At 41.3% G+C, this 208,764-nt stretch overlaps 1 protein-coding gene and 1 long non-coding RNA gene across 6 annotated transcripts; one reads left to right on the top strand and one right to left on the bottom strand.

The window, feature by feature from the left end:
- The first annotated feature begins 1,751 nt into the window (after positions 1-1,751).
- On the top strand, positions 1,752-22,181 carry LOC307213784. Of its 2 annotated transcripts, none has more exons than XR_013837679.1 (4): positions 1,752-2,040; positions 18,472-18,553; positions 20,500-20,653; positions 21,597-22,181. It is a non-coding gene; the product is annotated as an uncharacterized lncRNA (long non-coding RNA). The 2 variants fall into 2 exon arrangements; XR_013837680.1 differs by lacking the exon at positions 21,597-22,181 and adding an exon at positions 20,970-21,585.
- RPS6KA2 (ribosomal protein S6 kinase A2) lies at positions 5,522-191,013 on the bottom strand. 4 transcript variants are annotated; one of them, XM_079971864.1, is made up of 22 exons: positions 190,924-191,013; positions 185,249-185,302; positions 68,143-68,259; positions 66,354-66,435; positions 50,120-50,200; positions 47,898-47,977; positions 44,299-44,405; positions 39,375-39,412; positions 38,076-38,218; positions 34,296-34,366; positions 33,073-33,161; positions 29,306-29,370; positions 22,870-22,972; positions 20,512-20,642; positions 18,500-18,625; positions 15,510-15,599; positions 13,854-14,012; positions 13,057-13,218; positions 10,299-10,375; positions 9,074-9,191; positions 7,526-7,663; positions 5,522-6,804 (listed from the first exon to the last, which is right to left on the bottom strand). In XM_079971864.1, exons 1-22 carry the CDS (start codon positions 190,990-190,992, stop codon positions 6,679-6,681), a joined length of 2,226 nt encoding a protein of 741 aa, XP_079827990.1. In that variant the 5' UTR covers positions 190,993-191,013; the 3' UTR covers positions 5,522-6,678. The 4 variants fall into 4 exon arrangements, with proteins under 4 accessions (XP_079827990.1, XP_079827992.1, XP_079827993.1 ...); XM_079971866.1 differs by lacking the exons at positions 185,249-185,302; positions 190,924-191,013 and adding an exon at positions 170,533-170,678; XM_079971867.1 differs by lacking the exons at positions 185,249-185,302; positions 190,924-191,013 and adding an exon at positions 167,196-167,408.
- Between the last annotated feature and the right edge of the window lie 17,751 nt (positions 191,014-208,764).

Raw genomic sequence — 208,764 nt, 5'->3', positions numbered from 1 at the left:
TGATGGACTATTCGCCCACTCTCTACTCCCCCTATGCAGCCCCTAAATCTGTTTTGGGCATTCCCCCCAACCCTCTGGAGCAAATTTGGGGACGGTGTGGGGCACACACAGCAGGAAGAGAGGAAGGAAGTCCCATTGCACCAGTAATTTTTGCACTAGCACAATTATTCCATTGAATATTGCCCCATACATTTAAAGCACATTTATACTACTTGAGGGATGCGGGTGGTGCTGTGGGTTAAACCACAGAGCCTAGAACTTGCTGATCAGAAGGTTGGTGGTTCGAATCCCTGCGACGGGGTAAGCTCCTGTTGCTCGGTCCCTGCTCCTGCCAACCTAGCAGTTCGAAAGCACGTCAAAGTGCAAGTAGATAAATAGGTACTGCTCCGGTGGGAAGGTAAACGGCGTTTCCGTGCGCTGCTCTGGTTCGCCAGGAGCAGTACCTATGACCACATGACTCGGAAGCTGTACGCCGGCTCCCTCGGCCAATAAAGCAAGATGAGCACTGCAGCCCCAGAGTCAGTCACGACTGGACCTAATGGTCCAGGGTCCCTTTACCTTTACTACTTGAACATTCACAGTGTCCCCCAAAGAATCATGGGAACCGTAGTTTACCCTTAACAGAACTACAGTTTCCTGGATTCTTTGAGGGCAGTCGTGTGCTTTAAGTGCATGCTGTAGATATGACTGGTGGGCTAGGTGAATAGGGGCTCTTTTGTTTTAAATACCTATATCCAAATGTTGTACATTCTGTAACACAAAGATCATGAGATTAAAAAGTGTCAATATTTTACATTATGAGATGGTCTGATATTCTATCATCTACTGTCTGCCTTTCTGTAGTTGTGTGTTTTACATGTAACTTGTGGTCCCAGATGGAGATGTGCTTCTAGAGAGACATCCATCATGTTCACTGGTACCTGGTTATGCATCCGCATCAACATCAGATGTTTGCATGGAGATATTCACTATTGGCCTAGGGCTACTAAAGAGTGAATGACTGAAAGTGAAAGGAAATGTGACTGAATGTGAAAAAAATGAATGAGTATTCTTAGAATCATAGAATCATAGAATCATAGAGTTGGAAGAGACCACAAGGGCCATCGAGTCCAACCCCCTGCCAAGCAGGAAACACCATCAGAGCACTCCTGACATATGGTTGTCAAGCCTCTGCTTAAAGACCTCCAAAGAAGGAGACTCCACCACACTCCTTGGCAGCAAATTCCACTGTCGAAAAGCTCTTACTGTCAGGAAGTTCTTCCTAATGTTTAGGTGGAATCTTCTTTCTTGTAGTTTGGAGCCATTGCTCCGTGTCCGCTTCTCTGGAGCAGCAGAAAACAACCTTTCTCCCTCTATGTGACATCCTTTTATATATTTGAACATGGCTATCATATCACCCCTTAGCCTCCTCTTCTCCAGGCTAAACATGCCCAGCTCCCTTAGCCGTTCCTCATAAGGCATCGTTTCCAGGCCTTTGACCATTTTGGTTGCCCTCCTCTGGACACGTTCCAGTTTGTCAGTGTCCTTCTTGAACTGTGGTGCCCAGAACTGGACACAGTACTCCAGGTGAGGTCTGACCAGAGCAGAATACAGTGGCACTATTACTTCCCTTGATCTAGATGCTATACCCCTATTGATGCAGCCCAGAATTGCAAGACTGAAGTCTTGAAGGACAGGACTTCAGTACAAATCACTAAACATGACCAGTGCTTACATTTTAACAAAGAGTCAGATCAACAACTAAGGTACAATAGGTTTTATTTTTATTTCATTATAAATAGAGTTGTACAGATGAAGGCCAATACTGAGGTTCCTTCCCAGGAGCCTGTCACAGTAAACTCTTGCCTGTTTGAACCCACAGTTAACTTTTTCTGCCAGCATCCTTCAACATAGACATGTGGACTTCTGAAGACCAATTCAGACAACTTCACACCATTCACCCAGCAGCTGAAGCCAGCAGCTGTAGAAGCAGCAACAGTAGACACAGCACACAGAAAACAGGATTAAGAAGCGTCCCTAAATGCAATTGTGTCTAACAAGGTACAAAGTCCCAAATGATCATTGTGCTATAAAAAATATTACACTTCATAAAACCAAGTTTGTTTTTTAAAAAAGTTACTCTGGTACATATAATAAATGTCTGTACACTGCAGTCCCTTTCAAACATGAAACGTTGAAGCATGGACATTTCAAACCAAACAGTTCACAAACATGGAGGTGGAGTTGGTAAATAAAATACTGCACCGCTATCTAGAAAAATTATTCCATAACCACAAAACACAAAATGAACCATTTACAGCTCCATAACTTCATGTGTGGGGCAAGGAGGAAGAAAATGGAAAAGGTGGCGACAAAGATAGAAATGGGATGCCCTGCTCACTTTTGGTTCTGCCCCTTCCCACCCCTGGCACATTGTCTCCAACAGATTTCCCCTGAGGAAATGTGGCCTCTGAGAAAAAAAGTTCCTCACTTGGGTTCCTTAGACTCATAAAGTGTCCAGTCGTTTCCTGCAGATCAGGTTTTGCACCTGTTTGATGGGTTCAATCTTTAAGGCATTGCACAAGTCTATTTCACAGGAGAGTGCAAAGGTAATGTGCCTAACATGCAGAACCTCTGGATCACCTGCTACAACTATAGTGGCTTTAGTGATTTCAGCTTTTTAGTCTTCCTGGATAAAGTATTTCTCTGAATCATGACACACCCTTTCATCCCTGACCAGCTCTTCAAAACCTGAAAAATGTTCTGAAAGATGTTCTGAAAAACTGGATCTATGTTCCCACTGGTTTGTTTTCATGATTTCATGAACAGCATTAGAGAGCACGGGAGCAAACCAAACATTTGGCGTCAAACAGCCTTTTAGAGTGGGAACCAAAAAGGCAGCCTTCCTGATATGACAGTTCTTCTGTGTAGGGTTTTGTCAAAACAAGCCTCAACCATTCCTCTTAGTCTTACTTTCTTTGACACTGATCCCAGAGTGGTGTGTATGTTTGACCTCTCATGAGGTGCAGGCTGCGGATTCTGTGGTTATTTCAGTTGCACTATACAAGCAACTAGAAGGTGAATTAAACCAGGTGAATCATGGTCTTGGAAACCCTGTGGCACTAGGAGTACTGCTGAGAATTAATACACTGATGGTGTCTCTGCACAGGTTCCAGATGACTAGTACACCACTGTCTCTGGGTGTTTTGGACTGCATTAGCCCCAACCAGTGATCTTTTCAAAGCCAAGCAATTATTTGCACCTGAACAGCACATAGGCAAGACAAGTGAAAGCCACTGGTTGTTTCATTCTCATTAGGAAAAGGTCTGAATTTGCAGTGTGTCCATATTCTGAGGAAGAAGCAAACTGTATTAATCAAAGACAAAACCCACAGCTCCATATCTGTGCTTGAAACAATTGTAATGCTAGGAGATGTTTTAGTGTGTTTGAGCACCTGAGAACAGAGGGATTCAGTCACCCCAAATAGCAAGTGGCCTCATGGTGTTACGCAATGACGCAAGCAGTTCTATGCAACTCTCACTTCATACACACACACATGGGTTTACAAGGGCATTTTCCAAGGTGAAACATAGAATTGTATAGTTGGAAGAGACCATGAGGGCCATCTAGTCCAACCTCCTGAAATGCAGGAATCTTTTGCCCAACGTGGGGCTTAAACCCACAACCCTGAGATTAAGAATCTTATGCTTTACTGGCTGAGCTATCCTGCATGAGAAACTTAATTCAGATATATGGTAGCAATGGCAGTTGGAAAATAGGAAGCTGCCTTATACTGGATCAGCTCACTAACTGGGTCCATCTAAGTCAATATTGACTGGCAGTGGCTCTCCAGGGTTAAAGACAGGGGCCCTTTCCAGACCTACCTGGAAATGACAGGGAAGGAACCCGGCATCTTTTTGCATGCAAAGCATGTGCTCTTCCATTAAGCTATTGTCTTTTTCTGGCGACTGCAGTACCAGTGAAGTCCATTAGATGAAACACAGATTTGGAAATGACTGAAAAAGCACATCAGATGCAATGCTTCTCTAAATCCAGTGGGACGAGAGAGTACAAGGTATTACAAAATTAATCTGTGGCACATAATATATTCCACTGGGGAAAAGCACCCAAGCACCATGATTCTGTGAAGGAGCAACATGCAATTTCAGTTATTTCTAAATGTGTGCATTGCATATAATGCACATTACAGTTGTACCTTGGATCCCAAGGTACAATCAGAAGCTGTGCCTTGGTTTCCGAATGTTTTGGAAGTCGAATGGACTTCCGGAATGGATTCCATTCGACTTCCGAGGTATGACTGTACAGTACTTATACTCCTACTGCCATTATCACCATAGATGTGAATCATTACCATGCAGACTCTACAAGTGGGATGCAACATCTCCTGTGGTATCTATGGGTAGAAAGAGCAATATTTACACACAGTCAGCAGTCACTTATGGGCTGGACTAATATACCCTTGGTTGAGTAGGGTTATGATATCAGTAAGTCCAATAAGTAGTGGAATTGCACTCTGATTGTTAGGAAATAGCCAGGGCTCTTGTTGATTTTGGGTGCACTGGGCTCTTCTATTTAAAGGAGCAAGCAAGGGCAAAAGTGAACACAACAGAAAAACAGGTCCACATGTTCAAGATTTCAAAAATATATAATACACCTATCGCCTGTCAAGCCTGAGCCAAAACCTTCATTTTATGGAGTTTCACAGCATTGTTTTATTCTAAAAGTCACACTTCAAGAACAGCTTCTCTGCTGCCGTCCTGTGTGCGCAGCACATAGAAATGAAACATTAAATATAATTTAAAAATTAAGGACAAAATAGAATAAAATAAATTACATGACGTTTTGTCACACAGAAACAGACCCCAAGGAGCACATTACAGTAGCTAATGCAACAAATCTGTTCTCTTGCATCTGCAGGCACAATTGACACCAATCTCCCAAGCTGTGTTTAGTATTGGTATGGCTTCACCACTCAGCAAAATAAATGTAATCTATAGGACGGCGTTTCCGTGTGCTGCTCTGGTTCACCGGAAGCGGCTTAGTCATGCTGGCCACATGACCTGGAAGCTGTCTGCAGACAAACGGCAGCTCCCTCGGCCTATAGAGCAAGATGAGCACGCAACCCCAGAGTTGTCCACGACTGGACCTAACGGTCAGGGGTACCTTTACCTTTATAGGATACAATATTCTGTCTTCCCGTTCCTCCCCCCACCCCCAATAAGAGGAAACGAGAGACAATGTAGCATGCTGGCTTTTCCTGCAGAGTTTTGAAAGGTGGCGAAATCCATTATAAAAATGCAAGTCAAGTAAAGTGCTTAAAATAATGGCCGCAATACAACTCAGAATCATAAAGCTGCTAAACCCAATATTTCAAAGGGCTTAAACATGCTTAAGTCTGTTTTGGGTTGTGGCCAATGAGTGCAATCCAGAGTAATTGACCAACATAGCACTTGCCACTGATGTCAGTGGGAGGTGGAACGTGTCCATTCTTGTCAATCACTTTATGCACAACACAATCACAGTTACGCCTGTTTCCACTGATGTTAGAAAAATACTGTAGATTTTTTCTCACTGAAATTTCTCCACTGACAGTTTCTTTCGCTTCTGCTTGTAAGAGAGTAGGTTATTTTGTCATGTAGCTAATGTGGCATTATGAGCCATTATTTTAAATGGAACAGGCAAGCAAAAGATCACCATCTCCATAATAAAAGTAGGAGAGTTTGTAACACAGCATAGCATACTTAGAAAGCACTATTATTGCATTCATTCATCCATACAGAGGGAGACTAGGTCTTGCCTACTTCCCCACCAAAACCTCCACACACTCAAAGTTCTATTTGCACAGAGCCTCCACATATGGGCCTATGATGCCATAAGGTCCTGTATCCATGATCCATACCCTCAATTTATCCAAGCATAGATAGTTGATTAATTAATTAATATAAGAATGGATGTCCAGAGCAAATGAGGCCCTTGAATGTGTGGCTATCAGCATCAGTGGGTGCAACCACAATCTCTCCCCCCCCCCATGCATTATTTGCTGTACAGACCAAACACATGAAGGGTGCTTTTTGAAAAGTACAGCAAGCTCTACTCAGCCAGCTCTTCTTTCTTCATGTTAAATACTGTTCTTAGTAGGCCGTTGATTTCACAGCATCACATGCCTCTTCCTTTCACATTCAGCTCTTTGGAGATGAACTCTGATGCAGCTGATAATGGGTAGCAGTATCAATTGCTAGCTGCGACAATTCACCATGACACAAATGCTGGTAGAATTGACCCCTAAAACCAAAGCGACTTGTTTCTCTACTGAAAATTGCTTACAAAAAGTGGTCTTACATAGAATCTAAAAGATACCAAAAATAACATTTGGAGAAAATGAGAATAGGATCTTAGCAGTATACACTTAAATAAGAAGCAGTACAGCAGTTGAAAAATTGGCACATGACATCTTTGAGTACCTGCTAACTCAGGATCTTGGCATTAACTTAAAAAACAAAAGCAACAAAAGGAATCGGAAAGCAAAGGATATCTTTGCCTTATGCTGGAGTTCTGCTAATTTTAGCAATTTATGTGCCAATAGTCCAAAGTCCTGCAAAATTAGCAATACAGATCAGCCTCTCCGAGCAACATGTGACGCATGTTTTCCCTTTTTAAACCAGGCATTCTTTGGGACCACTACAACCTCGTTGAGGTCAGTCTTTTCATCCCCCTCCGCTGGGCCAGGTTGGAGGACAATACAGGTTCCAGCTTTGGTGCCTGAGGTGTTCGGTTTAAAGCAAAGTAGGTGGCTGCCATTGCTCCCTGCAAAATAAAAATTGAGACCACGCGGATTTAAGAACAATGCCTGCTTTCACTCTTCTGTCCCACTCCCCACCCCCAATTTAAAGAATATGGGGTATCTGCATCAAGACATTATAGCAAAGGGAGCTTCTCCCAATTACTACTTCCTTACTTTCTGAAGCAGGAGCCTATATTCTTCAACCACTAAGGCTAGTTTTGACTGTGGGACTCAGCTGAGTCATTAGTTATATATCACACTGTGGATTATCATGCACATGGTTGCTTATGTTCATGTGCAGCAAAAGTGCATATTGGAGAAGGAGTACATGTTTGTTGGTTCATGTGTGCGTGCCTACACATAGGTGAAGAATGAGGATTTCAAAAGGTTTCTCTTTCCACCAGATCTTTCCGATCCCCCCCCCCCAAAAAAAATGTAGCTATACATGTGTATGTACAACTCCTCTTCTACCAGTCCTTTATACTAATTGAAAGATGGGGACTAGGATTTGGGAAGGAGGCAGGAGGAATCTAGGGCCCTGTCAGAGCCTCATGCCTCCTTCCCAAAGCATAGTTCCTCGCTTACCCAGTTTTGGGAAGGCAGCCTAAAGGCTGGGAGGCGTCAAATGTTGCCAAGGGCCACCCCAAAAAAGTGTTGAGGGCCACATGTTGGACCACACTGCTCTAGGGCCATCAGTCTCCTTTTCTGTATGCAAGAATACAAAGCAGCTTCATTTGGACTTACCTTTACCAGGTGAACATCCTGTCGGCTGAGCTGATTCTGGGATAGATATTCCCCATTTACTATCCACGGGTGCCTTAGAACCAGGGCTGCTGTCAAGCGTTGATGGGGGTCCACGTGAAGCATCTTTGACACAATATCCTGTTAAAAAGAAATTAGAGAAGAAAACTTGTGATTTTGTTTTCTTTTCCCCATGAGGATTTCCATTTTAAAGCCTGGGTAATGGTGGTAGTTTCAAAATATGGAATACTGGAATGGAATATGCCACTAGGAACTCATCATCTGAGAACTGGTCCTGCGCCCCTTGAATGTAGCCACTGCAAATAAAATTCCATGGTAGGTTGCTGGAGTGGGGTACGAGGTGGGGCAGGGAAAGACATACTGCCACAACCCCACACACCAAAACTCTCTAGGATCTTGTCTTTGAAATGTGTATGTGAAACAGCAATCTCAGTGTTGACTTTTAGGCAGGTAGAACAGAGGATTAGTGAGCTTACTTGGGTTGCAACACAGAATGCAACATGCACAGAAGTGCTCCTAGCCAGTTAGTGCACTCACTCCCTGCAACTAAGGGTGCTTCTAGATCAGCTTATTGGGGATTCATCCTGATTTGTTTGTGGAGAGGTTAGATGACATTGTGTCAAGCAACTGTTACTCCACACTTTCCATTGCTTCCCTTTTTGCAAATAGTCCAATCTTTTGGGGAAGCAGGTTTTCACCATAAGACTTCCCAACCTACTGTAATTAGGCAACCTGAATTTGCCAGTATGTGACTGAATCCCATAGAAAAACAGCAACTGTATTGAAATGCCCCAAAACTCCAAATCACCATTTTCACAATGGATAGGATACTGTGCAAAAGAGGCTTTTAGCAACAGCTTCCCTGTGTTCAAGCACAGTTTCGAACTTATCCTTAGAAGGTATGTGAAGGCGCTGCAATGAACTCACAGCCCAATTCTGCATATTAGGTGATGAACATAGGAGTCAACTCCTGGGGGCTGAGGTGCCTTTGCCCCCCCTTAAAATATTTGAGGGAGCCAGGCCTCCCCAAAGTTGATGGGCATTGCCACTCAAATGTTGTGCATGTGCTACATCATGTGATCAATGATGCAGGGTGCAGCTTACCTGCCCCCCCCAATATTTTACTCAAGGTGGCACCCCTTGTGATCAAGTACTAGTTTTAGTCATTAAGGACAATATGTCGATCACTTGTCAAGGGGTCCATGTAATGTGCTACTGTATTAAAACAGCTAAATGTATTAAGACAGTTGAAACAGTCTCCTTTTCTCATGTACTAAGGATTGGGATGGGTGAATAAGTCTACTTCTGGTCCATGCTACCTTCACATTCATTCACCCATAAGTCCATTCTATCTGTTTCTGTTTTAATCTATTGTTTTAAAAACAAATACAAAAAATTGTATTGAAGTAGACATTTCTAAATAACTTTTCTTTCAAAATATGTGTCTGAAAGCAATTTTGATACGTTTTTGAGCCACAAACAGCCTTGGAGGTTCCGAAAGGCCAACCTAAAAATATGATATCTGCTTACCTTAGCAGCATCAGATATTGAATCCCAGTTTCCTCCTGTAAGTGCATACTTTCCACTGCCAATTCTGGCCAGAATCTCCTCGGGGGTATCATCTGGCCCATTTGCAAAAGGAGTGAATCTGTTGAGCCACAAGTGGGTATTTTAAAGAGGTGTTTGCATAATGGAGAGTTACCAGAGCATAATAATAGGTTCGGCTTGTATAAAACTTTTAATCAGGCCTCACCCACTGAAGAAATAACAGCATTACTGATGAAAATGATTAACATAATTAACTAAAGTAACAACACAAATTGTGAGATGAGGCCCTTCATTTTCATGGACACAACTGTACGATACCTCTTTTGAACTGTGTCAGTCATAACAAAACATCATCGGGGGGGGAGGGGAAGGGTGTTCCTCCCTCCAAAATGTCCCCCTTTATTTATCTTCCTTGCAAATAGAGAATGTTTTGGTTAATTTTTTATTGTATTTTTTTAAAAAAACTTAAGTAGTAAGGAGCTAACCCCTTAGCAGGACAAATAATTGAGATCTAGCACAATGGGGTGGGGTGGGGGTGAATCTGCATACACACTATACCTTAAAAGCATATTCAAAGCATATCCCCCCCACCTCAATAATGCTGGGATTGGTATACTCCTAACAGAGCTACAGTTCCCAGCACCTTAATAAGCTACAGTTCCCAGGCTTCTTTGAGGGGGAAATGTACTTTGAATGAATAGTTTAGCATGTGGCCTGAGACTTAGGAAAGTGTCAACTCTTATTTTTAAAGCATAAAAGAAAGCAGAACAAGACCTCATTTTAGGAGCTGAAATAGATGTGATGCTAGTCATGCAATTAGCAATTGTGTAAACTGCTTTTTACAAGTAAATGGCAGTGTGGGATCTCTGTTTCAGCATGGGACCCTGCTATTGGGGACAAGGTGCTTTAACCCTGCTCTGGATTGAGCTCCCAATTTGGATCGGGTCACCGTTGCTTGCAATTTACTTTTTAAAAGTCATTCATACAACTGCTGTTTACAAGGAAGGCATCTCATTTGTTCAGCAGACTTTGTGTAAAATCCCAATTTTTATTGTTCTTTGCAATAAATAACAGCAAAAAGGAGCTCCTTGGGTGATGCTTGGCATTGGTTACCTCCAGGGGGGAAACTTGGCTGCCAATGGAGCCATGGAGCCCATGGAGAAGACTTCCAACTTGTGCAAAGATACTAGGAAGGCCTTGCACCTACCCTGCTAACATGGTGTACAACAGAATCCCTAAGCTCCAGATATCACAGGCTGCATCATAGCCTTGCCGTTTCAGGACCTGTGGAAAGGAGAACAGAAGTAAAAGAACGAGGTTATAAAACTCTTTTTGGAACTGCCAAGAAATTTATGATAGTGGCTTGGTTCACATTTGCTTGAACTTGTTGGAAAGAGTGATCACCCTGGACAGGGAAATAATTGTACAAGGAGACCTAACAATGCAAGTTGAGGAAATGAAATACAGTCGTACCTTGGATCCTGAACGCCTTGTGAGATGAACGTTTTGGTTCCTGAACGCCGCAAACCCGGAAGTGAGTGTTCCGGTTTGCAAACGTTCTTTGGAACCCGAACATCTGATGCGGCTTCTGCGGCTTCCAATTGGCTGCAGGAGCCTCCTGCAGTGAACCAGAAGCCGCACTTTGGTTTCCGAACATTTTGGAAGTCAAACGGACTTCCAGAACAGAAAGAGGTATGACTGTATTTCATTACACAGTCTGGTTTTGTCACTATGTATTCTTGATTCCTGCATCCTCAAAAGGCAGAAAATATACCAAAGGAGGGAGAAAACTGATGCCAGTGCTGGCCAACTCATAGCAGAGAACTAGGGTCTCCACCTGAAGAATGCAGCCCTGAAGACTGCAGCAGTATATTCAATGAATGGTTGCTTTTGCCCATAGGAATAAGAATTAGGTTTTCAAAAGTGATAGAGCAATTGCACAATTTAAGGCTACATGCTTCTTTTTATTTCATCACTTGGGCCTTAGTGTTTGATGGTGCCGTTGGGTGGTTGATTTGTGCAAAACAAACAAACAAAACCTGCCCCACTTCCAGACCACTATCCAGAGAATAGATTTGTCCCTTACAACACCAAATTTTGATCAGTTGATCATAAACAAAGGATCCATAGCATTTAGAGCATGGCATCTTCCCAGAAGCTTATTTAAATCTGTTTCACACATGGCTTTATTCTTACAGAACTGTTATCGCTACCATACAAAATAAGCATATATGTTATGTATGTGTGCACTTGTCATGAGGCTTCATTGAGAAATTCAATTCAGTTCACATTTAAAGCTGAATTTATTAAATTCACACTTTCCAAAGCAACATGAGAACTGAAATACAGTCATCCTTCCAAATTCACACTTATTTGAATTTTGTGATGCAGTGATCCAACTGAGCGTTTACAAAATGCATATGTTAGGGAGAAGTGAGAATAAAAATGGATATACTAGGAAAAAATAGCATTCAAATAACATTAAAAATGCATTCTATTAGGAGAAATTGTTTGCAAAAATGTGTACATTAGTCAAAACTGCAAACAAGCATGGATTTATTAAGAGAAATTTGCTGAATAATTTTCATGAGGTTTGTTTTTAAAAGAATAAAAATAAATTGTAAGTTGCTGAAGTAATGTGGAAAATTGAATTTATTATTGGAAAAATGAGAAACTGAGAGAACGAAAACTGACAGCTCCTTCCATCCCTAACTGTTACATATAATGAATGTGTGTGTCTTGTTGTGCCACAGACGCAGTTGTTCATTCCCATATTTGTTCCAAACAAATCAAGTTTTCAACATGTAACCAACTATAACATTATGCGGACAATTATAATTGTTGATGATGAAATACTGTTTTTCAAGAATTAGTTTCATTGATCAGAAATGCGTTTAATGTTTCAGAAATAAACTGCTATGACTACATGTAAAGTCACTATGGATTTTGAAACAAAGCAATAGTATGGTTTTGGCTTTTATTATATACTGATAGCATGAAACTGCCTGTGGGAGTCTTAATCGTGTAAGCTAGAATGGTTATTATCAAATGAGACTTTGAGACTGGAAATACAGCACAGCATGTAGCTGCATGTTTGATGATTATACATAAAATTCTCCCTATGCTGGGCCAAAACCTAGAAAGTATGGTGAATGCTACCTGGCACTAGATCTGTAATGTCTTCCCCAGCAGTCTATAAGACCACAGATAAAGCCCACCTAGGCTTGGATGAAAATTGGAGAATAAAATAATTTACACACTGACATGAGATTAACAACCTTTGTGATTCATGGTTTGTTTTTCTGCATTTGTTCCCACTAGATGGCAGGCCAATTCCTCCTCTCAGACATCCTTAACAATCCACGATAGTTCATGTTGTAATTATTACATTGCCGTCTACTAAAAGAAAATCAATGGGTTCCAAGTAAAACAGAGAAGACTAATGTAAGCAGACATGTTATTTCGCCTTTGCCATTCCCTCTGGCTGCTTTCCTAACATTCAATTTAATTGGACAAATGTTTCAGTGGCAAGGGAGTCTGGGAACAGAGCGAAGTTGGAGGTGAACTTCAGGATATTAGAGAAGAAAATGTTTCAAAAGCTGCTTGCCAAAACTGCTGTGGCATTTCTTACAAAGAGCAAAAGGGGAAAAGAGGTCTAACTCTTCCTCTAACAGTTTTTTGCACCACTTCACACCACATCCTGGTTTGCATGTTTGAGTTCTGTGGAATGCCAAATGCAGATTCCCATGGGTTCGAGCTTGCCTTTTCACATGTCACCTTCTGAGACAAATCAGGCAAAAAGCAATAAAACCATCAGAAAATATGATGCTCAAGGAAAATGGCATGGACTATAGTATCAAAAGCAACTGAGAGGCCAATCTAAAGCTGTTTTGCCTCTCCAACCATGATGTAAATATGGGATATGATGTTACAGTTGCTGGAACAGGGATTGCTCTGCTATGTACCTCAGGTGCTACAAAATTGGCTGTATAACATGGTGTCATTAACAGGCCATTCTCAGCTCTCAGTTGTTTGGCAAATCCAAAATCACAGATCCTGATGGAGTCGGGGTTACCTGACTCATCCATGTAAAGAATATTACTAGGTTTCAGATCTCGGTGAACAACCTGCAAAGAAAGGAAAAACTTATATAAAGTGAAGTAGCTGTTGCAATGATAAATGTCAAATTTGGTTTGTGTTGGCAGCTGGAAATTCTCAAGATTTACTATTTGAAGTTTGTTTTGGCATTTGGTGTCATGCCTTGCTAATGCTGACATTTACCAAATGATAATGTACATAGAGTTGCATTTTAGTCGTAAACCAAAAAAAAATTTATAATTCTTTTCTATTTACCTTTGGTCTTCTGAAATGTTACAAATTTTCACTAAATAGTATTCACTAAATTAGTATTCACCCAGAACACGCACAGGGCCATTTGATTTCAGACTGGCTATGTTGTCTGCCTCCTCTTCCCATAGGGTTAAATATATGCCCCCCCCCCATATAAAATAGTGAGGCAAGCCCAGATATAAATGTTTATGATAAAGTCTATTATACCCTTTGGGTTTAAGGAAAGTAATAGCTCTTTGGTATGGAAGGTACTATCCAAGTGTGATATCTTTGATATGGCATTCCTTATTCTACAGGCGTGTTCTTCAATAGTAAATTAGTAACTTACAAGTTTATGCACATTTTGGGTAATGCCCAAATAAGAAATAAAATAAAGATAACATTTTTAGAAAGCAGAAGAAATTGTACTTACTCCCTGGGAATGCAAATAGTTGACTGTCTTGGTAATGGTACAAAGGACAGCACTGGCCTCTCGTTCTGAGAAGCACTTCTGCCGAAGTATTCGATCTAAGAGTTCCCCTCCTCGCATCAGCTCCATCACAAGGTATACATATTTCCCATCATCATAAACCTATACGTGCAGAGAAGCAATCAGGTGTGTGATTCAAAATTCTCCATCCATTTCTTTATTTCATTTATTGCCCTTCCTCCCTAAGGATGTAAATGTCATGTGGGCACTGTTCCAGCACAAGGTTTTACCAGAAGACAATGGAAGCTAAAGTAGCTGAATAGGAAACAGTAGATGGAGGAGATTCCTCTTTCACTTGATGCTTGGCGGTGGTGTTTAGAGAGGGTCCTCCTAAAACCCAACCTCCCAATGGCAGCATTTTTAAAAAATAATCACCATAACATGCATGAATCCATAGTGAAAAAATAGAATTAAAGTGCTGATTGTAACAGGAGAAAACAGCAACACTATAAAGCACATTAAAGGTAAAGGTAAAGGGACCCCTGACTATAAGGTCCAGTCGTGGATGACTCTGGGATTGCGACGCACATCTCGCTTTACTGGCCGAGGGAGCTGGCGTACAGCTTCCGAGTCATGTGGCCAGCATGACTAAGCCGCTTCTGGCGAACCAGAGCAGCGCACGGAAACGTTTACTTTTCCGTCAGAGCGGTACCTATTTATGCACTTGCACTGCATGCTTTCGAACTGCTAGGTTGGCAGGAGCAGGGACCAAGCAACGGGAGCCCACCCCATTGAGGGGATTCGAACCGCCAACCTTCTGATTGGCAAGCCCTAGGCTCTGGTTTAACCCACCGAGCCACCCGTGTCCCTTAAAGCATATTAGCCTCTTGGGGGGGGGGGGGGAAAGATGGGGGGAAACCTTTTTTTTACGAAAGGGAGTACATAAGCCAATCCCATCTATAATAATCACAATACATACTCCCAATGGCAATATGTTGGGTGGATAATTTAAAGAGAGAACTAGTTCTAGGCTCTACCTGACTGATGGTTGTATACTCATATAGAATGGTTGACCTGCCCCTTCCTGCTTGCTGGAAAGATGCTGCATATCCCCTCCATCATTTGGTGATATAAATATACGTGAATAACTTGGTGGGAAACAGTAGCAGAAGTAGCCTCCAAAGCACATAGCCCATTCTGTTTCTGCCTATTGCACAATGGTAAAGAAGCCACTTGTTTCTTCTTTAGACTCCTCAGGAACCCACCGCGCTGATGTTTGCAAGATAGTAGTAACTAAGTGCAGTCAGAAGTCTCGACAACACATTGCTGATTGTCTAGTTTGACCGTTGTGGTTTTGCTTATTTCCAAACCACCTAGAAGCTCCATGTAAACATCAAAGTCCTTGCATCCCAGAGTTCCTAATTTTATTTATTTAAACCTTTACTTTATGGCCTCTCCCCTGGAATCTAGTGTAACTGAGTCACCAGTAAAAAAAAAAGTTATTTTCCTACAAGTAACATGAATACATTTAACCAAACTCAAATCTCCACTGAGTCATATATGCACAAAATGTAGCTGGAATTGGCTTCACACCACTGTCTACAACCAGCTGTTCATCTTTTTCTGTTGATGAGTTTGGTGACTTGAGAGACCACTTACATCTTTAAGAGTGATGATGTTTGGGTGCTGTCCGTATCTCAGAAGAATCTCAATTTCTTCAGAGGGGTCCCTTTTGCTTTTATCAATGATCTAGAAGAAAAGGATTCAATGGTAATTAGGTGTTGTATTCAAGTGAAGGTGTAGCCAACACTCATAAGACTCCTTTGTGTGTTTACTCAAAAGAGCTTCAAAGAAATGGAGACATACAGTGCATCAGCACACTAAAATTTCAATTAGCAGTAACTGAGCCTCAGATTAACCTCATTGGTTACAATGCTGCCACAGACTCATTGAGATGCATCAACTCATTGGTTAAGCGGGATAACTAAAAACAGCAAATCGTAAAGCGGGAGGAAATCTTCGTAGCTACTAACAACAAATAGATGTCAATTGTACAGGTGAAACATAGAAAAAGAGGTGGCGGGTTTCGTTGCTTAAACTTTTCTATTTGGTACAACATGTGTTAGGATACACTCCTGAAGCAAGATTTCCCCACTATATACCCCACCCTCCACCCAATTGGTGTGGGATAGGGTACTGGGGCTGCAAATGGAGGGGAGAAATTATGGTGGAGTCTGTTGTAGGAGTAGAAGTCCCTAGATTGTGACAAGGTCCTTTTGGATCCAGCCCTGTATTTGTAGGGCATATGTGTGGGATGCAAGATACTATCCACAGTGAAATGCATTTTTTTTGGGGGGGGGTAGTATAAAGAATTCATTTGTAAATTTTGTGCATCATTTCATATTCAGGTCACTCTGTAAGAAAGAGCAGATCCACTATGTGTCATATAAATATAAAGTCCAAGGGTGGGAAGAGCATTAACAGCCATACAATGCAGGAATTTTAAAATGGCAGTTTTGTCTAAAATTAATTAACCTGTAATATTAATACTGAGTAAAAATACTGGAGGTCTTTACTGCTATGAAATACATGGGGTTCAACTTACCGTATTTTTCTGACCATAACACTCACTTTTTTCCTCCTAGAAAGTAAGGGGAAATGTCTGTGCGTGTTATGGAGCGAATGCCTACGGATGGCGGGGGGATCTGCTGCAGTCGTGAGCAGAGGATCCATGGTTCCACTTCCTTCCCTCCTCCGTGGCTCGCTTTGAAACAGCAAAGCGGGAGAAGAGCCACTGAGTGGGGAAGAGAGAGGGACAGAGAGCCTGCTTGCTTTAAAGGAGCAAAGCGGGAGAGGAGAGGAGCCACTTACACGAGTCCAGAGCTGTTTTTTTCAGCGAGCCGGGGAGGAGGGAGAGAACAGCTCGCTAAATAGCAGCAAAGTTTTTCGCAGGCAGGCTCTCTGTCCCTTCTCCTCCCCATTCAGCTGGCTAAATAGTAGCAAAGTTTTTCAGTGACAGGGAGGAGGGAGAGAAGCAGAGCCTTTAAAGGAGCAAAGCGGGAGAGGAGAGGAGCCTTCTCCTCTTATACCCCTCTTCTGCATTATTAACAGCATCCTTCTCCACCCACCCCATGCGTGTTCCTTGTCCCTTGAGTGCTTTTCCTTCCCTCCCCACTTAAAACGTGGTTACAAAGCACGGATCCACATGGATCCTCAGGATTTTTGCATTGGGCTACCCCAAACTCACTGTCAGATCACGTGTCTGTGGCCACAGCATGAACCACAAAAATCCACTGTTTCGTTTAGAATATTTTTTTTCTTGTTTTCCTCCTCTAAAAACTATGTGCGTGTTATGGTCAGGTGCGTGTTATGGTGCGAAAAATACGGTAAATACCTCTCCTAAAAATAAGTCTTTGTGTGGTTTTTAATCTGTTTTTGTTGTTTTTTCTGATGCCAAATTACCACTGTTGTAAGAAAATTACTACGGTATTGCTAGCATTATTTTAAAAGAACATGGCCTAATTCTATTTTCCCCCTCAGATGAGAGGTATTATGATTTTAACTGTTTCTAGGGGATCTTTTCTTTTTTTGCACAGTTAAGCTTGATTAGCTTCAGCAATTCATTCGTGCTATGATTAACTTTTCCATAACATTGGAATAATCACTATTTTGGAAAGAGATAAAGGAGAAACACACACACACACACACTTTGAGCAGCATGACCATTAGTACAGAATGTGCCATAATATCTGCAGGCACTATTGGTTCAGTCACTTCCACTATTCATTGACTCAGCATTCATAACACAAGCCTTCAATTGTACTGCTATTAGCACTCTGGGCATTTGAACATTAAGCCCTTTAATTAAGCAATTCACAAAGCATCTATCCGTTGGGCTAAATTAACTCTTATGATAAACTTGGATCCCAAATAGTGCAATATATCATAATGCCATTATACAAATCTATGGTGATACCACTTTTGGAATACTGTGTGCAGTTCTGGTCACCTCACCTCAAAAAGGATATTATAGAGTTGGAAAAGGTTCAGAATAGGGGGACCAAAATGAAAGGGATAGAGAGCAATTCCACTGCGAGGAAAACCCTGATAAGCAGCATCTCTGTGCTTAAAGTTAAAGACCTTGGCAGGTTTATACCACGGCAGGTGGTCCATTAAATACTACTGAATAATACCAAATAAAATATGTAGGGAAAACAATATGCAAACAGCCGTAGATGCATGCAAATGCAAATTAGTTGTGGCTTTCCATGATATATTTCAACTGAGGCTTTCAGTGCTAAGCAAGTTTCCCACCTCTGAATCAACAAAATATAGCAGTGGTAGAAGGAGAAGACTCAGCTACAAGAAAAGGAAAAAAAGATACAAATTCACGAGCACAAGAAATACAAAGACATACAGGAACTGAAAACCCAGTATTTACATGTTTGAAGATGTAATATTATTTGCTGGTTGTTACATCACTGCAGCTTTGCAAATGATTCTGCTAACAGTGAATGGATAAAGTTTCCCTGAGAATGAGTGTGCAAGCTCCAAATGTGTATATGATCAATTGTTTATAATAAATTTCTTCTTCTTGCCTCAAATCATTAAAATTCTGCAGATGACAGCATGACAAGGTGATGTCTTACCTTCACGGCAAACTCTGCTTCTGTGGATTTGTGTACACACCTCTTGCATACTGAGTAAGAGCCAACACCAATGTCCTCCTTGATTTCATAACCATCTGTAAAGTGAATATTGTTCCCATGTAACTGCTATAGAGGAAAACAAAACGATAGCATAAGAAGGCAGGTCTTATGGCAGTATCCAAAAGAAGACCAAACAGAGCTGAAAACTAAAAGACAATTGTTCCTCACATAGCCTCAGCAGAACTCAGGTCTTAATTTATGCCAGTCCAGTTAAAACTATAACCCTTTGTACACTCACTTGAAATTAATCCCACTGAGCTGAATTCTCAGTGTGACTTTCTTCTTCAAGTTAGGGATGAGGAACTCTGGATCCTCCCAATGTTGGATTTCAACTTCCATCATCCTTGACCATTGACCATGTCGGGCTGATGAGAGTTGGAGACCAACATTGGGAGAGCAATGAGTTTCCCCTCTCTGTTCTAAGCAAACATAAATAGGCTGTAAATGATGCTATAACATAAAAAAAAAGAATATATCAGTGTCATTTTAAAAAAATAATACATTGCTCTCTGGGTGTTTTAATACAAGCATCTCATTACCAGAGTAAGGAATTAAAACACGTGCATATAATAATGCATGCCTGGAAGAGTTCTAGTTTCCTATATTAGCCACCTGGAACTATAGCAGCTACTATTACCTAGAGAAATTACCTCACTTTCAATTACAGTGGTACCTCGAGTTACAGACGCTTCAGGTTACAGACACTTTGGGTTACAAACTCCACTAACCAGGAAGTGGTTGCTCCAGGTTAAGAACTTTGCCCCAGGATAAGAACGGAAATCGCGCGCCAGCAGGAGGCCCCATTAGCGAAAGCACGCCTCAGGTTAAGAACCATTTCAGGTTAAGAACGGACCTCTGGAACGAATTAAGTTCTTAACCCGAGGTACCACTGTACATCTAAGAAACAGAACCCAGGGCAGGGCTCTGAAGACATTCCTGCATGAATCTAACCATCAGCTGCAAACATTGTTGGTGGCTCTGCACTGTGATCCTCTCCCAAAGCAGGTGCAATTGGTTGGGACTTTTTGGTGGTAGTGCCTTAATTGTGGAACTCCCTCACAAGAGAGATTAGACTAGCCCCTTCCCTCTTGTCCTTTAGGGAAGCAATGAAGACATTTTTGTTCTGCCAGGTTTTCAATGCTTTTAAACTTTTTTCTAGTTATGGGTTTATCTGTTTATTGTGGTTTGAAGTATAATAGGGGGCTTTTTGAGAGCTGTATATAGTAGCATATAGGAGTGGGCTTAATTTTTAATGGCTGGAGGAAACCAGTTTGTTCTTTCCCCAAAGCACCCTTGAAATCTCTTTCTTTCTTTCTCTCATATAAGTGAATTGCTGCCCTTTAATCCTATGGCACAAAACATTTGAAGACACTGCTGCTCTGCCTACTTGTCATTCTTGATGCTGAGAGGCTTGCCTGCAGGGGCATCCAATAGGTCTCTGTGCAGAACATGAAAGAGAAGCACTGAGCTTCTCGGGGGTTCTTGCAATATACAAGTTCTCCTTCCATATAAACATTGCCTGCCGTTTTCCTGGTGTTTAATAATTCTACCAAATTTGGCTAATGAAAGTGGCATTATATATTGCATACATGCAAAAACATCACACTGAAGGCAGGCAAGCACCACAGCATTTCAGGTAGAAGTCTGGGTCCCAGTGACTAAAAAGAAAACCTAACAGAGTACTGCAAGCTTCTTGAGATTGCATTTAAGTGTCATGTTATGATTTCATCTTGCATCATGATTTCTGTCAATAGGACTATCACAATCAGGAAAATGTATACAATACTAAGGAATAGGCCTAACACTAATGTCCAGCCTGTGCAAAATATTGTGCTTTGGGCTTGTGTATAACATTTGTAAGGGGCAACTGTGTTCACCCTGGATATTTGCAAATATGGCAGATGCCATCAGCCTCCAGTGATCATACACACTTTCACCAGATGCATCCTTACCTGGACAATGGGGTGAACTGTGATTTTGTGGACTTCTTGCTGTGGAGGCTCCTGCACCAAGTTGGATGCAACGAAGCTGAATCCCCTGAAGAGATTATGAGCGTTGGCACTTGGAGGGACGCCTGGGGAATCTGCAGAGGAGGTGAGATATGATTCAAGGGACGACTGGGGATTCCAAAGCCAATACAAAGAGAGTACAATATCTCCTTTGGGAAATTAGAGTGCTACAATGCAGGTCCTACCAATGCTGTAAAGAAACAACTCCAGATTAAAAAGTTGACCCAGCTGACAGCAGGCTACCTTAGTGGGTGCAGGACTGAATGTGTGGCACACACAGCTCTGTCTGCTCCTCACTTGTGAGCATCTCCTACCTGGGGCAGCTGCCTCACTCTGCCTGTGCATGCAAACTCTTCCCAGTCCACCTTTACTTAAACATAAAGCTGTCTCTGTACTTTCAGGAGTGGCAGTGTGAACATAGTGGATGGTGGAACGAGGAGCTGAGGTACAAAATTACTTTTAGAATTGGGAGCAGCATATTGCAAGATGAGCCCATGCCAGTAACTCTCCTTTAAGCTTTAGATGCTAGAACATTGGTTATTGAACAATTTTCTTTGTTCTTCTTTCTGCTGTGCAGATTACAGAACTGGTTTGCACCACAACAGTACACAATTGATATCCAGCTAATCCAGGCTTCCTCAAACTTGGCCCTCCAGATGTTTTTGGCCTACAACTCCCATGATCACTAGCTAGCAGGACCAGTGGTCAGGGGTGATGGGAATTATAGTCTCAAAACATCTGGAGGACCGAGTTTGAGGAAGCCTGAGCTAATCTGTTGATTTGCACCAGTGTGGAAACAAACTAAAGGTGAAAAATTATGACCAAGCAGCCAGTTATTTAGGCAGTCAGTTAGCCGGGCTGGGAGATGGCAGTTTGTGGCTGTGTGTACACTCTTGTTTACTCTTCATCATGTGAGCTCCCACTGCTGGTTTGGGAAGCAGTGTACACATGGTGTTAACCAAAAGCTACACCTTTCTTGTCATTTTTAAATGAAATAGTACATTCTGATGTGTTTCTCTCTAAATCAGCTTCCGACTGAATTGGGGGGAAAAGAATGGAGCTGCATTTTAATCCGGTATGTGAACCTAGCCTATGTCATCCAATCACCTGAAGAATTTACCACTCTCCTGTTTCCCTGGATTTCTGAATAGATGAAGATGTGTTGGAAATTCTTGTCCACACTACAGTTTCTGTCCATGCTAGTATTACTCCAGATTTTATAGAGCCAAACTGGTGTGGGAAAATCTCACAGTATGGACTCCTTCCATGTAATCTGGTCATTTCACAAAATGCTGGGGGCATAGAAAGAAACATTGCTGCAGCAGCAACCACACTGCCAGAGAAATGCAAAAGCTCACACTAACTTGATCTCTGTAACTGAGAAATTGCCTCAGGTTATAAGAGCGATGACTGACTACAGCAATTTGAGAACTCTGCAGTGAATGAGCTAATTTGGTTTTAGCTTGGGACAGAAAGGAGCAATTTCTGAGGTGCTATTACTGTATGTCAGAATCTTATGCAGGGAGGAAACAGAAGATATGAATAGGGTGGGTCAAAGCATAACACTCTCTCACTCATCTGCACCCCTTGCTTTGCTGCAAATCTGGAAGAGGGGGGAAAGGCTGGTATTTTATTAGTTTTTGCTTAGAGCTCTAATATTTCCAGCGATGTGTAGTCTAGTTGCTATAGGAAGTTGTGTGTTATAGTACAGTATATATAATGTGGGAGACACCTGTGGAAGAACAATGTACCTGTATAACTGATTCTTGGGCTCTTGGAAAAGCCAGAAAATTTAAGTTACAGAGAACTAAGTAAAAACTGTATGAAAAACTATCTGGATTGGCATCCTTTCCCCCCAGGATCACCTGGTCATAATGTTCATAGAAAGTTATTTTTATTGTTTCAAAAGAGGGGTATCTAGCTGTGGATTAAGAAGGGGGAGGAAGGCTACTTTTAAAATATAGCTAGACATTCTGTGTCAGCATTAAATTTCATGGTTTGCATTAAGATCCTACAAGACTACTGGCCCTATCCCATGTTGTATATGTACTGGATTCGAAATTGATTTTTGCATATGAACTTGTTTTAAATTGTTTGTATATGGGATTCTTTTTACATTTGGAATTGTTTTTGTTTCGACATATGGAATAAAAAAATCCCTTTATTGCTGTTGTTTTTAATGTGACATCGCTTCAAGATACTTTACGGAAAGCGATTCATAGATGGAATAAAAAAACATTCATAATGATCTTTTCCATTGAATTTGTTTATTTTATTTCTCTTGCTGCTGTTCCTGATTACCTGTTGGTGTCCGTGAAGTAAATTCAGGGTCGAAATGAAAGGTGTCCTCTGGCCGTCCCACAGCAGGTTTAAAAGGCGGCATGATTTCTTTCCTGTACAACTTCTGCAAAACAACCACCACCACAAATGATGGATTAAAATAACTGCCAACAAGATACATAAAAGAACAAAAACACAGGAAAGATATTTTAGGTTACAGTCCCTGGGTGTAGCCAGGGAGGGCAGCTCCCCCCCACAAAAGCAAGTAAATAAATAAAAATACTTAACTGACCAATTGTATCACAGATAACTCGGTTCTGTCTCACCAACATAAAGCCTACCCCCCCAAAAATAAATCCTGGCTACGTTCATGCTACAGTCCTATACACACTTACCTGGGAATAAGCCCTATTGAACACAATGGGCCATACTTTCAAGTATACATGCATAGGGTGGTATTGTAATACACACATTGCATCTTGTTTTTAGGAAATTATGTTCAGTGCTAAGCCTAGGAAAAGGTGGGAAGATCACCCTTGAAATATTCTATTACCTAAACATCTATTTCCTCTATGCTTAGCAGTATCACACAAGTCAAATGAGGTATTAGTGTTGTAATGTGCCATGATGCAATGTATGAAAACAACCACTAAGGGGTTTCTGGGACTGTCAGCCCTGGGTGGAGTCTTGCTTTAAATGGGAGCGATAACTGATTTACCTTACACAAAATTGCTGTGAGGATAAATGAGGTAAGGGTTCAAAGTGCAGCTCCTTGCACACAGAGCTGACACGTGTTTGTCTCTTTGCACAGTGCCAGGCAGATGGCCAGCTTTAACACTGCAGACTATGTACTAGAGGAGGGAAAAGGCAACGTGGAGGTCTGCAGTAAGCCCTTTCACTCCTTAACAAGTGACTGGCACTGTGAAGACTGTGACAAGCAAGCAAGCAACCAACCAACCATCTGTTTGATGCCACATGTAATCCCACTCAATGTGAGTGGCTGTTTATTTATTTATTTATATTGTGCAAGAAAAAGACAGAGAGAGAGAGTCAATGGGTGATCCATGTGCAGGAAATAGATAGGCACTGCAAATCCTAATGTGGTGAATGAGGTAAGAGTTGTTTAAAAGTTGATTTTAAAAATGCTTCAAAGCAGACTTGTGAACACATATTTAAGATGGAAGAGGGGTGTGGGGTGTCTGTTTATTTCTCAGAAAGTTAATTTTTTATATTCATCTTTGATTCCAACTTCCTCCACTTGTTTGTTGTACTTATTGATATTGTTTCATATCAGGCCAATATTCCTGTCACAGTTTTCTTTGTTTTGACTAGATTCTGATGCCATTTGCAACGTTGCTTTCTCAAACTCTCTTTTACACATTTCATCGAGCAGAGCTTTGCTTCTTGCTGCTGCTGTGTGTTTCCAATAACTCTGCCCAGGACTTCAACGTAAACTTAACAGAGGACTTGTTCTCCTGGGATCCATATAACGTACCATGAAGAAGAATAAGGAAGCAACCATGAGTCACATGTTAAGCCTCATTGCCATTATTTGTGAAGATATGAATGCTTTGTGTAACAGAATTTCCTTTTTAAAAATAGGTAGAAAAAAGAGAGAGGCAGATGTAAACACACGTTCTATATGCATCTGGCAGTCATCATCTGGAAGGGCACTCATTTAATTGAATTAAGCATTATTTAGTCATTTCCTGCAATGAATAGCACTGTGCAGATGTTCACACAGTGTAGAAATGAATGCATGGGGATGATGGCAGAAGATTCCACCTGCTGACCGTGTTCCATTCGTTAATGGAAACCTGTTCACAGAGAGCTATGCATATGTACCTTTGTCCAAATAGTGCACTGAATGAGCCATTTGTATGTTCCATGTTTGTAAGGTATGGTCCATCAATCCAGAACAAATGCTTGTCCAAAGGGCTCAGGTGCACAAGTTCCAATGGGGGGCGGGGAGAGAGAACAGGCAGAGTCTTATGTTCCCTTCTCTAAGATTGTCCATTTCCAGACTATTTGAATGTATTCACAGAGCTAATGACTTTGATGAGAAACTGAGCTGATCTCCAGATACCTTCCAGAAATAGAAAGGCAGAACGAAAGCTAGTGACGCACAGCAACGCGAAAAAGCTGCTCCGCACAGGGATGAAGGAATGATTTCCCTGAACTATTATACACTTGCTACACAGGAACATGAACACACAATCCAGTAAGTAGACACAGGGATGAATTATCTTCTGGAACATTATCGAGTCTGAACCGTTGCACTGACAAAGCGATACTGTCAGGAGATGCCAAAAAAGGGCATCACTTTAGATCTATGAATCACTTTTCCATTTCTATGTTAATAGGCACACATAGCTCATTTCTATTTTTAACTTCAGTTGATGTTTTTGATGAATATATTTCTTAGGCAGAAGAACTGGATAAAAACAAAACCCTTCTCCTTTGAAGTCTTTGCACTTGGGAGCATGGTGGCCAACTGGCTTTGTTTAACGGTCAGATGAATTCATCAACGGCATCTTACCACTCTGTTTGTGAGTCTTCAGCCTCTGCTGGTCCATATACACAGAGGATGGATGACGACAAGTAATGAAGTTGTTGTAGGCAGGGTGACCTCACAATACAAGGGGCAGCATCAGCACATCTTAATTTTTTTAACTGGACATTTCCAAAACTGTTGCTTTATTACTGAAGAGGAGATGCCACAATGCAGACTCACCCTGGCTGGATGCAATTAAAGCAGAGTAATTAACAATCAGAGGTTTATTATTAGGCCAAGCTGGGGAGCATAAGGATTTGGAAGGTGGGAGAGAAACACTTGTAGCACTAGATTTTAATGGGATTTGAGCTGGTGAGTGCAATGTCCAGAGATAATGTTGTTTTTAAAATTGTTTTATTCATTACTGTATCTTTTATATGTTTTACCCTTTTGTATTTTATCTGTGCCTTGAGTCCAAGTCTGGAGAAAAGGTGGGATATAAATGTCTGTTGAGACATTCTCAAAATACAAGGTGTATATTTGTAATATTTAATAGCTATTTTTATTAAATGATTTGCTTTTTAAAATACAGAACATTTAATTAGTTGGCATCCTTAAATACCTACTTATAATTAGTAATGGGAACTGTGGTGTGGTGTTTTTATTCCGAAACAATGCTTCCATCAAATGTGAAGAGAAAATATTATAAGAATAATGTGGCATAGGTAATTAGACTGTCTTTACTTTTCTTATTAGTATTTAATTAAAAGCAGTCTGAATACTTTGGATCATATCCAGCAGCGAATGTAAGGAAGTTTTTCTTCTCCATAAATGAAATATATCAATATTCATACCATGTGTGCTGAATGGGGCAAGAGGTATAAGAAAGACTAAAAAGTGTGTGATCATGGAACAAAACTGAGCTCATTGCTGACCTTTCCCAGTAATAACAGCGATGAGAACAAAGCACCTGCATTAGCTCTATTCCTCTTCTCTAGCCACAAAGGCGTTTTCATCAGCTGGAAGCATCATTATAAGACATCAAGGACTAGCTTCCGTTCAGAACTCATGCTGGTTCATATTCAGAAAACCATCAAGTCAAACAGACCATCTGCTGCTACTGGGCTTTTAAAAGCTACACTCAACCCCCACCCGCTCCTGAAATGTCCCTTGCAAATAGTGGCGTTGCCAGTCTATGGCTAGGATCAACAGCCTTAGACAACCAGGCTGAAATAGTAACATTAAAATCCCATTCATAATTATGTTGGGTTGAATCCAGAAAAACTATATCTGAACTATATGCTCATTATGTGGAAATTAGTCTCTCACATTTCAATTACATTTATTCATTGGTGTCTGGGGGGGGGGGAGCAGTCCCCTTCCCAGATGATCCACAGCCCCCAGATGTGTAGCTTTTTTCATTAAAAAGTAGCTGTCTAGCAGTTGCATAACCTGAGATTAGAAATGTAATTTTTTTGGAAATTTTGAAACCAGGTTGGGAGAGGGTGTGGAATTGGTGTTTTCCCCCTGTTAGAGGTTTCAGAAAAGAACAGAATTAATTGGCAAAAATGCCATACTTTCTATTTTAAAAAAGTACTCTCTACATATTACAAGTCGCTTTGTTACTTTAGGAACATAAAATGCATTATGTATAACTTGGTTTACCACAGAATATATTTTTGGTATATTAAAAGTACAGTTTACACAAACAATAATTACAAATTGAATTATATTTTAGGCACCAGGAAAAAAACCATTCCTCTTCTCATAGGCCTTTGGCTAATTAAGTAATCTATGGCCTTTTAAACTGTGTGGGTGGGTTATTGTTTTGTTTGTTGTTATGTTGTGTGTTGTGTGTTTTTGTTTTGTAAACTGCCCTGTGATGCTCAGAAGAAGGGTGGTCTATAAATTTAATAAATAAATATTTTAAGTTTTCATTACAAGTGGCATTAGAAGCTGCTGAATTGTAAGGAACATAGCATATTTTTGGTTTTGCCAGTTTATGAGAAGCAGGCATAACTATCAGAAACTATCAATATTATAATAAAAAAGAATAGCAGAAATTGATAGCAGAAACTATCGATATTATAGTAAAACAAATCATTACTTATTCTAAAAATCACTGTCTTCTCCAGTCCTCCACAATGACAAGTTGACATAAAAAGAGTTGAGGAAAAGGGGAGGAGAGACAAGACTCAATGAATACTACAAGAAATTCAATTGGTCTCTTCCTCTGTTTTCGTGTGTGAGTGAGGTGGGTGGGTGTTTTGGATCAAGTTAGCCATATTGATTTGTATGCTGTTGGTGGATTATCGTCATTGTCCTGTTGGGCTGTGTATGTGATAAAGGGGAGCACAAACAATCACATCCTAGGCCAACCCCAACCTCTCTCACCACCAAAGGAACACAAGTGAACAACACAAGCACGCTGACACCAAACTACATACATTAAGCATAATAGAAACACCGCTACCCCACCCCACCCCCATCCATCTCCCCTCCTTCCACCCTCCTTTCTTCTTTTTTTTTTTTTCTTTTTTCTTCTCCCCCTAATGCCTCAACAAATGAAATGGATTTGTAAAAATGTTACACGGGGAAAAAAAAAAATACGAGGCATTACACTTACACTGTAAAACAAGAAAACCCTTAATAAAATATATATTTTTTTAAAAAAAATGGTCTCTTCCTCTAAGCTAACCATTCCTGTTTTTTTTAATATTTGCCATCACATTTATCATGGACCTTTAAAAACCAAAGGTTTGGCCTGACTGAAAATTCCACCCATCCACAAGTCAATTTATTGCTTGATTTGATGTGAGTATTTCCAAAAATAGACCAATTTCTTTCACATGCTGCAGAAGGTGGAGGAATCTGAAGTAGGAAAGAAGATGAGTCAGAGATTGTGCTGTGCGAGGGCCTTGCAATGGTGTTGCAGGAGGGTTATAATTGGCAGAATCCCAGACTGTGTTCCTTGGCCAAATACCTGAAGATGTTCTGTACTCTGCAACATTCTGTACTTTCCAACAACAAGCCCTAAGGGTGCTGCTTGTTTTGTAATCTAGTCAAATGCAGAAGCACTGCTATCATCACTTACATGTCTGCCTTTAAATCTTGGACCCAATGAATTTGCAGAAGCACAGATTGGATGGAAACAAAATTATGTAGTTCTACACTAGACAAGAGGACAGAAACAGATGCTCCAACCGTGCCAGCAAGAGGAAGGCCACAAGCCAAGAAGACACTGGATCCTTTTTTCTTCTCTTATGACAATGGCAATGCCCTCCAAGAGGCAGAAATATATACTGCTCTTGCTTGTCCTCAAGTGTTTTTTCCCACCTGAATTTTGCTGTGGTTTGCCCCCCCCCCCCCGCCCCGGCTCTTCAGATCCCTACCTGTGATATAAAGCAAAACATGCAGGTACTATTCTCATGTTTTATGAGAAAGAAGAGGACTTGAGCCTTTCTGTATTTTGAGGCAATGAATGAATTGTAGCAATGACTGACATCTACAAAAGCAGATCTAGCCTATTAGAGAAAGAGAAGGTTAGAGTGATATGTGTACTGTCTAGACAGTTTTGGCCTCTCTTAGTGGAGGAGTGATTATTGCCCCACAGAAAACAGTTCAGGTATCCAGAATTTTAGTGTAGCCAAAATTGGGCAGTAGACAGTAGTGGATGGTGTTGTGGGTCAGTGGCACTCACTTGATCTCCTGACAGCTGATTCACTGTGAAGTAGGAGAGGGGCGATGTGGTAGGGAGGTCTGTGTGGTGCAAATGCACAGGTAGGAGACAATCCAGCTGTTGAGGTGTTTTTTTAAAAGAGTTGCTCTATGCAGGATTGCATTCCTGCTTGCAAACACACTGGGGAAGCAGTGCTGGAGTCAGGTTGTTCTGAGCAAGGAAAAATTCTGGATTTGGGCTGCACATCTAACTAGTCAGACAAGACAATCATGTGAATTACTTACATTCCAGTCTATAGTAGCAAAAAAAGGATGCCGCTTAATTTCTTCAACTCCATCAAGGCCAGCACCTGCCAAAGCAATGAAAGAGAGATAATAAAGAGGATGTAAAATGAACATCATTTCTAATAAAGAGGACCTTCTCATTGTCTCCCCAACCCCAGCAAGAAATCTGTGGCTGGTATGGGCAAGAGAGGCTGCTTTCTGGTTGTGGTTCCAAAACTACAAAATAGGCTTTCGAGTAAGGTTTGTTTGGTCCCTTCTTTGCCTCCTTTTATGTGAGCACTTAAATTCCAGTGGGTTTCTTCTTCTTCTTCTTTAGTTGGGGCCGCCCAATGATGGATTTTATTGCTGCTGTTCCATGGTTGCTATTTGAGGCATCAATTGTGCTAAGCTGGACTCAGAGGAACTGTGAAACAATGCATGTCCCAAGGGGCTCTCACTAACACAAATAGTATACAGCATCTATTTTCAGCTTAGTACTGTACACCAGAGTTTAAAAATAACAATAATAGTAGTAGTAAGAGGAACAGAATCATTCTGCCCTCACCTTCTGTTTCCTGCTAATTGACCCCTTCACTGTCAATAACTTCTTATGCTTTAAGTTAGTGCTTTACCACTTATGTAGTGCTGAACAGCAACATCTAATCAAAGTAATTCCTGGAAAGACTACTAGTTAAAATTCTATAGGCAGACTTGAAAAGAACAAATGGTTTTCTGTAGAAGCTGTAGTTAAATAAGTGGGCAGAGAAAGAATCACACTGGCAGGCCAAAAACGCAAATACTTTTATGAAGCGTACGTCGCCTACGCACTCAAAGCAAGCATTTCAACCACATCATCAATCTTCCTTTATTTAACCATCTTCTGAATGTTCATTGTCAGAATCTGACCCCAGTGCTACCTGTAACAAGTGTGAATGATCATATGAAACATTTTCCAGTGCAATGGCTGAGGCAGAGACTTACAGGATCCAGCTCCAGAGACCAACTGCTGGTGCAAGGGACAACGTCCTCTCGCATCACTGATGGGACCCAAGTCCAGCCTCAGCCAGTTATGGAACACTCTGCACTGTATCTAAAGGACCCCTGGAAGGGAACTGAATCTACTATGTGGAAGCAATGCAGGACCTGAGAGGATACTTGGTGGCTTTGTATGTGGAAATACATGACAGATGCACAATGCCTTTTTTTTAGATCGATTGGCACTTTCAAGTATTGAAACCACTTCACATGCATTAGCTAGTTGTAAGTCTTGTAACACCCCTATAAGGTGAGTATTATTATCCTACATAGGAAAGGGGGAAGGATGAAGGGTAAGAGAGTTTGCCTTGCCTAAGGCCATCTAAATTCATGGTCAAGGCAAGGTTCAAACTGGGGCGTCTTACGATTGCACTATATTGCACTTTTGTAGTATATTTCTTTTGTAATATGTAATATGCTGTTTGGGGGCCTTTGGGTACAAAAAGGTATATAAATATACCTACCTATACAATACTTTTAGTATGGGGGGCAGGGAAGGAATCTACATGAGCCTGAAATTCCATTGGAATATTTTTCTACGTGTATCTCACTGTTTGATTAAGTTGGTAAACATTCCTAGGGGAAAACACTGGGTGAGTGCCTTTAAAAAGAATGAAGACATAGGCTAAGATTATGGACAGCATTAAGGATAGCTCCGTGGGACCAGTCCATCCAAGGCCAGCTTAACTGCAGAGGAATATCTTTTTATTTCAGTCTTCAGAGTGACATCCCAGAAACTTAAGCTTCTTTTCATGGCCTGTAGCGGCTGACATGCGTGCATTATGAAAAAAAACCTTTTACCTTAAAGATTATATTAGTATTTGTAGCACCTCCAGCAAAGAAAAACCAAATCTGAGAGTTTCCTTCCTCCTCAGCTACATATCAATAGAAATGCAAGACCTATAGCTCAGCCAGATGGCAATCACATCAGGCTGCCAAGAATCCTGTTAACAACTGCCTGTTAGAACTCTACTGGAGAGACTGGTGGGTGTGCGATCAAATGCTCTATATAGTCAGCCTTCGTCACGCCACCTCAAGCAGTTGAGCAGCTAAAGATGCAAGGCAGAGGAAAACCATCTTTCCTTTTCCTCTCCGATTTCATTTTCGGCTCTGATTGGATCAAATTATGTACTTAATTTAGCTTTACATGTTTATTTGGAATCCAAGTCAGAAAGCTGGTAATGTAGCTTAGACACGGTAGCAGGTTTTCACATCTATCTGCACTTGCTGTCCTATGTTGGGCTCTCTAAAAGAAATTTAATTAGATGCTATAATCCCCTGGGATGCTGCTGTCAGTGAACTCTTTAATCAACTGGGTAATTAGGTAATTAAAAAAAAAAATCCTGAGACCAATCTTACAAGAGACAAAGGATCACTTTTTCTTTTCCCTATAGTATTTCCCCCCTTTTTTTCTACTTAAGTTTCTTGCAAGCAGAGTGTGTGTGTGTCCGTGTGTGTTGTGGCCCCTTCAAGATTAACAAATTGATTATGGCATAAGCTTATGCCATAAAGAATTTGGTTAATCTTTAAAATGCCACAAGACTCTCTGGTGATTTTTACTGCAAGAGACTAGCACATAAAAAGGGGGCATTGGAAAATGGTGAGAGCTGGGTAAGGTAAAGGTAAAGGTAAAGGTAAAGGGATCCCTGACCATTAGGTCCAGTCATGACCAACTCTGGGGTTGCGGCACTCATCTCGCTTTATTGGCTGAGGGAGCCAGCGTACAGCTTCCGGGTGATGTGGCCAGCATGACTAAGCCGCTTCTGGCGAACCAGAGCAGCACACGGAAATGCCGCTTACCTTCCCGCCGCAGTGGTACCTATTTATCTATTTGCACTTTGACATGCTTTCAAACTGCTAGGTTGGCAGGAGCAGGGACCCAGTCGCTAGGATTAGAACCGCCAACCTTCTGATCGGCAAATGGTTTAACCCACAGTGCCACCCGCTTCCCTATGAGAGCTGGGTAGGGAACTTAATTGTTTCCATGCACCAGATTCTTATCAGAATCAGCCTGGCGGGCCAAATTTTAGATGTGGGTGGGGCCACTCACCTGTCAATCATGGAATGTCACAAAGGTTCGAGGTGCTTTGAAGTCCTGAAGTTGGGACCTTGCAAGGCACTGCTAAAACATTTTTTCCTAGGTTTTATCAGGGCTTTTGATGCAAACGTCTTGGAAAATCCTGCTGCTTTGACTACATGCTGCCCTTCTGGACTGGGAACAGGCATGCACAGCGAACTCAGGATTTACCTCTGCTCTGTGACTCATTAGATGGCATCACAAGTGACATCGGCTGAAGAGTGGGTGGGTGTGGAATTAATTTGATTCAGTATTGGTCATTTGTTCAGTATTTTATAATTTTATTATTCTTTGATGTTTTAATGCTTATATTGTACATCACTGTTGTATTGTCTCTGTATGAGCTGGCTGTTTAGAAATGCTCCTATAAGGAAATAAATAACTAGCATCTGTTTCGAAACTAGCATCTATTTCGGACAACATTTAACTATCATGACTAATTGCCATTATTAAACCAATTCTTCAACAATCTGTTCAATCCATATTAAAAGCCCAAAACACATATTTAATTAAAGCTCCATTACCTTGCATCTCTTCCCAGCACATTGTTCAACTATGCCATTTACATGAGAACAAATCAAAATTAAGTGACAAGGAAAACAAACTACAGATTAACATTTGATTGTAATCTATTGCTGAATTTATCACAGACCAGAAATGAAATGAATCCCCATACCCAATCTGTTGGATGGATTCCTCTTGAAAAGAGCTCGAAGCAAACTCTGAGCTTCTGTGCTCAAAAACTGTGGCATTCCTAGCTTGGCTCTGAAAGAACAGAAACATTTAAAATGTAGGAGGACTTTTCAGAAATGTCTAAAAAGATCACACGCATATTTAGCAGTGGAAATAAATACAGATGTGCAGAGGAAATATGTATGGAAAAATATATAGAGTTCCCAAAGTAATCTCGAGGCATATTGGATAAAGAATGTTCCATAATACTGACTCTATTAAACATTTCTTTAATTCTTTCCTCATAGTCTTTACCATGCTTATTCTTCTTCACAATGGCTATGGGAAGTGTGTACAGTGGTGCCCCGCAAGACGAATGCCTCGCAAGACGAAAAACCCGCTAGACGAAAGGGTTTTCCGTTTTTCGAGGCGCTTCGCAAGACAAATTTCCCTATGGGCTTGCTTCGCAAGACGAAAACGTCTTGCGAGTCTTGCGAGTTTTTTCGCTTTCCCCCTTTTTCTAAGCCACTAAGCTGCTAATAGCCGCTTAGCCGCTAAGCCGCTAATAGCCGCTAAGCCGCTAATAGCGCTAATCCGCTAAGCCGCTAATAGGGGTGCTTCGCAAGACGAAAAAACCGCAAGATGAAGAGACTCGCGGAACGAATTCTTTTCGTCTTGCGAGGCACCACTGTAATTCCCCCCTTTAAATATAAAATGGCAGGAACTCTGCCCTCCTTTGCATCTAGTCACCGTAGTGGGAATAGAAGAAAAATGGGCATACGCAATAAATAAATAATTTAATTTGGATGCCATGTTGCAGGTTGGGGGTCTGACATAGCTGCAGATTACTGATCTAGAGCTTCCAGCTATTTGTTTTATTTACCCTACTACTAGCTCACGTATAGGAAGGGCTGTACCATAGCACAGTGGTGGGACATCTGCTTTGCATGCAGAAGGTCCCAGGTTCAATCCCCAGCATCTCCAGATAGGGCTGGGAGGGACCGATCCGAAATCCTGGAGAACTGCTGCCATTCCATATAGGCAGTACTGAACCAGATGTGCCAATGGTCTGGCTGTTCACAGATTATTTCAGAATTGGGAGGTTTGCCTTTAAATGAAAGTTGAATCAAATTTCTCCCCCGCCTCTACAGCCAAGCAAACTTTGTCTATTCCAAGCACAAGGATATACATTTTACGTCAACAAACAAGTTGGAGCTTACTACTCACTTGAGAATGAGAGCCATTGTCTCCTTTCTGTCTTTCCCCTGGAATGGCAACGACCCTGTCAACATTTCAAACTGTAAAAGGAGGAGAGCAGAAAGCTAAATAAAGACCTAAGTGCATAAGCATTGCAATTAGTGGTGTAGTGTTCTCGGCAGAAGCGCTGGTGATCATTGCATAGACCCTACCTCAAAGAGCCCCCAAGGGAAGTCCAAAGGTCAGAGCCCTTAACCCCTAAATCATTTTGCCTCTTTTGTTTGCCTTCCTTCCACCCTCCCCCCAAATTCATTTAGTTCCCTAGTTTACGAGATGCCACTCCAAGCACGATCGGCATCATGCTAACATCTGTTCCACTTTGATTAAGACAAATTATAATTGGATACTAAATCTAGTTTAAATAGCTCAGAGTACATCTTTCACTTACATTTTGGTAACTGAAAGCAATACAAGTGGAATTATAAGCCCCAAAGAATAGTTGTTCTACATTTGCTTTGACAGATTAAATGGTTTTTTAAAAAGCCGTACCAAATTCAAAATTCAAGGAGCATCACACAAGTTCCACAGGAATTCTATTTTTTTCCCCTTATTGAAAATTAGCTCAAAATGTCACTTACTGAGTACAGCAAATAGCCTGAGTCCAATGTGGCATCTGGTGATACTAAAAGACAATGGCCCAGTTCAAACATAATGCTTCCCTGCTACAAAAATGAGTTTGAGGAGGCGACTGAAAGCTTCTGCAAGGATTGAGGAACCTCCAGATGTTGCTGGACGCCAATTTTCATCAACCCCAGCCAGCATGGTCAGTGGTCAGGAATAATAGGAGTTCAACAACATGTGGAGGCTCACAATTTTCACAGCCCTGATTTAAACTAACCAGTTTACCAGAGCTTGGATGTCACAAGGAAGAACAAGATATGGAACCTGCATTTAAAGAGATACAGGCTTTGAAGTTTTTCAAGCGAGCAACATCCATGTTTTGAAAAAAAAGTCCATGGATTACAGAAGAGGAAACAAAAGTGCTTAGTACTATTCTGAACAGATGAGAATCCAAAGAGAAGAAAGAAAGGTGACAAGCTGGTGTTTGACCTACACAATATTTAGCAAAAGCTATTCTAGGAAATGAAATATCCTTCTTAAAAAGAGGAGCAGCTCCATCTTTCACCACAATGTGGAAACTTTTACCAGCAAAGTGTGATAGTCACTTGACAGTGTAGGCTGATAGACAGAAAACCATCTTTTTAATGAATGTTTGAAAATTATAACCATTTTAAAATAAAATGTCAGGACATGTCTACACAATGCTGAAGCTGGAGTTTCCATCAAGCACACAAGATCCAACGGTCTATACTGTATAATAATTTGTTGCTGTTAGTGTAAAGAAAAACTGTTCTAGCTGTTCTAGCAAAAGCTACTGATGCAAATAAAACTAAAAGCTCCCCCTGCATCATATGCGCATAGAAGACATCTTGAAAGGAAAAAAATAGGACTATGACATCCATTTGAGCTTAATGCTGTGGATCACAAATATGCAGTGCACAAGAGGAAAGGTTTGCAGGAGTAGAAATATTCTTTCGGAAAAAAGAAAAAGGGAGATCCCCCTTCAAATGAACCCCCACTCCAATGAGAATTGAGAATGCCAACTGACCATAGAATGCTGACAGTTGCAGGGGAGGGATAGAAAACACAGCAGGCAAGTGGGTAAAGTAAGGAGAATGGAATGGAGTGTGCTGGAAAAGAGTATGGCTGGCTAGCTAGCTGCAACCCTGACCAGAAGAATTCTACACTGCAACATTTTGTTGCAGCACAAATTGTAACAGACTAGCCATTACAATTTTGAGAGGAGACTACAGGAGAAGAATCTGTACCTTAACTGTACCATATATGTATGAACATTAAGGAAAGTTAGATATTGAGGGTGGGGGCAGAGTTGGTATATACGTTATTTCTATTTAACATCACTAAAAAGTAGCAAATATTGCACACAATACCCTCTTTCAGTGGGGAGTACAGTCTATTAAAAAATAATCATATAACAAATTTTGTTTTCTTTTTAGTACTTTCCTCCTGTGTCCAGATAATTTAAAATTGATGGCTGTAGTTTACTCAGCTTGCTGCAAGGTACTGTCTGGCACTTTCAAAGGTCACTTTGGCACAAAAATATTGACTGATACTTTTTAAGGTCACTTTACTCTGTTCTTTGAGGCTGAGGGCGCAGGAATGATTAAAAGATCCACTGGGATTCACACAGAAGGAAGGAAGGTGAATGAAGTTCCTGCTAGGAAACAAAATACAATAGGAAGACCTGTGCACACAAGACACACAGCAGCAACCTGCAGGTGAGAGGTTAGTGCACACTGTCCTTTCAGAAAGTTATTTTGTGACTTACAGATAAGAGGGAAGAAACTTAAGGCTGTACAGAGAGCATCAGCTGGACTCTCATTGTCACAAAAACTTTGCTTTGTTGCCTCATTATGACACGTTTATCTTCTTGAGAAAAGGAAGCAGGGAAAAATAACTGTGTGAATTGGCCCTGTGACTGGTGTTTGATGGTGAATACTGGATTTGGGGAAATGTTGTTATTCTGGGTTAAATAAACCTGTGAAATGATATGTGTCCTAAAACAGACCTTCATTCTGCTGACCGCATATATAGAGGCTGTCTCCTGTAATCACCACAGACAGAACAGAATTCAAATATAGATGTGAGCATATTCTGGGGGTTTCAGCTGACACCAAATCGCTCTTCATCAGCTCTGACTCTTAACTTCTCCTTGGTGTCCAGGGCCAGCCCTACCATTAGGCAGAGTTAGGCAGCTGCCTCAAGCAGAAGATGGTAGAGTGTGAGTGCCTGTGGTTTGCTGCCACCATGCCCTGCCATTCTTTTTGGGCGTTCCCCTCTGTAAGAGGAGGACAAAGTTCTGTGTGGCACACAGCCAGCCCTGTGCCCTCCAAGCTAGCCTGCTTCCCATCAACATTGCCACTGCTGAAGTTCAGTTGCCAGTCTGGTTAGCTTCTTTTGTGGAATGGTGGTGGGAGACACCACCTTGTCCTTTTCCTCAGGTAACAAAATGCCTTGGGCAGACCCTGTTGGTGTCTATATATCTTGTAGGAGACTGAGAAGCCCCATTTTACTCCCCACACAGATAAAGAAGCATAGAATTGTACAGTTGGAGGGGAGCACAAGGGTCATCTGGTCCAACCCCCTGCAATGAGGAATCTTTTGCCTCCAGTTCCTTCAATATGAAGTTCTAATTTCAGAGTAAGTGAACAGCCACTTCATAATCCTGAGGAGACCAAGTAAGGGTTACTTAATTTCTCTCTTTCTTGACCTCTCTTTTTGCACTAATTCATCTGGCAGTATACTAAGGTTCTCCAGTTTCCTAGCAACAGCATGTTATGGATTATGAGGCTGTGCTTCTCTAATGAATAGAAGCTGCAGCAAAAACTCAACTACTTTCCTTCCCTTGGGATTGGATAATATATAAAGAAGTACAAAGAAGTGTGGACAGCCTCAGTTGAGGTGGATGCAATGGGGAAAACGGCAGACTCTCGGCAAAAGAAGCTAAAATACTAAACGCTCAGAATAAAACTGCTTCATAGCAATGATAAGTGCCAGAGATGATTTCGTTTCCCAGTGCTGATATCATGGGGATGGTGAAGAAACTCAAACTCATAAATGTGCTTCTTAGAAGTAGCTAATAATGGTTTGATAGGAAATAGCACAGCCACTGCCAAAGGGTCCACCAGGCTAAAGCAGTCAATCCCAAAATAAGGATTGTCTCATTACCATTAGGACACCGAAGGACCACCAGTCGGCGCTTTGAGTGTGGCCTCGCCGGTTGACCACCTCTGGGGCCATGTACTCTATTGTCCCACAGAATGAATATGCTCTCTTGTCATGATCGATGGCTTCCTTGCTCAGGCCAAAATCTAAATAAAGGTAGATTAAAAAAAGAAAGAAATTGAGTATGTGATATAAAGACACTTGCAGTCACTTTAAATACACCAGTCAAGACACAGAACCCGATCCAGCTCTAATTTTTTATAGTAAAAATTATTAGTCTCTTTTCTAGAAGAACCAAGCAATGGACAAAGGGAAGAGAATTTAAAACCAGGAGCCACATGTAAATCTTAGAAGCTGAAATATAAACTTTATACCCTTCTTCTAAGTTTTGAGTGTTGCGCTCAGTTGGTGGCCCTGGAGGTTCAGCATTAGCAGATGCTGCCATCAAGTTAAAGTGGGCTTGGAATAGCCTTGCAATGTAAGTGGTCTGCAGTGGGAAGGAGTGAATTTTAGTAAATCTGCAATGGGAAGGAGTTCCACAACTGAGAAGACCCCCCAAATACTATCTGTTTTCTGAACCTGATGTAAAATTGCTATTACCGTATTTTTCGCCCTATAGGACGCACTTTTCCCCCTCCAAAAATGAAGGGGAAATGTGTGTGCGTCCTATAGGGCGAATGCAGGCTTTCGCTGAAGCCTGGAGAGCGAGAGGGGTCGGTGCGCACCGACCCCTCTCGCTCTCCAGGCTTCAGGAAGCTATCCGCTAGCCTTGGGAGCCCGTGGGAGTTCCTGCCAGGCTCCCTAGGCTTGCGGATAGCAGCCTGTTCTGGGGGCTGGGGTCGGGGGAAGCTCGGGCTTCCCCCGCTCCAGCCTGAGGGGGGGGGAATAATTTTTTTTCTTTATTCCCCCCCAAAAAAAACTAGGTGCGCCCTATGAGGCGAAAAATACGGTATTTAGGGGGCAGCTTTGCTGCATCTGAGAGATTGTTTATTTAATTTCAGTTTCTCAAAGCAGCTTACCAAGAAGAAGTAAAACAACAACGGGCTAAACTTAAAACCTAGATTAAAACATCAGAAAACAAGGCCATTAGAGTGGCATCTATTAGTTTTCATTGCAATGGATTACAAAGGAGATGGGATCTAATTAGGCTTTAAAGCTAAACCTTAAATCGTGCCAAAAGAGATTAGGAAGCCAGTGAAAGTCCAAGCATGTATCTCAGTGTCTATTCATCACCAGGAGGAAATGACAGGTATAACGCAAAAAGATGGAGCTGCTACATGGGGTGTGGGGGATGCTACACACCTGTAATCTTGATGTGTCCTTCTTCATCTAGAAGTATGCTGGAAGATGATTCACAGAAAAGTTTAGGACAAATGGAAAACACATTAAATAAAGTCAGAAGATGCACAATTAGTGCATAGAACTTGAAGCAATTCAGTGTGAAGAAAACCGCAGGCATCCATTAAATCTCCCTTATATTTGTGTATTGTAAAGGTCTCCGCATGTACAAATGCAGAACAATGGAAGTGGACCAGGCTTGGATCCTGAACTAACCACCGTGTCTCAGCCTCAGGTCTGCATCTCTAAAGTGGAAATAACATTACACTATCTCATAGTTGTGCCTGTAAGACAGACAAAATATATAGTGTACCATCCCATTGTGTAATTTATTATATTGATAATTTTCCTTCAGTGATCCATAAACTTGCATCCTGCCCCATTATTATTATTATTATTATTATTATTATTATTAAATGGGTGTTTACCCATTTTTGTAAAATGTAAAAAAATATGTTAAGGTTCCAATCAAGTTGCTCAAACATTCTGTGATTTATGTGTTCACATAATATTCCGTAATAAATACAATAGAGAACCTTTGGAAACATCTCAATAAAACAATACCATTTTATTAAACTATCAGTTCAATTCAACATCAAAAATATGGATTAAGAAAATCATCAAGACCAGGCCAAACAATCAGAGCCACAACCACAATTACTTTCCTTTAAGGCAAGGTTTTAAAGGTCTGCTTGAAAATATCCAGGAATGGGGACTGCCTAATATCATATGGAATAATATCCCACACTTTTGGAGCCACCACTGAAAAATCCCTGGCTCAGAATGATGGGTCTGCACACATAGTCTGTGATTTCTGTGGGACACTGTAAATTTTTCTGCTATTTTCCATGCTAGCCAGGCAAAAGCAGACGATGAGGATGTGGAGAGGGCTGGTGAGAAGTGTGCCTGGAGAAGATTCCCAAGGGCCTGGAGGTTCCGCACTCCTGATCTAATGGATGGGCCCCTGGAGTATAAGGTAAAGGGAAAGTGTAACAAGTACTGGCAGCTTGCCATTGCTTCTTTCCCACCTTCACATTCCTGCCATTTGCTTCTTTCCCACCTTCACATTCCTTTCTATTCATCCATTTGGGCAAGGGTAAAAAAAGGACTGTGTGTGATTCCCCCTATCATTATTTTTTTTAAAATAAAAAATAAAATCTTCTGAAAACTGCAACAATAACTCTCACTCCCACATTGTTGTATTTTGCAGTGAAATGTAATTTGAAAGGAAGTGATACTCGGTAGAACATTTGTGGGCTGGGAACAGACTGTTGCGGAGAATAAATGAATAATGAATACTGACAGTTGTCACTACTATTATTCAACTACTATCTCTCTATTGCCTTTCTGACAAAGCTTGCTTCTTCTGACAAAGCAATGCGCATAAGAGTTGTACACCACAAAAAGAGTATACAATCCTTGCTGCTCAACAAATCTTCATTTAAGACAACAATGCTGTTCTAAAATCCCCTTATCTGTATCTAACACAGATGAGGAGAAGGGAGGGAGGGAGAGAGAGAGAGAGAGAGAGAGAGAGCATATCTTCCATAAGCAAGGGAGAAACTGAATCTGAATTGCTGTTTGTTTTTCTGCCTTGTATGCCCCCACTAAGTTTTCCTGGAAGGAGAGAGGAATGTAGTCCCTGGGGATGTTATTAACCCAATGGAAAATTGGCTGGTATGGCCCTGGCAAAAGCAAGGGGGTCAGCAACTGAGTTTGGGGTAAAGATTACAGAGTCTTTTGGTCAAAGATAGTTGTAAGGCGTGTGGGTTGCATCCAGTCCTTCAAGGTTCCCCACTTGGAAAATCTTCCCTTTCAAGGAAATGGCTGTAATGGTCAGCCAACCTAAATGCCTCCTGAGTAGCCTTGTTCCCCAGTTACAGATAGAGAGGCAAAGGTAGCTTCCACATAGGTAGTTTTTAATTTTGCTTTTGATTACATGCTTCAGCAACCCTTTTTAATTTGTCTCTCAGAGGTGCCCAGCCCCACTGTTCCTCTACGAGAATTGTGGTCAGGATGTCAAGCTGCCTTGTTGACTAGCAAGCTCCCTCCCCACCTGGTCCCTCACAGAAGCAAAAATGAGTACAAAAAATGAATGAAACAGGCTTCTGTTTCTGACCTCAAATGCCAGCCTTGATTCTCCTGGTTTCCTTCCTTCCTTTTATACCCTTGTTGCTACTGTCACTGCAGGACAATTTCCAGCCAGCTTTGGTGCTGGAGGGCTTCAGCTGGGGTATGGTGCCCAAACCCAGAATCTAGAGTGTGTCTCCAGTTGCCAGGAATCCATAGAGAAGGGCCATAAATCAGTGGCAGAGCATCAGCTTTGCATGCAGAAGGTCCTAGGTTCTATTCCTGACATCCTAAGGTAGGGTTGGGAGAGACTCCTTGTCTGAAACCCTGAAGAACTGTTGCCAATCAGTGTAGACAATACTGAGCTAGATGGACCATGGTCTAACTTGGTAGAAGGTAGCTTTCTATGTTCCCTTATCATACAGGTGAGTCATGAGGTACTCTCATTTAGAGCAATCTACAGCTCAGTTGCCACACATTGGAAGTTTGGTCAGATATAGACAGAGGGAAAGTGAGTTTCATGTCCATGGGCCAGTCAATGCCTCTCAGTCTAACCTAACTCTCATGGTTGTTGTGGCGATTAAATGAGGAGCAGAAGAACCATGTATTCCATCTTGAGCTCCCTGAAGGAAAAGGTAGGATTATAAATACAATAAATGAAGAGCCAATTAGAGCCTGAAACATTTGGTCAACCACATATGAATCTGAAATAATATTATTATTAATAATAATAAGTACAGTAGTTTGCATGCTGGGAGAAATTCCCCAATGACAGTAGCCAATCTTGAGGGAAGATGTGCAGATAGCGTCCAACAAATTAGAACTAGATGTACATTTAATGTATGACAAAGTGAGAAACTGATGATAAGAAAAGCCACTAAAGTCCCTCCATATATCCTTTTTATTGCTCATTCACAATTATTTGTAAACATGATGGTATCAGCAGTTATATGTAACCCTACTTTCCATGTTTGCTCTTGCAAACATTTTTGTATGGGCATATTGCTTCATTTCCAGTCAGTTCATGTCCTGTAGCTTCCAGATGAAATCCTGCAACATTTCATACCACAAATCTTCCAGGCTTGGTGAGTGTTGTCCTGCTTTTGTTGTGCTAGAGCTAGAACACAAGAGTGCCCCTCCAGATAGCAATAATGTGGTAACACTGGGGAAGTGTTGCAGAACAAGTAATAATGTGGAACGATGTATGAACAGTCCAGTATGGATTCACCACCAATGCACTATTATTGTGTTAATGAGATGTTACAGAATGCACATGCAAAAAAATCCCATCATGGTATGGAGGGGCCCTTGGTTTCTATTGTCCAGAGCTGATTTGAGTTTCTTCCTCAAACTGCTTAGATGGCTTCAAAAGAGATTTGGACAAATTCATGGAGGATAAGGCTATCAATGGCAACTAGTCTTGATGGCTCTGCCCTGCCTCCACAATTGGTAATGAGTAGCAGTTGCTAGTCCCATCACCTCCTGGCAAATAGAAGGGGGAGAAATGGAGGCAGTGAGAGATTTTACTTTCTTGGGCTCCATGATCACTGCAGATGGTGACAACAGCCATGAAATTAAAAGACCTCTGTTTCTTGGGAGAAAAGCAATGACAAACCTAGACAGTATCTTAAAAAGTAGAGACATCACCTTGCCAACAAAGGTCCATATAGTAAAAGCTATCGTTTTCCCAGTAGTGATGTATGGAAGTGAGAGCTGGATCATAAAGAAGGCTGATCACTGAAGAATTGATGCTTTTGAATTATGGTGCTGGAGGAGACTCTTGAGAGTCCCATGGACTGCAAGAAGATCAAACCTCTCCATTCTTACGGAAATCAGCCCTGAGTGCTCACTGGAAGGACAGATTGTGAAGCTGAGGCTCCAGTACTTTGGCCACCTCATGAGAAGAGAAGACTCCCTGGAAAAGACCCTGATACTGGGAAAGATGGAGGGCACAAGGAGAAGGGGACGACAGAGGACGAGATGGTTGGACAGTGTTCTCGAAGCTACCAGCATGAGTTTGACCAAACTGCGGGAGGCAGTGGAAAACAGGAGTGCCTGGCGTGCTCTGGTCCATGGGGTCACGAAGAGTCGGACATGACTAAATGACCAAACAACAACAACAAGCAGTTGCTGGAAACCACAGGGATGGGAGAGTGCATTTGTGCTCCCATCCTGCTTGTGGGTTTACCACAGGTATCTGGTTGGCCACTGTGAGAACAGGTTGCTGGACTAGATGGGCTATTGGCCTGATCCTGCAGAGCCATTCTTATGTTCTCAACAGGGATGTGAAATGCACAGGAGCAGCAGAAGAGACCATCATTACTTATCTTCTGTCTTGAGCCATTTGCCTTTCCATGGCTTTATAATTATTCAGTAGACTGGCTGGGTACGTTTTTTATCTAGCAGGCACCCTTGCCCACTAATGTCAAACTATTTGAATGTGTAATAATTTCCAGAGGAGCAACCACATTAGTCTACTGTTGCTGCAACAGCAGAGTTTTGAGGCACCTTAAATGCTAACTGATTTGCCATTTGAAGTTGGCTATTCAATACAGTTGTGTCCTGTTTTCACCCCAGTTGAGCAAGTTGGCTTTCTTACCTACCCACCCACCCCTATCCTCACTCCCCACTACATACACAGTTTCTTGTCCTCTGAACTTTCAGGGTTTTCTCTAAGCTATTCAGATAAATGAGAATATCACTCCAAGAGACATACATTTCATGAGGAAATTGAAGCAGGGTCTCACAGGCATTTTGTGATCCAAACAGAGTAACCCCATTTAAAAATCTTCCCACATGCATTTCTGCCCCAACTTACTTTTCTGGTTTCAAATCCCTGTAAATAATACCAAGACCATGGAGATGATCTAAAGCCAAGGCCAGCTCAGCTAAGTAGAACTTAACATCTTCTTCTGTAAACATAACCTAGAGAGAAACAGAAAAAGCAGAATTTTTTTAATGCACAAGTAGATTTAATTATATGGATACTTTTGCTAGGATACTATGACAATATATTGGTCCAACAAAATCAACTGATTATAAGCCAAATGGAAAACAGGCTAACAATTCAAAAGCCAAAACTGAATTCTGCTAAATCCATTTTGATTTACCGAAATCAATTCAAATATTGGATTTTGGACATTTATATTTATATTAAATTTGGGATACTGTCCTGTTCCTCACACCCAAAAGTTCCAGTCCATCATAAATCCATGTCTACCCAGAAATCATGAGTTCTCAGAAGTGTGGATATGATTGCAACCAAAATGTTACAAAATAAGTTTATCCCTAGCATGTGAGAGCTGAATAACCTTAGGAACAAAAGCAGAATAGGTGATGTTATTTCCCACTTACAGATGGTCATTTTGGGGTCTGTAGGTATCCTATTGGGGGACGCAGGTGGCGCTGTGGGTTAAAGCCTCAGCGCCTAGGACTTGCCGATCGAAAGGTCGGCGGTTCGAATCCCTGAGGCGGGGTGCGCTCCCGCTGCTCGGTCCCAGCGCCTGCCAACCTAGCAGTTCGAAAGCACCTCCGGGTGCAAGTAGATAAATAGGGACCGCTTACCAGTGGGAAGGTAAACGGCGTTTCCGTGTGTGGCTCTGGCTCACCAGAGCAGCGATGTCACGCTGGCCACGTGACCCGGAAGTGTCTCCGGACAGCGCTGGCCCCTGGCCTCTTAAGTGAGATGGGCGCACAACCCCAGAGTCTGTCAAGACTGGCCCGTACGGGCAGGGGTACCTTTACCTTTACCTTTAGGTATCCTATAAAATGAATCAAATTTTATGACCGCCCCCAAAACACTGATCTGGTTTGCAATTAGTACAAATATGTGGGTTCCTATAGAAGAGATGGTGACCACTTTGTTCTTCTTTCTGTTGCTGTGAGTAAAGTCATGGTTTAACTCAGCATGACATCCAAAACCAAGCTGATAGTTTGTCTTGCTCCAGGCAAGCCACAAACTATAACCATTGTCTAGTATTACATATGAACTGGGCTGATTATTTGCTAGTCTCTCTCAAGTTCTTTTTGGGTATTTTATATGACAAATCTATCAAATATGAATTAAATCAGTCTTCTTGAAATTGCTCTTTTGGCTAACCTAAAAGGAGCCATAGTGAAAAGGCCACATTTACATTTTTAAAATAAAAATGTGCTTTTCTCCATAACTACATTCTTTTTTTAAAAAAAAACCAAACAGCAACATTATTTCTGTGTTTCCACAACGTATGTAAAGTTCTACTTCCCAGTATTATAATTAATCCTCCTTATCCCAACTAATATGTTGGGAAGTTTTTCTTATTACTAAATTACTTATTACTAAATAAAAACAAAAGGAACGATGGCTAAATCCTTGTAAGGAGCAACCGGTAGGCCCCTGCTTTAAAAAAAAGAAAGAAGGGGGAGGGAAATAATGCTTAACCGCACATTTCCCAATAGCGCTAACATTGATTCTTTATAGAAAGACAAAGACTTTATTTCTGTGTTCTGGGGATAATGGCAGGGTGGCTGTGTGTCACACTTCCATGACCTTGCTTGCAGAGCATATCGAAAGCCACAGGAAGAGGATGGGCAGGCAGTTCACCCACGGTCAAAGGAATTGCTCCCTGGAAGTGACTTTAAAAGGCCATCCGCTTCAAGGCAATGACTCTTGTGGTTGGCACAGCTCTTCAGGCAGGACTTAGAATTGAGTAGTCATTACGGCTCACCCAGACAGCAGACTCCAAAAAGCTGCATGAGCAGGTTAGAAAAAGAAGAATACTGTATTTTTTTTTAAGTGGTGCATGGTGTCAGCCTGATGCACTCCCATTCACTTTGCCTTGGTGCACTCAGGTCATCATGATAGAATTGGCTTCCCTTACTCAAGCAGCATTCAATAGGGGAGGATTTAACATGTTACTTCGCACCTATGCTTATTGCTGAAAATGCATGCGGGCAATGACTTAGCTTAGCACAAGATTAGCTTTTGGTATGCAGACACTGAGATGCTACTGGGGAAAGGGACCATAGCTGAGTCATGGAGCACCTGCACTATATGCACAATGTCCCAGGTTCAATCCTTGGCATCTCTGGGTAGCATTGGGGAAGATTCCCAGTCTGAAACGCTGGACAGCCACTGCCTGCCGGTGTGGGCAATGACAGAGCTATGAGAGCCAATTGCCTAACTCCATACAAGGCAGCTCCCTATGTTCCCACTGCATGGATCACCTGCACAGGGACAGGGTTTCCAGCCAGCAATGAGCAACACGTCCATCAGCCCTGGAAGATGAATAAAGAATGACGAGGCAGCAGCAAAGAAAGGAAGGAGCAATAGGAAGAGAGACTTGTGTATTGGCAGAGACAGAAAGGATGATCACCATCCTTAGTCATAATCTGAGGAAGACCCTCTGAAAACAAAGGGCATAAATAAATAACACAAGTCCATTGATTTCAATGGCTCTACTCTGAGTATTGCTTGGTTGGATATTGCCCAAAGAGAGAAATTAATTAAGACTGGAACAGAAAATGCAATCTGAAATATATAAATATTTGGCACCAAGAAACCCAGTTTTTAAAAAACCGAATAGTCCCCTGTTCTGCCCAGTTGAGCAATTAATGTTTTCCTGCCAAAATAAAAGGTTTCCTGCCAACAGTCAGTACCAAGGCTAAAAAAACCTGGTATCATCTATTGATTTTGAAGTTTGAATATTCACATTTTAGAGGGATGGGGAGGAACAAGCACAATTTTCCTTTGTGGCAGATGCCAAGGTATGTCTGACATGTAAAATGTGTTTGAGTGCTAGAACGAATAAATGGCTGTGACTGAAGGATGGCCAATGCTCTGCGATGATCAAGAGCGCTGCATTTCTGCTGCCTGCAAGTGTTTAGCAGGAGGCATTGCACCTCTCTCCAGTTGCTCCATTGCTTTGCAGATGGTGCTTTGATAGCCATTGGCACCCTTGGCTGATGGGCATGGCAGGTCTTCCCAACAAACTGCTGTGCTTTGGCTCCAAGAATGATGTAAATGGGAAGATGCACTCTTGATGTTTCAGGGTGTGGTTCAGCAACAAAGCATTTGCTGAGCTTTGTTGTGACCTTGCCTTATCCTCAAGTGTATGGGCAGATTACAGTATGTTTGATCCAGTGCAAATAAAAATAAATCCCAAAGATAAATGCTATAAAGTGCCATGATGCTATGTGTTGGATGTATTCAGGATAAGAGGATTGCAGGGTTGTTGTGAGGATAAAATGGTAATGGGGAAAACCATATCCACCACTTTGAGCTCCTTAATGGAAAGGTGGAATATAAATGTAATGAAAATAAAAATAACTAAATATATGAGAAACTAGAAGGAAGGATTTTGCTAAGAGACACAGCCACCAGTATAGAATTACTTTGGTTTGTTTTTCAAACAAAACACATTAATCTATTGGACTCACCTCTTTGGAAAGTCTGGTGAAAAGGTCCCCACCTCGTAGGAAATCTAATATAAGATATAGCTTTCCTTCTGTTTGAAATGCTACAGTAGAAAAAGACAGTAGAATATTTAGATATGTTGGACCTTAACAAAGGTCCCCCCAAAAAGCAATTGTAATGGAAAATCAACCATGGTTGCCATATGCGCAGCAGGGGGTGAACTCCATGTGACCGAAAGAAGCAAAAAGAAAGGCAGGTTATTGGTTCTAATACACAGCCCAATATGTGTCAGCAAAATGGTTTCCTCAGGGGTGGCAAATGCAAGTTCTCCTATTTCAAAAGATGCTTTCACTATGTGAATTAGAATTCTTGAGAAAGCATCTTTTCAAATGAGGATTGGCAATTATCACCCCAAGGAAGACATTTTGTCAAAATTTGTTGGACAGCATTTGGATCAATAAATTCTTCAGGCCACCAGCTTGAGTCCTTCTTCTTCTTCTTCTTCTTCTTCTTCTTCTTCTTCTTCTTCTTCTTCTTCTTCTTCTTCTTCTTCCCCTTCTCCTTCTCCTTCTCCTTCTCCTTTCAGTGGACATTATAGTATTTCTCTCCTTTTCTTTTTGCCCCTTTGAGAAAGCCAGAGTGTTACAAGCATTAGTATATAGTGGTACCTTGGTTGTCGAACTTAATCCGTTCCAGGAGTGCGTTTGACTCCTGGAACCATTCAAAAACCAAGGCACGACTTCCAATTGGCTGCAGGAGCTTCCTGCACTCAAGCAGAAGCCGCAGAAGCCAGGTCGGACGTTCAGCTTCCAAAAAACATTCGCACACACACTTCTGGGTTTGCGGTGTTCGGGAGCTGATTTGTTTGGGGGCCAAGCCAATCGACAACCAAGGTACCACTGTATATGCTTTAGCTGAGATTCCTGCATGATGACCCTCAGGGTCCCTTCCCACTCTACATTTCTATGTTTCTATGATCACAGAAGAAAGCAAAATATAAAATATACATTCAAAGCAGCATAATTAACGGTAAACTAATGTATGATCTTAAAGATTTCAAAATAAAACCTTACACAGGTCAACTACAGAATACACATTTAGCACAGCAAAGTTAACAGAAAAAAATATATATTAAACAAATATAAAATGCACATTTGTTTATAATTTTTATTATAAAAACTATAAACACATTTAAAACAGCCTAATTAGCAATAAAATAAAATAAAATATTTTCATAAGCATAGGACATAAAAATCTGGAACGTTCCACAAATGTGCATGTTTGCTACATGCCCAGTGCTAGTGTGCTCTTATTATTATTATTTTATTATTAATTAGATTTATATACCTCCCAATATCACAAGATCTCAGGATGGTTCACAGGCCTTCTCACCACACACCTTGGCATCCATGTGATTAGTTGAATGAATGACAGTGCCCCTGTGCACAAGCATCTGTGTGTGAGTAGGGATCCCTGCCATGTTCAGTGGAACACATGGACACTGGGGATATGGCTAGCTCCTCACTCTGTACGTGTTCAGTGAAAGCATGAAGGAGTTTTATGGGAAGGGGATAATGGGTATGTTTTGTTTTGGCAGGGACCATAGTGGCATTGGGTGCTTCCTCCATTTTTTGCATAACAGCAGCTATGATAGTCTATTATCACAGATAATGGCTTTTCAGTCAGGGCATGGCTGAAAGGCACTTGATGCAGCAACTTTGCTGAAGCTAAACATATCTGGCTTTGGTCAGTGCCAAGATGGGAGACTACCTAGTAACTCTGCCTGTGCTCCCTTGATATCCATGACAGAAAAGCATCACCATCACCTTCTGTTGATGGGGAAAGAATATTGCAGATAGCAACTTAATGCTCATTCCATTATTCAAGTCTCTGGGTAGATTAGTGCAACCCACTATCTCCCATGCTATTCTGCTCTACAATGGTGTTGGGAGGTTAAAATACTGCTCTGAACCTCCTGTAGAATAGACCAGGTACGCTGGTAACATAAAAATAAATAAAGTGCTCTTAAAAAAAATAAGGTATTCACCATGTTGTTACAGTAACAGCCACACTTTTAACATTTTGGGGGAAAGGGTTCTAGTACTGCGTATCCTTGACTGGATAAATATGATCTATATATAAGTAGGAAATCAAAAACCACACATAGATAATGAATTTGAATAGCAAGGGATCCAGTGGAAAATATCCCAAGGCGATTAGGAATTGATTTATAGAGAAATCTTACCATAATGAAGTTTTACAATGAAAGGATGATTCACTTCTGCCAAAATGTCTCTTTCCATTTTTGATCGGACACGATCTCGGACTGTAAAGAGAGAACAATAAAACATCAGGATACTCCATGGTTCAAGAGACTCACGTTGTACAGTTAGATCAGCCGCTGTGCTGCAGCATAACCACAAATAGCTCGTTTTAGTTTTGTATGCATGTTGCTATCCCCTCAACGGAGCATGCAGACAAGGAATCAAAGGCAGGCATGTGCTGCACATACAGCTGGAGCTGTTTGCTGCCCTCGTTGGTAGCAGGTTCCCTCTGCTGAAGAGACAAGTCACTTAGGAAAATGGAGCAGTGTGAGCTGCTCCAGTGCAAATGGGAAGAAAAGCTTTTTATGTGCATACAATTCTATCCTGCAGGTGCATAACTCTTCTTTTGTATGACAGGCCATAGATACTTGCCTTTCTTGATAAACAGGGAATTTACAGCTTGATTTTTCTTGCTAAACACACCTAGAATGGCAGTGGCAGTAGAATAATTCCCAATTCCCCAACTTATCAGGCAGCACCATTTGCAGCCCAGCACAGCGCAGTGGGGGAACATCTGAGGTTGCTTGCATGGTTAGAAGCAGCTCTGTACGCTTTCCAGCTGGCTGGAGGACAGGGGCAATGGGAGTTTGGGAAGCCAATCAGCTGCCACGATGGGCTCCCAGGGGTGGGGCCTTGGGAATGGACTGGACAGAAGACAAATCTGCCCCTGGGTTATAAAAGGCAGACCATACCTGCTCTCCTCATCTCAGTCATACCAGACTTTCCCACCCACCCACCCACGCTTTTGTTTTTACTGCACTTCATGCTGCTTTGCAGGAATGAATTTGCTGTCCAATGACATTGCTATGGACAGACGTTGGTTGCTGGTTTCAGGGCTGAGGAGGAATTCTGTCCACAGGCGGATTGGCTTTGGTTCCATGGATTTTCACTTGCCTCATAGCAATCATCACAACTGAAGATGGCAAGAGAGGCACTGGGCTAGATCCTGAGGAAGAAAGGACAAGAAAGGGACATCCAGCCCAATCCTATAGATGGATCCCCTTAAGGGATTCTAGAGTGTGGTGTTTTCTGTCCAGAACCCCGTTTTAGAGCTGATGAGCCATAGCATCCCCTACCATTGGCTGAATGGGGTCTACTGGAAGAGGTTCATACTGTAGAGGACCCCAACACTGGCAAACCCCCATTGGTTGGCTAACAGCAGATCACCCAGCAAGTGGATTGGGTGATTAAGGGATCTCTGCCCAATGCATATGCCAAACCTATTCTTCTGCAGTCAATAAAGTTGTGGCCTAATTTCAGTCCAACACATGGCTCTATGTTATTTGCCACCTGCTCCCCGCACTCAAAGCTTCACTGCACCTGGGCCCACCATGAAAACTATCTGTTTATTAGGCTGATTATTTGTTAATAGTCTAGGGTGGTTGTTGTTTTTTTGACTAGTGAAAGCTAATGGAAGCTAGTATCTCCTAATACCTGGAAAGCACTCTCCAGATTTTGGAATAAGATACCCATCGGAGCTTTGAGAATGCAACAACTAACTGAGAAGAGACACAGGCAACAAAAAAGCATTTTAAATACAGCTAGAGAGCGAGCAAGCTGAGAATTACTAGTTAGAATTTTGTTGTACTTTTGAGGGCAGCACAAATTCAGAAATAAACCCCACTGAGTCCAGTGAGGCTTATTTCTAGGTAAATGGATCCAGGACTGCAGATTAGTCTGAGTAAACGGCTTGCTCCCATTATGTCCTGCTTGTTGTATATTTGTATATAAAGCAAATCTTACAAAGACACTCTTAAACCTTATATGCTTTCACCAAAAGTTACAGCATGGTTTCTGAAACTGCTCACAACTTGGGGAACAATATATAATCATAGCAGCAGGTATTAACCACAGATCAGTCCTAAGTGTATTCAAATATTTGTCCAGACCTAATGTTACTAGTAAGGATGACTCACGGAAAACCACCTCCTGAATGCAGTTTTGATAAAAACAAAATGAGTAAGAAGAAAAGTCAGAGGCTAGCGCAGAGGAGACGAGTCTTATTTTCTTGGGCTAACAGTCATGACTGTGATGGATCAAGTGAGCAGAGCCCATGAGAGAAATCTAATAAGGGAATGTCTATTGGGTTCAAACTAATTTTAAGAAATGACGCAGAATATGTATAGCATGATTGTCTTAACCACATTTCAGATGAATTTGCAAGATTCTAATTAGATGGGACGCGGGTGGCACTGTGGTCTAAACCACTGAACCTAGGGCTTGCCGATCGGAAGGCTGGCGGTTTGAATCCCTGCAACAAGGTGAGCTCCCGTTGCTCAGTCCCAGCTCCTGCCAACGTAGCAGTTTGAAAGCACGTCAAAGTGCAAGTAGATAAATAGGCAGGAAGGTAAACGGCGTTTCTGTGCGCTGCTCTGGTTTTACCAGAAGTGGCTTCGTCATGCTGGCCACATGACCCAGAAAAGCTGTCTGCAGACAAACATCGGGTCCCTCAGCCAGTAAAGTGAGATGAGCGCCGCAACCCCCGAGTCCTTCTTGACTGGACTTAACTGTCAGGGGTCCTTTACCTTTAGTCATTAGATTATATCATATGGTCCCAATAATACTTACCTTTCTGATAAGAATTTGGATGGACTTGCACACTCATTTACCATACTGCAAGCCACACAAGGGCAGCTTTAAACCCACCTTATATTGCTGCATATATCCAAAAGTGTCATCTCTAACATACACAACAAAATGCCAAAAAGCATCACAACTGGATTTTTGTGTGTGTGTGTTGGTCTTGCATTGGACATATGTACATATGTTAGCAAAAATTGTACATATTGTTACATTGTACATATGTTAGCAAAAATAGTACCTTTAACTAACTTAGGGTTGCTATGCGTCCAGAATTTCCTGGACATATCCGGAATACTGTAGTCAGAAGCAGTGTCCAGGTGGAAATCGGCAAAATGTCTGGGAAAGCCATGTTGTCAGTGTCATTGTTGCCGTTTTCCTTTAAAAAAAGAAGAAGCTCAAAATGGGCATTTTGTTGCGGTTTTGCAAAAATAGTTCAACAACTTTTGTGTCTGCATTTTCACTTTTTGAAATATGTCAACCCTAAGCTATGTGATTCTATGAGTGGTTAGGAAGTTGCTTCCACAACCTACCACACAGTGTTATAGTACAGAAAAAAAGGAGAGGGACCAATGTACACTGTCCTCAGCTCCTTGAAGGAAGAGTAAGATTAAAAGTGTAATCAAGAAATCAGTATAGGTGCTTAGCATCAAAGTGTGTCAATTGGTTCAGTCTTTGTCTGTATTCCTGACCAAGAGTGAGCATGCAAAAGTCGCTCTGATATCAGTAGGGATAACATACTCATAACTGAATGCAGGATCACCCTAAGTTATGAACAAATATTTACAGCATGGTTACTTGTAAATAAATCCCACCGAGTTTGATGCTGCTTACTTTCAAGTATGAGTGTGTAGGGTTACAGACTCAATAACTGATTCAAGCTTTACCCACCCATATTGCAGTAAAACCAGCCAAAATCTAAATGGATGCATTGCAGACATTGGCATTTTGGTGGCAATGCATGATACCTAAAAAAAATGTATTAGCAAGAAATTACTAATTTTCTGGTTTAAATTGACTCACACTGACAAATCAATTGAGACTTTATTTGATTAATCTACCAATTAAAGATTACTAAAGCCTGTAAGCAGCAGAATTTTACAGTGATAACGCAGCTTGGAAAGGTCGCTGTCCAGTCAAGTTTGTTATGGTCCTTAATAGAAACTTTATTAAAACAATGATTCATTGAATTTCTGAGGCTGCTAAACAACAGCTTTACAAAAGATGACCAAACCCTGAAAACTACAGTAACATGAAAAGCAGAACACCAGAATAACAGTACAGACCAACTGAGCGGCATAAAGAAAACAATCTGCTAAGCATTTGCAAGGCATCTGATGAAAACCAACAGGGAGGCTTTCTCTAGAGCCCAGATGGAGAACCCATGCCTTTTGAGATGCTTCCAGACAAACTCCCATCATCCCATGCTGGCTGAGGCTGATGGGTGTTGGAGTCTGGAGGGCAACAGGTTCCCCATCCCTACCATAGACATTTCCTGCTGGTTACCAGAATAAAATGTAAGCTTATCACTAACTACCTTAAGTTTGTTTGGACACCCTGACATTCTTCATATATTTGTCAAGATTTGAGCAGCGACATCACATGTTGCTTTAATTCCTCTGCCGCTGCACTGCCCCATGACCTCTCTTCCAGTCCCCTCTCTTTTCTTTGTTTTTCTTGCACGCCTGGCTATTGTATTTTCTTTCTTTTCTTTTAAAAAAAATATCCCACTCTGACTGCTTATTCTGGTAGCCTACCAATGACATGGGTTTCCCAGAAAAATCTGAATTGGAAAATGTTCCTAATTTGCATTGGAAAATTTCCATGTTTGTGTTGGAACATCTTCTGATGTCCTGGAGAGTGATCTAATTTAGCATGGTTATTTTACTTGCTTTTACTAAAAACTAAAAACTGTGAAGCTGCAAAGCTTGCCTAATATTGTATTTGTACTTATTCACTGTTAGTAATGAACTTAAGAAACAATAAAACAAAAAAAGCTTGTAAGACTTCTGTCTGACTTCACTTTTGTTGTTATTTCTTTTTTCTCTGTTGGATGGGCTAGCTAGGGTAAGGTGAGTTATGTAGGTCTTGTCTTTTGTTGTTTGCTTGGTCTTATTAAAAAGAAAATAAGCAAATAAACAAATCATTATAATAAAGAGGTTTGTTTGATATCTGAAGCATTTGTTACCCAAATGATGCTGGTAACAGAAGGATTAAGCTCATGAAAAAGAAGAGGGGGCAGATGAGATGATTTAGGGACAGATGAGATTTGCTACTTTTACTTTTGAAAATGGTAGACTATATAAAGAAATAACACTCTTAGATTTTCTGCCATGGCTTGCTAACATGAATAACCAGAAAGAATTAGCAGGAGAAAAGAGAATTAATATTCAGCATATGCACTTCTGGGCCACATGCCTTCCATTAAAAAATCCCCCTTCCTAAAAACAAACAAACAAACAAATAATCTGGGAAGTTGCCAACTACCTGTGTTGCCTAATGACAATAATAATCGGCCATACTTCTTGCAGAAATCACGATAGGCTCACTAATTGAGGAGAAGGATTGGACTTTCGTAATGTATCCTTAAAGCTTAAAATAACATATTGAGGGGGAGCTTGCAAAAGGTTTACAGGAATTTCCTCATCCAGTGTGTATCAGAACTGGCATCTTATTGAGTCAGGTGAGTTCTTCATCATGTTAGATTAAATCCCAACCATAGCCCTCAAGTTATCCCTCTGTATTAGACAATACAAATTAACAGAACATTGTGTTTAATTTGATTTTCTTCTCTAGTGTATTCTTATTTTTGTTGCTTTACTTAGACCAGGTATACATGAGGACATCATTTTAGCTGAAGTACTCAAATGGGACCTGTACATTTCCCCTCATAAGTCAAATAGTTTCAGAGAGGTGTGTTGTTGTTTTGTGGAGGGTCTCCAATAAAATTCCTCCCTGTTGTTGCTAGTAAACTGTTTAAAAGGAGTGGGGGATCCTATCATAGTTCACCTGATATTACATCTACTTGGACTCTCAGAAATCCTTACAAGAATTCTACAAAAGACTAATGGCTTGTCTTGAGGTTTGAGCCAAGGAAACGTAAACATTCAGCAATTACGAAACAGGTCAAGGTGATGTTCCCAAGCTACAATTATACTAGATTATGTTGGTGATGGTGGTTTTCACTACATCATAAACACTGGCTACTGGATCTGTAATTATTCATAGCTTACCCATAACTCTATTGTTTTAAGCTTTGTTAGCTCTTAGGATTTAGAAATTAAACATTTTCATATGGTTTGTACTAAATGGAAAACATTCAGGAGACTTACTAGCCTGTGATTATCTCATAGGGATAAAGATATTAAACCTAACCATCAAGTGTGGGAGTCATAAAGCCAAGGCAGAGGCTTGTAAATACTGCAGGGTGCCCCCTGACATTCCTCTGGGCAATAATTACCTTATATGGTGAAGGGTGCAATAAAAGCCTTGACCGGATGAGGTAACAGGAGACTTTGGAAAACGGCCATGCGGCTGGGAGGACAAAGGAGAATAATAAAAAGTTACCGGAGGAGAGGGAAGCAAAGGGAGCTGCTCTTACCATCCATGAAAAGGCTCGCTGCCTCTTTGAGTCTTTTTTCTATGCTAAGCGCCATCTAATGACGGCAGGACTCCGTCAATCAAGCTTTAACTAACTTCTAAATCCTAAGAGGTAATTGACTCTTTGACACAGTTCTGGCTGAGAGAATTATGTACCTGTGTAGAAAAATATACTACTGGTTATAACTTTCTCTGTGAGCCAGAACTATGTTTGGCCCATTTGTTCCTAACAGAGACTGTGCCTTCAGTTTATCATGTATGATTTGCCTCACCATGAGAATGTGTCTGTTGGATTTCTGCCTACTGTGTGGTTTCCAAAAGAAAAGATTTTGGGGGGAGATAGAAGCCTTTGTGCAAAGAACAAACTCATTTAATGTACTTTTAAAAGAAACAGACTTGGCCACCTGATGGTTCCTGGGAAGACGTCCCAGTAGCCATAGGTGCCATGGTCAATGGTGATGTACACTCCAAAAGGAAGATAATGGCCCAAGAGGGATGGAAATGGATATGCTCAGGATTTGGAATCAGATAGCAAGGCAAGGACCTTGGACAAGGACTAAGATTCTGGTTCAGGACCATGGTTAGCAGTGCTGCAGCTGAGATAGAAAAAGCACATTGTCTTAACAGGGTCATAGAGCAACTGGCAGCCCTTTCTAGCCTGGGCTAGGTAGTAAAAATGAAAGCCCCACCCACTGATTGCTGCCTTTGGTCAACTGAAGAACTGACTGTAAGTGTTATCTTTGACAATAAATACCGTATTTTTTGCACCATAACACTCACTTTTTTCCTCCTAAAAAGTAAGGGGAAATGTCTGTGCGTGTTATGGAGGGAATGCCTACGGGTGGCATGCCTACGGATTTTCCTCCTCTAAAAACTACGTGCGTGTTATAGAGTGAAAAATACGGTACTTAACTATCTGCATTCCTTTGGCTGGGAAGCACGCTTGACAGCAGGAATCTGAAAAACATGGCAGGCCTGGCTGAAACACAGCATTTGGAAGACAAGAACTCCTGGCTGTTTTGATAAGTTAACAAGGCCACGCTTCTAGAATTTTCTTATCTTCATTTTAAATTCCTCCTTCCCTCATTACATCTCCTGTAATAAACGCTCACTGCTCCCTTGGTTAAGGATTACAGAGGCTGGAGAAAGTGGGATCATGCAAATTGAATCGTTATATCATTGCACCGCTGCTATTAAGGAACAGGCAGATTAAACAATGACTAATGAAAAGCCAAAGTATTGTCAATTGTATGAAAGGACATTGTCAGGGAAAATGAATGTTACTTCAGTGAAGAAGACTGACATGTTCTGCCTTTGCTTCTCTCACCCACAGCCCACTCTGAAAGTAACATGTTTAAGAAGGCATGCCTGGATAGAACACAGCTCTCTAATTGTCTTTGCTTCACATTGTCAAAGGAAAGAGAATTTCACAGGATGTTTGAAAGCAGTACAAAACAGACCCCACAGAAGATCTCCAAAAGCTTGAGCTGTGATTCCCAAGTTGTTGTTTTCCCCCCTGGGAAGTCTGTTGCAGATAAAATTGTTTCAGCCACACAGCCTCAGAAGGACGAGCTGCTTTCCTGCCTGTTGTAACTATATAGAATGGACACTAATGCATTATAAAAAAAGAGGAAATGTGGAAAGGCATCATAACCCAAAGGAGACCTATTTGCACAGTATTTGCAAATGGTACTTTATACACTACAGATTCAAAGTTAGGAATAATGGGATGAATTCAACATTGCACAAAGGCAATTGTTCCACCAGGACAAGCATTTCAGTTTGCCCAATGGAAAGATCCCTCTTCTCCTCCCCCAATGTACTGTTCTAGGGGTTCTCCTGACCTCCTGCAAAAAACAATTTCAGGGGGGATACAGGGGGAGGAGAGAAGGGAAAGCTCTGTTGTACAAGCAGGAGTCCTTGCATGGGGTTTCTGATGAAAGGACTCATTAGTTGTATCCCATCCAATTATTGTAATTTAATTAGAAATACAGAACATCTCACCATTGCAATCAGGTGATGTGTGTGCTTGCTCAGTCTGATGCACAGGTGCTACCCGTTGATGGGCAACTTCAACGCTCCTTCTGCTCTCTCTTCTTAGGGTTCTTTACTTTTAAAGCAGACTTGGACTGGACAGCCCTTCAAATACAGGGGTGTCCTCTGACAGTGCTCTACAATAACAACATGTTTAGTGCTATACAAATGTATACCCTAAACAAGCCTAAATACACCTGCTATGGAGTAAGCAGGGGATATGTATCCAAATAAACATTGATTGAATTGATAAGGTGAGAAGCCAAGGCGGAGAAACACTGCAGCCAATTCAAATGTGTGAATGGGTTGGTGCTGTGCACAGTCACATAAGCTTTCGGGCTTCCCTTATGCATTAGTGCAAAATGCAGGGAAACTGGGGCTTTCTCTCTTTCAGAACCAATTCTTATATGGAATCTGGCCCAGGAGCAGCAAAACTAGCCAGGCCATTAGTTCCTTGTGGGTTGGCAACACTTCCTTTAAATTTTGTGTGTTTGTCATTCAAGACCTAATAGCATAGCTATGAAAAAGCACTGTCCTGATAATGCTATATAAGATACAGAAACATATTCACGTCTGTCTTCTTGCAGAGCAGTTGCAATTAATTGCTGGAGAGACAGTGTCCTATGAAGATACCCTTCAGATATTAGAAAACAAGTGCTGATACAACAGAAAAGGATTACTCCTTATGAATCTTAAATTGCAGGGATGCAGCATCACAATAACCCCAAACCATGTAGCACCATCTCTTCAAAAGGCACCAGGGGGGGGGGGCGCGGAATCAATGATAAAGTGATGGCCATAGTTTAGGAACAAAGTTTCACGTCACAGATGTAGCTTTCCTCTTTTAATAGCTCAGCAAAACAATGATCTTATGTAACAGAATCCAACTTCCACAGAATAACCTCAGCAAATGGTATTCTTACGGTGCTCTTTCCAATCTTAGCAATGTTGTTCTTATATAATATCATCATGTTGGTCTGCTATTACGAGATTCTTGCTTTTAGTAATAAAAGCAAAAGGAATAGTGGGTGTGCAGGGAAGAGAGGTGAGGAAAGGAGAAAAAGCAGAAAGGTAAGAACGATTTGGGAGGTGGCCATAGCTCATCAGCAGAGAGCATGTTTTGCATGAAGGCTGTCACAGGATAAATCCTGTACACTTCCAGCTAAAAGGATCAGGTAGCAATTGTTGTGGAAAAGGTCTCTGCCTATGATTCTTTAAAGCTGCAGCCAATCAGAAGAGATATTACTGGGCTGTGTGGGAACATGATGTGACTTACCTAGGGCAGCTCCCTATGTTGTTTCTCCTCCCCATATCCCTCCTCTCTCTCACACACATGCACACATCAAATCACACCAATTAATACGTTTCTATACAGGAAATCTGCCAACATGGCAATATGGTCTACATCAGGGTCATTCATATGACACATTCCTAAAAACCAAAAACAGCCGATTTCTCAACACAGCTGAGGATGCAGGATAATGGGAAAGGAGAAAAAGCCAAAATAACTGCCATTAGACTAGGTTACAATGCTCCCACCAACAGCCTTTGAGTTTATTGCTAACAAGAACTTAGGCATTTCCACTCAACTTCTGACATGGTAATACATGCTTAATTCTGAACTGATTTAGTGCTTCTGGGAGTGGGAAATTCAAAATACTTGCTTAAACCTTTAATTAAGCTGTCATAACAACTGCCCTTTGATGCCAAAAAATGACATGGTACTGCCTGACAGGAATTCTGCTGGTTTCTGATTTAAAATCCCTGCTAAGCAATCTCAGTGGTTGTAATGGGGTCATTCAGCGTCAAAGCAATCAGAATAGAGCAGAAATGGATTCACAGTGGAGCCCGTACCATTGCCTTGATTACATTACTCCCTGCCATTTTTCACTGAATAGTAGCACTTGCATAGTTAGCACTACACCAGAGTTATTGTGAATGAATGAAAAGCTTTTAAATAGAAAATCTAAAAAAATGCACAATTGAAATCACGATTTCAGGCTTTTTACAAGTCTTAGGAGCTTTGGTTTAAAACAGGGGCAGCAAACTTCAGGCTTAAGGGAACTGATTTGTTCTTGGGTTTTTACTAGAACCTTGAAATCCATCAACAAGAGCCAGATTCAAAATGGTGGTGCAAGAGAGTTTGGAATTAAGGAGCAGAGTATCCTCTGAGCCACGAATTGGTTTTTATGAACAGAAGGATCCCACAGCACTTTCGCACACAAATCCACTCCTGATCCTTGCCATCATTCTTTGTTTCAGCAACCTACCGTAATTTGTGTGCAGAGTCTTTTTGTTCTCGCTTTTGTTAAACTATTAGTCAGAAACCCTTGCTGATCAATACAAATCACCCCTAAATCTACCAGTAGATCCTCATCTACCTTCTGTTCCCACCTCACCCAGGTTTAAAATACTGTGTATCATATCAATTTTGGTAGCTCTAACATTTCATCTACGATGAACAGCAAGAAAACTGCTAGCACATTTGCAAAGCTAAGCAGGATCTTGCATGGTTTCAAATTGGAGGGAAACTGCATGTTGCAGTTCCTTCATTGCAGGGGTTGGACAAGATGACCCTTGGGGTCCTTTCCAGTTCAATTATTCTGTTAACCTTTCATTGATAATATTGTCAGCTATTGCTAACAATCACCACAGTTTGGCTCAGAAGGTTACTCTAGTGCAGTCTTGACCATAAGTTTTGAAGAGGATGTTAAAAAACACACGTCCAAATTAGCACACGTACATTCTCAAAGCCATTTAATGCAGAATGATTATTCTCTTTAATATATCCTAATTGTGGCAAGCCGGAAGTGGCTGGGAATGGGGGTGGGGTGGGGATGGGGCATAGCAGCCTTATGCATGTTCCAGCATTGCGCATGATGACTTGGAATGCAACCTCCGCACAAATTGGGGATTGCCTGTATAAAAATTTAGATGTACTGTCAGAGAGGAAGTTTACCATATGCAAACTAAAAATAATAATAAAGGGCAGAGATGTGAGGGCCTAACTGGGTGGGGCTCAGGCTTCCTGGTCTACCCCCTATCAGTGCCCCTGCTGATGAGCATTCCCCAATGGAAAGTCACTACAGCTCCAAACCACATGCCTTAGAATAAACCATTGACTGCATGAGGCAATAGAAACTAAGGAAACCCAGAATCACAGGGCACCTGAACATCCAGGAACTCAAAGAACAAGTTTCCCAATATGTTGCTGAGAAGATATTTATTTCCCAGTTTTCTGACTCACCCTCCTTATTAAGTGCCTTCTATCACATGGGAGAAGAAAAGGGTGGATACCACTTAGGTACATGATTCAGCACATAGCAATAAAATTGCTTTAATCTAATAGTGTTCCTGGAAAGTTGCAGATTTAAGTGCTCCATGCGTAGTTCTGCTCCCCCAAGTGTCAACTGCCACTTAGGTAGGAATAGTGGCATTTTCAGCACTGAAAACTATTGTGCTGCTAACACTTTAACGCTCCATCCAATGAATGCTGTCATCCTTTTCACTTGACAGCTGGTGGTGACAAATCTTGTAAGCCATCACATATATAAAGAGAAGTTCCATTCAGCTCATTGAAATGACAAAAAAAAACTCTTTTATGCCACAATTCCATCAAAAGTTAAAGCTGTGTATAACAACACACAAACAAACACACAACCAGATTCACAGATCACTGGCTAATGGTAAAGAAAAGGTGTCTCCCCCTTTCAACTGTCTGCATAAGAAACTTTAAAAAGTTTTCAGCAAAGAGCTAAAAGTTAATCCTGAGGGCGCCTGTTGAAACTCTGCTGGAAGAGCATTCCGCAAGGCTGGGCTGATGGCACTGAAGGAATGGATTTGTACTGAGCCTCACAAACTTGGGACGCTCCTGTAGTGTCTCAGTGTGTGAGATGGGGTATAAGTGTTCAGGCGGCCTCCTCTTAAAGCCTACTTTGGCTTTTTGAAGTAATTGCTACCACCAAAACCAAGTTGGGTATGAAATTTGAAATGCACTTCTAAGAATAGCATTCCAGGCAAAAACACATTGAACCTTGAAATGAGGGCCACATTAAAATTTCTGAAGAATAAAAAATCCTTTCTGAAGGAATCCCAGTAGTGCAAGGGTGAGGAACCTCACGCCTGGGCAGAGGAAGGAGAGGTAGTGAATGCCTTTCAGGCCTTCCAATCTGGCATATAAGACTGTGCGCAGGCTACAGTACAAAATAAGAGTCCGCTTGCTGCCCTACCCACCACAGGCATGTGGCCCCTGGATGGCTGCTATTAAAGAACGTGACCCTTGGTCAGAAAAGGCCCCACCCCCACAGATACAATCAGTGCCAGATTTACGTATAAGCTAAACAAGCTATAACTTAGGGCCCACTCTCTTGGGGGCCCCCAAAAAATTTAAAGGAAAAAAACCTGGATGTACATTTCCAAAATATAAGATAAAAAACAAATAAAATAAAACCTACATTAGCAACAGTGTTTTGTGTTGTATAGGCTCCTGTGATGTAAGTAATGGGCCCCGCCTGCTAGCCTGCTCCCTAAAATATCACTGGTTTGCTCATTTCTACATATAGGGTGCCTACATTCTGCATGGACTGGTTGCATGGCAACATGCAGCATGCAGCTGCAGATTGCAATGCAGCACAGTTGAATGTAGGTCAAGCTGTTGTACCTGTTATCTAATATTAAAGAGTGCTTGTAGACTCTTTACAAGACCAGGCAGCATAGACTAAGGGTATGAGTCTTATGCCTACTGACTGATTTCATGTAATACATAATTTATTTATTTTGATCCCATTATAAAATTACTTTAGAAAAAAGATCATCTTTATTATTTAGTAGGCCTATATTATTATTCACTAGTACAGTTCGCTATTACCCCCACTTGCTACTATAATACTATATATAAATATGATAATTATATTAAATATTTTACTTACTTATAAAAGGCCTCATCAAACCTAAATCCGGCCCTGGATACAATGTTAAAATCATCCTATTGAGAAAGGTGGGGCCAGGACCTTTCAGCAATATTTCAGACTCCATTCAGACATCTTACCAGTATGGCAGCAACATCTGAGCTATATGCTTGCTGACCTTCCAATTGCTTCCAGCTCCACAGTACAGAATCCTGATACCTTATCTGCCATTCTAGATTCCCACCATGTGCTCTCCTCTGCTGTCCATTTGCCTACAAACTCCTGAACCCATGAGGACTTTAAGATACATTCTGGATCTCCCATCACCACTAGGGAATGGGTTTTGGTAGATGTTATTATCCTTGGTCAGGAGACTGAGGCTGTGGTGATGTGGTCAAAGGCACCTGATCCATGTGCTGAACCACACCACAAAAAAATAGATTTTTAGGTTCAACATGGTGACCATAACATCACATATTATTAGGACCACAGTTTTACCAGATATAACCAATTCCATAAATGGCTTCTGCTGTTGAAACATTTATTTACATTTTTGCATTCAACAGAAATATACTACCACACACTTGCATACTAAACGCATCTCTCTAGTGCTATAAATAAGCCTTATTGTAATGGTGGGGAAAATGATTCACGCATATTTAGCAAGTAGGAAATTATTTCTTGGTTCACATGCTTTGTGGTGAGAAAAGATAAAACAGATTCAGTGACCTCACCCTGAACCCCAGCTACTAACAAGAATAAAATGGGAAACTGAACAACATTTTATTTTCTGTAAGGGCAAATAGTATTATCTTTGTTACTCAGACTGAGTTACCGTATCTACAGCAGACAGAGTGCCACTCTTTTCCCCCTCACGATTCAATTTCCCCACCCCCACCCCATCATAGTCAGTATGTGGCTTTCTTTGGTTATGCTGTTTGGCCATTGTGAACACAAAATGCAAGTATATCTTCAGGCAGTAGAGGCAACAAACTGGCAAGTCAGAGATGCTCCTTCCTTTTGTCAGAAAAAAGAAGAAGCCATTATTTTTCTATAGCTGTGCCTGCAATTTGGTACCCCAAAATACCTCAGCTACAATTTATGGCTGGTGCAGACAATACTGATGTTTGTTGACCAATTTGTGTGTTCTTTTAGGGCCTGGGAAGCCAATGTGGTGACTTCCAGATATTGGTGGACTCCAACTCCCATCAGCCTCAGGCAGCATGGTCAATGGTCGGGGTGATGGGAGTTGTAGTCCAAAAACACTCATGCAGGCTACCCCTGTTTTAGGGGGAAGGCAATGAATAGTTATTATCTTTTGCATCTGCTTATATAAGGATGCAAAGTAGTCCTTATATTAGTGTGGTGCTTTTTAATTACTGATATAAATAAAGTAAAATAAGTGAAAAAAGGATGCTTGGCGAATATTCCTAGGTCTAATTAAAACTAAGAGAGGGGTGGTTTTCTATTCATTCTTACTCCCAGCTTAAAATAAATGGAAGCAGGTATGGGCTGATTGGCAATATCCTTTAAAAGTCCCAGATATGCAATTGCACAGAAGCAAAAAAGCTTTGTATATCTGTTTGTGTGTAATGGTGAGAACAGAGAGTTTTACCTGACATGATGTTGGGTGCAAAGCTTTCTAAATCATACTGACTAGTGTTGAAACCTGTTTACTTACTTACTTACTTACTTACTTTTCAGAAATACCCCACTTATAAAAGAAACCCAAAGCGGCTGACAAAAATCATGGAATCCATAAAACGCAATAAAAAATGATGACATCTTAATTACAGGTGTGTCTACCCCCTGCCCGTACGGTCCAGTCTTGACAGACTCTGGGGTTGTGCGCCCATCTCACTTAAGAGGCCAGGGGCCAGCGCTGTCCGGAGACACTTCCGGGTCACGTGGCCAGCGTGACATCGCTGCTCTGGCGAGCCAGAGCCGCACACGGAACGCCGTTTACCTTCCCGCTGGTAAGCGGTCCCTATTTATCTACTTGCACCCGGAGGTGCTTTCGAACTGCTAGGTTGGCAGGCGCTGGGACCGAGCAGCGGGAGCGCACCCCGCCGCAGGGATTCGAACCGCCGATCTTTCGATCGGCAAGTCCTAGGCGCTGAGGCTTTAACCCACAGCGCCACCTGCGTCCCACAGGTGTGTCTAGGGTACAGGAAATTGTTGACAAAGTGATGATTTACCTAACATCTCAAGATCTCCAGCCATGTAGGGCTTTGTAGGTCAAAAAGAGTGCATGAAATTGGGCCCAGGAGCAAATCAAAGACCAATGCAGGTAAGAAAGGACTGGTGCAATGTGTTCACAGTAATGGAATCATGTGACATGCATCATCCTCGTTACATTGCTTCCTCACCCTGCCCCTCAGCAGCAGCCAAGAACGTGGAGCAGCGTGATGTGATGATACCACATCAGAGGCTTCCACCGGTTCATATTTTCAGGGAGAGAAAGGGGAACTTCTTTTCACCTGCAACTTCATTGTGAGTGTCATCATGCCCTTAAAGGCTGAATTAAAAGATGTAGACCTGAGGCGTAATCAATGCTGTCACACTTACGGATGGCATAGGCATGGGGTAAAGTTAATTAGTCTGTGCACAACAAGGGAACTATGAGAAAGAAACAGCCCACCGCCTCTCCACAGGAAGGAGGCAATACACCAAATAACAAACCAGGAATCAGTGCCATTTGTTCATCAGTAAGCCTAAAATAAATGTAAATACTATAAGTGGAGATTATAAAGGGAGATAGAGGGAAGGTTTCAAAACACCTACTAAATGTTTGAATTTCCACCTTCCTTTGTCATACATGATAAGCAGAAAACTATATGGCTAGCCGGCTTTTTCCAGAGCTACCTATCTTGATGCAGAGAAATGAAAGATCCAAACCCATAATGTAGTACCTAGAATGATGTGATGTTTTATGCCACAGGAATACATACAGCAACTTCAAATACAACAGTCTTTTGCCTGTTAACAGCAGGCTGTATTTTACATACATTTGGAGACCAATTAAACTTCCTACCTTTCAGAGTTGCTTTCTTAAGTACCTTCATTGCATACAGCTGCCCAGCATCAGATCCTTTAACTTTCCTCACTAAAAACACCTGAAGTGAAAAAAGCACAAAAAGCAATAAATTAATGTATGTTTCTTATTGTTGTTGTTCATTTCATTTCTACGCCCCTTTATGTTTTTAAGAAAAATACCCTTCAAAGCAATAACATATATTAAAACATTTTTTAAAAATCCAGAATAAAACATTACTAAAGAAAGTCAGATATAAAGTATACATTCCAAGCAGCATAATTAGCAGGAAACTAAAATATTATCTTAAAGATTTCAAATGAAAACATTACAAAGGAGGTCAACTACAGAATGCACATTTAACACAGCAAAGTTAACCAACTTAAAACAAAAATCTGAAACATGTTTACATGAATGGTTTTTGTAGAATTCATGTACTGGAAAGTAATACTGATTAAATTTCAAGTAAGTGTGTAACCTCATTTCATAAAAACCATTCCCAAGCTGGTGCCCTTCAGGTGTTCAAGCACAACTCCCATTATTCCAGACCACTGGCCTTGTCAGTGAGGCTGCTGGGTGCTGTAGTGCAACAACATCTGAAGAGAGCCAAGTTGCTACAGAATGTGGAAAAGGCCTTCAGTGTTAGTTACTAGTCATTTGTTAGCAGTTCCCTGATATAGAGTGTATTATCAGATTTTATTGTATTCCCCTCAAAACAGATGAGTCAGACAGGGAACACTGTGTGCTAAGAGAACATGAAAATAATTATAAAACTGCAGAAAAATACAACAAATGACAATGTGTTCTCTTTCAAAACACCACTATGCCTTATTGCTTTTAAAGGGAACCATGTTCTACAAAATAATTTCCTATAACTCCATCAACTAAAAAGAAAGAAAGAAGTGGAACTCTTTTGTGGAGCCATTTTAACACACACACACTGCACTGGTTTGGCCAGGGGCAGGAACATTAGCCATTGTATTGGAGATCATACGGATGTGGCTGCAGAGTAAACATATTACTTATCTTTAAAGAGGGATTGGATTTGAAAAGCCAAATGAGGATGGAAGCGGGGCAGGAATCAGAACAGATTATACACAGGCAGGATCACACCCAAGACCCGGCTTGTCTCCCTTTCCACTGCAAGACCACATTGTGTCTCCCACATGGTATGTGTGGAAGGAGCCATTCAGTTTCCATGGTCAGGCAGCCCTGCTGTATCATGGCACAGGGCAGACCTGGACTGACAGGCTCAATCAGTGCTTTGGACAGTTTTCAGAGTGGGGCTAGGGAGCAGAACATAAAATACATGGTGACATGTCAACATCAGTGTGCTGTAAATTTCCCTATCCCACGCAGTTGGTTACCGCTTGTACAAGACAGTGCAATGACATCCCCTTATCCATTTTGCCTTACTAAACATTACCAACGAAGAGTGGAAGAGGCGATGACATAGTGCTAATGCTTTGATGGCAGCCATGCATCAACTGTAGTATCTGTTTTGCCCAAAGTGACCTGATGAAGTGTTGAGGACTCATAGTACTTACAAATTTAAGTTAAATGTGCTAAGTAAGAAGGAGGAAGATGAGTATATTTCCTTCCAGTGCATCTTACTGCTTTGGAAGAAACTAAAAAGAGGGGGAAAGTTACTCAAACCTCATTGACTGTTTCTCCCTCGGAATCTCCAAAGCAGATCTTAAGAGGGTATGAGCTAAGGATCAAGTTGTTTCTTGAATGTAGTGCTGATTCCAGATTCCACCTTAGCATATTGCACATTGTAAAATCTTACCTTTCCATAGGAGCCTTGCCCCAACACTTTGAGCAGCTCAAACTGTGATGGGTCTGCCTTTTCAAAACCTTCTTTTACATGATGACTGATGTCTATCTCCTTCACAATACCTTCTTCCTGTGAATGAGAGAGAAACAAAGCAAAGCACACTTCTTAGCATGGATAAAACAAATTATATCACTTATTCTAACAGCTACCACCTTTATTTATTTTCATTTTTTTACTGAGAGACCAAGAATCCTACTCCTAAAACTATTAACACCCTCTCCTTTTCACACAATTTTTTTTGCAGAATATATTGAGTCTGAATGTGAGACATCAAACTATGTCTTACTTCTACCTAGGATATATAGCTAGCTAAAAAGAGAACCTGTAAATTGAAACAAAAGAATCAGTTCCTGAAGCTGTTGGGCTCAGCCAATCAGCCGAGCAAGATCACATATTTTGTTAAAACTAGGAACAGGGAAAGAATAGGTACATTTTTATGCTACTGCATTCTTAGAGCACTTGGGCATCAGAAGGCCTGCCAGCAGACATCACACATGTTCATCTCTATAGAATCAAAGAATTGTAAGGTACCCAAAGGGTCATCTAGCACAACCCCATGCAATGCAGGAATCAGAATTAAAGAATCCCTGGATTCCAACTTCTGTTTAAAAACTTCCATCACCTTCTGAGCTATAGTCCATTTCACTGTAGAACAGTTCTTGGTGTCAGAAAGTTCTTCCTAATGTGGAATTTCCTAATGTGGAATCTCCTTTAATGTAATTTGAACCCATTGGTTCAAACTGTAATATTTTCGGTTATAAAGGTGGATGAAAGAAACCTTGATTATAGGTAGGCAACGGAGAGAAAATATTGCTTCATACTCCCCAGGAAGTAGAAAGAGATGTTGCCTACACTCATCTCTCCATACAAAGAAATCTGCAAATTACGCAGGTCATCAGGAAAACAAGGACACAGCACTATCTGTTTTTTGATGGCATTTGCAGAGGAAGCATCAGCCCAGATAAATAAAAGATAAAAAAGCAGCCTTCCTCCCTTTTACCTCCACAGTTTGAACTTTTCCACTTCTTATGCACTTCTTTGCTACTGATACTTTAAAAAGTTCATTTGATAAGACAATGCAACTACCTGAGTGCAGCGGCGGAGGAAGTCGCTCGGGTGCCTGGGGTGGCGCGCCCATAGGGACGGGGTGAGCCGCCCGTAGGGGCGGGGTGCACCGGGGGCCTCTGGAGTCTGCCTACCTCCTCCCACTCAGCTGCCCTACAGCTGGGGGAGAGGCAGCAGGCGGACTGTTTGGGCAGCGCAGAGCCTGCGTGCGCCCAAGCCACTGCGTCTCCCTCAGGAGAGACACGTGGTTTGGGTGCGCTGCAGGCCCCACAGTAAGTGCAGCCCGGCAATTTGTCACCCCCTCAGTGGTGACACCCAGGGTGGCCAGCACCCATCGCACCTCTTACTACCCGCCCCTGCCTGAGCGCTAAAGAAAAGGTAGTAGCTTCCACATTCTAAACAGAGGGGAAGTTTTTAAGACTGAGCAGAAGAAATCAACACCTGCTATGTTGGAAAGTTATCTGATGAAGGCTGCAGCTCACTTGTGCCCTACAGCTGGATTATCATTTGTGCATGGAATTTTATGCAGCAACATCTATATAGAATCATATAATTATTGTAAGTTAGTGTATTGTAGAGATGGGCTGGCCTTACACAGTAAGTTCTTACTGAAAGCTGAAAGGCTGGCTCATTTCACTATGGGGTATTTGTGTGTACAGTATTTCTATTTAAATTACAGTGATTATTTTTAAATGTGTACCTATACATATGAATTAACATTCTTTTATTTCTTTTTTCATTATGCATTTTTTCTTTTTGGGGGATGGTTTGTTCCTGCCGTGTCCTTGTTATCTATAATTTAAGCAAACTGTAGATCCCAGAGTTTTAATGTCATGGGAAACTGTGGTTTGTTTAGAATCAGAAGCAAAAGTTTCCAATTTCCTTCAGATAAAGAGAAAGGAGGAGAGGGGAAACAGAACTGCATCAGCCTGAGCTGACACAGCAATGAACAGGCACAGCAACATGGTGGGGCCCAAGGGCCTGACCAGGGGCATTCTGAGGAACTGAAGATGGCTAAAGGCTGCTTTGAGCAGTGCCTGCCCATTGACTTAGTGCAGAAAAAAGGAAAAAGTGATGCCTGTCCATGCTGCTATCTGACACCATCCGGCAAGCTTCAGGGTATGTGGGGGTCCCTACCATATTCCAGGGTGGTATGCCTTACCTTTGAGAGGACCCTACGCATATATTAGTGTGGGACAGGAAAGTTGGGATTTGCAAGTGCCAGGATTCTCGTGATGCAGGAGTCTTGGAAGCTTGTGGGATTTGTTTTGATAAAATCTCTTTATTTACAAATGTAAAGGTTGGGGTGAGGAGGAGCAGGCACGTAAGCAGTGCTAGTTCCTAAAATAGCACCAGTCCCTCCAAACAGCAGCAGCCCCTCAAGACAGCTTCCTGGCAAGCCACTGCAAGAGATCTTTTTGTGACAAAACAGAAGCTGTAAAACTGTTCCCTTCAGCAACTACCTAGGCAGAGGGGCTGTGACCTGAATTCCAGTGGCCTGGAGGAATCCAGCCATCAGAGACCATACAAGACATTCACCTTCTGCTCTCAAGTTATACAAAGACCTAGAGAGAAGGTTGTTTTGCAGAAGCCTGGAAGCACACTCACAACAAACAGAGAACGCTTAACGCTCAGGTTGCCCAAGTGTTTTTAGAGTGAGATCTAAATATTCCAGAAGATTTACAGATACTTTCACCATGTTTATGTAGCTTGGTGGATTTATGTAGCAGGGTTTTTCCCCACAGCCATTTAGCTAAATGCCTTAACCTCATCATTCTGCCAAAGCAAAGGTATTTGAATTTATGATATTCCATTACAAGCTGCTACAAAATTTCTTGCAAAACGAACACTCAGTTAGCACATTTTCATTTTCCTTTATTAATCAAAGTAAACAAAATGCAGAAGAATTGTAAAACCTGATTTCCTAAAGAGAACTTTGTTGACTTTCATAATCTGAAAGATTCCACATCACCCTTCTGGATGTATTTTGTGTTTGTATCAGTAAAAAGATAGGTGAATTTGACACATTTTCAAATGAATTACATCAATTGATTACATCCTCAAATTAATTAGCATCTTGAGTTCAAATTACCATTTGTCTCTCATGATTCATGTAATAAACAGCATATTTTCATTGTATTAGAATATCCATTTCTTAAATATTAGTCAGTGAAAATGTTTGATAATATTTGCCTAATAGTAGGACCGACCCTTCACAGTGAGTTCATTATGGAAACGAAATCTGAACCAAGTTCTTACAGACTAAGAGCTCATTCTCCTAGCCACCATATGCAGCTGCTTCAAGTTAGGAAACGTTGCAGCTTTCTCCCCTGGGATCAACAGCTACTTTGATCTCTTCAACACATTTTGCCTTACTGCTTGCATACCCTTCTTGCTGCTTCACAACCTGCTCCTTTCCATCATGAAGAAGAGTTTGGATTTGATCTCCCGCTTTATCACTAACCTAACATTCTCCTTTCCTTTCCTCCCCCACAACAAACACTCTGTGAGGTGAGTGAGGCTGAGAGACTTCAAAGAAGTGTGACTGGCCCAAGGTCACCCAGCAGCTGCATGTGGAGGAGCGGAGACACAAACCTAGTTCACCAGATTACGAGTCTACCATTCTTAACCACTATACCACACTGGCTCTCTTAAAGTCCTACTGCACTGCAGCTTTTTTGGACAGCTCCGCTGCATGGCAGCACAAGAGGTTTTCTGGACTTCTTGAGGGACTAATTCCTTGTTCAGAGTCCATGGAATGAGAGGACAGATAGATATCCCAGGTGTTCTGGATTTATATATTCAGACTTCAGAGAGACATCCAGTGCAAACAGGCTATTAAATCAATGAGTAAATGCAACTCCAACCCATCACAAACAAAGCTGGATTTACTGTGTTAAAACATTTTTCCCCCTTCAAAAAAGGGCAACACCATAGCTGTTGTCCTAAGCATGGTTATCTGAAGTCACTGAGACCTGACCCTGTTCACAAGCTGATGGGGGTGGGGAGACACATTACTTCCATCTCCTCCATCAAATCTCCTCGCTTGGTCCCACTGCCCTCCACACATTGGAGGGCAAATATTTGCAGCGAGGAGTCATCGTGGGGGCTCCCTGTGCTTATTTAGAGCCTAGCATGTTCAGGGTCCTCTATGAGTGCGGCGGGCTGCAGGGCTGGGCAACAGGGATTTAATGGAGAGGGTGGAGCTAGTGAACACATCCCTGCTGATTTTAATTACATGATGAGAGCAATGGCTACTAAGGACCTTAATTGTGAGTAATCATGTTTAGGAGTAGGATGCTAAGCTGAAAAGTGCTCCACTTTCTTGTAAAACCAACGTGCTGCTATCACTTGCTGGGTGAGAACATTAACTCAGGAACATCTGACTCCGGCCACAATGGAATCTTTTGTGATGACAGTCTTAGTAGAAACTGCTTTAAGTCAAAACTGCCACAGAGCAAAGGCCAGCATGTCATCGGGCAAACTGAATTAAATGGACAAATTTTCTCCCAAACATAAGACCTCTTGTGATCAATGTTGTTCGTGCCCATTGACGCACAAAGAGCGCCACTGTCCTTGCCAATTAAGTGAGCCAGCAATCGGCTACTGTGCAATGACTTGTAGCTCTTTGTGCTAAGTCTTGTTGTGGAGATTTGATTTCAGCAGGGGAATGCAGTTAGTGTCTTTAGCTCTTTTGTTGTAGCAAGAAACATACTTCAGCAAAGCATCATCTAAATAAAGCACTCTCTATGGTGAGTAAATGAAGTTCTGTGAAGAGCAACAACAGGAGAAAATGCCAAGGGGGGATGAATAATTGGTTCTGAAGATGGAGGGACTGGTGAAGAAGAAGAATTTGTCAGCAAGGCAGGAGAGAATGATTTTAGATTGGGCATTACTTAGTATGTTTTGGTTTCGTATGACCTGCCTTTAGTTGGATATATTACTGAATTTTTGTTATTTGTTTACTTGTTGCTGTGGTTCCATAACAATTTGGAAACTCTTAAAAAACAATAATATTTTTTTAAAGAGAGGCAGGAGAGACAGAAAAACAGCTATAAGCGTATTCTGTAAATTCCACGATGTCAGCAGCCCTTCATTTTTCCTTTACAACATCCTCTTATTCCTAGCCCACAGTGACAAGCAAATTTCATTTTCTGGAACAGCAACATTTAGCAATTGCTATGATAGGCAATAGGCAGTCTGTGGTTAAATCTGGTTGTAGAGATTTTCAGTGTAAGTGAGGAGAGTGTGCAAGATGGACAGGACTGGAATACATTTTAGAGCCCCAAACCGTCCTTTTGAAGATGCTTGTTGTTCCTTTAAGCAGGAAATCTGGGCCTGAGTTCAACATCAGGTCCTCCTCTTTTCCTACACGCATCTTCCTTATCCCAGTACTTCTTCCCCACTTCCATTTCTCCTCTCCCTGTGCTCCCGTTTTGTCCCGACTTTCTCTGTGCCAGCAATCCTTTGCTTCCTGTAGGCTTCTCAGCCTGAAAATATGACCCTGCTTCTTGCCACACTGTGACAAAGATAAGTATTCCTCCAACCCCTTTGTAAAGGGGTTCCTTCTTCCTTCTGCAGCTACTTCCCCACTCTATATGCTGATGGAGGAGGCAATTCAAAGTGCTGGATTTGACCTATAAAGCCTTAAACAGCTCAGGACTGCAATACCTCAAGGACCGCCTCTTTCCATATGAACCTACCTGGACCCTGCGATCATCTTCTGAGGCCCTCCTTTGTGTGCTGCCTCCTCAAGAGGTCTGGAGGGTGGCAACACGAGAACGGGCCTTTACTGCAGTGGCTCCCCGTCTATGGAATGCTCTCCCCAGGGAAGTTTGCCTGGTGCCTTCATTATACACTTTTAGGCGCCAGGAAAAACATTCCTTTTTAACCAGACATCCAACACCCTTTTAGAATGTGGTTCTTTTTTTGGGGGGGGGGCGGTTTACTGGATTATTGTTTTTGGTTTGATTTTACACGCTGTGGTCTTGTTTGTGGGTATAGGGCATGTATAAATTGAATAAACAACAACAACAACAACAACAACAACAACATCCCTGGTGACTGGTCATCATCACTGCACTATGCCACTTCTGGCCTGCCAATGTTTACATCTTGTTGGGCCAGACGTGGTGGAGTGCAAAGATTAGCATCAGTCACAATCAATCCTTTAAGATGGCCCATGTGTGTTATGAACATCAGTAAGTTAGGAAGGAAAGACATTGGCTCCTTACCCTCACTTGCTGCAAAGAACTGACCACCTGGCGAATCCAGCTGCTGACTACCGCTTTAAATTCTTAGTACTCTAGGAAAGATAGTCTTGCATGGAGTACCATTCTAAATAAATGAGGAAAACAACTCATACTTTTAAATAGAGTAAATGCAGGTGTTTATTATATAAGGTTTGTTGATGACAGCACTACTAGAGGGGGAAATGTCAAATATATTCCGCAATGACAGATTTTAAGTGAGAACTGGGTGTCACTGTCTGCGGCAGCTAATCAGCAAGATGAAGTACAAGTGGAACAATAATTATCCCCTCTTAATCATCCAGACCTGTCTATCACCTCTTCAATAAATATGAAGTTGCTAGACTTGTGCTTCCCAAGTATTTCACAACGAAAATACAACATCCAGGCTTGTTCCAGTTGGACTGTCTCTCCCTCCCCACAGTCGCCAATTTTACACGTTATACTGTTTGTCTTAGTAATAACTATTTATCCATTGCATTTATATACTGCCTTTCTGCCAAGGCACCCAAGGAAGTACATAAATGCAGTGAATAAATAAATAATATATTTCTTTTTGTGCACACTTTCCTCTAATACATGCATTTCTTTGAATGCTATTTGGTTGGAGAACTGCACCACAAAATTCAGATAACTGTGGATTTTAATGGACGGCTGTTTTTCAGTTCTCATATTATTTCAAAAACAAAGCTGATAAATTCAGCTTTATATGCAAACTGAAATAAATTTATTCCACACCTCTAGTTACAACTGTACTGTAACACGACACACTTTACATGAAACCAGTACAACCGAAACTGTGGCACATCGTGCCTCATAACATCTAATTTCTTCTGCAATACAGCCTACAAAAGAAGGCTACGGAGTCTAGTCAATGATGTCTACAGTTTCAAAGATTTGATGCCTTGCTTATGCTTGTTTGAAATAATAGAATTAGCTCTTTTGTATAGCCTTTTCCTCTTCCCCTTCCCAGGGTCTCTGTGGCTACAGATATGCTTCCTATTCTGACCTAGATCAGGAAAAAGAGAAGACAGGGCTCCCTCACGCTCCCAAAATAAAATGGCAGAGTGCATAAAGGGCGCACACGTTTCTGTTTCGCTAACTGCCTTTATTACTAAATGCACTGCTCTACAATTTAAAATAACTTTTTAGAAAGTACCTTTTGCATTTGGAGGTGATAATTAACCTAAGTGGGTAGCCCATTTGCCACGCTTTCTTTGGGGAAAGGGAAATGCCCTTTCTCATTCCCTCTTTCTCACTCCAATCGCAGAAATAGAAAAAAACTTAAATGCCTCACAATTCCAGCACTAAAGTAAGTAAACACTGAAATGAAATACCTACAAGGACACCTGAGAGGTGCAAAAATGAAATACCTTTCTAAACTATTAAATATATCCTCAAAGAAGCCTGTTTCATTTCCTTGACAGCTATTTCTAATCATGAGACCAGATTGCACAGTTTGCACAGAGACATATGCATGTTTTCAAATCTCCAAGCTTTTTTTGTTCTTTCATACACTCATTTTACCTCCCACTTCTTGGAGAATAACAAGATATTGAGCCAGTTTGGATGATCACATGAATCTGAGATAGGCTTGAGCCTTTTGCTTGCATATAGAGCAGTAGTACTCTATCCTTCACATCAGCTGCTATTAAACCAGGAAATATCTCATTAATCATAGTCTCAGAACCAGAATACTATGATTAGCCAGCTCTGGAAGAGGCCATGATATTAAGCTAACCTCACACCTTGGTTTACTTTTCTGGCTTGCAACAAAGCTATTCACCATAGTTTAGGGTTGCCATATTTCAAAAAGTGAAAATCCAGACACTAAAGTTGTAGAGCTGTTTTGGCAAAGTTTTGAGCTTTTGGGAGGGGGGGCAAAGTCTTTTAGCTTTCTTTTCTTTTCAAAATCTCAAAAAAATGAAGTTTTAAATGTATTTTTGAGATATTTTTAGGGAAAGTAGTCCAAAATTAGTCCAAAAGTGACTTCCGGTCGGCGCCAGCGCTTAATGGCGGTCCGAGCCTCGAGCTCCGAGGCAGGACTGCTTCGCTAGTTCGGGTCTTACCCGCTACGGCAAGCGGGGGACCCCTAAAATCACAGGCGCGGAGCCTGTGAACAAAGGAGATTCGGTGGGCACCTTTTGCGCCCCCCGGCACTGTGAAGGAGCCTTTTTAAAGGCTTCTGAGCGGCATCGGGGTAAGCGCGGTGCTGAGAGTCGTTACCCAGCTAGCGGAGTGAAGCCGCGTCGCCATGAACGGAGAGCGCCGATTCCTTCCTGCAATTGGAATTTGACCACAGCACCCGTGAGTAAGATTGAAAAAGTAACGGGACATTAAATTAGAAATTTGGCTGAAAACGGGAAAGGCATAAATTAAGGAAGTCTGCCTTCCCGGAGCTGCATGAGAGACAAAGCAACGAAAACCAAGCTGCATTTGAAGGGAACCTTTCTATTTTTTTAAGCTGTCAAACTGACATCGGACTTAAACTTCCCCCCAGATTGGCAGGAGAAGGGGGGAAGGGATTGGGACATTGTTAACCTGCTGGAAAATTACTGGAAAATTAAGACCTTCCATTGCCAAACCCCCCCAGGTCGGGCTGCCCAAATAAGACACCGGGATGTGGACTGTCAAATCTTGCAAAGTGGGGTTTTGTTCGTAACAAAGTTACTGGACCTCAGATTTACCCTGTTGTATTTTGGCAACATAGAAGATAGAGACGTTACGGTTTGGATATTGGAAACTACTGGCAACTGTTATACTTCCTTGCTTCTTTGTTTTTCTTTTTCCTTGCCACTTGGATACAATTGAATGCTCCCTCTAGAGGGTTTTAAGTGAAACTGTTGCACTTGGAAAAGTAACAGTGGGATTTTCCATTTGGAAATCAACTCTGTGAGAACGACCTTGAGGATATGAGTGCCCCTACAGAAGAGATAGTAACAAGGCAGAAAGCAAAACAATCCCACAAGAAAAGGGGCTCTATATCAGGAACTGTATCAGCTGCACAGGAAAAAACACCAGCTTCTATGGATCCTATGACTCAGGCACTACTTAAAATAAATCAATCCCTGGAAGCACTGACAAAGCTATCGACAGAGAATTCAAAAAAATTAACAGAGTTGACAACAAGACTGGATGTGAATACAGCCAGTGTAAAATCTAACACAGATTCTATAAATAGATTAATCCAGGAGAATTCAGAAACACGAAAGATTGCAGAAAGTGCAAAAACAACGGCTGAAGAGACAAGGGAAAAGTTTGGGCCTATTATTAAAAAAGTGAATGAGCATGATGCAGCCCTCTCCTTATTGGAACTTCAGCGTAAAGAGAAGAACCTAAAACTTAGATTGGTTCCTGAAGGGGAAGGGGACAACCTTGTGCAATTCCTTACAGAGAACATTATAGCTTTTTGGCAAGAGGAATGGGAGGAAGAGGATGAATTTGAGATAACAACAGCTTTTCGACTGGGCAGAAAGCAGGATAAAAAACCAAGGGATTGTCTAATTACATTGAGATCAAAAGAAGAAAGAGATAAAATATTGAACTTGCATTATCAAAAGGCACTGGTGATCCAAAACTGTCAAATACAGATTTTTAAGGACATTCCCAAATATATTTTAGAGGTGAGAACATATTATAAAAGCCTAGCAGACTTGCTGAAGAAAAACACCATACCATTCAGATGGGAGTTTCCACAAGGATTGTCCTTTAACTTTAAAGGAAGGAAGATTAAAATAAAAACAATTCAGGACAAAGAACAATTTCTGGAGAGATACCTGGAGGATCTGCAGAAAGGAACTGTGGAGGAGGGGGAACAACCTGATATAGCAAATCTGTCATTTGGACTTTTACCACCACCATCGGAGGAAGAGCAGAAGCTTGGAGCAGTTGGAGGAACAGCTACTTAAATACAAAATGTCTCTGCAACTCCTTAGTTGGAATTGTAACGGCTTGAACCTTCCTTGGAAAAGACGACAAGTATTTCACATTTTGAAGAGAGAACAATTAGATATAATATGCTTGCAAGAAACCCATATTGCCAGGATACATAGGAAATTACTGATAAACAAGAGACTTGGTCAAGAATTTATCTCATCAGACAAAGTAAAGAAAAGAGGTGTGGTGATCTATGCAAAGGAAAAATTGGTTCCAAAATTGATATTTAAAGACGAACAAGGAAGATACCTGGCAATTGAAATACAAATTCAAGGAGAAAAGATTTTGATTGTTGGAGTATATGCCCCAAATGAGGGGAAGGCCGAATTCTTTAGGAAGTTGCATGAGACATTAGTTGACTTTTTAGACTATAAAATCCTAATGATGGGAGATATGAATGGAGTTGTCTCAACAAATATGGATAAAGCACAGAGACAAGTGATTTCAAAAGAAGGGAGACTACCAAAGACCTTTTTCGAAATGACTGAAACAATGGACTTGATTGATATTTGGAGAATAAGGAATCCTCTAGAGAGAGAGGGAACTTTCTTCTCTGAAGCAAAAATGACATGGACAAGAATAGACCAAATTTGGATTTCTAGTAGTCTGGCGTCAAGAACAAAAAAAGTAGAAATATGTCCAAAAACGTGCTCCGACCATAATGCGGTGAAGATGGAGATGAAACTAACAACAACTGGATCCTTTAGATGGAGAATGAATGACACCCTATTTAAGGATGAAGAGATCCACAAGAAGGCCCTTAAAACATTAAAAGATTACTTTGAGATCAACAGGAAAACAGATGTGGAAAAAAGAATAATTTGGGACGCAAGCAAAGCCGTGATGCGAGGTTTCCTAATTCAACAAAATTCTATAAAGAGGAAGCAACAAAATGAGAAGAAGGAAAAAATTTTAGAAAAAATAAAAGAAGGAGAGAAGAAGCTGAGATCCAAACCAAAGTCCCATGAGATTTTGAGAGAAATAAAGTTTTATCAGATGCAATACATGGAGCTTATGAACCAACAAATAGAATGGAAGATAAAGCAAATGAGACAAAGAACTTTTGAATCAGCGGATAAATGTGGGAAACTTCTGTCATGGCAACTGAAAAAAAGGCAGAAAATGAACACTGTAACAAGTTTAGAAATGGATGGAAAAATTATCTACAAACCCAATGAGATAAACAATTGTTTTCAAAGTTTTTTTAAGAAATTGTATGCACAAGGGCCAATCAACGAACAAGAAATAGAAGAATTTATCAGTAAATACGGTCTTCCAAAAATTCCAGAACAAAGTAAAAGGATCTTAAATGAGGAAATAACAGAACAAGAAATAGAGGGTGCCATACAAAACATGAAATTGGGAAAATCACCAGGACCAGATGGCCTGACGGCCAAATACTACAAAATGTTGAAAGAATGGCTGATACAACCATTGAAGGAAGTTTGCAATGAAATTTTGAAGGGGAAAAAGGCACCTGAATCGTGGAAAGAGGCTTTCATCTCACTTATACCGAAAACAGAGACTGAGAAGAACCAGGTCAAAAACTACCACCCTATATCTTTACTTAATGTGGATTACAAAATTTTTGCAGACATTTTGGCAAAAAGATTGAAAAGAGTGTTGATAGAAGAGATTCATAAGGACCAAACAGGCTTTCTCCCAGGTAGACATATGTCAGACAATGTGAGGAACATTATAGACATTTTGGAGCTGCTGGATGTTGACATTAACAGGAAAGCAGTTCTGATTTTTGTGGATGCGGAGAAAGCCTTTGACAATATCTGTTGGACTTTTATGAAAAAGAATCTCCAAGGGATGGGGGTAGGCCAAGGTTTTGAAAACGGTATAGGTGCAATATATTCTCAACAAAAGGCCAAGTTAATTGTAAACAATGTGGTAACAGAAGAAATACCTATAGAAAAAGGTACACGGCAGGGATGCCCAATATCCCCTTTGCTTTTTATATCAGTCCTGGAGGTTTTGTTAAACATGATTAGAAAGGACCAGTTGGTTAAAGGAGTTCAGGTCGGAGTTAGACATTACAAATTAAGAGCATTTGCAGATGATCTAGTATTGACTTTGCAACAGCCAGACACTAGTACTAAAAGAGTATTAGAACTAATTGAAATATTTGGTCGAGCAGCAGGTTTTAAATTGAATAAACAAAAAACGAAAGTGTTGGGAAAAAATTTAACAATGGAAGAAAGAGAGAGTTTTCAGAATGAAACAGGCTTGGAAATAACAAAAAGGGTAAAATACCTGGGGGTAAACTTAACATCTAAGAATGTGAACTTATTTAAGGATAATTATGAAAAATGTTGGTCAGAAGTTAAAAAGGATCTGGAAATATGGTCAAGGTTGAAACTTTCCTTGTTAGGCCGAATTGCTACTATTAAGATGAATGTATTGCCTAGAATGCTGTTTTTATTCCAGATGTTGCAGATTGTGGACAAGATGGATTGTTTCAAGAAGTGGCAGAAAGACATATCAAAATTTGTCTGGCAGGGCAAAAAGCCCAGAATTAAATTTAAGATTTTAACTGATGCAAAGGATAGAGGGGGGTTTGCCCTGCCGGACTTAAGACTTTATTATGAATCAGCAGCTTTTTGCTGGTTGAAACACTGGCTACTTCTTGAGAACACCGACATTTTGGATCTGGAAGGGTACGACAATAGCTTTGGTTGGCATGCATACTTATGGTACGACAAGGTAAAGGTGTATAAAAGCTTTAAAAACCATATTGTAAGGAAAGCATTGTATAACGTTTGGATTAGATACAAAGATTTGTTGGAAAGTAAAACCCCTAGGTGGGTGTCACCAATGGAAGCTAGGGAAGTAAAAAAGCTTAATATGGATTCTAAATGGCCAAAATATCATGAGATCTTAGAATATGATGGCGAAAGGGTGAAACTTCAGAGTTATGAGAAACTAAAGCCTAAGGTTCGAGATTGGTTGCATTACCATCAGATAAATGAGACGTTTAAACAGGACAGGAAAATAGGATTTCAGAAAGAGAAGTCAAAATTAGAAACAGAATTGTTGGAACCCAATACTAAGAACTTATCAAAAATGTATAACTTGCTGTTAAAATGGAATACACAGGATGAAATGGTGAAATCAGCTATGATTAAATGGGCACAAGATATCGGTCATGATATTATGTTTGCTGACTGGGAACAGTTATGGACCACCGGTATTAAATTTACTGCATGCAATGCCTTAAAAGAAGATATTATGAAAATGATCTACCGGTGGTACATGACCCCAGTCAAGCTTGCAAAAATATATCATTTGCCTAGTAATAAGTGTTGGAAATGTAATGAGACTGAAGGCACTTTCTACCACCTTTGGTGGACCTGCCCAAAGGTTAAAGCTTTCTGGGAAATGATCTATAATGAAATTAAGAAGGTCCTTAAGTGGACTTTTCCTAAGAAACCAGAGGCTTTCCTTTTGGGCATGGTGGGCCAAGTGGTGTCAAGGAAGGATAGGACTTTCTTTATGTATGCCACTACAGCAGCAAGAATTCTACTGGCAAAGTATTGGAAGACGCAAGAACTACCTACTCTGGAAGAATGGCAAACAAAGGTGATTGACTTTATGGGACTGGCTGAGATGACGGGCAGAATCCGGGACCAGGGGAAAGAGACAATGGAAGAGGACTGGAAGAAATTCAAAATATATCTTAAAAATAATTGTAAAATTGAGGAGTGTTAAGATGTCAGGGGGTAAGAAGTAAAGAATTGCAGCAGTAAACAAAAAAATTTAAGAAATTTTTATGAAAGGGAATTAAGACAATGGACCTAAGGGTTGCTAAAGAATTATTAAACAAGGATGCAGGGATGGGGAGGTATGGGGAAGTCAAAGAAAGAAGGGTATGAACTGATGAGTTTGAAGTTGTATTGTTTTATACTGTTCTTTATTATTTGTGTGAAAATTAATAAAAATTATTATAAAAAAATAATAAAAAAAGAAGAGCCCTGCTGGACAAGACCAAGGGCTTATCTGTTCTCATAAAAAACAAAACAAAACAAAACAAAATTAGTCCAAAAGTCATGGGTTGCCATACGCCTGGGTTTTGCCGGACATTGCTAACAATTTTTGGAAATTTTCCCCCAAAGCTATTTCCGACAGATGAATCCTGAACATATGGCAGCTCTACCATAGTTTCCCAGCTCAAACAGAACAGAAAGCTATGGTTCAGTAGAGACTTCCTGACTTGCCAGATTCTTGTGCCAGAGCAGCAGCAGTTGGTTAGAGTTTCCACAACAAAAATGCTTACTACCCAATATGCCACCCTTAGATTTTTTGTGTCGTCCCCCCACCCCCGCCATGAGCACTAATGTAAAGGCACAGTAATTTGTCATGCAAAATTCTGCAGATAGAATTGTTCAAGTCACCCTCTGGAAAACAATACCACTGGGGGGGGGGTGGATTTCATTTCACAACTTGAACCTGCTCATGTTGCAGGGGGGGGGGGGTAAGAGAGTTCTGCCAGAAATCTTACTTGCCATATGTATGGAGAAATAAAAGAAGCACCAAGTTAGCACACCAGAAGAAGAAGAAGAAGAAGAAGAAGAAGAAGAAGAAGAAGAAGAAGAAGAAGAAGAAGAGGAGGAGGAGGAGGAGACGTTTGGGTTTGATATCCCACTTTATCTCCTTTCCCTTCCTCCCCCACAACAAACACTCTGTGATGTGAGTGGGGCTGAAAGACTTCAAAGAAGTGTGACTGGCCCAAGGTCACCCAGCAGCTGCATGTGGAGGAGCGGAGATGCGAACCCGGTTCACCAGATTACGAGTCTACTGCTCTTAACCACTACACCACGTTGGCGTAATGAATGAGGAAGAAGCCACTTGCAAGAGCAGTGTCACTTTTCTTCACAGGTCAAATCAGTGATTCAAGCAGACCATGTACCCTTTTTCTAGAAAGAAAATTCCATCCAGTAGATTACAGTCACTCATTGATTAAATATATTGGTCTCTGAAATGAATCACATAGCAGCCTTCTTTCAGAAATTGTACTATATATTCCAGGAAATTTATTTCCTTCTCATGTTCCAGGGCCTGATATTTGCACAATGACAAGAGATATCTGCTGAAGGACCAGTTCACAGCTGTGTAGTGACTCAGACAGCCAACAGGACAGAGCTGCCATGTCTTCTTTATCCTTGATGAGGCAGATAAAGACCCAAACTATCTTAAATGCAGTAGGGGCCTTGAAGGCACATTGCGAGGAAAAATAACAAATCAAAACCCTTAACACAGGTTTGGAGTGAATTATAATGGGCATACAGGCACAAGAAACTCAGTGGAAAATAACTTTTAAAAGGATGTTCATTTTAATAGACCGGATGTTTTATTTAGGTGAGGTTAGGTCCTGTTTTTTAAAATATAACTTGGCACATAGTTGAAATGATATGAAATAGCCACAATGCATTTCTGTTGTGAGTGAGCTTGATCTTTCTCTGTACATGAGCACAGCAATATCTGGCTCCTTTGGGTTCACAGGATATGTAGAGGCTGATCCCAAGCTTCACCAGCCAGAGTAAACAATTACTAGGGAGCACAGCAGTGTGGCCACTACAACAAGTTAGTCAAGATGGGAAGGGTCAACTATGATAAAGTGGTAGAACCATTGTTTTTAATGACTGCGGAATGCCATTTTAGAAGGAAAATAAAGGCTGAAAAGATTACTGCATGAAGGCTTTGTTCCACGGAAGTCCAACGAATTATGCTTTGGTGAAGGGTTTTAAATTTTCTTAGTCTGTGTTCAATACAAAGGACAAACTAATCATAGAAATATTGCAATGCTAATAAATAATGGAAGGGAAATTTGATACCTTCTATCATTCATCTGCGGAAGGGGCTCTACTCAAGTTTCTACCTGCAAATTACAATTTGTGGCAGTCACTTCTAGCCTGATTCATTTCAGGCACCCTCACTTTTTGAGTGAGGGACCATATCTTCCACGTATACAATAGCCACACACTTCATTATTGCTGCTGATGTAATCAGGAACAAATACAACTTTTCATAGCGTAGAATCTAGTACAAGGTATCAAAGTTGGGAGATTTGCTATGAATTATGAGGTTTTAAAAAAAGATGTACACATCCAGTTGTAGTGGTAATACGTAGTTAATTTACGTAAGAAGGCTTTAACAAACACTGATTTTTTCTAAGCAAAACGTTTAAATCTGTTCTGTGACATGGCCAGTGTCATTATCTTGACATTCAGTAGCAACCTAGACCATGGACACAGAGGGTTAAGGTACCAGTGGTTGCTCTCTGAGGAGACACAGGACATGAGTCTCACAGCTGAGGCCGAGCTTAACAACCAGGGACCCCCTGAGTCCAGGGCTCCTGAGTATCAGACCCCTGAGCCTGCAAGTCATAAAGGTTCCATGAAAGGGCCAACATCTTCACCCCAAAGGACCTTATGCCCCATCAATCTGGCTCATCAATCCAGGCAGGGTTCCAAGCCAGAGGGCTGCCCTTTTGTGACTCTGCTTGCCTCAGCAAAGCCTGAGAAGAGTAGTCAGTGCCATGGAGCACAAAGGGATCAGCTGAGGCTGAGCATATGCTTTGCTTCCTGGGCTCTGTTGTGGGTTCTGAGAGAGCTACCTTTGGGATTCCTGTTCTGTACTGAACCTTCCTGCCTGTTTCTTGCCTCTCCTCTCCTCCAGATGGCTTACTGGCTGTGCGCCCCCCTGATTCGTCCATGGGCTCCGTTTCACCAGAGCCAGACAACTGGATCCTTTCGGTTAACGAATCAACCTGGGCCCCTCACTGGGTGAACTTGTCTGTTATCTGCCAGATAGTGCAACCATCTTTGAATAAACTGTCTCATTAACTGACCACATTTGTGCTTAATTTGCAGTTATGTCTCAGAGTTCCAGCAAACATTTGCTGAGTAATGCCTCTGTTCCACTGCAGGCTCTGACACAGCAGAGACTGTGATATAATGCAGTTTAAAAGTGCTGACCAAGCTGAGTAACTATTGCCTTGGTTAAATGAAGGTGCCCTAGGCTCAAAAGCGGTTGATAGAACACAATGAAATGCCATGAACTACAAAGACTAAATAGAAAACACTTTTCTATATAGAGATATAATTTTGTGATTAGGGAAAAAATGGAGGAGGTGGTGGAGGAGAAAGAAATGATTGCACTGTTCTTGAAGGAGTGATGACTATGACACAGTATCTTTTTTGTTAATAGTGCTTTAATATGATCCCCGAGAACCACTTGAGTGGATGATAATAGGGCCAAACTGTTTTGTGTATCCCTTAATGGAATAATTTATTTTTGAATCTCCTTTTTTTTTAAACTAACTCAGCGTTGCTCAGATAGCAGGCCAGGACCCATCAGTGGGCCTTGGGCCACTTTCAGATGGGCCTCAATGTCACAGCCTGCTCATTGACACCTCACTTGCCCGCCTCACCCCCTAAAAATGCTGCAGCCTTTGGATTGAACCACCACCCACTCCTTGCATGCTGAGTAGAGATGGTCAGGAGACAGAGAATTTGATCTCTTTGTGGATGAGAGAAAGAAGGTTTCTTTCTTCAGAAGGAAAGGCTCAGAAGAGTTGTTGATGGGAATTAGAGAGGCAAAAAGTTATCACCATTTGAAGGAAGTTAATAAACTGGGAATAAAAAGGAAGCGTTAAGAGAGGAAACTGTTATCAGAGGGAGAAGTAAATGTAAAGGCCCAAGGAGGATGGATGGAAGAAACTGGTGGCGGTGAAGGATTGGGGTGAGGGGATCAGGTGCAATATGAGTGTGGATGAAGAATGGGAGCAGAAATTACAGGAAATGGATAAAGATACTTTAAGAGATGTGAGGGTGGGAGGGGAAAATATAAAAAAAAACAAAGCCTTCTCTGCTTAGAGGCTTAGGATCTGCCTAAAATGGTGAAGCTAGTACAGTACTGGTACCTCCAGAGCAAATGTCTGTACTTGTTTGGAGGAGCTCTGTGGTACAAGAAAAATGATGTGGCAAAGAATTTCCCCATTTCCAAGGACTGAGTAAATATCAGTAGAAAGTGTTGTTAGCAATGGCCAGCTGATTATGCCAAAGGTGCCTGCATCTGCCAGCATTTTGTGACTGGCTTTGCTCCTTAACCACCCTTTTGTGACTCAGCAATTTTCAGGTATGTCAAGTGGGCCCAAGAGATAGAAAGTTTTGAGAACTCCTGAAGTAGCCAATGATGTGGAAGAAGGTATTAGACTGGGATACCCAGAGCCCACATCAATTTTCCACTGTGGCTGACCATGAGCTGCATGTACTCTAAGCAAATTAATTTTCAGGTCTCTGTCAAGACACATGATCTTAATTCTGAAATACCCTAAACTATATTGAATTCCTGGTAGTGAAGCCTGAAGAACAGAATTGGCTGACTCACTCACTTGCCTTCTATTTCTTACAGAGCCGGAAATGCTGATCCTGCATGCCATGGAAGCTACAACCACACAAGCAGCAACTTGCCTCAGTTGCTCCAGCATCCTGCATTAGGGAACAAAAACACAGAGCTGCTCTCCCAGCAGCCTCTGTGCTTGGCAAACCCTTCCTACTTATACCTAAAGCTGGCAAAGTCTCTGATGTGCATGGCTCATAGGACGTTTCATCTCTCTCTCTCTCTCTCTCTCTCTCTCTCTCTCTCTCTCTCTGTAGGAACACTTGAACCCACAATCCTACGCATTCCAGCAAATGAAACAGTAAATCACACAATGGAGCCTTAAAACACACTTAAGTAAACTGGGTGTTTTCAAAGAAAATAAATAAAAGCAAGCTGCTTGCATTGCTTTGCTAGAAGACAGTTCTCCTTCCTTGAAACCCACAAAAGTAAACGAGTATGCAAAACTGTGCTTAAAGGTTCTGAACTGTGTTAAAGGAGTAAGACAGTTCTATCAGATAGGGAAGAAAAACAAAGTGAGTCAGGAAGCACATGAAAAATTAATCCTCATATGCAATGCAGACAGCAAAGCCTAATACTGAATGTCATATTCTATTAAGTGTTTGTCTCCGGTTCCTAGCTTGACCAGGGCTCTTATTTGCCTTATCTAGTATAGCTGGACTTGGCATCAATGCATTTATTTTTAATGAAAAATATACTCCTTTCCATTCCCACGCTAACTAGAAGCAAGTGTTCAAGTACAAGCAAGTGTTCCAATTGCTTTGGTTGGTTTGTTTTTTGCAGACCATTTGGTACTAGCCTTATTAGCAAATTCAGTGGAATTGCAGTAATCAAATTAATTATGCCATATTTCATTAAAAATAAGTTTCAGTTTCAAAAAGCCCATAACAGACATTTACCAGTAACTAATACTGCACAATGGAAGCCAGTGTCTACCACTGTTCAACAAAGTGAAGATGACCAATAATTAACATCACAATCCTATTCATGCTGGCTTAGATGAAAGTCCTACTGAATTCAGTGGGACTTACTCCAAAGTTTGTGTGTACAGGAATGCAGCCTAATTTTGTCATATGAGCTTCTAGACTAGAAAGCCATCCCAATTGAAATGGTCACCATACTAAATACAGCAACTGTGTCAACTTTGTTGTTTCAGAAGAAGTGACACAGGGGAAAATACGAGAACTGCCCAGGGCTAAAAATGTGTGTTCGGTATTCTCCACTTTCTGTACAAAGTGCAGGATGCTCACCAGGAGTAATGATTTCCCCTTAAGAACATGAGGTTATCAAACCAATGTGAAAAGTTAGTTAATTTCCCCAGCTAAATTTTTAGGAGTTTATGCATGCTGGTGAAGAATTAAGGATGCTGAGTCTCAGCACTCTTTCAGCCAGAAATTCTCTTTCCATTCCATCTTCCTGGTGGAGTGTCATGGAATTTTAAGGACTAAGAGATTTGCTACAAAAGCCTCTCCCACAAAAAGAGGTTGTACTGTAATCCCACAGTTCATGCCACAATAAATCTGTTTAGCTTTTAAGGTGACATGTGTGGAGTCGCCTCACCTGGATTTTGTCATTTTCATGGCAGTACTCATCACTTTTATGGGAAAACTCTATAAATTATTCTTGCCCCAGGAACTATATCCCATTTGGAAAATTGGAATCATTTTTTAAATAAACAAATAAAGACCAGAAAGGTAAAAGGTCTTTCACTCTGAGAGAAATACCAGCACAGATAAAGGGCAAAATCTGCCTATTCCTGAAAATAAGTGGGGGGCGGGGGGAGATGGACTGCATGCATTTTATGGAAGTTTAGCATTACAAATAGTTGTCAGCAATATTGATTCTTTTTTATACATATTATACTTTAATGTGAATGAATTTTGCATGCATTTAAGGGTATAAATGAGTGCAGTACTGCTAGCACCAGTGGCAGAATTTCAGCTGCATTATTTGTTTGAACACAAATTGGCCTAAACCCTGAAAATCTTCTTAATGGAACTCTGAACAAGGCAAAAGTAATTATCACTCAGAGACTTTACGATGTCGAATTACAACAAGAAGACGCCCTACTCCCAGAGACGTATAGATGTCTAAAAGATTGGCCTAATTTTGCAGCTGCCCCTTACTTAACTAACATCACTAATGAAGCTTATAGATGGGCTTTCTCCAGAGCCCGCTTTGAGACAATGCCCTCAGCAGTGCTGTACGGCAAATTTACGCGGGTACCAATGCATGAGCGTCTCTGCCCCTGTATGTCTAATAAGGTAGAATCTGTCACTCACATCCTTCTATTTTGCAAATTTTATAGTGAAGAACGAGCTCAACTTATTTTGCCGCTTTTATCAAAATTTATACCCCTACAACATTATTTGGAATCCTCCCCCGAAATTCTACGAAAATACCTTCTGGAAGATTCCTCAAGCTTAATATCATATGAGGTGGCCAAATTTTGCACTTTAGCAATCAGGAAGCGTAAATCTCTTTTGTTGAATGGCACACTGCGAAGTTCCCTTGTGTAATTTTTTTTTTTTTTTTTTTTATGTTGTTGTTGATTTCCTTTTGTTTGATCTTGTGGTGTTCTGTGTCGCTGGCTTTTGCCGCAATAAAACTAAACTTTGAACTTTGATTTGTTTGAACTGACGAAGCTTGCTTACTTTAAATAATGCAGAGTGATTGCACTATTATGTAAGTCAGTCAGTGTTATTGGCATAAGGGCAATTATGCTTTCTTTCTTTCTTTCTTTCTTTCTCCAAAACTTTATTATATCACAGATATCAACCATCTTAAAACATTCATATACAAAAAAATAAAATAGATACAAAGCAACAGCCATATAAGATATATAGTAAAATAAGTTTTCATTGGAGTGTCTTCCCACTAAACTGTGCCATTCACCACTCTAAGAGATACTATTGACAGAAACTCAGCCACCCTTGCAGTTTCCTCCGGGTTAATATCAGACAGGTAGAATCTGATATTTTCATTGTGCCATGATGTTAAACTACCCGAAAAGGGGAATAACATGCATTTACGTAGCTGGTTGTACAATAGACAGTAGAAAATAATATGTTCTACAGTGTCCGGCACATTCAAATAATATTCACAATGTCTATCATTTCTAGGGATGTTTAAATATCTGCCCTTAACAAAAGCTGAGGGGAAAACGTTCAGTCGGGCTAACATAAATGCCCTGAGTTGGACTGGAATTATTAATTTTGAGATATAAATGATCCTGTAATCGGTTGTATTTAAATCAAGGAACTTGGGTTTAAATACAACCCTGCTCTGCAGTTATGCTAAAAAGCCACTCCTAGAATTGCTGGTGTTCTTGCTTTGGCCATAATAGCAATGGAACCTGCTATTTCAAATCTATGGGAGTGAAGTAATTCAACAGTCTTAATCAGCAGTTGGCTCTCTTCTTCCAGTTACGGAAACCTCTTGGCATGAGGAGATATCCTAACAAATTGTCAGTGCCTGAGGCATCAAAACCTAAGGAGAATTGCTGAATAAACTCCAACAATTTATATGAGGTAATTCTATTGTGGGGTGTAATAAAAATAGAAGTCTTACAATACAGCTTAACAATATTTTACTCACAGATTCTACCCCCACTTTGCGCCCCTTCTTTACTATGTTAAATGTAAACCTCAGCAATTGAATAGAACAACAGATTGTAAACACAGGTGTGTGGGTTTTTAAAAAAGTCAACTACGGGACAAAAAGTTTCTGCAGAGAACAGCTGTGTGTAAAGGAGAGAAGGGGGAGAAATTCAATTTGGTTCATGTTTTAAGGCAAACTTAAAGAATGCATACTTTTCAAAATAATATGTGAACCAAAGCGCAGCCATCCATTGAAATTCATGCTTTTCCAAATTCTGTCGTGCAGTCTTTCAATCAAGTAATATGAACAGAAAGGGTAAAATGTGCATATAAATGTACATATTAGTGAAAGTAACATACAAAAATGCATTATTGTAGGGAAGATTGCTTGGCAAAAAGGCACCTAGTAGGAAACACTGTATACAAATTTGTGTATATTGAAATATTCACACTAAACTCTTAATCTCAGAGTCATGTGTTTGAATCCTAAATTTGATTGGGCAAAAGATTCCTACATTGCAAGGGGGTGGACTAGATGACCCTCGTGGTCCCTTCCAACTCTACAATTCTATGATTCTATGAATCTAAAATGCTGATGAACTTTCATGAGGACTCCCCACCCACCCTCTGCAAAAAAAGAGAAATGCTGCAAACTGGAAATGTGGAGAATTGAACATAAGACTGGAAAAATGAGGAACTGAAATTGACAGTCAACCATCCCTAGCATGAAGTACAATACAAAAGTACATAGTGTCCTAATATCACTGCAATGTACATTTCTCTACCTCCTGACAAGGATGGGGGAATGCTAATCATGATGATATCAGGACCCTCGGTAAGTTGAGCTTACCCAGGAGGAGGAGATTTGACCCTGGGCTGTGTTGGGTGTTCACTGATAATGCCACCAAAATCAGATCTTTGTGCCAAATGAGACTTAAGGCCCCCCCCATGCCTTTTAACACGAGTTCATTAAATGGCACTGTGCGCTGTGGGTATCAGTCAATAGGAGCAGCATGACTTCAGAATCACAGCATAGTTTCTTCAGGCTTCAAAAGGAGAAAGAAAGGGCAACCAGCTCCCCAAGAGCCAGTAAACAAATTAAAAAGCTGCTGGCTTCTTTATATGAAATAATCTAGTCTGCAACCTTTCTAGGACCTACTAAACAGTGGCAGCCACAATTGAACTGACCTTCCTCAGCCACCCTGACAAGTGTGTATTAAACGGTGTCATTACATAATGGCGATCAATCACCAATGGGAAAACAGTGGCCTTATGAAGGCTCATAAAAAATGAATGCCAATCCCCTCCACTGGGCACTCAAGGCCAAATCATTCCTACAATTATTTTTATGCACCAACATCAGTCTGGATTTTGCCTCAGGAAGGAATTCGATAAAGATAGTGCTATTTTTGTTATCACAGTGCAGGGGGAGTCAGTGAAATCTGTTCCTGGGCACTCTGGGAGAGCATCCCTATAACCATTTACCTGGGTGTAAGCCCCACTGAGCTCAGTGGGATTTACTTTTGAGTAGACATGCATTGTGCACTTAATCATCCAAGCTTTCATCTGACTTGTGATTATATGAAGCTCTTTTATATATTAAAAAACATGTTCACAAGTATAAGAGAACAAGATGACAGTTCATTCTGTTATATCCTTACTTATATTATATTATTAGCATTGAAAAGAGGTGCTATTTATGAATCATGGTTGGCTTTTTTCTGAAACCCCCCCCCCAAAAAAAAGCCTTGGATAAATTTAATACACTGTAACATGGAAGCCTGTGAAATCTATCAAATTCAAAACCAGCTGTGGCTTGTTCACTTCAGATTTCAGAATGACCTCCAACATCCTAATTCTAAAACATACATGGAAATAAACTGCATTTATGTCACAGCAGCAAGTATTTTAGAAGAGGCATCTCATCCTGCAATTTTTATGCAGGTTATAAGTACTTATACAAAATAGATTATACTAGAGGGCTATCCTTAAAGAAGATTTGGAAATTGCAGTTGGTACAGAATGCAGTAGCTGGGATGCTTATAGGAACTCAAGGAGCTCAAGATCACAGTATACCTATCTGCATCTGTTACACTGGCTACCTATTTTGCTGGTCCCAACTGAAGTTGCTGGTATTGGTCTTTTAAGCCACAAAGAGTTTGGGACCATCCTATCTGAAAAACCACCTATAATGGAATGAGCTTGCCCAAGCACTGAGATAAACAAGGAGAGGCCTCTTTGATCTGCCAGCAAGAGCTATTAGGCTGGGACAGAGCTCTCTCAGTGGTGGCTCCACACTTTTGGAACTCCCTCCTTGGGAGATTACATATGGGAGATTACATTCTGGTTTGTGCTGTTCTTGAAAAAAATCTTCAAATACTAGTTTTGGTGTTTTTTTTAACAATTGTATTTTGAAGTGTTTCAGAACCTTGTAAGCCACTAAAGGTAAAGGTAAAGGTACCCCTGCCCGTACGGGCCAGTCTTGACAGACTCTGGGGTTGTGCGCCCATCTCACTTAAGAGGCCAGGGGCCAGCGCTGTCCGGAGACACTTCCGGGTCACGTGGCCAGCGTGACAAAGCTGCATTTGGCGAGCCAGAGCTGCACATGGAAACGCTGTTTACCTTCCCGCTGGTAAGCGGTCCCTATTTATCTACTTGCACCCAGAGGTGCTTTCGAACTGCTAGGTTGGCAGGCGCTGGGACCGAGCAGCGGGAGCACACCCCGCCGCAGGGATTCGAACCGCCGACCTTTCGATCGGCAAGTCCTAGGCGCTGAGGCTTTAACCCACAGCGCCACCTGCGTTTCAGAACCTTGTAAGCCACTACTTTCTGTTTAATATCAGTTGGACGCCTTTTCAGCCAATCGAAAGGTTTTTTTTACCAGTCAGTCTAACTGATGAATTGGGCAAACATTGCAGCCAGGTATAAACTACTTCTAAACTGTCAAAACACTTTGACATAGATGGAAACATACATGTGCAAAATCCTAAAACTGTTTCCCAAAGAGACAATCTGCTGCCTAAATAATCAGGGTATGGATACAGTCTTTTAAATATATTTGGCAGGCACAGCAGTAAGAGGGATTAAGGACACAAATTAAGCCTTGTGTACCCCTTTTCATGGCTTTTGGCAGTTTAACCTTATCTGACCAGATCATGTGCTGCTGATGAGTATCATGTGTGTTTAAATTAACAACTGTAAAGCAGACTAGGATGGAGAGCTGAAAAGGAAAGGGGATTATGATGCATTTTCCTTTAAGTGTTGTTTATTTAACTATGCCTCAGAAGAATGAAATTATGGATACAAAAACCTATGGAATATGCAGAAATGGCGAAATTTACTGAAAAAATAAGAAATCAAGATAACAAACTGTTTATAAAAGAATGGAAATGATTTATTGAATATTTACAAATTTTAAACAGATAAGAACATTGGTAGGATTATTGTAATAACCTGCAGCTTTATAAGAGTATATATTTAAAGTAGACAAATAAATGATCAAATTAAATTAATTTGGATTTGCAGAAAATATTAAAAATAAGTTAAGGAACCACAGAAAGAGGGGGAAGGAAGTCAAATTTTGAAATGTACTCCTATCATCCTGGTAAAAAAGGCAATATGATAACATTAAATAGAGGGTATTGTGGGGAGGATGAGGGTCAAAGACCACATGAATAATCTCTGAGAACGCTGACCGTTGGGGGTTTTGGAAGGAAGAACAGAATCATAACTAGAGGAAAGGCAAAAGGAAGTGCAAAACAATCTACTTAGCAATTTAACACAAATGCAGAAGCGTACCTGGGGGGGCGGGCAGCGTCTATGTGCACTGGGCACTACACTGCAGGGTGGGGGGAATGCAGCATGCCTGGGCCATGTGTTTCTCCTAGGAGTGACACAGTGACTCGGGCACCTGCAGGCTCCACGCTGCCCAAAACGGCAGTGTGGGGCTTGCAACTGCCCACCGCCTCTCCCTCAGGCACCCTATAGCTGAGGAGGAGGCAGTGGATGGACTCTATAAAGGCTCTGCGCAGCACACCCTGCCCAGCTCACCTGAGCCGCTAGTCACAGCACTGCTCAAATGTTAATCATTGCCAGCGCTTAAAAAGTGCTTTGGGCATAAAACTGTATGTAACAGAAGGTCACCATCCACCAAAACTGTATCCTATGCACAAGCCTGGATGAAAAATACTGATTGTGTTTTCTAATCATTTCCCCCCAAAAGGAACATTTTAAAAAACATTCTCAAAATGACATAAAACTGCTTGCTTAAAGAGTTGTGATCTCCAAGGGAAAGCAGACATACTATGCAGAGTGGTCAATAATACAATCTTTCCATTCTCTGAAGAAGTTTGCGTGCTCATTTTTACTAACAATTTAACAGCATCATATCAATATTCACCCTGTGGGGGGCTGGGAATGTACACAATGTGCTGCCTTTATTGAATTAACAAACAAACTGCTTCAGAAGGATAGGACAGCTGAGGTGAACCATCAGAAAAATCAGATTGAACTTACATAATAACAATAGCTGGAGTCTGAAAGCAAACCAATGCAGCTTTCCATAATCCCAGATGAGATTTAATTAGACCTAGAGAAGTTATTCATACATACACTTTCATAATATTAGGAAAATACAAATCTTTACTATAAAGCTCCAGACAAAAATGGCATCTGTGTTTCCAGGGTTTTTTTCCAGCTAGAACACGCTGGAACAGCGTTCTAGCAGCTCTTATCTGGGCTCCGGAAATGGGGTGAGAGACCTGACCAGCCTCAGCAAAGCCCTGCTGTGCATTTGGCTCACAAGAAGACTCTCCCAGAGTCCAAAGGGGACATCCTTACAGGCTCCAGAGAGGGTCTCCTCGCAAGCCAGAGGCACAATGGGGCTTTGAAGATTTAAGGAGAGGCATGATAGCTGACTTCAAATATTCTGAATTTAGTTTGACGGCTTGCTTCAGTACTACTGAAGCTTGCTGCTTCAGTTCATAAATCTACAGTAGCAACTACAGAACAGCATAATTCTCTGCAGCAGCCAAAAAGATCCATAGTAAATATCTTAAGACTATTCCTGTAAACTGTACATAATAGCATTATACATCTATATCTATAGCATGCGTGCCAGTATGTTTTCATTTATTGTTAAACTGACCCAATGGTTACCATTTACAAAAGGTGAAGTAAATGAGAAGATGCTACTTATAACTCCTTAGGCTTCATTTCTATGGAAGATGAGGAAAAAAAGATAAAAGTCTTCATGAAGTAGACAGGTTTTGAAGAAGGGAGAGAGAAAGAGCTCTGGTATCATGTAGCTGTTCTGGGACAAAGTTCTAGACATTAGGGACAGAAAGGGAAGATACATTTAAGAAGGATAAAGGGTCCCTCAGATGACCATGGGTGGTGGAACAGGAGCAGTGAATATCACAGAAAGGGATATATTGGGATAGGAGGGTTGGGAGATAAATGCCAGGGAAGCAGGATATGGGAATGGACAAGAGGCCAGTGTAGGGACTTTAAAAAGGGTGTGAGAAGAATAATATTGGTTGTATTGCTACAGAATTCTTGCATTTTATAATGCAGTCTCTCAAGAGTCATTTGTGTTGTGTCATTTATGCAAAATCCTGCGTACCTTCACCTTGACTGACATGTTGATGAATATGTAATTTCCTTGCACTCTTGAATAAAAAAAAACCTAGCACTTAGAGTTTATCTCTAATACAAGACAGTAATAAAATCTCCCCTTTAAAATGTGGTTTAGAAAGTTGGCGGATAATGGCCACTTACCTGGTCAGAAGGTGGGGGGTGGTTGCAGCCTGGCACAGCAGACCCTCACATCCCCAGAGAGCAAAATGATTTTGCCATTGGAGACTGGCTATTGGAAGGCCTCCCTGGCCAGCCTTCATCATGAAGTTCAAAACTGCCCTATCAGGGGCAAGCTGAGGGGTGGGCACATTCCCCAATTGCGGCTCCTGAGAGGAAAGATCTGAAATGTCTCCTGAAGGATTCATTGATATTATATGAAATTTGGGTTGCAATCTGATTTTTTTATTATTATTATTTTACAACAGTAGCAACTCTTAGAGGATGGCTCAGCCGGTAGAGCATAAGACTCTTAATCTCAGGATCACAGTTCGAGCCCCATATAGGGCAAAAGATTCCTGAACTGCAGGGGGTTAGACTACATGACCCTCATGGTCCCTCCCAAGTCTACAATTCTTTGATCATCTACATCTAGATTCTCATCTACCTCACTGGCGCAGGAAAAACAATAATCAATTGGAAATCAAAATCCAGAAATTTGCATATAACTGACAATACGTTATAGATTGTTACAATTCACAGCTGTCAAAATGAAAACACCACTGACTTCAAAGCAATAAGGACTTCACCTTAAATCAGGAAGAATGAGGAACCATCTTCAGCTTGAGTGACACATTCCCTTGTGGAAGCCTTCTGGGGGTCACATGACAGTTGTGGGCAGGGCCAGAGGCAAAATGCAGATGAAGCAACATATGTGACTTACATGTGTACAAATAGGCTATGCTAAAAAAAATCAGAAGTTTCTTCCAACCAGGCAAACAAGAGAAATTATCACAGTTCAAGCTCACATTCCGACAGGGCGACAGCACCCAAGGTAGACAGAGAGCAGAGCCTAGGGAGAGTCTTGGTGGGCAGACAGAAAATCTTAGAGAGCTGCATTCAGTCCCTCAGTCTGAGGTTCCCCATACCTGTCTTAAACCATCCTTTCCTTTATGCAAATAAATGGTTCTTGATCTGGAATCAAATCTGCTGAAATGACCTTATGTTCTCTTTTCTCTGAATTTTCTACTTCGCTTGATTTATGTGTTATTTCCGTGTTCATATATGGATTCACCCTATACAGCTACTATCACTGGGAATGTATATACTTGGTTGAATGTATCCTTTCAGGGCTGTCAAAACTCTGATTTTAATAGTGACAGACATTGGAAATATGGATTCTTTGGATCTTTGTACTAATTACAGTTTTATATATGCTCCTGGTAAACAAAATGCTTTTGTAAAATAGGTTTAAATAGCATTTAAAAACAAACAAACAAACAGAACTGAATTCCATATTTTTTTTAAGATAACAAATATACTGAACAAAAATAAAAATACTGAAAAATAAATAAAAATAAATGGGGTTTCATTTCAAAGCAGTTAAAGAACTCAACAGAAAGGTTATGTCAAAGTGCGCTCTTTCCCCCCTAATGCAATTTCACTAAAAGCTAAGTTCTCTGGCTGCTGATCAATAGCCAGAGAACTATGCAATTCTTTCTTTCTTTTTAAAAAAAGATTCCTTACTGTTCAAAAGAACAGATCCATTCATCAATAGGAAACACCCACAACCATATCCCCCCACTTCACCATTTGCCTGAACAACATCCAATAAGTAATCATAAATAATTTCAAGTGCAATAGCTTAGCTGCTGATGTGACTCCAGTTTGTTCGTGATAACTTGCTAGCACACATCTTTCTGGCTCCTATTTCACAGGCAAAATCGAATATTCTGATGATGAGAGTCCAACCTCAATCACAAATTATTGATAATGAACATCTATTCTAGATCAAACTTGCTTCACCTCAGAGCTCCTAAAAATGCTGAAAATGATGAACATTTTGTTCAAAACTGCACACAACCAGCTACTTAGCAATTCTTTAGTGAGCTATTTCCACATCTCTAAGGCAGAGGCTCTCTTTACCAAATCAGAAGTGGCTTCAGCAAGAAGAAGATGCATGTGGCCTAACAGAGCTGGCAAACAAAGTTTGGCTCTGCACGTCTGGGCAACACTGTGGGTTGCACTTTTTGTCCTGTAAATTACTGCTTCTGAAGCTTGGAATATAAATTTCACTCATTGTATATGGACTTTGAACATTACACACAAATAATTAAAAATATGCCATCCGAGCAATGTTTTTCCATTTACCCCAACAGAACAAACAAATGCTTTCCCTTCCCCTTAGCACTCCTAACTATGGGTGCATCTGCCATCATGACTTATTTATAGGCTTCCCATTGATAACTATCTGGCCACTGTGGGAAATGGATGCTGGACAACATAGGCCTTTGCTCTGATCCAACAGGACTCTTCTTATGTTCCTGGATCCAACCCATAAGAAGAAGATGCCAAGGGGGTTGAAATGATATGAAATTAGGAGTCAATAAAATTGATTCAGCGTTGCCAGTTCAATACTGCCACAGTAGCATCCTATTTCCTCACCCTAATCAAATGTCCATGTCCATGTTTCCTGCTTGGCAGGGGGTTGGACTCGATGGCCCTTGTGGTCTCTTCCAACTCTATGATTCTATGATTCTATGATTCTATTCAATTCTAAATTGGAAAAAACCAAACATGAAGAAAGAAGACAAAATACAAAATACAAATATGATACAAAAGAATTTATATCATAACATGCTAATATGATGAACACAGCTCATAACAAAAGAGTTCTATCCTTGAGTTACATTGCTAAGGAGAATTGATAAATCTACCTCTACAAACATTACCGTATTTTTCGCTCTATAACACGCACCCGACCATAACACGCACGTAGTTTTTAGAGGAGGAAAATCCGTAGGCATGCCACCCATAGGCATTCCCTCCATAACATGCATAGACATTTCCCCTTACTTTTTAGGAGGAAAAAAGTGAGTGTTATGGTGCAAAAAATACGGTAATTCAATTAATTCAATTAGTTGTTGTTGCCGTCCATCTGTCTCAAGAGACAACGGAGTGCGCCTCTGGGGGTGAAGTCAAACCATTGTGTTAGCAGCACCTAAGTGACCTCCCCGTGGTGAAAGCCTGGGCAGTGTGTATGGAGGTCCTGGGCTGCTTAGATGACAAGCCCTGCCCACAGCCTTGCTTATGTGGTCTAAAGGAAAAGAGTAACCACCTTCTTGACCATTGAACCCACTATTTGTCTTGTCTTGAACATCCTCCGGCTCCTCCATGACAGCAACAATCACAGATAACAATGGCTCTCAAAATAAACCATTCACAGTGGGATCAGGTGCTAAACAGGGTTGTGTTATCACCCCAACTCTATTTCTTATTTTCATTGCCATGATCCTACACATTGTAGAAGGGAAACTCCTCACTGGCGTAGAAATCAAATCTTGAACAGATGGAAAGCTCTTTAATCTGAGTAGGCTGAAAGCAAAGAGTAAGGTTACCATAACTTCCGTCATAGAGCTTCAGTATGCTGATGACTACGTAGTATGTGCACACTCAGAGGATGACCCCCTAACCACCCCAAATATCTTCGCAGAAGCTTATGAAAAGCTTCGCCTATTGCTCAACATCCAAAGACCCAAAGTGCTGCAGCACCACAAATCCAACTCAATGGTGTAACATTGGAAAGTATCAATCACGTCTCCTACCTGGGCAGTTATCTTTCCACCAACACTGATGCCGTAATCCAGCATCGCCTGAGCTCTGCGAGTGCAACTTTCCCCAGATTGAAGCACAGAGTGTTTGAGGACCAGGACATTTGCAGGGAAACCAAAATGCTTGTTTACAAAGCTATTGTACTATTGTATTGTATTTTACATTACACTTGGGAAGACATGCGAACTAATGCTAGTGTATTAGAAGAAGCAAAAATCACCAGTGTCGAAGCAATGATTCTTCAACAACAACTTCGTTGGACTGTTCATGCTGTTTGGATGCCTTATTATTGTCTCTTCCAAAGCAACTACTCTATTCCAAACATAAAAATGAAAAGCGCAATGCTGGTGGTCAACAAAAGAGGTTTAAAGACTCTCTCAAGGCAAATAAAAAAATGTAGTATAAACACTGACAATTGGGAAACACTGGCCTGTGAGCGCTCCAATTGGAGAACAGCCTTTACCAAAGGTGCCATGGGCTTTGAAGATGCTCAAACTTAGGACGAAAGGGAGAAACATTCTAAGAAGAAGGCATGCTTGGCAAACCCTCACCGTGATCAAGTCCTGCCCAGAAACCCATGCCCCCACTGTGGAAGGATGTGTGGATCCAGAATTGGCCTCCACAGTCACTTATGGACTCACTGTTAAGACTGTGTTCATGGAAGTCAATCTTATTTGGCTATGAGCAATTGCCAAAGAAGAAATCTTGCATCTCACAGAAACAGGATGGAAAAAGGACTTCTGTTTGAAACACTAGAGGATACACTGATTTAGACAAAGGCTGTTCCTTATATCATTTGCTCATCAGTCCTTTCTCCTTAGCTTGAAAAATAGCTGAGAGTGTGTTAAGATGCATGGGTGACAGATCAAAACTCTGAGAACAATTGTTTGTCAGTGCTATTGTTCTGGCACTATAAAAATTCAATTAGACACCACTGCATCAGTGAATCCTGGGTTTCACAAAAGGGAAGAAGCAATTTGTTTCTCAATGACAGCTTGACAATAGTTCTTACTTATACAGCACTTAAAAAGCTTGAGTTCTGAATGCACACCTACAAAGAAAGGTTCAGCTGGTCATGGCTGCATGTGCTTAATGGGAAAGACTCAGCAATCACTTTCACAATATTCTGATTAAGCAGACATAACTCAGTATTATTAGTTGCTGAACTCAATGGGATATACCTCAAATGCCCTATTCAAGCATTCTCCCGGGGGGGGGGGGAGGACAACACATGAACTAGGGAGTTATGGATCTTGCTTAAGACTGACATATGTGCACTACAGCATGGTAGAGGGAAAACTCAATCTCTGGAGAATCTGAAGAGCAGGAACCACTGGTTAATCTTGGAGCTCCCAGAAGTCAGGAAAACAATCAAGAGAGCTGCAGGTAGTAGGTTGATATAACCATTGAAATCCCTTGCCAGCTTTATTTTGCTTCAGAAAGTCCTCCTGAAGCTAAACTCTAGTTGTTGGTACTGTTACCAAAATACATGCCTGAACAAATAAGGGTTGCTAAGGCAACTCTAGCAATGATCTAGCTTAGTTCAGAGCCAACACCAGAGATAGAACTGAATTTACTACAAACAGTGATTTATCCATAGCTGCTGATGCATTCCTCCTACTTGGTTCTTACCTTTAAATATGCTTGTCATATCAGACTCAGCAGAGGAGGTTTCCTTACAAAGAATCCTATTTATAACCAGTTGTGTAGAACCTTAGCCTGATAATATGGTGGATCCATAGAGAAGCAAGCTACTCTTTTCCCTGATACTGCAGTGGCCTCTGCCACGACGCCAAGGAATCAAGGAACAATGAGAAGGACATTAGGGCAAGAGGGAGTTCCCAGTCTCAACCATCAGCCCAAGAAGGGACAGCTACATGGAACTTAGTTTCCCCTTCTCCTTGCTTCGAAAAAACTACTCTGCTCTGTCCACCAGTTGCCCTGGAACTGCAGAAGCAAGGACACTCTTGCCTCACCCATTGGCCAAAGGAACACAGAAAGCTGCCTTATACAAGCCACTGCTGTGCCTCTTTTCCTATTGCCTCCCCCCCCCCCATCTTTACAGGTTCCACTGCATTCTCCCTTTAGTTTCCAGGGTTGCTTTACATGTTACTCATTGTTTCTGGTAGCTGTCTGGAAACCTTTTCCCATGCAGCTAATCCATTCAGTGGAAACACAGGAAGCTGTTTATACCAAGTCAGACCATTGGTCTATCTAGCTTAGTACAGTGGTACCTCGAGTTACAAACGCCTCAGGTTACAAACGCTTCAGGTTACAAACGCTTCAGGTTACAAACTCCGCTAACCTGGAAGAGTTACCTTGAGTTGAGAACTTTGCCCCAGGATGAGAACAGAAATCGTGTGCTGGCGGCGCAGCGGCAAGAGGCCCCATTAGCGAAAGCACCCCTCTAGTTAAGAACAGTTTCAAGTTAAGAACAAACCTCCGGAATGAATTAAGTTCATATCTAGAGGTACCACTGTATTGTCAACATTCAGCAGCCCTCCGAGATTTGGGGCAGGGTTCCCCTCCTAGCCCTACCTGGAGATGCCAGTGATCAAAACTTTGACCTTCTGCATGCAAAGAAGATGTTCTACCACTGAACTATGGCCCTTGCCTGAAAAAGAGCCACCAACTGCTATTCATGAAAGAACATTCACAAGGGGAATTCATAACAACTGTCTGAAAAACAGGATAAAAATACAGTAAATGGCAGAGCATTCCAAACTCCTTTTGTGCCAGGTTTGGACAGGATGGTAGTGTCAGCTGGTGCAGAGCTCTCACTTCCACCTGATGAATGTGCAGGTGGAAGTACTGCGGATGGGATCCTTCCAGGGATGGGAGGGGGCAGGGCTGAGCCAGCCCTCAATCTGTCAGATCCTGCGACTGTTTTGGGCCTAGTCTGCCTGCTCCCCTACTTCCACCCCAGCTGCCATGTGTGCAGGGCTGTGGATGTGGGAGTGGTCCCCACCCACTTGGTAAAGCCCCACAAGCCTGGGGGTGGGGATTGCACCCCCAGGACTGCAGTTTAAATAATTAAGAAACAGCTTTAGAGGCTGCATAGCACAGTGTTCTGGCTGTTGAAACAACTGCACAGAAAATTCATTAAGTAGCACAAATTAACAGCAGGTACAAAACACTGTGAAGCAAGTGAAGTTTCACAATATTAGGAGTCTCTTGGATGAAAAATACAAGTATTGTAGACTGAGGCCCATATGGTACGTACCCATGTTTTCAAACCAACCCCTTCGTTCACATGAAATAATATGGTGGGCAATGCTAGATGACTAACCTCAGAAATCCAACCCCACCCTTCTCCAACCCCAAGTCCCTAACAATCCCATCCGACTATCCAGCTATCTGTTAATCTGAAAAAGTATATTTTGAGTTGACAGCAAAGATGTTTTAATCTGATGTTTTGCATGTTAGACAAAAAAAGTGACTAAAATATCAGCAGCATTGAGTCAAGTGCAATGGTGGGAATAGATTTAATGGACTTTGGTTACAGGGTAGATATCAGCTGATCATCAAGAGAACCATCTTAACAGTAAGAGCAATTTGATCACTAGTTTGTGGTGGGTGGGAGGTGAAGGGTAGCTCCGTTTGCTGGAGGTCTTCATGCAAAGACCAAGCTGTCATTTGTTGGGAATGCTCATGATCTGGGATTCCTTCATCATGCAGGGAACTATACATGGCAGCTTACTAGACCCCTCTAACTTCATGGTTCAGTTTATTCTATAATAAATAAACTTGGCTTTGGAATTGTCAAGTAAAAAAGAGAAACAGCTGCTGCAGTCCTATGTACATGGATTTGGGAGTAAATGCCACTGTACTCATAGGACTTCTTTCCAATTTCTTCTGCAGAGGACCAAGCTGAATGTTAAGACAAAAGAAAGTTTAAATAAAAAATATTGTTAATGAGAAAAAAATTAGTATTCTCATCTGCAACATCTAGAGAAATAAAATGCCAGAGAAACAGATAGCACTATTAATTTGGCCTCTCCATAAGAAAGAAAACATAATGGAATGTACTAATTATTGTGGCTGTATTGTTGCATGCAAAATTCTCTCATTGTCTGATTAAATGGTTGTTTAAGATTAAGAAGTGCTTAGAGAATGTGTGTGCAGATTTGCCAAATGAATCTAACTACGTCAGCCTTTCTGCCTTATATCTAGTCTATAATTTCAGTGTAACTTATTTAGCCAGTCCTTACACGATGCATTTTTGTATGAGTTCTTTCTAAATCTAAAAGGAAATAAAATGTGTGGAGATTTTATATATATATATATATATATATATATATATATATATATATATATATAGTTACAGAACTGGGGGTGTTTCCCTAAACACTAAAATTAATAAATGCTAGGATTTTGGGTTATTGGTGATATGAAGGGAGAATATAAACTGCAAAGGAATTCCCAGGTAGCCTGGCCAAACTAGGGCCATTAAGAGAGCCATTGTGGGTCGTTAACAAGACAGTGGCACTTCTAGCACCAGGTGTGACCAGAGACTGGAGATTTGGAAGGTTGCCAGGGTAACTACTGGGGGGGGGAGGGCTAGGGGCTTCTGGGAAGAAGAAAGAGATGCATCTTGGCGAGGGAGAAGGAAGGACTGCCTGCAATGCTCTGGGCCATGATGTAAGATCTGGACCCCTTCCAGGCAGACTGAAGGTGTAAATATGTGAATAAAACCATTATTTCTTAAAGCATGACAGTCTCCGCCATGTCTTCTATTCTCCAAAGGGACACATGGCTTGGCAGAGAGAGGGATAGGCGCCAGGCTTTTGTAACATGATATATAAGTCTTCTAGCTCTCCACTTTCCTCCTTAGAAGTGAATATCAACAATTCACTTATATGGAAGAAAGTAAAAGGACATGCATCACCCATTTAATCTGCTCCCTGCCCTTAATGACTCCTTTGACTCTCACAACTGAGTATTAAACCTGCTCCTGTTTGCAAAGCCTTGTCTTGAGTTGTTTCTTGATCACACTAGAGCAGGGGTCAGCAAACTTTTTCAGCAGGGGGCCGGTCCACTGTCCCTCAGACCTTGTAGGGGGCCGGACTATTGGGGGGAGGGGAATGATGCAAGAGCACCACGAGCCCCGGTGGCTGCTTACCTGCGTCTTGCAAGCGGCAGGGGCTGGTGGTGGCAGGACAATGAGTGGCGCGCAAAAGGGCTCCAGAGAAGGGCTGCTTAAAATGACAGCAGCTCGAGCGCTGCTGCTGCTGCTGCTGGCACCGACAAAGCCCAGCCCCCTTCCTCCTCTAGGCAGGGTGGGGAGAAGCCAGGAGGAGAGAGGGAGGAGGCACCGGCGCTGGCGCTGTGTGAGGGAGAGGGAAAGAACACGCACGCTGGCGATCCACACGCTGATTCCCGGACCATCCACGGGCCAGATCTAGAAGCCAATTGGGCCTGATCCGGCCTGCAGACCTTAGTTTGCTGACCCATGCACTAGAATATGACAGAATGTTGGCATATATATTAAATAGTCTTTATAAGTACAATATCTGGTTAGGTTTGTTCTGGCGTGTGCCCGACTGCTTCCATTATTGTGGAGCCAGCTGGTGTATAGCTGCTTTCTGTTCCCAATTTCTGTTTCCTGACATCTTGAGACACCTGTGAGTCATCACAAATGTATCTCCTTTTGGGAAAACAAGCTGGATCATGCCTATCCTCGTGTAAAAAGTGGCCCAGTAAAATGTTGGCCTATACTGGACCCCACATGCTGCTTTATATGCTGCTTTTCACTAGCTTGTACTCCTATGAGGGTGGCTGGGTCTGGCACATGTTTGTCTAAATGCAAAAAGGAATTGTGCAATGCGGAACTACACCCAAATCTCCCTCAATTTAAGGTATATATTGTGACCCCTGTGCTGCACTAAACCATTTATCTTGCTTGAGAAGGAAATGACACATGTTTTAGCTATTGTTCTCAGATTTAAATTGGCAACTACTTCTTGCTTCATTTTCCTCTTAGTGTTTGCAAGATTACAGTTTCAGAGTCTGCTGGATTGCAGAGCCAATGTAAACCAGAGTGTAATTCCTGTTAGCATCCAAGAAGAGAAATCTTAAATCCACATATGCAACCATGCTAACATTTTCTGAGCACCAGCAGTTTTGTCAGGCACTTTTAAATGGGTGACCACCAAGGGCCCCCTGTGTGAGCTTCCCCCATCATTGAAAACTAATAGAGAGGGTCTGTTAAAAATCGCTTCTGGTCAGAATGTAAGATTAATAGATATGATGTTGGATTTTAAGAATAACTTGCACACATTGATGAGTTGTTCAGTTTGTGGTTCCAAGCCAGCATCTATAGGCTTCTGTTATAATGCTAGTGGTTTCATCCGACCTGCAGCTGTGCTGTAAATACACAGATGCATACTGTGCCGATGTGGTGTTCTAATGTTATGTCAGCACAAGAGATCTCTATGCATGCATGATCTGGTCTACAACATCAACAAAGCTTCTGAAGCCACAGGAACCCACACAATATGGGATATTTCAATTCTGCAGAACTGTACATTTTGATGTACACAAATGGTGGGGGGGGGGGGGGCGACTAAAAATGTAAAACCAAATTTACATTTTATTCTAGATGTTCATGGGCTATGTGCCTCGGTTTTCTTGTCATTTATTGAGGCCAATTTTGTCAAGTAAATTCTTCATTCATTTTTATTCCAAAAGCAATCTATTAGGTCTGTCACACCTTGTCTATGTTGTAGTCATGTCTGCAACATTTCCCTCTCCTCTCTTAGTTGGCAGCAACAACAAAGTTTATGCAAAGAGATTCAGTATTATAATGCAACAGGGAACATTGATTGTGCCGCTGCAAAGGGAAAAGGCGATTCATAAAATAGGCATTGGTCTTGAAATATGAAACTGGTCTGAGAATAATTTAAAGATCTACATGCAGATACCATCTCATTTATGAATTCTGACTCTTTTTATATAAATGTACAGCTAATTGCTCGTGAGGATTCCTCACTAAAAAGTAAACAAAAAAGAGCTGCTATCTTAGCATTTAGTGAGTTTTCTTTAGAGGAAACAAATGTTTACAATGAATGGGAAACAAAATGGGTAAAGAGTAAAATACTGTAATAAACAATGCAAGTTTATCCTAGACTTGTTGGGCAGAGATAAGATTGCTATTAAATTTATCTAGGTTGGCCACATGCAAAAAAGGAGAGAGCTGCTACACCTTTAATGATTGGGTAGAAGAAGGAATTTGAGCAGGTTATCATATAAGTTACACTTGGAGGTTACACACAACTAAGGTAAAGCAGCCCTGTCCTCTTCTGCAGCTAGCCACCCAAGTCCCTCTGTGCTGGCAGAGGGAGAAACTTATGATTTATTTTTATTATTCATTAGTTCTTTTATTTATAACCCTCCTTTCCTCTCCAAGGAGCCCAGGGTGGCAAAGAGATCAACAATAAAAAAGAGCAAAAACATTTTACAACAGTTAAAACACAGACAGGAATGTTATGCTGTGTCAAGCCCAGTGAATATATGGTGGAGTTGCACCATGATTTTGCTGGCGGTGCATCATCAGCCAGAACACCAATGAAGGTAGGGCACTGTCAACATAAGGAGAAGATGTGGGGCAGAGGAGGAGGGCTAGGGGCGTTGCAGGGAGGGGCAGAGGATAACCATAGGTATAGCCGGGGGAGGGGCAGCTGCCACCCCTCAAATCAAGTAAATAAATAAAAATACTTTAAAAATAAAATACTGACCAATTGTGTCACAGATCTCTCGGTTCTACTCCCCCCAACATAAAGTCTGCCCCCCAATAAATCCTGGCTACACCCATGAGGTTAACCTAGCTTGCAAATGAGGTGGGCGGAGGACATTCTAATTGTACTGGACCACACTAGATGCTGTCTCTGTCATCCTCCCTAGAAAGAGTCACAGCTCAGAGGTAGAATACTTGTTCTGCATGCAGAAGACACTAGGTTCAATCCTCAGCTTCTCCATGTATGGCTGGGGGAAACCCCAGTCAAACCCTGGCGAGCCACTGCACATGTGGCTCTCAGCAACATTCAAGACATCTTAAAGTGCCTTGCTGTTCTTGTGAGGCACAGAAGAAAACCAACAGCAAATGGCCAAATGGGCCAGCCCTCTCCCTCCTCACCCTCTAACCTTGCCCAGGGCAGCATGAGCAAGGGCTTCCCAGGGATTGGGTGGTTTCAGCATGGTGCTCCTGGGGCAGCAGCTCCTCTACCCATGCCTGGCCTGACTTGCAAGGGAGGCCCTTTGGCTGTGCTGCTGTCTCTGAGAGGTAAGCAGGGAGCTTATATTTATTTATACCCCACCTTTTTATCCTGACAGTGAATCAGTGTTGGGTTGCTAATGAAAGCACATACATCTGTTTGTGTATTACCGTATTTTTCGCCCCATAGGGCGCACCGCCCCATAGGACGCACCTAGTTTTTTTGGGGGGGGAAATAAAGGAAAAAAAATATTTCCCCCCCAGGCACGGGGCTGGCGTGGGGGAAGCCCGAGCTTCCCCCAACCCCAGAACAGCCTGCTATCCGCAAGCCTAGGGAGCCGCGCCGGTCTCCCCAGGCCTGTGGAGAGCTGCGTGAAGCCCGGGTGCACTCTTCAGCGCGCCCCAGGCTTCAAAATGCAGGCAACTCTGCACAACTGTTGGGAGCCCGGTGCGAAGCCGCACCGGACTCCCTAGGGTTCCACAGAACTGCGCGAAGCCTGGGAGCGCAGGCAGCTCTACGCAACTGTCGGGAGCCCGGCACGAAGTCGCGCCGGTCTCCCAAGGGTTGCACAGAGCTTCCTGAAGCCTGGAGAGTGAGAGGGGTCGGTGCGCACCAACCCCTCTCGCTCTCCAGGCTTCAGCGAAAGCCTGCATTCACCCCATAGGATGCACACACATTTCCCCTTCATTTTTGGAGGGGAAAAAGTGTGTCCTATAGGGCGAAAAATACGGTAAATGCTGTTTAACAAATAAACATATTAAATCTATTATTTCTGTATTTAATTATATATACTGTATATTGAACAACATTAACTATTTTGCAAACACTTTAATTTACGAAATGGAAATTTAATTCAATGTGTGGCCCTCGGGTTCTGTGTCGAGGTACTCCTGTGGCCCACTTGGTTGGAAAGGCTGGACCGCCCTGGGCTAGAACTTTTATTTGGGTTTCCAAGCCACTACTGCTTAAAAGTAAAGAGAAAATAGGCCAACATTTGGGCAACGCTACCACTTAATCACTGAAAACGATCAGAAATGCAGAATTGGATATACGCAGTCGGGTTAAGTCAATTCTGCACTCCAGTTATTTAAACATATCATACATCTATCATAGTGGAATTTATATGATCAGCTCACAGGCCATGAACGAAATGGGAAAATGGAAGCAAACACATTACATTTGCAAGAGCAAGATGCCCATTATGAAAAGATATGTCCAAAAGATTTTTTGGACACCCTGGGATTTTTCAGACATTTGAGTTTCAGAATATGTAGGCAGTGTTCTTATAAAAATTAGAAGAATTTTAATTCCCTGGCTTGCAAATTTGTTCATGGATTTGGTGTTAGATGTGTATTGAAATTTATTGTTATGGTTAGACCATAATGCTGAATGGGCATGTCTGTAGTCATATGCATCTGGCTTCCTTTTTGCTTTCTAATTGTCCTGTTTTACTTTTGCTCTAATAGATGCCACAGGGTCTCTCATGCTAAAATAAATTGAATACATTGTGTATATCTGGGCATCATATCATTCAAATGTCTGTGGGTGCCATGCAAGTCAATGTAACAGAGTGAAGTAACTATGTGCTCATTGTTTGGAGCTTTAGTTTTTTTTACAGTCTTAATGAATGCTGCATTGACATCACCATTAAGACTCTGCAGAAATCAAATAGGGTGGAAGCCAAACAATAATCTGCAGCTTATACTGTAAAACTGTGGAGTAACAGGGAATCATAATTATACTGTCTACTGGCATTCCTCTGCAAAGTTCAGATTTAATTAACATAGGACTGAGCTATGTATTATAGCAGCCATATGGCTAGTGGCTCAAACTAGGGATAGAAAATAACTTGATTCTCTCCTAACTCCCCAAACATCCCCAGTTAAGAAATATCCAAACCAAATGTTGGCTCGGTAGAAATTTTTGCCTTGACTTGTAAAGCATTGGCACAGTTTGCCCATTTCTCTTCTTGCCCCTTCTCCATGCTTTAACAAACTTACTGAGCTATGAGGTAGGGTTAAAGGAAAAGAACCACAGATGTTAAAACCAAAAGCTGCTTCTAACGCTGTTCTTGCACTCTAAGCTGTTCCAACATGAACTCTGGAAGTTTAGTTTCTTTTATTCCCCCTGACTCATTGACTTGGAAGAGTAACAAGATTTCCTAGAATTCAGAACTGTTTCTCAATTCCTCACCCTGCTATGAAGACTTGAGCTTGGTTATCTTCTTCCACTGGCATGCCAATTATTAGGATGAAGTCCATGAAGACAATGGGTTGTTTCCTATCCTGTGCCAGTGGAGAACCACTGGTGCCACTGGGCTTCTGTTTCCTCTCCTCCCACTGTGCACCACCAAAATCCACTCCCGATGGTCTCACAATCTTTCAAAGCCAATTCTGGGGGTGTGCAGGGTGGCTGGAGGGGACAGGTGAGGAAGAAGTTCTGTTGCACACACTGAACTTCTGCCAATGGAGTTGTAGTGCTGGGCATGGCCCAATAACTCCTTTTATGTATCTAAGCAGTTCTGCCACCTTCATTTGAAAAAATTCAGAGGCACCTGTGTGATTCCAAGTAGGATGCATTGAAAACAAATCTCCCACAAAGTAGTAGCCAATTTAATGCTCTGGTTAAGTCCGCTTAAGACTTCCAATTTGGAAAATATTGTTATAGACTTTGGATGCCAGAGTTTGTGGGTCCAAGACAACCATGTGTCCTAGATTTAGTAAATGTTAGAATTAGGAGAAGGTGCCAGACATTCAATTTAGCATGTTAAAAATAAACCATGTGGTTTTTTGTTTTGTTTTCTAAGCCAGACTGGCTGCCTGGAGATATGCACTATTAAAAGAGCACAAAAAATGAGTTATGTCCCATTAAGAAGGCCATTAACCAAGACTCTCTGGGCTGGACAGCAAATGGAGAAAGCCTCTCCCTGAGATAAGAGAGAGAGAGATAGCAGAGACAAAAGGCCAGAGTTTCAGAAGGGAAGGACAGAATTTGAGCAGGTGATGAGGTAGGCAGAAGGAAAAATAGTTGCATTTTGCAAACAGTTTGACAAGCAAACTTTTTCAGCAGGGGGCCGGTCCACTGTCCACAGACCTTGTGGGGGGCCAGACTATATTTTGGAGGGGGGGGAATGAACGAATTCCTGTGCCCCACAAATAACTCAGAGATGCATTTTAAATAAAAGGACACATTCTACTCATGAAAAACATGCTGATTTCAGGACCGTCCATGAGCCAGATTTAGAAGGTGATTGGGCCGGATCCAGCCCCTGGACCTTAGTTTGCCTACCAATGGAGTAGGGACTCTGTATGATGTCTGAACACCATACGATTTGACATCAGGTCTTAAAACAATATCACTTTTTTAGCTGACCACTGTCTCTGAAGACCTCTACTTCTCCCAATGTTTTCATTAGTCTCATCCAGGCAGCTACTCCATGACTGAGGAAATCATGCAGGCTATGCTCTCAAATCACACACATGGTGAACGTGACCTGCTTCTCTTAATAATAATAATAATAATAATAATAATAATAATAATTCATAATAATAATTATTAATAATAAGTAATAATAATAATAATAATAATAATAATTATTATTATTTATACCACACCCATCTGGCTGGGTTTCCCCAGCCACTGTGGGCAGCTTCCAACAGAATATTAAAATACAATAATCTATTAAACATTAAAAGCTTCCCTAAACATAGCAAAGAATACAAGACAGAACAGTATACCTGTTGGGCTGTGTAAAACAGTTTCTGCCTCATGCAAGAGTTCCAGAATCTTTTGAAATAACCATGGCACCAACTCCTGAACACATTTTGGAATTAACTGTTGTCTCACAAATTGTAAAGTTTATTCTCTATGGAGGGTCAGGGTCTTTACAAAATACAAAGCCTAATAAAAAATACCTGTCCAATGTAGCGGTTACTTCTTGCACTATTTGGGTATGACACAGAGTGTCAAATTGACCTATTTTTCAATATTCCCTGCACTGTACTTCTCTTGTTGGTCAACCCCACCACCACCACCACACAATGCCTTGAACTTCTCCACAACTTGTGCATGCTGTCTGAAAGTCACTGTCTCTTGTCTTTTCAGCACCAAGACCTTCCTCTTTCAACAAGCCTTCTAAGTGAAGATCTTTCCCAGTGTGCATCTGTTTTGGAATTGTTTTTAAATGCTTTCATTGTTATATTGCTTGTGTGCCCTGGGCTCCTTTGGGAGGAAGAGTGGGATATTAATTTAACAGACTAACCAACAAACAAAGGATGCAATCCTCCCCATCACCATCATGCTTTTGCAGAGACAGAAGGGGTAAAATATCCATTTCAAAATGGCAGGTGCAACTGCTTCTAATGTTTTGGGGTGGAGAAATAATCTCTTCCAAGTCACTCCCAAGCTGCCTTTGCTTCCTATTGAGTTTTGATCAACTGACATTTCCTTGCTGTCTATATAGCTTTGTGAAGGGCTATGCTCTCTGATTAACTGCATTCTTTCAGGAAGCCCTTGGTCTAGAATTCCAAACATCAATCAATTTGAAATGTATTCTTCTTTTTTTAAAACAGCCATCACTTAGCATTCATTTGTTCATGCAGGACCCTATCAAATGAACCAAGTTTCTCCAGGATTCTGAACCCAATGATAGAAGTAGGCTTCTCATAAACAACATTCCTTTCAGGAAAGGGCATCAGACTTGGACAGAAGACTCTCCTTCTTGTGTTTGTGTCCCTCTTCAGCAAAGGAAAATGATTTATAAATGTTGCTGGCTTCTTTCCCCATACCATAAAGGATGGAATGCACTTGCACTATTTTTCACTCTTTTTGCAACTAGGCTAAAGCAAGCAACTCTTTCTTTCCATTCAGCCCATGCTTCAGGATCACGAAAGCTGAGGAGTCTTGGTGCATGGAACAATTCCATTTTCTTTGTCTGGTTTGGAATCCGTAGGTTTAAAACTTAGACTTCTGACACCATGTCACAGAAGGCTTACAGAGAACACCATTCAGGAAGCTAGACAAGAGCTTCATTGTCTCTTAAACAAGAACAGAACAGCAAGAGGAATCTCCCAACTCTACTCAAAAAGAACATAAGAAGAGCCCTGCAGGATCAGGCCAAAGGTCCATCTAGTCCAACATCCTGTTCTTACAGTGACCAACCAGGTGCCTATAGGAAACCCACAAGCAGAAACTGAGCACAACCTCGCTTTCCCCACCTGCAATCCCCAGCAACTCGTATTCAAAGGCAATTGTGGAAAAAGAAGAGAGCCATTGTGGCTAGTAGCCATTGATAGCCCTATCCTCCATGCGTTTCTCTAACCCTCTTCTGATGTGATCCAAGTTGGGAGCAAATTCAATTGTTTTAACTATGTGCGGTGTGAAGTAGTTTCTTTCATCTGACCTGAATCTTCAACATTCAGCTTCACTGGATGCCCATTAGCACTAGCACTATGAAAAACTTTTCTCCATCCACATTCTCCATGCCATGCATAATTTTGTAAACTTTTTATTATGTCACCTCTTTCTTGTGTTTTCTCTAAACTAAAAAGTACCAAACACTGCAACCTTTCCTCACAGGGGAGTCGCACCACCCCCTTGATCAAGTTGGTTGCCCTTTTCTGAACCTTTTCCAACTCAACAATATCCTTTTTGAGGTGAGGCAACCAGAACTGTAGACCACGCATGTCCAAAGTCCGTTTCGGGGGCCTAATCTGGTCCCCGTGGCAGTATATGGCCTGGGGTAAAATCCTAAAAAAAGTTCAGCAACTTCAATCCTAAAGCTCAACAACTTTGGTCGGGCCTCACACATGTTCACTTAATCAAATCTGGCGCTCATTGAAAAAAATTTGGGCACTCCTGCATGTAGACAGTATTCCAAATGTGGCTGCACTACAGATTTGTATAGCAGCATTATGATAGTGGCAGTTTTAATTTCAATTCCTTTCCTAATAATCCTTACCATGGAATCTGCCCTTATCACAGCTGATGCACACTGGGTCAACATCTTCATAGAACTACCCACTACAACCCCAAGGACTCATTCCTGGTCAAGACACACCAAGTTCAGACCCCATGAGCTTATGCGTGGAATTAGGATTCATTGCCTCAACATGTATCACTTTGCACATGTTTGCAATTGAATTGCATTTGCCATTTTATCACCTATCCACTCAGCCTATTTTTAATAATGATTTCCAGACATTTTTGCCAGAACAGACTTTAAGCTAACTGGACTGTAATTTCTACCCCCGCCTCCAATCTTAAAAAAACCAAAACAAAACTAGTGTTACATTAACTATTGTCCAGTCCTCACATATATAGGATGATCTCAGGAACCAATACAATTAAGTTCAGTGCCACCTAGTAACTAAACTATAAGTAATATTAGACACACATGTCTTCTCATAACTAAGCCCCATTTGAACATGGAACTTTTTTCCTACAAAGAATTGTAGGCGCCGAGGGCCTTCTGCCGGTTCCCTCACTGTGAGAAGTGAGGTTACAGGGAACTAGGCAGAGGGCCTTCTCGGCAGTGGCACCTGCCCTGTGGAACACCCTCCCATGAGATGTCAAGGAAATAAGCAACTATCTGACTTTTAAAAGACATCTGAAAGCAGCCCGGTTTAGGGATGTTTTTAATGTTTAATGATGTATTGTGTTTTTAATATTTGGTTGGGAGCCGCCCAGAGTGGCTGGGGAAACCCAGCCAGATGGGCAGGGTACAACTAAATTATTATTATTATTATTATTATTATTATTATTATTATTATTATTAAACACATTGCTTCTCTGTTCCCAATATTTCTATCCCACATTACTATAAAAACAACTGAGAGTATTGGAGCCACCCCAGTGGAGGGTGAGGAATCCACTGCCACAATCAGGTGACAACAAAAACATTAAATACTATTGTAACAAAGTATTCCTAAGTAACACAGTCAAATAGAAAGAATTCTTGCACCTTTTTCTTTTTTAAAAAATCACCTCTTGAACATCTCTGGTCAGTGACCATAATAACCCTACTGGGTGCTAAAATAGATGACCAATTGCCATTCACTTGCCCTGAATCCATATGGTAGCCTTCTCAGAAGATGTCCACTTCTGAAAACTGCTGGCATTTACTTGGCATCAACTCCATCAAGCAGCTGTCCAACTGGGGCAAAGACGTACGTGCGCCTTGACAGTGAAGGAAGGTGTGGATGGTCATGGTTTCCCTAAGGCAGCTTTTGCAATTTTAACTATGAAGCATGTCAGCATTGCTAAGATCAGCAAAAATTAAAAGGTGCACATTCTGCTTGTTCTGAAAATAGTTTTACATTATTTAATGTTGTTAAAAGATCTTTTTGTTCAATACTGACCACTAGGGGTGGGCTTTCCCTGCCTTAACTTTAGCAATCCTTTTTTTATGTTGTATTTCAAATGCTTTTAAAATGCAGATATATTGTTCTAAGTGGAAAGCCAGAAAGCAGCATCAAGAAAGAACAGAGAAATCTGATCCACCCCAACACAGAAAATTTCAGTGTTCCCACTTCCTTTAGCTCTTAATTCCCCTTAAACATCCCCTCCCCTCCTCTTGAAGGTTCACTTCTCTCTGGGAAGAATAGTTTCTTCTCAGAGGAAATGCAGTACTGCATTGTCTGAATCAGGTACTTATAAAGGCTGCCAGCTTATAAAGGTAAAGGTAAAGGGACCCCTGACCATTAGGTCCAGTCGTGACTGACTCTGGGGTTGCGGCGCTCATCTTGCTTTATTGGCCAAGGGAGCCGGCGTACAGCAGGTCATGTGGCCAGCATGACTAAGCCGCTTCTGGAGAACCAGAGCAGCACACAGAAACGCCGTTTACCTTCCCGCCGGGGCGGTACCTATTTATCTACTTGCACTTTGACATGTTTTCAAACTGCTAGGTTGGCAGGAGCAGGGACCGAGCAACGGGAGCTCACCCCGTCGTGGGGAAAATAAAATCCAGCAAAATAAAATCCATTTTCAAACAGTGCGACCATGAGCAAGGAACACCTCCATAGAATCAAACACAGTTCCTTAGCAAAACTCTCAGTTGCAGTAGTTGGGATCAAGGGAGAGGAATTGGAAAAGCAGAGCAGAAAACCTTTTTAAAGCCACAACCCTGTTTAAGATACAATGATACCTCGGGTTACAGACACTTCAGGTTACAGACTCCGCTAACCCAGAAATAGTACCTCGGGTTAAGAACTTTGCTTCAGGATGAGAACAGAATTCACACGATGGTGCGGTGGTGGTGGGAGGCCCCATTAGCTAAAGTGGTACCTCAGGTTAAGAACAGTTTCAGGTTAAGAACGGACCTCCAGAATAAATTAAGTTCTTAACCCGAGGTACCACTGTACACTTATCTTTACCTGGGAGAAAGTTCAACTGAACTTGCTTAGGCATGTACTGGCATGTCAGTAGGCATGTACTGGCATGTCTTGTCCAGCTGCAATCCTGTGCATACTCTACTTGGGTCCTTACTCAGTAGGACTTGCTCCTGGGCTTTGTGCTGTAAATTTTTTATGCCGTTTATGCTAATGTGTGTGAAACTGGGTCTTAGCAATCTTTACAATCTCTTGTACCAGCTTACACTAGTTGCAAAATGAACAGATGCACCACTGGCTTCAAAGACTGACATGACCCAAAAGGATGGAGATGCTGCCTGCCACTGGACTCGGAAGGCTTCCAAATTCCACAGAAGTCTTATTTATTTCCACCTGAAGCACAAACCTACCTTAGCCTTACCATGCACAAATAAGAGAGGTCTTGAGGGGACAGCTATCTGTAGACAGGCTAACACTGCAGCACCGTGGGAACATACGGAGTGGTTAAAAGTCTGGAAGCAGGACTGGGGAGAACTCAGTTCAGCTCTCCACTGGGCTCACTGGGTGACCTTGGGCCACTCCCAGCCTCCCAGCCTAACCTACCTCACAAGGTTGTTGTGAGGATTTCTTGGGGGCAGGGTAGGAGAACTACCCTGAGCTCCTTGGAAGGAGGGTGGAATAAAATGAGTAAGAGACCACACCTTTAGGGAAACAGTTGTAAAACTGAGAAAATGGTTTCCCCATGGGGTCTACTTCGTTGGTTCTAACGCTCCCCAACACCACCTTCCACCCTTCAGCTGGAAAGTGAAATTACTTTTGATAAACAAATGAAGTGAGAGCTGGACCATAAAGAAGGCTGATCGCCGAAGAATTGATGCTTTTGAATTATGGTGCTGGAGGAGACTCTTGAGAGTCCCATGGACTGCAAGAAGATCAAACGCATCCATTCTTAAGGAAATTAGCCCTCAGTGCTCACTGGAAGGACGGATCCTGAAGCTGAGGCTCCAATACTTTGGCCACCTCATGAGAAGAGAAGACTCCCTGGAAAAGACCCTGATGTTGGGAAAGATGGAGGGCACAAGGAGAAGGGGACGACAGAGGACGAGATGGTTGGACAGTGTTCTCGAAGCTACAAACATGAGTCTGGCCAAACTGCGGGAGGCAGTGGAAGACAGGAGTGCCTGGCGTGCTCTGGTCCATGGGGTCACGAAGAGTCGGACACAACTAAACGACTAAACAACAAACAAATGAAACCATTTTTTAAAATCACACAGTTTTTCCCTTGTCCTAAGACTCTTGCACCAGCAACGTCACTAGCAAATTCCGCAGCAATGAGCCCAAGAGGGAGAGAGAGAGAAAAAACTATCTTTTGGAACTTGGAACATCGAGCATTTGGTCAGACGCCGGTGAAGTTAAGACCGTGCCGGGTATTATTATTTTTTGGTTACCTCAAATCTACTGAGACTCGAGCTCTTGGAGCGAGACTTCTTGCGGAGGTAGACCGAGAAGAACCTGCGCACTGTGAACTTCTTCATGCTCATTTCCATTGCCCCGGCGTCTGGAAGGGCAGCAGGCAGGGGAGGCGACCGAGAAGCCGCAGTGGCCGCGCGCGGCTAGGGGAGCCCGGCACAATCCCGCGTTAGATCCATCCGAGGAGGAGAAGCGGAGGGCGAGCCTTCCTCACTTGGGCAGCCAGGAGAAGGGAGCTCCCTTCGGGGATTCATCCAGTCCCGGGGAGAGAGAGAGACAGAGAGCTAAGCCCCTCCCAGGCGCATCTCCAGAAGCGCCCCCGCCGCCCGCGGCTCGCTGCCCGGAGCAGATGAAGCGCCTTTTTCGCTCCGCCTCCGCCGCCGGTGTTTACATTTCCTCGCTGCAACTGCCAGCCCAACTCGCTGCCTCTTCGCGCCCCTCCCTCGCCTTCGGTCCCGCTACTACGTCCAATCGGAGCCGGGCTCTTGCTGCCCGCATTATAAGCTCCAAATCCCCAGCCCTTGCAGATGGGAGATAAATATTAAATGTGCCTATTAGTTGTCCTCTTGGTTAAAGCAGGTCTTTTGTCAATTTCCTGGCTCTGCCGGATAGCGCGGTGGAAGCAGGCGCCCTGCTGCACTCCCGCCCTAAGCTGCTTGCAAACTGCAGCAGAGCGAGGGAGAGCTATAATTATCCTGGTCCGATTTGGGAAGAGATGAGCTGCTCGACAAAGGAGATTCTCCTGGGAGATTTCTCCTGTCAGTCAATCAGTCAGTCACATCAGGCTGCTGCAGAAGAGATGCGGCTTCCCAAGCCTTTATTTCTAACTGCTGTTGTGAATGTCTTTCCTCCTTTATGACTTTTCTAGAGTTTCAACCAACCCCGCCCCCACAAAGAAAAAAATTGGTTCAGTTTTAGAGAGAACACTCAAGACCTTGAAACATCAGATTTCTTCATTTGCCTTGCTACAGAACTAAAAGATTCCATCGGATCTCTACATACAAGCTCACATTCCAGTACTCACCAGCTGCATACCACCACCTTGACTTTTCAGAACCACAGTTTCACCTTAAATGCACTTAGAGGCACTTAAAAGCCATCCTCTTTAATCATCCCGATAGTCTGCATGGCAGTGATATTAAAGGGATGTTAAAAATGCAAAGGAGTGCCCAAAGGGTTTGGGTGGAAGAGCAACACTTGGGGGGCCAGCTGACATTTGCATCCGAAGGACCAAGCTCTGAATGAGTCACGTACATAAATTATAAAACATTGCTGCTATTATGTTCTTGCGACATTAAATGTCTAAATGAGCACTGGTATCACCAAAGAGCTGTTGCTGTTGCAAAGAAGAGGACCCTGTGGCCCTCCAGATGTCCTTGGATTCTAATTTACATCCTCTCTGACCTCTGCTGGCTGAGGCTCATGGGAGTTGGAGTCTGCAGGGCCACAGTTTCCGTAATCCAGCAGTAACAGTTGCCAAAATGGCCACTCCACTGAATGGGAAACTTGAAGGTTTCTTTTTCTTCTTCTGGAAGCCTATGCTGGCAATTTCTCATGGGAACATTTCTGTCTATCTCAGCTGAAGGGGTAGGGAATTTCTTTAATGTTTTAAAATTTCCAAAGTTCTTCCCCACATTTGTTCCACCAAACTAATATTGCACCTCCCTCTTGCTAATATTCCGTCTCCAGGCTAAAAGGTTACAATATGGAGATGCCTCCTTCCCACAGCGACACTGAATTTCTCTGGTGACTTATTCATGACTCAGTTGGGATGGTCAGATACATGTAGATGACAACACAAAGCTGAAGATAGTTCCCAGAGGCCACTGCCACCAATCATTCAGCCTTAAAAAGAGGAATCTATCATGTGTGAAAGTTGCTAATTATGTCTTATGACACCTATAGGCACTCCTCTTTGTTGTCTCAGCTGATTATGCTGGTCAACTGCCATTTGCCACCCAGCCAGAAATATAAGAAAAGACAGAAAGATATTATAAGTTCTAGTCTCATGAAACCCCAATACAACTCTTCTTGTCCATCATATTCATGCACCACTTACTGTACTAGAATGTGTGCACACAAGAAATACCTTCATATGTAATTAGCATCTTATTGGGTCAATTCCTGATTACCTCACTTGAGGGCATTGTTAAAGTGTTTGGACAACAGCATGTGTCCATCCTGTCTTAGAATCATAAGATTGTAGAGTCATCTACCGGGGTCATCCAGGTTGACCCACTGCAATACAGGAATCACAACTAAGTCTTGTTAAAGAATTCCTGGACAAACTGGCTCCAGCTGTTGAAACAGTAGTTTTAATGCCTCTCTGTGGTCAGAAAGGCACTACAGTCTTTGTTTATATATATATATATATATAATATTTATTAATAGTTTGTTTTTTTTAAATTATAACATAATAAACAAAACATACAAAAAACATCACATTTCATAACATATTTTCTTATCCTTTTTGGACTTCCTCACATCTCCCTCTCCTACGTTCCAAAATATAAAAATTAATTCAGCAATTTATCACCTTGTCCCCACCTTATCTAATTTTCCAATGTTATATCTTAAATTTTAGATATATTCATTTAACTTTTTAAAAACTTTTTAATTTAGCCTAATCATTATCTAAAAGTTGATTTTTTCCTAAATTTAGCTTATCTTCATAATTCAGTTTATCTAATTCAATGGTGCCAAGTTGTTTGTGATCAAGCATCCTCCTTAACATTCATACAGTTTACAATATTTTTGCAAACAGTCCTTAAATTTCTTCCAATCTTCTTCCACCGTCTCCTCTCCCAGGTCTCGAATTCTGCCAGTCATCTCAGCCAGTTCCATATAGTCTATCAGTTGCATCTGCCATTCTTCCAGTGTGGGTAGATCTTGGGTTTTCCAATGCTTCGCAACGAGTATCCTTGCTGCTATTGTTGCATACATAAAAAATGTTCGGTCATTCCTTAGCACCCTCTGGTCAACGATGCCCAAAAGGAAGGCCTCTGGTTTCTGGCACTGCAGTCTTTGATCCCATACAATTTTAAACCGTCCATTGTTTTGCAATTATTATTATTATTAATGTACACTTTTGAAGCTGCTGCTGCTACTATTATTTTGATCTGGCAAATCTGGTGTGATTTATGACTGAATACAAATATAATACAAAAAATGGAAATTGTAAATTTGAAGATTTTGCCTATGCAGGAGGATGAAGACTGTTTTATATCCCAGCAAAAGACCTACACAGACTTTATTTGCAGACAATAAAATATACCCAAGGTATACGTAATGGGGTTCCAATCAACAGGGTTCCAATAAACAGGGACAAGCCAAAAATAAATTAAATTGGAAATTGCTTCAATGTAGTTACAGACAAACAATGATTGAAGCAATTTACATTGTAAAAAACTGAGATTAGGGATTCATGCTAGTAACTAATTAATTGACTCCCCTCAGAGGAACTTCTACCACCACAGAAGGAGAGGGGAGAGAAATCAATAAATGGATATGCATAAAGAGAGATATGAGGGGGGGGGGTCAGGGGTAAATAACATGCTGGCAATTTTAGTACAGAACAGTGTGGCTTCTGGGGAACAGCTACTGTTTGGTGACAGAGCATGTACTTGGCATATAGAAAGTTCAGTCCCTAGCATCTCTAGGTAGGACTTGGAAAGATCTATCTGAAATTCAGGAAAGGGGTTTACAGCCAGTGTTGAAGATACTGGGCTAGATTAAGGTTACCAGATTTTTTTCAATGAATCCAAGGACACTTTTCAACTTCAATGGATTTTGTATGGGGAATGATTTGTAAATCAGGGGACTGTCCCCGGGAAACAGGAACATCTGGTGACCTTAGGCTAGATGGACCAGTGGCAGGGTTCAGCATAAGTAGCTTCTGATTTTCGATTACAATTCATCAAAATCATTAGAAGACAACCACTGTGAGTGCATGTGCAATAGAATCCAGGAAGTTTGTATTCAGCAATAAACAGCTTACAGCACGATATGATGAACGATGCCTTTCTCAAGATTGTGCAGCAGAAGACAATTTGTTTAGTAGCCCTGGAACAGTGCTGACCCCTGCAAGTCAATGGGCAGCATCCAGCAATAGCTTCAGTGTATGGTCATTTAGCTCAGCCTGGCACAATATGCCATGGAGAGCTTACTTTTGCATCACAACTCCATTGTTAAAGTAGAGTCCTGTTTTCAATAGGAAAGTTCTTCTGGGAATTCTCCTACCTCCACTGAAGCCTTCAATGTAACGTGGGATTTAAGATTCCTAATAAAAGTGACCTCAGGATGACCATTCCAGATGGACGATTGTTTCTAAAGTAAACTAATGAAAAACTCTAGAGCTACAGGCTGACCAGTTTTATGTTTCTCCAGGCAGAATAGGGGGAAATCAAAGATAACGTCTGCAAAACAAAACAGGAGCTTTCGTTGATTTGTTTTTCGCTTGGAATAAGACATGTATGTTCAAGGAAGTTCTCATCTTTGGAGAATGTCACAACTACTCCATTGATTGGCACCACACCCTGTCTCCATGGCTGATGTCAAGGGTTGAAATCAATCACAGGGTGAGGGGAAGCTGATTAGCAAAAGTTGTTGAAAGTGGTAACTTTTTCCATCAAAAATATTGGGTGTAGTCTTAATCAATCAGGAAAATATTGGCTATAAAGACTACCATTTGATGGATAGCTATAATTAATAACGCTATTAATAAACCACCATGTGCAAATTTTCTAATAAATAAAAGTTCTTAGCATTTTATCTGGTGGTGTTTGCAAGGGTCTGCACAGTCACATGTGATATTACTATTAAGGAACAGAATTGAAAAATAGAGAACAACTTCCTGATGGAACAAAACCTGGAAGAGCAATAAGCAATTTTAAGATCTTACTGAACTAGAAAACATGGCTAAAAATGATAGAAAGCACACACACATGGTAGTGTGTACAATGCAGTAGAAAAAAAGCAGAAGGAAACACCATTCTATAGTGCATTTTTAGAACCTGTTTACACAATTAGACTGAGGCTCAGATGTGCTCATGAGTATCTGTAGGGTCAGAGGAGAAAAGAGGAGAGCCAGAAGACCTAGAGTGGCATGGCCAGTACGGAAACATGTCAGGTTTGCTCCTTCTAGGCATGCCCCAGTCCTAGGCAGATATCCACTGTGTGCCCAAAGGCACACTTAAGACTCTGTACACATGACATATTTTTCTTGGGGGGAAACGGAAGCTATTTGTTTTTTCTATGTAGTCCATAAACAATATAGATCTATTTCATATTTTTTGCCCCTGAGAAGTACTTACTGACAAACTGGTTTCATCCCCAAAATAAAACCTTATCGCAGATCAATTCTACATTGCCCTGCAGTGTGTCCATCTGAAAGCATGGTCCTGGCAATGGAGGGGTGTATCCACATCTGCCCAATGACATTGTTGTTGGACAAACACCAAGATCACAAAAGGAGGGTTTTCAAATGTGTGATCTTGTAAAGGGAAGCGTTTTCAAACACATACCAAGCAACCATGCCCAACTACTTGTCAGGCGAGCAGGATCTACAATCAATCTAGATTGAACAAAGCATGCTGAGGACGAGCATGAATTTTTATGGGTTGCGGGGGGAAATTCTCCCTCTGCTACAAGCAGAGAAGGGTGCACATAGCCTAAGAGTGGGCTCTGGCTGAGAACTGCATTGCTATAGTACAAAGGGTGGCTACAAGAAGGAGGGAGGGTCTTTTCAGTACTGGCCTAGCAAAGAAAGAGTGTGGGTGATTTAACTTTTGGATATTTATATATTATCACCTTTACTCTGTTTAAGTCTTATTGTATGCTTTTGTTATATTGATGTAAGTTGCCTTGAGATGTTTGTGATTTAAGGCAAGGAATAACAATTGGCTCTCAAGATTCAAAAGTAGAGAACCTCATGTTACCTACTCAGAGATCATATGCAAAAATTTAGATGTAACAATAATTTATTGAATTTATATCCCACCCTTCCTCTCCAATAATGCCATATAGGCTCTCCACACACATTCAGGAGCCTGTGAAAAGCAGATCCCCAAATGGCTCAGAGAGTCCATAGCTGATGGTTTGCCATTGCAGGAACAACATACATTGCTTTCCCAGTCTTAAAAAAAACAAAATGCCCTAAATTAAACTTTAAAGGGATATTTAAAAGCCACTTTCCACCCACATAAGCCTTACCTTAAGCATTTTTTGGCAGATGATAACAAGAACACAAATTTACCTGTTTGATTATTATTAAGCATTAAAAATTATCCTACCCACAGTGCATAAGAGTTTAGGCCACAATCCTTAGTTCCAAGTATACATGCATAAGATTGTATTGTACATGGTACAGCCTGATAGACAGGACATAAAAAAAGAGATGGGATGGGAAGAAAAGAGGCAGATACTTGTTTGTAAGTCATCTGTAGGCTGAGGCTCACTTATCAGAGAAGTTATGAGGAACAATTCTTTAGGGAAACAGATGCTGATACCGCAGGTGATATTTTAGCAGAGCCCTACCAGATCAGACCAAATGCCCATCTAATTCAGCATCCTATTCTGACAGTGGCCAACCTGAAACTCTTCCCACATGCGATTTCCAACAACAAATGAATATTCAGAGGCATGCAGCTTCTGATACCTGAGTAGCCATTGATAGTCTTATTTGCCACAAATTTGTCTAATTTTCCTCCTATGCCATCCAAGTTGCTGGCCATCACTATTCATGCTACGTAGTTACTGCAGATAAATCACTTGTGGAGGCAGCCCTTAGGCGTATCCGTATTTCCGTTTTGGTTACATAGAGTGCCTCGCTCATAAAACTGTCAGTTTGATATATACTGTAGATGCAGGAACTACTACGTTAGAAGTGCCCACATGCAGATCCTTATTCTGCTCTGTAATGCACCTGCCAGACTGGCACCACACCAAGGAGTAGGAACATCATATACACTTACTTAAGATCTTTTCCCCTATTATTTATGGATTGGAACCTAAGACAACTTGATTCAAAGCAGTTCACAAATGGAAATGCCCCATCCTGGCCCCAGCATCCATTTGTATGTCCTGCTCTCCACCCCCTTTAAAAAAAAGGATGACAAAAGAGAATGCAGATTTCAATAAAATTTACACATGCTAATTTACATGTGTAAGTTCAAACTAAAATTTAAATAGAAAATCATACAACTTACCATCATGGGAAAACCTGTGACCCATGCTTAGTCTGCTATGCCTGCTTAGTCTGCTGTCAGGGTGCTACTTGTTAATAGGCAACATCCAGCCCCCTGGGTCTCCCTCCTTAAAGTTCATTAAACTGGACTTGGACCAGACAGCAGGAGCAGCTTACCTGGTGGGATGGAGCTGCAGCACTAGCCTCCAGAAGAGGTGACAGTGAGCTTGGGGCTACACAGGTGTGCTGGCAGGTGCACTGGATTGGCTCTGCTGGTACACCCTGACCTTGTCTCCCTCTCCCTCATTTCACTTCCGGGGGGAGTGCATTGCTGCTGCTTGGCAACACGTCAAATATAGGATGCCTTCAAATAATGGGCTGTCCTTTGAAATGTAGGCTCGAAAGATGGGGGACACTCTTCAACACTGGGGCCCAAGAGACTGCTGGAGGCAGGGGAGTCAACTGACCCAAATCAGGCTTGGCTTCTAAGATCAATGTTAATGTATGGAATTGCACCCCCTCCGTCCAGTCTCCTTCTCATCTGAGACTTGCAGGAGAATTATCTTCTTTTGGGAGATATGTGGTCTTAATTATCAAATATTAGTAATATATTTGGCGATTTAAAAAAACCACCTTCATCCATCTGTTCTTAGATAGAATCACTGTAGGGGGAAAAAAACATGTTCTGACAATCTGGGGTTCTAAATGGGTAGGAGATTTTAAAAGTGATTGTGGTAGTTGAAATCCAATCAGTCAACAGTCTCCATACCCATCTCAAGTAACCATGATAACCACATATGCTCCAATTTATTCAATTTATCTCAGACCTATTTCTGTCCACTTAGAAAGGACTTATATATATATATATATATTTGATTCAATAAAGATGCAGAGGAGATTTCAACATCTGCTACATGTCTGCCTCATCATCCAACTAGCTGGAGAAATAGATTGGAAAGAATATAGAGCAGAATATTTAAAAAAAACCTGGTGTCTGATTACTTTGCATAGCATTGTACTAGTGTGGAAAGACCTGACAAGAAACCACATTGAGTTTTTGACAGTCTCTGACATCTTTTCCGATGAATTAAGTATACCCTTGGTAATTTTACTGGTGGAACAAAAATTTGATTTGTGCAACCATTAGACAGTGTAACTTTAAATAAGTACGTAGATCATGTGCAGTGTGAGGTTTTTTTGTATCATTTCTTCTGGCAATAGAGATGCAATGTTGACTTTGCTGCAGAGTGATATCCTACCTTGTTGCACTGTGAAAACAACAATAAAAACAGTAGTAGATGCAGTAGAGAAGCAGGATGAAGAAAGCTGCTCTATAGCATAATTCATTGTATACATTAGAAATTACCAACAGGAAGAATATTGCATTCAAGAGTTAGAATGCTTCTGTTTACCACGTACTCAGGAATAGGTTGCCAACTGACTAGGAAAACACTGCCTGACCTACCTGTTATACAGTTCGGGTTTCTATGACGGCTTCTTCATTCACAAAATGGCAAATTTTCCTTTGTTGAGATTTTATAATTAAGCATGGTTTAATTTCAACACACACACACACACTACATTTTTGTACGGCAGAATTTATTGTACAGTGTTCAAGTTAGCTTTTTTGTTTTCTTTTGTTAAAGTAAGAGTTTCATTACTCAGAAACAGGTAAGGGCTTGGTATGACAATACCTGTGCAATTTTGGAATGGAAAACCAGAATCTCTTTTCAAAGCCATCTGTGGATAAACTGTAATTAATGAGGTTCTCTTTTGTAAGATTGCTGAAGAACAGTAGGTTACCTTACTGAAAAGAAATTCTTCTGAAATTTATTAATGTTTGTAGACACAAGATGGGCCACAATCCAGCACACTGTTAGAATGTCTAAGGCCATCATTCACAAGCACACTCATCTAGAAATCAAGTCCCATTTAAAGCAATGAGACTTACTTATGAGCAAAGATGCTTAGGTGAATGCTGTAACTCTTAGCTGGATTATGATCTTGTTTGTGGGGGGTTTTTTTTTAACTCTGAGGAACGCCTGCCTAATATTTTGGGAGAAAATTTGACTCAAAAATAATCACCATAAGATTAAGGCTGCAAAATGTAATCTACATTACCTATTGAAATATCTCACTGCTAGGACTATGTACACAGTGGCATTTACTCTGGCTCCAGGGTACACTCACTACTGGTGTTTGAAGCTGTGTACACACAATGTTAGCCACAATCCATATCTATCCTGTAGTTTCTTGAGAAATACTGCTGTTTGGTGTGTTTCCCCTCAAACCAGCTTCCATCCAATTTGAAAACATAAGCCACAGTTAACATGAGGTATGCATATCTGAGACAGTCATTGCACATGGTAGCACATGCATAGATATCAGTTTCATTGGATAGAAATTGGGGGAGTTGCAGGGGCATGGAAACCAAACAGGTAATGTTCATTGGGTGAAGATATTCTACCCCCACCCCCTGGTATGTGATTTAATATTCAGTGGGGGGAAGCAACCTCACTGTGCGGTAAGCTGCCTATGTGTACACAGCCTGAGTTGGATAGGATCAGGATATAAATCTGCAGTTCTGAGCACACTAATTCACATTGACATTGATGTGACTTGCTCTCAGTAAAGTGTATATCACTTGCATTTGGACTGTCTGATAAAAGCAAGTGAATTCTTCAGTTTAATACCTTGGAGCAAAACCTAAACACTTCTTTACATCTAGGGTTTAATATTTCCTGAGTTGCAAACATTTGATCAAGAAGAGTTATTGTCTTCGAACTTGTCTTAATGGAAAGGAAAAGAAAGGAAGTGGCCAAATGGATTTAAATTAAATTAGTTTGTGAACAATGCCAAATACAGAACAGCCTTTTCACATATTTCAGCAAACTCACAACTGCTCCAGTTTAGCCGGGACACCAACTACTTTCAGAGTAGTCTTAGGGTAAACACAATCCTTCAATGGTCAGTTATAAAAGTAACAGCTTATGAGTGTGTGTTTCACTATATCTATGCAAGCAAAACCTCTAGGACAGACACCATATAACTATTGCTTACTAACTTATATATAAGCCTTTATAATCTTGATTTCTTTCACTTTATAGCAAAGCAAAATGGCATGCCAACAATGTATGTGATCATCAGCAGTTATGTTTCTACCAGGTTATAATAAAGAAACTGACAAAACATACCTTAAAAGAAAATGTTAATATTTCTCCTCTGAACTTTGTTCCCAAAAGCATCAGTGCAAATCAGATGTTTTTACTACTGGAAAGTTCAGCTTCTCCCTGCCTCTCCACACCCACTAAGAGAAGAGAATGATATAGCAAATGGCTATTGGCAAAAGGAAAGAGAGCTACACAGCTGTTGGCTTTGAATTAAAGTGTGCAGGGCTGGGGAAGGAGAGGAAGGACATAAAGGCTTTGAATTCTGAGAGTGGCATTTTGCAGTGGCAAACTCTCTGTTCCTTATAGGTGTAAATTGGCTGCTAAAGGGAGGCATTCCCAACATCTCTAGGGGAACCTTTTCTACAGTGGTTGTTGCAAGGAGACAAGTTAGTAATTAGATTATTATCCTCGCAAACCAAGGATGCCTCCCGACTGTCACTATTTTGCAGGAGGCATTCAGCAGAATATCGGAAACTTAAGTTTGCACAGTTAAAAGTGTTCCACTGCCCTAGTGCAACAAATCCACTTGAAAAACAGAGACTTTTTGCGTTTAACAGACTGACAAATAAATGCACAGAAAAGTGTGAGATGAATAAACAATTGATACGAAGATGTATAAACACCCTGCAAGCAAATCAAGATAAATGTTCACGGTAGTACAACTGCCCTGCAAACAAGTAAGAATGGAAGTTCAGTTAAGACCACCATAGAACCTCTGCACAAACTTTGTTAGCTGCGCTTCCTACACTGCAGGGGGTTGGGCTAGATGACCCTTAGGGTTCCTTCCAACTCTACAATTCTGTTCTAAATCAGGATGAATGTTCAGCAAACAGGTAGTTTCTCTGGAGGAGCCCAAATATATGTAATCCAGCGGTTTTCAACCAGTGTGCCCTGGGGTGCCTTGAATGATGGTCATGGGTGCTGTGGGCAACCCTGGCCTCTGTCCCTCTCTCCTTCCCTCCCTTCTTCTGATGCCCTCTCACATCTCTGCCTTCCAAAGACTTGCACACTACTTGTTGCAGCAGCTCTGACTACAAGCTCCCTAGGCGAATTGTGCCTCTGGGGCTGGCCAGGAGGTGCTACCTAGGCCCCTGTGTGAGAAGATACCTCTCTTTGGGGCAGGGGAGCAGTTCAGAGACCAGAGGCAGCAGGTTCAGCTACCCAGAGGACTTCCAAAGAGAGGGGAGAAGAGAGTAGACTGAGGGAACACTCCACAAGGGAGGGTGTTTGAAAGTGTGAGGGGCTGCCATCTCTGCAGGCAAGGGGTGCCATAACTGGGCTCCTGAGCCCCATAGGGGTGCCGCAGAAAGAATGCAGTTAGTCAAGGGAGCCATGGACCCCAAAAGGTTGAAAACCTCTGATCTAATCAGAGGAGTGAGCATGGCAGGCAGCTTTTCAGTTTAATGCTAACTGTTTTACTCGGAAGGAAGTCTCGCTTATGCCAGTGAGGCTTAGGCTCTAACAAGTAATAATTATCTTGATTTCTATGTAGTCTCACATCCCATTCTTATGCAGACAGGTGTAAAAAGTGGGGGTGGGGGGACTCCAGGTACTACAAAATACAATTTATTGTAAGCCCATTTTTTGTGGGGGTATCCTTTATCAAGAGCACAGTTTTAGCAACCATCTTGACACAGCAAGAACTCCTGCAGAGTTACGTGCACCTAAAGCCATTCATTTAATGGACTTGAGTGTGCCTGTCTTCATTTATTGAAATAGGCTGTGAGATTAAAAAACAAAACAAAATGTAAGGTCCCATCCCCCATAATCCCCAGCTCTGAAGGGGGCTCTTGATGTCTCTTGCTCTCTCTCCCCCCACACCAAAATTTTCCCTGAGCTAAAACAAATCTCTCAATTTCTCCTGATTCTGGAAGTAGTGGAGTGAAATGTTGGTGGGTTTGCTTCCCTAAGATACGGTACTAGTGGGTGGGAAAAAAAATACAGCTTTCAATCACAAAATGATAAATTGTGAGTCTTAAGACAAAAATAGCAAGTTGTCCTATATCTCCTGCCATTCACTAGGCAATTGCTACTGAGGCATTATCAAGTTTAAGTTCAGCAGGAAGTGTGCTGCTTAATAGCTATAAAATAATATGCCACAAACCTGTTGATGGAGAGATTATAATAACTAACTGCATAAACAACAGGGTGAGGGGAACAGCATGGGGGGGGGGAATAAATGCATGGATCTAATGGCAGATCGCTGGCTGCCTAATCCTGCACTTCCAATAGGCCTTAATTCCTCAAGTTACTCAACACAATGCATAGCCTTAATGCTTCACTTAAAGAATCTCACAACTTAAAAACATGAATTGTTATATATAATATATACAGTGCAAACACTGCTTTACTGTATTTTCCAGACAGCAAATAACAGAAGTTGGTTGCAACATGTATTATTGGACATGATGGCCCTGATTCTTACGACCCACAAAGTCACTTACGACCTTTGCTGTCTTCCTCTACTTCAAGAATTCATTTGCTGCCTGCCTTCATCTCCATTAGTCTAGAGTAGGGGTGCCCTTCAGATGTTGTTGGACTACAAACAGCCCCAGACTGTATGGCTAATGGTCAGGGATGAAGGGAAGCTGGAGTGCAACAGCAGCTAGAGCGCATCACAACGGCTACCCCTGGCCTAGAGCATTAAAACAACAATATGGCAGCTACTACATAGTATGAAGACTTCCCCTTTTCCACGTTATATGGCAAAGGCTAGAATTTTAATCAAAGCTTGTAAAATATAGGGGTGAGAAGACTTCCCACATTCCATTCCTTGGTTTGCTCTGCCTTTTGTTCAAATCCTCTAGTAGAATTCAGGAGAATTTTGAAAGTTAACTCTGGATTTGGACCATGTAATGTGAGTTGCGGCTTTCTGTGCCTTCAATTCATTTTCATTTTTACGCCCCTTCTGAGTCTGATCCACATATATGCACTGATAAAATGCTGGGGGGAGGGGGAAACAATTATGATGCACCTGCAAAAGAACTGATTCTCTAGATGATGTGAACCCTTTACTGGTAGTAACAAGTTGATACTATCGTCTCCTTTTTGGGGTCACCAGTTCTTTTCCTTTTATAAGCTCAGTCCTAACCACATTTACTCAGAAATACCATTGAATGCAGTGCAGCTTACTCTCAGGTATGGGGGACCAGGATCGTAGCTACAATCTATTGCATTGTAGAGCACTTTAAACTGTGTTGCACTTCAGCCAATGATTACATGCTGTCTTTATATTATGTAGCAATGCAATTTGTCAATATTAATAATAATGGCCAAATGAGCCTGTCCATTTTCTTCCCCTGAACTGATTTGCTCAGATGGGCAGGAGGGGTACCTTTAAAGCTGAGAGGGAAGGGAAAGTGCCAGTTAATTTGGGAAAGTGCTCACCTGAGGGCACTCCTGAAGACCCCTTTCTTCAAGGAACTGCACCAGAGAGTGCTGCCATTTTCCTTTGATTTAGGGAGCTGCCTCTGCCTTTATGATATAAGCAGCCATTTCATCATTCCTCTCCCTCACCTCAGACCTATTTGTGTGACTAATACACCATAAACCAAGGATAGAGGCAAAGCAAGACTGTGCTGCTTAGTGATGTTAAATTCTCAAGAATAATCTTTTGGAGAATATTCTCGAGAATATCCTCGATTAATGAGAATATTAGAGAATATTCATTTTGATGCATTGGAAATGATATGATTAGTTAATATACATGTTTATTCATGGGTAAACTTGTTCAGATGGCAACCGAAAACTGAACAGATACTTTTATTCAATGGGGCAATGCAGTGAATTCACATTCTTTGCTTTTTTTGCACCAAACTTGAAACTGAAAATTCAATGTGAATGACTCACGTTAATCACTAAGCCTGCCACTAACCATGTATTTACCATCAACTTTGAACTCTAATTATGTTGTATATGTATGAAATGTAGCTTTTAAAGTAAAAGGAATATAAAAATACTCAGGTCTGCTACATGAGTATGTTCTTTAATAAGCATATCTACATGGTATAGTATTTTCAGTGCAACACTAATAAAATCAATATAAAGTTAAAAATAAATGCTATTATCTCGAGAAAATAAAACACAAATAATCAGTAATGACAAGTTACATAACATCAGAAATGCAGATTACTATCTGCTTAGACAAGTAAGGCAACACACAACCTATTTAAATTATAACTGATAAATTGTCACAATAAAGAAATTCATTTTAAAAAATTGGCTTTAAGTTACAAGTCTCAAATGTTTATAAATTTATATTGACTCCTCAAACATCTCAAGAGGATAAGTCACCATCTTCGTCTCCACTGGTAACAGAGCTTTCAGTTCCACACTGATCATCTGAGAGATCATAGAACGAAGTTGGTTGTTGTGTAAAATTCAATGAGCTTGTTAGAAGCTGTGTTTTCTTCTCTTCTAGGAGTTTTAAGCTATGAGCTACATATGTAAGCTTTCCTGCTCTGTCTACAGCAAGCCTGTTCCTTTTTGCTGAATGAATAAGTCCATAAGTACTGAAGCTACATTCTGTTGCAGCTATTGTGAGTGGCATATTTAAAATTTCCACAGCCACTCTGCTAAGCTATGAACCAAAGCATGTTCCCTTCCACCAAACCACTGCATCCACTTTTGTAAAACTGGTTCTTACATTAGAATTTACAGTTTGTGAAGAATATTCTCCAGAGAATTTTCTAGCAGAGAACATTCTTGAGAATATTCTCCGGAGAATATTCTCACCTCACATCACTAGTCCTGCTTCACTGGCCTGAAAGCAAAGAAATATGAATATGATTTGCACTGAATTGAGAAGCAACCAGCCCAGCTTACATATGGAATCAAAACTGAGTGACTGTGGAGGATGACGAAGCAGGGACAGAGGCAAGAGTCCCAAGGAAGGGATGGAAAGTGACTGGCAGTAGGGGCCATGGGTCAAACTGCAGCAAATGGTGGAATCCTTGCTTCCCAAACTCCTGTGAGCCCTAAAAGGCCAAGTAAGCACTGGGCAGCCTGGGCAGCCTTTGAGCAGCTTGGTCATTAAGGGTACATATTGCAAAGAATGAGGAATCACACCAGAGTCTGAAGCGTCATTATAGGGCCAGGTGGAACATCGTTTGACCTGCTCAGTCATCTGCCAACCACTGACCTGGAAACCATGGTATCACTTCATCATCTAGCTAGCTATGTTGCTGGCATGCTTTCTCCCAGCAAATGACCATGATTGTTCTGTGAACTGCCCTGAGACCTCCGGGTATAGGGTGGTATATAAATTCAAACAACAACAACAACAATGCCTTTCCACAGTTTCAGACAGGGTTTTACTCTACGTGGAGATGCCAGGGATTAACCCATGAACCTTCTGCATGCAAAGCAGATACTCTACCACTGAGCTATAGCCTTTCTCCATATGGAATAACCCTGAGCCAAAAGTCTGGTGTTCAAGCTTTACACCACAATGTTTGAAACTACTAAAAAACAAAACCAAGCATCTTGGCAATGCCTATAATACAAATGGCCCATTTCAGAGCATAAGTGGACAAGCTACACTGTCACTTTTTATTTGTATTCAAGTCCACATGTTAAAGGGACGCGGGTGGCGCTGTGGGTTAAACCACAGAGCCTAGGACTTGCTGATCAGAAGGTCGGTGGTTTTAATCCCCGCGAAGGGGTGAGCTCCCGCTGCTTGGTCCCTGCTACTGCCAACCTAGCAGTTTGAAAGCATGTCAAAGTGCAAGTAGATAAATAGATATCGCTCTGGCGGGAAGGTAAACGGCGTTTCTGTGCGATGCTCTGGTTCGCTAGAAGCGGCTTAGTCATGCTGGCCACATGACCCGGAGGCTGTACGCCGGCTCCCTTGGCCAATAAAGCGAGATGAGCACCGCAACCTCAGAGTCGGTCACGACTGGACCTAATGGTCAGGGGTCCCTTTACCTTTACCACATGTTAAAAGCAGGTACCCATACCAGGAAAAAAACTGTGTTGAGGGTGACAGAAAAAGAATGCAGCAGTGCTTTAACCACCCTACACAGCTCTCTTAAGCCTACTACATATTTTAACATGCTGACACCATTAACACATTTTCTAAAGCACTTTCTGGATGTGGGCTGTTTTACTGCTACGCTATGCTGCACGCCAAGCATGCAATGCAGTGACATGATGAGGCATAGCCACAAGCTCTACCTTGCGGTCAGATTTCATCCAAATGGAAAGGGCCAAAGACACTATGTGTGGGAAGCACACGAAACAAAAGATCCGCACAGAAAATGCCATCCTATTGCAGACTCTGAAATGCACTGAAGGGACATTCTTTCACCTTTGGTGGACGTGCCCAAGGATCAAGGCTTTCTGGGAGATGATATATAATGAACTGAAAAAGGTATTTAAGTATACCTTCTTGAAGAAACCAGAGGCCTTTCTTCTGGGCATGGTCGGCCAATTGGTGCCAAAGAAGGATAGAACTTTCTTTATGTACGCTACAGCAGCAACAAGAATACTCATTGCAAAGTATTGGAAGACACAAGATCTACCCACTCTGGAAGAATGGCAGATGCAAGTAATAGACTATATGGAACTGGCTGAAATGACCGGCAGAATTCGAGATCAAGGAGAAGAGCAGGTGGAAGAGGACTGGAAGAAGTTTAAAGTCTATCTACAAAAACACTGTAAAATCTTTGAATGTTGAGGACATTGAAAAGGAAAAGAAGGGGTTCTAGTGACTGAGTTAAATAAGAGCACAAAGGGAGGGATCAAGAATCAAAATGAACAAAGATTGAGCTTGCTGAACTAATTATTACATAGAATACAAGATCGGGAGGCGGGTGGAAGTAAGGAAAATAAGGTTTTGAAGGTTATAATTGGAAAGTGAGTTTTTTTTTAAGTTAAAATCTCCTTTTTTCTCTTCTTTTTTTGTCTATGTTTTCTTTTTCTTTTGTAATGTTTGTGAAAAATTTTCTTTTTGTAATGTTTGTGAAAATTCGCTTTTTTGTTCTTTTTTGTGAAAAATGCAATAAAAATTATTATTAAAAAAAATGAAATGCAGAACAAGCTTGCAGGTGCTGGTGTAGTAAAGGTAAAGGTAAAGGTACCCCTGCCCGTACGGGCCAGTCTTGACAGACTCTGGGGTTGTGCGCCCATCTCACTTAAGAGGCCAGGGGCCAGCGCTGTCCGGAGACACTTCCGGGTCACGTGGCCAGCGTGACATCGCTGCTCTGGCCAGAGCCAGAGCCGCACACGGAAACGCCGTTTACCTTCCCGCTGGTAAGCGGTCCCTATTTATCTACTTGTACCCGGAGGTGCTTTCGAACTGCTAGGTTGGCAGGCGCTGGGACCGAGCAGCGGGAGCGCACCCCGCCGCAGGGATTCGAACCGCCGACCTTTCGATCGGCAAGTCCTAGGCGCTGAGGCTTTAACCCACAGCGCCACCTGCGTCTGGTGTAGTAGCTATACCCTATTGCAATGCCAGATTGCAATACAACTGTGACAGGATAGGTTTTCTTTTTTTTATAAAAAAAAGGAGTGAGAGCAACTTTAGTAGAAAATTGCTGACTTTTAAGCTGAAAATAGAACTGAAAAAACAGCTCCCACAAACAGTAGATAGCAGTCTCCTATTCATTTTCTTGGAATATCAGGATATATGATATCCCATGACATCAGTAAAACCGGAGAGAATCCAGCTGAAATGTTTAAGATGAGATGTCATATTTTGGGTCATTTTTCATTAGTTGGCTTCCTCTTATTTCATGCCAGACACCAGCTTTTGTTAGAATCCAGTGACATTAAGAACCTCTATTTATCAAGCACATCTGCCCACAGTTTTGCACTGAGAATGTGCAGCCGCACACTCTCTGGCAACATTAATTATATACATGCAGCAGACAGATGTCCCAGCTAAGCAAATAATGAGAGAGTTTGCATCCAAATCTGCCTCCTGCTAAGAGAGAGAGGTCGCATTTTCTAATTTCAGTCTTAATCACTGAAAGTAGATTTGCAATTAACATCTGTGTAGGATCTACTCTCATTAAAACACATGGTGTTTTTTCCAGCGTCAGATCTAGGAACACTAATTGCACCTGGATATTCTTGGAGATGTCATACTTGGGCCGTTTGCACCATTTTTTTTTTTTTTTTTTAACCCAACCTCAGTATAAACATCAAAATAGATGTAAAAGGAGAAGAGGAACCCTTTCATTTTTGAGCAGCATGCATAAATCCCCAGTTTATTCACTAAAATCAATAAAGAGAAGGAAGTAGTATATGAAGAGTAATATTTGATGCTAACAGCACAATTCCCACCATGAATCTGCCACTTTTCCCTATGAGAATTCAAAAAAAGAAACTGGTTCCGTAGTAAAAACACTGTTTGTAGCCCAACGTAATAAAGATGGTTGAGAACTATATAGTATACAGTATATATGCCACCTTGTCTACATAGGCTGATTAGAGAAAAATAACTGCAGATTTCCTTCAATGCAGAATGTACGCAAAGGCACATATGCCTAACAGCCTTGCCCATGAAATCATTAATCAACACCAAAACAAAACACTTTAAAGCCATCACAGAACCATTGAACGTGTGGTGGTCAGGAGTAAGAACAACAGGCACAAGCAGGCTCCATGCATTCAGCCTGCATGGCTTCCAACCATGTGAAAAGAGCTGCCTTCTCCTTCTATTATTTCTTCACCTATCAAAGGCTTGTGTTGAATGCTTGCATTGGAAACAAGTTCCAAAACAATCAGGTCTTGCATGGTATTTGGAAATAAAATACTGTATTGTAACAGTGTAGGCTTCAAACGTGCAAACAAGGCCAACACATCCTTAAGTTTTGTCCCCTCTTCCTTGCTGTTTAAGGGTTAGGGTTTCTTATAAAACAGGCCTGGGCAATCTAAATAATTTCTCTCTCTAACTATCTGTGCATATGTGCATTCGGAAGGTCCCAGGTACAATTCCTGGCATCTCCAAGTAGAGGTGGAAGACAACCTGGAGAGTTTTTGCCAGACACGATAGACAATACTGGGCTAGATGGGTCAATGGTTTTAGGAGTGGGCAGAAGCTGGTTCAGTTTTCATTTTCAGGTATCAAATTTGTACTTTCCAAGACAAAACATGAACCACAACAAGGCATCCCTCAAAATTCACCTCTCTGAATTTTGCTGTGCAGTTCTTCAGCCAAGTAACGTGTGCAAAAATGCATATACTTTGGTAAAGTGTTCATAGAAATGAACGTATCAGTGAAAACAGCATACAAGAATGCATTGCATTGGGGAAGATTGCTTTGCAAACGTGTGTTTCACAAAAACAAAATTCCACAGAAACGTGTATATACTGGGCAAAATGAACTCAAAAATGCTGATGAGTGTTCATGAGAGCTTCTCTTTTTCTAATCACAAACTGATGTAGAAAAATGAATTTAATAGTGGAAAAAAATCTCTACTTGGTATAAGACAGCCTGCTGTGTCCCTATGCTCCTCATAAAGATTCCAGATACTAGTTGTTTGCAGTTCTTTGCCATCTCTAGAGATACTAGATACTAGTTGTTTGCAGTTCTTTGCCATCTCTAGAGAGTCGCAGGAAAATGTGAGGAAGGAAAATGGAAAAAGGAGGAAGCAACTGAGATAGGGGTATAGACCTGTGTTGCCCTGGACCCCTTTGGAGGAAGATACAGGATATAAATGTAATAATAATACAATACAAATAATAACATATGCTGATGTATAGAGTGAAGAATACTACAGGGTGGTAAAATAAAGGAGAGTTAATATAGAGAAGCTGAGATCTGTGTTGGTGCACAGAGAAGGTTAAGAGAGAATTAATTTAGAAAATGCTGCATTAAAATTATAACAATGTATTCTCATGATTAATACACTCCTCTTGAATGACTAAAAATGTTTTTTTTAAAGCAGTTCTCTGAGTCAATTCAGGAACCCTGTTCTATACTCTGTCATGTCCATTTCAATGAATAGCATAACCAGATGTAAAGGTAAAGGTACCCCTGCCCGTACGGGCCAGTCTTGACAGACTCTGGGGTTGTGCGCCCATCTCACTTAAGAGGCCAGGGGCCAGCGCTGTCCGGAGACACTTCCGGGTCACGTGGCCAGCGTGACATCGCTGCTCTGGCGAGCCAGAGCCGCACACGGAAACGCCGTTTACCTTCCCGCTGGTAAGCGGTCCCTATTTATCTACTTGCACCCAGAGGTGCTTTTGAACTGCTAGGTTGGCAGGCGCTGGGACCGAGCAGCGGGAGCGCACCCCGCCGCAGGGATTCGAACCACCGACCTTTCGATCGGCAAGTCCTAGGCGCTGAGGCTTTAACCCACAGCGCCACCTGCGGCCTATAACCAGATGTAGGTTGTGCCTAATCACTACCATCAAAGGCCCTCACAACGTGAAATGTTGCATAGATCAATATGAAGCTTCTCCCTTGGTTTCCTTCTGTTTTATCTCACTTGGAGTCTTGGAATAAAAGGATCAATGGACCATCTAGCATTAGTCATAATCCAATGAAGCTGGAAGCCATTGATGTGAACTATGTAACATTAAAAGTACTCTTGACTTCAAGTTTGCTTTGTGGAGGGGATACAAACTTTAGACATATGCCTAGCATTGCCATATTTGTCTGAAAGTGTACTGCTACTACGGCATTTCTTGCCAGACTTCCTCCTTCCCTGGACTTCCAGAGCACTTGGCAATCATTGCCAGTGCCCAAGAGTCTTCAATGAAGTCAGAAAAATTCATTTAAGGACCAGTGGTGATGCTCCCCTGCACTTCCGCCTTCCAAAGCAAGCAAAAATGTGAAGAATGTCAGTCAAAGCAACTTGAATCAACTTAAAGCACTGAAATTTTGATAGAGTTTGTGTCTCGGATGTGTGAAGGGTATATAAAGCCTTCTGATTTTGGCAAGCAAGCGGATGCTTCCTTTCTGTTGCATTCTGGATAGTGCAACTTAAGTGTCGATTTTTTTTTAAAAAAGTCACAATTTCTGGGTGTGAAGTGGGAGCTGCAGGAGAAAGTTCGGGGGGGACCCCAACAATCCCACCACATCCTTTTATGTTTTGAATGACAAATGGGTGCTGTATTGATGCAATGTATGCACTACTAAACAAAAGCATGGGCATCAGTTCCTGTCCCACCCACTTTTGCCTCTGGTCCCCATACACCTCTAGAATGCTGCCCCGAGAGCCTCCCCACATGGAAATGCATCCATCAGGCTGAAAAAGGCTCCCCACCTCTGGACTACATAATGCTGAATTTTGTGCATGTAACTAAAATTACAGCATCTAGCAACAATTTTAAAGATCCAGAAATAGCTATACAATAAAACTGAAGGCTGTTGTTTTTTATCCCAAATTGCACTAACCACTCTTTTTTCTTTTCTTTTCTTTTGCATTAACCACTCTTTTTTCTTTAAGAAAGAGTGGGTGCAGTATGCATTATGATGTAGCACTTTCTCATCTAGCTTATTCATGAAACTGAAAATGAAGAGAGACAGGGACCCACAAGTACCGGTATATAATTTATGAGATCGTTGGTGCTTTGGATAGAATTACTAATATAGTTGTGCAGTCAGATCCTGTGTGTATTGTATTTGAAGTACTTCTCACTTCAGTAAACAGAACTAAGGTAACCATGCACAGGACTGCTGTTTTAAAAGTTGAATTAAATGCTGTTGTTCTGACCTGTCTACAGAAGGGACCCCATAAGGAAAGGCAAACCAGAGACTGCAGCACCATGGAAAGCTCCAAGTTCCATCAAAATCTGGAGGAAGATGGAGGATTTAGGCTGGCACTCTGTCTACCCATAACTCGCTGAGGAGTCCAGCATCTTTTGCATATCATTAACCTTGATGTTCCTTTACTGCTGCTTTAGAACGGGAGTGGGGAACCCGTGACCCTCCAGCTGCTGTTTGACTCCAACTCCTTTCAGCTTCAGCCAGCATAACAAGTGATTATTAGGAATCACTGGAGTGTCCAGCAACATTTGGGGTGCTTGACCCCTGCTTTAGAGTTGCTACACTAAAAGTAACAACCACAAAGCCTCTGTCAACTTGATCCAAAGGTAATACAGTCAATAATAAATCGAACTTCCCCAAGGGCAGATTGCACTGTGAAAAAAGCAATGTGTGCGCCCCTTCAAACTCTATCAGATTCTAACTCGCTCAAACTGGCATGGAACATTCCTTTCCAGCCCCATAAGGGCAATCAATTGAAGGAGCACTTTCTCCCATACCAACCTCACTGAGATCTACAGATCAGCACCCTTAGTACTGGCATAGCAACATTTTTCTTGGAACGGTTAAAGCAGGCATAGGCAACCTCAGCCCACCAGATGTTTTGCGACTACAATTCCCATCATCCCTGGCCACTGTTAGCTAGGGATCATGGGAGCTGTAGTCCCAAAACATCTGGCGGGCCGAGGTTGCCTATGCCTAGGTTAAAGACTGACCTAGCATCAAGAGAAGTTTATACTTTTCATTGATGTTGTGCATTTAGCTTGTGTGCCGTGTGGGGATAGGAGAGCAGTCTTAAGAAAATAGCTATTTTGTAAACTTTAATATAGGCTATATACATGTGCAAATTAGGGGCTGACTACATAAGACAGCAAAATTAGTAGTAATTAAATGAGTCTCTTCCAGCCAAAATATGTTGTACAGGATTAGAAACTTGCTGAATTTGTGCAAATTCCACTCAGCTGCCTATCGTCATGCCATGAGGAATGAGGCTTTAAATAATTTGGGCTACTACTAATCCACTTGATCCGTGGAATAGAAAACAGCTCTAAATCAAAGTTGCAGATTCACCACCACAAATCATCTCAAATTGTCTGGAGGCAGGGCTACCGATTTTCATCGTAGAGTGATTTCCTGCCATCCAAATCTGCAAATGAAAGGGATTTCATTGTATTCTGAATGCTCATAATCACAGTCCCAAAACATCTATAAAAATGATGAAGGAAGGAAGACGGATGAAAAGATGAGGCAGTAAAGGAGCCGAGATTTATCATTTTAGTAGCAGCTCAGTCTGACAACCAGAATAAAACAAAGGGTGAGATAACCAGCACATTATGATTTTGTGACCAATATTAATTTAAGTTTCAAAACCAGTGATAGTGGCCTGGTCATCAAACACTATGATAAAAATAACAAAAAACAAAACAAAACAACAAAACCCTATCAAAAAGAAGGTGTGGGCTTCCCCACATACTGATGTTTAATATTCTCAGGACATAATCTGAGATGATGAATAGGAATATTATCATCACCAAAAGACATTTGGCTAATCACTATCCCTGGCTTGAAGCCTTATGTGGAGATTTCAGCTGGTCTAGAATGAAGGAAAGGAGAGCATTTTCATTTATATAATTTAATATATCATGTAAGATAGACAAACATTAGAGAATTCCCCTAAAGGGGAAAAAGTGCAATTATTCTCTTAAGATATAAAAATACGGGGAAACGGTATGTACTAAAGTATATATTGCTCAGTTTCTTAAAATCTTCTCCCCTCTTCACTCATGCTTCAGTGCCTCCAACTATCCCTCTTTTCACAGAGGGAATCTTGCAGAAGTGGATGGGATATTTGGCCTAGCCTGTACATATATTATAGCTTTTGAGTGCTTCTCTGGTATGCATTCTAACATAAGCTACAAAATAATTCCTTCCATTTATACTCTCACCCACACACTCATTTTCTTAGCTGCTGCAGCATAGTGGTGCCAGAAAGGGAAGGGGGAAGGTATCTCTCCTTCCTTCCCTCCTGCCCTTCTCATTCATACTGCAGTGCTACAGTGGGAAGCAGGGAATAGGTGGGTGTGTCACACAAGAGGACTGGCACTCCCTTCCCCTCACATGTATTATCCACTTTTATTCATAATTGCAGGGACGCAGGTGGCGCTGTGGGTTAAAGCCTCAGCGCCTAGGACTTGCCGATCGAAAGGTCGGCGGTTCGAATCCCTGCGGCGGGGTGCACTCCCGCTGCTCGGTCCCAGCGCCTGCCAACCTAGCAGTTCGAAAGCACCTCCAGGGGCAAGTAGATAAATAGGGACCGCTTACCAGCGGGAAGGTAAACGGCGTTTCCGTGTGCGGCTCTGGCTCGCCAGAGCAGCGATGTCACGCTGGCCACGTGACCCAGAAGTGTCTCCGGACAGCGCTGGCCCCTGGCCTCTTGAGTGAGATGGGCGCACAACCCCAGAGTCTGTCAAGACTGGCCCGTATGGGCAGGGGTACCTTTACCTTTATTCATAATTGCTGGTCCCAATCCAAATTGAGAGCTTTCCCGTCACTACAACAAATTGTTTTAAAACTCGCTACTTCTTTGAAATGTAATCTTAAATTTCCAGGACTACGCTGTAATTGCTGTGATGTGAAACAGGCAACCCTCTGGCTAAGTCCTGAGAGGAATTAAGTGGAATCAATCAAAAGCCTTTCCAAAGATACCACCTAGATTTTTCCAGATGACGTAATAAAATCACAGTTTTAAAACCTCAAAGGCCACCAAATGATATAGGAGAAACCACAGAAGGGCTCCCCTGTATCAGGTTATCAGATGCAGATAACCTTGCAGACTGGAATTGATCAAGGAAGATTGCTTGACCAAGGAATGCTTGGAGTCACAATCCTGACATAAGCTCAGTCACCTTGCACAGAATGAAGAGGCTGGAGAATATAGGTAGCCAGGTTGGCAAAGGTTTTTTGCATGAGTCTGCAGAAGTCTGACTATTGCCTCCTTGAGAACAGATGACAGCCCACATCCCTTCCAAAACCAGATCCAGCCAGTTAATCATGGCTCACTTTCATGTTTACACACACTCCACAAAATCCACTGTCCTCAGTTGTCACTGATCTGAACATCATGCTAAACTGTGATTGGAAACTGGCTTGTTTCAAACAAACCATAGTTAATATAGGCCACTTTTAGTTGGCTTTGGATAATATGACAAGCTATGGTTCAGGGGGGAAATGGAAGTGAACACTTCTAAGCCCTTCCTTGCAATGAGGGAGAAATGGGAGAGCATGAAGCCCAAGGCTTCCTGAGGCTCTTTTTCACTTAATTCTGGTTTGGCAACTATGCTACAATATTCAGTAGATCTCAGCTCCAGTTGGAAAGCCCATGGTTGTTTTCCTCCTCCTTGTAATTCCAAAGGAAACTTACCATTCTTTAGGGCTGCCATATGTCCAGATTTTCATGGACATTTCAGTGGTTTCCTAAAGAAACCCTACATTCTTTTAAACGTAAGTATCACATTAGTAACATGAAAATGTATGCAAAGTTGCAGATAGTTTTAAACAGTTTGTAGAAATCACAGGGATTTTGTTAATCACATGCCCCAAATTAAGAATTATTACTCATATAAGCTTGTGTACTGAGGTAATGGTTTTATCAGCATCTTCTATCCAAAAGTCTCCTACATGTCAAGTGCTAAATAAACAGCAGCTGGTTATAAATGTCATCCAAAAGAAAGCAATTAGCTGTTTGTTTAGAATATCTATTTGCGGCCATGTGAAGTAGAAGTTATGGTAAACCAGTAAGTATAAATGTATATCTCTTCCTCTCTCTTTCTCTTCTTCTCTCTCCCATTTCCACACACACGCCACCAAAAATCCTCTGGTGAAGAAATATAGATAGAATCATGATAATTACTTAAGCATTCACACATAAACTTTTTGTAAATCTTTCTAAAGCTAGTTGGCTTTGTTCCTTTTTTTAATGGAGAAATCCTACACTTCCAAAACTATCTGTAAGAGTGTTATTAAACAGTATCTGTCTTTTATAATATAGATATATAGCTATATAGATATCATCAATCTGAGGTGGATTCTCTTGCTGATGCAACTAGGAAAAGAACTTGATCAGATACTATCTTGGAAATCTGAAATAAAGAATAGGATCAAATAATCTGATTAGCTAAAAATCTGTAAGAATGAATAGCATAGTGTGGCATGTTCCAAGTACTTCATACATTATTTTCTTTAAATCTGTGCACCAACTCTGCAAGAAAATTTAGGATTCTTATCCCTATGTTGCAGATATTAGGGTTGCATTGAAGGATTGAGGAGTATGGATGGCTGTTACCTAATGTGTTCATGGCTGAGGTAAGAAAGCAATTCAGATCTAAATTGAGGATTTCCTAATCTGTAGCTCAATTTCTTAGCTACTGCAAACCATCCATCTTCACCTGTCCACACTGGGGGAGAAAGATTTATAGTGAGGAGGGTGAATCTGTTCCGGACGTGTCATTATAATGAGGCTTAGTTTCCTATTGCTGTCCTGCACAGTGAATAGACAATGAGGCAAACCACATCTCACTACATTTGAGCCAATCAAACTACTGCACATACACAGAAATGAGCAAAGAAGAGTTTACTAGTGAATATTACTAGGAAGGTTACTAATTACATGACAACATGTGTATTTATATTTTGGACAGTAAGGCAGAAGATGTCACCTTACCCCAGAAATCGAAAGTATATGTGTTCCAATTCATACAGGGTTATTCTGTACATACATTGGGCTCCGACCTATTCATTTCAGCAAAGGGGTGCTGTTACCTCAGCTGCAACTTTTTAAATTGTGTTTTTACAGTAAGCCAGTAAAAACAGCTGTATTTTACACATAATGAGTCCAGCAGCTAAGCCAGGGTTACGTATTTTAACACTTTGCAGCAAAGACACTGGGTGGAGATTTTTAATCAGTTATGCCTGTTGGTAGCAATGTATAGATAAATTGGTGGTTGACTTTCCTTTGGGACAGAGCAGGGGTGGGGACTTCCACCCCAAGGGCTGAATGAGGCCCTCTAGTATCTCTTTCTGGCTCCTGGGACTTAGGGGTTCCTGATCCTCCAACTCAATATACAAATTAAGTGGAAACAGCAATTCAAAGATACAGACAGTCCAAGAGGCTCCAAACATAGCTACATCGTTCAAAAGAACAAGGGTTTAGTGAGTGGCATGCTTCTCGGGGAGAAATGCAAAATATAGTTCCAGATTATGTTTTTATCTATGCTGTACTAGTGAGCTCTCACTTGACTGGAATTTTAGATTTGATCTATTTGGCAGCAAGGGATCTGACCTCATGTACAACTCCTTCTGCCAGGACATAAAAATGTTCCTCTTCCCTTGGAGATCAGTGAAAGTTATAGGGATTCACACACCGCTCCCTATCCAAGAGGACCACATTGCAAACACTTAATGTGTACAGCTCATGATCAACAGATTTTGCGTAATCATTATGACTAAAATCATTGACTAAAACACTTCATCTCTGAAAAACACTGAAAGCTCTCTTTCTTGAACAGCCGATGTTATGAACCAACTAGGGTCCTTTTGCTGAATTCCACAGCAAAAATTATATTAATCCTTTGATCCAACACTTCACAATGTCACAGAGAAAGTTATTTTTAAACCATTAAATAATTCATTTGTGAAAGCAGACCTGTAAAACCTGGGAAGCTAAAAACAAACACAGAGCGAACTTATCATGCCTTTAATTATTATGAATCAATAGCTGAAATAATGGATCTGCATTATTGATTCAGAATACATATACTAATAGTATATGCAGGACATTCTATTCAAGAGCTTCACAGCACTAACAATAATGTTATTCAACAGGATCGCAAGTATTAGTATCACTGGTGTTGGCATCCTGATTTTAGAACATGAGAAGTAGTACAGGGTTCATGTCAGATTTGCGAAGAATGCCCCTTCTTTAGTAGCCATGGGCATACTAAAGAAGGGCAGTGGGCTGAGGGCCCCCCAAAATTTTGAAGCAGGGGGCTGCTTCCCCCAAAAAACTGCAGTGGCTGTACACACATAGCATGCAACAAGCTTACAGCCCACATGGTGTGCCCATGTCACTAGTAAATACCCCATTGCATGTATATAACACAGCACATTGTGTGACATGCATGACTAACATCAGCATGTCATGTGTGCATAGTGCAAGCACAGTGCGGGACATATGTGCATGACATCATCACTCACACATGCCCCACAGCGCCATCAACTTCAATTGCGCGTGGCAAGGCAGTGTCCTTGGTCACTGGAGATGAAGTATCTCACAGCGAACCTGAACCTCTGTAAGAGTGTGTGGGCCTTTCTAATTGTATTGGAAGGGGTTAGAATTAGGTGTCTCTTCCTTTAGTGCCTTTTTACCTTAGCAAGGCACTAAAAGAAGATACTATAGAGGTAACATTTCTATTCATTATGTTGCTTCTTCAACCACACCTTTTAACAGAGGTCAGTGGGGCAGTGCAGGTAGGCCACAGGTTCTCCATCCCAGTTGTAAATTATGACTTCCCTTGATCTGGATACTAGACTTCTGTTGATGCAGCCTAGAATAGCATGAGCTTTTTTGGCTGCTGCATCACCCTGTTGACTCATGTTAATACCCCTAGATCCTTTTCACATGTAACACTGGTATGCCAAGTGTTCCTCCTTATATTTGTGTAGCAGATTATTTCTACCTAACTGCAGAACCTGACATTTGTCCCTATTGAAATTTGTTTTGTTAGTTTTGACCCAATTCTCCAATCAGTTAACGTAATCTTGAATCTGAGTATAATGATCAAGTCTTATGACAAAGTATCTCTTAAAATCTAGCTGGTGTGACGGTTGCTGTGCATAAGGAGGAGTTCTTCTGTTTCTGTTCACCACTAGGCACTTATTTTCCTGGACATGCACATGCACCCCCTGGAAGGAGCGTGTGCCTGGGGGCTGAGGTGTGGAGGGTGAACAAAGCCTGTGCCTAACCAGGATCACCAGAGGACCCAGGAAACTATCGTAACATCAGTTTATTATCAATCATCGGGAAAATCTATACTCGCTTCCTGCTAACCAGACTAACCCAATGGGCCGAAGATTCCAATCTGATAGGCCATGAACAGGTCGGGTTTAGACCAAATTGCGCTTCTATTGACCATGCAATAATTCTATATCACCTGGCGCGGAAGTATTCTTCCCCCACTCATGGTCTTCTATGTGCCGCTTTTATAGACCTGAAGGCGGCTTTTGACAGTATCTCTAGAGAGCTGTTATGGGAAAAACTGGCAAAGTGGGGCATAGATAAAAGGCTGTTGTGGCTTATGATTAAATTACATGAAGGGACGGCCGCTAGGGTGAGGTTAACACCTGAGGGTGACCTCACAAACTCGGTACCAATAAATAAGGGGGTACGACAAGGGTGCATCCTTGCCCCCTATCTTTTTAACCTCTATATTAGTGACATGAGAACCCCCCTAGCTGAGGCCCAAACTACCATTCATGCACCCAGGCTTGCAGACTATTGCTGCCCCTTATTATTGTACACTGACGATGCGGTGATCCTCTCATATTCTCGAATCGGTTTGAGGAGGGCCCTTAAGATCTTTGCGTTATATTGCCAAACAAATTTACTTACTATTAACCATTCCAAATCTAAAGTCCTAATTTTTTCCAGGAGTCGTAAACTGTATAGATGGGAACTCGAGGGGAAGCCAATTGAACAAGTTTACAAATTTCAATATCTAGGAATTTACTTCCAGTATAATATGGGATGGAAAGCGCATATCACATATTTACAAAATAAGGTTAAAGCCCTTATCAACACTCTATTACGCTTCTTCTTCACTGAGGGGGCTATGCATGTTCCATCCGCCTTAAAAGTTTACAGTGCAAAAGTGGTTGCAACTATGGCCTATGGGGTCCCTTTATGGGGCGCCTTTGTAAATCTCATGCCTCTGGTGACATTGCAAAATCTTTTTCTAAGACGCCTTTTGAAACTACCCTCCTGTGTAAGCAACTCTGCCATTCGCTTAGAACTTAAGACCCCCTCCTTAGAGATTCTGATGTGGAGACATGCCTTTAATTATTGGCTGTCCCTCTGGCATAAATTGCCAAATTACCATCTTATTCAGTGCCTTTGGAGAGACGAATTCACCAGCCCATGGGCAACAAAAATCCATTCCAAACTGTTGTCTTATGGAATCTCTCCTTCCGATATACTTAATTTAGATCTAATTACAGCTAAAAAGGTCATCAAACAAAGATTGGAGGAGGTTGATTTGCAACAAAATCTTACTACAGGCGGAGGTACATGTTCCCCAATAAATCAGGGCATTACATCTATGTCCCAGATACCTCAATATCTGTCTACCTTATCGGCTGCGTCGCATAGATTCGCATTTGTTAGAGCCAGATTTAATGTGTTCCCCTCAAATGTGCTGAGCAATAGATTTTCTAACGGTAAAACCTCTGTTTTATGCGCATGTGACAACAAATGAATAGAATCCCTTTATCATATCTTGTTTAATTGCCCCTTATACATTGTTCCCCGATCAAGGATTCTGAGTTCAATCATTCTGGAAATTGTTGCTAAACCACCTGAATTACATCTAGCTTATCTACTCCAGGACATTGACTCTTATAGAACATTACAGGTTGCCAGATTCCTGATTTCAGTTCTTTCATATAAAAGACTTCATGGAATGCTGCATGACTACTAAAAATCTAGTAAACTCTATGCACCATCTTTATCTTCAAGGCCATAATACGGTACATCTGAATAGTGTGATGGAGATTATGCGTTGAAATATTTTAGTTGATATTTTAGATTGTAAAATGCTATTTTTATCTATTGATTTGTTTTACCTTGTGGGCTTATAGCCAAATAAAGTATTATCTATCTATCTATCCTGTGCCTAACCCATGCTGCCCACACCACTGGAGTGACCCCACCACCCACCAGAGCCAAGCAGGGCCATGCTGCACCCCTGCCTGCCCGTGGCCCTTGGCGGGTGCAACAGACAGGCCCCCAAAGGGCACACTCATGCTGCCCTGCCAGCCCCACACTGTTTTAGGATGCTGCAGGTCTGTGAGAGGAGGATACAACAGGCATGGGCCCTGAACAGGAAGGGTGCATGCCTGTTGCATCCCCCTCATGCAGCCCTGCAGCATCGCAAAGCGGTGAAGGGTTGGCAGGGCAGCATGAGTGCGCTCCTCAGGCTCATACTCCAAGGGCCACAGGCAAACAGGGGTCCAGTGGCGCAGAGCTGGCAGAATGGTGTGGAGCAAAATGCACCCTCTCAAAAAATATGACTGGGGTCGCCACCCTTCTCCATGTGATGCCACTGTTATTTTAACCACACCACCAGAGGCTTTCAAAAAATGGCCTAAGATTCCTACCTAGGTCTGTTGACTTGCTTGTTAGTATGCATTTCTGCAGCCAATGAAATAGTATGTGTGAATAAACTGGTCCCCAAGGGGAGAATTTCATGCTGTTTATTATGTAATGAGATGGTAATGTGTGGAGTAGGAAGGGTTGTAAATAATTCACCCAGATGGGTCATTATGCACCTGCTATTTATTTGTTGCCCACTGGGTGTTCTCTTCCAGAGGAAAGGGAATTTGGAATTGCAGCTCGTGTCTTGTAAGTTTGATGTACTAAGGCTGGGGAGACTGGCATGTTTAGCCTACTCAAGCGCATTTCCCTATGCTTATTGCTGGCAGGGGGCGGGGATTGTGTGGGAAAAGGTGGAGAAGGTGATATTTTTTGGTAATCAATTCATTTAAATAAGCTGTCATATGTCTGTTGCTTATTAAGCACCTGCTGATAATTGCCAATGGATGTGGCTTCCAAAAAAAGAATCCAGTTTATTTACAGCAGAGTGTTGAGCTCCAGCAGAAAGAAGGCTCCAGTCTGGAGAAGGATTCAGACTACAGCAACTAACCAGACTTTTCAGTCTTATTCGATAAAGCAATATTCATAAGTGTTTAATAATGAACAAAATAAAAACATCAGACCCTGAACTCATATTATATTGGGATTAAATGATTAAATTAAAGTCTATTTTCTGAAACTGGTGGTGGTATTATTATTATTAGTATTATTATTAAAAATTTGCATTCTTCCAAAAATCTCAAGGCAGTTCACAACATAAAAATACAAAATGAGAACATAATAAAACAAAAATGAACAAATAACTTCCCTCCCACAAACACATTTAAAAGGCCACAGAATGTTAATCAGCCGGAGGTCTGGTTATAGAAAAGCATTTTCTCTTGGGGCCTAAAGATATGTAATGAGTCACCAGGTGAGGCTCCCTGGGGAGAGCATTCCACAAACAATCATCACAGAAAAGGCCTGTTCTCCTGTTGTCATCCTCTCATGGAGGAGGCACACAAAGAAGAGCCTCAGATGCTGATTGCAGGGTCCAGATCAGTTCATCCATGATAATAGGATAAATACTACTTAATTAGCATTTTTCTTTAACGATGGTAGCATAGAGGAAATGTCTATTGTGGCTTCCAGTACATCCGCTGCATAAAAGGAAACAATATATATTTGATAATATATTGTGTGGGTGTTCTATGTGGGAGCATTTTTGTTACACAAACAGAAATCTTTTCTGGCACTCTGAACCTAGTTAGCTGTGCATTTGTACTTGGTAAACATCGAAACAGAAGAAAATATCCGGATCCTCAAAGAGCAAAGTCTAGCCAGTGTTATCACCCTGAAGCATTGGTTCAACTTAAGTGCACATTATACACCAACAATACTCCAACACAGTACTGTGGAAAATTACTAAAATCTGCAATAAACTTAATTATAAACCAAGCCAATTGCCAGTTATCACTTAAACACCTGAGATACTTATCTCTTTAGTTTGTCAAGAGTTTTTCCCATGATTCAAAGATGAAATGAACATGATCAGCCCATGGAAGCTTTTGCAGAGGACTTTCATTGATTGCTGAGAGTGTTAACTTTTATATATTGTATAAATAATGTTCGGGAACATTTTGATAATAGACCACTACAATCCAAATTATTTGTTTTGGAGAAACGTATAACCCATGTAATAATAATAATCTAGCATGGAGAGTGTCAGTCACAGTACAAAAATCTCTCGTAAATATTCCCATTCTCTTTTAACTGCCAGCACTTCTAAGTTGTTGCTATTATGGATTGATTCAACTGCATACCAGCAAATTCAGGTTACACAATTAAAGCTGATTTGGTGTTATTGATGGGGGGGGGGGGGAGATAATCCCTGTTGTCCATCAATGTGTGACATTTGGAAAGCATACTTAGGATTTCATCAGTTAAAATTCAAGTAGTTTGCATTAAGTGGTTCCTAGTCTTTCCTCTTTCTTAAGCACATATGAAATGCCGTGCTTGATCAAACCAAGATCCAGCATTCTTTAGAACAATCCCAACAACTAGTGAGGAACTAGGTAGCCAACTATGATTGGCTAATAACCCACCAATGTACTACAATTTACTTTCTGCCTATCCCTGGCATAATTAATACCACCCAATCAATGTGATGAGCTGTACCAAACCAACAGTTTACCAAACAGCAGTACCCACCACACTGAGTAATTTAAGGTGGCTTAAACATAGTGGTAAGAGCATATGAAACCTATATTGGTATTTTACCAGTTTTACTGTTATTAGTTTTCCAACCATGGTGCAGGGAATGTTCTTTGAGAGATTCCTAGGCCTTCACAAAGAGCTACAGCTTCCCTGGGAAGAGGGAATTATTAAGCTAGTTTCAAAGCCTGTGTTGTACACACATCCTTAAATTAACCTGATATGCATAATGAACACACAAATACTACCCTCATAAGAGAAGGAGTACAATGACGAGGGAGATGATAATGATCAGTCCAAGCTGCAGTATAAATCGTATCTTAAAATAGCACCATTGCTAAATCTGTCTGTGACTGCTAAAAGGACATAACACATAGCTTTAAAATAAATCAGTCATCAAAGCACACATTTAAACCTCCCTCAAAAGCAAACAGGAGTGAGTGAGTGTTAAAAGCACACTAAAATGACTGAACACCAGTAACTGTACCAAGAAATAGATGTTCCACTGGGATTTATTTATTTTTAATCTCCGTAGAGTCAAAGGCCAACTGCACATACTCAAAGATAAATATTGTTTCAACTAATACTTTGCAACATTTTTAATTCTTTTTCACATGAGTAACTACAAACATTGTCTAATACACATCTATATCTATTTAACAACTATTTCAGCTCACAGCATTCTTGTCTAGCAGAACCATCTTATTCTGGAGTTATGCCCTCTTGTGACAGAGCAGTTGTGAAATCTTCCTTGGGCTGGCAGAATACAAACTTATGCCAAAGTTATGATACAGCTGCACAGGGGGAAGGCTGCACCAGTGGAACTCCCATGCCTGTGGGGTATCACCGGCTTAAGGAAGGAAATGGGGAGTGATTGAGTGTTGCAGGGTAGATTGAAATCAGAATGCAATGCTTGTTCCAGGAATGGGGGAGAAATTTAATCTTGTTTGCATTTTCTTGAACAGAAGCAGAGCCTGCTGGAGCAAGCCACTGGTCCATCTACTCCACCGTCCTGTTCTCACAGTGGTCAACCAGATGCCTATTGGAAATCTGCAAGTCGGATCAGAGCACAAGAGCACTCTTCCCTCCTGCAGTATCCAAAAACTGGTATTCAGAAGCCTTATTGCCTCCAACAGTGGAGGCAGAGCATAGCCATCATGGCTAGTGGCTCTTGAGAAACCACCTAATTCACACTTCTCAAACTAATACACGAGCCAAAGCACAGCTATCCTTCAAAATTTGCACACCTCTGAATTTAGCAATGCAGTTTGCCAACTAAAGAATTATTTCATTATTATTACATTTACATCCCACTTTTTATCCAAAGAGCTCAAGGTGACATACACACACCTGAAGCAATGTTTCAAAAATGTATATGTTGGGGGAAGTGTGCATAAAATGAAAATATAGGATAAACTGCTTTCAGAAACGTGTACATTAGTCAAAAGCTGCGTAAAAATATGTTTGTTGGGAGAAATTTCCACTAAAATGCTTATGAAATTTCATGAGGACTTGCTGCAACTCAGCTTGCTCAGGTCACTCCCAGTTGTACCTATGATTCCAGGAAAACTTTACACCAAAAAAATTAAGAAAAAGAGCCAGTGGAGAGCCTCAAGCAACAGCCTCCCTCTATCTCCTACAGACGATAAGCCAGACCAGAAGAGAATATTCTGGCACTGACACCATAGCCAATCGCAGCAAAACACCAGGTGTCTATAAGCCCCAACCAAGGAACACAGATCACATAACAACAAGAAGACATTGACTTGTTGTGTCACATGTGTCATAGCGCCAAATCATTTTGCTCCCATTATTCTACAACTGTGAGTTTAAAAGTGTGAACTTGGTGATGGGCAACTTTGATGTAAGAGCACTTTGTTGTTTGTGCAAGCAGTCAAGGCTAACTGAAGTGTGACAGACAGACTGATAGTTTTCACACACACTGCTTAGAGGTATCTTGCTGCTGATCTCCAGGCATCAGCATCTGTTCTCCTGGGAGTCTATAACCAGGAATTGAAGCAGTAAACTTTTGCATATGAAGTCCACAGAGCTAGATCTCCACACAGAGCAATACCTAATCATAGGAAATGCTTTTGACTCTCAAGGCTGTTACACAGCTGAAACTATAACCTCACCATCGATAGGAAATTGGTGATCTTAGGGTATATGTAATAGTTAATTACAAGAGAGTCAGCAATAAAAGGAATGTAACTTTAGTGTCTATAGTGATAGAGAAGAATAGATTTGCAAACACGTAATGAAGAACTATCAGACTGACAAAATTCCATGTGTGACTTCTCTGATACAGCTTTAAAAGACTACTCACAGTCTTGCAGATTTGTCTGGATTTAAAGAGAATTAAAGGATTTTATATGTGTTTTGGAGCTTTGTTCTGCTGGGCAGTTAAAATAGCACTATAAAACTGCCAACGTACATTACTATAGTATGTATAGTACTTCAGGTTTACAGTTTTAAGGTAGCATTTCAACTACCAACCAATGACAAATATGCCCTTCTTTGTGTGCCTCCTCCTAGAGAGGTCCAGATGGTGGCAACACGAGAACAGGCCTTTTCTGCAGAGGCTCCCTGTCTGTGAAATGCTCTCCCCAGGGAAGTTCACCTGGCACCTTAATTATACAGTGGTACCTCGGGTTACAGGCGCTTCAGGTTGCAGATGCTTCAGGTTACAGACTCTGCTAACCCAGAAATAGTACCTCGGGTTAAGAACTTTGCTTCAGGATGAGAACAGAAATCACACAGCGGCAGCGGGAGGCCCCATTAGCTAAAGTGGTACCTCAGGTTAAGAACAGTTTCAGGTTAAGAACGGACCTCCAGAACGAATTAAGTTCTTAACCCAAGGTACCACTGTACACCTTTAGACACCAGGCAAAAGCATTTTTTTTTAACCAGGCCTTTGGTGGATTTGATTGACATCCTATGCCCTTTTAAAATGTGGTGTTTTGGGGGGGGAGGGGGTTATTGGGTTGTTGTTGTTTTTATTTTGATTATTTATTTTGCTGTTTTATATTTTGAGTTTATTCTGTGAACCGCTCTGAGAACTCCGAGTATAGGGTATATTAATATTAATATTAATATTGTTATAAACATTATTCTAAAAGAATTTTTACATCATTCAGAAACTGTACAGTCACTTAACATTTACACTGTCTCACAGTTTGGAAGCATAGGAAAGCCCAAGCCAGCTGTCAAAGCAATTACGGATATATCACTAATGTGCATAAGCTAGCATTTATAGTTACAGACTTGAGGCTTAAAATTCACTGCTGTGCTCTACAGGTGCTTCCAGGCTGTCACTATTTGGGGGCTGGGATTCAATCACATTGGCAAATTCAGGTTGTGTAATTAAAGTTGTTTGGGAGCTCTTGTACAACAAATCCACTTTACCCCAAATCTGACTTACTGCAATAAGGAAAATAATGCAGAAATGCACTGCAGGATAACACTTGAAGTAATGTCACATAACTTCACCATAAACAAATCAGGATTTTTGCTCAACAAACAAGCCATCTGGAAGTGGTCAAATAAATCACATGGTCAGAACTGTATACCTGAAGGAGCGTCTCCACCCCCATTGTTCTGCCCAGACACTGAGGTCTAGCTCTGAGGGCCTTCTGGCGGTTCCCTCACTGCAAGAAGTGAGGTTACAGGGAACCAGGCAGAAGGCCTTCTTGGTAGTGGCACCTGCCCTGTGGAACACCCTCCCATCAGATGTCAAAGAAATTAACAACTATCCAACTTTTAGAGGACATCTGAAGGCAGCCCTGTTTAGGGAAGCTTTTAATGTCTGATGAATTATTGTATTTTAATGTTTTGTTGGGAGTTACCCAGAGTGGCTGGGGGAACCTAGCCAGATGGGCAGGGTATAAATAATAAATTTATTATTATTATTATTATTATTATTATTATTATTATTATTAACAATGGATGGTATAAGCAGAGTTGAATACCAATGATCTTCGGTGGCTGGTGTCTTCTTGCCTATGCCACAGTGGTTTTCAGAGTGGAATGGAAGGTGCTGTGTCATTTTATAATTTGTTGCCTCTCCATTTTATTGTTGTGTATTGTATTGTATAGTAGTGTTGTTTATTGTATAGCAAATACATTGTTGTGTTTATTATATTATACTATCAGCAGGACACAGGAGGCTATCTCTCATTACATCTTCCCACTCCAGCACTAAGGGTAGCCTACATGGTCCCCTCCAGATGTTATTGGATACCCAACTCCCATCAGCCTCAGCAGTCCTGCCGATGATCAGAGATGATGGGAGTTGTAGTCCAACAACAACTGTCCTTTGTCCCAATGGATTTCAGAATATTGTACAATGATACATGAAAATACCTCAAGAGTGGTATGTGCTTGATGGGGCAAGAGGGAAAGAGGGGAAATAACTGGGGAGACTTCCTCTAAATTTCAACCACATTATCTCCACAACTTGGACTCATCTCCTCTGCGACACTGTCATGCTGGCCTTTACTGGTAGGGACACTGCCATGGTATGGCTGCTGTTGCTCCATTTGGAGCTATGCAGAGCAGCCTATTTCCCCATTCTGTTCTGGGCTGGGTGATTGTAGCATGTGGCAGGCAATTGTGTTGGTGTACTGGCAGTGTACCTCTTTCCCCGGCTTACTGGGATATAGGGTTGTTATTTTGTTAGATTGCGTGAAAGGACAAATGTGCTCTCATATAATGGAAAAATATTAAGTCACGAGAGAAGAAGTGATACTGATGGGAGATCATTCTGAATGCCAAGACAAAATGCATTGGAATGCCATAATAACAAAAATTGGCTGCATCTCCTTTAAAAAATAAGTCAGGGGAAAATAAGTACAGGTGCAATTAATTTTTTTCTTAGGAGGATGAAACAAATGCGAGAGAAGTGCTATGCTGATAAGCTAACACTGTAACTTTAGAACAAAGTTAGTAATATTATATTATCTAATGGGAAATATGAGTAATAGGGATCCAACCTGAGGGCTGGGAGAACATTAGCTTTTTTGCTGCTGCATCACACTGTTGACTCATGTTAAGCTTGTGGTCCACCAAGAACCCTAGATCCTTTTCTCATGTATTGCTAGTAAGCCAGATGTCCCCCATCCTATATTTGCACATCTGATTCTTCCTGCCTAAGTGCAGAACCTTACATTTGTCCCTATTGAAATTCATTTTGATAGCCTGTGCCCAGTTCTCCAATCTGTTAAGGTAATTTTGAATTCTGATTCTGTCTTCTGCGGCATTAGCTATCCCTCCCAGTTTGGCGTCATCTGCAAATTCAATGAGCATCCCCTCAATATCTTCATCCAAGTCATTTATAAAGATGTTGAACAACAACGGGCCCAGGACAGAATCCTATGGCACCCCACTTGTCATTTTTTACAGGATGATTAGGAAACATTGGTGAGCACTCTTGGGGTTTAGTCAGTCAACCAGCTACTAATCCACCTGTTATCCCTTCCGGTCCATATTTTACCAGCATCTCTGCAATAATATCATGGGGGGACTTTGTCAAAAGCCTTTCAGAAATCAATATACACTACATCCACAGTAACCCCCTGATCATCTAAGCTTGTAACTCTATTAAAATAAGAAATGAGATTTGTCTGGCATGACCTGTTTTTGAGAAACCCATGCTGGGTCTTTGTAACCACAGTATCCTTTTCTAAGTGCGCACAGACCAACCATTTTATTATCTGTTCTAGGACCTTTCCTGGTATCGATGTCAAGCTCAGCAATCAACACAGTGGTACCTCAGGTTAAGAACTTAATTCGTTCTGGAGGTCCGTTCTTAACCTGAAACTGTTCTTAACCTGAAGCACCACTTTAGCTAATGGAGCCTCCTGCTGCTGCTGCGCCGCCAGAGCACGATTTCCGTTCTCATCCTGAAGCAAAGTTCTTAACCCAAGGTAATATTTCTGGGTTAACGGAGTGTGTAACCTGAAGCGTCCATAACCCAAAGTACCACTGTAGTTACTTGGGTCTTCTTCTCTCTCCCCCCCCCCCCCCCCGTTTTTGAAGATGAGAACAACATTTGCCTGCCTCCAGTCTGTAGGGACCTCGCCTGTTCTCCAAGAATTCTCAAAGATCATAGACAAAGCCTCTGAGATTACATCGACAAGCTCCTTTAGTACCCTTGGGTGCAGCTCATCAGGCCCTGGATGTTTGAATTCACTTCCAAATGCTCCCTACTACCTCTTTTTTATCTTGGGCTGCAGCTCCCCCCTTACATTGTTTATTCTGTTATCACCAAATTAGGCACTCCTTTCCTTTTGGGCAAAGTAAGTGTTGAACAGTTCCACTTTCTTTCTGTCATCCAGCAGCATTTCTCCATCTTCTACACACAGAGGACCTACTACTTGCTACCAGGCCTATTTTTTTGGAAATCCCTCATAACACCAGTAGGTTTGACTAAGAGGGAAAATACTTTTATCTCAGTGACAGATGACAGTGTCGAATAGACAAATAGAAGGCCTAAGCTTTCTAAAGAAAGGCATTCAAAAACGGAGGCACCAAAATGAGTAACAATTCTGAAGAGACATTTTGTATTTCAGTTCTCTATAGCTCTCGTGGGCTGGTATCTGTAAAAGGTTTCAGAGATGAATCCAGCTACTGAAATTGCTTACATTTATCATTTTCTTTTCAGACCAACATCTTTAAATAAAATGAGGACAGAAATGTAGTACCTGTCATCACTTTTTTTTTTAATAAATATTTTATTAAATTTTCAAAATACATAATACAAGATCCCTACACCAAAAAACCAAAACAAATACACCAAGAAACCATATAAAAAGAAAGAAATAAAAAATAAAAAATAAAGAAGAAAAAAGAGAAAAATATAACCAACCATTCAATATAACTTTTCTTATATAACTAACTGGACTTCCTCGCATCTCCTTACCCTGCATTATTTATAATCAGAATGTCAGCAAATTATTACCTTATTTCATACCTTATTTTGTACTTTCCAGATATTATACTTCTAAATTTAAAATAATTTTTATCAATTGCTCATACCTTAAAATTAAACAAAATATTGCCTTAAATTTTGACCTTTTCTTACTTATAACTTAATTTTCTATTTTACAAAGCCTATTTGCTGGAGCTGGTATTTTCTAAATCGTACAAATACTTAACATTCATACAACTTATAATATTTTTGTAGATAATCCTTAAACTTCTTCCAGTCCTCTTCCATTGTTTCTTCTCCCAAGTCTCGGATTCTGCCAGTCATTTCAGCCAGTTCCATATAGTCTATCAATTGCATCTGCCACTCTTCCAGTGTGGGCAAGTCTTGTGTCTTCCAGTACTTTGCAATGAGTATTCTTGCTGCTGTTGTCACATACATAAAGAAGCTTCTGTCCTTCTTTAACACTTTCTGGCCGACAATGCCCAAGAGGAAGGTCTCCGGTTTCTTAACAAAGGTATATTTAAATACCTTTTTTAGTTCATTATAGATCATTTCCCAGAAGACCCTCACTTTTGGGCATGTCCACCAGAGGTGAAAGAATGTCCCCTCAGCCTCTCTACATTTCCAACATTTATTATCAGACAGGTGATATATTTTTGCAAGCTTGACTGGGGTCATGTACCACCTATATATCATTTTCATAATATTCTCCTTCAAAGCATTACATACCGTGAATTTTATTCCGGTGGTCCATAACCTTTCCCAGTCCTCAAACATAATGTTATACCCTATATCCTGAGCCCATTTTATCATGGCTGATTTAACAGTCTCATCCTGTGTATTCCATTTAAGCAGCAAGTTATGCATTCTCGACAATACCTTAGTCTTTGGTTCCAACAGTTCTGTCTCTAATTTCGACTTCTCCACCTGGAATCCTATCTTTTTGTCCAATTTAAAAACCTCTTGGATTTGGGCGTAATGTAACCAATCTTGCACCTTATTCTTTAATTTCTCCAAGCTCTGCAACCTCCATTTGTCTCCAATTTTTTCTATTAATTCCCAATATTTCGGCCAGCCGGCCTCCATATTGAGTCTCTTCCGGGCCTTAGCCTCCATTGGTGATAACCATCTCGGGGTCTTACTTTCTAGTAAGTCTTTATATTTTGTCCAAACAATAAATATTGCTTTTCTGACAATATGGTTTTTGAACATTTTATGAATCTTTACCTTGTCGTACCACAAGTATGCATGCCAACCAAAAGCATTGTTAAACCCTTCCAGATCTAGGACATCAGTGTTCTCAAGAAGTAACCAATCTTTCATCCAGCAGAAAGCTGCAACTTCATAATATAACTTTAAATCTGGCAGGGCAAACCCCCCTCTTTCCTTTGCATCCGTCAATATTTTAAATTTTATTCGGGGCTTTTTGCCCTGCCAGATAAACTTAGAGATATCTTTCTGCCATTTTCCAAAACATTCCACTCTGTCCACAATCTGTAGAGTTTGAGACAAAAACAACATCTTTGGCAATACATTCATCTTTATAGCTGCAATTCGACCCAGCAAGGAAAGTTTCAATCTTGACCAAATTTCTAAATCTTTTTTAATTTCTGACCAACATTTTTTAATAATTATCTTTAAATAAATTCAAATTTTTAGCAGTCAAATTAACCCCTAGGTACTTCACTTTTTTAACCACATTTAACTCTGTCTCATTCTGAAACCTTTCTGCTTCCGAAGATGTCAGATTTTTTACCAAAACCTTAGTTTTTTGCTTATTCAATTTGAATCCCGCCACCCGACCAAACTCATATATCAGTTCCAAAACTCTTTTCGTACTAGATTCTGGCTCCTGTAATGTTATTACCAAGTCATCTGCAAAGGCTTTCAATTTATACTGTTTCACTCCGACCTGTATTCCTTGCACCAACCGGTCCTCCCTAATCATGTTCAAAAGCACCTCTAGGACTGAAATAAATAACAGAGGGGATAAGGGGCAACCTTGTCAGGTTCCTTTTTCAATTTTAAACTCTTCTGTCACCACATTGTTAACTATCAATTTAGCTTTTTGCTCTGAGTAAATTGCCTCTATTCCATTTTCAAACCCCCGTCCCACTCCCATCCCTTCCAAGTTTTTCTTCATAAACCTCCAAGAAATGTTGTCAAAGGCCTTCTCCGCATCAATAAAAATAAACACTGCTTTTGTGTTAATATTAGTTTGCAAAAGTTCCAAAATATCTATAATGTTCCTGGTATTATCAAACAAATGTCTACCTGGAAGAAAGCCTGCCTGATCTTTATGAATTACTTCATTTAGCACTTTTTAAAATCTACTTGCCAAAATATCCGCAAAGATTTTATAATCCACATTTAGGAGTGAGATGGGACGGTAGTTCTTAAGTTGAGTCTTTTCAGATTCCACTTTAGGTATCAATGTGATGAAAGCTTCTTTCCACGATTCTGGTGCCTTCTTCCCCTCCATGATCTGGTTACAGACCTCCATTAGTGGTTGTGTCAAAAAATCTTTCAATGTCTTGTAATACTTGGAGGTAAGACCATCAGGTCCTGGAGATTTGCCTAGTTGCATATTCTGAATGGCACCCTCAATTTCTTGTTGCGTTATTTTATCATTTAGGATTGTTCTCTTTTCCTGGGATAATTTTGGTAGTCCATAAATTTTTAGGAAATGGTCTATCTCAGTCTCTTCCTGCGGCCCTTGCATATAAAGTTGTTTGAAGTATCTCTGGAAGCACTTTCTAATTTCCTCTGGTTTCTGGATATTCCTCCCTTCAATCTCTAAATTGGTAACCGTGTTCAATTTTTGTCTCTTTTTCAACTGCCATGCCAGCAGTTTCCCACACTTATTCGCTGATTCAAATGATCTTTGTTTCATCTGTTTAATTTTCCACTCAACTTCTTGATTTATCAATTTAGCGTATTGTGCTTGATAAAATTTAATTTCTCTCAGAACCTCCTGTGATTTAGGTTTTGATCTCAATTTTTTCTCACCATCTCTTATCTTGTCTATAATCTTATCCTTTTTTTCATTCCAAAGTCTTTTCTTTATTGTGTTCTGTTGTATCAAAAACCCTCTCATAACTGCTTTACTTGCGTCCCAGATTATTCTTTTTTCCACCGTAGTATTCAAATTTATTTCAAAATAGTCTTTTAAAGTTTTTTGGGCTTTCTTGACAATCTCCTGATCTCTTAATAGGGTGTCATTCATTTTCCATCTGAAGGAACCGGTTGGAATAAGTCTCATTTCCACTTTCATAGCATTATGGTCGGAGCAGGTTTTTGGGCAGATTTCCACTTTTCTAGTCTTAGGTGCCAGTCCTCTAGTTATCCATATTTGGTCGATTCTTGTCCATGACAGGTGGGCTTCAGAAAAGAAAGTTCCTTCTCTGCCTAAGGGGTTCTTTGTCCTCCATATATCAATCAAATCCATATTGTCAGTTAGTTCAAAGAAAGTTTTAGGTAGTCTGCTGTCATTTGTTAAATTTTGATTTTGTGACTTATCCATATTTGTAGAGACCACTCCATTCATATCTCCCATCATAATGATGTTGGTATAGTCCAGATAGTCCAGAATTGTCTCATGCAGTTTCCTGTAAAATTCTGATTTCCCCTCATTCGGCGCATAAATTCCTAATATTAAAAACTTTTCTCCTTGGACCTGTATTTCAATTGCCAAAATTCTTCCTTGCTCGTCTTTAAATAAGAGTTTTGGTGACAGGCTCTCCTTTGCATAAATCACCACTCCTCTTTTCTTAACTTTGTCCGATGAAATAAATTCTTGACCTAGTCTTTTATTAATTAACACTTTTCTATGAAGCCTAGTCACATGTGTTTCCTGCAAGCAAATAATGTCAAATTGTTCTTTTTTCAATATATGAAAAATTCTTCTTCTTTTTTCTGGGGAATTTCCGCCATTTATATTCCAACTAAGAAGCTGCAGAGACATCCTGGATCAGTCTGTTAGTCCTGTGGTGGCGTCTCTTTCTTTTGGTCCTCTGGTCCCGAGGGTGTAGGTGCTGGTGTAGGTATAGGTGGAGGTGGTGGCCAAGATCCTGTTATTCCTTTCTGTAGGTCCTCTTCGTGGTCGTTCAAAAACTTTTGTTGATCCTCTGCTGTTTTGATTTTAACTTTCTTTCCTTTGAAGTTGAAGGGTAGTCCTTGAGGGAACTCCCACCTAAAGGGAATTGAGTTGCTTCTCAGTAGTCTTGTTAATTCTATATAAGTATCTCTAAGGTCCAAAAGTTGTTTCGGGATATCTTTGTAGATTTCTGCCTTGATGCCTTGAATAACAAGTGATTTTCCAAAATGAAGGCCTAGTATTTTATCTCTCTCTTGCTTAGATATCAAGATGATCAGACAGTCTCTGGATCTGTCCTTCCTCACCACTCTTCCCAATCTAAAAGCAGTTACAATTTTAAAGTCCTTATCTTCTTCTATACCCCAGAACTTTGTAATTTCTGATGTCAGATAACCAATCAGGTCTTCCTGTTCAAGTTCTGGGATAGCTCTCAACCTAAGATTATTTTCCCTATTCTTCAGTTCCGTCATAGCCAGGTAGACCTGCTGTTCCTTGATCTGTTTGTGCAAGGGGTTTACCTCCACTTTTAATGCATCAACTTTCTGATTGGCTGCCTCTGCTTTCTGATTGGCTTCCTCAGCCAATTTACGGTTTTCCACAGTTGCTTCCTGAATATTCCCAATTGCTTGTGTATGTTGAGCAACTTGATCAGTCAGTTTGCTAATAGTGGCTGTTGCTTGGTCAATTTTGGATAAATGCTCATCTGCCTTTTTATTCAAAATTGCCAGTTGTTCCAAAATTTGATTTAAAACTGTTTCAAATTCTCCAGATGCCATATCCTTTGGTGCAGTTTGCGCAACTACCTCTTCTTGTACTAGAACAGCTGGGACAGAAGATCTGCGTGGCTGAGAAGTCAAAGTTGTTTGTACTAGTTGTTTAGCTTTCGTTTTAGCCGCTCTTGCTTTCCCTGTGCCACTCATTCCAATCCTGACTACATGCCAAGGTTAAGTTATATACAGTCCCGTGGGAAAGACATTTCCAAAAAAGTAAACAACAAGGCAGCAGAAAGTCAAAACAAAATACAGTTCCCAAAGAATTGTGAATCCAAAGTCCTCTAGAGGGAGTACAATTATACTTCAGTAGAAAGAAAAAGCTGTTCCGCCATTAACATCCCAGCTGTTAAAAACAGATTTAAAGAGAGCCTTCAGATTCCCTTTAGGTTGTAGAGCTTCCTCAATGTTGAAACAAAGTCTTAAAAGATGTGCAAGATACAGTTCCCCAATTTGTAGCTAAACTGTAACGCTCAAATGTAGCACTTTCAGAATTCAATACGTTTTCAGCAATTTGACAGCTCTTTGTTGCCCCGGCAGTCCGGGACTTTGGGCTTCTCAGTTATTTGTAAATCCACAAAGGAAAGGAGAGGTCCAATCAAAAGCCAACAAAATTAAAGCAAAATTGTCTCTTTTCAAATTGTTATTATTAAAAACAAAGTTCAATTGTTGCACGAAATTCCACACTTTTTACAGCCTTTTTTGAATGCTTCCAGCTTGTCAAAGTCTTTACTTTAATCCTTTAAGCACGGTAAGGAGATGGACTTCCTAGTTACGTCTCCCGCTTTTAGCCAAATTTCAGTCACTTTAGTCCCAAATCTTTTTAAAATCCCCTACTCACGGGTTTGTAGTTTAGAGTCTGACGTTCCAGGAAAAAAGGTCGGCGCTCATCGGCAGCAGCCGCGCGGCTTCACTTCCGCAGAAAGAGCGATGAACTCACAGCACCGCTCCCCCTTCCACGCTCCGGAGCCCCTTACGGGGTTCCTTCTTCGTTTCTGGGGGGGCTTCTGGTGCCCGCCGAGTCCCACGGCCACAGGCTCACTCTGCCTATGGTTTTTCTTAATGGGTCTCTGCTTTGCCGTAGCGGACGACCCTTTCCTGCGGAGCCCCTCTTCACAGCGCGAAGAGGACCACCATTGCCATTTCGCGCCGCCTCCGGAAGTCAGTACCTGTCATCACTTAGGCAGCAATTCCCTATTGATCTAATACATTATATGTCTGAGGCATTTTCCCAACAGGATGGCAGCAGCAGCAGCTGCACAGGAGAGTTAGCTTAAAGGTCTAGCTTTCAGGCTCAGAATAACCAATAGGGTTCATCCACACTTCCCTTTGTCCTGCAATTACTTCTGTTTGGTCCACAACTTCTAGGCACAGGTCTGGGAGGTTTCTCTTTTGTCCCACTGACATTTGTTCCAATTCAGTGGTAAACAGCAGGTTTTCTTGAAGAAAGTGGACCAAACCAAAGTGTGGATGAGCCCTTAGTGTAAATTATCCATAAAATGCAGTGAAAGGAAGCTGGATAAAATTCAGATGATGCAACAGAGTTCATGGGTTCCTACTAAAAGCTTTTTCCTAATGAAATCTGTCTAGACACACATACACCTGTATGTGGACCATTAAAACATAACAGGCTACTCACAAAATGAGATGGTTGGAAATTACCAAAACAAATTATTACTAATAGCTTAGGAACAAAATGGTGACATTAGATGAACTGAGAGAAAAAAGAAAACATGAAACCCCCCCAAATAATATATATTATTTCTCACACCAAATATCCTCCTTTGAAAATGTCTTATAGCAACGCTTCCACTTATCTGTTCAGAACTCCCAATGCATTCAATTGGGCTTATTGCTAGATCCCTGAGAGTTAGTAGGGATAGGACTGCAACCTCAGTAACTTTCTTGCATATACACTTTGATCCTTCTAGAGCAGAGATAGCTAATCTGTGCCCATATGGATATTATGGGTGTTGTTGAACTACAGCTCCCATCAGCCATGCTGGCTGGGTTGATGGGAGTTTTGAGTCTGACAACATCCAAAGGACCGCATCTTAGCCACCCCTACTATATATAATGTTGCAACTACTAAAAGATGGACACAATCATCTTCATTCAGGGATATGTAATGTACCCTTGAGTAGAAATATGTGACTGTACTTTAAATATGATGTGTGCGTATTCACATAAGCATCAGCCATTTGTTAGGTGCAGGCAGATAGTAATGTGAATAGTGTTAGGTCCTGAAAATGAATGCAAATACTCAATTACTATGAACATGTACCCTAAGAATCCAGGAGAATATGAGCTGCCATATTATGGTGAGAATGGCTGGATTAAAATAGTATAAATAATATATATATATAAGGACTAATTTCACCCTGAAATCCTTTCTTTCTCTCTCTCCACACACAAAGCTACTCAAGGCAAGCAGGCATATTGAAATCCTAAATCCTAACAGAATGAATTGTAAACAAACAAGAATAATCCTGTTTATATCATAAAGAAGCTACACATAATAATGATTTCAAAATATTGTGCTTGATCCTAATCTCAGAGATAGCCATGCATTCAAAAATTCATTTTAGGACAGTGAATAAGACTGATGTTTGAAAGTGAATACTGTTTGTTCCTAGGCAGTTATAGTCCCTATGTTCATATAAGGTGCAGAAATAACAAATTAGCAATGATAGTGGGATTTTAAATAAGAGCCAAGACAGGAAGAAAGGCAGACAGGACATTAAACTGGTTCACAGAACCCTAAAAGCCAAACTCTGAGACCATGGTTTGTGGTGAAGCTGAAAAAGAGGCTTGTGGTTAAGTTCTCTCTGATCTGCAGCCAAGGCTAGCTACAGCTTGTGGTTAGTAAGGACAGAACTTAACTCCAAGTCCTAGTTTGGAAGACACACAAAACAAACCTTGGCTTAGTTGGGCATGGCACAGTTGTAAAAAGGATTGGGGAGGAGCAAGGCAGCTGTGAGTTCCTCTCAGGGAGTCCACATGTTTGCAGTCTCGGTAAGCCATAGTTTGTCTTACAATGTTGTGGGAACCAGCCCTAAATAAAAGTTATGCGGCTGCGTTCTTCCGTGAATGTAGTATTTTCATTTTCACTTTTAAATCTCTGTTACATTATTACATCCTCCTTTTTTGCATCTGTGATCAGATAGCTCTCAGTGTCTTTGGCTGTAATATGGGGCATATCACCCAGCCCACCAGCTGTTGGGCTGTCTTATTGCTACCTCCAGAAGTACAGGCAGTGGCTATTTCTGTCTCTCCAAAATTCCTATGCGGGTGAAGCAGAAAGCCTTGGAATTTTGGCACCACAGGCAGGTGGCTCACCTGCCTAGATGGTTGGGCTAGCCTGGCTTAGGGAGACAATTAAGGAATCTGCAGTTTTGGGGGACTTTTGCTGTTTAAATACTGACGCTAATCATAAATCATATATAATTCTTCACGAATGAAGCACATTTCCCTTTTGCATAGTTGCGAGCTGAATCATATTAACTCGAGTTAAATCTTAAAACCAACATTTCCTACAACCCTCACTTTAAATTCGGAGTACCAGGAAAGGAGAGTTAACTGCACTCATGTTCAAAACTTGGATCAGAATTGCATAGGAATCTAGCTATGTCTTTTCTCCTCTTTCAGATTTTCTTCCTCTCTCACACATAAACAAGTACCTCACAAATAGCTATAAGATGCAGCAGGCACTGACAAACAGCAAAAATAAGTGCAAAAGGAAGCATATGAGCAGTTTTAAGTACAAATTAGTAGAAACGTTTTTCATTCTACCACATTCATGCAAATGTGGAAAAACAAGAAAAGGGATCAATTTCAAAAGAACAGAAATACCTTGCCCATGTATATGATTCTCATATGAAATGGGTGGATGCTCAGAGACGTCTAACAGATATATAAAGCTGAAAGCAATGGAAGGCTTATCTCTCTTTTTCTCTCTCTCTTCATTCCTCCTTCCCCTTGTATTGATGACTCAAGCATATGTTCTCTAAGGACAAAAACTTCCACTGGTGATAGTAGTCAGATCAAATGGAGATTATTTCTTACAAGCTATTACAAAGCAATAATCAGGCAACATAAAATCCTCCTATATTCTTGAGGAGGAATATATAAGGTTATTCCCCTCCCCTTTCTAACATTTCAGAGAAGACATTCAGATATGCATATTTATATAGTGCTGGCTGAATATTAGCTGCACTACATAAATGCAAATGAGAAACAGCCAACAACGTCATTTACATTTTTTCATAATTTTTCACCCTCCAGTTTACAAAAATGAAAATATGTTTTCATCATTTTTCTATCCTTCCTTATAACACTTAAGTGTTTCTTGCCAGCTTTTAAAAATTTCCCTTAATGCAGTTACTAAGTTACAATTTATAACACAAATGGCTTATTTATTTCATTAAATTTGTATAACACCTCTATTCTCTCATGGAACCCAAGACAGTCACCCACACAGCTGGGCACTGATCAGATTCAGACTTGCTTAGCTTTGGTAAGGTGGGCAGCATGATGGGGCGGCAGTCCTCACCTGAATGCCAGTCATTTGTGCTGCTACTTAGTGGGAGATAAGAGGGAGAGGAGACAGGAGTGGGGTCAGAACGGTGCAGATGCAGCAACAGAACCAATCCTCTTTGTAAGCAGCAGTTGAAGTAACCAACTGGAGGTCAGATGAGCCCCACAGCCCCACTAGGCCATCTGATATTAGGTGGCTTCGGGGTTGCCTTCAGACAATACCGTAGCATGCCAGTGTGAAGATTCACAACAGTGCTGAGAGCACAGAACTACTCAGAGACTCCTGTCACTATTTTGAATCATGGAAAGGCAGATTAACATTACCTCTATGGATGGAGTGTGGCACTGGAAAGATCCCTATGGAAGAAGAGTAGCCATGAGCATAACACCTTGGTACAAGAGCTAGGAGAGAGATACATTTGTGGGTGGAAGCAGCTGAGGAAATGAGAAGTTCCTTTGTGGGATTTTAAGCCTACTTGAACCCTCAAACCAAAGTAGGTGCCTTGAGTGTCCCAGGCCTCAGATATTCTCACTTGCACTCACCATTGGCTCCTTACATTAGTATGTTTATTCTGCTTCCAAAGCAAATTGGGATTACCGATGCTAGGATGGTGTAGAAGAAATGGCTTTGAAAATGTTATATTTCTACACACTCAGTGTATATGTCTGAATGTAAAGTGTGACTGTATGACACTGCTGCATATTTATGCTTTTTCATGTTGGACTGGCATAAATAAGTCTTTTTTTCCTGGGGAAAGTGGAAAAAATTATTCCCTTCTAGCATGATAAAAACAAACAAACCACATGGTGTGAACAGGGCCCTGATTAATATATATCCCAGTGTGTGATTATACAGTAGCTCATAGATACACCTTTTCACAAGAGAACAGGTTGCTATGGGACACCAAGCATCACCAATAATCTAGCTGCTTTTTCCACTCTGAATAATGCTGAGCATTTTTCTGTTACGCCCACATTCACTTTATCTGACCAAAACAGTTGCTCATCAGTGAGCCACACTAACACAAACTACACATATCAGAGACTGCACAAAATTAAAATTTGAAGGGTGAAAAACTAAATATTCCCTTCTCATGCATACTATTTAAAAAGGTTATCTACATGCTTTGAATGTTATAAATGCCAGCAATCAAAATGTGTGGGACTGTTTGATGAGATATCCATGATTATATATTATGGCCTTGATCCAATATAGTGCTGTTTCTCTCCATCCCCCATCCCCTTGGTCTTCCTGTGTCCAGAAATTTCCTGTTTTCCTATCTAATCTCTGCCACCTGAAGTCAATCCCAGGACCATCAAATTGTGCGTTTAAATTCACTAAAATTCAAACTTGAATGTGAAGATACAACAGCAGTCTAAGAGATGGGTAGTGGAGATGGTGACACTAATTAGGGGGATGAACCAGCTCCTTGGGAGAAAAAGGAGAGACTAAAGTCTCTTAAAATGCTAGTGTGTGAGTGTGGAGAGAGAGAGAGAGAAAGATTCAACTGTACAACAGCCAATTTAAGTAATGAAGAGATTAAAGTATATGGTTAATGACGTCTTGTCCATGATGGAATGTGGGAGGGGTCAATGATTGATATCATTGGTGCAGTTTCATTGTTTCTAGTTACTCTGTGTATAAAGATTCCTCTGCTTTTTTATGGTTTGGATACATTGCACTCCATGTATACTGCTTCTACAAAAACAAACAAAAACCCCAATTCTGTCCTTGGAACAGAAACTTACACTCACTGAATTAACAGGAATGGATGTATGTGCCAAGAGGATGAAGAAATAATAGATTTCAGCAGGGGCATAAGCTGTCCTTTAAATGGATGCTGCAAAGGTTTCCTTGCTTACTCAGTGGCACTTGAAAATACTCATAAAGGGCCCCAAACTTCAAAGTTTTTGCCAACTCTTCACACCTTGTCTTACCTGCCATGGTTATTACAATATTTTAAAAAATAACATGAAAATCATCAAGTACAGGAAGATGAAGATGAAGGTGGAAATGCGAAGAATATATGCTTTAAAAAACTTTTTCCAGTAATAGTGCACATTTCTCTCTGCATGAAATTAAGATATTTAAAAAGGGCAATTATAGGAGTAACAAAGTTCCAGATATAGTAACTAATAAGGCACAATTTAATCCCCATGTTAAATCACCTGCAATTATCTATCAGAGCTGAATATAATTACTGCACATTTTTTACTCTTGCTTACTTCCTGCACACCCACCAACATCAGAGGAACATGCCCCAATAAAACACTAAAACGAGTGTAATCTTCCTTTCTCTTCCCAGGGTTTCCCCTTACATTTCTTCTTCTATCATTATATATCACTTGGTGAAATGAATATTATGTACCATCTTTCTGATAAAGGCATTACAGTCAAAAGGAACAAAAATTACTTTTATTGGAACACATACTATTTCCCCAAAGACCTTAACCAGAATGGGGGGGGGGGGAATATGTTTGCAAGCAATAAACCAGTTTTGCACTATGTCACATGCTGCAGAACTTGAGTGAATGATGTTCTATGTCCCTGAGCCTTTGTATTTATTATCACATCAAACCAAAGCAATTGTCAAAACTTTTAGTGGATCAAGGCAACAAAAACATGCACAAAAAACCCCACTGAGAAACTTACCTTTTTAATGAACAATTTTTGGAATTTCTTGTGAGGCAGCTTTATCATTTTTATTCAGCATTTACAAAGGTGGAATCGGTTGGATTTTCAATCCATTTTGCCCAGAGAAACAGGCACATTTCATCTTCTCTGGTTATCTGCTTAACCCTGTACGTCACACCAGAAAACAGCACCCCTCCCAAACAGCTGGAGATTACAAGCAAAGGGCTAGGCTGGAAGTAATCTTTGATTCAGATAAAATACCGGGGGACATGTGGTAGCTCAGCTCTGGTTTTGGATGGTGCCAAGTAGTTCTATTTGTCAGCTAAAAAGAGAGAAGAAGGTAACGAAAAAGCCTCCTGGTTGTGTCTGCATCAAAATAAATTGAGAAGTTGTGAAAGGAAGCGCATTGTTTGTTAGAAAGGGGAGCGTAAGCAAAAAAAAGGCAGGAGATGAGCCACCTCTCTCAACATCTGCTCCTTAAAAGCCCATGCAACAGAAGAATCTGTTTCAGTATCCAAAACGGTAAGAGATACCAAGCTATGCCTACTGCGTGCAGTTTGCCACAGCACACCTATTAATGGTGAGCGGTCTGTGTGAGTCAGCCAAGCACAATGAAATAATCTTCCATTTTCACTTCTTCTTTGGATGAATTACTGAGACTTACATAAGGAATACAAACACATCTTTCTAAAATTAGAAAGGGAAGTGAAGTCTGTATTTTATATGTGAGTGCCCAATCTTGCAAAATTGGTGGGGAAGTTAGAATTGTTGGTGGATAGGGTGTTTATAAAAAGCAGTGTGAGGGGTGAGCTCAAATTCTAATTTTGCATAGAGATTTGGACCTGTGGACTTTTTTCAATACCTGTATATGGTATACTAACAGAACATTGATGCTAGTGGCCACTTTGTGAGTTGCTGCCTAGCAGCATCACAAAAGAACAAATGATTACAGTTATTATTTACTTTATTGCAACTGTCTGAACACTTCAGTGCATAGGTAAAGGTAAAGGTACCACTGCCCGTAGGGCCCAGTCTTGACAGACCCTGGGGTTGTGCGCCCATCTCACTTAAGAGGCCAGGGGCCAGCGCTGTCCGGAGACACTTCCGGGTCACGTGGCCAGCGTGACATCGCTGCTCTGGCGAGCCAGAGCCGCACACGGAAACGCCGTTTACCTTCCCGCTGGTAAGCGGTCCCTATTTATCTACTTGCACCCGGAGGTGCTTTCGAACTGCTAGGTTGGCAGGCGCTGGGACCGAGCAGCGGGAGCGCACCCCGCCGCAGGGATTCGAACCGCCGACCTTTCGATCAGCAAGTCCTAGGCGCTGAGGCTTTAACCCACAGCGCCACCTGTGGGTTAGTCTGTGAAAGTCCTTTGCTTCACAAGTGAAGTCTGTATTTTATATGTGAGTGCCCAATCTTGCAAAATTGGTGGGAAAGTTAGAATTGTTGGTGGATAGGGTGTTTATAAAAAGCAGTGTGAGGGGTGAGCTCAAATTCTAATTTTGCATAGAGATTTGGACCTGTGGACTTTTTTCAATACCTGTATATGGTATACTAACAGAACATTGATGCTAGTGGCCACTTTGTGAGTTGCTGCCTAGCAGCATCACAAAAGAACAAATGATTACAGTTATTATTTACTTTATTGCAACTGTCTGAACACTTCAGTGCATACATCTCTTCAAATACGAGATAAGTTTCTTTGAAGTCTCATATGCATAATATTGCATACATACAGGATATTAAAAGTGCAGAGCTAGTAGTCATACTAGTGATTTGTGCTTAGCATCAATATTAGATGGTTTTCTACTACCAACCAAAACATATAAAAATAGAAAGCAGGATTGCTACTTTAATCCCACTTTTGACTTTCAAAACAGGTGTTATATTTCTTTAAAAAAAGCACCGTCAAACCTGCTTGACCAAACGTGAGAGCAGGATGAAAAAGCTATTTGTTTGTATGCTCCTCTACATAACTTGTTTATAGTGCATTCATCCTGATTTGCCTGCACAAAGCTTGTATGGAGGTTATACAATGTCCACTCTTTAATGAGTATTCATTCTGATTTGTTTGTGAGGAGGTTATGCATTTTCCTGTCATTCAATCCTTATCCCACACTTTTTAGTGCATTACCTTGTCCTTTTCCAACCTGCAAAAAATCTCTCTCCTTCTTTGGAGGTTTTCAAACAGAGGTTGGATGGTCATCTCTCATGGATGCTTTAGCTGAGATTGCAGGGGGTTGGACTAGATGACCCTTGGGGTTATCTTCTATGATTCTGAAATATTGTTTTAGGCGGCTGTATGAATTTGTACTGCTTTTCCCTCATAGTTACTAGAGCAGACAATAGCTTTTTCCTGAAATGTCAGAGTGAACAGTCATAACACATGCCATCTATGTCCCCCATGCAAACAAAATAATTTCTTCAGTACTGCTCAGGTATCTTTGAACTCAGAATTTTGTGCTTTAAAAATCTGACCTAAAAGAAAGCCACTCAAATGATGGAAAAGAAAGTTTGGGAGTTCTTTATGTTTTATTTTCTCCATTTCATTTTGCACTGCACTCAGTTCTTTAATCAATACATCCTTACAACAACCCTGTGAGGATAGCAGCCCTATGTGGGCTGTAAGAGAGTAGCTTACCTAAACATCCGATAACTCTTTCTATACCACAAACCTAATGAATATGCAGTATTGGGTGCATATTATATTGCTTTGCTATCATTTCTTTAGCACTCCAGGTGTACACTTATAACAACCCATTCATATAGGTTATTGATAAAACTTTACACATGTTGTGAACCACCCTGTGATCTCTAGATGAAGGGTGGTACTACCGCAAATTTAATAAATAATAAATATGAGGAATCAGGGCAAGCAAAGGACTTTCACAAGGCCACTGAAGCTCAGACTGTGATTGGAATAGAATTCAAAGAAAAGTCTTCATTCTTCAAGGTCTCCTAAGGCAGGGATGGGGAACCTGTGGCCCTCCAGATGTTGTTGGAGTCCAACTCCTATCCCCCCCCCCGGCCAGCATGACCAATAGTCAGGGATGATGGGAGTTGTATTCCAATGACATCTGGAGTGCCCCAGGTTCCTCATCACTCTCTTAAGAAGTCTTCATTACATGCCTTAACTCATCCTGTACCTCTGAGATCTGGTTTTCTCATATTTTCTGCTTGCAGCATACCATAATCAGAATGATGATGGCAATGTATACATATATGTTCGTTCTATAAGTTGTTTGTGTTTGACCAATTTCATTTATATGCCTTACTGAGAGCCATCATTCCAAGTACAGCATTTATATTATATCTGTGTCTTCTATGGGCTTGTTTATATGCCTGGGAGCACCTGAGGTTGTGGCAGAGATTGTTGCTCAGGTAGGTTAAATCTAGGTTGTTTAGGAAACAGGTCAGCCTAGAGCCAAATTAGATGTGACAAAATCAGCACTGTGCATTTAAAGAGAGAGCTACATAAATCACACTAGAAAGAGTGACTAGAGGCCAAAAAAGTTTTGGCCCCACAGGCCTCAGTCAGGGCTCCAATACACACACACACACAAAAAAAAAGGTCACTTGAGGAAAGTGACGGGCTGCAAGGCAATAAGCAACTGGTAACTGTGGAACATTTAGCTGCACTTACACATGCTCCTCTTTTTGCTTTTAATTTGGGATCCCCCACTCCCATCTTTCTATGTGGTTGAAACCAGAACCCAGAACCATACATGCATGCCATTGCAATAAGGTTGTGTGTGAACCAGACACAATTTGTCTGCTGTTCATGAATGTCCCACTTCTTCAGAGAGTGGAAAATATCAGAGGAGTAAGGGACACCCAGGTCTCAAAATTCTAAAGCTAAAGTAATACAGTATAGCTTATTTAGAATGAGGTTTCTCATTTTGATAAACAAGAGTGACCTCTGCTGTCAGGTAGAGTTACTGCACAATTGATCACTGACTTTGCAAGCAAAGAATACAGTCATACCTCTTGTTACGCTTGCTTCAGGTTAAATCTTTTCAGGTTGCGTCCCGTGGCGACCCAGAAGTTACTTCTGTGCAGACACTCAAAATGACATCACACGCATGCACAGAAGCGGCGAATCGCGACCCGCACACTCGCAGGCGCGGGTTGCGTTCTGCTCATGTTGCGAACAGGGGTCCGGAATGGATCCCGTTCGCAACCAGAAGTACCACTGTAGTTTCATTACAAAACTATATACCCACCCATTACAATTTAGTAATTTATATATATATATTAAACACTAAGAGTGCAAGAGTACTATTCTCCACAAAAATATAAGATGTGAAAACTGTCATGTTTGTGCTGAAATATCAGGTTACCATGCTGCTGAAAACAACTTGTGAGTAATGCTGTCAAGGTTGCAATCATATACAGTGGTACCTTGGTTTAAGAACAGCTTAGTTTATGAACAACTTGGATTAAGAACACTGCAAACCATGAAGTAGGAGTTTTGGTTTGTTAAATTTGCCTTGGAAGAAGAACATGTTTCGCTTCCTGTTGAGTGTGTTCCATTTGTAAATTGAGTCCCCCACTGCTATGGGAAAGCACACCTTGGTTTAAGAATGCTTTGGTTTAAGAACGGACTTCTGGAACGGATTAAGTTCATAAGCCAAGGAACCACTGCATGCATTTACAAAAGCATATGTAGATGTGTATAAGGTTGTACAATGAAACTCTGAAAAATCAATGTCAATTATTCTATCCCCAAAATTCATAAAATACATAATAAATAATCCAATTTCTCAAGTTACAAGAAAGGAGAATCCAACTAAACATTCGGAAAAACTTTCTGACAGTAAGAGCCGTTTGGCAGGGGAGCAGACTCTCCTTCCTTGGAGGTTTTTAAACAGAAGTTGGATGCTAATCTGTCATGGATGCTTTAGCTGAGATTTCTGCATTTCAGGGGTTTGGACTAGATGGCCCTTGGCTCCATTCCAACTCTAAGATTCTATTATTCTTACTTTTATTCTTCTTAGATATTTGCAATGCATTTTCCCTAATAAACGAAGAAGCAATTTACTTCATATAATTACATACATTATTTTAATATGCCTTCAGGCCTCATGGTGCCGCAAAAACTCAAAAAATAGTTCATAAATCAAATCTTCTTGTTGTTGTTTAGTCGTTTAGTCGTGTCCGACTCTTCGTGACCCCATGGACCAGAGCACGCCAGGCACTCCTGCCTTCCACTGCCTCCCGCAGTTTGGTCAGACTGTTTGTAGCTTCGAGAACACTGTCCAACCATCTCGTCCTCTGTCGTCTCCTTCTCCTTGTGCCCTCCACCTTTCCCAACATCAGGGTCTTTTCCAGGGAGTCTTCGCTTCTCATGAGGTGGCCAAAGTATTGGAGCCTCAGCTTCACAATCAAATCAAATCTAGCAAACTCCAAGCACATTTTGAGCCCTGATTTCCATCCAACAAACTTGAATATTTTAATAATTTAAACCAAGATTGATTACAAACTATCCCTGCCTAGTTTGCATGACTGGCAGGAACAAGAAACTAAAGTTTGCCAGCTTTGTGCATGCATAATTGTTTGTTGCTGTAACCCTTTACTTTCCAGAGGAAACAAACAAGACCTGTTTGCAAGGCTGCCCCCCCCCCACTAAATGGGGCATACGTTTGAGTAAACATGAATAAGAACACAGTGCTGGAAGACTGAGGGGCATACACTGAGGATCTGATGTACCATTCCTAACGCATCCAGGGTGAAAAAGACACTCATGATACCATGGGTATTTCATGAAGGAAGTCCGTGCTTTTCCTGGCAGGGTGGGAAATCTTCATGTTGTAAAAGTGTCACAATTTCAAATATTGCTGTGCCTTTTAAATAAATGCCACTTGGTGGCAGTGCCGCTTACTCCATATGTGAGCTAAGCAATAAGTGAGGAACTAGTTTTCTACTTAGGCAGTAAATTTCCAAACAGTCACAGTGTTCTCAGAGCTCATTTGCACCCAGAGGCACTGGCTGCGAAGAATGCTTGGACAGCAGAAGGCCTACCTCTGGATTCAGATGACCCCCACATAAAGTCAGGAGTACCCTACAGAGGAAACTCTGACAAGCAACTCTGAATAAAGAGATAATCCAAAAGGCTTTTTAAAATCCCAGCAGGCATTTTAATTGGAATTTGATACTATACTATAGCTTTCACTGATATTTACTTTTTTGTACAGTGGTACCTCAGGTTAAGTACTTAATTCGTTCCAGAGGTCCATTCTTAACCTGAAACTGTTCTTAACCTGAAGCACCACTTTAGCTAATGGGGCCTCCTGCTGCCGCCACACCACCGGAGCCTGATTTCTGTTCTTATCCTGAAGCAAAGTTCTTAACCTGAAGCACTATTTCTGGGTTAGCGGAGTCTGTAACCTGAAGCGTATGTAACCTGAAGCGTATGTAAGCCAAGGTACCACTGTACTGTATCCTTGCAAACCACATAGAGAGTATTGTAGTTAAGTGGTATGTAAATTTTTTAAATAAATTTAAATAATAAAGAGAGGCATGGGGCTTTTATGAGATGTTGGTTCTTTTTTCAAGAGTTGGGAATCCATAATTCATTTTACAGAGTTAGAAATATTCCTTCCTCTCCCTCTATTGTTTCCCCTTATTGAATTTCAGATTATGTACGTTCATTGGAACGGGACCCTCAGGTTTTGTCGGGCTTAGCTCCAGGTTTGGGCTGCCTTTCTTGGCCTTGGCCTGATGGCTCCCTAGTGCCCATGAACACTTTGGTCTCCCTGTCAACAAAAGTGCTGCAGCTGCCAGTTCTTCCCTATCCCTTGCAAGCAAGGAAACTTACGCCATGGTACTTCTTGGACAAGAAGTCAAGCAGCTACTCAGTTCTGAATGGCATCTGGTGAATTTTATTTCCAGCAGCGTTGCCAACTGCAGCCACTTGGCTGTTCGGTTTCTGTGATCCGACAAAGGGTGTCAGCAGGCTGCATTTCACCTGGGGAGATACTGTATGTGTGCCCGTCCCTGATCAAGTCTTGTGGCTGCAGAGGTTCAACATGTGAATATTCTTACCTTTAACCAAAGGCCTTCAGCCCACAGCCATGCAACCTTTATGTTTTAATCATAAAGGCATACAATCTTGCAAAGAAGTGTTACCATTAGCAAGAAGTAAGAATCCCCACAAAGAAACAGAAAGAAGCATTCAGCTTCTTTTGTATTCTCTGACTTTTCAGTTGTCAGTGTAAGGAAGGTCCATCAATAATATGAAGCAAGCTTGTTTTCTCCTGCTCTGGAGGGTAGGACTCAAACCAATGGCTTCAAGTTACAAGAAAGGAGATTACAACTAAACATCAGGAACATGTTTCTGACAGTAAGGTAAGGTTACCAGACGTCCCCGTTTCCTGGGGACAGTCCCCGGATTTACAAATCAGTCCCCTGACAAAATCAGTTGAAATTGAAAAGTGTCCCCGGATTCATTGAAAAAAATCTGGTAACCTTAGTTTAGAGTGCACCTACTGAAACCAGTAGGACTTAAGTTAGTCATGATGACTCATGTAAGTCCTGTTGATTTTAACGATTCCAACTCAAAGCATGATTTAATTTGGATCGACCCCTTTGATTTTAATTGCAGCAACTTCCTTATTTAAACATATATAACAAACATTTCATCAAGCCCAGAATGTGACAGTGTCATCCAAGGCAGAACATTAAACAAAGAAAAATGCTTTAACTACCTCGTCAATAATCCCAGAAAGGGAGCTTTGTGCCTTTTAATGCACTGCCAGATGATTCACTGTTGTGTTTGACTAGATCTATGGAAACTGATATTCTTTGCATGTTCATTTTCTTGTTATTACTTGTTTCCTGCAATTCTTTTTCAGTTGTTAGGCAATTACATTGTTACTTCAAAAAATCATAGAACTGTAGAGTTGGAAGGGACCTGGAGGGTCATCTAGTCCAAGGAAAATACAGAAATCATTTGAGCTTTTTGTTTGTTTCCAAAATCTATAATCTATGGATTTGCATTTTAAGTAAATCTTTCCTCATAGTTCATAGAACTGAAATAGCCTCCTAGCACTTATTTATTTATAAAAATATTTATACAGTGGAACCTCGGTTGTTGAACACTTTGGAAGTCAAACGTTTCGGCTTCCGAATGCCAACAACCTGTAAGTGAATGCTTCCATTTTCGAATGCACCTCAGAAGTCGAATGGCTTCTGAGGCATGTTTCTCCATTTTTTCAATGGAACTTGCCGACCAGCAATTGCGCCTTGGTTGTCAAATGTTTCGGAAGTTGAATGGTCTTCCAGAATGGATTACGTTCAACAACTGAGGTTCCACTGTATACTGCTGTTTTATAAAATAGATCAAAGTGGTTCACAACAAAAGCCAACATAAAACAATGCAGTAAAAACCATACAGTAAAAAACAGACATCAATTAAGCATTGTAGAAAAATGCATTCTTATTTGCCTGGTGGAGTCAAAAAGTTGTCAGCGGGCATTTAAATGTTGAAACAGAAGGTTGCTACTCCGAGTGGCTTGAGTTGCTCTTATATCCTTATAAGCATGTTTGGGGTAACACAAGTCCCATTGAAATTAATGGAACTTGGGGGTCAGAATAACATTAGAGCCCCAACATAGAGGCTGCTGAAAATCACTAACCCTTGGTAATGCTCCATATGCCTATATTGGAAGCAACTTACTCTAATAATTATTTATGTGTGTGTATACACGTCGGGGTCACCAGGGACGCAGGTGGTGCTGTGGGTTAAAGCCTCAGCGCCTAGGACTTGCCGATCGAAAGGTCGGCGGTTCGAATCCCCGCGGCGGGGTGCGCTCCCGCTGCTCGGTCCCAGCGCCTGCCAACCTAGCAGTTCGAAAGCACCTCTGGGTGCAAGTAGATAAATAGGGACCGCTTACCAGCGGGAAGGTAAATGGCGTTTCCGTGTGCGGCTCTGGCTTGCCAGAGCAGCGATGTCACGCTGGCCACGTGACCCGGAAGTGTCTCCGGACAGCGCTGGCCCCTGGCCTCTTAAGTGAGATGGGCGCACAACCCCAGAGTCTGTCAAGACTGGCCCGTACGGGCAGGGGTACCTTTACCTTTACCTTTATACACAAATTTTGGCAAGAGGGTTTTGGGGTTTTTTTGGCAGTGGCAGTGGTGGGGTGGGAGTGAGGCATTGCTGCAGGAAATGCGGCGACTGGGGGTGGCGGCAGGAGATAGCACATTCCTCTTTCATGAAATGAGACAGGCTGCCCCTGGAGGTAAGCATCAGGATCTAAACTACACATTTGGAAAATATGTTCACAATTGGTGTATAGAATCATAGAATTGTAGAATTGGAAGGGATCCTAAGGGTCATCTAATCCAATGCCCCACGATGCATGAATCCTGCCACAGCCATCCCTGGCTAGGCTCAAACCACCAACCTTCCAGTTAACAGACAGACCCACTGCACCGCTGCAATTGCTTTAACAAGAGGGTGGTTTTTTTTTTTTAATCGGGTTGTTATTTTTGTTTTGATTTTATGTATTCAATATTTTATGTGAACTGTCCTGAGATCTTTGGGTATAGGGCGGTATAGAAATTAAATAAATAAATAAAATGCATGAATGAATGAAAATAGACCCAAGGAAATTAAAATAGAAAAGCTTCACAAAATTCAATTTCAAGAACAAATTAGAGTTGATAAGCTGTAATAATTTAGTTAAACTTCAAACCTTTTATGTAACTCAAGCTGAAAAGTAAACTGAGAACATTATTAATCTCATCCTAAAAGCTTCAAATGTTATTTACTTTGGAACATAAAAATAGAGACAGTGTAATTTTTATATTGTAAGTACAATTTTATACTGTTTGTAAACATTACCAGTTTATGCCAATTATTTAAAAATACTCTGAATTCCATCTATAATGTTTAGTCCATCAGTTTGTTAGATAATTGGGACCTGCAACAAAATGTCTATTCTCTTCACCCCTAACATGCATGTTCCTGTTCAGGGTTCTAGCTAGTCACCCATGCCCTCCTCAATTATAGTATATGCCAGGGTTTCCCAAACTTGGTTCTCCAACTGTTTTCGGACTTCAACTCACATCATCCCTAGCTAGCAGGACCAGTGGTCAGGGATGATGGGAACTGTAGTCCAACAACAGCTGTGGGAAGTTTGGGAAACCTTGCTATAAGCTACAGCTATAGGCATGGGGGACCTTTGGCCCACCAGATGTTGCTGAACTATGACTACCATTGGCTCTGGTCATTGTCCATGCTTACTGGGGTGAAAGGAGTTGTAGTTCAGCAACATCTGGAGGGCCAAAGGTTCCCCATACCTGTTTAAATGCAATGAAGCAGGGCTTTCCATACCCACACCCAATTTTCTTTTCCAACTGTTCCTTAACATTATGCAGATACTGAGTATGTTCAATCCTCTTTGCATATTTTTTAAAAATCTACTTCTACAAACTTTAGGGCTCCCTAGAGGATGTGAATACTCCCTCTTGTTTTGGCTCCAGTTCTACTGGCAATCACAGTGTTCATTATTAGTTCAATATTAGAGGGAGTGCAGATGTAGTGTGGATTTAAAAAGTGCTCCAAGGTAATTTAAAAATGCACTGCCAATTTTAAAAGTACCCCAATCAATGCAGATGGCAAGCAGTATCTTATTTATTTATTTTGTGTGCGTTTATAATCCACACTTTCATAAAAATACATCAAGGCAGTATACAGCATAAAAGAATAAAATCAGCAAAAAGCATCCATAAAAATAACATTTTAAAAAATCAATAAATCATCAATAAATAGAGAACAACCATACTGCAAATGCCTGCCTAAACAATACAGTTTTCAAAAGGCATCTGAAAGAAGTGAGAGGTCTTAGAAGAAACATTCTCTACTGTAGAGCTTTCTAAACTGTGTGTTGCGACACGTTAGTGTGTCAGCTGCAGTGTGTAGGTGTGTCACGTGAACACTCCCTACACTCCTGGAAAGGGGTTAGTTTAATCTCCAGTTTCCTAGTAAAACCGAATTCTGTGTCACAAAATGATGCATGTCTAAAAAGTACCGTATGTCACCAATGTGAGAAGTTTGGAAAGTTCTGCTCTACTGGGTGAGAGAGAATGGAAAATACTTCTTAGATGATACCTGCTTTGACAAAAATGCACTTCATATAAAACAAAGATGATGTTTTTTGGATGATGTTCACATGTGTTGCAGTGGTCTTCCTCATATGCACATGTTAGCAAATTTAGTTAACTAAACTTCATAGGTGGTATCCAACAAAGTAGTTCCATTAGCACAAAGGACTTTGCCTGCACACCAGAACTTCCCCCCCCCCTCCTCTCCTCATGCCTCATCTGTCTTGGGGCTTCTCCCAATCCTCTGGAGATTTGTGGAGGGTGTAGGGTGCACAAGGAGAGGGAAGGAAGAGAAATCTACTGTGCAAACATAAATCCTTGTGCCAACGGAACTTCTGTTAGCCCCCTATGATAAACTAAGGTTTGAAACTAGGTAATTGCTTTAGTTTTAGAAGACTTTCCAGAGTTCAGTATTTGTAAGATACATAAACGGAATTCACACGTAACATGAAAACATGAGGGGGTTTTTAATGTCTGAACTTGAGTTGAAAACCACAGGCTCATGTTAAGTGTGGTCTTCTGAATTCAGAGGCTGCTGCAAACTAGTTAAGGACATTGCTGTGCCTCCAGAGGCTGCTGTGCTACAGGAAATGGAACTTGCTCCATGTCAAGATCTTGCAAAGGTGTGGACATGAAGGCGTTGCCATTGGATAAGTACTTAATGCCTAACTAAATTGAAAAGTGTCTAACCTTGGTTAATGAGGGGACCATAAGTAAGCTTCATGAACTAAAAAGATGAGATGGGCATAAGTATCTAGCAAGCCTCTCAGTCAATGGAAATGTATTAGTAGTGGTTGGCAGGAGAAAGATTGGACGGTGGCTTTGGTGGTTTTGGATGGGCTTAGAATCTTAAGAGAGTTATGCCCCACTTTGACCAGCAAAGGAACCTCCACTGAGAGGTACTAACATTGTTCACCACATTGGTGGGCTTTGGACTAAAAACTGGTATATAAATAAACCATACCATACCAGATATGTATGTGAATATGGTTCAATCTAGAATTATTTTACACTGAAACTCAAGAGTTTACACTGATTCCCAGAAATGCTTATGTCACAAGCAAGATGTGCAATAAATTCTCATTTAGTCAAAGTCAATTAGATTAATGTGCATAGGCAACAGTATAGACAGCTCTATCATGTCAAATCAAGGCAATACTAAGAAGTCTCAGCAGCATAGCCCCAACGGAGGACTGAGTAGAAATGTCAGCAGCTGACATTATAATGGAAGGGAACACAGGTCAGTAGATGCTTAATATATTTTGACCAATATCAGTTGTTTGAAATGAGCATGGGGTGGGGGAATAAAACAGACTGATTATAGGTCATCACCTCTTCTCATCTATGTAATCATTAAAGTTATTTTAAAATGTCAGTATCAAATTATGACTAAATAGGGCAGACATTTGTTGTTCTAGGTTTCCTTAGCTTGTAAATGAAAAATGCCTAAGTGTTCTACAAGGACACTTCTAGTGTTGATTTGAGTTTAGTATATTCCACAAGCAGAGAATTGTTTTGAATAGACTATTGTTGGCATGACAACAGAAACGAGAAGGAAAAGCGTGTGTCTTTATTCATAAGGATGGAATATTTTTCATGACATATATTGCCTGACCTGTTTTGTATTTCCTCTAATTAAACATTAACCTAAAACACCTGTAGATTAAATGCATACTGTGAAGGTTTTGATTTTTGATTTGTTTTTTAAGCAATTGCTGCATCTCTCATTACGACCCTACTTTTTAGCTGTAGTAGTCTTGTGCAGATGGCCAGTCCAAATAAAAAATAATGCTTGTCATTCTGGTCTGTTTTCATGAAGGCTTGGGTGGCCAGTTATGCATCACCCCAAAAAGAGGACAAGTTTGAATTCTTTAAGAGTTCTTGGGTAGATGCCCAATGATTTTCCCATTATTGGGGTTTTTTAAAAGGCTAGAACTTATCATCACTATGAGGGGCACTATTTATATAGTATGCATTGCTTCACTTACTTCAAAATGTGGTAAGCCAGCCCTGCTGCATTTGGGGTTCATCTGGCTTATTTGCCTGCCCCAAAGTCTTGCGTTGATGGCACCACTAGCTGTAATCATACACACATTCATCTGGCAGTAACCCCCACTAAACTCAATGGGACTTAATTGCTGAGTAGAGAGATGCACAGGACTGAGCTGAAAGAGGTTCTCTGCATTTTGAAACCTCGAAACCTTTATTAATGTGTAATATTTCAGATGTTGCATTTCCAAAATAAAGGTGTACAACAGGCAGCTTACTTTTTTTTAAAGCACCCTAGAATTAATATCAGCATAATAGCTTAACACTCAGAATAGACAAAAATAAGACATTTAAAAACCTTAAGTAGCAGAGAACATCCTTTATCTGCCTCACCAAAGGCTATGTGAAAGACTAATGCTTTTAAGTGCCACCTGCAACTCATCAGAGAGGAATATATTTTGAAAGAGAGTTTTGTAATTTGAATTTGGTATGTAAACTAATGCAAACCATGATCTGCATAATTTATTCCAAGTACCAAAAGTGCATTTCTGACTGGAGTGGAGATTACTGCCAGCCTTGATGAAAGTTCATATATTATTGGCGTACTACAAAAACATGTATTCAGAAATCATCCAAATGAAGAAAATGCATTATTTATCAATGCTGGTTCATTCTTAATTTCCAGTAATCACTTCTTAACCCTCTTACTTTATGAAGTCTTATTTAAATGAAGCCAAGCAGCACTGTGACTTGTTCTAACAGGTAGACAGAGCCTCACAGAGGCAGGTAGATATATTTTCTTTGTAGCAACACTGCCACAGGTTAGGCATGGCTGTGTGCTTGTACCTCTTGTACCACTTGTACTCTAGTCATTAACTGGCCTGTTTCATTGCTTGGAGCTCCTCAGAAACCCAATGAACTTCTTAGACTCCCTGAGGATTCAAGTCAGTGGCCCTCTCCATCTTACTATTCCACGGTAAAACTAGGGCTTCAACAGAAGCATCTGTTATACTGCCTGGAAAGTCCCCCCAAGTGCTCAGAAATCCTTCAACTTAACTGTTCTCCCTCCCCTGCAGGGTGTGCAAGTCACACCCAAACCAAACCAAACCAAACCAAACCAAGAAGTGATCTGTGCATGCCAACGAATCACACACCCACACCCCCCGGAACCAACATATCTTTCCCAATCCCCTGTGTGACAAAAACCTGATCTAGGGTACGACCTGCATTATGCGTTGGATGTATGGTGTACTGAGAAAGCGCCACACAACCATGAAGTCCTGCGCTGGACAGGCAAAGCAGGATTGCATGGATACTGAAGACGTTCAGCACTTCTGTCCTACGATTATCTAATGCCACACCAGAGACCCCCTCCACTAGCTCAGTCATGGATGTGGTTGGGCTGCGGGGGGGGGGGGGGGTACCAACAAGATCCTTTTTCGGTCTCTGCCATCCAGAGCCAAGTACAAAACCCGCAAGTCCAGTTCCCTGATGAATTCACTATCCTGGCTGGAGACTTCGCTCACATATATATGTTTCCTCAGTAGAAATCCTCAAGATTTCTAAAAATATAACCAATGCTAAGCATCTTCAGTATTTATTTATTTTTAATGAAGTGGGCATAACAAATGGAATTACCTCATTTGTAGACTCATCCAAGCCCTCATCCAGGCTGGCATCTTCTGCTGCCGGCTGGTAATTAAAAAGAGAGAAGAGAAATGTTATGAAGACACTGTAAATCTGAGAAACCATTAAACTGCACATCAAATACATAAATTGTTCTTTTTTAAACAAAACCCCCCCCAGCTATTGTAACATTATTGCATATAACAGGATTTATTTCATTCAGTGGCTAAAAACAACACAGAATCGGTGAGTGATCATAGCAATATTACGGTATTTTATGTGTCGTGTTTTTATCTTGCCCTTCTTCAAAATGGTATCCTTGTGAGGTAGATTAGGATAAGAGCCAATAACTGGTTCATGGTTCATAAGAAGACCCTGCTGAATAAGACTGAATCAAAGGCCTGTCAGTGCCTAACATGGTAATGACGGAATAAATGATGCAAGGAAGGAACTGCAGCCCAAGATAAAAAAGAGGTAGTAATGGAGCACTTGGCTACTTTAAATGAATTCAGATCTCCAAGGCCTGATAAGTTGCACTCAAGGGTACTAAAGGAGCTTGCAGATGTAATCTCAGCGCATCTTTCTATAATCTTTGAGAATTCTTGGAGAACAAGTGAGGTGCCTGAGGACTGGAGGCAGGCAAATGTTGTTTCCATCTTCAAAATGGGGGGGGGGGGGAGAGAGATCCAGGTAATTACTGACTGGTCAGCTGGATGCCTATTCCAAGAAAGGTCCTAGAACAGATAATTAAACAGTGGGTCTGTAAGCACTTAGAAAAACGTGCTGTGGTTACTAATACCCAACATGGGTTTCTAAAAAGTAAGTCATGCCATTGTTGTTGTTGTTGTTGTTTAGTCATTTAGTCGTGTCCGACTCTTCGTGACCCCATGGACCAGAGAACGCCAGGCACTCCTGTCCTCCACTGCTCCCCGCAGCTTGAAGTCATGCCATACAAATCTTATTTCTTTTTTTGATAGCTTTACTAGCCTGCTGGATCAGGGGAATGCTGTGGACATATTGCATCTTGATTTCAGTAAGGCTTTTGACAAAGTGCCCCATGGTATTCTTGTGAAGAAGCTGGTAAAATGTGGACTAGACAAGATAACCATTAGGCGGATTTGTAACTGGTTGACTGACTGAACACAAAGAATACTCACTAATGGTTCCTAGTCAACCTGAGGAAAAGTGATAAGTGGGGTGCCACAGGGTTCTGTCCCAGGCCCGTTGTTGTTCAACTTCTTTATAAACAACTTGGATGAAGATATTAAGGGGATGCTCATCGAATCTGCATATGACACCAAACTGGTAGAGGTATCCAATGCCAGAGGAGACAGAATCAGGATTCAAGATGACCTTGCGTATTGAAGAACTAACAAAATGAATTTCAATAGGGGCAAATATCAGATTCAACACTTAGGCAGGAAATACCAGCTGCCAAATATAAGATGGGAAACACCTGGCTTGCCAGTAGTGCATGAGAAAAGTATCTAGAGGTCTTAGTATCAACAGTGTGATTCAGCACCAAAAGAAAAGCTTTGTGATGGTAAGAGCTGTTTGACAGACCTCAGGACATTGTGGACTCTCCTTCCTTAGGGGATTTAAAGCAGAGGTTGGATAGTAATCTGTCATGTATGATCTAGTTGAGATTCCTGCATTGCAGGAGGTTGGACTAGATTCCCTCAGGGTCCCTTCCAACTCTACAATTCTATGATTCTATGAAAGTGCCATCAAGGGATGACCTGGTAACTGTGATCTATGATCTGGGTTCTCTAGACTGAATTAATGCAATGCACAGTTTGTGGGGCTTCCCCTGAATATGACTGGAGGCACAACTAGTGCAAAATGCAGCTGCCAGACTGCAGTCTGGCACAGCTAAAAGGTCTTATATTACACTAGTTCTGAGAGAACTGCACTGGTAGCCTATTTGTTTTCAGGGACAAGTTAAGGTACTGACATACTGTATAAAGCCCTTAACAGCTTGGTTCGCAAAATACCTGAAAGATCACCTCATTCTTTATAAACCAGCCTGGAAATAAACATTGGCAAAGGAGACCTCATTGGAAATACCAGTGCCCTCAGAGGTCTATGGGATGGCACCACATAAGACAGGGTTGCCATATTTCAAAAAGTAAAAACCAGGACACCCCTAAAAATGCGATTTTTCGATTGACTTGCCTAAGATCCAGGACAAAGTGCTACCTTTTGGAAATTCCCCCTAGACATCAATTCCACCTTTGAAATTCCAGTAATGTCCCGGAAGATCCAGACATATGGGAGCCCTATGTCTTCTCAGTGGCTCCCAGACCCAAGAAGCTTTGGGCATAGTTTTTTATCCAGACTTTTAAAAATGTCTGATTACCGTTCATCCTTTTTAATAGCTTTACTGGTTGCACTGTTGTCTCAGTGATTCATTATTTGTGTATTTTGTGTATTTTACTGTTGTACTGTTTTAATACAGTGTAACCCACACTAGGATCATTTGTGAAGGATGGGTAATGAATATATGGAATAATTAACAAATTAACTAACGTTAGTGGAGTGTACACTTTTTGTAGGGGTTGGGATACGTGCACAATCTTTGCCTCCTGGATATGGTATGATATTACATCTACACCTGTTTGTTTTTTTTTGTAAGCACAGTATAAGGTACTGAATAGAAGTTTGTTTTTATGTGCATGAGACTGTAATTTATGCATTTATTTAAGAAAATATTCCAATCAAGTCCAAGGAAGATAAGAGATAAAAATAAAAATAAAGAGAAAGCAGCATGAGTGAAAAGATACACAGGGTATTTCCAAATGGGTATTTATTGTGGGGTGGGCATTCTGTGTGCATGCACATTTTTTGCAGCATCCATCCACAAAAAAACTGTTGTCAAAATGCCAGCCCATGTTTTCACCCACGTGTAATTCATACCTACCCTTTCCAGTGAAAATCAAATAAATAAATAAATAAACCAAACTGTTTACCAATGATCAATTCGTGATATCTCAACAACCTGTTTACAGTGCTAAACCCCTGTATGGAAACATCCAAAGGTCTTAAAACATGTTTACTGTGAAGTCTCATCCCTTTTGGTGGGAATCGCTTCCTAAGTAAGCATGTTTATGTCTGAATAATTACTGGGGGGCGGGGTATGCAAAAGTATGGGTGAATAATCGAGAACAGACTTGTTCAATTAACATTACAAGATTATGAATAATCTTGTTGACTTGAAATCAAGACAGACTGTATTTTGTAAAGCTGGAAAACAACAAAATCTTTCTCTGAGGGAGAACATAAAACACAACCAGTTTTGAACATAGCTCATACCATTTGGGCTAGGGTTTTAAAAGGACAAACCTCCCAAATGCCACATCTGTTGCTTAGGTATAGCTCATTAGAAGGTATTATATCATATGTATAATGGTAGAAGCTGAATTCTGATGTTAAAATTAATACCCCATTCATGTCTCATTCTTGCCTGTAAAACAGGACTGCAGATTTCCTTGATCATGCAGTACACACAACAATACTATACCCCCAAAGTTCTATATTTGTGGAAATTCTTGACCCAACAATTGAATCCAATATCTCACTAGGGATATAGGACTAGGGATGCTACATTTGATTAATGAATTAGATTAACAGATTAAACCTTTTTTGAGTGGCTTTAAATCTAGTATTTTAATGTTAGTACTGAAAAAAATTGTAAACAGCCAATGCCATCATCTTAGAAGAATATTATCCCTTTTCTTTCACATGACAGGATATCTCTTCTAACATGGTATCTGTCTGCTATGATGCATACATACATCATCATGCAGTGCCAGCAGGTGTCATATACCATTTTATGAGAGGTGTAACTACATTAATGTTTTTGAGTCAGAGATGGTGATTTTAAATAAATAAGATGAAGCAGAATGAAAGATGGCACCCACCAACATTGTGTGGTGGTGCTCACTGTCCCAGCCAAAGAACCTTAAAGTCCACAGACACCCATAAACCAGTTCCTTTGAAACCCTATAAAATAAAAGCTAAATGGCACTGCTTTGTGTATCTGATATTCACAAGATACTGAAGGCTTGTTAACATTATTTTAAAAATGTTTTCCCCCCCTGCCCAATTATTGTTTGCTTTATTTTCATACATGTTTTAATGCTATGGTGACAAGGCTACTTCAACTATTCAATGTATGAATGAGTGAAGCAGAAAAAAAATCTGAAATACTCAGGCTGCCATCCTGTATTCTCTACAGTGTTACCATCACATTCCACTGAACTGCTGTAGAGTAGGAATATTGTGGTCTTGAGATCACTTGCTCAGTCAGAATCTCACTAGAGTTGTGCTGTGCACAATTGCTTTATACATCAAACAGTGACATCTACAAGCTCAAGGTTAGTTGGTAAAGTCCTCTATGGCTGCTACCAAAATAAGAGGGATGAGAAATTTATATTCATCCACCTCTCTTTCAGAACATTTTAGCTAGTATATCTGCCTGCAGAACCATAGTAAAGATGCTGTAGCATAGCCAACTTGTTACCCATGATAACAAGCACCTATTGTAAGTTCAGGTATCAGATGCAGCCCCATTATTATTAATTTGTTGCACTGTTAGGTGTTAATACTCATCCCATTTAAAAAGCATTCTGTGATAAGGAACTTTCAGGTCATCAAAGTAGCTTTGTGTGATGCTGATAGCTCAGAGAAACAGGTAATTTCATATAAACTACTGAACATTCATGAGGACATGCAACTGAATGTATTGCATTTTGAAAGAGAGGCACCAATGAAGTGCAGTCTCCCAAACAAGCGGCATAAAAAGAGAACCAATCACTAGTTTCTTCCTTTGTGTGTGGAGGGTGACAGAAGACAACACACACACACTCGTTGAAGAAGGAAATTAAACTATCAAGTCTGGATATTTCCTGTTCACTGTTATTTACTCTTAAGGAAGAGGGTTGATCACAATTCTTTGTAATTCTGAGGGCACATATGCATGGCAACTGTCCATGCACCTGTTAGTGGTGCTACGCAACAAAAGGAAAAGATGCAAACTGTCCCTGACTCCCAGTACAAGCAACTTTACACCAAACAGTTGCCCCAAGGGCCAGAAACCTTGCTATCCTATGAGTTGTTCAGTCCTAACTAAGGCAAGGGCCATCTCTTTGTGGTCGCAGGGAAAGGCGAGCCCATACACAAAAAGGCAACTTAGAGGAACAATATGGAGCTGTCTCTGGTGCTGGATGAACACAAGGCACCAACTTTGGGCACACGTAGGGCTGGTCCCGCCTTCTCCGAGGACTAATGCAGAAATCCTGCGAAGCTGAAGCTGCCTGCCTGTCTGCACTGCAGAGGCCAGAAGCTCGCAACCAGCGCGTGCCAGTTCCTTAAATCTGAGCCGCTCCTCGCATGTGCCTGTGAACAACTAGTCACAAGGCTCCCTTCCTTCCTCCCCTTCCCATTCTCGCCGTGTATCAACAAGTGGCTCTGCATACGTCACGCAGAGAGTGGGGGGAAGAGACACATCTTTCAAGTCCAACTGACCAGACAGGTGTTCACTCTTTCCCTTTGGGCTCAGAGAAGTCTCCCCCTCCCCCACTACACACACAAATAAGTTCCCTCAAAGAGAGAAACCCACGTCCTACGGGTCCCTGGCCCCATTTCGCTCCTGCATGCAAGGCGCTCGGTTGCCTTAGGCTGCTCACCTCCGTTTCCATAGGCTCCACTTCCACTTCTATCTTTTTCCATAGCTCCAGTAAATGGGCAATTGGCATCTCTGAGGAGTTTTCTCTCGTCTGCAAGGGAGCAAGGGAGAGAGCGCGCTGGAGGAGCTTTGACGAGGGGGAAGCAGAAGCAAAGGCGGGAAGGAAGATGGCCCGCTCCCGAAGAAGAGAGGAGTCCCGAGGGAAGGCGCCTCTCCACTTGAGGGCGCCTGGCGGCGGGGCGGGAGCGGGAGCGCGGGCTCTCGAAGCAATGGCTTCTGGAACAGCCACTAAGCTGCCCGGGGAGAGTCTGTGAGGAGCTGCCGCTGCTTCTGCTTCACAGCGCTCGTCTGGAAGAGAAGCGGGGAGGTGGGGGGGGCGGTAATTACAGCCCTGCGCTGCAAATTTACTTTGTTGGCAGGAGAACAGCTTCCTTAGTAGCATTTCAACTCCACTACGTTTTACCTCAGTCTCTCTCTCCTCCCTCAACCCACCGTTACGTGTGTGTTTTCCCTCCCAATTCGTTCTCACACAAAAAAGCGGGTGAAAGTTGAGCCTGAGGAGACGGCCGCGCGAGGCGGAGGCTGCTATAGCAACTGCTGCATCCGCCGCACCGGGCTGCAGGGAGGCGTCGCGCGGGGCCTCTGCTTCCCGCCCCGAGGAAGGCGGAAGGGCCGAGCCGGGAGCCCCTGCCCTGCCTGCCGCAGGGCTGACTGGAGAAGGAAGAAGGGGGCGAGAGGGGCGGGCGGGGGAAGAGAGGGAAGGGGAGCTCGCTTCATATGTGTCAGGACGGAGGAGGCAGACAAAAGCCTCCATGCATTTGCAGGAGAGCTAGATAAAAAGGAGTGGGGAGGGAGAAGCAGCCCAAACACGAAACAGTCTGTCGACTCCAGACTAAACAGTGATTCCCTCAGCTTCTGTCCTTTTGCAGAGGTGGGAGAGAGCCGTGTGGTGTGTTATATTTCCCTGTTCTGGCAATACCCATAGGCAAGCCCTGCATCCTTGGAGACTGAGATCAGCAAACAGCTACATCGGATGGTCTGCTTATTTCTCATCTCCCCCATCTTATTTGCCATATTCTGTATTATTATATTGATGATGGTGATGATGATGATGACAATAATTTTATTATTTGTACCCCACCCATTTGCCTGGGTTGCCTCAGCCACTCTGGGAGTCTATGCACTCCTCTCAAGGCCATTCCAATATATATATATATATATATATATATATATATATAAAACGGTATATACACCTCTTGTTTCCCTTCAATTATACTCACGCTAGTGATGCTACAGTGCCAACAGTATCCAATCCCCATGCATCAGTGGGGACCATCACTGCATGGAGAGAAACGGACTTTGTGCTCCACTTTAACAAGAAATGGGGTGGAAAATGCAGTCCAGCACTAGAGAGAAGGAGCACGCAAACCTTCAGTAATGGAACAGAAATGTGATCTGCTGCCAGGTGCAGATGATTTAAAGGACAGGGCAGCATGCCCACCCAAACTGTCTGAGCTAGCAATATTACAGGGGGATATATTCTACACTATTTGTAGTATAGACCAAAATGTGGTATATATCATCATTTATGCAAGATTGCATTAAGTTGCCATAAATATCAATTCCAGCGTCACTAGAGTTCAATCAAAGGGTCTGCCAAATGTTATCAGCTGCGTCTTTGTAGATCATTGTCGCTAAAAGAACCTGAACAACACGTTTTTAAATGATCAAACCTTGTTGGCCTATCTCTTTGCAATAGAATTAACGCAGACATCTGCTGTGCAGTTGTGAACATCTTCCGTGCTTTTTAACGAAGCTGAAAAAGGTTTCTAACATCTAAATAACTTATAAGGTGAAATGGGGTGGGGGGTGGGGAGAGAGAACCACCAAGTTTGCTGAGCTCATGATAAAATCCTTAGTGCTTCATAAACACTTGGTATGCACTGCAGCAGTACCTCCAATCAAGTTGTTAAAAGATGAGGATAAAACAACTGCAAGGCAATTACCAATTCTTCACTTATTCTTCAGTAATAACAATTCTAGGACAAATTAGCAATCATTTCCCAAGGGCACTGAGACACCAATTGTTTTCTTTAGCAAATATTTTGTTGCTTCTCTATGCCTAATGAAAAATGTCTCGTTTTCTTCCACTTAAATCCTGCCTTTCTTCCATCATGGGACCCTAGAGCCTACCTGCAATTCCTTTATGGTCTCCCATCTTGCCAGGTAAAACCTGATTAACTTCAGCTAGGTAGTGACTTCACTTGCCTTTCAGATCTTACACTGGGATCAGTTTTATACAGATAAAATATAGAAGTTAATCTATTTTTGGTAGCTGGCTCAGAGTACAGTGGAAATTGTTTCGGGATATTGAAAGGGCAGTTTCAGATATCTGTTTAGCCACAAAGTTCGGTATACTTGGATGCCAGAATTTGTGCAGACATGTAAAACATGGGCGTGACACGATTGGTCAGTTTGCGGAAGCCACACCTACCACTGTCAGGTTGCCAGTTGTTTCGCTAGAATGCACCACAAAATCATCCCAGTGACTTCAGCGAGCATTTCAATTTCAAATATTCTGATTATTTCTACTTTTAGTTCAGTAGCTTTATTTATTTACTTTATTTTTTAAAAAATAATTTTTATTAACCGGCCAATCAAATCAAATCACATCACATAAATTCCGAATTACAAAGCTGAATTTTAAATCTTGTTGAGGGGACCCATATTTCAAGATCCGAAGGGGGATTCTGATCATCTTCTTGCTACTGCGTTAATGTCCAAATCAGTCCAAACAAAGTTCATAATTCTATCCAGTCTTATCTTGCTGTTTCCACATCACCTCTTGTTCATATATTTTCTCTTTTTTCTTTATGATCTCTTCTGATAGTCTCCTTAAGCCGATAAACACCAATAATAATCCTGTGTGAATATTTCCGTTCTTCCAATCCTCAAATCGAGATGGTTTCCATATATCATCGCCTTCATAGATAACAGCGCTCTTTCCATCATTAATTACAGAACTGTCGTTCTTAAGTCCCACTGAGGAGTTTCACCCACAATATAAAAACAGCTCTATTTCTCTATTTCTCCTCTCAGACTTAAGTCCTCCGACAGAACTTCCCAATATGGCGACGGCACTTTTAACTGCGTCATTCCAAAGCCCTTATACATTCCACGCTCTTCTCAAAACATGCTTTGGTTCGAAAGTTTATCTCCACACAGCCTTAAATCGACAGCTTAAGTCCTTAAAACGACATTTCTGACTTGGGGGGGGGTGGGTTCTTGTTTAATCACATATAAGAAAGAAAGTAAGGTTTTTTCCCCCTCCCCCATCAGTCCCTTTGCCATACCGAGTCTTGGCGTATCTTCTCGTGATTTATACTTGCTCCTTCGACTCTTCTTGTTTTATCAGAGATCTCTTTTGTTAGCAGTCTTTACTCCCCCTTCTTCCTTGAAATATAATAATAATAATAATAATTTTTTATTTATACCCTGCCCTCCCCAGCCAAGGCCGGGATCAGAGCAGCTTACAAGCAATAATAAAAACAAGATGAATGATTACAAACTTAAAAACAAAAATAAAATACAACATTAAAATAATGGAACATCAAAATATTAAAATGTAGCCTCATCGCAGGAGGAGAAGGAAAAGAGAGAAAAAAGAGAGAGAGAGGGAGGGAGGGAATCAAATTGGCTCCAAGCCAAAGGCCAGGCGGAACAACTCTGTCTTACAGGCCCTGCGGAAAGAAATCAGATCCTGCAAGGCCCTGGTCTCATGAGGCAGAGCGTTCCACCAGGCCGGAGCCAGAGTTGAAAAGGCCCTGGCTCTGGTTGAAGCCAATCTAACTTCCTTAGGGCCCGGGACCACTAGGGTGTTGTTATTTATGGACCTTGAGGCTCTCCGTGGGGCATACCAGGAGAGGCGGTCCCGTAGGTACGAGGGTCCTAGGCCGTGAAGGGCTTTAAAGGTCAAAAGCAGCACCTTAAATCTGACCCTGTATTCCACCGGGAGCCAGTGCAGCTTGAAAAGCACTGGGTGAATATGCTCCCATGGCAGAGACCCCATGAGGAGCCTCGCTGCAGCATTCTGCACTCGCTGGAGTTTCTGGGACAGCTTCAAGGGCAGCCCCGCGGAGAGCGAATTACGATAGTCAAGCCTGGAGATGACCGTCGCATGAATCACGGTGGCCAAGTCAGGGCGGGAAAGGTAAGGGACCAACTGCTTGATGTGGCGAAGGTAGAAAAATGTCGCCTTGGCTGTTGCTGTAACCTGCGCCTCCATGGAAAGGGAGGCGTCAAGGATTACACCCAAACTCTTAACGGAAGGCAATGGCACTAATTGGGCCCCCGCAAGAGAAGGGAGTTGGTCCCTCATCCCCATGCCATCCCGACCTAGCCATAGGACCTCTGTCTTCGAATATGTGCATTTGCTTCATCCAAATTGTTTCTTTTGAAGTTCTTGCAGCTAGTGGCGCGGATCAGAGACGGCATCCAGGAGCGCCAAAATCCCACAGGAGGGCATTGTGCCTAGTGCCCCCATCCCCACAAATTCGGGGGTGGTATAGGGCACAGCAGGCAAGGGCAATCCCATCCCACAATCCTGGGGGGGGGGTAGGGAGGCTATTTACTCCCATCACAGCCTCCAAATTACCTCGTGTGGGTGGGTTGGAGAGATGTTATTGTCAGCCATCTTCTGATGCGCCCCTAGTGGCCCCCCTATTTATTTACTTGATTTAGGGGGAACAGCTGCACCCCTGGCCTCTCTCCCTATGTTGGTGTTACAAATCAGCATTCTGCTTGCCCCGAAAGCTAGAACTTTAAAAGTTCTCATGACTTCAGAAGCAGCTTATTTTAAGCACAAATGATTGATGTCTTCTCCGTTCTGTTCTTTTCTGCGTTTCCCCTTGAGACAGCAATGTACAGTTTAGCCAGGGCTTTGCTTATGTCATGATGATATTACTTACTGGCTGCTGACAATTGCAGAGGATGGAGGGAAGGATTAAGTGCATCCCTGCTTTGCTGTGTCACTGTGACTCTTAAGTTAGTGAATAGCTAATTAAATATGCATTTCCCTATTGACCCTTCTATCCAAGGAACCATAACATAATGTGCCTACTTTCTGAGGGAAGCATTTGCAGCCTAAATAACAACAACAACAATAAATACTATAAGTTCCTCATTTTACAGATAAATTATTTTCAAGAGTTTCCCTAACACGTTGTTTGATATTTGCTCAATTATCATCTTGTATTCTGTTTCCCATTTATTTTTGTTGGTTGTTTGGGCATCCACCTGCTGAGCCTTCTGCTATGGTGAGTATCTGATGGCTTTCCAACAACATGATGCTTATCAGTTGTTAAATATGCATATAGTACTTTCAGTGCTTGGTAATCCACCTCGTAACAGCTCTGTGAGATTACCTGGTAAGCCCCACTTATAAGGCCCACTACTGAAATTATTGCTGATAACTTAGCATAAGATCAAGCTCAAATTAAGTTGAGATACGCCTCTTTTGGACTTCTACAATGGTAAACTCAATGAATGCAAATAAATAGTGGCTATGGTCGCAATCCTGCAAGTGTGTCTTGTGTGCAACCCCTAGCCCCCCAACCTTGCAGCCACCGCCCCCCCCATCCCATTCTTGTCACAATGAGCGCAATGTTGCCACTGGCAGGAGGACACCATTTCCTCTGTCCTTTTCATAAGGCACTGCTATTTGAAAGTTACTGTATATGCAAAATTGCGCTTGGCTTTCCATGCTTTGGCATATTGTGTATGTACAGCATCTATGCTGCTGTGTTCCACCCACCCTCAGAGGGCATGGCATAGCCAGGTCAGTTGGAAAACTTGAAGTGGTTGTGGTCTGTGCTCTCCAAAAACAAAGAGAAGAAAAAATCCCACCCTGCCCTGGAATGCTACTAAATGTATATTACTCTGTGTTACTGCAGAGCAGTTTGTTTTTTAAAAACAAAAAAGTTGTTACGCATTTGCCACAATGTTGGGGGTCTTGTAAGCATTTTCAAGTGGTTTGGATGTATCAAATAGGCTCTTGAACTGCCCATTAGCCACCTCTGATTTATGTATTATTGTGTAATGAAAAATTAAAAAGGCTGGCTAAAAGTGTTTTAGTGCTAATTTAAGGATCTGCCAAAATGAAAATCAGCAAACAAACATGATGCTAAAATGTTACCAACTGGAAAAGCAGTGTGTTTTGGTAAATCAGTTTTTAAAAAGCATTTTAAAACACAATAAAAACGCCAAAAATAGTTTTGAAAACAATACAAAATGGTGGTGATTTTTTTCACCCAGCTGGAAACAAAAGTGTCTTCAGTTGTTTTCAGAAAGAACAGATAGTGGGCACCTGTTTATATCAACAGGAATGCTCTTCCATAGAACAGAGTGAGCCACATTGAAAGCCCTGCTCCAAGTTACTTGTGGGACTTGAAGGAGATAGGCTCTTCTGCAGAATATAGTGACCTATGGCATGTGTGTTTTGCCACTGAGCTGCAGAAGCGTTTATACTACCAGTTGGTTCTTTTGCCCCAGAGTTTGATTTTCTGCAGTCTGAAAAAACATGGGAACCACAGTGAAAGCACAAGGGAATGGTGATCTGGTGATAATGTCATGTAGGTGCCCCGTAAAAAAGTGAGTGAACAAAGCACAGCTATTCCAGAATATGTGGAAGCATAACTGGAACAGATTTGATATGTTTCACTCCAACAAAATTCTAGAATAGATTGTGGCATCTAAAATGTAGCACAGCTGTGGAGTAACCAGGGCTGTACTGTGTCCACCTCTAATGTAGCTCCAGAAAATGTCTTGCAGAAAGCCACACATTCTGTACCTGCTCTGGAAAGCTTCCCCACCATCACCTGGAAGCTGCAATTCTACCTCAACCTGGAGATGAGTTATGCACCATCATTAGGGTTAACCAAAGAACATAATTTGATCTCATAACCTAGTTGCAATTGCTATTTGACACCTATTTTGATGCTTTGAGAAAGCATTATGCTTAGTTTGCTTACTTGCTTGTAACAAACACATTGCAAACACATTAAGTGCCCTTTTGTATGTTAATTGCATTTGCAGAGTGTCCACCAGAAGTGGCCCTGCAGATTGCTTCAGATATCGCCTGCTGTGTTATGTACTGTCCCATTGATTTCCCATAACATGTTTTAGTATGGAATGCTGTGTGACTATATGGCCTTTCTGCTTAATTAAGTATTCATAAATAATGGTTTCCTCCATGACTTTTCATTGTTAGCAGCATCCAATATGTGTCATCAGTAGCATATTTGTTATCTATGTTCTGATGCCTCATGTGTTTCTGTAAACTTGTATCTGTAACATATTCAATTGTGCATATGGACTAGGGAGTGGCATTTTAAAGGTCTTTGGTAAATAAAATGAATAGTCCAGATGTCCCTCTTGAAAATTGTTCTATTCAGTAAAATGCCTGGTCTTTTGCTCCAGTCTTGGAAAGTCATAGCCAAACCCTGACATCATTCTAAGGAAATGGACTCCAGAATAAATTCCCCCTAGAATTGATTTCCCCCAGAATAAATCTCATAGAATTGCCAACTCTTAAGCTCTAAGGCAGGTCCAAGTATGGGGCTTGCCAGGCTCAGAGTTGGTTCCAAGGGCAGAACCCACTGCAAAAGGCATCTGTTCATACTTGGCATGTCCTTATTAGTCCTCTATTATCAAGCAATACTAACTGCCTACATGTATCACATCATCACAGATCATACCATTGTCCAGACTGTAGGCTATTTATTAAATGTATAGGTTGCTGATTTGTATAGTTCTCTATTTATTTATTTATTTATTTATTGAAAGAAATTAAAAAAGCAAAACCATTGCAAAAAATCCATGAAATAAACAACCAAATGGGAATTAAAGCCTTCATTTCCACAGCTTAGAATTTCAACTGAAGTTCAGCCAAATGCCCTCTGAAATAAAACAGCCTTCACCAGCCTCCTAAATGCCAGCAAGGAAGAGGCACAGCCAAATAATAAAATCAGCCCCAGGGATAGACAAGAGCAGAGACCCTAAAGGGTAGAGAGGCATAGAGATGTGGGGGCAGGACATGTGGGCATACATAAACAGGTTGACAAACAAGCCCAGGCAGGTCAACAGACTTGTTTGGTAAAGAGTTGCTTTATCAACCCTCCCATGCCTCTCTGACTGCAAGCAAGGTCAATCTGGGGAGGAGTGTGCATGGCAGCATGGTGCTTGGGGCAACTAGGCAACCAGGCTAAGCTAGAAGGGGGCACTGCATTGCTGAGAGCCTTATGGACTTCCCCAGTTCTGCAGTTGGCACAGTTGTTGGGGGGGGGGCAGCTGGGCTAGCCCAACTAGATTAAGCTGGGAGGATGTCAGGGAGCCTTGCTGGACAGACAGCTTTAAATGTGCCTATCAAATAGTCAGACTCCACCCACTCCAGGCACATTGTGCATCTACAGTTCAAATAATTTAAAATGAAGGTAAATATTTTAAAATGAATAGCTTTCTTGTCTAGCAACTGGCTAAAAATAAAAGGCTGAAGTAGCTAAAAACTAGTCAGTTGGGAACCCTAAATAAATAAACAAACAACAACATATTTATATCCAACCCTCCCCAGCCAAAGCCGGGCTCAGAGCGGCTAACAACAGAAAAAATAACACAATTTACACAATGTACTGAAAGGTGCCAGCAGGCTTAAACTAGGGAATGTGGCAGCAGGGTGCATTACTCTCTGCATCACTATTGACAGCTTGGAGAAGGATAAACAAGCAGACCTGAGCTTTGATGCACCACTATTCCCCACCAGTAATGGAGAGAAGGAAAATCAACCCAGGAGGAGTTGGGTAATTTCAGAAGCCAGTAGAGGTCCTGCTAACCTTATTATGTCTTTTCCTGAGCAAGAAAGTTCTAACAGATGCTCACCTCACCCTTGTCTGTTCCCTCCAGTACTTAAACACAAGCACCCCAAATTAGATCACATCATCTGCTTCTGGCCCTTTGTATCTTTCCCTGCCTGCTCCAGAACCTGGTCACTAGCCTGTTTGGACCATGCTATTTGACCCTACTAACCTCTGGCACCTAGGCGGTGTACACATTACCATTGCTGTGGCTCAAGCAGGCTCCCACCACTGCTGTTTGCAGCCAAATACCCATGACGTTCACCACAATCCATCTGTATCCTGTAGCTTCTTGGAAAATACTCCTGTTTGATGTGCTTTCCCTCAATCCAGCTACCATCCAATTAGAAAACAGTGGCCAGTGTGTACATTTCAGGCAGCCATTGTACATGTGCAAATAACAGCTTCAGTGAATTGGAGTTTGGTGTGGGGAAATAAATCAGGTAATGCACATCCATAAATTTGGTTTGTATGCTAATATCTTAATCTATAGCCCACTTATAAAACAGTCACTCTCATACCCAATAGCTATAAAATGTATCCCCCCCCCAGATTAAATGAAATGTGATATTCAGATGCATCAAATCCTGTTATATAACAGTAATGTTGATCACAGCTATTTTCACACAAAAGCATCCAAAACATAAATGCACCCAGGAACAGAATGTCCTGATTTTCATTTTTTAAACTATCAGAATTATGCTGTCCTGGAAGTCCAAGAAAACAGATGAAACATTGGACTTAAATATGAAAAAACTACAGAGAAACAGGTAAAATTGTCCCCATTGTAACACTAACTGTACAGTCATCTGAATCACAGAACACCAAGCTATAATTTAGTAAGCAAAATATTTCTGAGTAAGAACCTACATTTCTGTTTTTTAATTCAGTTGTAATCATTGTTTTAAATGTCTACTTGTTGGATGTTTTTCAGCTGAGTTGTCTTCTTCAACAGCTTTCACATCAGTTATCATAGAAGACTTGCATTCAGCCAGACTCAGACTATGTATGCATAGGAGCTTAAAATGCAACGAGGTTGCCCTCTCCTCCACTGCATTTCAAATTGCATTGGCATGGTGTAGTACACATCAGTGTGGGGACAGGGATGTCTTCACCCAATGCACATGACCTGTTTGGTTTCTCCAAACCCCCCGAACACCTATTCCTAAAGCTGTCATTGTCGGATGTGCATTCATCTGTGCATGCATAGTGTACATGCAAATGTACACACTTGGTTCAAGTGCTAAGTGAATGTGGCTCAAGTTTTCTAGTTGGATTGAAGCTAGTTTAAGGGGGGAAAGTGCATCAAACAGCAATATTTTTAAAGATACTGAAGAATCAAAACAGATTGTGGCTAACATTATGTGTATGTATCTTAAGAAACTAGACGTAGGAGCACACTGGATGCAGAGTAAGCAGTAATGTGTAAACAGCTCCAGATTAGTGAAAAGACTTGCTTTTTTTTATAGCATTTAATAAAGCAGTGCTTGAAAATTCCACAGCCCTAGGAGCCTTCAGAAGATCCAGAGAGATCACTGAGGCTCACTGCAAAGCCGGAGAAAATGAAGGGAATCTTATTTAATGTGCTAGTGTTTCTGAATATGCCTCTATATATGTAGATATAAGAACGACATTTTTCAGGGCTTCTGACAGTGAAGAATATCTAAATATTAGAGAAGAGGAAGCAAATCAGGTCCACATCTCAGCTTGTTTTGATATTTCAGAGCTCCATTTCTATATAAACAAAAAGTGTAATAAATGTTTTGCTCATAAGTCAGAAAGCATGAAACAGAATTCCCCTACCCTCCTTACAAATAACAAACAATAATTACGATTACCCTCCCCAGTTGCTCACAAGGATGTTCCATCAATTGCTACTGAAATCAACTGTATTAATTGCACTGTTATATAATCAAGGTCTGTTATAGAGGAATGTTACAGATACAAATGATCCAGACCACTGAACAATTTCCCTTCGTCTCCATTTCTTCCCGTGTTTTACTGCTAGTCCAGTAACCTGTGGCCTTCCAGATGTTGTTGGATTCTGACCCCCAGCTTCTCCCATCATGGCAGTGTTTTGAGGGGCAATGCTGCTACCTCTAGGGAAAATGTGCCTATGCAGTTCTGGATACAATAATTCCCTCAAAGCCTTCATATAGCAACCCATGAGAGACTCAGCCAATGAAAGATTGAATGAGAGATATATTGTACTATGTCCACCTTGCAACGAGGCACCATCATGCTGTGACCAGCTGCCACAGGAACAGAAGTGAGGAAACTCACAATATGGTCTTGCTGTATCATAGGATAGGGAATGTAGATGGACCACCGATTGAACTCATTTGTGGATTGGTTGGGATGATTGGCGTGTTTTTGTTTTTTGCTGTTGTTTGGTTTGTCTAGGCATTTTATGCTCCACACCTACTTCCTCTGCCAATTGCTTGCACTTCTCTGTTCTTATGCTAAAGGTTTGGTTTCCCTGTGCTGTTCCATTATTCCTAGAAACTCTTGTATATGACCTTAGGTTCCACTGCATCTATGTAATTTCACAGACTGCAGAACTCTGGTGACTGGCTCTATCATTGAATAATATTCACTTGTGATCACAAGCAAAAAATTTATCTGAGCTGTCCATTGGCCCAGAAAGGCACTCCCTCCAGGAAAATGGAGGGAGTTTGAGCGTGGCAGCCATTGTCAATAGGAGTGATCTCAAAGATCACGCTAAACTTCTTGTTGACTAGCTGGAGGTGTGTGTGTTTGTGAACATTAAAATAAATGCATAAATGCATTTAGAATTTTTCTCTCTCCCTTCCCCTCTGCGGGCACCAATGAATACCCTTGAATAATTAAGAGAATAATTAAGAGAATATGTGCCCACTCAATTTATTGTCAAATATTATGTTTAGAACAGAGGCACTTCTAACCTAAAAGGCAAATGTGTGGTTTTCTCTCTCTCCCCAAAACACACTTTAAAAGCACATCACCAAAGGTTTGCATTCAGAGAGTGTGGTTTCATGTGCAATTTTGAAATAATTATGTTTAAAAGACAATACCTTCACTCCCACATGTGGCAAGAGAACTGCTGTGCAATAATGTGACTAATTAAAATATGCTTAAACCCTTTTTTAAAAAAATCACACATTGCAATTTCATCAAGGAAAAGCAAGCAGGAACACAGCAGATGAGTGTGTTATGAGGTCAATGATCAAAAGAAGAAAGCAACATGAGAATTTTTGGCATTTTCCAATTGTTACAAGGAAAAGCGTCTCTGAAAGCATTGTAGGTGCCAAGCTCAGCATCCTCTGATCCAGCGCAGAAAACTGCTTCAAAGAACAAATTGCAATAACAATGTTGCAATTAATATGACAGAGAAAAATGAAGAACCTGGAAAAAGGAAGTTAAGAGCTCTTTGCAATGTACGTTTAGAATGTGTATCATAATTTCCTCTCTCTATCCCCCCAATGAAAGTACCTAAGAAAGGAAGATTTATTTATTTATTGCTCTCCTGGGGGGTTGAACACAAGTCACACAAAAGACCCCCTGCCCAAAATATCTTGAAGACTCCATTTAGGTGGTTGTTTTTGCCTCTCAGGAGTTGTGAACGCAAGAGATTAACCAACCCTAGAAACAATTAAAAAACACTCAATAGAAAAACAGGATCCATTGACAAGAGGGGTCCCAAGTCTCCCTCTTCTACATTATACTAAGCTGTGTATATATGTGCACGTGGGCTGAAGGATACCTTCTTGTAAGGCCGACCAAAGTTGATGGACTAGATTGCACCTCACCTATTTCCATCTACTGGACTAACAGCTGAATGATACTTCAACACAGGGACACCTGAGAGCAATAAGCAGGTCCCACAGCACACACTGCCACGGCCACCAACACCTCACTGCCATTACAGTGGTACCTCGGGTTAAGTATTTAATTCGTTCCGGAGGTCCGTTCTTAAGCTGAAACTGTTCTTAACCCAAAGCACCACTTTAGCTAATGGGGCCTCCTGCTGCCGCCGCGCCGCTGGAACACGATTTCTGTTCTCATCCTGAAGCAAAGTTCTTAACCTGAAGCACTATTTCTGGGTTAGCAGAGTCTGTAACCTGAAGCGTACGTAACCTGAGGTACCACTGTACCTGCTCCCCCCCCCCGCCTGCAATAAACTGTAGCCTGAGATGGACACCTCACTCTGACAAACAACAACCTGGAGCAGCTAGGAATATGGCAACAATATTTACTTCCACTTTCTTGTACCACTACTTTCTGTTGTACAAACCTCGGTTGTCGAACATAATCCGTTCCAAAATGTTTGAAAACCGAGGCGCAGCTTCCACTTGGTTGCAAGAGCTTCCTGCACTCAAGCAGAAGCCACGTTGGACATTCCGAAAAATATTCAAAAACCGGAGCATTTACATCTGGGCATGTACATTTTTGGCATTTGGGAGCCAAAACGTTCCAAAACAGAGTCATTTAGGAACCAAGGTTTGACTGTACAGTGGACGCTCGGGTTGCAAACGTGATCCGTACGGGAGGCACGTTCGCAATCCGCAGAGTTCGCAACCGGCAGCACTGCGTCTGCGCGGGCTGCGATTTGGTGCTTCTGCGCATGCACAAAGTGTGATTTAGTGGTTCTACGCATGTGCGAGCGCCGAAACCCAGAAGTAACCCATTCTGGTACTTCCGGGTTTCGGCGCGTCCGTAACCCGAAAACACGCAGCCTGAAGCAGCTGTAACCCGAGGTATGACTGTATCTGCTTACAGAATATTATACACACTCCAAAGGTTTTTGTTTTGTTATTGTACTCCACAGGCAGGTGATCTCCTTTTTCCTGACATAGCACACTGCTTTAACTCACTCCAGTTGTGGAATGATTTGCAGCAATATTTTGGCGATAGTTCTCTCTGCAATTTTGTTTCTATATAAAAACCTGAATACATCATCATTAAAAGGCATTTTCTTAAAGCATGTGAAATGTCCAACAAATTTTAATTCTAGTCTTCCTCAGGAGTAAGAAAATGTTATACAATTAAATATTATATAATTAAATATATTATTAATTCTGTTGTCTTGACGCAGCTGGACAATTACAGAAACTGCCACCAGCATGGCGCCCTCCAGATGTTGTTGCACTCCAGCTCCCATTAGCCTCAGCCAGCATAGCCAATGGTCAGGGATGATGGGAGTTGTAGTTGTAGTCCAATGGCCACTGGTTGTAGTCCAATGGCCACTGGTTGCCCATCACTAGCATAAGAAGTCTTAACTATATACGTACCTTTACTCATCCTGCACCTCTGCGTTTGGCTGTCTCATATTTTCTGCTTGTGGAGTACCAGAATCAGAATGATGGTATTGTCCAAAACATCTTGAGAGCTTTGTATGTCTTTCAGTACTCCAGAAACAAACTGTTCTTTGCAGATAAACCAGGCTGCATTTAATTTAGGAGGCTTCTTATACAAGAGTTTTACAGTTCAAAACAGAGAAGAAATACATATATTAAATATATCTAGTGTTATTAACATGTTTCCATCATTGCCGTTCATGGTACTTCAGTTCGATTAAAACTGTATTTTAGAGACAGACTCTTCCATCAGGAAGTTTCTTAAACCACATATTATGGTAATATCTCACCTTATTTCAATAGCGATGCACCTAAACATTTAATGAAGAAGAAAATGATTCTTTCCTTAAAAAATTGAATTTTTTTGAATTTTTGCAGAAGTGCATTAGAAGTACTATTTCAACACTCTCCAAGAGACAGGCATTTAACAGCAAGGGAGCTAAAGATTATTAACAGTCTAGCAAAACCTAATTTCTACAGTGACAATTTAAGTGCAGGCAATTTTCTGCTAACAAATAACCACAACAGGTTACCATATCTCTTGCAAGGTTAAGACTTAGTCATTATTTTGTCTTCTGAGTGACAGCAGATTATTATTACAGTGATAGGCACACATAAAATGAACAGCTAATATTCCCTTATTGATTTGTGAACCTGTAAGAGATTTAAGCAGACTAGCCCAGGGTTTAATCTCTCACCATAATCTTCCTCACGACAGGATTATAAAACAGACATCAATAACATATGTATGACTCTGAGGTCCTTAGAAGCAGGGCTGTGACTAGCGGGTGGTGAGGTGGCCCCTGCCAGGGGCACAGGCGATTGGGGCATGCAAAATCTAATTTCTACAGTGACAATTTAAGTGCAGGCAATTTTCTGCTAACAAATAACCACAACAGGTTACCATATCTCTTGCAAGGTTAAGACTTAGTCATTATTTTGTCTTCTGAGTGACAGCAGATTATTATTACAGTGATAGGCACACATAAAATGAACAGCTAATATTCCCTTATTGATTTGTGAACCTGTAAGAGATTTAAGCAGACTAGCCCAGGGTTTAATCTCTCACCATAATCTTCCTCACGACAGGATTATAAAACAGACATCAATAACATATGTATGAATCTGAGGTCCTTAGAAGCAGGGCTGTGACTAGCGGGTGGTGAGGTGGCCCCTGCCAGGGGCACAGGCGATTGGGGCATGCAAAATCAGAAAAATATATATGTCCATAAATATATTATTGCCTCATAAGAAATGGTTTTAAATAGAGGGTGAATTGAATGGGTGGGTGGGAGGGGAGGCAGAAAGAACAGCTAATTTGTCCGTGACTAGGGGGCACAATCTGGATGCACCTAGCTTCGGCTCTGCTTAGAAGAGGAAAATATAGGTGTTTTAAATGTCCAGAGCTTTAAAAACTTATTTAGGCTTTTTATATTAATATGTAATTAATGTTCATTTGTATTGGCATGAGATTTGTGATGAAGCCAGAATGCTCCTGAGCCTAAAACCAGGGAGGTTCAAGCCATAATGCTGTTGGTTTCTGCTCTCTTCACTGTGCAGCGAAAGTGCTTGTCACGAGACAGGTGTTTACATTCCACAGTCTGTACTGTTGGAGTTTCCCACGGGAAAGGGAGGCTGGATGTGACGTACACTGGTTTCCTGTTTTTCACTGTTCTCACACAGTGTGATTCTCTCCGTGCTTCAGAGGAGAGAGGATGCATTTTCTGCTCCGGCAGAGACAAGATGTTATTCTGTAATCTACCAGCTTTGAAATGTAAATAAAGCAATATAGAGTATGTGCACGTATTCCTCATCATTCCGCTGTGCACGGGACTACTATAAATGAACATTTTGGTTATGGGCCCAGAAGAAAGATGCAGTCATCTGATGCCGGCAAAAGAATGCAAAGGAATGCAGAGGGACGGATCGGACGGTATCTGCGCGTCAAGATGATTGATGAGGTATGTGCTACTGCCCCGGGCAGCCTGCCAGCTTCTAATTAAAGGTTGGATGGCAGCTAGAACATAAATTGTATTAGGCAACTGGACACATGTTAAGAGTAAAGTCACACCTGATGTGTGGCCATCAAGGCCACAAACACTATTCTACATGGCAGGAGGACTGCTGACATCTGTCCTAGGGAATGGAGTGTTGGAAATGTTGAGGGTCTGCTGTGACAAGTTTGTCAGGCGCTTCGATGAGGAACTATTGCTAGCTCTCCATGCTGAGTTGAATGCTGCTGTTATTACAAAGCCAGTTGAGATGTCTGCTGCAAAATACTGCATGATTTGGTGAGATCAGCTTCAGTTAATGAGGCTTGAGGACTTGAACGAGGTTGTTGTCATGGTTCAGGCCAAAGCATACTTTCTCAATCGTTGCCCAGCATGGCTTATTTGAGCTTATTTGAGACCAGTAGTAATGTATATTTACATGAGATGGTGCATGACACCCTGAGGAAAGCAGAAGTGTGACTGCTCCTAAAAAAAGTCATGGTTGGAGCATGAGATACTTAACAACCAGTTCAGTCACAAATGCCTTTTCTGAGCAAGATGCTTGAGAAGGTAGCAGTATTTCAGCTGCAGACACTCTTGGAGAAAACGGATTAAGCTGACCCATTTCAGCTTGGGTTCAGCCATTTGGTGACAAAATTTGTTCTGGTCACCCTTATGGATGACCTTATTTTTTGGGGTGTGTGTGTGAGGAAATACAAACTTGCCACTCTCAGATGTTTTCTATACTATTGACGATATATTCCTATGAGTCGGTGACACTGTTTTACAATGATTCCGCACCTACTTAAAGTTCACTTCACTGATTTATGAGAATAACATCAATTATTTGCTTCAGATGTCCTGTAACAATGTATTTTATTTCTTTATTTTTGGTGCAGACTTTCCCTGTTCTAAGACTAGATCATGTTTTAGGTTTTTGTGTTGATTTGCATTGTTTGCAAACCACTTAGTTTCTTTAAAAATATTCAGCAGTTTAGAAATACTTTCAAACAAATAAATTAATAAATTATCGAGGTTATCCTCTACCTTTAGAGAAGAAACAGTCTATGGGGATGTGGTACTATTATTATAACAGTAATAAAGCTCATAAGAGGAAAAAGACCATCTGCAAAAGGGTGGTCAAGCTCCTTCAAATGAACAGCTTGCAATAGTTCATCAAATTGTTTTAATTTAACAGCATACAAGCTAATAAACTTAAAGAGAAAAAATGGCACTGAACAATTTTATTGAAGAAAAACAGTAAGTAATTTGTAGATTGTAGTTTTATTGGTACTAGTCACTAATCAGACAAATCAGGAACCCATGTTTCTGTGAAAGGTCTCATTTAAGGCACTGATTACTGGCTTACAAAATCTATCAAAAAATTTATATACTGCTTGATTATAATAAAAACTCAGTGGTTTACAAGAAATATTAGAATTAATAATAAAAGCAATTAAAAACTTTAAAAAGATAATCGAAATTAACAGTAAAAGATTAAGGCACATCAACATCTAGGTATGTGGGATTTTTTTTTGGGGGGGGGGTTGCCTAAATGTTTTAAGCAGGCACCAGAACAAGTACAGCAAAGGCACCTGTCCGATGTCAA

Source organism: Podarcis cretensis (genome assembly GCF_951804945.1).
Source record: "Podarcis cretensis genome assembly, chromosome: 3".
NCBI lineage: Eukaryota > Metazoa > Chordata > Lepidosauria > Squamata > Lacertidae > Podarcis > Podarcis cretensis.
Note: the sequence above shows the minus strand (reverse complement) of the source record. Positions and strands in the feature narration are given on the sequence as shown.

Coding starts and splice junctions, on each gene's coding strand:
- RPS6KA2 (XM_079971864.1), bottom strand. CDS start 190,992: ATGCCAATTGCCCATTTACTGGAGCTATGGAAAAAGATAGAAGTGGAA. Junction 20,643..22,869: donor TACTTCACGGACACCAACAG/GTAATCAGGAAC, acceptor CCTCCTCTGCAG/ATTCCCCAGGCGTCCCTCCA. Junction 14,013..15,509: donor ACATCATCACTCTTAAAGAT/GTAAGTGGTCTC, acceptor CTGCACGTATAG/GTTTATGATGATGGGAAATA.